The sequence below is a fragment of the Oryx dammah genome, unplaced genomic scaffold, assembly GCF_014754425.2.
Source record: "Oryx dammah isolate SB20612 unplaced genomic scaffold, SCBI_Odam_1.1 HiC_scaffold_27, whole genome shotgun sequence".
NCBI classification, from domain to species: domain Eukaryota; kingdom Metazoa; phylum Chordata; class Mammalia; order Artiodactyla; family Bovidae; genus Oryx; species Oryx dammah.
The window spans coordinates 125,181,381-125,469,738 of record NW_024070211.1 but is presented as its reverse complement, the minus strand read 5'-3'; the positions used below and the strand labels follow the sequence as shown (position 1 = coordinate 125,469,738).

The 288,358-nt window shown below is 36.9% G+C and overlaps 1 protein-coding gene and 1 non-coding gene across 2 annotated transcripts; both read right to left on the bottom strand.

The window, feature by feature from the left end:
* Positions 1–73,459: 73,459 nt before the first annotated feature.
* Positions 73,460–211,719, bottom strand: FSIP2 (fibrous sheath interacting protein 2). Its single transcript, XM_040227942.1, has 24 exons — positions 211,621–211,719; positions 211,146–211,271; positions 204,072–204,233; positions 203,218–203,307; positions 202,110–202,249; positions 197,510–197,651; positions 193,964–194,074; positions 177,666–177,800; positions 172,618–172,690; positions 164,922–165,034; positions 163,946–163,991; positions 162,647–162,753; positions 158,224–158,284; positions 129,784–129,841; positions 124,008–124,044; positions 110,139–119,055; positions 98,580–108,046; positions 95,290–95,790; positions 93,649–93,749; positions 86,464–86,507; positions 84,708–84,764; positions 83,188–83,231; positions 78,150–78,219; positions 73,460–73,599 (listed from the first exon to the last, which is right to left on the bottom strand). The coding sequence occupies exons 1-24, from the start codon at positions 211,717–211,719 to the stop codon at positions 73,460–73,462; spliced, it is 20,841 nt and encodes a 6,946-aa protein (XP_040083876.1).
* A 56,424-nt stretch (positions 211,720–268,143) lies between these two features.
* On the bottom strand, positions 268,144–268,215 carry TRNAS-GGA. Its single transcript has one exon. It is a non-coding gene; the product is annotated as a tRNA-Ser (tRNA).
* Positions 268,216–288,358: the final 20,143 nt, after the last annotated feature.

Genomic DNA, 288,358 nt, shown 5'->3' with positions numbered 1-288,358 from the left:
ATAAATTATGGAAAACTATTTTCTCCAAGTTAGTGTGACTGCTCAGTGTGTGTGTGTCTGTGTGTCTGCATATTGGTATAGTGGATGCCTATTAAGGTTTATAGGAGAGGAAAATATTTGAGAGGTAATCTGCTGTCTACTTAGGGCTGATAAGCCACTTGAGCTTCCCTGGTGGCTCAGTGGTAAAGAAACTGCCTGCCGGTGCAGGAGTCACAGGTTTGGCCTTGGGTTAGAAAGATCCCCTGGAGAAGGAAATAGTAACCCACTCCAGTATTCCTGCCTGGGAAATTTCATGGCCAGATGAGCCTGGTCGGTTACAGTCCCCAGGATCTCAAAAAGTCAGACACGACTCAGCGACTCAACAACAAAAAGCACTTGAAAGCAAGAACAGTATTTTATTCATATGCCATATTTTGTCTTTGGGTTAGAGGGACCAATTATCTTTTTCTGCAGTATTTATGCATGTAAATTTTAGTAAATCAAACCAATAAAATCAAAATATAAAATTATAATATGAGAAAGTGTATAACACTACACAAAGATATATACCTTGTTAGTATTTCCGACTGTATAGAATATGGGTTCTTGGCTCAAGTAGAGATAACTGAGTTTAGGCAGTTTGGATAGGTATCATGGTATGGATGATGTCTGTTCTGGGACATGAAAGACATGTAGACCTTCAATAATTAAAATCATCAAAGGCTGTCATATATATGTAGATGAACAAGAGTGCTAAGGTGGTACCTGGCACATAGTAGGTACTCAATGATTTGAGTAAAATTACAAGTGAGTTATGTGTTGGTAAACATTCCTGGTGGCTCAGACAGTAGAGTGTCTGCCTACCATGCAGGAGACCCGGGTTTGATCCCTGGGTAGGGAAAATCCCCTGGAGAAGGAAATGGCAACCCACTCCAGTACTCTTGACCAGAAAATCCCATGGATGCAGAAGCCTGGTAGGTTATAGTCCACAGGGTCGCAAAGAGTTGGACACACCTAAGCGACTTCACTTTTATGTGTTGGTAAGTAGACACGTGATCTTTAAACACAAATTTCCTGTAAGATATTAATGGGAAATTCTATTGAAAAACTATTTGGGCAAGGTTACAAAAGACATTAAGTAAGATAATGAATGTAGATGTTTTTCTTACAGGCAGTAGAAAATTGATGACTCTTGCACAGAGTAATCATTTGAGGGTGTTTTTTGAAAGAATACAAAAGCCGCACTATGCTGGTACAAGTCAAAGAAGAGAAGCTGATAGTGGTGCAAGTAGTTGGAAAGAATGTCAATCTAAAATGGAGCCAGAGGTATAAAATGGAAAATCTCAGCATGTGCCCTCAGGTTAACAAAACTTAAGGACTGAGAGACTGATTCCCTGTAAATGCTTGATTTACAGATGACTGATAATGGAATTTTCTTAAATAACAGGGAGTGGTTAAGGTTGCCTCATATCAACCTTGGGAAAGTTTCCTTATGGTTTCCAGAGGCATGAACAAGAAATGACCCAGGTCTGGTTGGTCTTGAAAAATAAGCTGAATTTAGATTTGTTGATATGATTGGACTGGACTTGTCTGCTCAGGGAATTTTCAAAGTTGGTCCCATTTGTTTTTTATTTTAACAGACTCCAAATGCACTTTCTCTTTATATTCCCTGCCCATATATACAGCCTACCCCAAACCCTTAGTAGGCTTGCCAGCTTGCCTGTCTGGAATTGTAGTTCCTCTGTTATTCCAGAATAAACTTTTCCTTTTGACAATTTTCACCTGGCTTTGCTTTACCTTAAAAGTTTAGGTTGATGGAAGTTTAATACAATATTCCATAAAGAACTATATGTTACCTTTGTCTTAAGAGGAAGGACAATAAATGGTTGTTTATTGAACATTTAAAATATGTGATTCATTATGTAGCATTTTGGAAAACTGTAGTCACTTAATGCACAGCACTCACCAGCTTATACTTGACTATGACAGAAAAGATGTTACCGGTTAGATCTTGACATCACTTTTTAGTTATTTACAAATAAGCTGAAATGCATATCAAAAACACATAATTTTTCTGGATATAAAATTATAAACCTAATTCTAATGTATTAGCTATTTACTATTCTGTTCTTATAACTAGACATGTGAAGAGGGTAAACATCTTTGACAGGATAAAAGGGGTTATAAAATATTTAATTAAATCCAAGCATTGCTGTTGATAATTTTGTGGCTAACTTGAGATGCAGTGGTTAATGTGATTTAATTTTTTGGCATTAAAGTCCTAATTAAAAAGAGGAGTACAGCCTTTTATCACACATTAAATGAATTTTCCCTGGTGTGGTCCATATGGTATATGACTTAGACAGATATTTTCATAATAAAATCACGGGGGAGAAAAGCCTTTACGTTTATAACAACAGTAATGAAAGCATACAGTCTTTGTTGGCCAACAAGCCATTGTAAACATTTATATATTTCCCTTTCTAGGTTATTTTAAAGTGGAAATGAATAGATATTTTGAAGCAAGTTTGCAAACATATTAGTAAGTTTGACTGGTAGCATCATAAATGAAAACAAAAAAAATATTAAATGTGTCACTTAAATAGGAAGAAGATAACACATAAATTATGCTCTAAAACATTCAGGGTAGAAAAATGGCTAGTAATTTGTGTTGTCTTTAAAAAAAATGCCATCAAATTCTCCTTGAAATTTTGTTATTCATGCACATGTCAACTACTTGGAAAGAGATTTTTGTCTTAATTACTTTCTGTATTCCCAATAGTACTTTTTATATTTTAGCTTATTAATTACTTAACTATTATTGATAAATTTATATTGGATATGGAGATTGTTTAGATTAAAGTTATAGTAGCTAAATTAACAAGCATGTATCATTATATATTATAGTAAAATTTGTTAAAAATTAACTTAGAGTTTGCCTTTTAGGCCCTGTATGAAAAATCCTTCTTTCTCCAGAAATCATCTTAATTTTATCTTCCTGGGCTTTATAATTTTATTTCTCATATCTGGGTATTTAATCTACCTGGAGTTCATTTTCATATATGATACAAGTTAGTGATAACAGCATCTTATCTTTTTCATGAAGTGAAATATATTTCCCCCCAAAATTTATGGAACATTGTATTATTTTCACATTTATTTTTGATGATACATCTACACAAATCATACTGATTCCTGGATTCTATTTGCTCTGTTTGTCTATGTCAGTTCATTACTGTTGTAATTGCAATGGCTTCAGCTAACTTAATAGCATTTAGGGTGCATTTTCCTTGGCTTCTCATATGTGTGTTCCTTTTAACTGATTTTGCTCACTGTGGGCATTTGTTTTCCCATGTAAAGCTTAGGACCCCTTTATATAACTGCATATTTTTTCATTTTTCTTTACACTTATAAATTAAATTTATTATTTAAATATATACTTAAATTATTTTGGAGACATTATCATCTTTTCAGTATTAATATTTTTCATCATTGAGTGAAAATGATATGTCTACATCTATATAGTTATTCATGTCTGTTCTTTAATTGGATTTTTAAAACATGCATAAAGGTATTATTTATTTTTGTTAGATGAATTTATGTATTTATGCATTGTGTTATAATTGATTATTTTTATATTAAAATTCATAAATTCTTCTTGGATCCAACAACCTTTCCTCATTCTGTTTGTAATAATTTGTTTCCATTTGTATAATAGAATTTAAATATTTTGAGACTTCATCCACATGTGGCTTTAAATTATATCAATTTTCATAAATATCACAGTAGTCCTTGAATTTTCATTTACATGGGCCTCAGAATTCTCATTCTTTGTAACTTACACAGAAAGTTTCTTGAAAGCAAAATTCAGTACTGAGTCTGTTGCTATTTTTTTCTATGAAAACCTTGTACTTTTTCCTGTTTTGTTATATACACTGGTTTATTTTATAGATTCTACATATAAATGGTAAAATATAGTATTTGTCTTTGTCTGACTTATTTCACTAAGTGTAATAGTCTCTAAGTCCATCCTTATTGCTGCAAATGACTATATTTAATTCTTTTTTATGGTCGAGTAATATTCCATTACATATGTATACCACTTATTCTTTATCCATTAGTTTGTTAATAGGTTCTTTATTCTTCCTTTACCTGGATATTTGCTTCCTTCTTCTGGCTTGGGGCAGAAACATTGAATTTTTGTTCAGAGTCCTAATTATTGCTATAGTGAACAATGCAGAATTTGGCAAATGTTACAAGCTTCCATATCTTAACATTGAAGTGCAAATATACAATATAATAGCAAGATATCAGAGAATTTTCCTCTTCCCAGTGTGTAGCATCTTTCCTTTCGGGGAATTACTCTCTAGCCTGTTATGTCATTCTGGTAAGGCATTTCCAGGTTTTAGAGGGAATGATAACCAAGATTAGACCAATTATAATTTCTCTTTCTCAGCAGTGTTTGTCAAAGAATTATGCATGTAAAGTAAACAGTGCCAATGAGATATACTCTCAAATATTAATTTTAAGAAACAAAGAAAGAGGATGAAAAAAAAACCTCTAAGCCTGCTAAACTATGAGATGCAGTGTTGAGGCCTGTGATGGCCCTCTCACCTATGTGAATGGTGGGAGCCCATCTGTAGAACTCACAAAAGGAGCCCTACACAGTAGGAAGCAAAGCTAAGTAAGTAGGAAAAGAGAGGCCTGAATTCATTTTCTCTCTTCAGATTCTCAAATTAGTCACTATATTTTCTTTTCTTAGAACTTGTCAGAGAGGTAAGGTATCATTTGCCATGAAAAGTTTCCTAATACTTAATCTGATACTTAGGAATCTGTGAACTAAAATGGACTAGAATGGTGAATTTAACTCAGATGACCATTATATCTACTACTATGGGCAGGAATCCCTCCGAAGAAATGGAGTAGCCATCATGGTCAACAAAAGAGTCAAAAATGCAGTACTTGGATGCAATCTCAAAAACAGAATGATGTCTGTTCGTTTCCAAGGCAAACCATTCAATATCACAGTAATCCAAGTCTATGCCCCAATCAGTGACGCTGAAGAAGCTGAAGTTGAACGGTTCTATGAAGACCTACAAGACCTTTTAGAACTAACACCCAAAAAAGATGTCCTTTTCATTATAGGGGACTGGAATGGAAAAGTAGGAAGTCAGGAAACACCTGGAGTAACAGGCAAATTTGGCCTTGGAATGCAGAATGAAGCAGGGCAATGACTAATAGAGTTTTGCAAAGAAAATGCACTGGTCACAGCAAACACCCTCTTCCAACAACACAAGAGAAGACTCTACACATGGACATCACCAGATGGTCAACACTGAAATCAGACTGATAATATTCTTTGCAGCCAAAGATGGAAAAGCTCTATACAGTCAACAAAAACAAGACCAGGAGCTGACTCAAATTGAAGAAAGTAGGGAAAACCGCTAGACCATTCAGGTATGACCAAAATCAAATCCCTTATGATTATACAGTGGAAGTGAGAAATAGATTTAAGGGCCTAGATCTGATAGATAGAGTGCCTGATGAACTATGGAATGATGTTCATGACATTGTACAGGAGACAGGGATCAAGACCATCCCCATGGAAAAGAAATGCAATAAAGCAAAATGACTGTCTGGGGAGGGCTTACAAATAGCTGTGAAAAGAAGAGAGGTGAAAAGCCAAGGAGAAAAGGAAAGATATACCCATCTGAATTCAGAGTTCCAAAGAATAGCAAAAAGAGATAAGAAAGGCTTCTTCAGTGATCAATGCAAAGAAATAGAGGAAAAGAACAGAATGGGAAAGACTAGAGATCACTTCAAGAAAATTAGAGATACCAAGGGAACATTTCATGCAAAGATGGGCTCAATAAAGGACAGAAATGGTATGGGCCTAACAGAAGCAGAAGATATTAAGAAGAAGTGGCAAGAATACACAGAAGAACTGTACAAAAAAGATCTTCATGACCCAGATATTCATGATGGTGTGATCACTAATCTAGAGCCAGACATCTTGGAATGTGAATTCAAGTGGGCCTTAGAAAGCATCACTACGAACAAAGCTAGTGGAGGTGATGGAATTCCAGTTGAGCTGTTTCAAATCCTGAAAGATGATGCTGCAAAAGTGCTGCACTCAAGATGCCAGCAAATTTGGAAAACTCAGCAGTGGCCACAGGACTGGAAAAGGTCAGTTTTCATTCCAATCCCAAAGAAAGGCAATGCCAAAGAATGCTCAAACTACCACACAATTGCACTCATCTCACATGCTAGTAAAGTAATGCTCAAAATTCTCCAAGCCAGACTTAAGCAATATGTGAACCATGAACTCCCTGATGTTCAAGCTGGTTTTAGAAAAGGCAGAGGAACCAGAGATCAAATTGCCAACATCTGCTGGAGCATGGAAAAGCAAGAGAGTTCCAAAAAAACACCTATTTCTGCTTTAGTGACTATGCCAAAGCCTTTGGCTGTGTGGATCACAATAAACTGTGGAAAATTCTGAGAGAGATGGGAATACCAGACCACCTAACCTGCCTCTTGAGAAATCTCTATGCAGGTCAGGAAGCAACAGTTAGAACTGGACCTAGAACAGACTGGTTCCAAATAAGAAAAGGAGTACGTGAGGTCTGTATATTGTCACCCTGCTTATTTAACTTATATGCAGAGTACATCATAAGAAACGCTGGACTGGAAGAAACACAAGCTGGAATCAAGATTGCAGGGAGAAATATCAATAACCTGAGATATGCAGATGACACCACCCTTATGGCAGAAAGTGAAGAGGAACTAAAAACCCTCTTGATGAAAGTGAAACAGGAGAGTGAAAAAGTTGGCTTAATGCTCAACATTCAGAAAACGAAGATCATGGCGTCTGGTCCCATCACTTCATGGGAAATAGATGGGGAAACAGTGGAAATAGTGTCAGGCTTTATTTGGGGGGCTCCAAAATCACTACAGATGGTGATTGCAGCCATGAAATTAAAAGACGCTTACTCCTTGGAAGAAAAGTTATGACCAACCTAGATAGCATATTCAAAAGCAGAGACATTACTTTGCTGACTAAGGTCTGTCTAGTCAAGGCTATGGTTTTTCCTGTGCTCATGTATGGATATGAGAGTTGGACTGTAAAGAAAGCTGAACGTCAAAGAATTGATGCTTTTGAACTGTGGTGTTGGAGAAGACTCTTGAGAATCCCTTGGACTTCAAGGAGATCCAACCAGTCCATTCTGAAGGAGATCAACCCTGGGATTTCTTTGGAAGGAATGATGCTAAAGCTGAAGCTCCAGTACTTTGGACACCTTATGCAAAGAGTTGACTCATTGGAAAAGACTCTGATGCTGGGAGGGATTGGAGGCAAGAGGAGAAGGGGACGACAGAGGATGAGATGGCTGGATGGCATCACTGACTTGATGGATGTCAGTCTGAGTGAACTCCGGGAGTTGGTGATGGACAGGGAGGCCTGGCGTTCAGTGATTCATGGGGTCGCAAAGAGTCAGACACTACTGAGTGACTGAACTGAACTGAATCTGATACTTTAAGTAAAGTGTTATATCTGACAGGCTCTAAAGTATGAAATTTTTGACGGTGTCAGAATGATGGGAATATTTTAATACCTTTACTAATAAGTGGGGATTTGGCAATTCTTACTTGGTAATAATGTCCCTGGTTATATTATCTGTGTGTGTGTGTGTGTGTGTGTGTGTGTGTGTGTGTGTGTGTGTGTGTGTGTGTGTGCTGGGGGAAAGACATATATCATATGCCTACAGAGATTGGAAGTTTAAAGATCTAAATAGAAAAATGTCAGACTGTAGAATTATGTTCACTCATCTTTGTGACCTTGAATACTGTCTTGAGAGGATTAGGGAGAAAACTTTACTGAGAAGCACAAACCTTGAAGGATCATTCAGACCATTGTTAGAACTTTGACTTTTGCTTTGAGTGAAATGGGGAGCCACTGAATGGCTCTAAAAAATAGAATAAGATGATCTGAATAATGATTCTAAAGGCTCACTCTGGCTTTTGAATAGACAATAGACTTAGAAATAAAAGGAAAGACCAATTAAAAGATCTATAATAATTACCCAGCTGAGAATGATGGTAGTTAGTAGCTTTGGATATAGCAAGAAATGGTCAGAGTTTTACATAACATGTGTCTGTCAAGATATGCTGACTATGAAAGATGATTAGCCAGTGAACAATCACATACTGATTATCCAGAGAAACTGAGTGACAGATAACCTAACATACATATGAATACCAATCCCTTCCAACACCGTGAATTTTCCTGCATGCCCTTTTCAACTCACTAGGTGAGTACAGTACCAGGTTGAGATATATGAGAATCTTTACTCTCTAGAGGGCCAAATACTTAAATAAATTTCTCCAGGTTTCATTCAATATGATTTCCTATTGTCATTCCAGCCAATAAAGGTACAAGTGTTCAGTGATGTTTCTCTATTAAAGCTATATATTATAAATACAGACAAAAAGAGTTGACAGATGTATTGTGACTGTTTATTAATGCATCCATTTAAATCTAAACATTTTGATGTGTTAAATTGGTATTCTGTTGTTTAAACAGAATTTAAATGTTTATATATATGCACTTTTCAGTCTACTACAGAGATAATCTATTAAAAGAAAATTTGTTTTTAGCCATACAGGACTGTATATTTCCCTCTTGAGAATTATATCATCACACTCATTAAGTGGTGTATCTGAGAAGAATAAGAGTGCTAATTATGTTTATAATGAATAATAATAATATATAAATAAAATGGGTTGATGTCACATTAATAAATAATAAGAACATTAAAAAAGGTTTACACTAAGCTTATTATAGCAAGTATTGTTAATTTGCACCACCATTTTAATTTTCACCTGTAATCTAGTGAGAAAGATATCTCAGTGATGTAAAGCTAGATACAGAGAGGGAGTCAGACAATATTATATTTCTTTTATTTAAAAATTATTCTGGATTTATGTATTTTAATGAAGAAAATTACTGATTAAAACCCTGTTGGCCAAGATGTTTTTCCATATTACAATCTTTGCATTTTCCTAGAGTAAGCAGTTTTGAAAGCTAAGCTATTTTATTGTGTATACTACTAATTTTTAGCAAGCAACTTATATAAAACATGGCAAATATTAGATACCATCAAAACCTCACTGTAGTTCTCAGAAACTGATAAACTGATTCTCAAACTGATAAGAAAGTATGAAGAGCTGAGAAAACCCAAAATATTTTAGAAAAAGAAGAGCACATTTGAAGGGTGTAAGCTGCCTGATTTCAAGATTTACCATAAAACTACAGTAATTATGATAGTATATTGCTGCCGCTGCTGCTAAGCCGCTTCAGTCGTGTCCGACTCTGCACGACCCTGTAGATGGCAGCCCACCAGGCTCCCCCGTCCCTGGGATTCTCCAGGCAAGAACACTGGAGTGAGTTGCCATTTCCTTCTCCAACGCACGAAAGTGAAAAGTGAAAGTGAAGTCCCTCAGTCGTGTCCGACTCTTAGCGACCCCATGGACTGCAGCCCACCAGGCTCCTCCACCCATGGGATTTTCCAGGCAAGAGTACTGGAGTGGGGTGCCATTGCCTTCTCCGAAGATAGACAAGTACTATTACTTAAGTATTAGATGTTTATATTGGTGGCATGAAATAGAGAGTTCAGAAATATTCTTGCACATATATGATCACAGTTTTGACAAAGGTACCAGAGAAATTCAGTGGGAGAAATGATAGTCCTAAAAAAAGTGATGACAGGAAAGTTGAATATTCACCTGTGGAGAAAAATTGAACCTAAAAACTCAATTTACACATTTACAACACTTAATTCAGGGCTTTCCAGGTGGTGCAGTGGTAAACAATTTGCCTGCCCGCACAGGAGATGCAGCAGACACGGGGTTGATCCCTGGGTCAGGAAGATCTCCTGGAGTAGAAAGTGACAACCCACTCCAGGATTCTTGCCTGGAAAACTCCATGAACAGAGGTGCCTGGTGGATTACAAGCCCAAGGGGTTGCAAAGAGTCAGACATGACTGAGCACACACAGCATTGATACCAAAATGAGAGTGAATCAGTGACCTAGATGTAAAAAATAAAATTGTAAAGCTTCTAGTAGAGAACAAAGAAAGAAATCTTGTGACCATGGGTTAGGCAAGTACTTCTTAGACTTGACCAAAAAAAAAAAAAATCATGAATTATAAAGTTAAAAAAAAAAATGGGACTTTATCAAAGTCAAAATTATGATGCTTTTCAATTGTCATTGTAAGAAAATAAAAAGGCAAGTCGTAAAATGGAAGGAAATATTTTCAAAACATTTCTGATAAAGGTCTTGTGTACAGATATATAATAAACACTTATAATTCAATAATAAGAACACAATCTAATAGTTAATGATGAAAAGATTATGTTGTTGCTATTATTGTTTTGAAAGTATTTTCTTCCATTCTATGGCTTGCCTTGTGACTTATCTACTGCTGTGCACTGAATTACCCAAGACTTAGCAACCAAAACAAAGAAACATCTGTAAGCCCAGAATCTGAAAGAGTTAGATTTTCCTACCTCAGAATTTCTCATAAGATTGCAGTCAAAGTGGAGATGAAGGCTTAAGCCATTTTCAGACTCAACTGGGAGTGAATTATCTTCCAAATTCATTCTCACAGAGGCTGAAAAACCTCAGATTTACTTGCAACCTCAGTACATGGACCTCTCTCCACAGAGCTACCTCAAAAGAGGGCAGGTGAGTGCCCCAGACAGAAACCTTTTAATAATGTAATCTCAGGGCAATATTCCATGACTTCTGTCTTACTCTATTCATTAGAAGTGAATCAGCGAATTTAGGGCATACGCAAAGTGATGATGTTACATAAGGGTGTGACTACCAAGAGGCAAAGAATGTTTGGGGCTATCATAGAGAAACCAACTGCAGTATACCCCCTGGACCTCTTCCTGCATACAAAATATTCATAATTTTGGTTTTGTTTACTTGTTTTTTGATAGACAGTTTTCTTTTAAATTGAGGTATAATTGACATATAACATTATATTTGTTTCGGGTATACAACAGTATATGTATGTTTTGATTCAGTATTTGTCTATATTGTAAAATGGCCACAAGTTCATTTACCATCCATCACATGTATAGTTAGAAAAATCATTTTTTTGTTGTTGCTGACAACTTTTAAGATATATTCGTTTGCTGCTGCTGCTGCTAAGTCACTTCAGTCGTGTCTGACTCTGTGCAACCCCATAGACGGCAGCCCACCAGGCTTCCCCGTCCCTGGGATTCTCCAGGCAAGAACACTGGAGTGGGTTGCCTTTTCCTTCTCCAATGCATGAAAGTGAAAGGTGAAAGTGAAGTCGCTCAGTCGTGTCCGACTCTGTGCGACTCCATGGACTGCAGCCTATCAGGCTCCTCCGTCCATGGGATTTTCCAGGCAAGAGTACTGGAGTGGGGTGCCATTGCCTTCTCCAATATATTCGCTTAGCAACTTTCAAATATGCAATACAATATTATTAATATCCCCATGACTTATTCATTTTATAACTGAAAGTTTGTACCTTTTGACCTCCTTCACCCATTTCACCCATTCCTTACCCCTGCTAACTCAGGTAACCACCAGTTTCTTCCTTGTATCTATGGGCTTGGCCTTCATTTGTTTACTTGCTTATTTATTTTTTTGATTGTGTCTATTTGTGACCCCGTGACCTGTAGCCCACCAGTCTTCTTGGTCAGATTTTCCAGGTGAGAACACTGCTGTGGGTAGCCATTCCCTTCTCCAGGGGATCTTTCTTATGCAGGGATCAAACTCAGGTCTCCTGCATTGCAAGCAAATTCTTTATGAGCCACTAGGGAAGCCATATTACAATATAAGAAAGATCAAATGTTTTTTTTTCTTTCTCTGTTAGACATTTCACTTTGGATAATGCCTTCAAAAGGGCAAAATTTCATTCTTTTATGATTGAATAATATTTCATTATATATAAATTTGCCACAGCTTCTTTATCCATTATTCTACAGATGTACACTGAGGTTGCTTCCATATCTTGGTTATGGTAAATGTTGCTGCAATGACCATGGGATGCATATGGCTTTTTGAGTCTGTGTTTTTCTATTATTTCAGATAAATATGCAGAAGTAGAATTGCTGGTAAATATGGTAATTCTAGTTTTAATTATTGTGGAATCTCATACCATTTTCCATAATGACTGTACCAATTTGCATTTCTACCAACAAGACACAGGGTACTTTTCTCCACATCCTTGCTTACATTTGTTATTTCTTAACTTTCTGATTACAGTTACTCTAAGAGGTATGAAGTTATAACTCACTGTATTGATTTGCATTAGCTGAACATCTTTTCATGTACCTGTTTGTCATTTGCATGTGTTCTTTAGGTCATCTGTATGTTAGGTCCATGAATCAAGGCAAATTTGAAATGATCAAACAGGAGATGGCAAGAGTGAACATCAACATTTTAGGAATCAGTGAACTAAAATGGATGAATGGGTGAATTTAACTCAGATGATCACTATATCTACTACAGTGGGCAAGATCCCTTAACAGTGATGCAGTAGCCATCATAGTCAATGAGAGTCTGAAATGCAGTTTTGGATGCAATCTCAAAAATGAAAGAATGATCTCAGTTCATTTCCAAGGCAAACCATTCAAGATCATAGTAATCCAAGTCTACGCCCCAACCAGTAATGCAGAAGAAACCGAAGTTGAACAATTTTACAAAGACCTATAAGAACTTCTAGAATTAATACCCAAAAAAGATGTTTGGGTTATAGGGGACTGGAATGCAAAAGTAGGATGTAAAGAGATACCTGGAGTAACAGGCAAATTTGGCCTTGAAGTACTGAATGAAGCAGGGCAAAGGCTAATCGAGTTTTGCCAAGAGAACACACTGGTCATAGCAAACTCCCTCTTCCAACAATACAAGAGAAGATTCTACACATGGACATCATCAGATGGTCAATACCAAAATCAAATTGTTTATATTCTTATCAGCCAAAGATGGAGAAGCTCTATACAGTCAGCAAAAACAACAATGGATGCTGACTGTGGCTCAGATCATGAACTCCTTATTGCAAAATTCAGACTTAAATTGAAGAAAATAGGGAAAACCACTAGACCATTCAGGTATGACCTAAATCAAATCCCTAGTGATTATACAGAGGAAGTGAGAAATAGATTCAAGGGATTAGATCATATAGAGTGCCTGAAGCACTATGGACAGAGGTTTGTGACACTACAGGAGGCAGGGATCAAGACCATTCCCAAGAAAAAGAATTGCAAAAAGCCTATATGATTGTCTGAGGAGGCCTACAAATAACTGAAAAGAAGAGAAACAAAAGGCAAAGGAGAAAAAGAAAGATATACACATTTGAATGCAGAGTTCCAAAGAATAGCAAGGAGAGACAAGAAAGCCTTTCTCAGTGATCAATGCAAAGGAATAGAGGACAAAAATAGAATGGAAAAGACTAGAGATCTCTTCAAGAAAATTAGATAAACCAAAGGAATATGTCATACAAAGATGGGCACAATAAAAGACAGAAATGGTGTGGACCTAACAGAAGCAGAAGATATTAAGAAGAGGTGGCAAGAATACACAGAAGAACTGTACAAAAAAGATCTTCATGACCCAGATAATCACTCACCTAGAGCCAGACATTCTGGAATGCAAAGTCAAGTGGGCTTTAGGAAGCATCACTACAAACAAAGCTAGTGGAGGTGATGGAATTCCAGTTGAGCTATTTCAAATCCTGAAAGATGATGCTCTGATAGTACTGCACTCAATATTTCAGTAAATTTGGAAAACTCGACAGTGGCCACAGGACTGGAAGAGGTCAATTTTCATTCCAGTCCCAAAGAAGAGCAATGCTGAAGAATGCTCACCTACTGCACAATTGCACTCATCTCACATGCTAGTAAAGTAATGCTCAAAATTCTTCAAGTTACACTTCAACTGTACGTGAACCGTGAACTTTCAGTTGTTCAAGCTGGATTTAGAAAAGGCAGAGGAACTAGAGATCAAATTGCCAACATCCACAGGATCATGGAAAAAGCAAGAGAGTTCCAGAAAAACATCTATTTCTGCTTTAGTGACTATGCCAAAGCATTTGACTGTATGGATCACAACAAATTGTGGCAAATTCTGAAAGATGGGAATATCAGACCAACTGACCTGCCTCTTGAGAAACCTGTATGTAGGCCAAGAAGCAACAGTTAGAACTGGACATGGAACAATAGACAGGTTCCAAATTGGGAAAGGAGCACATCAAGGCTGTATATTGCCACCCTGCTTATTTAACTTATACACAGAGTGCATCTCGAGAAACACTGGGCTTGATGAAGAACAGGCTGGAATCAAGATTGCCAGGAGAAAAATCAATACCCTCAGACATGCAGATAACACCACCCTTATGGCAGAAAGTGAAGAAGAACTAAACAGCCTCTTGATGAAAATGAAAGAGGAGAGTGAAAAAGTTGAATTAAAACTCAACATTTGGAAAACAAAGGCGTCTGGTCCCATCGTTTTATGGGAAATAGATGGGGAAACTGTGGCTGACTTTATTTTGGGGGGCTCCAAAATCACTGCAGATGGTGATGCAGCCATGAAATTAAAAGATGCTTGCTTCTCAGAAGAAGAGTTATGACCAACCTAGACAGCATATTAAAAGGAAGAGACATTACTTTACCAACAAAGGTCCATCTAGTCAGAGGTGTTGTTTTTCCAGTAATCATGTATGGATGTGAGAAATGGACTTTAAAGAAAGCTGAGTGCCGAAGAATTAATGCTTTTGAACTGTGGTGTTCGAGAAGACTCCTGAGAGTCCCTTTGATTGCAAGATTATCCAACCAGTCCATCCTAAAGGAAATAAATCCTGAACATTCATTGGAAGGATTGATGCTGAAGCTGAAACTCCAATACTTTGGCCACCTGATGCAAAGAACTGACTTATTTGAAAAGACCCCAATGTTGGGAAAGATTGAAGATGGGAGGAGAAAGGAATGACAGAGGATGAGATGGTTGACAGAGGATGAGATGAGATGAGATCACTGACTCAACGGACATGAGTTTGAGTAAAGTCTGGGAATTGGTGATGGATAGGGAAGCCTGGCATGCTGCAACATGGCATCACAAAGAGTTGGACACGACTCAGCAGATGAACTGATACTCAACTTCTTTGGAAAATATTAAGTTCCTTGGCCCTTTTAAAATTGGATTGTTTTTTCTTTTTCTAATGAGTTGTTCGAGTCTATATATATATTTCAGATACTAACCTCTTATCAGCTATATGAATGCAAGATTTTCTCCCATTCAGTAAGTTGCCTTTTCATTTTGCTGATGATTTCCTTCATTGTGCAGAAGCTTTTTAATTTTATGAAGTCCCACTTGTTTATTTTTGCTTTTTTTGCCTTTGCCTTCGGTATCATATGATGCTTATATGATTTTTATCCTTCATTTTGTTCATATGGTATATTACATTGATTGGTTTGCAAATGTTGAAGCATTGTTGCATCCATGGACTAAATTTCACTTTTTCATTGTCTATGATCCTTTTAATGTATTGATATTTTTGCTAATAATTTGTTGAAAATTTTTGCATTTATCAGGCATAGTGGCTTGACTTTTTTGTTTAAACAAAATGTGTTATGATTGTGCTTTTAAGTTCACTGTACTCTCAATCATAAGCTAGTTTAATGAAACCCTTATAACTCAGTTAAAGAAGTGGTTTGAATAGAATGTTTTAAATCATTCCCTTATTCTTAAAATATATTTGTATTAACACATTATACAAGTATTTGCTTTCAAAGAAAAATGTCTTTTAATTTTGCCAAATGTCTTTCTTTTTTATTTTAAATAAAACACTAGTTTTTCTTTTTTTTTATCATATACTCTGATAACTGCTAAGTAATTCTTCTTTAAAATGACTCAGCATAATCTTTATTTACATTTCCCATTTTCTAATCCAAATCAAATTGCTACATCTAAATTTGAGAAATATGAAACTGATATAATTTTGAGATATGAAATAAAAATACTTTATTTTTAAAATTTTGTAAGAAATTATGTTTAATAATATCAATGAGTATTCATCAGTTTACTATTTGGTTTTCCTGACTTTGAATTAAATATTAACTATTTTTCATTTCAAATGGTTATAAGAGATTTGAATTTTTTCCTCCCTGTACCTTTTAAGAAAATATTGAAGTTTGGATGGTTTTTGAAAACTCTTTTCCATTTCAAAACAATTCTATTTTCTGATATACATCCTATATCTTTTCTAGTGCACTCTTTATCCCATTTTTAAAATCAGTTCAAAGTCCAGAATCTCATCATCTAAATCAGGTCCACACAAGGGTCAGTTAAGTTCAGTCACTCAATCGTATCCAACTCTTTGCAAACCCATGGATTGTAGCACGCCAGGCTTCCCTGTCCATCACCAAATCTGAAGCTTGCTCAAAATCATGTGCATTGAGTCGGTGATGCCATCCAACCATCTCATTCTCTGTCGTCCCCTTCCCCTCCCACCGTCAATCTTTCCCAGTATCAAGGTCTTTTCAAATGAGTCAGTTCTTTGCATCGGGTGGCCAAAATATTGGAGTTTCAGCTTCAGTATCAGTCCTTCCAATGAATATTTAGGACTTATATCCTTTAGGATTGTCAACTTTGATCTCCTTGCAGTCCAAGGGACTCTCAAGAGTCTTCTCCAACACCACAGTTCAAAAGCATCAGTTCTTCGGCACTCAGCTTTTTTATAGTCCAACTCTCACATACATACATGACTACTGGAAAAAACATAGGTTTGACTAGACAGACCATTGTTGGCAAAGTAATTTCTCTGCTTTTTAGTATGCTGTATAGGTTAGTCATTACTTTTCTTCCAAGGAGCAAGTGTCTTTTAATTTCATGGCTTCAGTCATCCTCTGCAGTGATTTTGGAGCACAAGAAAAATAAAGTCAGCCACTGTTTCCAGTGTTTCCCCATCTATTTGCCATGTAGTGATTGGGCCAGATGCCATGATCTTAGTTTTCTGAATGCTGAGTTTTAATTCAACTTTTTCACTCTCCTCTTTCATTTTCATCAAGAAGCTCTTTAGTTCTTTGCTTTCTGTCATAAATGTGGTGTCATCTGCATATCGGAGGTTAAATTGATATTTCTCCTGGCAATCTTGATTCCAACTTGTGCTTCTTCTAGCCCAGCATTTCTCATGATGTACTCTGCATAAACGTTAAATAAGCAGGGTGACAATATACAGCCTTCCTTTCCCAATTTGGAACCAGTCTGTTGTTCCATGTCTAGTTCTAACTGTTGCTTCTTGACATGCATACAGGTTTCTCAGGAGACAGGTCAGTTGGTCTAGTATTCCCATCTCTTTAAGAAATTTCTTTAAGAAAATTCTATAAGAATTTCCCACAGTTTGTTTTGATCTACACAGTCAAATGCTTTGATGTAGTCAATAAAGCAGAAGTAGATGTTTTTCTGGAACTCTCTTGCTTTTCCCATGATCCAGTGGATGTTGGCAATTTGATCTTAGTTCCTCTGCGTTTTATAAATCCAGGTTGAACTTCTGGAAGTTCACAGTTCATGTACTGCTGAAGTCTGGCTTGAAGAATTTTGAGCATTACTTCACAAGCGTGTGAGATGAGTGCAATTGTGTGGTAGTTTGACCATTCTTTGGCATTGCCCTTCTTTGGGACTGGAATGAAAATTGATCTCTTCCAGTCCTGTGGCCACTGCTGAGTTTTCCAAATTTGCTAGCATTTTGGCTACAGCACTTTCACAGCATCATCTTTTATACTTTGAAATCACTCAACTGGAATTCCATCACCTCCACTAGCTTTGTTTGCAGTGATGCTTCCTAAAGCCCACTTGACTTTGCATTCCAGGATGTCTGGCTTTAGGTGAGTATCACACCATCATAATTACCTGGTTCCTGAAGATCTTTTTTGTATAGTTCTTTTGTGTATTCTTGCCACCTCTTCTTAATATCTTCTGCTTCTGTTAGGACCATACCATTTCTGTCCTTTATTGTGCCCGTCTTTGCATGACATTCTATTGATATCGCTAATATTCTTGAAGAGATCCCTGGTCTTTCCGATTCTGTTGTTTTCCTGTTTCTTTGCATTGGTGGAAGGCTTTTTTATCTCTCCTTGCTATTCTTTGGAACTCTGCATTCAAATGGGTATATCTTTCCTTTTCTCCTTTGCCTTTCGCTTCTCTTCTTTACACAGCTATTTGTAAGGCCTTCTCAGACAACCATTTTGCCTTTTTGCAATTTTTTTTCCCTCAGGAATGGTCTTAATCCCTGCCTCCTGTACAATTTCCCAAACCTCTGTCCGTAGTTCTTCAGGCACTCTATCAGATCTAATCCCTTGAACCTGTTTGTCACTTCCACTGTATAATTGTAATGGATTTTATTTAGGTCATACCTGAATAGTCTAGTGTTTTTCCTAGTTTCTTCAATTGAAGTCTGACTTTTGCAATCCGGCATTCATGATCTGAGCCACAGTCAGCTCCCCATCTTGTTTTTGCTGGCTGTATAGAGTTTCTTCATCTTTGGCTGCAAATAATATAATCAGTCTGATTTGAGTATTGTCATCTGCTGATATCCATGTGTAGCATCTTCTCTTGTGTTGTTGGAAGAGGGAGTTGCTCTGACCAATGAGTTCTCTTGGCAAAACTCTATTAGCCTTTGCCCTGCTTCATTTTTTCCTCCAAGGCCAAATTTACCTTTTACTCCATGTATTTCTTGACTTCCTACTTTTGCATTCCAGTTCCCGATAATGAAAATGACATCTTTTTTGGGTGTTATTTCTCGAAGGTTTGTAGTTCTTCATAGAACCATTCAACTTTGGCTTCTTCATCATTACTGGTTGTGGCATAGATTTGGATTACTTTAATATTGAATGGCTTGTCTTGGAAATGAACTGAGGTAATTCTGTCATTTTTGAGCTTGCATGCAAGTACTGCATTTCAGACTCTTGTTGACTATGATGGCTACTCCATTTCTTCTAAGAGATTCTTGCCCACAGTAGTAAATAGAGTGGTCATCTCAGTTAAATTCACCCATTCCAGTCCATTTTGTTCGCTGATTCCTAAAATGTTGATGTTCACTCTTGCCATCTCCTGTTTGACCACTTCCAATTGGCCTTGATTCATGGACCTAACACACCATGTTCCTATGCAATATTGCTCTTTATAGAATCAGACTTTACTTCTATCATCAGTCACATCCACAACTGAGTGTTTCTTAATTACAGTTCCTCAGTTATATTTCTGCATCTGTAGACCCTGGAAATTCAAAGGACATGTTATCTGCACTAAAAATATCTAACATAAATGGTGAATGGTGGGGTAGGTATAGAATAACTGCTATAGACATTCAGTTTAAAAAAGGGATAATTGAGACAAGTAGTCACTTGTTCCTAAGAATTCTAAAACCTATGGAAATGTTTGACACTCCTTGATTATTCCTCAATGCCTGGAAATACTTTTCCTTGGTGCTCATGTCTAATCTCTAAGCTCTTGGTTTCACCCTGTGAGTAATTTTCCTATTACATGAAAGGTAGCACTTTTTTTTTTTTTTTAATTGCTAAACAGCATTGCCTGCTTCCTGCAAGTAGTCTGGACATTCAAAAACCTCATTTCATTTGTTATATTCTTAAGTTTTAGGATCATGTACTTCCTGAAGTGGCTGGAGATTTTTTAAACCTTCAAGTTCTGGTTTGAAGAAAGAAAGAACCTTCTTTCTTTCAATTTACTTATTTCCTCTTACAGTTCACTATTAACATCATGATTCCTAGAAAGTATGCTGTACGTTCAAAACTTTTCATATACATCTCATTTGTTAATATATTTCTTTTCTTAAACATCTCTTTAGGGAGATCACTCATCTCATTAGTCACATGTTCTACTTTCTACACGATCCATTTTAGTGTTGTTAATCTTTCTGTCACAAAGTAACAAGGATTCACCTTATTTCTGTTTCTAGAAATACATTCCTCATTTTCTTATAAATCCTTAGCCACAGTATAAAATCCAAAGTTCCTCAGACAGAATGTTGAAGGCACTTCAAGTTTTTACTAACACTGTCCTCAACGTCCACCACTCTTTTCAAAGCTTTTTCCACAGTTTAGGTTTTTGTAATGGCAGTCCTCACATTCAAACACCAAAGTCTGAATTAGTAATTTTCTTCTGCCTCATACATTACTCCAAACAGAGTGGTTGAAAATAGCAGACATTTATTATTTCATGGTTTCTGTCAATCAGGAATCCAGACACAGATTTGCTGGGTATTTATGCTTCATGGCTTCTCAAGAGTCTGCAATCAGAGTGTGAGCTGGGACTACAGTTGTCTCATAGCTCAACTAGGATAGGATTCACTTCCAGACTTGCTTTCATGATTCTTGATTGGCCTCAGAAGATCTACGTGTCAGCACAGTGATGTGGACCTCTCCACGGGGCTGCCAGCTTGTTTCCCTCTGAGTGGGCAGTCCAGGACAGAGCACAAGAGACTGAATCTCATGTCTGCTGTATCATATTCACTAGAAATGAGCAAATAAGTCCAGCTCATATTCAAGAGTAGAGTATTACAGAAGGGCTTGAATCCCAGCAGGAAGGGGTAGGGGAGGGGTGAGATGGGGAGCATCTCCAATGCTGCATCCTGCAGTAGTTTTTTGTACATATATATGAATGATTGTCCATAGGGTGATTTGGGATTGTCCATAATATTGGGTTAAATATTACTGTCAAGTGAAAGATTTTTTTCAAAAAATACTATATATTTTGTATCTTAGGGAGGAATCCACACATCTTGAATGAATGGAAAGTTTCCTCAATGTATCTTCTAAGTTATAACTTTGCATTGTTTGTTTTAGTCACTCAGTCTTATCCAACTCCATGCACTGTAGCCCTCTAGACTCCTCTGTCCATGGGATTTCCTAGGTAAGAATACTCAAGTGGGTTGCCATTTCCTTCTTCAGGGGATCTTCCTGACCCAAGGATCAAATTCACATCTCATGCACTGCAGGTGGATTTTTTACCAATGAGTCACCAGGGAAGCCCCAAGTTATAATTTAGCAGACTAATTAGATGTTGTTTAAGTTAGGTTTTCTCATACTTCCTAGGTCATGTTTTGTATACATATGTACTGTGAAGAAAAAGATCTCTACTTAAAACTGTGCTTTTCTTAAACATGCATTTTTAAAATTGATTTTCCAGGATAGGAATTTCAATGCTTGGCTTGTAGTCTCATGCTGTCACATCTTTTCATGTCCTGTCTTCACAGTGTTCATGTTTATGTACTATGGTTTATTGATATATAAGAATTTATATTCCACTCCCCTCTAGTTCTGAGAAAACATCCTGTATCAGTCAGGGTCCAGTTTTAATACAGAGATTAAATACAGTCAGCTGTTTTCACAGGTGGAGCTCAACAGAGGATAAAAGGATGCTTAGGGCACACAGAGAATCAAAACTGCATAAAGTCCCTACCATTGTTCGAACAGGGAAACCAGAGGGAAGAAGTACTATCATGAGTCTAGTAAGCCTGAGTAATCCTGACCCTGATGCTCAGACCTGTGATGAAGGGCTGTGACTGATGGTGTTCAGAGAGCAGAAGATAGGTGTATGCAAGCTGGTGCTTCTGAAACTCTGACTCCTCAGTTCATGTTTCTGGCTGCTGTTCATGCTCCAGAGGGAGTGACGCCTGACTGCTGCTGCTGCTGCTGCTAAGTCGCTTCAGTCGTGTCCGGCTCAGAGCGACCCCGTAGACGGCAGCCCACCAGGCTCCCCCGTCCCTGGGATTCTCCAGGCAAGAACACTGGAGTGACTGCTAGGTGTGTCCAAAGATGCTGGATTCTAGATTTACCTCTCCTAACCAGAGAGATGTCAACCAGACTAGTGAGCTCCTCATTCTAGCTTTCTAATTTTTCACCAGTGACTACTAGTAGGAGAGAGTAATTCTAAGCTGGTAAAGGAATTGGCTGAATATAGTTTGCAGATAGAGGGGTAGGCTTGACCAAAGAAACTAAAGGTCAAGCTTCCTAACAGAAAGCGTAGCGTTTTGAGGTTAATAATGACCTGCCCACAGATAAAGTTTTGTGAGCTCTTAAAATGTCATAATGGTTTATTTAGATACTGTTATAACAAAATTGTCCCAGGTTGGGTTTCCTTTAAACAGGTACTGAGAAAGAATTGGTCTGCAAGATATTTATTAGAGATTAATATCTATTTCCCTGGTGGCTCAGACAGTAAAGAATCTGCCCACTGAGAGAGACCTGAGTTTGATCTCTGGGTCAGCAAAATCCCCTGGATCAGGGAATTGTAACCCACTCTAGTATTCTTGCCTGGAGAATTCCACGGATAGAAGAGCCTTATGGGCTACAGTCCATGGTGTTGCAAAGAGCTGGACACAACTGAGCAACTTTCACACACACACAAACACACACACACACACACATACACATACCCAATATCTGTAGTGGGAGGGAAGAGAAAGAATTTAGGAGAGCAAACTTCAGCATCCATCAGAATTACCCAGAAATTGGTATCATCCACTCCTAGAATATCTGATTCAGTGTTTCAGAGATCAGCTGAATATGCATTTTAAAAAGATCCCGGTTACACTGCTGCTGCTGGTCTGTCTTTATGTCAAAAAACTCTCGAACATTTTTGAGTAATGCCAACTCAAAAAAAAGCCTTGGTCAACCTGGAAAGGAGCTCTCAGGAGTGTTGTCCATCAGATGATACCCAGCTGAGCCCAAGGGATTAGGTCCTTGTCTCCTTATTTTCTTCAGTCTGGATTCAGATGCCCTGGGAAGGGGATGAGGGTTGGGTAAATTCAACTCTTTGCAGCTGAGGCAGGCTCTGAGGAATTATGCGCTGGAAGCTGTTTGCAGACCTTCCTCTCTTCTGTTAGGCAGTAAGCCTTCCTGATGGGAGACCTGGTTGTACATCTTTATATCTACCAAAAAGATTGAAATAATGTTTCTTTGTTGCGGACAATTCTAAATGTTTGAAATTTTCAACTAAATTAATGTAGTGTCCAATATTCAAATCAAATACAAATTTTAGAACTGCAGTTCCTCACAGAAGCATTACACAATGGAAAGAAATAATGCTTATAAAATGAACGTGATATCTCTGTGTCCTCATATTGTTCTGAAATAATTGTGCAATAAATCTATAAACAGAGCTATTTTTACAAAAATAATACAGGATGCAATTAAGGATGTTAGAGCTCTTTTGAAGGATATAGATGTAAAGTCCAGGTATAATAGGTAAAATTTATGATTCAATTACACAAAATACTTTGTTGCAAACATAAACTATGTTCAGACCATGGTTGGTCTAATTATGAATTCATACTGAAACCGAAAATAAACTTGTTGATAAACTGTAGCATATTTCAACATTAATATTGAAGTATATTTAAATATACTGTATCTTCAGATTAATTTTGGAATCTACATATATTTTAAAGCATTAAAACTTTCTGTTGTACATATCCAGGACCACAAAAATATCTTTTATTCAGAAGGTAACTACCAGGAGGTTATTATTTTGAGAAATGAATCAATCATTCACTATAGCAAATTTTATGTATAAAATTATCCCTTTTATTTTGAAATCTAATCTTAAGAGAATGAAGTAGATTTTTTATTTTCAGCTCCACTTTGCAAATCCTATTGTTGCTGAGTGTACATCTCAGGTGCTCTTTTGTAATGGCCATTCTCAGCTAGGCACTTCCAACTCTACAACTTACTAACAAGCTTGTTCAAAAGTTGCAGTGAGAACTCATATTCAGATTAAAAGATGCAGCATCGAAAATAATCATACACCTGGCTGAAATTAATGACAAGATCTAAGGAAACTTATTATACAAGAATGTCCCATTTTCCATGGTGTTCACTTTGAAAACTAAAAGTAACTCCTTAGAAATTTGGAGCTAATTATACAAAAATTGATGTTTTCAACAAAAAGGAACAGATAGGCTATATTGTTGACAGTCCTACAAGATTTCTTATGTGAATATTTTATATTGTAATACCAAATGAAGAAATTCAATTGTTGTATTTTTGTATTATTTATTCTAGTGTATATGTACTTAAAGCATTAGAATATATGAATATGGAAAGAATATTTTAGGATTGATGTTATTCTAATAATATTGATAAGTCCATTCCAGTTACATTTAAATATATATATGTAAATATGGGTTTGTGTGTGCTTTTGAATCAATGGGTCTTTATGATCTTGGATATGGGTATGTATGGATAGTTTGAATATTATGTTAGAGCAATAAATGTAGAAATGAGAGAACGTGCAAGGTGTTTATGAATGAATTGGTGTTTACATATTTGAAAAGTTCCAGTTCTTGTCCCTCTCAGTCTTCCTTTTACCTTGATAAAAGGAGACATCTCTAACCTCTCTGTCAGATTTCCCTTCTGACACCTGCTTTTGGGACCCGGCTATTTCAGGGTCTCAGACTACAGACGTGGCTCTAAAATAGTTATGTCCACATCACCTGGGAATCATGGGAGGCCTGTTTTATGTATAAAAAGGCAAGATGGCCTCTGTCTATTGGCTCTATGTTGGTTATTTCTTCATAAAAGGCTGGGGGCCCATTGACTCAAAAGTCCACAGTCAGCAATGTCAGATATTTTAGATTAGGCCATTTAGAGACTGTCTGCTTTGCATACTCTGCAAAACTGCACTCAACACCTGCTAGGCATCCATATTATAAACCTTACTGCTACTGTCCTCAGCACCCCCTGCCCAGAGACTACTGAGCTCTGGGTCAAAGGCTGGGTTCCCTGCTGTGCTGCTGAGCAAAATCACCTGTGCTGACAGAATTCTACTACTTACATTAGAATAAATAATATTCTACTACTTAAAATTTTCTTTTGGAGCCACATTGATGTTTAGTCACAAATCATTTTTTTTCTCTTTTCCTTCAATAATAACAACAATAGGAGGAATATTAAGAATAAGAACTCGTTTATTAAATGTTTGTTATAGGCTTTTCCCTAAGCATTTGTATATATTAACTCAATTCTCACCAAAAAAAGTCAACTTTGTTGTAGGTCTTCGTATTCAGTTCAGTTCAGTCGCTCAGTCGTGTCCGACTCTTTGCGACCCCATGAATCGCAGAACGCCAGGCCTCCCTGTCCATCACCATCTCCCGGAGTTCACTCAGATTCGAGTCCATCAAGTCAGTGATGCCATCCAGCTATCTCATCCTTGGTCGTCCCCTTCTTCTCCTGCCCCCAATCCCTCTCAGCATCAAAGTTTTTTCCAATGAGTTAACTCTTCGCATGAGGTGGCCAAAGTACTGGAGTTTCAGCTTTAGCATCATTCCTTCCAAAGAAATCCCAAGGTTGATTTCCTTCAGAATGGACTGGTTGGATCTCGTTGCAGTCCAAGGTACTCTCAAGAGTCTTCTCCAACACCACAGTTCAAAAGCATCAATTCTTCGGCGCTCAGCCTTCTTCACAGTCCTCTCACATCCATACAGGACACAGGAAAAACCATAGCCTTGACTAGATGGACCTTAGTCGGCAAAGTAATGTCTCTGCTTTTGAATATGCTATCTAGGTTGGTCATAACTTTTCTTGCAAGGAGTAAGCATCTTTTAATTTCATGGCTGCAATCACCATTTGCAGTGATTTTGGAGACCAAGAAAATAAAGTCTGACACTGTTTCCACTGTTTCCCCATCTATTTCCCATGAAGTGATGGGACCGGATGCCATGATCTTCATTTTCTGAATGTTGAGCTTAACTTTTTCACTCTTCTCTTTCACTTTCATCAAGAGGCTTTTTAGTTCCTCTTCACTTTTTGCCATAAGGGTGGTGTCATCTGCATATCTCAGGTTATTGATATTTCTCCCGGCAATCTTGATTCCAGCTTGTGTTTCTTCCAGTCCAGCGTTTCTCATGATGTACTCTGCACAGAAGTTAAATAAGCAGGGTGACAAATAGAGCCTTGACATACTCCTTTTCCTATTTGGAACCAGTCTGTTGTTCCATGTCCAGTTCTAACTGTTGCTTCCTGACCTGCATACAGATTTCTCAAGAAGCAGGTTAGGTGGCCTGGTATTCCCATCTCTTTCAAAATTTCCCACAGTTTATTGTGATCCACACAGTCAAAGGCTTTGGCATAGTCAATAAAGCAGAAATAGATGTTTTTCTGGAACTCTCTTGCTTTTTCCATAATCCTGTGGATGTTGGCAATTTGATCTCTGGTTCCTCTGCCTTTTCTAAAACCAGCTTGAACATCAGGGAGTTCATGGTTCATGTATTGCTGAAGCCTGGCTTGGAGAATTTAGAGCATTACTTTACTAGCATGTGAGATGAGTGTAGTTTGAGCATCCATTGGCATTGCCTTTCTTTGGAATTGGAATGAAAACTGACCTTTTCCAGTCCTGTGGCCACTGCTGAGTTTTCCAAATTTGCTGGCATATTGAGTGCAGCCTTTGACAGCATCATCTTTCAGGATTTGAAATAGCTCTACTGGAATTCCATCACTTCCACTAGCTTTGTTCGTAGTGATGCTTTCTAAGGCCCACTTGACTTCACATTCCAAGATGTCTGGTTCCAGATGAGTGATCACATCATCGTGATTATCCAGGTCATGATAGAAGCAAGGTCCGATGCTGTAAAGAACAATCAATATTGCATAGGAACCTGGAATGTCAGGTCTATGAATCAAGGTCTTCGTATTATTCCAACTTAAAGATGAAGAAATTTAATCACAGAGAGGTTAAGTAATTTGCCCATGGTCACAGAACCAAGATTCAAACTCAAGCATACCTATCTTAGATCCTTACAACCTTGCTTGCATTGAATTTCACTTTACTGGGCTCTCATCTGTTATTAAAATTATAGCAAGACAAACAGAAAACAAAAACCAAAGCAAAATAATACCCTCCATTTACTTTTGTTTTAAGAATTCTCTCCAGAATTGTTCTCATTATAGCACCTTAGATGAACAAGGCAAATATAATAGTTCATCTTCTTTTATAAATGCAACATATGTATATTATATATTATGGATATAACATACTCTACAGAGACAGACAAATAAATAAATGAATGAGATATATAGGGGAAGGGCTTCCCCAGTGTTTCAGCGGTAAAGAATCTGCTGGGAATGCAGGAGATGTGGGTTCAGTTCCTGGGTTGGGAAGATTCCCTGGAGGAGGAGATGGCAACCCGCTCCAGTATTCTTGTTGGGGAAATCTCATGGACAGAGGAGCATAAGGGGCTATAGTCCACAGGATCTCAATGAGTCAGATATGATTGAGGGACTGAGTACAAATACATATATGGGGAGAAGGGAGGGGGAGACATTGATAAAGATAATGATTTTTCTTCTATTTTGCCCTATACTGCTAAGAGCATCCAGTGTAATACTTTGGAAATAAAACCAGGTCATTGCTCTGCTCAAAATATTCCATGGTTTCCATTGTGCCAACATGGCCTTGTTGTTCTGGACACAAACATACAAAAAATGCATTGACATGTGTGGCACTCCACAAAGTTCCTTCTATCAAACACTCCCTTCTACATTTCCCTCTGACTTTTCTCCTCTCTATTTTCAGGTCTATGTTTAAAGGTTACTTAGTTGAAGAAGTTCTTCCTGGACTGCTCTATATATAGAACACTCCTCTCTGCAGTATCACTAATTCTTACTTTACCCTAATTTTTCTTTATAGCATTCATAGGGCTCCAGAATGCAACTATCAAACCAGAGATTGTGTCTGTTTGGTTTATTATTGTATCCCCAGTGTTTAAAATAGTGACGAGACTGTATTCAGCACTCAGTACTTATTCCTTATGTGAAACATATATTTATAGCTAACTTTGATGAGATATTAACCAATGTGTTAGGTTTTATGTTTAAGTGCTTTAAATATATGTTACATAACCATGACAGGAATTCCATGTTATAGAGAGAAAACAACCAGCTTATAAGTGGCAGAGATAGGATTTGACATTAGGCAGATTTTAGAGATTACACTATTAATCAGCATATCAAACTACCAGATATGAGAAATCTCTTTTCGTGTTTCAAATATTCTCTTCTCTGAGGTTTTGGTATCCTTCATTCTTTCAAATAAAGAGAGCAAATTTAATTAACCCTGGTTGAGAGTTTTAAATACTGTTTTTTCTCCAATCATTCATTCTATCAATGCCACGGGATATATGCCTTCTCTAATATGCTATTCCAAGTGGTTAGTGGTTTTTTTTTTTTCCTGGGAAAAAAAGTGGTAAATTAAAAAATATATATACTTTGCCTTTAGGATCTCTAATCTTCTAATCTTGTGTTATGCCTTATTTGTGACTTGCAATTTTTTAAGTTTTTTTTTATTTTATTTTTTGATTTTGTCCATCTAGGCTTTGATATTTTTTTACTCCTCAGTATCTTATTTCACTTAATTTTGTGCTCTGTGTATACTTTTCCTACTTTACAATGTAACTTTAATTCTAACTATATATTTCATGTTAATTTACTTTCAATTCCACATATAAACTCCAGAAAGAAATGCAAAAGAATATATGTTACTTGGGCTTTATTAAGGAATTGACAGTATAATTTGGTCATAAAATTCTGCACTAATGTTTCACTGCTTTCTCACTGAGAGAATGAATATATAAATGGACAGTAACCAAACTGACCTGAGCCTTTAGACTCTTTAATCAAATAGAAATTGATAAAGAGGGCAGACAGGAAACTCAAGCAAGGATTTATTGGGACTGGTGCTGCAGCAAGGGGGAACAAAAGCAAGTAACAGGTGCCCTTGCTTTCTCCCTGAGGGTGGGGCAAGCTGGTTCCTTTAATGGGGTGAGGGTAGGGGCAGATTCGTCGGTCAGCTTGATGGGTGATCTGCCCATCCTCTTGGTGGCTATCTGCAGGGATCATGTGCAGTACCCTGCTTTTGCTCCTGGAACCTCATAAGTGTCAGTTGGTTTTCAGACTTTTTATATATTACTGTTCATTATTTGCCCCAATTGTGCATACTTGCAGTTATTTTTAATGCCTTAGAGTTTCTTTGTATTCTGTTGCTCAAGGAGGAAATGTTTGTCCAGGTGCAAGGACTCTAGTAAAGGGTCCCAGGTCCCAGCCTGTCTCAAAAGCATATATAACAGTAGAATTCTGACCCTCGACCTGCAGCAGCCAATCCAGGAAGCTAAACAACAGCCTCAGTAAACTTTGACCCAAAACAGCCAGGACTTGATGGGTAACTGGGAGCTTCTCTAATTTTTGCCCCTGCTTCTGATTTAGGATCTAACAAATTATAAAGAGTGCCCGCTTCTAGTTTGCTTACAGCTTCTCCATGGCAACAGCCTCCAATCAGAGGATACTTGAAGCCTTCCCTTTTTTGCTGTAAAAAGCTTTCCTATTAATCTGTCTGCCTTTGAGTCTCTGCTGGTCAAAGAGTTGATGGCTGACTTCCTTGCTATCTCAAGCACTGAGGAAATGGCATTTGGATAGTTCAAATGAGAATAGCACATTTTCATTTGGATAGTCTTTGTTATTTCCACAGTCCCTTTATTAGACTCTGACAATTAACTTATTTTAGTTGCTTCTAGTGTATGTGTTCCTAGTATTACATTTAAAATGTAGACTTTCACCTATTTACGGATTTATACATTTTATTCCTGAACACCCATTTTTTGAGACTGTAACTATGGAGAGAGTGTCAGTCAACGACCCAACCCCCCACTGCTGGGCCAGCCTTGATCATATGCTTATCAGCATTCCTAAGGGAGGTGCCTCCATTCAGAGACCAGTATCAGCTGAAACCTTCTTAGCAAGAAATTGTCTCCACTCTGACTCAGCACTTTTTCACTCCTAACACATCTTCCCCAGCTCCTGGCTACCTAAGCCTATAAAAGGCAAGAGAGTTTTTTTGCTTCTTCTTCTTCCTTTTTTTTTTTTTTTCCTTTTTCAGGATCCTCAGCAATGAGGTGGTTTTCCCCACTCTGCTGGGTAATCTAACCGACCCTTTCCTGGTAGCATTCCATGGGGAAACATGGAACACTGGTTAGCTTGTACTGTTTTCTTTGCCTCTTGCCTGCATTGTCACAGTATTATGGGCTCAGTTGTGTCTCTGAACAGTTTGAGCTCCTGAAGAGAATTTTAGGATGAAGACAGAGGGAGGATCATGTGAAGCTGGTTATCTATAAGCTCTGGAGAGAGGATGCAGAAGAAGTAACCCTGCCAACATCTTGATCTCTAGCATCTAGACCTGTAAGTTTAAACAACCCTGTGGTATCCTGGTACCTTGTTATGGTAGCCCTAACAAACAAATACATGCAGTAAGTGAACAAAGTCTTGATTGTTACTTGAGGTATGGTACGTTGTCCTAATCTACCACCTTGACACCCGGCAGCTCAATATTTTTTCTCATCCATGTATCAGTTCAGTTCAGTTCAGTTGCTCAGTCATGTCTGACTCTTTGCGACCCCATGAATTGCAGCACGCCAGGCCTCCCTGTCCATCACCAACTCCTGGAGTTCACTCAAACTCAGGTGCATCGAGTCAGTGATGCCATCCAGCCATCTCATCCTCTGTCATCCCCTTTTCCTCCTGCCCCCAATCCCTTCCAGCATCAGAGTCTTTTCCAATGAGTCAACTCTTCACGTGTATAAATGATGTCTTTTGAAGAACACTTTTTTTTAATGAAGTCTCAGTTTACAATTTTTTCTTTTATGCTCCATTTAGTTTAGTTTATAAATATAAAAAAAATCTTTGTTAGATAACAAATAAACTGTTTTCTTTATGACATTTTATAGTTTTTGGTTAAATGTTTAGCTAGGCTTTTCATTTTGAGTTCATTTTTTATGCATGGTGTGATAAAAGGGAGAATACTCAATCTTTATACATAGAGATTAAATTTAATTGCTTTGGTATCTTTGTCAGAAATAAATTAGGCCTATATATGTGGGCCTGTTTCTGGATGTTCTATTTTGCTACATTGATGTATATATCTATCTTTCACTAATACCAGTTTTTATTTTGTAGCCTTATTCTCAAAATTAGGTGGAATAAGTCTTTAAAATTTTTGTTTTTGTTTAAAATCATTTTTGAATCAGCTTGTCAACTTGTATATTTGGGGTTGTCTTTTATACATAGTTGAAATGGGGTGGGGCTTTACTATTCTAAAAATATTAAATGTTTCAGTCCATGAATAATTCATATTTCTCTATTTAGTAGTCTTCATTTTCTGTCACTAATGATTTGCAATTTACATTGTTGGGAAATAGTGCATCTTGGGTATTTTATTTTGTGTACAGTGAATGAAATTTAAATGTTATAGTTTTTAATTGTTCTCACTGATTAGTAAAAATACAACTGATTTTAGTATTATCTTTTGTCCTTGAACTTTGCCTAATTCATTCATAAATTTTAGTATTTTTGTGTGGATTGCATGGAATTTTCTGTTTGAATAAACATATTCTCTCAGTTCAGTTCAGTCGCTCAGTCTTGTCCAAATCTTTGTGACCCCCATGGACTGCAGCATGCCAGGCTTCCCTGTCCATCATCAACTCCTGGAGCTTACTCAAACTCATGTCCATTGAGTTGGTAATGCCATCAAACCATCTCATCCTCTGTCATCCCCTTCTCTCCAGTAGCATATTAGGCACCTACTGACCTGGGGAGTTCATCTTTCAGTTGAGTCAGTTCTTAGGTAGGTTGATAAAAAGGCTGGGGTCCCCAAGGAGGTCAGAGGGGTCTGGGGCTCTCAAATAGGAGATGGGGTCTGGAATTTTCAAGGAGGAGGAAAGAAAAAATGTCTTTTTTCTTCTATTTTCCTTAGTCTTAGTCACATAAAACAATTTTTTCTTTAAGCCTGGAACTGATGATTACACAACAAAGAACTCAGATTAAACTCTGTACTAAGGATTACATAACAACAATGTATCCTGCTTGAGGATAGTTTCTCCTTCTTGAAAACATTCTGGCTAATAGTGTTATCAATAGAATGTTAATGTTAGATATATAAAGGGAGTGAGTTTGATAAGATCTTTCTACAGTTCATTTCAGTTCAGTCACTCAGTCGTGTCCAACTCTTTGCGACCCCATGAATCACAGAACGCCAGGCCTCCCTGTCCATCACCAACTCCCGGAGTTCACTCAGACTCACGTCCATCGAGTCACTGATGCCATAAAGCCATCTCATCCTCTGTTGTCCCCTTCTCCTCCTGCCCCCAATCCCTCCCAGCATCAGAGTCTTTTCCAATGAATCAACTCTTCGCATGAGGTGGCCAAAGTACTGGAATTTCAGCTTCAGCATCATTCCCTGAAAGGAAATACCAGGGCTGATCTCCTTCAGAATGGACTGGTTGGATCTCCCTGCAGTCCAAGGGACTCTCAAGAGTCTTCTCCAACACCACAGTTCAAAAGCATCAATTCTTCGGCACTCAGCCTTCTTGACAGTCCAACTCTCACATCCATACATGACCACTGGACAAACCATTGCCTTGACTAGACGGACCTTAGTCGGCAAAGTAATGTCTCTGCTTTTGAATATGCTATCTAGGTTGGTCATAACTTTTCTTCCAAGGAGTAAGCATCTTTTAATTTCATGGCTGCAGTCACCATCTGCAGTGATTTTGGAGCCCCCCAAAATGAAGTCTGACACTGTTTCTACTGTTTCCCCATCTATTTCCCATGAAGTGATGGGACCGGATGCCATGATCTTGGTTTTCTGAATGCTGAGCTTTAAGCCAACTTTTTCACTCTCCACTTTCACTTTCATCAAGAGGCTTTTTAGTTCCTCTTCACTTTTTGCCATAAGGGTGGTGTCATCTGCATATCTCAGGTTATTGATGTTTCTCCCGGCAATCTTGAATGCAGCTTATGTTTCTTCCAGTCCAGCTTTTCTCATGATGTACTCTACATATAAGTTAAATAAGCAGGGTGACAATATACAAACTTCACATACTCCTTTTCCTATTTGGAACCAGTCTGTTGTTCCATGTCCAGTTCTAACTGTTGCTTCCTGACCTGCATACAGATTTCTCAAGAGGCAGGTCAGGAGGTCTGGTATTCCCATCTCTTTCAGAATTTTCCACAGTTTATTGTGATCCACACAGTCAAAGGCTTTGGCATAATCAATAAAGCACAAATAGATGTTTTTCTGGAACTCTCCTACTTTTTCCATGATCCAGCAGATGTTGGCCATTTGATCTCTGGTTCCTCTGCCTTTTCTAAAACCAGCTTGAACATCAGGATGTTCATGGTTCACATATTGCTGAAGCCTGGCTTGGAGAATTTTGAGCATTATTTTACTAACGTGTGAGATGAGTGCAATTGTGCGGTAGTTTGAGCATTCTTTGGCATTTCCTTTCTTTGGAATTGGAATGAAAACTGACCTTTTCTAGATCTTTCTACTGTAAATTCTAATCCTGTCATTTTAAAATGTAAATTGTTGGAGTGTGTCTAGTAAGATCTTTGCAAACTTGAGACATTCTTTTGATTTACTGTAATAACCAATTAAAAAATATATAATTCCCTTGCTAAGACTAGTGAGGGGGCCACTCTCCATCCCCCTTCTGATATCTATGTCAGAAGCTTTCTCTGTCACTTTTCTTACTTTAATAAAACTCTGCTACACAAAAGCTCTTGAGTGAGCAAGCCTGGTCCCTGGTCTGGAAACTAAATCTTCTTCAGAGATCAAGAATCTACACCTTCCACTATCAAGTGTTACATCTCTTTGCCTTTTCATACTGTTCATGGGGTTCTCAAGGCAAGAATGCTGAAGTGATTTGCCATTCCCTTTTCCAGTGGACCACATTTTGTCATAACTCTCCATCCTTCTTGGGTGCCCATACATGGCGTGGATCATAGTTTCATTGAGTTAGACAGGGTGTGATCCATGTGATCAGTTTGGTTAGTTTTCTGTGATTGTGGTTTTCATTCTGTCACCCTCTGATGGATAAGGATAAGAGGCTCATGCTCTGCAAAAGGTTTATTTCTTACTTTCCTGACTTTGTCTTTTATTGATGTTTTTGCCTTATTGCAATGGCTAGGACCTTCAGAACAATGTTGATCAGGAGTGTTGAAAGTGTGAATCATTACCCTTTTCCTCACTTCACGAGAAAATATTCAGGTTTCCTTCATTAATGAAGATATAGGCTGCAGATGTTTTTAGATTCATTTTATCAGATTGTAGAAGTTTCCTATAATTGAAATACATGCTGCATATACTTATTTATTATCATTGAAGTATAGTGACTTATGTTGCATGTATTTACTGTGTACAATTTTATGAACTGGTAAAATGAAATCACCTTGAGGGAAACAATAGAATGGGACAGACTAGACTCTATTCAAGAAAATTAGAGATAAAAGGGGAGCATTTCATGCAATGATGGATACAATAAAGGGCAGAAATAGTATGGACCTAACAGAAGCAGAAGATATTAAGAAGAGGTGGCAAGAATACACAGAAGAACTATACAAAACAGATCTTCATGACTGAGATAATCTTGATAGTGTGATCACTCACCTAGAGCCAGACATCCTGGAATATGAACTCAAGTGGGCCTCAGGAAGCATCACTACTAACAAAGCTAGTGGAGGTAGTGGAATTCCAGTTGAGCTATTTCAAATCCTAAAAGATGATGGTGTGAAAGTGCTGCACTCAATATGCCAGCAAATTTGGAAAATTCAGCAGTGGCCACAGGACTGGAAAAGGTCAGTTTTCATTCCAATCCCAAAGAAAGGTAATGCCAAAGAATGCTCAAACTACCACACAATTGTACTCATCTCACTCGCTAGTAAAGTAATGCTCAGAATTCTCCAAGTCAGACTTCAGCAATACATGTACCATAAACTTCCCGATGTTCAAGCTGGTTTTAGGAAAGGCAGAAGAACCAGATATCAAACTGCTAACATCTGCTAGATCATCGAAAAAGCAAGAGAGTTCCAGAAAAACATCTATTTCTGCTTTATTGACTATGCCAAACCCTTTAACTGTGTGGATCACAACAAACTGTGGAAAATTGTGAAAGAGATGGAAATACGAGATCAACTGACCTACTTCCTGAGAAATCTGTATGCAGGTTAGGAAGCAAGAGTTAGAACTGGACATAGAACAACAGACTGGTTCCAAATAGGAAAAGGAGTATGTCAAGGCTGTATACTGTCACCCTACTCATTTAACTTATATGCAGAGTACATCATGAGAAATGCTGGGCTGGAAGAAGCACAAGCTGGAATTGAGATTGCTGGGAGAAATGTCAATAACCTCATATATGCAGATGATACCACCCTTATGGCAGAAAGTGAAGAGGATCTAAAGAGCCTCTTAATGAAAGTGAAAGAGGAGAGTGAAAATATTGGCTTAAAGCTCAAAATTCAGAAAACTAAGATCTTGGCGTCTGGTCCTATCACTTCATGGCAAATAGATGGGGAAATATTGGAAATAGTGGCTGACTTTTTATTTTGGGAGGGGCTCCAAAATCACTGCAGATGTTGACTACAACCATGAAATTAAAAGGTGCTTACTCCTTGGAAGGAAAGTTATGACCAACCTAGACAGCATATTAAAAAGCAGAGACATCACTTTGTCAACAAAGGTCCATCTAGTCAAGGCTATTGTTTTTCCAGTAGTCATGTATGGATGTGAGAGTTGGACTGTGAAGAAAGCTGAGCACTGAAGAATTCATGCTTTTGAACTGTGGTGTTGGAGAAGACTCTTGCGAGTCTCTTGGACTGCAAGGAGATCCAACCAGTCCATCCTAAAGGAAATCAGTTCTGGGTGTTCATTGGAAGGACTGATGTTGAAGCTGAAACTCCAATACTTTGGCCACCTGATGTGAAGATCTGACTTATTTGAAAAGACCCTGATGCTGGGAAAGACTGATGGCAGGAGGTGAAGGGGATGACAGGATTAGATGCTTGGATGGGGTCACTGAATCAATGGACATGAGTTTGGGTAAACTGCAGGAGTTGGTGATGGACAGGGAGGCCTGGTGTGCTACAGTTCATTGGGTCACAAAGAGTTGGACACGACTGAGTGACTGAACTGAACTGAACTAGGAATATATTCTACAATTCTAGAATTTATTCACCCATCATTGAAATTTTAGACCCACTAAATAACAATTCTCCGTTTTCTCTACCCTACCCCAGTTTTTGGCTTCTCTCTATATATACTGTCTATATAAAAACTTTGTGTGTGTATGTGTGTATGTGTGTGTGTGTACACTTATGGTATAAGATCTAAGATCTGTAGTCAGCAAACTCGAGATGCAGGAGAACCAGTGGTGTAAGTTTTAGACTGAGCTTGAGGGCAGAAGACTGATTACTTGAAGACAGTGAAGCAGTGAGAAATAATTTTTCTTATTCAGACTTTTAGTCTGAATGGGTTGGATGAGGCTCCTTCACGAGTCTTCTACAGCACCACAGTTTGAAAGCATCAATTCTTTGGCACTCAGCCTTCTTCATGGTTCAACTCTTACATCTGTATACAACTATTGGAAAGACCATAGCTTTGACTAGATGGACCTTTGTTGGAAAAATGATGTTTCTGGTTTTTAATATGCTGACTAGGTTTGTTTTAGCTCTTCTTCCAAGAAGCATCTTTTAATTTTATGGCTGCAGTCAGGGTCCACAATGATTTTGGAGCCCAAGAAAAAAAAATCTGTCACTGTTTCCACTTTTTCCCCATCTATTTGCCATGAAGTGATGGTACCAGATGCCATGATCTTAGTGTTTAAGTGTTGAGTTTTAAGCCAACTTTTTCCTTCTCTTTTTTCACCTTCATCAAGAGGCTCTTTAGTTCCTCTTTCTGTCATTAGAGTGGTGTCATCTACATATCTGAGGTTGTTGATATTTCTCCTGGCAATCTTTATTCCAGGATGTACTTCACCCAGCCCTGCATTTTGCATGGTATACTCTGCATATAAGTTAAATAAGCAGGGTTGACATATTCCTTTCCCAATTTTGAACCAGTCCATTGTTCCATTTCTGGTTCTATTGCTTCTTCATATGCATGCAGGTTTCTCAGGAGACAGGTAAGGTAGTCTGAATTTCCCATCTCTTTAAGAATTGTCCATAGTTCATTGTGATCCACACAGTCAAAGGCTTTAATATAGTCAATGAAGCAGAAGTAGATAGATGTTTTCTGTCTTGCTTTTTTGTCTTGCTTTTTCTATGATCCAACAGATGCTGGCAATTTGATCTCTAGTTCCTATGCCTTTTCTAAAACCAGCTCGTCCATCTGGAATTTCTCGGTTCACATATTGATGAAGCTTAGCTTGAAGGATTTTCAGCATTACCTTGCTAGCATTTGAAATGAGTGCAGTTGTGCAATAATTTGAACATTCCTTGGCAATGTCTTTATTTGGAATTGGAATGAAAACTGACCTTTTCCAGTCCTGTGGCCACTGCTGAGTTTTCCAAATTTGCTGGCATATTAAGTGCAACACTTTCACAGCATCATCTTTTAAGACTTGAAATAGCTCAGCTGGAATTCCATCACCTCCACTAGCTTTGTTCACAGTAATGCTTCCTAAGGCCCACTTGACTTCACATTCCAGGATGTCTGGCTCTAGGTGAGTTTTCACACCATCATGGTTGTATGGGTCATGAAGATCTGTTTTGTATAGTTCTTCTGTGTATTCTTGCCACCTCTTCTTAATATCTTCTACTTCTGCTAGATCTATACCATTTCTGTCCTTTATTGTGCCCATCTTTGCATAAAATATCCCCTTCCTATCTAATTTTCTTGAAGAGATCTCTAGTCTTTCCCATTCTATTATTTCCTCTATTTCTTAGCATTGTTCACTAAGAAGGCTTTCTTATCTCTCATTGCTGTTCTTTGGAACTCTGCATTCAGATGGGCCTTTCTTTCCCTTTTCCTTGGAGTTTCACTTCTCTTCCTTTCTCAGCTATTTGTAAGGCTTCTTCAGACAGCCATTTTGCTCTTTGTAATTTTTTCCCCCCTTTCGGGATGGTTTTGATCACTGGCTCCTGTGCAATGTTATGAATCTCCGTCCATAGTTCTTCAGGCTATGTCTATCAAATCTAAGCCCTTGAATGTTATTTTTCACTTCCACTGTATTATCATACAGGATTTGATTTAGGTCATACCTGAATGGCTTAGTGGTTTTTGCTACTTTCTTTAATGTGAGTCTTAATTTTGCAATGAGGATTTCATATATATATATATATACACACTTAACAAATCATATACATACTTTTCATACAAGAAACTAGAAATTTTATAATGTCTATGCCTGAAGTATCCATTTTATCTATGTGTTCCAGTTTTATTCACAATTTCTGACACATAAGTTAAATCAATGCTTTCTAAGTGAAAATATAACTTCATATATCTATACTCCAGAAATTGTAAAAGACAGGATTATGGGATTATTCAGGTAATGTAAGATATGCCAATCTACTTCCCATATTATATAATGCTTTCAAATTACCTTAGTTTTAATATTAGCATTTTCATTGCTATAGATTGATTCTAACTCCTGATTATTTTAAATATTTTGCATTATAAGGGAGGAGAATTACATTCATTAAGAAAAAATTTTCTAATGTTCATGTGCTTTTGAGTGGTTCTCAAAATTTGCAGTCAGCAACATTTTAGATCTATTTTTTCTAATGCCAAAGAAGAGAGTGCTATTACTGAAGTCATCTAACATAATCCAATTTGATCGTAGCCAGAATATTTGCATATTTTCTCTATACTTCAAAATAGACTCCAGATACAGGTAAATTTTATAATCATTCATTGATATAATAATAAACTCTCATGACACTGAAAAGTAAATTTCTTTACCTACAGTGATAAACTATCAAATTAAATAACAAATTTGACCCACATTTCACTTACCTATGTTTAATGATAATTTACGAACATTTATAAAATATTCCATGGAAAATATTTATTCTAAAATATTTAAATTTAGAATAAGGTTTTTAAAAATATTTTAAAATTAAACGTCAGATTAGTAGACCAGACAAAAAGAACTCATTAAATTACACGTAGCATAAGCAGAGCTCTCTGCCCATTTGAAAAGATGAATATACTATGGGCCTGGTGTAACACACTCTATAACATATTCTATGGAAGGGGTTCCCAAAACTTGCTCTCAGAAGCTTAAAAAATTCTTAAAATTTGTGGAGAACCTTGTGGGTAAGTTCTATCTATACTTAAGTTAATTTTTACAGGAGTAGAGTGGGTTTACAATGTTGTGTTAGTTTCTACTGTATAGCAAAATGAGTCAGCGATACATATACACATATGCCCTCTCTCTTGAACTTCCTCCCCAGTCAGGTCACCATAGTGCATTAAGTAGAGTTTCTTGTGTTATATTGTATGTTCTCATTAATTATCTATTTTATGCATAGTATCAATAGTGTATGTGTTTCAATAACAATCTCTTAATTCCTCTTCCCCTTACTCACTTTATATGCATATGTGTGTTCTCTATCCATATATTTGTTCTCTATGTTTTTGTATTTCTGCTTTGCAACTAAGATCTGTATCATTTTTCTAGATTTCATGTCTCTACAAATGACCAAATTTCATTCCTTGTTATGGCTGAGTAATATTCCATTATATATATATATATTACATCATCTCTACCCATTCCTCTGTTGATGGACATTTAGGTTACTTCCATGTCCTGGCTATTGTAAATAGTGCTGCTATGAACATTAGGGTACCTGTATCTTTTTGAATTATGGTTTTCTCTGGGTATATGCCCAGGAGTGGGAATGCTTGGTATTTCTAATTTTAGTTTTTTAAGGAACTTCCATAATGTTCTCCATAGTGGCTGTTGTCAATTTATATTCCTACCAACAGTACACAAGTGTTGCCTTTTCTTCACACTCCAGCATTTGTAGATTTTTTTGGTGATGGCCATTCTGACTAGTATGAGGTGATACCTCACTGTAGTTGTAAATTGCATTTCTGTAATTTATTAATTAGTGATATTGAGCATCTTCTCATGTGTTTGTTGGCCATCTGCATGACTTTTTGGAGAAATGTATATTTATTTCTTCTGCCCATTTATTGACTTTTTTTTTTTTTTCTGATGTTGAACTGCTTGAGCTGCTTGTATATTTTGGAGATGAATCCTTTGTCAGTTGCTTTATTTACAAATATTTTCTTCCATTCTGAGGGTTGTATATTTGTCTTACTTATGGTTTCCTTTGGTATACAAAAGCTTTTACATTTAATTAGGTTCCGTTTGTCCATTTTTGTTTTTATTTTCATTACTGTAGGAGATGGGACAAAAAAATCTTGTGATTTATGTCAAAGAGTGTTTTGCCTATGTTTTCCTCTAAGGGGTTAATAGCATATGGCCTTGCATATGGCCTTACACTCAGGTCTTTAATTCCTTTTGAGTTTATTTTTTGTGTATGGTGTTAGAGAGTGTTCTTATTTCATTCTTTTACAGTTAGCTGTTTAGTTTTCCCAGCACCACTAATTGAATAAGCTGCCTTTTTCTCCATTATGTATTCTTGCCTCTTTTGTCATATATTAGGTGACAATAGATGTGTGAATTTATCTCTGTTTCATCCTCTTTCATCTTTCCATCCTGTTTCATAGACCTAGAGTTAGAATTCAGGATGCTTTTATACTAAAAGGGGAGAGGGTATGGCTGATTGTTGCAAACTCTGTACAGGCATCCTTTGTTCTTGTATCTGTTCATGTGGGGCTGTTCACAATGTTCCTGTAAACCTCCAACAAGACAAGTGTTATTCTCTATTCTTCAAGTTTTTATCTCTGTATGAGCGGGAAAATGTTATACTTTTAAAGGTCAGAGGCTTGAGAATGGGTTATCATATATATATTTCAGGCTATAGGCAACATTTTACAAAGATGCGGAGCCAGAATGACTAAGCATGGGCAACAAAGCACATGGGTTAGAGCCAAAGGCATAAATCCAATATGAACAGATTTGTTTTTCTCTGTTATACTTCATTTTTATCTTATACAGTTATTAAATATATACAAAAATATAACATAAACTATAAGGTGATATCTAAATATAAGCTATAAGTATTTCCATAAAATATGAACACAATGCTGGCTCTTAGTTTTTGACATACGCATTAATAAATTCAGGATGCATACTTGAATTCATGAATAGATAATGTCTTGATCTCTATTATCCAAATATTAGTGTGAGAATGTGATTGCAGGTTGATGGTTCAAAAAACTGTTGGACAGTTGCATGGTTTCTCTAGAGAGCAATGATACGTGAAAATACAGTCTAACCATAGATGCTTATAGACTAATAGTTGTTGGAAAATACAAAGTGTTCTAAAGTCAATTGCTTTGTGGTAGCAGCAATGGACTACATTCTGTCACTCAGTTGTTATCAGTGACCTAAGTGAAATAAGATAGTTTCTTGGTAGTGAATTCAAAAGGAAAGGGCTTAAACATTTTCCACAGTAAACTTAGTATGCCCTTGGAGCTTAATATAGCTGATACAGTGGCAACCTAATTTCCCAGTGAGTATTCACTTTATCCATACCAGCTGCTAGGCTCTACCACTTACAACAGCTTTGCTATTAAATAAAGATAGTTATTTTTGTAAAGAAGTAAATTGCTTTATTTATTACTGATGTTCTTGCCTCATATATTGAAACATTTTGTCACAGCTGGAGAATGCAGCTGCTTTTTCCCTTATATTGCAATAAAAAATAAATCATAAGAGAAATACATTAGAGAGTAAAATAGCTTATTCAGTGTTTAAAATAGGCTGTCAGCAAGTTAGAAATATATAATTTTCAGAAAATGAGTAATTTAAAGCAAAACATATTGATAATGATCAATTATCTGATTGTATTATAGTGTTATTTTGTAACTTTTATTTCTTAGTTAAGACAAAGAATACCCATATTTTAGAAATTTTTAAAGAAATTGAAGTTTGTGAATTTTGGAATCTTTTGTGTAATCATCTATAAAACATTATCACATGTAAAATTGTTATAAATATATCAGAGTCTGGCACATATTAGCAATGTGAGTCTTAAACACAGAATATAGTTACTGTGAATAATGTGATGAATCTGTTTAGAATATCAAAATATGATTTAACTAAACTATACTCCTCAAGTCAATAAAAAACTAATTTCATACACTCCTAGTTTTTTTTTCTGAGGTCAGGGATCTTTAGACTTGGTGTTTCAGGCTCAGAGGAAATTGATGTGCTCCACAAGCAATGTGTTCAAAATGCTTTTGATCATGAACTGAACTGACTAAACTCTAGCATATAAAATACTTTAGTTGATTCATGTCAATCTATGCCAAAACCAATACAGAATTGTAAAGTAAAAATTAAAAATAAATTTAAAAAAAAAAGGCAAAAAAAAAAAAAATACTTTAGTTGACTAGAACCTGGTAGAAAGTTTTCAACTAAAATTGCCTAATGGCTTTCTAATAAAATAATTTTAAAATGAGTAAAAATAAAATAATAACTTCCCTTTTCATCTATGACAGAGTAATGGACAGGATTTACCCTCTCTACTTAGGTAAAAACAAAATCTAGAGATAGACAAAAAATATGAAATAATTATTTTCAGACATTGGACAAAATGCAGTGTATGTCTGTGATCCTTTGAGAAAAGTAAAACAAACAACATGAATCCTGTTAATTTTTCTAATTACCTGGAAATAGTTTTTTCACTGCAATGAAAAATGGGCCTCTGAGTATGGACTGCAGGAAGGTGAGATTTTAACTTTTTCTTATGTTTTCTAGAGTATGGAACATCTACGCAAGACTCAATAGTGGAGTGACTATTTCTAGCCTGTGGAGGAACATTAGGGCATTGTTCTAAATTATGGAATTAAGGAAATTTGATCTGAATGAAAATGATCCATGAATTATACAAGTCAATTTAATGAAAAATTGTGATAATGATAAATTGAACTAAAATTCATCAACATACTATGTAGCAAAGTAGCTGTTATTTAGAATAAATAGTTGCAAATCTGGCTTTAAATTTTATAATCTGTGACCTTGGATAAATCTATTAATTTTCTCTATCTCTTGTTTTCTCATCTGTAAAGTGAAATTGCTAAACAAAGTCAGTAGTTGATAATAATCGGAAGTAATAAAAGTTATTGAGCATCATTTACATACCTCAGTAATTTTGACAACATCTCTGTGAAATGGGAATTTTTAGTATCCCATTTATAGTGAGAATAAGTAACCTGTTCAAGGTAGTGGATGACAGAGAGGGAATATGCACCCAGGTATGTTTGTTTCTCAACTTTGTCATTATTCACCACGTTGTAATATTTAAATATTGGATTAACCAAAAACCACTTGTTTGGACATGTACACCATGATAGGAATACAAAATAGTAAGATAATTCATGTAATAACAAAAAGAAAAAATATAGTTATTCCAAATATTTACAAAACCAACTATGAAAAACAAAGATTCACTCTGATCTCTTGGGCCAAAATATTTTGTCAGTCCAATAAACCTGAGCTATGACAATGTTACTTTGCTCATTTAAGAGAAGTTCTGTTTTTAGTGGAGTTAAGCCACTGGATAATAATTTATGTATATATCATATATTGAAAATGAAGCATGTTTTTTTTTTTTGCTAATTAAAATTATAGCATAGTATTCATCCTTGTACAAATATCCTTTTATATATTTTATAAGAGTTTTGAGCTATTTATATAAAATAATTCATTGAAAGTATAAAATTCTATGTGCATGTGTGTTTAGTCATGTCTGCCTATGCAACCCAATGGACTGTAGCCCACCAGGTTCCTCTGTCTGTGGAATTTTCCAGGCAAGAATACTGGAATGGGTTGCCATTTTTTCCTACAGGAAATATTCTCAACCCAAGAATTGAACCCATGTCTCTTGCATTCACAGCTGGATTCTGAAGGTAAATTTCGTATCCATCATGCCAAAAAAGATTTTTTATGCACCTTTTCAGCCTATCCATTCATCTGCCCCTGGATTCATATATCACTAAATGTTCTTTGTCACTATGTATGTTTCCATTTTCTGGAATTTCACTACAAAATGTAGTCAGTTCAGAGCCTCAGTCATGTCTGACTCTTTGGGACCCCATGGACTGCAGCATGCCAGGCCTCCCTGTCCATCACCAACTCCTGGAGCCTGCTCAAACTCATGTCCATTGAATTGGTGATGCCATTCAACCATCTCATCCTCTGTCATTCCCTTCTCCTCCTGCCTTCAATCTTGCCCAGCATCAGGGTCTTTTCCAATGAGTCAGTTCTTCACATCAGGTGGCCACAATATTGGAGTTTCAGCTTCAGCATCAGTCCTTCCAACGAATATTCAGGACTGATTTCCTTTAGGATTGACTGGTTTGATCTCCTTGCAGTTCAAGGGACAAAACATAGTACTTACATTTTTTAATATATTTTTACACAGGAAAGTGATTTTTAGATTTATCCATGTTGTTGCATGCAGCAGTAGCAATTCATTTTACTGATTGTAGAGTAGTGTATCATTGTATAGATAGACCATTGTTTTTAATCAACTTACCTGCTGAGCATCTTATCATGTGCTTATTGGCCATCCATAAATATTCTTTTGTAAAGTGTTTGTTAAAATATTTTACCTACTTCTAAAGAAATTTTTTACTATGCTAGATGGTAAAGAAGTTCCCTAATATTTCTTCTAGAAATTTTATACTTTAAGCTTTTACACTTAGATCTATGATCCATTTAGAGTAAATTTTTGTGTATTATGTGAGGTGGGAGTTGATGTTGATTCTTTTTGTTTCTTTGTCGTATGGATATCCATGCTTGTGTAATCGGTCGTGTATGATTCTCTGCAATCTGTATTATTTGTAGCGCGCCAGGATCCTCTGTCCATGGAATTTTCCAGGCAAAAATACTGGAGTGGGTTGCCATTTCTTCCTCCAGGGGATCTTCCTGACCCGGGGATTGAACCTGCATCTCTTGCATTGATACATTGATAGGCAAATTCTTTACCACTGAGATACCTGGGAAGCCTATGCATATCCATAGGGAATAAATTTAAGTAGAAATTTTGTAATACTAACTCATCTTTTTTTCCTCTATTACCCCAGTGTCTGCTGACTTCATCTAATTTCTTCTAATTATTCTTGAACCATGGTGATGGCAAAAGGTAACTTCAAAAAAAGAAGTTTACAGTTTTTCATGTTCTTTTCTTCCCTGAACCCTTGAGCCTGGTTCAAATCCAAGAAAACATTCTCCCAAACACTTTTGGCTTTGTGTTTGAATCTTTTTTCTTTTCTCTTTGTTCTCTGTGTTTACTGAACTGAGTGGGTAGATGTTAGAAAGTGGTTCTTTCTCATTCAGTTTTTTTTTTTTTTTTTCAATCTTGCATCAAATTAGGTAGTTGATGACATTTTCTAGCACTACTACAAACAACTTAAAATGATCTTTTAGAAATGAGACTTGCTAGTTGACCATTATTTAATTTAATTGGCTTCCACGATGACTCAGCAGGTGAAGAATCTGCCTGCAGTGCAGGAGACAATGGGTTTGTTCCCTAAGTCAGAAAGATTCCCTAGAGGATGAAATGTCAACCCACTCCAGTATTCTGGCCTGGAAAATTCCATGAACAGAGGAGCCTGGAGGGCTACAGTCCAAAGTGTTGCAAAGAGTCAGGCACAAGTGAGAAACTGAACATGCACATGCACATTATTTCTTTGCTTGTATTCATTTAAAGTTGGAGAAGGCAATGGCACCCCACTCCAGTACTCTTGCTTGGAAAATCCCATGGACGGAGGAGCCTGGTAGGCTGCAGTCCATGGGGTCGCTGAGGGTCAGACACGACTGAGTGACTTGACTTTCACTTTTCACTTTCATGCATTGGAGAAGGAAATGGCAACCCACTCCAGTGTTCTTGCCTAGAGAATCCCAGGGACAGAAGAGCCTGGTGGGCTGCTATCTATGGGGTCGCACAGAGTCAGACACGACTGAAGTGACTTAGCAGCAGCAGCATCCATTTAAAGTTATCTCAGGATTTTTGTCAGCATTGTTTAGTTCCAGCATATGTTTAAAGTTTTCGATAAGTAATTTTTTCTTTGGCTATTTTGTCAAGTTTTGGCAAGTAAGCATAGAGGGAAAGTATTTGGTATGTGGTCAGTTGCTGCCATATTTCCTAGTTTTGGAGTATTTGCTCATTAATAAAATTATGCAGAAATAGAGTTTCAAATCTTCCTTTGGAAACATCACTTCTTAGTGTTTAATATTTAATATTTAATGTCATAGAAAGATTTTATAAACATCCTTAATAAAAAGTGCTACTTCACCTATTTTTCTGACATATATATATATATATATTTAATTTTTTTTCTTGTATTTCACTGCCTGTTTTTTTTCCTAGTCACAGCCAAATGATATGAATTAATTTTTTGGCCTGATGAGATCACTTAAAATTTTGCCAGTTCATATGCTAACATTTAGGAAAGAATTTAGAATAGGTATTTAGTAATGTTTTTTAAATGAATTAATTTAGGAAAGTCATCAGATAAACAGTTATTTCAGGGAAGGTCTTATTCTCCAATCATGTAGTGCTTTCCTCAAATAGTATGACAAAATTAAATGAGAGTGTACTGCTTATACGTTGTACATTTGATTAGACTAATGTTAACAGGGTTTTGGGAATGTGTTGCCTTTGCTTATTTATTAGGAATTCATTAGAAATAGATTTTGAAACATCTTTGCCCACACAATGGTTGAAATTGAGGAAAAGTAGACACTGTCCTTTTGTTCCTCTGTACAGATTTCATTTTGTTTAAATATTAATAATCTTAGTGAAATGCAATGAAAATTTAATTCATCTTATGTAAATGACCTAACATATTGATTACTGTGATATACTGAGCATCAGAACAATGCACTTATTACATAAAATGTTTTATTAATAATTAAACATGAACTCCCAGCTTAGTCAAAATGTAACAGAGAAGCATAACATTTGGTAGTTCACAAATATATTTGAAAGGTGAGTATTTAAAAGAAGCACTACTCAATGGATATTTTGAGAGAAGTCATATTTTTGTCTTTTTTTCATGTTTATTTTATTGGAAAAAAATGAGTTGATAAAATTCTGACTATAAATCTGGAAATTTATAAAATTAAAAAACTGATTTTCTTCACATTATGTAATTGTGTAATACGGTGAGGGGTTATGCAACTAGGAACTAAGCACTTCTGTGGAAGATAGAAAATTAAAATTTATGTTCCAAAATTTACCTATCCATATACATATGAGGTAGTGAGAGAAAGGAGACTTATAAGTATGCATTTTTATATAATTATTTTTATAACATTGCTAAACTTACCATTATTTCAAGCATTTTAATGGTTAAATGTTCTTGAAACTCTTTGACATTGAAATACAAAATAAATTATTTTTAATGTTAAAATTTATATTAAAATGATAAATAATGTTTGTACTTTATGAGGCATTTAATTTCACTTATTGATTTTAACCCCAAGAATATTTTATTAAAAGAAAATATTCCTCAGAGCTAACACAACTTTTTCAATTTCCTCTAACACCTTCCAGACTTCTGCTTATATACATGCCTATTTATAAATGTTTCGTTACAGGTTTTTAAATCTAACTTCCAGAGTCTTTTCTACGATGTTGATATAATGTGGTTCTTTATCCCCTGGAGAAAGAAATGGTAACCCACTCCATTATTCTTGCTTGGAGGATCCCATGGACAGAGGAGCCTGGTGGGCTATAGTCAACAGGGCCACAAAGAGTAAGACACAACTAAAGTGAGTTAGCATGCATGCACATACTGCTTATATTACCATCAGTTATATAGTTATTTTTTAAATAAAAGATACATGTGTATTTTCATTTTCTACAAATTTTTACTTATGTCATTTACTATGAACTGAAAGTTCAGTGATTTAAAATTCTGCTATTTGGTACAGTTAGCTATGTTTTTCATCTATCTTTCATGTTTTATTTACACTATCCATTACTACTTATTACACATTATTGTGATTATCAGGTAATATATATTCCCTTTACACTATATTGAGGCAGAGGCTGCAGACTGTTTATTTCTGTATTCCCTAATGTGAGCAATGCTTGAGACGTAGTAGAAGCTTAGTAAATATTTGATGCTCTCCCCCTTCACAATGTATATCTAAAATCCTGTGTGCAATTTAATTTGGATTTTAAGATCATAGGCATAGCACTTGCAGTTTGCACATATTGAGGTGAAAAGTCATACCCACCTCTGATCTCTCTTAGCTCAGATCTTTCTGGGTATGAGTGGCAGTGTTCTCTAAGGAAGCCACTCTGCCCACTAGGAGCAATTTGTGACCAACATCTTTACATGTTTATTGGGGTAAAAAGAGTTATTTAACTCTTAAGAGAACCAAATTTAACTGACACTAGTACGTCCTAAGTATATTGTTTTTCTTTATCTCTAGAACAGTTCAGTTCAGTTCAGTCACTCAGTTATGTCTGACTCTGTGACCCCATGAATCGCAGCATGCCAGCCCTCCCTGTCCATCACCAACTCCCGGAGTTCACCCAAACTCATGTCCATAGAGTTGGTGATGCCATCCAGCCATCTCATCCTCTGTCGTCCCCTTCTTCTCCTGCCCCAATCCCTCCCAGAATCAGGGTCTTTTCCAATGAGTCAACTCTTCGCGTGAGGTGGCCAAAGTTTTGGAGTTTCAGCTTTAGCATCAGTCCTTCCAGTGAACACCCAGGACTGATCTCCTTTAGAATGGACTGGTTGGATCTCCTTGCAGTCCAACGGACTCTCAAGAGTCTTCTCCAACACCATAGTTCAAAAGCATCAATTTTTCGGTGCTCAGCCTTCTTCACAGTCCAACTCTCATATCCATACATGATCACTGGAAAAACCATAACCTTGATTAGACGGACCTTGGTTGGCAAAGTAATGTTAGCATGTCTCTAAATTGAAGATTTTACGTCACATGAAAGTATTATAAGACTTCCCGGCCATAGATCCCACGTGTGTTTTAGTTGTTCAGTCGTGTCTTACCTTTGTGACCCTATGGACTGTAGCCCTCCAGGCTCCTTTGTCCATGGAATTCTCCAGGCAAGAACACTAGAGTGGGTTGCCATTCCCTTCCTCAGGGGATCTTCCTGACCCAGGGATCGAACCTGGATCTCCTGCTTTGCAAGTAGATTCCTTATCTTCTGAGCCACTGTCCCAAGGTCCCCCATTTCAATTGCTTTTGAAAATATTGTATAACCATTAACTCTTCTTTTGGTTCAAAATAAACTAGGTGCCTTTCAATATGATTTCCTGGATTGTTTTAATTTTCTGGAGAAAAAATTAGGAATGAGAAGTTGGTTGGCAATGTATGTTAATTATTTCATTTGGGCACTTTTAAATTTACTTTGTGTCAGGCTGTTCTAAGTACTTTGTTGTTGTTCTTTATTTACTAAGTCATGTCCCATTTTTTTGTGACCCCACGGACTGTAGCTCAGCAGGCTCCTCTCCATGGGATTTCCCAGGGAAGAAAAATGGAGTGTGCTCTCATTTCTTTCTCCAGGGGATCTTCCTGACCCAGTGATTGAACTCATGGTGTCCTGCATTGGCAGGCAGGTTCTGTACTGCTGAGTCACCTGGGAAGCCCTCTAAGTGCTTTACACACTGCAAATCATTTACATCATAACTCTTCTATTTACATCCTATCACCTCTCTGCTACAACTTTCTTGGAATTTCAGTCCATAGGAATTTTTGAAATAAGTTTTTCTTAGAAATTCCAAAGGTGGTGATTTTATTTATGTACTATCATAAAATAATCTTCAGAAAAGTATTTTCAACTGTTGAAAGCTTAAATAGTATTATTAAATTAAATGATATTCTTGTGTTTGTATCAGAAATATTTGAGAACACAAGTTTTCTTTTTGATATTGAAAAATTTACAACTTAGTGTTACTTTTGAAGACATATTTGTGATAACATGATTAATTTGGTACATAGCTATATGTTTACCAGTTTTTCTTTTTTCTTTTTTTTTTTTTTTTTTTTGCCAATAATGGCTCTGTCATTAAAGAGATAACAAATTATCTATGAAGTTTGGGAAGATTAATAGTTTTGGTCTCTAATTTCATTTTTAACTGGTAATTACTTTGGACATCAGTTGTCTAAATTTGCCAATTAAAAGACAGATTGTCATGTGGGTTAAAAAAAGACTCAAGTATAAGTTGTCTACAAGAAACTGAATTGTTTTGAAGACATATATAAAGGTTAATAGGTGAGAAAAATATAACACGGTAATACAAATCAAAAGAAAACAGGAGTAGATATCTTAATTTTAGACAGTAAGGACTTCAAAGGAAGGAAGTCTATCAGAGATAAGGAAGAGTATTATATAATAATAAAAGGATCAATTATTCAACAAGTATAACAGTCCTTAGCATGTATGCACCTAAAAACAGAATGACAAACGACATGAGGCAAAAACTAATAAAGTTGCAAGGAGAAACAGATGATTATTATAACTGGAAACTTCAACATCCCCATATTATAAATAGGCAAATTTAGCAGTCAAGAAATCAATAAGGACAATCAACTGAATATAATTGACATCTTGTATGTGTGTGTGTGTGTGTTTGTGTGTGTGTGTGTGTATATATATATATACATGCACAAATATATTCTGTATACAAATATATATATATATATATATATATATAGTTGAGGCATTTGTCTACTTAATCCAACACTTAGGCCCTCTCATGGTCCTTTATATTTTGCCTGCTTTACTTCCAGAGTAGAGTTTCCTGATTTTTTTTTTTGCACATTTCCTAACTTTAATGAACAAAATTTTGCATTTTAGGTAATATATTGTAGCAAGTATGAATTCTGCTTTATTTTTAAATTTTTTGTAACTTTTCTGGATTCAACTGCCACATGTATCATTTCAAAGAATATGTCTTCCTTTCTGGAAACAAAGTTTCTAATTATGCTCATCAGCCATGCTCTGTAAAAACTGTCCTCCCTGATCAAGATGGGAAGAGAGAAGCAATGGAGCAATTCCACATGGGCAAAGCAGATTCTGTTCTTACTTGAAATTCTGGAAGGTTGTTATGAATAATCTCATTCCAATTTTTTGTTTACCATTGGTCTATTTTCAGATTCCTTATATGGTTTGTTTTGAAAATGTTGTCTTATTTTATAGTTGTTTTTGAGGAGGATGATTCATTAAATTCCTGAGCCATAGCCAAAAGACTCAGACACAACTTTTGCATATTTACTCAGATAATACTTTGGTACTCAGAGAAAAACAGTTTCTTCATCTTTTTCCAGGTGTTCTAATATTTATTCCTTTGGTTTTTGATGGGATCTCACACTGCTAATGAAAAAGTAAACATCTTCTTTTTTTAAATATTTTTTTCAAAATTTTACATTAATTTATTGTAATTGGAGGCTAATTACTTTACAATATTGTATTGGTCTTGCCATACATAAACATGAATCCACCACACATGTTCCCCATCCTGAACCCCCCTCCCACATCTCTCCCCATACCATCCCTCTGGGTCATCCCAGTGCAACAGCCCCAAGCATCCTGTATCCTGCATTGAATCTGGACTGGTGATTCATTTCTTATATGATATTATACATATTTCAATGCCATTCTCCCAAATCATCCCACCATCTCCCTCTCCCACAGAGTCCAAAAGACTGTTCTATACATCTGTGTCTCTTTTGCAGTCTCGCATACAGGGTTATCATTACCATCTTTCTAAATTCCATATATATGCATTATACTGTATTGGTGTTTTTCTTCTGGATTACTTCACTCTGTATAATAGGTTCCATTTTATCCACCTCATTAGAACTGATTCAAATGTATTATTTTTAATGGGTGAGTAATACCCCATTGTGTATGTATACCACAGATTTCTTATCCATTCATCTGCTGATGGACATCTAGGTTGCTTCCATGTCCTGGCTATTATAAACAGTGCTGTGATGAATATTGGGGTACATGTGCCTCTCTCATTTCTGGTTTCCTTGGTGTGTATGCCCAGCAGTGGGATTGCTGGGTCATAAGGCAGTACTATTTCCAGTTTTTTAAGAAATATCCACACTGTTCTCTGTAGTGGCTGTACTAGTTTGCATTCCCACCAACAGTGTAAGAGGGTTCCCTTTTATCCACACCCTCTCCAGCATTTATTGCTTGTAGACTTTTGGATCGCAGACATTCTGACTGGCATGAAATGGTACCTCATTGTGGTTTTGATTTGCATTTCTCTGAGAATGAGTGATGTTGAGTATCTTTTCATGTGTTTGTTAGCCATCTGTATGCCTTCTTTGGAGAAATGTCTATTCAGTTCTTTGGCCAGTTTTTAGATTGGGTCATTTATTTTTCTGGCATTGAGCTGCAGGAGTTGCTTGTATATTTTTGAGATTAGTTGTTTGTCTGTTGCTTCATTTGCTATTATTTTCTCCCATTCTGAAGGCTGTCTTTTCACCTTGCTTATAGTTTCTTTTGTTGTGCAGAAGCTTTTAATTTTAATTAGGTCCCATTTGTTTATTTTTGCTTTTATTTCCAATATTCTGGGAGGTGGGTCATAGAGGATCCTGCTGTGATGTATGTCAGAGAGTGTTTTGCCTATGTTCTCCTCTAAGAGTTTTATAGTTTCTGGTCTTACATTTAGATCTTTAATCCATTTTGAGTTTATTTTTGTGTATGGTGTTAGAAAGTGTTCTAATTTCATTCTTTTACAAGTGGTTGACGAGTTTTCCTAGCACCACTTGTTAAAGAGATTTTTTTCTCCATTGCATATTCTTGCCCCCTTTGTCAAATATAAGGTGTCCAAAGGTTTGTGGCTTTATCTCTGGGCTTTCTATTTTGTTGCAATGATCTATATTTCTGTCTTTGTGCCAGTACCATGCTATCTTGATGACTGTGGCTTTGTAGTATAGCCTGAAGTCAGGCAGGTTGATTCCTCCAGTTCCATTCTTCTTTCTCAAGATTGCTTTGGCTATTCGAGGTTTTTTGTATTTCCTTACAAATTGTGAAATTATTTGTTCTAGCTCTGTGAAAAATACCGTTGGTAGCTTGCTTGATAGGGATTGCATTGAATCTGTAGATTGCTTTGAGTAGTATACTCATTTTCACTATATTGATTCTTCCCATCCATAAACATGGTATATTTCTCCATCTGTTAGTGTCCTCTTTGATTTCTTTCACCAGTGTTCTATAGTTTTCTATATATAGGTCTTTAGTTTCTATAGGTAGATATAGTCCTAAGTATTTTATTCTTTTCATTGCAATGGTGAATGGAATTATTTCCTTAATTTCTCTTTCTATTTTCTCATTATTAAGTGTATAGGAAAGCAAGGGATTTCTGTGTGTTGATTTTATATCCTGCAACTTTGCTATATTCATTGATTAGCTCTTGTAATTTTCTGGTGGAATCTTTAGGGTTTTCTATGTAGAGGATCATGTCATCTGCAAACAGTGAGAGTTTTACTTCTTCTTTTCCATTTGGATTCCTTTTATTTCTTTTTCTGCTCTGATTACTGTGGCCAAAACTTCAAGAACTATGTTGAATAGTAGCAGTGAATGTGGGCACCCTTGTCTTGTTCCTGACTTTAGGGGAAATGCTTTCAATTTTTCACCATTGAGGATAATGTATGCTGTGGGTTTGTCATATATAGCTTTTATTATGTTGAGGTATGTTCCTTCTATTCCTGCTTTCTGGAGAGTTTTTATCATAAATGGATGTTGAATTTTGTCAAAGCTTTCTCTGCATCTATTGAGATACTCATATGGCTTTTATTTTTCAATTTGTTAATGTGGTGTATTACATTGATTGATGTGCAGATATTGAAGAATCCTTGCATCCCTGGGATAAAGCCCACTTGGTCATGGTGTATGATCTTTTTAATGTGTTGTTGGATTCTGATTGCCAGAGTTTTGTTAAGGATTTTTGCATCTATGTTCATCAGTGATATTGGCCTGTAGTTTTCTTTTTTGTGGCATCTTTGTCAGATTTTGGTATTAGGGTGATACTGGCCTCATAGAAAGAGTTTGGAAGTTTCCCTTCCTCTGCAATTTTCTGGAAGAGTTTGAGTAGGATAGGTGTTAGCTCTTCTCTAAATTTTTGGTAGAATTCAGCTGTGAAGCCGTCTGGACCTGGACTTTTGTTTGCTTGAAGATTTCTGATTACAGTTTCAATTTCCGTGCTTGTGATGGGTCTGCTAAGATTTTCTATTTCTTCCTGGTTCAGTTTTGGAAAGTTGTATTTTTCTAAGAATTTGTCCATTTCTTCCACGTTGTCCATTTTATTGGCATATAATTGCTGATAGTAGTCTCTTATGATCCTTTGTATTTCTGTGTTGTCTGTTGTGATCTCTCCATTTTCATTTCTAATTTTATTGATTTGATTTTTCTCCCTTTGTTTCTTGATGAGTCTGGCTAATGGTGTGTCAATTTCATTTATCCTTTCAAAGAACCAACTTTTGGCTTTGTTGATTTTTGCTATGGTCTCTATTGTTTCTTTTGCGTTTATTTCTGCCCTAATTTTTAAGATTTCTTTCCTTCTACTAACCCTGGGGTTCTTCATTTCTTCTTTTTCTAGTTGCTTTAGGTGTAGAGTTAGGTTATTTATTTGACTTTTTTCTTGTTTCTTGAGGTATGCCTGTATTGCTATGACCTTTCCCCTTAGCATTGCTTTTGCAGTGTCCCACAGGTTTTGGGTTGTTGTGTTTTCATTTTCATTCATTTCTATGCACATTTTGATTTCTTTTTTGATTTCTTCTGTGATTTGTTGGTCATTCAGCAGTGTGTTGTTCAGCCTTCATTCCATTCCATGTTGGAATTTTTAATAGTTTTTCTCCTGTAATTGAGATCTAATCTTACTGCATTATGTTCAGAAAAGAATCTTGGAATGATTTCAATTTTTTGGAATGTACCAAGGCTAGATTTATGGCCCAAGATGTGATCTATCCTGGAGAAGGTTCTGTGAGCACTTGAGAAAAAGATGAAATTCATTCTTTTGGGGTGAAATATCCTATCGATACCAATTAGGTCTAACTGGTCTATTGTATCATTTAAAGTTTGTGTTTCCTTGTTAATTTTCTGTTTAGTTAATCTATCCATAGGTGTGAGTGGGGTACTAAAGTCTCCTGCTATTATTATGTTACTGTTAATTTCCCCTTTCATACTTGTTAACAAAAATTTGTCTTACATATTGTGGTGCTCCTATGTTGGTTGCATATATATTTATAATTGTTTTATCTTATTCTTGGATTGATCCTTTGATCATTATGTAGTGTTCTTCTTTGTCTCTTTTCACAGCCTTTGTTTTAAAGTCTATTTTATCCGATATGAGTATTGCTACTCCTGCTTTCTTTTGGTCTCTATTTGCGTGGAATATCTTTTTCTACCCCTTCACTTTCAGTCTGTATGTATCCCCTGTTTTTAGGTGGGTCTCTTGTAGACAACATATATAGGGGTCTTGTTTTTGTATCCATTCAGCCAATCTTTGTCTTTTGGTTGGGGCATTCAACCCACTTATGTTTAAGGTAATTATTGATAAGTATGATCCCATTGCCATTTACTTTATTGTTTTGGGTTTGAGTTTCTACAGCCTTTTCATATTTCCTGTCTAGAGAAGATCCTTTAGCATTTGTTGGAGAGCTGGTTGGTGGTGCTGAATTCTCTCAGCTTTTGCTTGTCTGTAAAACTTTTTATTTTTCCTTCATATTTGAATGAGATCCTTGCTGGATACAGTAATCTGGGCTGTAGGTTATTTTCTTTCATCACTTTAAGTATATCTTGCCATTCCCTCCTGGCCTGAAGAGTTTCTATTGAAAGATCAGCTGTTACCCTTATGGGAATCCCCTTGTGTGTTATTTGTTGTTTTTCTCATTTCTTTTAATATTTGTTCTTTGTGTTTGATCTTTGTTAATTTGATTAATATGTGTCTTGGGGTGTTTCACCTTGGGTTTATCCTGTTTGGGACTCTCTGGGTTTCTTGGACTTGGGTGATTATTTCCTTCCCCATTTTAGGGAAGCTTTCAACTATTATCTCCTCAAGTATTTTCTCATGGTCTTTCTTTTTGTCTTCTTCTTCTGGGACTCCTATGATTCGAATGTTGGGACATTTAATATTGCCCTGGAGGTCTCTGAGATTGTCATTTCTTTTAATTCATTTTTCTTTTTTTCCCTCTGATTTATTTATTTCTACCATTCTATCTTCTACCTCACTAATCCTATCTTCTTTCTCCATTATTCTACTGTTGGTTCCCTCCAGAGTGTTTTTTTTTTTTTTCTCTCTCATTTATTGCATATTGACTCTTTTTTATTTCTTCTAGGTCCTTGTTAAACCTTTCTTGCATCTTCTCAATCCTTGTCTCCTGGCTATTTATCTGTGATTCCATTTTTATTTCAAGATTTTGGATCATTTTCACTATCATCACTTGGAATTCTTTATCAGGTAGATTCCCCATCTCTTCCTCTTTTGTTTGGTTTGGTGGGCATTTCTCCTGTTCCTTTACCTGCTGGTTACTCCTCTGTCTCTTCATCTTGTTTATATTGCTGCGTTTGGGGTGGCCTTTCTGTATTCTGGGAGTTTGTGGAGTTCTCTTTATTGTGGAGTTTCCTCAATGTGGGTGGGGTTGTACAGGTGGCTTGTCAAGGTTTCCTGGTCAGAGTAGCTTGTGTTGGTGTTCTAGTGGGTGGAGCTGGATTTCTTCTCTCTGGAGTGTAATGAAGTGGCCAGTAATGAGTTATGAGATGTAAATGGGTTTGGAGTTACTTTGGGGAGCCTGTATATTGAAGCTCAAGGCTGTGTTCCTGTGTTGCTGGAGAATTTGCATGGTATGTCTTGCTCTGGAACTTGTTGGCCCTTGGGTGGTGCTTGGTTACAGTGTAGGTATGGAGGCATTTGGTGAGCTCCTGTGGATCAATGTTCCCTGGAGTTAGGCATTATGTGGTGTTCTCAGGATTTGGACTTAAGCCTCCTGCTTCTGGTTTTCAGTCTTATTTTTACAGTAGTCTCAAGACTTCTCCATCTGTGCAGCACTGTTGATAAAACATCTAGGTTAAAGATGAAAAGTTTATCCACAGTGAGGGATACCCAGAGAGGTTCACAGAGTTACATGGAGAATGGAAGAGGGAGGAGGGAGTTAGTTAGAGGTGACCCAAATGAGATGAGGTGGAATCAAAAGAGGAGAGAGCAAGCTAGCCAGTAATCACTTCCTTATGTGTGCTCCACAGTCTGGACTGCTCAGAGATGTTCACGGAGTTATATAGGGAAGAGAAGAAGGAGGAGGAAGACAGAGGTGGCCAGGAGGATAAAGGGGGGAATCAAAAGGAGAGAGACAGATCCAGCCAGTAATCAGTTCCCTAAGTGTTCTCCACCGTCTGGAACATACAGATTCACAGAGTTGGGTAGAGAAGAGAAGGGGGAGGGAAGAGATAGAGGCAACCAGGTGAAGAAAAAGGAGAGTCCAAAGCGGGAGAGAGCAGTCAAGCCAGTAGTCTCGCTCCCAAGTAAAAATAGGTACTGAAGCTTGGGTTCTTAAAGGTACAAAATTGATAACAAATACCCAAAAGCAAAGATTAAAAATCTAGAGTAGAGGTTGGATTTTCAAAAATACAATATTAAAAAAAAAGTCACAAAAGTTATAAAAAATATATATATGAAGTTTGCTTTAAAAAATAGGGTCTTTTTTTTTTGAAAAGTAATAGGCAAAAAAAAAAAAAAAAGAAAGAAAGAAAATTAGAAGAGCAATAGAAGACTTAAAAATTGAAAAAAAAAGAATGATAGTAAAAATATATCTAGGACTTTCTCTGGTGTTGTTGTGGGCAGTGTGGGGTCAGTTCATTTTCAGAGTTCCCTGGTCTGGCTTATATTTCTCAAGATCTATAGGCCCCTTTTTATTTAGTCAGTACTAACTACAGGGTTTTAATCTATTGCACCTCTCACTTCCAAGGCAGTTCCCTCTGTCTTAGCTTCTTCGTTTGCTGGTCTCTTCAGTGCCTGACACAAGGGGGGTGGTGGTGGGCACTTTTTTAGGCTCACTTGTTCAGTTGTGCTGTGGGGAGGGAGGGATGCTGTAAGCAAGTAACACTGGTGTGTGCTCACAGTGTCTCAGCCACACTGGGCCTGCCCCCGCTCATGGCCCGTGTACCCTCCCTGCCCACACCGCTCAGGCTCTATGTTGCTCTGCCGGGAACCGTCCAAGGCTGGCCCTGTGCTGCATGCACCTCCCAGGTCTAAGCCGCTCAGGTTCAGGCACTCAGAAAGTCCTCAGAAGCACAGATTCGGTTAGGCCTGCATTTTGTGCCCTTCTCAGGTCCGAGCAGCTCAGGTGATGAGGTGTTTGGCGAACGCGGTCGCTGCGACGTATCACCTCCCCCATTCCTGCCACTCAGTTTTCTGGGTGTACAACCAGCACACCTTCTCAGGCAGATGTTGACTGTCCAGAACACCAAGAAGTCTTAGTTAGCAAAGAAGCCTGCTTGCAGTTTGGTAGATAATGTCTCTCTGGAACTGTGATTGCCCCCTTCTGGCTCTGGCTGCCTGTCACTGGAGGGGGATGGTCTGCAGCCAACTAGCTCTGTACAGTCCTTTGTTCTGTGAGCGGGCCTGGCAGTGTCTTAAGTTAGGGCTTTTCGCATGGTAGCTATCCCACAGTCTGGTTTGTTAGCCCAAGTTAGTTCCCTCAGATTGCCCTCGGGGCATTCAGGCCTGGTCCTTACTCTAAGCAATGCAGCCTGTGCCTCCCTGCCCAGACCCCGCTTGCTAGTGGTGGGTTCAGGTGTCTGCGCTGCTTCTCCACTGGATGAGTTACTGTTGGGCACATAATCTTTGGGTTTTAATTATTTATTTATTTTTCCTCCCTGTTATGTTGCCCTCTGTGGTTCCAAGGCTCACCACAGACTAGGCAGTGAGAGTGTTTCCTGGTGTTTGGAAACCTCTCTTTTTAAGACTCCCTTCCCTGGATGGAGCTCCATCCCTACCTCTTTTGTCTCTTTTTTTGTCTTTTATATTTTTTCCTACCTCCTTTCAAAAACAATGGGCTGCTTTTCTGGGTGCCTGATGTCCTCTGCCAGCATTCAGAAGTTGTTTTGTGGAATTTACTCAGCGTTTAAATGTTCTTTTGATGAATTTATGGGGGAGAAAGTGGTCTCCCCGTCCTATTCCTCCACCATCTTCAAAAGTAAACTTAATGGACAACATCCTAGGTTATTTTTATTTAAATGATTTCTTCTGGTTACTTATCCAGTAAATTTAAGCAATGTATCAGAGGACAACTGGAGAAGGAAATGGCAACCACTCCAGTATTCATGTTGGGGCTAGCCCATGGACAGAGGAGCCTGGTGGGCTACAGTCCATGGGGTTGCAAAGAGTCAAATACGACTTAGTAACTAAACCACCATCACCATCAGGAGGTAAATAGTCTTTTGAGGTTAACTGCTTCAGTTGAGTGGAGAAGGAAATGGCAACCCACTCCAGTACTCTTGCCTGGAAAATCCCATGGACAGAGGAGCCTGGTAGGCTGCAGTCCATAGGGTTGCTGAAAGTTGGACCCAACTGAGTGACTTCACTTTCACTTTTCACTTTCGTGCATTGGAGAGAGAAATGGCAACCCACTCCAGTATTCTTGCCTGGAGAATCCCAGGGACGGGGGAGCCTTGTGGGGTGCCATATATGGGGTCACACAGAGTCAGACACAACTGAAGCAACTTAGTAGCAGCATTAGCTTCAGTTGAGTAAACATTGTCAGTTGGGTTTCCTCTGTGATCATTGCTCTTAGATTGGTCTGGTCCTTAGGGTGCTGTGGTGGTTCTGGTAACCTTCAGTTGTTTCAGGCCCCCTAATCCACCAATTAAATTCCTCACCCCAAATTTCATTTTTGGTCACAAAGTTTAAAGCTGCCTTGTAATTATAATAATGTTTAAATATTTATATGTGTGTGGGTGTACTTGAATGGGTGCATGTTTATAAAAAAATTCATAGCATTGATAATTTATTTGATATATTTAAGAAGTTTGGTGACAAATTTTCTAATCATTATGCTTTTCTTCACACTTTGAAATACTTGAGTGTTTGATTTTTTTAATTTAAAAGTCTGATATATCAATTTAAAAGAATTTTGTAGGTGATAGGAAGTCTATATTGAGATGTAGAGGTTTTGAATGCTTGAGAAAAATAGACTGATATTTGCATGTAGTTTGAAATAACTCACAGAATTTACATAATGAAATTTGTAAACCATGGTAAATATTTAAGGTAATTGTCCACCCTCAAAGTGATAAACTGAGTGTTATTTGAACAAAGAACATAAGTAAAAGTGAGTACCTTTAATAACACAGATTTCTATGTTTACAAGTGATTATTGTGACAGATTGTAAGTTGTGTTACAAGCTGAAGGAGACTTAGATTTATAAATTGAATAACTGAACACTAAAAATAAAAATGCAAGCTATTAATCAGTGAACTTTTGATCCTACAGTACAGACACTGTACTATTGTTAACTCATGCCTGTGTCCTGATTAAATAACACATTCCAAAAATCCGATTCATTGTATCACTGCACAACAAACATAGTCTCAAGAAAAAGAAACAGAAATCAGGGAAACAGGAATAGAAAACCAGATGGAAAAGGGGGAATCTAAGAACTGACTATAGAAGGTGGTCAGGGAAGGGAGGAATGGTCAAGAAGTCAATAAAGATTGAGAGTTGATCACTGTTTTCATCAAAGTTTTATCAAGGGTCCCATCTTGCCATGTGCTTAACTTACATCTGAGATTCATAGTTTTTAGTAGCTTTAATTAAATATAACCAGCAAATGAAATTAGATCCTCTTAGATATGTAAGGGTGAACTCATAATTTTGTGTTAGTTCAGTAATTGGTCTCCTTTGTTATGTAGGAAAAAAGGAAGTCTAGTATTAAAGTAGAATTTGATATAAATTAACAAAAAAATCCATAAAATTTCCTTGGAAATTATATAAGCCAGCAGTCTGACCATGCTGTATTGGGAAATTATACATTGTATTTAGTGATGATATCTGGATAAAACTACTGACCTGGTAAGCTCCTTATTGCAACTGATGCATATAATTAGCAGCACTGAGATAGTAGCTTTTCATACTAAGTTGCTTTAGTTGTGTCTGACTCTTTGCAACCCTATGGATTGTAGCAAGGCTCCTCTGTCCATGGGGTTCTCCAGGCAAGAATACTAGAGTGAGTTGCTATTCCCTTCTCCAGGGGATCTTCCTGACCCAGGGATTGAACCCATGTCTCTTAGGTTCTTGCATTGCAAGTGGGTTCTTTACCACTAGTGCCACCCAGGGAGCCAGGACAAGGTAAAAGAGGGAAGAAGTCAGTTTTATTATGAGGATGTGAAAATATGTGAGCAAAGTTTATATAATGCAAGTACAATAAGAAAAAGTGAGGGAAAACCTAGTATTTGAAGTCTTATTAATATTGTTTAAATAACAGTGTGTTTAAATAACTACTGTGAACTAGATTTAAAACTAGTAGATATAAATTTTCTATTATTCTGTTTACTTGCCCTTTTGCATCCCTATAGTGTCATGATAAAGAATATCCATAATAAAGAATTGCAGAAACTAAAAAATTGCATTTCTTCTGAATTTTCAATGAGGATTACAATTTCAGACTGTCAATTTTACTCTACTTCCATTCCCAGAGTTTAGTTTAAGAGGTTAACAGGACTGTATCTCACTGCCCACTCATTTCTTTTCATCATTGCTTTTTTTCACTTACCTCTAAAAACATTAAATCCAACTGTCTAGGTTTATCTAATGAAATAAATCTTTCTGCTTTCTGCATTAGATGTGCCTAGTAAGTAACACTTTTCACTTATTGATGCTTTTCTCAGTTGAGTTATTCTATGACTGCCGGGGTCCAGCCCCGGTGCATCCAGGGTAATTCGAAGCAGGGACGGAGTCAGCGTCCTAGGAAATAATTGCTTAATTAAAGATATAGAGGGAGATTAGAAAGAAATAGTGTAGTAGGAAAATTAGTGGAGAAAAAGAAGCTGAATAACTTGGTTTACGTGGGATACCAATAAAGCTTCGAGACAAGAAGCTTGCACCACCTACGTAGGCCACCAGCACCCACTTGAATAGTGGAGAGTGCCCCTCCTTGGGCTCCCTCTCACGTGGATCTTAAAAGCCAGGGCAAAATTATCAGGCTTGGCGAGCACCCATGCTCCAGATGGGAATTCAGCCAGAAAAATGGAGAACAAGAAAGAACGACGGGGGAATCAGTCTTTCCAGAAACTGATCCGATTTCTTTATTTTCAGGTTTGCTTATATACCTTTTGTTGCACATAGAGACAAATGGAAATTTTAAAGTCATGCAGGGGTCAGCAGTCCTGACCTTTATCAAAATCAGGTGCTTCATATAAATGTATACAAAAAGGTCTTAGGGGTTTTACATCATCTGGCCAGGGGGCCTACTAACATTTTATGATCCTTTCTTTCTGATAACGGTTATTCAACCAGAAACTTATTTTCCAGGGGTGATTTTTCTTACACCAGGCACCCCCTCCGAAGGTACCAGTAGGGTGAGAGTGTAGTGGGTTACAATTAAGAAAGGAATTTACTTAGCCTAAGGTTAACATGATTAATCTTAAAGGTTAATACTTATTTCTTCTATATGCTAGTTATATTCATTATAATGGCAGGGAATATGGAGACTTAGCAGCAAATATTGGCCAAAAAATGAAAAACCCTTCACCAATATAATTCCTAATCAACCCACTATACTAATAATTTCTAACTTCCTAAAAGAATCTGCCTTTAGTAAGTCTAAAACATCTCATGCCTCTCACGGTTGGGAGGCTGTAAACAATCACATGTGGCCGGACAAACCTGTACAGGCATGCTAGATAACATTCAGAGGAGTTCATTAGTTGAAACATTCTTGTCACGCCCAGGAATTTTTATTAACTGGAGCTATAGGTTAACTCCTTCTCCGAGAGAGGTGATGAGGGAGAGCCCCCCATAAAGTCGGAGGTGTAGGTGAGAGCATAAAACAGTAAAGTAGGCAGACTCTGGTTGTGGGGGTAGATGCTTGGGAACAGGGGATTTCCTGAGGCTCGATCCCACCTTTGCATATGCTGAAGCCTCCTTCCTCATGACCTTTGCCAGGGGCGGAGTTCCTCACACTGGCTCCTGGCATATGACCAGTTCCAGTTCGATATCACATCTTCAGTTGAGGCTTTTAAATTTCTCTTGTGATAGAACATAGAATATTTGACATTTATACATATTTGAAGTGTAAAATTCAATGGCATGACATTCACAGTGTTAAGGAATCATCACTGCTATTTCCAAAAATGCCTCAGTAGTCCAAGTAGAAACTGTCACAGTTAAGCAGTAATTGTAAGCAGTGATCCCCATTCCTATCTCCAACCCCTGTTCCTGGTAATGTTTAATCTACCTTTTGTCTCTATGCGTTTGCAAATTGTATACAATATGTAATTTAAGTAGAATATATTTTTGTCCTGAAACTGGATTATTTCACTTATTTAGAATAACATTTTAGAGGTTCATTTCTGTTGCCACATGTATCAGGGCTTCATTCTTTGATGGCTAAATAATATTCCACTATATGTATATATCACTTTTTTGGGGTACATTCATCTGTTGATAAATAGGTGAGTTGTTTCCACATTTAGCAAATAGTACTGCAATGAGTGTTATTGTATAAGTGTTTGAGTTCCCATTTTCAGTTCTTTTTGACATATATATAGGAGTGGAATTGCTGAGTCACATGGTAATTCTAGGTTTAGCTTTTTGAGGAACCACCATTACCACAGCAGCTGCAATTCCCAACAACAATTTATGAGTATTCTGTTTTCTCTATGTCCTGGCCCACTCAACGTATGTTTTTTTTCCCCTTTAAAAAAAGTCATCTTAGTATGAATGAAAATAAATGATTGTTGTTTTGATTTCAGTTTCCTAATAGTTAATGGAATTACATGTCTACAAAATCTTATGGCCATTTTTATATCTTATGTGGAGAAATGTCTATTCAAGTCAACACCTGTACTTAATTGTTTTTGAGTTGTATTACTTTGTATATTCTAGACATTACACCTTTATTAGATACTTGATTTGAAAATATTTTCATCTATTCTACAGGTTGTCTCTTCACTTTCATGATAATATTCTTTGCAGATAAGTTTTTAATTTTTGAGTCTAGATTTGTTGCTCATGGTTTTGATGTCATATTCAGTAATCCATAGTCAAAAATATAGGATCATGAAGATATTTTCATTTAGTCCTTTTAAAATTTCTTTCTGAAACATTATAAACGTTTTATTATAAGTCTTACACCTCCTTTCTTGACTGATTCTTATTTAGGTGATATTGTGGGAACTGCTCTAAATTTGAGGGGGGTTATTTATTTTAGGTATATAGAAATACAATAGACTTTAAAAATTTATCTTCCATCCTATAATCTTGCTGAATTCACTTATTAGTTCCTGTAGCCTTCTTGTGGATCTTCTTTGGGGATCTCTATTCATATCTGCAAGCAGAGATAGTTTTATTCTTTTCTCTCTCACTTGGATGCTTTTCATAATTTATTGCCTAATTGCTTTGGTAAAAAAAGTTCTACTATGATGTTGAATAGTAGTGAATGAAACAGGGCATTAGAAACCTCCCAACAGAGAAAAATCCAGGACCAGGTGACTTCCCTAGTGAATTATACTGAGCACTTAGATGGGAATTAACACCAGTATTTCTTTTTTTATTTTATTTTATTTTATTTTTTAATTTTTACTTTACAATTCTGTATTGGTTTTGGCATAGATTGACATGAATCCACCACAGGTGTACATGCGTTCCCAAACATGAACCCCCCTCCCACCCCCCTCCCCACAACATCTCTCTGGGTCATCCCCGCGCGTCAGCCCCAAGCGTGTCATATCCTGCATCAGACATAGACTGGCATTTCGATTCTTACATGATATTATACTTGTTTCAATGCCATTCTCCCAAATCATCACACCCTCTCCCTCTCCCTCTGAGTCCAAAAGTCCGCTATACACATCTGTGTCTTTTTTGCTGTCCTGCATACAGGGGTATTTCTTAAACTTGTCCAAAAATAAAAAGGAGGAAGGAACATTTCTTAATCTATACTATGAGGCCAGAATTACCCTGACACAAAGCCATATAAGGACATCACAAGAAAATAATTAAATACCAATATTTTTTATGAGTGGAAGTGAAGTCGCTCAGTCGTGTCCAACTCTTTGTGACCCCATGGACAGTAGCGTGCACCAGGCTCCTCCGTCCATGGGATTTTCTAGGCAAGAGTACTGAAGTGGGTTGCCATTTCCTTCTCCAGGGAATCTTCCTGACCCAGGGATCGAACCCAGGTCTCCCCCATTGTAGACAGATGGTTTAACGTCTGAGCCACCAGAAAAGTCCTTATGAACAAAAATGCAAAAATTTTCAACAAAATACTGGCACACTGATTTAATTTAAAAGGATTAGAAAATGCAAGAAGGTTCAACATGGACAAATTAATCAATGTAATCCACTGTGTTATTGTTTGAATTGTGCTTCCTCCAAATTCATATTGATTTTCTAACCTCTCACCTTTTTTTGAAAATAAGGTCATTGAGAGTGTAATTTTGTGTTAAGATGAAGTTGTAGTGGAGAATGGTGGTATCTTACGTCAATATGATGAGTGTTATTGTAAAAGGAATATCATATAAAAATCCAGGCATACACAAGGAAAATCCATTGTGAAGACTGGAGTTAAACTGCCCAAAGCCAAAGAACTACCAGAAGCTAGAAGACAGGCTTAGAAAATATCTTCTAGTTCCTTCAGAGGGAGCATCATCCTACAAAACACTTTGATCTCAGAATTCAAGCTTCTAGAACTGTGCAGCATTTCTGTTTTTTAAGCCATTCAATTCAACAGTGCCTAAGTAACCAATTGGGACTAATTTAATAGATTGAAGAGGAAAAGCCACATTAACATCTCTATTGACAGAGAAAAAAGGCATTTGACAATAATTACCACTATTTTATGATAAAAATAAAGTTCAGAAAAATAAAAATAGAAAAGAACTTCCACAACATGATAAAGGGGATTTATGAAAAACCCACAACTAATAAAATTATACTCAATGGTAAAAAATGGACCCCACTCCAGTACTCTTGCCTGGAGAAATCCCATGGATGGAGGAGCCTGGTAGGCTGCAGTCCATGGGGTCGCCAAGAGTCGAACACGACTGAGTGACTTCACTTTCACTTTTCACTTTCATGGATTGGAGAAGGAAATGGCAACTCACTCTGGTGTTCTTGCCTGGAGAATCCCAGGGACGGGGGAGCCTGGTGGGCTGCTGTCTATGGGGTCGCACAGAGTCAGACACGACTGAAGTGACTTAGCAGTAGCAGATAAAAGTTTATAAATTTTCATTTTTTTTGAAAAACACAAATATATGATTTCATAGGTTTTATTGTTTCCCTGGTGCATATTTTACTTTTCTTCATTATAATTTTTATTACTTCACTGTGTCTGCTAGCTTTGGGTTTATTTGACTCTTTTTTTCTAGTTTTTCGAGGTATAAAGTTAAGGTTGTTGACATGATCTTTCTCCTTTTTTAATGTAGAAATTCACAGCTATAAATTTTGTTCTGAGCACTGTCTTTGCTACATCCCATAAGTTTTGCTATGTTACATCATTATTTTTTATTTACTAATAAGGATATTCTAATCTCAGATTTCTTCTTTGACCCATTGGTTAAGAGTATGGTGTTTAATTTCCACATATTTGTGAATTTTCCATTTTTTCTTAGTGATATCTATCATTATTCCAGTGTTGTCAGAAAAGATACTTTGATTTAGTCTTTTAGAATTTATTGTTATTTGTTTGGTGGCCTAAAGTATGATTTATTCCAAAGAATATTCTGTGTGCATTTCTTTCCAAAGAAATCCCAGGGCTGATCTCCTTCAGAATGGATTGGTTGGATCTCCTTGCAGTCCAAGAGACTCTCAAGAGTTCAACACCACAGTTCAAAAGCATCAATTCTTCGGTGCTCAGCTTTCTTCACAGTCCAACTCTCACATCCATACATGACTACTGGAAAAACCATAGCCTTGACTAGACAGACCTTAGTTGGCAAAGTAATGTCTCTGCTTTTGAATATGCTATCTAGGTTGATCATAGCTTTCCTTCCAAGGAGTAAGCGTCTTTTAATTTCATGGCTGCAGTCACCATCTGCAGTAATTTTGGAGCCCCAAAACATAAAGTCTGACACTATTTCCACTCTTTTCCCATGGCCTAGATAACATATTTAAAAGCAGAGACATTACTTTGCCAACAAAGATGCGTCAAGTCAAGGCTATGGTTTTTCCAGTGGTTATATATGGATGTGAGTTGGACTGTGAAAAAAGCTGAGCACCAAAGAATTGATGCTTTTGAACTGTGATGCTGGAGAAGACTCTTGAGAGTCGTTTGGACTGCAAGGAGATCCAACCAGTCCATTCTGAAGGAGATCAGCCCTGGGATTTCTTTGGAGGGAAAGATGCTAAAGCTGAAACTCCAGTACTTTGGCCACCTCATGCAAAGAGTTGACTCACTGGAGAAGACTTGATGCTCAGAGGGATTGGAGGCAGGAGAAGAAGGGGATGGCAGAGGATGAGATGGCTGGATGGTATCATCGACTCGATGGATGTGAGTCTGAGTGAACTCTGGGAGTTGGTGATGGACAGGGAGGCCTGGTGTGCTGTGATTCATGGGGTTGCAAAGAGTCAGACACGACTGAACAACTGAACTGAACATTTTTTTTTTTAATATATTTTGGGGCTCTATTTTGTGCAGATATGTTTATAATTGTTTTATTAATGAATAGACCATTTTATCAATATATAATGTCATCTTTTGTCTGTAACAATGCCCTAAAATCCATTTTGTCTGATACTAATGTAGCCATCTCATGCAAAGAGTTGACTCATTGGAAAAGACTCTGATGCTGGGAGGGATTGGGGGCAGGAGGAGAAGGGGACGACAGAGGATGAGATGGCTGGATGGCATCACTGACTGGATGGACGTGAATCTGAGTGAACTCCGGGAGTTGGTGATGGACAGGGAGGCCTGGTGTGCTGTGATTCATGGGGTCACAGAGTCAGACACGACTGAGCGACTGAACTGAACTGAACTGAATATGGCCACCGGGCCTATTTTTGGTGATTATTGGCATGGAGTATCCTTTTCCATCCTCTACATCTATTTGTTTCTTTCGCTCTAAAACAGTCTCCTGAGGCACTATGCTTTTATTTTTTTCCTACTAGACTCTGCCTTTTGATTAGAGAATTTAATTCATTTACATTCAAAGTAATTACAGAGAGGGATTTTTCCATTTAATTATTTATTTTTGCTATGCTTTACAGCTTTTTTGTTCCTTCATTTGCTTCATCACTGCCTTCCTTTGTGTATTGTTACTTTTTTGTCATGATTCCTTTGATTATCTTATTTTTTTATTGTGTACATATTTTTTATATGTTTTATTTGTGGATACTGTGGAGAGAATATATTTACAAGTTTATACCATATAATTTGAACTGGTATCAATATAACATTCAGTTCAGTTCAGTTGCTCAGTGGTGTCTGATTCTTTGTGACCTCTTGAACCACAGCATGTCAGGCCTCCCTGTCTATCACCAACTCTCAGAGTTTACCCAAACTCATGTCCATTGAGGCGGTGATGCCATCCCACCATCTCATCCTCTGTTGTCCCCTTCTCCTGCCCTCAATCTTTCCCAGCATCAGGCTCTTTTCAAATGAGTCAGCTCTTCGCATCAGGTGGCCAAAGTATTGGAGTTTCAGCTTCAGCATCAGTCCTTCCAATGAACACCCAGGACTGATCTCCTTTGGGATGGACTGGTTGGACATCCTTGCTATCCAAGGCACTCTCAGGAGTCTTCTCCAACACCACAGTTCAAAAGCATCAATTCTTCAGTGCTCAGCTTTCTTCACAGTCCAACTCTCATATCCATACATGACCACTGGAAAAACCATAGCCTTGACTAGATGGGCCTTTGTTGGCAAAGTGATGTCTTTGGGTATATACCTAGAAGTGGAATTAATAGAATATATGGCAATTCTATGTTTCACTTCTTCAGAAACTGTCAACGTTTTCCATGGTGGCTGTTGGAATTCCTTTTATAGTTTTTACTTCTTTATTGATACTCGCATTTAGTTCATGCTGTGTTTTCCTGATTTCCCTCAGTCTTTGTCCAGGTTTTCCTTTGGCTTTTTGAGCAGATTTAGTATAATTGTTCCATGATCTTTATATATTACTCCAAAGTTTGGTCTTCTGAGGGAGAGTTTCTTAATGTTTATTTTGTTGTTCTAAGGGATATGTTTTTCTATTTCTTTGTATTCCTTGTGGGATTTTTGGGGGTTGATTTTGTTGTTGTTGAAAAATAGACCTTCATGATTCATAATGTGGTAACCCTGGAAATCAGGTCTCCATCTTTTCCAGGTTTCTTTTTTTTTTTTTGGTTTGTTTGTTTGTTTTTGATTGTTGAAGGCTATAGTAGCCCATTTGTTTAGTGAATTTCTTAAACTATAGTTTCAAAGGATGTATTTCTTGTCTTCTGTGGTCACTGAAGTCTGTTCCTTGTGTTAAGCTAGAGTTTTAACAGAGGTTCCTTCTGGAACAGCAGAAGCTAAAAAGCACACATCCTAGTCTTTGCAGAATCTATGAGGGGAACTACTTTAAATACCTAGCTAGGCTTAGCTAGCCTAAAGATTGGCTTGAAGTGAAAGCTTAAGGTGTTTCATATCTTTCCTGAGCATGAGTTTTGCTGTGGGCATATGCATTGCTTTCTGTATTCCTCTCATAGATGTTTCTGAATGTCTTAATTTCTTAATGAAATGACATTAACTTTTGTTCCTCAGATTTTGGTATCTGTTTTATGTTTCCATCATATTTTACCCCCTAACCATCTGTGAGTTGTTAGCTTGGCTTGCAGTTTTTTTGAGTGATGTCTATTGATTTTCTGCTCTGAGTTCCCAGTTAGGTTGAACTGGGAATAAGGGCTTTGCCACTATTTCATGCTGCTCCCGGATAGTTTGTAACAGACAAACAACAATTTTCCAAGGAAGTCTGCTCTGCTCCTTCCAGAAACAGTGTCTGATCCCTGTCTCCTGTACAATGTCAGGAAGCTCTGTCAATAATTCATCAGGCACTCTGTCTATCAGATCTAGTCCCTTAAATCTATTTTTCACTTCCACTGTATAATCATAAGGAATTTGATTTAGGTCATACTTGAATGGTCTAGTGGTTTTCCCCACTTTCTTCAATTTCAGTCTAAATTTGGCAATAGGGAGTTCATGATCTGAGCCACAGTCAGCTCCTGGTCTTGCTTTTGCTGACTGTATAGAGCTTCTCCATCTTAAGGACACACAAGGAATGCAAGTTTCTTTCTTTTAGGACTGCCCTTGTGCTGGCGAGAGAATGAGCAAGGACAAGTAAAAACATCATACATTTTTGCTACCATTTTCCAGTTACCTTTTTCTTGATTCAGTGTTTGATTAGTTACTGTAAACATTTAACTGTTTCACAAAGTTCTGAAAAGTTGGGTTTGACAGTTTTTGCTTGTCAGTTGTTTCTGTAGGGGGATGGGAACTTTGAGCTGCAATCTAGACTGATGTTGGGAGGTTTTCACAAATGTGACTACCAAGTGTTCTGAAAATATGTCTGGATCCATTTTGACTGGCTATTTATAAGGTAAGAACAAATTTTTACTGAAAATTCAACTTCAAATTAAATCTTGATGTAACTTTCTTTTTCTAATTCAAGGTAGCTTGTAGCAGAATGTACATGTGCCTTTTCAGAAATGTATTCAATAATAAAATTACAAAAAAGATGAATATTTGAGCCTTATGTAGAAATGTTTTGTAATATATTTTGAAACTTCCTTAGTAAAATTTAATTGCTTGTTTGGCCAAACTGCATGACTTGTGGGATTTTCACTCCCCAACCAGGGACTGAACCTGGACCACAGCAATGAAAGTACCAAGTGCTAACCACTGGACTGCCAGGAACTCCCAAAATTCATTGTGTTTAGAACTATTTTTAATATTTTTAATATCAAAGTATCTTTTATTAGCATTAGTATCTTTAATATCAAACTCAGTTAATTTATGGATCCCAAATTTTCATAGTACATGAGTCAGGACACTACTACCATGGGGTCTACCTGGCTTACATCTTGTTCTGTGAAATCTGTGAGCTAAGGACGGTTTTATAATCTGTTTAATCACTGAAAAAATAAAAGATGTTTTGTGATGTAAAAATTTTAAATTTCAAATTTTACTTTTCATAAACTGAATTTCCAGCCATATTCACTTGTTCATACATTAACTATGGTTGCTTCTGTGGTAGAAAGCCATAATGTAATAGTTCTGACAGAGACCATTATACCCTCCAATAGTATGACGTTTACTATCTAGCCCTTTATGGAAAACATTTGCCAACCTCTGTATTAGTACAGCAGAAATGGAATAAAAAACCTGAGAAATTATTCCCATGCTTTATGGATTTAAAAAAAATATTTTTCTGTATCAAAAGTTCATTACTTATAGAAATTTAAGGCTACTACAGATTTCATCAGGTAATATGCATTTCTTTCAACTCAGTCTTTGATACTTTTAGTATCTTTTCTAATAATATCTAAACAGCTACAAAGTTTATTCAACACATGACATGTTATAGAAACTTTTCTGGATTAAGGTTTTTCCTAGAACTTAAATTTATGAATAATTTAAATCACTTTTTCCATAATTTTGACAGCTTCAAGAATTCTGAACTTTATGCTTCTTTTTCTACCTCAGTTGGAGAAAACTGGAAATTTCTTTCATCATTAAAATCCTATGAGAGAGTACATTACTCTTACATGTTAAATCTTTAATTAGAGAAGTATGTGAATCAGAGTGCCTTAGAATCAGATTTGCTAAGGATTTGCTTATTTCCTTATCAAATTTTGAAAATGTGGATGAGAGCTTTGATTAAAAATAATTTACAGTATAACTTTTTTATGTTAAAAGACAACCTGAAAGCATGGGATTTTTAAAGCTGGGGACATTCAGTGATTTGTTTGGATGACATTTATAAGGATACACTCTACTGTCAATTTATGCACACTGGTAGAATTAGTTCTCTTGAAAATAGTTTTGATCTGGACTGGCAATCATTTCTTATCAACTATCATTTTTAAAAGATCTACATCTATAGTGTATATGATTTTATATGATCTTTGAGATCAAATAATTTATAATAAATTATTATAAATAGAATAAATGACTAATTGAATATCTTCATCATCACTGGAATATAAAAATTCTTTATAATTACATTTTTACCTCTGGAACTATCTGTCATAACATCACTAAATTTATTAAAGAAAATCCAATTGTGTAAAACAAAATTTTCTCAGATGTTTCTGCTTTAATACTGGCTCCTGTCAAGAATATTATATAGAGGAAAGAGAAGATATCACATTCTCTGAAAATGTATGAGTCAGCACTGGGATAGATAATGGTGATGACTGACATTCTTTACTGTTTGGTCCATCTTTTGGATCTTTTCAAAAGACTTTTAGAACCCAGGAGCAAACATGCTAAATAAATTTGGATCCATATCACAAAGTAGCAAGTTAACTGATATTAAAAAAATTCCTCTATCACTGTACGAATGATCCATCTTGTTAAGTTTTCCTCAGTACTTTTTATGTTCTTACAAATAGAATCTTGAGATCTATGTTCATATAAGGTGTCTATATAAAGAATTTAATAACTTTACTGACCAACAATTTGTTTATTGATGGTATTTTATACAAAAAGGTACCTTGTCTGAAAAAGGTTTTTAAGGAGAGGGGTCATCTTATGTATATATAATGGCTTATCCACAGTGATTCTTCTTGATGGTTCTTTATCAATAGTTACATATTTTCATTTGGCAGGTGTTTCATAAACTGATGAAATTTTACCTGTAGTTGGTTAGAGATACTTCTTATTTGAACATACAAATACATCTTTTCTAGTGAACCAGTCAGTTTCATATCTGTGTCAGAGAATTCAGCTTGAGTTTTATCTCAGCTTGCTGACTATTTTGGTGAACATACCCTCTGGAAATTTAATAAGAAAAATTCAAGTTCATTTTCTGGTGGGTAATGAGGGCTGACTGATTTACTTGATATACTTTTTGTCTCTTTATCTTCATGGCAGGTATATGATACCAGCACTCAGCATCTCCTTATACCAAAATTCTAATCAGAAGCATTGTCAAAATTTTGTTACTCAGGTCTCTATTTCTCTTGCTCTTAACTTTTTGCTCAGAATTATAGGAATCATCTTATTGGACACTATGTTAATGTTTTAAAAAACATTTTATTTTCTAAGGGAAGTAAGCACAGTAATATCAGGTATAAAAACTTCAATGCTCATTCTGCTGAGGTGGTGAGGAAGATTTGGAAATATTGGTGTTAATATTTCGGGAAAACACCTTTGACAGAGCTGAAGATACCTTTGCCAGCATTTTAGATCCTTGTTTGGGAACATCAGACCTGGAAGTTTCTGTGGACAAAGCAAAGCAGTATCGATATTTATTAGACATTCTCGTTGAGGCAGTAATACCATAGGATTAATGATTTGATATTCAGAAATTGACATTTATAAAATAAATTATGGAATTTAAAAAATATTCTCAAAGATTCTGTTGATTTGATCCTTCTAACACCCCTGTGAAGGAAACAGAGTGATATCCCCATTTTTGGATATGAATCTTGATGAAGTCAGAAACCGTGCCTAAGGTCATGTTAATAGAAAGTCATCCCATTTCCATAGGGTCCAGCTTTCTGCCTCTCATGGCATCATTATACTTGCTCTACTCTGATACTTCTCTAATCAGGTGTTCAAAGAATACCTTTCTTTTTCTAGCAGAAGAACCTCTGAAAAAGTAATGAGTTAAACTCACATAGAGAGTACTGATAACTTTCAATTCTACATAGCAAGACTGTCTATTTCAGAGTGCTCAGTTGAAAACAGAAGTGCATTAAAACTGCTTTTATTTCTCACGACTTTGGGTAAATTTTTAGTTGACTGACTTCAAGTGATTTTTTTTGTCATGTGAAAGAAGACTGTATGGATAATAAGAGTTTCCATTTGGAATTATTGTTCTGTATCACATGGGATTTGGAGAAGGAAATGGCACCCCACTCCAGTACTCTTGCCTGAAAAATCCCATGGACGGAGGAGCCTGGTAGGCTACAGTCCATGGGGTCGCAACGAGTCGGACACGACTGAGCGACTTCACTTTCACTTTTCACTTCTTCAGGGCATGGACTCTTCAGTTCAGTCATTCAGTCGTGTCCGACTCATTGCGACCCCATGAATCACAGCACACCAGGCCTTCCTGTCCATCACCAACTCTCAGAGTTCACCCAAACTCATGTCCATCAAGTCAGTGATGCCATCCAGCCATCTCATCCTCTGTCATCCCCTTCTCCTCCTGCCCCCAATCCCTCCCAGCATCAGAGTCTTTACCAATGAGTCAACTCTTCGCATGAGGTGGCCAAAGTATTGGAGTTTCAGCTTTAGCATCACTCCTTCCAATGCACACCCAGGACCGATCTCTTTTAGAATGGACTGGTTGGATCTCCTTGCAGTCCAAGGGACTCTCAAGACTCTTCTCCAACACCACAGTTCAAAAGCATCAATTCTTCGGTGCTCAGCTTTCTTCACAGTACAACTCTCACAGCCATACATGACCACTGGAAAAAACATAGCCTTGACTAGACGGACGGCAAAGTAATGTCTCTGCTTTTGAATATGCTATCTAGGTTGGTCATAACTTTCCTTCCAAGGAGTAAGCGTCTTTTAATTTCATGGCTGCAGTCACCATCTGCAGTGATTTTGGAGCCTCCAAAAATAAAAGTCTGACACTGTTTCCACTATTTCCCCATCTATTTCCCATGAAGTGATGGGACCAGATGTCATGATCTTAATTTTCTGAATGTTGAGCTTTAAGCCAACTTTTTCACTCTCCTCTTTCACTTTCATCAAGAGGCTTTTTAGCTCCTCTTCACTTTCTGCCATAAGGGTGGTGTCATCTGCATATCTGAGGTTATTGATATTTCTCCCAGCAATCTTGAGTCCAGCTTGCGCTTCTTCCAGCCGTGTTTCTCATGATGTACTCTGCATATAAATTAAATAAGCAAGGTGACAATATACAGCCACGACATACTCCTTTTCCTATTTGGAACCAGTCTGTTGTTCCATGTCCAGTTCTAACTGTTGCTTCCTGACTTGCATACAGATTTCTCAAGAAGCAGGTTAGGGGGTCTGGTATTCCCATCTCTTTCAGAATTTTCCACAGTTTATTGTGATCCACACAGTCAAAGGCTTTGGCCTCGTCAATAAAGCAGAAATAGATGTTTTTCTGGAACTCTCTTGCTTTTTCCATGATCCAGTGGATGTTAGCAATTTTATCTCTGGTTCTTCTGCCTTTTCTAAAACCAACTTGAACATCTGGAAGTTCATGGTTCATGTATTATTGCTGAATCCTGGATTGGAGAATTTTGAGCATTACTTTACTGGGGTGTGAGATGAATGCAACTGTGAGGTAGTTTGAGCATTCTTTGGCATTGCCTTTCTTTGGGATTGAAATGAAAACTGACCTTTTCCAGTCCTGTGGCCACTGCTGAGTTTTCTAAATTTGCTGGCATATTGAGTGCAGCACTTTCAAAGCATCATCTTCCAGGATTTGAAATAGCTCAACTGGAATTCCATCACCTCCACTAGCTTTGTTCATAGATATTCTCTTAAAGAATATCATATTAAAATTTAACAAAATGAGTATGTTATATGTAAAGACAGGTGAATATTTACATACTTTTATGAAAACTTATGATAGGATGTGATAGGACATGAAAGCACACATGATAGTAAAAACCCATCTTTTCTTAATTCCAGTTCATGGCAGAATTCATGACTATACCTCTTATGGTTACTAGATTTGTTTTTCTAACAAGGTGATCTTCTATGGTTAAGCTAATATGTTGTTTAGTCACTAAGTCATGTCTGACTCTTTTGTGACCTCATGGACTGTATCTTGCCAGGCTCCTCTGTCCATGGGATTCTCCAGGCAAAAATACTGGAATGGATTGCCATTTCCTTTTCCAGGGTATCTTTGTGACTCAGGGGTCGAACCCAGGTTTCCTGTGTCTCCTGCACCGGCAGACATTTTCTTTACATTTGACCCATCTTGGAAGCCCCTTAAAAGCTAACACAGCTAACAGCAAATTTAAAGTGAAAAGTGCAAGTGTTAGTTGCTCAGCTGTGTTCAACTCTTTGTGATCCATGGACTGTAGCCTGGCAGGCTCCTCTATTCATGTAATTCTCCAGGCAAAAATACTGGAGTGGGTTGTCATTCCCTTCTCCCAGGGCTCTTCCTGACCCAGGGTTCAAACTTGGGTCTCCTGCATTTCAGGCAGATTCTTTATCATCTGAACCACCTGGGAAGTCCAAGAAAGCCAACAGAATAAAGAAAAGGAAAAAAAAAAAAAAAAAAAAAACTATGTTTAGGTTTTTTGTACATGCCTGGTTGGTCAGTCATGTCTGACTCTTTACAACCCTATAGACTATGGCCCACCAGGCTCTTCTGTCTGTGGGATTTTTGTTCAGGCAAGAATAGTGGACTGTGTTACCATTTCCTTCTCCAGTAGATCTTACCAACCCAGGGATTGAACCTAAGTCTCCTGAGTCTCCTGCATTGGCAGGCAGATTCTTTACCACTGAGCCACCTGGGAAGCCTCTGTTTAGATTTTTACTGTGCTATTGTTTTTTAAATTATCTAAAAATTAAAAAGGAAAAAGCCAAAATCTGTAGCAAAAAGACAGACATATGGATGAAAGAGAAAAATGTACATTCTGAAAAAGAAAGATAAAAATTTTTCTAACATTACTGAGGCATTATGACAAGGCTTCTGAAATTCTCATTGGAGAGGTAAGGGTTAATGTTCTGAAAACTTGATGGTCTTGTTAAAAATGCAGATTTCTGGGCATCATTACTCCAAAATACTAATTTAGCCAGTCTATAGGGGGTCTGGGAATCTTCATGATCAAAAAGGTATTCTGGGTCGTTCCAGTGTTGTAAAGCAGTTTCTAGAAACACACCAAAGACTGCCCAAATTCATATTCACTATTAGAAGACCGGTGGATGGCTGGTGTACTAGGTTAATAGCATCATTCCCAGAGTGAACAGTGAACCCTTGTGTTTATCAATTAATAGTTCTTTTTACAACAAAACTATAAGCTGTCTTTGCTCATTACCCACTAAGGGGATCCACAGTGTAGAGGGAAGAAAGAATGTAGGATGAAAGTAAGAAGATATGTTTTTGAACCCTAAAAGCTCTCCATTTGTTGGCTGTATAACCTCCAATAGTTATTTACCTTCATTTCTCATTTGTAAATTAACGGTTCTAAGACTTGCAGAGGGAATATTATATGGTGTAGGAGATATAAACAAGTTTTGTTTCATTCATCAGGTGTTTTGAAATTACATCATAAAATTTGAAAGTCAGAATTTTTTACACAAAACTGTCTCTACTTTCTTCTGAAAAATGCTAAGACCTGAATTAGAAGGCTTGGCAACAAGCCAGCATGCCAATGACTGGACCTGTGTAACAGCTCCCTTCTTTAGATGTGGTATGCCATGGATCCCTGCTCAAACTACTGTTCTTGTTTGTCACCTACTTAGCTCCTGTGATCATTTGAGTATATCCGCTATGGTCATGCTTAATGAGCTCAGGCTTTGAAGTCTGGCAGATCTGTATTTGAACCCCAGTGCTGTAGCTTACTAGCTTGGGGTGACCTTGAGTAAGTTATTCTCACTTTTTCTTTAATAAAATGAAGATAGCTGATACCTAATCAATGTTAGTTCCATTACCTATTACCTCTTTGGTTTAAGAATTGCATAGTAAACTTCAAGTGGAAATAATCTTAATATTTATATATAATATTTGTATTTTTATGTATAGCTATCTCATATTGATAACATGCATCAAAGCTGCAAAGGAGAAACTACTCAGTCTAGAAGTAATGTTAAAAGCATAACATATTTTGTACCTGAAATGACTTCTTTTGAGGGATTCACACTGTGAAGAATATTCTTGTTTCCTTCAAAAATGGTGATAAACTGCAAGACAAAGCAAAGTACTGATTCAACCCTTTGTTAGATACTACATACTAGAGATATCTAGAAATCTTCAAGAGATGTAGCATAACCATTATAGCATTTTATATGACTTCCGTGTTCAGCAGTTACAATTATTCTCTGAGACTCATACATTTTGCCAATTATATCACTAGGATTGACCCTTATCATAGATATGAACCTTGACTACCAAATAATTGAAGGCTCAGGTATCATAACAGAAAAAAAAAAAATGTCAGCTTTGTCTCTCTCTCTCTCTCTTCTTTGGGATAAATTTCAATAAGTAGTAAGTTATAGATTATTTTCTGATAATAAAGAAAAGAGAAGGAAATAGATATTTACTATATAATTCTTCATGGGAAATAGATGGGGAAACAGTGGAAACAATGTCAGACTTTTTTGGGGGGGGGCTCCAAAATCACTGCAGATGGTAACTGCAGCCATGAAATTAAAAGATGTATACTCCTTAGAAGAAAAGTTATGACCAACCTAGATAACATATTCAAAAGCAGAGACATTACTTTGCCAACTAAGGTCCATCTAGTCAAGGCTATGGTTTTTCCAGTGGTCATGTATGGATGTGAGAGTTGGACTGTGAAGAAGGCTGAGTGCTGAAGAATTGATGCTTTTGAAGTGTGGTGTTGGAGAAGACTCTTGAGAGTCTCTTGGTCTGCAAGGAGATCCAACCAGTCCATTCTGAAGGAGATCAGCCCTGGGATTTCTTTGGAAGGAATGATGCTAAAGCTGAAACTCCAGTACTTTGGCCACCTCATGTGAAGAGTTGACTCACTGGAAAAAACTTTGATGCTGAGAGGGATTGGGGGCAGGAGGAGAAGGGGACGACAGAGGATGAGATGGCTGGATGGCATGACTGACTCGATGGACATGAGTCTGTGTGAACTCCAGCAGTTGGTGATGGACAGGAAGGTCTGGCGTGCTGCGATTCATGGGGTCACAAAGAATCAGACACGACTGAGCAACTGAACTGAACTGAACTGAACTGATATAACTCTTAGCTTCCTTTTATGGAAATCTTTGCTCCTTCTGAAGAGAAGTCAAGTGGCTGTGTGGATCTAGTGCAGGGAACATGGCTCAGATACTAGCTTTATTCCATAGGACTTTATCTTTGAATGCAAAAGAAGCAATTTCCCCAGAAAGGCATGAAGTATCCTGGGATAGGTAGCAAGATTTCATTGTAGCTATTTTAGAATGCTAGTAATTTACAAAGGAAACGGGTCAATGAAGTAAGGCTTAATATATGTAACACATGATGCCTTGTGTATAGATTATGCAAAGACCACCAGATATTAATGAGTTATATCACAGTTCCTCCAAGAGAATTTGAGGCAGAGTTTGAGATATTTTGAACAGGATACTTGAAGAATAAAAGGGAGCAAAGACTGTGTAAAGAACTTATTCTCAGCATTGGCTGCACAGTAGAATTATCTATGAAAAAAAAATTAATATGAATCCCTGGGTCCCATACCACCATGTAATTAAAGTCCCTGAGGGTGGGGCAGATATTGATACTAAAGACATGACTCTAATGTGTGAGAATTAGAGTTGTAATACCTATTCTATAAGAAGGAAGCAGATGCTACCTGTCTCAGATGAATAAATATACTTAAGTTCTGCTAAGAACTTCCAGCATGACATCAGATTCAAGAGTATTTGCTGTTACTTCATGGAACATTGTTAAAATAAACTTTTCAATAAAAATTTATAGGTTTTTTTTTTTTTAAATATTGTAGTTGTTTTACAATGTTGTGTTAGATTTTGCTATGTAGCTAAGAGTATCAGCTGTACCTGAATCTCGACTTCTTTGGATTTTTTTCCCCTTTTAGGTCACCAGAGAACACTGCTATACAGCAGGGGCTCATTAGTTATCTGTTTTGTACATGGCAGTGTATGTACGAAAAGTCCAAATCTCCCAACTCATCTCAACCCTCACTTCCCAGCCACCCTTGGTAATCATAAGTCTGTTCTCTACATCTGTGTCTCTATTTCTGCTCTGCAGATAAGTTCATCTGTACCATTCTTTTAGATTCCACATGTAAGTGACATTATACAATATTTGTTTTTCTCTCAGATTTACTTCACTCTGTAGGACAATCTCTAGGTCTATCCATGTCTCTACAAATTACCCAATTCCATTCCTTTAGATGGCTGAGTAATATTCCATTGTATATATGTTCCACATTGTCTTTATCCACCTCTCTGTTGATGGACATTTAGGTTATTTCCATGTCACATCTATTTTAGACAGTGCTGCAAGGAACACTGGGGTGCATGTGTCTTTTGATCATGGGCATTCTGACTGGTGTGAGGTGATATCTTGTGGATTTGATGTGCATTTCTCTAATAATGAGTGATGTTGAGCATCTTTTCATGTGTTTGTTGGCCATCTGTATGTCTATTTAGGTCTTCTGTCCATTTTTTGGTTGCATTATTTCTTTGATATTGAGCTGCATGAACTGTCTGTATATTTAGGAGGTTAATCCTTTGTCAATTGCTTTGCAAATATTTTCTTCCATTCTAAAGGTTGTTTTTTTTGTCTTACTTATGGTTTCCTTTGCTGTGAAAAAGCTTTTAAATTTAGTTAGATCCTATTGATCTTTTTGGCTCACCTCCTAGAATAATGAGAATGAAAACAAAAATAAACCAATGAACCCTGATTAAATTTAATATCACTTCAAGTTTTTATTTGAAAATTTAAAAATATTGCCTATGTTGGAGTTGGCATCTTTGTCCTTTCCCTTTAAAGTTATAGACACTGTCTTAGTTCTTTGTATGTTGAGTAATATTGTATTGTATCCTGACCTTTTTGAACAATTTACATGATTCTAAGAACTGTTAAAATCCTCTGTAGAGGGTTGGTTATTTTTAAAGTAGTTAGTTAACCCATTAAAGTTCAGAACACACATTCTACCCTGTCTTCTGTGACTGTGGTTCCAGTGTAAATTTAGTTTTCAGAGTCTCGGCAGTATTTTTTAGTGTGTATCTCTATTAAGACTGTAGTTCAATTTCTTTTTTTTTTTAATTTTTATTTTTACTTTATTTTGCTTTACAATACTGTATTGGTTTTGCCATACATTGACATGAATCAGCCACGGGTAGCCTTTTGTCTATAGAACATCAAGTCAGTCCTTTGCATGCATCTCTCAGGAGACACTTTATAAAAACAGATTTGGAGGGGTTCCTTTTTCATGTCCCTCTTCTCTTTGATTTCAGTGTCTCTGATTCTCAACAGTCCCCTATTCTGATTCTGTGTTTAGAATGCTATGGCTCTAGCCTTCCTGTGTGCTGTCTCACACATCCCATGACGGTATCAATGTCCAGGGTAAAGTAACAAAAGAAGGCAGAGAAAAACGTAGCAGTTTTCCCCCTAGTGTTCTTCATGTTACTGGAGACTAATTCCTCTGGTCAGAGAGAAAGATTTTCTCTCGGTCTTAAGTGCCTCACAGCTTTGTTGCCACTGTCGTACAGGTTCATGGCTAAAACTTGCCTTGAGAGAGGGCAGAAGAAGGGGAAATAGTGGTGAAAGTGAGCTTCCCTACTTTCCATTTCATAGGTACTTCTTCCTAATTCTGGTAAGAGAGCCATGGTTTCTCTTGGAGTTTTCTTATTTTATCCATTCCCTCTATGTAATTACAGGATTTGAACTGCCCTGGGTCTATCCTAGATGTGAGAGGAAAAAACATACGAAACTCATAATGGTTTTGGAGTTCTGATTTCCTGCCCCAAGCTACTGAATCAGTTGCCTTTCAGAGCCCTCAGTAGTTGTCTAGAGAGTTTAATCAGTGAGAAACACAACTGGAATGTGCTTTACTTTACCTTTCTCAGAACTGGGCTGAATAAAAACTGTAAGCACAATTTTACCATGGAAAAGCAGTTAAGTGAGGAAAAAGGACAGGAGCCAAAAGGGTGCAGATTAGCCAGCAGTTCAGTTTGGCACAAGGAATGGCCTGTTAGTCAGGTCCTTAGATTACAGATTGTTTCCATTTTAGTGACATTTGATTTTACTTAGAAAACATGGTGTAAGTGAAGCCTGAGGTTGTCAAACCGGTGTTTTAGTTTGAAAATGAAGATTAGGTTGAGTGAGGAACTAACCCAACATCTTTAGAGATGTGGTAAAAGTTATCTTAAGTATGAGTTGTAAGATTTGACTCTGAAAATTACTCTGGTAATAAGAAGTGACTGGATAATTGATGGATTGGGTGTCATGGGGTTGGGGAGATTTGCTTAAAAATAGGATTAAATTGAGCCAAGAAACAACCACAACATAAGAGGATTTGTAGCTTGAGGACTCATTGGAAACTTTCTAAAGAGGATTAGGAAGGAGGACACTTTTGGAGTTTATACTGGAGCATAGCTCCGTCTTCTGGAAAACTGTCTTCAGGCAGTCATTCCTTAGGAATGCAGAGAAATAGATGGAATCAGCATTTATATCTTATAACCTGCTCTCTTCCAGTTTTGAAGCTTCTGTTTCTTCCTTGCTTCCACCAAATCCCTCACTTGGGTCTACTTGCCCTAAGAAGGGCCAAGTGACTCATTCCTTCTCAGATTTCCTCCAGTGACTGCAGTAACAGAGTTAAGGAATGGAATTGTTTTCAGGTGCTAAGGAGGAATAGTGGCTTATCCTGTGCACTTAAGCAAGGAATGATAGCTTAACCCTAAGGTGAGAATTGATGGATTTCTTGGGTACCATGGACAAATCTTGGCCTGGAGAAGAGATTTGAGCATGAAGAAGTTGCAAATAGAGGAAGAGTTCCTGATGCCCCTCAAACAGCACCACATGGTCATTGATTTAACCTTGAAAAATAGAATATACTGGTGGGCTGCCGTCTCTGGGGTCGCACAGAGTTGGACACGACTGAAGCAACTTAGCAGCAGCAGCAGCAGCAAATGGCCTCATATATTCTAATTAGAGGCTATAGAAAAAATACTTACCTTAACACTGTTTGAATTTTCTGGCTTTTGTTCCTGAGAACTTGCTGTGGAGAGGAAGAAAAAAACAGGAAAAAAAAAAATAGTATTCTTTCTGAGGCACAAATAACATTGACACAAATCTGATCTTATTGTTTTTCACTGAAAAGTCATAGAATTAGGCTAATAGAAGCACTTGTTTTAGTGCATAGACAATGTGAATAAAACTGAAATAGGTGAGATCCCTAGATGTATGTGGCATATTTTAGCCCTTCTTTTAGGAATTATGAAAGATGAAGTGTGATGTCATAGGAAAGACAGGTTCTGTAACTTAATAACTACAAATCTATGAACAACCACTCAATCCCTATGTGCCTCTTTATTATTTATTTTGCATGTAAAATAAGAAATTACCCTATACGTGATTCCTAAGGGCCTTTCCAGCTTTAGCACTCTGATTCCACATAGCTAATTAAAAGCAGACAATTGGAACAAAGAGGAAGTCTTTTATAAGAGCTAGTCTTACAAAATATTCTGAGTGAGAATCAGGAGAATTTTGAGACAATACCAAGAGGAAACCTGGTGGAGTTGCTGCACAACTAAAAGTTGCCTAACTTTTAGGGGAAGTCAACACCAGTAAAAAAATTCAACCTAAGGAGGTGGAAATAATACTATGAGATACATTTCACAAAGACCCATCACTAAGAAGGCAGTTCACCTGCTAGGGCATCAGAAAACTTGAGTTTAAGTCTTAGCTTCACTACTTAAGAGCTGTGTGGATACTGGGGAATTTAATCTGACTTCTCTCCCAGTTTCCTCCCCTTTGTAGACTGTGAATGAGACTATTTTCCTGTCTCTGTCTCAAGAAGACTTAATGAGATATCTCATGTATAAAAAACTATGCCTTTTATAGACATGTACTCATCAAGAGTCAACACATGTTTGTTAGGATCAATTTAGGTTCTGGAAACAAAACAAAACAAAACAGTAGCAAGACCTCAGTTAACTCAAGAGAAGAGCTAATTATCTGACTTACCTGACAAGGTTGGCAAAATTTCATTGTTGGTTAATAATATTTCTAAAGTATCTAACTGTATATTGCATAAAATTGAACTGACTTTTAAATTACTGAGGACATTTGGATTTACTACCATGGCTATCATTCCAAACACTAGTTTTTTTTGTTTCTAGGTTAGGTGGCTATCAACTTTCCAGGGTGTACTAGGAATTTGTTTTGATGAAAAGTCACAGAAAAATTCCTGCTAGTTTAGGATCCTAGGATATTCAGATTCAAGCTATTTGAAATTTTCTTCTATATTCTATATAAAACTATAAATTAAAATTAGGAATATTTTATAATATATATAAAACTATAAACTAAATGTTCAACCTTAATCTTGTAATTCAACTCAAGATTTAAATATCCTATGGCTTATGTGACATCTCAACTTAAATATCTAATATCTTAACATATTCAAAACAGAATTCTTGTCCACTCTCTTTAGTGATTCCCATAGTCTCTCTTATTTACTGCTTCCTCCTACTATAAGCTTGTTTTAGACCCTTGGGAATATAGCTGTGATCTTCATGGAGCTTATATTCTAGAAGGAGAAAGTGAGAAAAACAAATATGAAGTCTGTCATACAGTAATAAGAGCTAGGGAGAAAAAAAGCAAAGAAGTGGAATATGCAGTGCCATCTTGACAATGAGGTTACAATTTCAGAGCATGGTCCAAGAAGACTTCACTGAGAAGTCTGAGTTTCTGAAGGTGAAGAATAAGCAATGTAGATACAGGAGGAAGGCTTCCTTGACGTCCTTGGTGGCTCAGACGGTAAAGTGTCTGTCTACAGTGTGGGAAATCTGGGTTTGATCTCTGGGTCGGGAAGATTCTCTGGAGAAGGAAATGGCAACCCACTCCAGTATTCTTGCCTGGAGAATCTACAAGGACGCTACATGAGGATCAGCAAGTGCAGAGATCCTGAATTCCTAGAATGTTTAAGGACTAGCAGAAGGTCAGTGAGGCTAGGACAGGGTGAGCCAGAAAGGGAAACCGAGGAGGTGATAATAGGAGTTTGGGGTGATGTCCAGATGATGTAAGGTTTGCACATCACTGTAATTTCTTTGGTTTTTGTTTCAGATGGGATGGGAAATACTTATACCTGTAATTATCTTTGCTGCTCTGCCTCAAGTTACAGTGTAAATTCTATGATGTTGAGGACTCTATCAGTCTTATTCACATATGGGATTTTAGAACAGAAAGGAAGTGCTCAGTGAATTTCTGAATGAGTGAATTGGACAGCTGCAATATTACTGAAGGATATAAGAATTAAGCTTGATCATTGCAACGAAGCTGGAATAAACAAAACCCTGAATTTAGGGTCAGAAGACGTGGGATCTAGACTAGGCTCTGCCTGTGACTTAAAATAGCCTCGGACAAGTCACTTCCTCATCCTGAGCTTGAATTTCCTCATGTAAACAATGAAGGAAGTTATATTAAGTGATTTTTGTCTGACTCTAAACAGCCTAGGATTCCATAATATGGGAATCATATAGTGATTATTTTGACACCAGGTTATAGTATGTTTATAGAATTCTGGTGTACTTACTGTTATTTTATGAACCATCTTAATAAAAATGATTTCCTCTTTCAAGTTGAGAGAGTGTTTCTTAAGTAACACCTTGAGTGAGCTGTAGTTGTGGTTCAGATTTAAAGGCCACTTTACAGTAGGCACAAACTCAAATTCTTGGACATGCTACCACCGTTTAGAACCATACTAATTATGTGAGGTTTCAACAAATAGAGTGCTAGATAGTCCTCACACAAATGTTCTAAGCACTCAATATAATTATAGGTTAAAAAAAAATTGAGGTCCATACTAGCCACATTTAAATGTAAGCATATGAATTTAGCTCTAAAGACCTTTTTTAGGGGTACATTTTGATTTGGTTAAGCACAAAGAAAGGATAAGTTCTCAAATAAATTGTTAAATCCTAGTATCATAGTTTCTGAGAAACTATGATATACACCCTGATTTTGTGGATATTTCTCACAGGAGCATGGTAAACATAAATTCATTTATCACATCATATTCTTGACCAAAATCATTAATAATAACATAAACTAGTTCACTTATTTTAACACCTGCATGATACAGTACTGGATTCTTTTTAAAAGTAGATAAGCTCATAGGAAAAAGTAGTATCAACTTCAGGCTTGATGACTTAAAAAAACTGATCAGAGCAATAGAGTATCCTTCTGAATAGTTTCTACTTTAAATTAAGAAAAAGAATAAATCCAACCTTCCAAAATTTTAGTTCTCTCTGCAGTATAACCTTCAGTTTCACTAAAACAGAAGAGAAAAAGAACATTTCATTTTTTTGTGTATTTAATGAATCAAGAAATTACTGGTTAAGTAAAATCACAAACTGTCCTCATTCCCCATACAGAGGTAAACTTGGAATAATGTATCACTTAGTTTCCAAATCAAATGCAGATTATTTCTAAATTGACTTTCTTCCCACTTCTAAAATTCTGGTTAAATACACATAAAATTTATCATCTTAACTATTTTTAAGTGTACAGTTTTATACTTGAGTACATTCACATTATTGTGCAACTATCACCACCATCCATCTCTGGAACTTCTTCATTTCCCCCTGAAACTGAAACTTTGTACTCATAAATCCTTATTCCAAAATACTAACACTGTACATCCCTCTCTCTCCATCCCCTGGAACCCATATTTTACCTTATGCCTGTGTGATCTGACTAGTTAGGTATCTCATATAAATGGAACCATAAATTTGCTATTTTGTGACTGACTTATTCATTTAGCATAATGTCTTCAAGGTAACATGTCCTTGTCAGGATGCCCTTCCTTTCTAAAACTGAAAAATTTTCTGTTGAAATTATGTACCATATTTTGCTGATCCATTCATCCATCAGTGGACTCTTATGTTGCTTCCAAGATTTGGTTATTATGTATAATGATGCTATGAATATAAATATAAAAATATTTGTTTGAGTCCATGTTTTGCTGGTTCATATGGTAACTTTGTTTAATTTTTTTTTTCACAAACTCTCATACTGTTTTCTTTTTTCATACTGTTTTCAATAGTGCCTGTACCATTTAAAATTTCCAGTGCATTGTGTGAGGGTTCTGATTTCTTCACATTGTTGCCAACATGTTATTTTATGAAAAAAAATTGTTTTTGATTATAGGTATCCTCATGGGTGTGAAATAGCATCTCATTGTGGTTTTGATTTGCATTTCCCTAATGATCAGTGATGTTGAGGATCTTTTTACAGGCTTCTTGTCCATTTATATATCCTCTTTGAGGAAGTATCTATTCAAGCTGCCCTTTGCCTAATTTTTAAATCAGGTTGTTTTTTGTTTTTGTTGAGTTATAGGAGTTCTTTATATATTCTGGATAGTACTTCCTTATCAGATATATGACTTGTAATTATATTCTCCCATTCTATGTGCTGACTTTTTACTCTCCTTTGAAGCGCAAAAATTTCTAATTTTGATACAGTCAAACTTATCTAATTTTTTTCTTACCACTTGTACTTTTAGTATCATATTCAAGAAATTATTGCTAAATCCAATGTCATGGGCTTTCCCTCTCTGTTTTCTTACAAGAATTTTATAGTTTAGTTAGGTGTCTTTGACCCATTTTGAATTAGTTTTTCTACATAGTATAAGGTAAAGGTCTAAGTTTATTTTTGTGTGTGGTTATCTAGTTTTCCCAACGCCATCTGTTGAAAAGACGTTTTTCTCCATTTAATGGTCTTGGGATGCTTATAAAAAAGTTTTTGATATATTAAAGACCTGTTCTGGGTTATTTATTTTATTCCATTGGTCTACATATCTGTCTTTATGTCAGCACCACATTACTTTGATTACCATGATTCTATAATAAGTTTTGTAATCAGGAGTCCAAGTTTGTTCTTTCTTTTCAGGATTGTTTCGGCTACTGGAAGTTCTTTGAGATACCATATAAATACTCAAATATATTTTTTCTTTTTCCACAAAAAGTCAGAATTTTTATAAGTATTCCATTTAATCTGCACAATCCTTTGAGTAGAATAGAATATTTCCATTAATTTGTGTCTTTTTAAATTTCCTCCAGGTATGTTTTTCAGTTTTCATTGGAGTATAGAAATGTAATGGTTTTCTTCTGGGTTAATTCTATATCTAGCAACTTTGATTAACTCATATATTTCTTTTAAAAGTATTTTTTTTTTGGTATGGCATCATTTGGTTTTATACATATAAGATAATACCATCTATGAGCAGAGCTCATTTTAATTCTCTTTCAATTTAGATACCTTTTATTTCTTGCCTAATTGTTTTGGCTAGAACTTCTGGTAATAAATTGAATAGAAGTGATGAGAGTATCAACTATTGTTGAATAAAACTGGACAGAGTAGACATCCTTGTCTTCTTTCTGATCTTAAAGGAAATGCTTTCAGCTTTTTGTGGTTATATATGTTAGCTGTAGGTTTGTCAGATACTACCTTTATTATGTTGAAGAATGAAATCCCCCATTTGCTCCACTGCTGCCTTCCTTCCTATTAGTTGAGTTTTACAGAGACACATTTTGATTCCCTTTTTGTTTCCTTTCATGTATATTTTATAGTTATTTTCTTAGTTGTTAACATGGAGAGTACATATAATATCTTAAAGTTATGATGATTAAGCTGATATCAATTTAACCTCAGCTGCATACAAAAACTCTACTCCTTGATAGATCAAGTGCCATCCCTTTGTTACTGCTGTCCCAAATTATGGCTTTATATAAATTCCATTTAGTCTTTGGTTTTCCCTGGTGGCTCAGATATAGTAAAGAATCCACCAAAAATAATACTGATTTTTACATTTGTCCATATATTTAACTTTACTACAGAATTTAAAATTTTCATACGGCTTTGAGTTACCATCCAACATCCTTTAGTTTCAATTTGAAGAACTTGTGTTAACATTTCTTGCATTTAATTTTCTATTTTCGAATGTTCTGATTTCTTTTTCATTTTCAAGGGTATTTTTTTTTTTTACTGGTAATAGAGCTGTCACATGGCAGTTTTCTCTTTTAGCCCTTTAAATATATAATCTACTGCCTTCCATCCTGCAAGGTTTCCTCTAAAAGTTTTACTGACAGTGAATAGGGAACAGATTGAGATCTCTGGAGATCTCATGTACAAGCAGTTTCTATGGTGCCACCTGAAGGTTCTCTTTTCTTTGTCTTTTGATGGTTGTGATTATGTTTCTGGTAGTCTCTGTGCACTTATGTTACTTAAAATTCACTGAATTTATTGTTTGTATATTCACGCTTTTTCAAGTTTGAGGAGGTTTTAGCCATATTTCCTAAAATAATCCCCTTTCCCTTTTTCTCTGTTTTCTCTGGAACTCACCATAGTGTGTGTGTGGGTGTGTGTGTATTGGTATGCTTGATGATATCCCTTAAGTTCCACAGAATCTGTTCACTCTTTTTTTGAGCCTCTTCTTTTTACTTGTCAGACTCAATAATTTCAAGTGACTTGTGTTGAAATTCACTGATTATTTCTTCTGCTTGATTGTGACTGCTTTTGAGACCATCTAGTGTATCTTACAATTTAGTTGCTATATTTTTCAGTTACAGAATTTGTTAGTTCTGACCGGTTCCTTTTTCCAGGTTTTAATCTCTTAATTTTTATTTGTATTATTTTTTCCATATACTTTTCCTTTGACTTCCTTTGGTTTTTCATGTTTCAGTTATTTTAAACTCTTTGTCATAAATGTCCATTTGGTGTGCTTCTCCATGGACATTTTATGAGGATTTATTTGGTTTCTTAAAAATGTGCCAAATTTTCTTAATATATACTGTGATCTTATGATGGAATTTGAGCATTTAAAGAAACAGTTATCTCTTCCAGCTTTTGAAGATTGGTGTAGAAACCCTTCACTAACTAACAGAATGGGGAACCTTGGGAACAGACAGAGGTAAAGCCTTCAGGTGTTCATTTTGTTCTGGGCCTATGTCCTTCTGGGACTATGTCCTTCTCGGCCTATGTATGTACTTTTGCTTTTCCTTCTTCACTTTTGACAACCTGCTGTTAAATGTTTTGTTTCCTAAGAGTATAATCATATTTCTTCTCAGTTTAGTTCAGTCACTCAGTCGTGTCTGACTCTTTGCGACCCCATGGACTGCAGCATGCCAGGCCTCTCTGTCCATCACCAACTCCTGGAGCATACTCAAAATCATGTCCATCAACTCGGTGATGCCATCCAACCAGTTCATCCTCTGTTGTCCCCTTCTCCTCCTGCCCTCACTCTTTCCCAGCATCAGGGTCTTTTCCAATGAGTCAGTTCTTTGCTTCAGGTGGCCAAAGTATTGGACTTTTACCTTCAGCATCAGTCCTTACAAAGAATGTTCAGGACTGATTTCTTTATGACTGACTGGCTTGATCTCCTTGCAGTCCAAGGGGCTCTTGAGAGTTGTCTCCAACATGACAGTTCAAAAGCATCAATTCTTCTGTGCTCAGCTTTCTTTATAGTACAACTCTCACATCCATACATGACTATTGGAAAAACCATAGCTTTGACTAGACGGACTTTTGTCGGCAAAGCAATGTCTCTGCTTTTTAATATGCTATCTAGGTTGGTCGTAACTTTCCTTCCAAAGAGCAAGTGTCTTTTAATTTCATGGCTGCAGTCACCATCTGCAGTGATTTTGGAGCCCAAGAAAATAAAGTCTGTCACTGTTTCCATCGTTTCCCCATCTATCTGCCATGAAGTGATGGGAGCAGATGCCATGATCTTAGTTTTCTGAATGTTGAGCTTTAAGCCAGCTTTTTCACTCTCCTCTTTCACTTTCATCAAGAGGCTCTTTAGTGCCTCTTCACTTTCTGCCATAAGGGTGATTGTCTGCATATCCGAGGTTTCTTCTGAGGGCCTTAGCTATTCTGTTGTTTCCTGCATCTGTAATCTCTTGCCTTCAGGTGTCTGTGCATCTGTAGCCCCTTGTGATTTCCATGCACCATGGCATCCATCTACTGACTTCTGTGGCTTCCAGGCTTAGATCCAACCTATGCCATCATTCCCAATCTGTGCTTCTTCAGGTGAGACAAAAATAGTCTCTCAGGTAGTCCACAGATCCGAACATTGCAAATAAGTTCCAATCTGCTCTTTCTACTCCAAGAGAAAAAAAATGAGAATTGGGCCATTTCTTCCCAGCTATGCCACATCATGTTGCAGAAGGGGGTTGGGCAAGGATAAGAAAACTCTGTGGAATTTCCTGCCATTTTGAATGTGGACTTTCTTTGGGCATTTCCTTTGTTGATGCTGTTATTTGATCGGTTTCTAGAGCTTTTGTGGAGTTGTTCTATCAGCCTATAGTTATTTTTGTTTCTACAAGAAAATAAGGGTTTGCATTTTCTTGGCCTGCTACCTTGCTCTAAATTGATTTTTAGTTGGCATTATCTGTGCCCTCTGTCTTCATTGATATAAATAATAGAGGGGTACCTGCATTACTAATTTGTCTGTTAATACAATCAATCATTATTTAGGAACAAGAGGCAATAATTTGGCCAGGAACAAATGTCCCAAAATAGTATGTCAAAAAGAATTGCATCATGCTGTTTGGGGAAAAATTATAACCAGGTAGATTTTTCTATTTATATCTATTGCTTCTCCTACAATAGAAATACTTCCATTTCTAGGTTATGAATACTCTTATAAACTTAAGAATAATTTTAGGCAACTTCTGTTCTAGATATGATTAGATTAGAAATCTAATTAGATTTCAAGTTCGTTGCTGTTGGTCAGTCATCCAGATGTTTCTGATTCTTTGCAACCCAATGGACTGCAGCACATCAGACCTCCCTGTCCCCTACCATCTCCTGGAGTTTGCCCAAGTTCATGTCCATTGCATCAATGATGCCATCCAGCCATCTCATTGTCTGACACTCTCTTCTTCTGCCCTCGGTATTTTCCAGCATCAGGGATTTTTCCAAAGTATTTGCTCTTTACATCAGGTGACTAATATACTGGAGCTTCAGCTTCAGCATCAGTTCTTTCAATTAGTACTCAGGGCTGATTTCCTTTAAGATCAACTAGTTTGATCAACTTGCTATACAAGGGACTCTCAGGAGTCTTCTCCAGCACCACAGTTTGAAGGCATCAATCTTTTGGCACGCTGCCTCCTTTACGGTTCAGTTCTCACAACCTTATTGGACCACTGGGAAGACCATAGCCTTGACGATATAGACCTTTGTTGGCAGAGTAATGTCTCTGCTTTTCAACACACTGTCTATGTTTGTAAAAGCTTTCCTGCTGAGAAGCAATCGTCTTCTGATTTCATGGCTGCAGTAACCATCCACAGTTATTTGAGAGCCCAAGAAGAGTAAATCTGTCACTGCTTCCACCTTTTCCCCTTCTATTTGCCATAAAGTAATGGGGCTTGATGCCATGATCTTAGTTTTTTAATATTTAGTTTTGAGCTGACTCTTTCACTTTCTTCTTCCATCTTCATCAAGAGGTTCTTTAGTTCCTCCTTGCTTTCTGCCATTAGAGTGGAATCATCTGTGTATCTGAGGTTGTTGATGTTTCTCCCACCTATCTTGATTCCAGCGTGTAACTCATCCAGCCTGGCATTTCTCATGATGTGCTCAGCATAAAAAATAAGCAGGGTGACAACAGACAGCCCTGTTGTACTCCTTTCTCAGTCCTGAACCAATCAGTTGTTTCATACAGGGCTCTCACTGTTGCTTCTTGACTCACATATAGGTTTCTCATGAGATAGGTAAAATGGTCTGGTATTCCCATCTCTTTAAGAGTTTTCCACAGTTTGTTATGATCCACACAGTCAAAGGCTTTAGTGTAGTCAAAACAGAGGTAGATGTTTTTCTGGAATTCCCTTGCTTTCTCTATGGTTCAATAAATGTTGGCAATCTGATCTCACAGCTACACAGTTCAGACTGCTCCAATAATCATCCAAACTTGGGTTGCCTTCTCATGTAAATGCTGTCTATCTATACAGACCCACATCAAACTACATTGTTTTCTAGAATTCATCTCTGAATGCTCCAACTTACACTGTTCCCTCTGTTATTTGGATTCATACATACTGGAACATTGAATTACTTAAAGAGAGTTGAGTAGGAACCCTTTGGGCTGAAAGGCGCTGGGTTGCATTCGTATCTGAACTATCTTCCAGATTTAAAAACAAAACAAAACAAAAGTCATAACACATTAGTGAATTCTTAATTCAAGACACTGTTAGACTAGGAAGAATGTAGAGGGCAGGTAACTAGGAATGGGGCATCAGATAGAATGAAAAGGCCTTAGAGAAGCACAGTGAAAGGTAGGGGAGGACAGGATAAGGAGTGAAAGAAGTTATAGGGTTGAATACTTGCCCTATCAAGTTTTACCAGGGACTTCATTCTTCCCAGAAGCATTACCCTCCTCTCAGATTGCTATTTTATATTGCTTTAATTTCATATACCTGGCATATGAAATCAGATCTTCTTGGTTGTATGAAGATAAACTCATAATTCTGTGTATGAAGTAATGTGTTGGCTCAGTAGTAGGAATTTTTTCTTCTTTCTGGAAAAGAGCAAGCTATGTATTACATTTGATAAGCATTTTACCATATACTTGGCATATTCTCCCCTCTTAACATACACTATAATTAGAAAAAGTTTCAGAAATTACTTAAAAATGGATGGAAACTATATTTCTAATTAAAATGTCTTTTTCCAATATAGTTTTTAGGAAATGGCTAGTGAAAGTTCTAGACAATAACATTGAAGTTTGAGTAAATGCTAAAGATAAACATAGCACAAAGTTTGATGTATATGGTTTTCCAGTTCTGTACTTTACAGGTATTTTATGGAAACTTAGTTTAAAAAGAACAGAGATATAACTCTGGTCAGTTCAGAAGCTTGTCAACTCAATCATGTGAACCTGCACTCTGATCTGGTTTGTTGGGAAGTCATGTGTGATTTTAAGTCCATAACTTTTATAAGAATATGTTTAGTGTTGTGTCTGTTATAATTGTGAAAAAATAGACTACTATTACTGGGATTACTGTTTATACAATCTATTTTTACTTTTGTTAATGTTAATTCTTCAGTTATCTATGAAGTCAGTACTTCTGAATATGTGGCTCAAGAAAACTATTCTGCAGACTCCATCTAGTCATGTAATCACATAGATTCCCAGCAAATAGTTCAAAGTATGTGTTAAGATGATTTGCCTGGAAAGCTTTTGAACTGAACAGAGTTGTATCTGTTGTTTCTGGTTCATCTCAGCTTTTGTGTTAACTTGGGAGTCATGTCAAATGGATAATCAATAGGATTATCCCACCAGGAAAGCCTAAATCACATATACTTTTCAAAAACATACTTTGGTATACATTTTTGAACAGGGACCACCCAAAGAGTCACTGAAGTCCAAACCATTATCTTATGTGAGGCACTTGGTACTAGGGATGAAAGTTGTTCTCCATGAATATAGAGGAGTTTATGGGCTGATTGCAAGGGTGATATTTAAAATATTTTTATTAACTTGTTAACTTTGAGCAAGTTGGTTAAGCAACATATTAAAAAAAAAAAATGCTATGTAACTTGCCCAAAAGATGCATAGCTATTAAAGATGGAGTTGGGATTAAAAGCCAGACAATCTGAAGTTGTATTTTTTTTTTTTTTAAATTACCTTCTACCTTGACCCATCTTCTGGTCCTACCCTACTTGTTGAAAATGTATTTACCAGTCAAAATATAAAAGGGATGAAATCTTCTAAAATATGTAAATAATTAACTTTCACTTCTCTTAAGTAGCTTCCTTTTCTGTCATCCTTGGCTTTCTAATTATTCTATGTCTCTTTCCATTATCTTCTTTCCTTCAATTGTGTTCTATGCATGTTGTAAAATTTTAAGAAAAGTTTCTTTCATATTGTAAATTTTTCTTGCATACTGTATGCATTTCTTGCATACTGTAAATGTTGCCAGACTTAGGAAGAGACTATCTGGAACCATTTTAGTATTCTTTTCTACTCAATTAAGCTGCATTCTTGGACAGAATCTCTGAAGACCTCTACTCTTTCCACAAACATCTGGTTATTGAGAGTCATATTTCTCACTCACCTTACTCTGTGACTTTTCCTCCCAAGTAGAATCTGTTTCAGTGAAGGTTCCTGAGCAGGGGGACATGTCAAGTTCAGCAACAGTTCTTTTAATTTGTCCCTTCTTAGCTTCTATTACATGATTTGACATAGTTCCAGTATTTTCAACATTTGCATTGGATGTGGGCTGACAACATTTACTTAGTGAAAAAAACTTTTTCAGACTGCTTGTGCTTTGTGTTGGCTTGGGAGAAACGACTTTGCTTTCTACTGGCTTTGTGGAATCTTTCACTTGATCTTCAATATTTTCTCCTGAGTGTTCTTGTACAATCTCTCTTAAAACAACTTCATCTTCATCAGATGAAGTTAGTTCCTCTTCTATGTTACTTCCTGAGATTTCCTGTTCAATATCATGAGCTACTAACCGGAGGATAAGTTCTTTTTTGTTCTGAACATCTTTTAAAAGCTCCACTTTGGTGATATCAGGCTTTCTTATATTCTGAAATGAATTTCTGCAAACAGCCTAGAATTGAAGGTATAATGAATATCAGAAACAAATGCCTCAATCACTTTCCCTGTGATTCTGTTATAAAAGAGCTATTTCAGTATGATTTCTGGTTTTAGTGTAAAATAATATCTTCAGATGCTATGTTTACATTAGCAATATTTTAAAAAAAGAAACATGAAAATTGTAAGAAATATTTGTTGGTATCATTTCTTTTACATTCAGGGATTGTATGTAATTTATCATACCATTTGATTAATCTACCATAATTTACTCCAGAGTTTAATGAAGGACTAACACAGGTTCTTCTTTTCCTTTTTTTTTTGCTTAAACTTTGTATCTTGTTGCATCATGTATATTTTTTAAAATTCTTTTACTTTGGAAGTTTGTGAGAGAAGTAGACATGATGATATATTTTTCTAAAACTGTAGATAGGTCATCAAAGAGAAACTGAAATGTACATATTTTCAATAGAAAAGCAGTGTATTATCTGCTCTTGATTTTTAAAAATGATGAAGGACCAAGATTGTGAAAGTCTCTGACTCTTTAATCTCTATCATTCCACTCTTGATTCTTTGGATATATTTTCCAAAAGAATCTTCAAAACATAAGTCTTCATTTTTTCCTCACCTCCCTAGGCAAATCTCACCTTTCATTTTCAATGTCTAAAGACAGATCTAAATGTCTAAAGAAAAGACAATTATAATTGAGTAATATAACATCCCCATTTCAGTAGCCTTTGATGATGCCACAGAACCTCCAAATTGTTCCTAATCCTAGACCTCAACATTCCTTTGGAACACTGCAAGCCAATTTTTAAAATATTGGTACCAGAAAAGAATATTTTCTATGGAAACAAAATATACAAACAGCCTCCTTAAGGACTTAAAACACAATCAGTTTTGATTTTCTGTGTTATTGGCAGGGTGTGGGGGGGCAGGGCGTGGGGGGGCAGGGCAGGCAGTGGTTTAGAAAATCCAAAATCATTCTATCTGGCTTTGTTACTATATATAGTTTTAATAGGTACATGCCTAGTGTATTAGGAATTTATGGTATCTCAAAAAGGAAATAAAGCCCTGGGGCACAGCCAACAAATACCTAGATTTTCTGCTCTAATCTACTGTTCTTTAGTCTTTTTGTCCCTGTGCAGGAGATTGATAACATTGATACCCAGACTGGTTCAAATCATGTCTTATCAAAGTTGTCTAGGTCTGCTTCATTTGTGCTTTAACTTTTGGATGAATTTTCTCCCCCTTAAGAGAAAAATAGCCATTATTTTTGTTTAAATATTCTCTTCCTGCTTTCTGTGGTCTATAAATGACTTAATGAAAGAGAATGATAACCAAGAGTGAGATTTGTGACAGACAATTCTACATATAATTAAAAACTACCTTTGAGCAATGTTATTCTATGACTTTTAACACAAAGTTTACTCCTAAGGGGTTACATATATATATGAATGAAGACTACCAAAAATATGCTAATGAAAATGATGAGAATCCATGTAAGGAATAACTTTTAGATCTTGAAAAGACTGTCATCTGGTTCAAAAAAGTTAAAGCAAAGATTAAATTAGTATGTCTTCCCATAATAATTTCAGTACTTGGGTATGAAAACATAAGTGCCAATTAACATATTTAACAGCCCTGATACCTAGTTCAATGGGTTGCAGGACAGTGCTGGAGAAAATTTACTTCAAGTGCCTGCTCCAAGGAGAAAATTTACTTCAAGTGCCTGCTCCAAGAAAACTTGGTTCATTGTCCAAACAGATTATACCCTAAGCACACTCTGTCCTCTTATGAGAGAACACGATCAGTACAAGGGGTTCTGATAAAAATGTGTAGATTAGTGTACTTCCATTGGCCAGACCATCCTTTGTCCTCAGTTGTACAGTTTCCTTGTAACAAGGACATCATTTTTGCATTTTAAAGTTTCCACTAGTTTAATATATTTGGGGCCTAAATATGGAACTGCAGAGCAGAATTAGGGACTAAAACAAGAGGAAACAGATTCATAAATATGGAAACACTAAAGCAGCTAAATCTAGAAGAAGGATAAGAAGAAACTTAACACTTCTTGAGATTATAGAAGAACTTGAGGAAGACTATTAAAGTGAAATAATAAGAAACTAGTATCATCTAAAAGGCTGTATTCTGATGTGTGTTGACAAATGTTGCTAAAAGTAAAAAGAGTAGTATTACTGCTGTAGAGCCTTATATTTGAGAAATCTATTTTAGATAGTTTTATTATTATTTCAGTCAGCACGATTCTGCTGTCAAGTGTGTGTGTGTGTGTGTGTGTGTGTGTGTGTTTATATGAGAGCTGCTCAGTTGTGTCCAACTCTTTGTGACCCCACAGACTATAGCCTGCCAGGCTCCTCTGTTCATAGAATTCTTCAGGCAAGAATATTGGGGTGGGTTGCCATGCCCTTCTCTAGGGGATTTTCCTGACCCAGGGATTGAAACCTGATCTCCTGAATTGCAGGCAGATTCTTTATCCTCTGAGCCACCAGGTAAGGCCAGTTAAGGGTATATCCCTGTATTCTCATTATTATTATTATTATTATTTTAAAGTTTAAATTGATTGTCTTAGGAAAACTAGCCTGAGACTTTTAGAATGAGCCTCAGAGCTGGAATGGCAAGTCCCAGTAAGTCATATAACTATACAGATAAACTTGTGTCACCAATTTTTCTATTGGGTTGGACAATAACAACAACAAAAAACACATTCTCATATAACCATCTGAGGAACAGAACAGAACAACCATTTCTCACTTTTTCTGTGTGTGCTATTCTTCTTATACTTACCTCAAAGGGTTTTATATCTAGTCGTCCTATCTTATTCAATGAGGTCCGTCTTTCTCTCTTCAGCTCTCTTATAGTAAATGTGTTTGAGGGATGACTTCTTCCACTTATTGATGCTCTTCTCAGTTCTGCTATGCTATGTCCAGTATTCTTTAAACATTCTGTCTGAAGTTTCTCAAGGGGTTGAGTTTTTATAGAAATTACTGCTAAGTGTTCTGAGATAATGTTTGGATCTATTTTGAGGGGTTTATTCCCAACATGTGGAATTATTTTAATTGCAAAGTCCTCTGCAATTGAATCTTTAGTTGATTTTTTATCTAAGTCAGGAATCATGTTAACAGCATGCTCTTGTGCCTTTTCAACAATTCTGTTAATGTCTAGATCTCCAAAGAAACAAGCATTTGAATTCTTTGGACTAGCTGAATCTAAGGGAAAATTTGAAACTTCATTAATAATTAAATTAGCCACTTTTTTAGGGAAAACTCTGTTTGTACTTTTTATATCATGATAAAGATCATTTTCGGTTCCAGATTGTTGTAGTACATTACTATAAATAGAATCAATAACCTGAGAAACCATTTCTATACTTTCTGGATTTAGAAAGTATCCTTCAGAATCAGTAGCAACAAGATTAATATTACTCTTTGAAATTTCAGCTGTCACAGATTTTGTCAGTTGAGATGCAATTTTATTTAATTCAGGCTTTGATAAGTTTTTTGCATGTTTGCTTGACTCACTTGGCAACCTTACTATTTTAGCCAAGAACAAGGCCAGTGCTTCCTCTAAAAACATAGCATCTAACATAGAACCTTTCTTGGATGAAGACTTTTTCTGGGACTTAAATTCATCAACCATTTTGACTACTTTTTCCATAATTTTAACAGCTTCCAGAGCTAATTCTGGACCTGATAATTCTTCCTGTACTTGAGGTTGAAATTTAGATTTGGAAATTTCTTTCACCATTAAAAACCCTATTACATCAGAGAGGATATTACTCTTACCCATTAAATCTTTAAATATAGAAGTGAGTGAGCCAGAGTGTTTTAAAATACTGGTATAAACAGAATTAACTACTTTTTCAATAGCTTCATTGTTAGCTAAAGGTGCAGTAGGTATTTCCTTTGCCAGTGATACAACTTTAATCTTATTTTTGGAGATAACTTCTTGTACTGAATTTAATATTTTTGATGTTATTTTTTGCATTTCAGTTTCTAGGGATTTGGGTCTTTCCTTATCGACCTTTGGAAACACAGATAAAAGCTTCGATAAAAATTTTACAGCAATTTCTTCTATTATGTTATAAGGCAGTATACACGCCTGCGATGGATGAGGCTGGGGAATGTCAGCCATTTGGATCACATCTTTAAGAATATTTTCAACAACACTGTCAACTTCTGCACACTGATACGGTGTTAGCTCTCCAGAAAAGTAGTTCTGCAACTGATTGCCAGTCACTTCTCGTCGAATTAAGTCAACTATGGTTTCTGAAAGAATTCTACATCCACTGGCTGCACAATTTTGTATACTCTCTTGTGACCCAAACTGTGACAAGAGATTATCATAGAGTGATTGAACCACTAATTGAATAGTTTCATCATCACTGGGATGTAAGGATTCCACATACTGTATAATCATATCTTCATCTTTGGAGATCTCTGTTGTAACTGTACTTAATAACTTCATTTGAAGGAAATCCAGTTCTGTAAACCAGCTTCCCTCATATGTTTCTGCTTTAGTGTTTGATATGGTTGAGAAAATTTTAGATAAAAGAGTAGAAATCACATTCTCTAAAAATTCATGAGGCAGCATGATGGTATATGGTGATGATGTCTGACATTCTTTGTTGGCTGTTTGAGCCACTTTTTGGACCTTCTTAACAACATCCTTAGTTTCCAGAGGCAAACATGACGAAGCTGGAAACTCATCACACAATATCAAATTAAGCTTATGTTGAAAAATTTCATTTATCATTGCACTAGTTAATCTTCTTGCTAAATGTCCCCCATTACTCTTTATATTCTTACAAATGGAGTCTTGAGATTTATATTCCTTCAAAATATTGCACACAGAGGCATGGACAACTTTGTTGACCAATGTTTTATCAATTGATGACATTTTATCTAAAAAAAGTATCTTATTTGAAGACGGGTTTTCAGTCATCGTATGACTCTTATCCACAGTTATTGTCTTAATGTTGCATGGTGCTTCATCTATATTTGATTCTTTATGCCTGGGATATTCCTTAGGAACTGATGACACTTTATCTGCAGGTGGAAAAAACTGATATTCTTTATCTGGCCTAAATACCTTAATTTGAGCATCAGAAAACTCCTTTAACAGAGAATCAATAAGTCTCATAGCTGTGTCATAGAGTTCAGCTTGATTTGCATCATCACATACATTTTGACATCTATCATATGTTTGTGTTTCTGGTGAGGAAGAAAAGACCAATTTGTTAATCATTTCAGTAATAACATCTTCTAAAAATTTAGCAGGGAAAACTCGAGGTTCACATTTTGGTGGGTACTGAGGACTTTCTGGTTTACTAGGTTCCTTTTTAATATCCTTAACTTTCACGCTGTCATCTTCTCTTTTTCCCCCTCTCTTCTCCCTCTCTTTTTCTATTTTGCTTGCATTCTCTTTTTCTTCTTCCTCTTTGGCAGGGAGATTTTTGTTGGCTGAGAGGGATAAATCCTTTGTTAAAACAGACTGTGCAAAATCCTGGCCAATCTCTTGAGTTACAGGCAATGCTTGAGTTATAAGACTTTGTTGTTTTAAATAATCCGCTGATTCTTGAGAATGGTACATTCCGAAGATATTGTCATAAATATTTTCAGTGACATTTTGGACTAATTCATAATCTGAGTACTGTCCTTCCTTTATGTTTATTTGAGCTGAAGAGTCTTTCCTCTCCTCATCGTTTGGCTTCTGAGTAACTGCTTCTGAAGGTTTCTCGATTGTGTTCTCTGTATTTCTCACTTTGGCTATCAAAGAAGATAACTGAAGGGGGTTCTCTCCTGTTTTTAATGAACTTTCTCTTGTTTCGTCAACCTTCTTCTCAGTGTCTATTTTAAAATCTAGTTGAAAGATTTCCCTTTCATCATCAGTAGCTACTAGAAATTGTGTGTGTACCTCCTTACCTTGCCCCTCCTTATCTGAAGCTGATATTCTTTTCTTGTCAGTTTCATTATTTTTGAGTGTTCCCTTCAAATATGGCTCCTGTTTATCTTTAGTTTTCACACTAGTAGTTGGACAAGTAACATTTGATACATTGTATTTTTGAACTGGAATTCCCATTTTGTTTTTATTCTCTTTATTTGCCACACCTGCAGCTGGTCCTGATAACAGGTTAACTACATTGCTTTTCATAATACTAGTTACAGAGGTAACCACTGGGTCTTGGATATCACCTATTTTGATTGATGTCTCCTTAGTTTCCAAACTTTTCTTTTTGCTCATTGCACCTCTATCTACTTCCAAAGTATCCAACACATTTTTCTGGTCTGAAGTTAGAGACGTGTGTTTATATGACTGTTCTGGTAAAGTAAGTTGATTCTCTTTTAAGCATCTGTTTATCTGTGTAGATGTTTGCTGTGGAAGGTGTTTAACCCTTTGAGTGATGTTATCTGGATTTAGAAATGAAAAGAAAGTAGAAGACCAGTCTCCTGAAAAAAGTGGTTGGATCTTGAAAGCAGAGATTGCCTTCTGGGTTAAAGTAACAATCATTTCTATAACAATGTTATTTTTACCATTCTTCTGAATATCATTAGATTCATACGTTCCTATGAACTGATCATACACAAAATCAGATATCTTATCAACTGTCTCTTTATCAATTGGGGGAAAAGAAAACATTTCTTCAGCATTTGGTAGAACTTTAATTTTACTTTTCCTAAATTCTCCTATCAGAGAGTTTGCAAATTTTATAGCTAAGCTCACAACATCTGGCTCTGGTTTTTCTTTTTTCTTAATTTCTTCAGTAATACTTGGAAGAGAACAAAATTTGCGAACAAGGTCAACAATTACATCTTCCAAAAATGTAGCTGAATATAGAGAAGGCTGTGTCTTTTTTTTACCAGGTATAGTATTAACAGAGACATGGTCATAATTAGATAAGCTATTGGAGGATGATTCTTCACCATGTAAAAATGGCTGCAGATGATGATCCATGATTTCCTTCATAATGAAACCAGCTATTTTACTGAGGAATGAGCCTCCATTTTTATTTGCATCTTTCTGGACTTCAGCTTGAAATTCAGATCTTTTCAAAATATTATTACATATAGAATTAATCAAATCTTCAATCACTTCTAATTGCACACTTTCTGCATTCTCCTCTGCTGTAGCAAGACAAATCTCATGTTCAGAAATTTCTTTGATGATTTCATCAGTTAGTTTTGATGCTGCATCCATGAAATCATAATCTGAAACCTCTTCCTCTTTTAGTTCACTTTCAGTGTCAGTTGAAGGGAAGATATGCACTAGAAGCTTGTAAATCATATCTTCTAAAAGAGAATGTGGCAACACAGTAATACATGGTGGCAAGGCATGGCTATCTCTCATGATGACATTGAGTACATTTCTGATGATTTTATCAGCTTGAGGGGAAGAATAGGAAGAAGATATTAATTCTCCTGAAACTAACGACTTTACCTGGTAGTCATAAATTTCTTCCAAAAGGAAATTATATATTTTTCTTCCAAAACAAGCAGTGTCACTTTGCATAGCCCTATATATTTGAATTAGAGATTTATATTCATCTAATATTTTTTTATAAGTAAGGTTGACTGTTCTTTGAACCATTTCTTTATATCCTTCTGAAAAACACATATCAGCATCAAAGCTATCTGCAAGAAAAATCTCTGATGTGGTGAACTCCAGAACAATTGATTTTACTAATGTTGTAACAATGCCAGTAACTTTGGCTTTTACTATATCTGGGTTTTCAGCAGCCAAAACATTGTGTGAGAATGCATAAAGGAGTTTACATAAAAGTTCAGAAATTACTTCTTCCAAAAAGACAGCTGAATTCATGATGAAGGACAACTCTTTTTCTTTAGGATCTAATACTTTCTGTTTATAAGTTTGATCAACTGCAGCTGAAAGGATAGTTTTATCTCCAGATAAAAATGACTGAAGATGATGGTTAAAGATTTCTTTTATTATAAAACTTGCTATTTTTGTAACAGGTATATTACTTATATCTTTTTTATCTTTTGTAAGAGATTGGAATATACTTGAATAGGAAAGAGCAGCATAAATGGAATCAACCATGGATTGGATATCTTTTTCTGAAATAATACTATGTTTTTCATTCCCATGTTTAATAATACATACTGCATGTTTTGAAATTATTGACATGATTTCATTTATCAGTTTTATGACTGTATTACTTAAGTCTGATTGAGAAGTATCTTGGTGTTCTGTACTGGAGGCCAATGGACTCATCTGAGATATAAGCTGAGACACAATTTTTTCCAAATGAGTATGTGATAACATAGTAGTATATATTGTCGAAGCCTGTCTTTGGGATCTTGATTTAGTAATGTCACGGTGAACTTTCTTTACCAAAATATCACTACTAAGTTTGGATTGTGACCCAAATGGAAGCTTTTCTGTAAGATTCGGATGAATTTGGAAATCAGAGGTTTCAGCCAGGATGATTTCAGTTATCTTTGCAGCCAGTGCCTTTGTGTCATGTAGAAAATTTTTATCAGGCATTATTTCCATTTCATATTCTTGCACAACTTTGCTATACACCATGTCAATAATGTTTTTGACTACATCTCTCTTTACTGGAGGCAAATATAAATTTTTCTCTGCATTCTCTAAAATGCTAACTTTAGCTCTTGAGAATTCCTCTGTTATGAAATGTATGAGTTTTTCAGCTTTATCAAATAGTTCATCTTCTGAATCTCTTACTGATTTTGTTTGTACAATGCCTAAACCCCTGTGGAATATTTTGCTTAAAACCCCAGAAATCACATCCTCCAAAAAATCTGAAGAATAAACACTGGCATAAAACCACTGCCTTCTCTCATCACCCAAATACGTGTATGATGAAGAAGGTAATAACTTTCCATCCACAAATGGCTGAAGATGTTGTTGACAGACATGTTTAATGATAAAACCTGCTATCCTGTCAATAAGAACATCACTACTACTTGTGATACTTGGCTCAACTAATTCTTGAGACTCAGAGTTTAAAATATTTTTGAATACTGAGTCCACGAGATGGTGGATATCATCTTCTGAATAAAGAAATTTGGTTCCTTCTTCATCTTTTGAGAATCGAATTTCATGTTGGGAAATTTTCCTTCTAATATCACTGATTATATCTGAAGCAATTTCATTGAAATTAGTTTTTGATCTATCTTTTGGAATTTCTCTGTTTGCAACAATGCTATGTGCAGAGGGAAAAATTCTAGATAATAGTACTCTGATCATGTCTTCCAAAAATGTGTATGACAGGAAGGTGTTATATGGAGATAAACTCTGACTTGGTATGGTAGATGCACTGATGTTACTAAGAATGTCTTGAACAATATTGTCAGTTGTTGAAAGAGAATATGAAGATGACAAATTTCCAGAAAACAGTGGATGAAGAAGGTAATCTGAAATAGCTGCTACAACTAAGTTGGTAATTTTTTCCACAAATATACTGCTGTCTTCAGACTCTTTATAAAACTCAGGATCTAATCCATACTGTTTTAAAGCATTTCTATAAACTGAGGTGACCAGTTCATCCACAATATCTGTATCCACAGAGGGGTAAGACTGTTCTTTGTCATTATATAGAAGGTGAACTTTAGCTTTGTCAAAATGGTTATTTACTGAGTTTACAATTTTTTGGGTCATGTTTTCCAGCTCAGTTTCAGTGTTATGCTTTGGACTGAAAATTTTTGATAAAAGTCTGGCAACAATTTCCCTTACAAATGTCTCAGAGTAAATACCTGGGGCTGATGGTGTCTGGGGTCTGTGTGACTCTATGACTTCATTGAGAACTTGTTTAACCATATTCGATATTGCATCTGAAGGAGTCTTTGGACGAGGTAAACCTTCTCCACACAAAAATGGCTGAAGGTGATATTCAATAATCTCTTGGATAATAAAACTGGCTATTTGGTCAACCAAAATTGGGTTTCGGCTGAGTATACTTTTCTGTATTGAAATAAGAGAGTCATAGATTTGCATCATATTTCTGTAAACAGAATCCACCATCTTCTGGAGGCTTTTTCCTGTACACAGATATTGATTATCATATATAGTGAACCAAATTTTGTGTTTTGAAATGGCTGATATAACCTTATTTATTATACAGGTAGACATTTCATTAAAATCTGAACTCACGAAATATTTGTTTTCCAAAGAGGAAGCTTTACTGGGTGGAGGAATGAGTTGAGATAAAAGTCTTCTGATGATATCTTCTAAAAATGATTGTGATAACATGGTGCTATAGTCTGTTAAAGACCTAGGTTTGGAATTAAATTCCCTCAGGTTATTTTGAAGTTTCTGTAATATAATTTCAGCATTGAGAGGGTAATATGAATTGTGTAAGAGCTTTTCCCTGAAGCAAGATGGGAGTTGGTAGTCCAAAATCTCTAACAATACGCGATTAGTTATTTGTTCTGCTATTGAAGTACTGTCACATGCCAGATTACCATCACAGGTCACTTTTGATTTATATTGCTGTAAAACACCATAATAAACTGAGTCAACAATCCTACTAACAGTTTCTTTATGGATTGGTGGAAAACACAGCCTTTCTTCAGAATTCCGTAAAACAGTGACCCTTGCCTTATTAAACTCATTCACTACACTGTTGACAAATAATGTATTCATTTCATTGAGCTGGGTACCCATGATGTTTTCATTTTTGCCCAACAGTGAAGTAGAGAGATTAAAAAACAGTTCTGAAATTATGTCCTCTAAAAATGTGGCTGAATAAACACCTGTATTCATATCTCCTAGAAACAGCTTATTATGGATGGCTATTGTATTCATATCCTTTGTTCCCTGTCTTTTAAGAGGTGGCACATTAGCAAAATTTACTGAATATTTCTTGCCAAACGGCGCTTGTATTTTGGAGCTAACTACACTGGGATTATTCAGGGGCCCTGTCAAATCATGGCCATAATAACTCATGCGTCCTAAAGCGCCTCTACCTTGTTCCAATTCTGTTAATTCTGGCCTTTTTGCTTTTATAAAACTAGACTGTATTTCTCTTGTTCCATATTTCAAATACTTGTTTGCAAAAGGTGGACTTTGGGGAAATTGTATACTGTGATGTAGTTTATCCATCAATGATTTAACCAAGCTGTGGGAAATAACAGTAAGCATAGAGTCTGATGACAATAAATCCGGATCCATTTCTGCTAGATTTTCCAAAATGTCTGATGTATAATCCCCTTGAAATTGTTCAAAGTCCATTGCTCCATTACAGGAGTCAAATTCTTCATCTACACTTTGAAGTACTTTTAAAAGTTGACATTCTTCTGCTGATACCTCTTCAGAAAGAGGGCAATTATCAAAAAAGACAGACCTTGTGCATTTTTCTAAAAGTGTTCTGATTAGTTTCTCACATACAACATTGAGAAGGAAAACTGATTTAGGGGAGAGCCCTAAGTTATTTCCAAGTATGTTATTACATTGCTCTTCATATGATGATGAGAAAAATGTTCTTGCTTTTATTTCAGAATCCATAGCCTCATCTGGCTGTTCATCTGGTAAAAATAAATCTAAAACAATACTGAAAACTCTGTTGACTATTTCTTTGGATTCATGAGTTTTTAGGCTACCAGCCAGACTATCTAACTTGTGTGCTAAATAATTTAATTTATTTTTTTGAATGATATGTTCAATTTGGTGAGTAGCTAATCCCCAGTCTCTGGAAACTTTCTGTCTTTGCATGCTATTTCTTCTGTTGCAAATGGGCACACTATTACTTCTGAGCATGGGGAATGATCTGTTTCTTCCACTGTTTTCAAGGTGATGATTTAACCCTATTTCTTTGGACAGTACCTGAATCACACCTATTAAGAGGTCCTGAAAGAGATCATCAAAGTCAGCAGCACCTACTCCTGGGCAGTAAGTGTACTTTCTTGTTAATGAAAACATTTGCTGTGCAATGTCGGTCTCTATGATGTTACTATTTAAAAGGATTTCAGTGACGATTTCAGAGATACTTAGAGCAAGTTCTCCAACAGAAATTGACCTACTCTCAAACACTTGAGAATTAATTGAAATAATAGTGTTAAATGCAGCATTTTGTCTTTCCGATGTTTTCTCTTTTTCTCTAATATCTGTGGTGCTACCAGAAATGCTTGACATTAAATGGCAAATGACAGACTCAGTGAGATGTTCACAAAGTTGATGAAGTGAAGAATCACTATATATGCTTCTTAGAGGTGATTTTGATTCATATTTTTTCCTTGACAGTGTGGAAACAATAGACACCTTCTCACTGGAAACTTAAAAAAGAAAACATTACCATTTTAGTAGGCATTAAGGGACATATGGAAAATTCAGTATTTTGATAATTATTTATGTATGAATTTCATCTGTGGAACACCTCACTAAAAAAAAAAAAAAAAATCTAGTCAAGAAAAATACTGGGTTTTCTTCAGATACTTATTTCCCACCTGTGGCATCTTAATTTTAGCCATAAAGTTGAGAAAATAACCCTGAAGAATTCAAATATCTTAAGTCTATTGCTGGTATCTGTTTTGCTTAGATGACTGCTGCTGCTGCTGTGTCACTTCAGTCGTGTCTGACTCTGTGTGATCCAATAGACAGCAGCGCACCAGGCTCCCCATCCCTGGGATTCTCCAGGCAAGAACACTGGAGTGGTTGCCATTTCCTTCTCCAATGCATGAAAGCGAAGTCGCTCAGTCGTGTCTGACTCTTAGCGACCCTATGGACTGCAGCCAAGGTGCTCTAAAGAGCTGGAATTCCTGGAGCAGAGAACTGATTTCCAAGTGTAGTGTAGTGTTATATCTTAACATGAGCACAGTGATATCTGTGGAATCAGGCAAGACCAGTAGAGAGTGGGGGCTTTAAGCTGAACTTTGACAATTAGATGGGTTTAGATATCTTGAGATGAAAGAAGTAAGGAAAGGGAGCTCCACATGGAAGGAGCATGAGTGACATCACTGAAAAACCCTGGACATGTCTGGGAATAGAGAAGAGACGTGATAGAAAGAAGGGGCTAGTGGTAAAGAATCTGATCTGCCAAGACAATGGACACAGGTTTGATCCCTGGGTCAGGAAGATCCCCTGGAGAAGGAAATGGCAACCCACTCCAGTATTCTTACCTGGAAAATTCCATGTACAGAGGAGCTACAGTCCATGGGGTCACAAAAGAGTCAGAGACCTAAACAACCACCACAGAGTCAAATACCAATGGGATGGGATTACAAATCTTATCTTCTCCAGTTTTCTGTGTTTTTCTTTATTCTCTAAGTTCAGTCAGGCTGTGCTTGAAGAAATTATACTTATAAGCTTGGAACTGCAGACACACCCAACTGTCCACCTTGAAATAATACCAGTTTTAATTATAGGAAATGGCCTCATGGTACAAGTAGTTAGGACTGATAATATGTGTTCTCCTATTTCAGTGATGGTTAAGTGATGTATCTAGACTGGTAAAGTAGCAATGAATGACTGGCAACTGGAATTAATGATCCAGCTCAAGGCTATAATAGTATTAGATGGAATTTTATGAAACTGCCAATAATTATCAGGTTTGACATAAAGTGGCTATCATATACTTCAACCAAACATACAGATGTATGCATGCTCTGTTGCTAAGTTGTGTCTGACTCTTTTGCAACCCTGTGAACTGCAGCCTGCCAGGCTCCTCTGTCCATGGAATTTTTCTAGGCAAGAATACAAGAGAGAAATACCATTTCCTCCTCTGGGAGACCTTCCTGACCCAGGGATCGAACCCATGTATCCTATGTCTGCTGCATTGGCAGGCAGATTCTTTACCACTGAGCCATCTGAGAAGCTAAATATATATATAGATAAATATATCTTCACCCTCTTTTAAAAAAATGCTTTCAAGGATATGTTTAAATTATTATACCTAAAAGGAATATAATAATAGTGGAATACAAACAAAACAAGATGTTTAATACCACTGATTTTATAAACTGACTAATCATAGCAATGACTTCAACTGTCTACCTTAATGTTGAAACACAACTTTCAATCAGTTACCTGTACATTTGGTATAATTATAAAGAAGTCATGCATGACAGCTTTAAAAATGTTTAGAACTCAGACCTCATGTTCAAACCAAAATCTCCTGCTTTTCAATAGTCACATTTTCTCTCATCTGCAGATATGGAAAAGTGAGCAATACACCTTTTCAGATTCAAACCATATGAATGTTTAACTTTTTTTTTTTTTTTTTTTTAGTATCCTGTTCTATTAAGAAGTGATTAAACACCCTCCCTCTAAGGTTGTTTTCAGGAAAACAGTAAATGAAGCTTCTTGAACTGGAGCTCTTTTACATATATCTGATTATTTTCTTTCTAAATTAAGCCCACTCTTACTTACCTCTGGTTTCAAAGTTCTTGAAATATGTGACCACAGATGTGGTGACATGCCTGGATACCAGATGAATTTCATTTGGACCTAGTTCATGGTCAGCAAAAGCAATGACTTCAACTTCCTTCAGAGTCTTATTTTCCCATTTTTGCAATAAAGAAAAATCTTCCCTTCTGACCTCAGCTTTGTTTTCTTCTTCAAGTATATAGCTGATTCTTTTATCCCACATTCTAAGCAGACTTTTCTCCTCATTCTTTTGTCCTCCAGATGTTTTAGACAAAGGGTCTTGCTTTGATATGAAAAATGGTTTCATTGTTTCCATGCCTTCATTAACGTGTGGTTGATTTGGAAACCCATAGCTTGACAGCACAGTATTGACAATATTTTCTGCGGCTAAACAAATTTTGAGTGGAGAAACACTTGTCTGAATTTGGTTAGGCTCAACAACTGGTTTGGAGATCTCGTAATGAAACACTCTTGGATTTTCACCTTTTCTCATTTCTATAAATGACATTACTTGCTTTAATGCTGTTTCTGTGGATTCATTTGCTTTCTTTAACAGTTTTTGTAAGACATTCCCTTCAGGGAGGGAGCTATTTCCTTTCATAGCTTGATCAAAATAGCCCAAGTCAGATTCCTTTGGGACAGTGTCTTGCACTTTGTTTCTAGAAGATGAAGGTCTATTTTCTGAATCAGGCCTTTTCATTGGCTCTGAGTTTCTAACTGTGTCTTCTACAGAGGCTCTGGAATATGAAGGTAAATTTGATGAAGACTTATACATTTTTTTCATATTTTCCTCTGAATAAAAACCCAAACCTGGAACACTGCTTTGTGGAAGATTATCCCCAAAACTTACTTCCTTTAACTTTAACATGGGCATTTTCATATTTGTTGCTAATTCAACCTGGTTAACAATGTAAGTATTTTCTACTCCTTGGAAGAAATTTTCCTTGGGAAGGTTTTTGATTAGAGACTCACTGAAATGAGCACACTGGTACATCAGTGTACCAATGATCTCACTTGCTGCAGTGTTCTCTTTCAATATGCTGACAGAAGATGGTTCCACTTGGCTTATTTCTTTGTCTAGCTTGTTCTTAATTACACCAAGCATCTTGTGGACAATATTAACAGCATATGTAAGTAATTCTGAATGGAATGAATGAATCTGTAGAAGGGTATTCTGTACATTTTCCTTGGAAACAATAGTACTTGACTTGGATTCATCAGAAAATTTTTTCAGTGGTTGTAACTTTGGCAATATCTTTTTGCTTAATAGTCTTTGTTGGACAGGAAAAAGATTTTCTACAGGCATTTTCACTATTTCAGAAAACTCATATTTAGAAATATGTTTAAACTGTAAGTCCACAAATGACTCTAACATGTTTAAAACACGTTCTACAATTTCTCGAACAATTTGGTTGCTAGAGCCCAAAGTGCTTTGGTGTTTGGTTTTAGTGTTATATACTGGTACATTGCTGAGGATGTCCTTGGTTAGAAAACCATATTTACTTTTAGTAGTAATGTGTTCTTTCCTATTTGCTGGAGTTTCTTTACCATATGGGGTGGTCATCTGGGACAAAAAGCACAGCTGTAATTTTTCAAACAGCATTTCAACAATTTCCCTTCCAAACATATTAATTTGTGCTTTGGTGTCTTCAGCTCTAGTAGAAGCTCCCTTAAAACAACTATGAAACCGGTTTTCACAGTCCTCAAGATGTGGCAGATTTAAAAGTGAAAGAGGATATTCTAATTCTTTTGCTTTTATTGAAATTTCAGTCAAATCATTTTCAGCTATCATTAAGAGCTTACATTTTTCATTTTCCATGTCATTTGGTTCTGCTTGCCATTTGTCAAACATTTTTTTAAATATACCTTCTTTAGGAAAAATCTGTTCTAACTGTGAAGAAACATTTTCCAAGTAAAAACAGGCTTGTGGTTTGGCGAGAGACTCTGCACCTATATTTCCCTGTGAAAGTTTGGGATCATCCAGATGTGAGAATTTGATAGGATTAGCTGAACTGTGGTTATTGATTGCATATAATCCTTGCAAAACTGTATTAACTATTTGATTTGCTGCCATGATTTGATCAGATAGTAAAGCTCTATTGCTTACCATTGCCCTAGCTCGTGTCTCCTTTTCCAATTCTTTAACAGTTGTTTTCAGGATATTACTTATTATATCCTTGGCATACATTTTTAGTTCCGAAGTAGGCAGTTTCATTTCCAGTAAGTTTTTGGCATCTCCTGTTGATAGGATGTGTGGCAGCCCAATATCAGTCTTGGACCAGACGTCTTTCAGGGTCTTCTCTCCAGGACCTAATTTGGTCCTGCTCTTGGCCTTAGCACGACTAGGTCCTATGTGTGGTTTTGTTCTAAATTTAGGCAAATGAGTAACTTTTGATTTTGCTTTTAAACTTGTTTTAACACTTGGCTTAGGGCTCACTTTAGAACTGTGTGGTCTTAAAGGTTGCAACTCATCAGAACAACTTTCATGGGACACAGTTTCTTCAAGATAAAATGAGGCAAAATTTGTGATCTTATTGAGAACCATGTGGATTAAATCTTTCCCCACTTGTGATGGTGAATATCGTAAAAAACTGTTTTCCAATAGAGAGATATTTCGACTGTCTGCATAAGGATAAACCTGTGGTGGCACAAATCTAGTGACACTACTTCCTACTCCTGCTTTAGTTTCTCTGACGCATGGTGATTTCTTTGGTAAAATATTTTTGTCAGCTGGTTCTCCTTCGTTATTTTCATATAATGATGTCACGATTACAGAGTACACTTTCCCCAAAACATTTTCAATTATGTCACTTGCCACACTGTTGATATGTGATTGACAGAAGTTTTTTTGTTTTATGTCTGGTGTTTTAGATTGGGGTTTTTCATTAAAGGAAGGCAAATGGCCTATAATTTCTATTATTTTTTGATACACTTTACTTAAAACTTCTTCCACTGCACTGAATAATGCAGTTCTTTCTTTCTGTTTTGATTTTTCACTTCTCATAAATATTTCTTCTAAAACAATTCTTTGGCTTTCCCTTTCCAATGCCATTTGGTTTTGTTCTAATGGATACTTTGGAAACAGAGACAGTTCGGTGTTTTTTTCCTGAGCTCTTTGTCCCAGTGATATTTCATTTGATATGGTTAATTGTGAAAATAAATTAGGATTGTCTTTTGAGGAAAAACTGATTTCCTTTGCAGATCTTTTATTATGTAAACTCTTTAAGATACCATTGACAATTTCACTTACAATGGTAATTTCTTGGAATGAAACATTGTTTGGATATGGATGCATCTTTTGGATTTCAAGGTCTAAGTCATTTTTAATAAAATTCAAAATGGCACTGGCAATGATGTCAGAATATTCCTTAAGACTAGCTTGTGATAGAGGAATTGTAGATCCAAGTTTTCCTCTGTAACTGGCAAAAGTGGAATCTGTGAGCTTTTGGCTGAGAATAGTTTCATTTGATATTTTCAGAATATTCACATTTGATTCCACCTGGCTTGGTTCATGAAAGATGATGCCATCTTGCTTACAGTTTTCCAGTTTTGGTCTCACAAATGACTTTTCTTTAGGCTGGAAAGCAAGCATAATAAACGAATCTATTCTTTCTGTGGCAAATGATTCTAACCAATTAAAAATACTTTGAGTAATGAAGTTAGCACTTTCCTCACATGGGTCAGGAACAGATTTCTTGGGGTCTTCTTTCTCTACTATAGTTATCTGCCTATCATTAGCATAAGCTGGTTTAAGAATTTTTGAAGATGGAAAATGCTCTGTTTCTCTTTCACTTTCTGACTCCATAAGAAGAGACTGTTGACACTGTGCTTTTGGAAACATATCACAAAAGGTCAGAGGCAATCTAGTAGAAGTAGGATCCTTTGCATTTATGCTAAGCATGACAACAGAACTGAGATTATGAAGTACAACATCTACTATATCATTGGATATCAAAATAACATCTGATTTAGGAACTGAAAACTTTGGAAGAATTTTATTTACACCTTCAGTGTCAGAATTTGCTCGGGAATGTTTGTCAGCTATGCTACGTTTCAAAGTGGGTGCAGCAAATGAGAGATCATTCTGGTTGAGTGTTTTTTCATAAATATCACATAAGACACTTTCAACGGTGTCTTGTATTTGAAACTGAAGTACTTTTCGATACTCAATCTTCTTAAACAGCTTTTCAATAATACCTTCTTGCTGATCTGAACTGATCTCTTTGTCAGAACTGTTCTTGTCACATTTTCCTTTGGATGACACAATATCGAACACTGTGTTAACAATTTGACTTGTAATACACTCAGAAACCACAATGTTATTAGTTAAGAAATGAGTTTCCTTCTCTTTATCCAATTCATTTTTTATTCCTTTTAAAATTTTTCTGGCCACTTCTGTTGCATATATATTTAATTTGTTCAAAGAGACCTGACAAAATGAGTTGGTGTTCTGTGACATAACATTATCCACTGAGCAAGAGGAAAACTGACCCTCAGAATACAAATCTTTGGCTGACAAAGCTTTGCTTAATGTACTCTTACCTTGTTGAACAGGTGAAGCCATTGGAACTGTGAAGTTGATTTGGGGACAAAAAAGAGACTGTACTTTGGAAGTTACAAAAGTTTCTAAACTTGTTAATATTGCCTGCACAATATCTTCAACTATATTTCCTTTAGCCTGTCTGTCAATATTGAATCTGGACTGAAGAGTATATGGATTCTTGTTCAGTGCAGTGATGGAAGGTTTTCCTCTTCCACAGGTGTGTTCATGGAAAGAAACATTTGCTGAGAAGGTGATGGTTTTATAGCTAGTTTCACTTGCAATTGTCTCTGTCTTAGCAGCTGTATAAAGTTTATCAAATACAGTTGTAACAACATCATCTGCCACTATGGTTACATCTGCTTCAGACACGATCATTTTATCTATAAATGGAACAGATGTTTGAGCAATTGGCTCGTCAACATTGGGAGGGATGTCACTCAAAAGGGAGTGGGAGAGAAAAAGCATATTTAATTGACTGACCAAAGCATTTTGAAAGATCTCATTCAAAATATTTCTTATAATGGGAAAAATTGGTGATTTCTGTGGTTCTTTGAGCTTTACTTCAAGTTTGTTTAAGGTTCTTTCTAGAACCCATTGTTGAAGAGAATCTGATTGAGTTTCTTCTCTTAGTGGTATTCTCTCACCAATGAATTCTTTCTCTGTGTTTGTAGCATCTTCTAGAAATGAATCTGATTCAGCTCCACCAGGAAGAAAATTTCCATAGATTGGCCTGTATCCATAAGTTTCACTGTCTCTCTCTTCAGGTTCAGTTTCATTAAGCTTATCTGAGGATACTGCATCTAAGATTAAACTGACTATATTCTCTAGCATTTTTTTCTCAGGTGGTGGTGTTTTCACACTTGTCCTCAAATCTAATGAGTTCATATTTAATTCTGTTTGAATAGCTTTCAAAATAGCACTTGATACTTTCTTTGCTTTTGTGTATAAAGCTGACTGCAATAGTTCTTCATGTGTGTCTGTGAAAACACTGAAGCTTTCACATTCCATGTTCATCTTACTGCTTTTTTTATTTTCATCATTAGTAGAATCCAGAGTTTCTAAGTTTCCATTGGCAAACCCTTCCAGTTTAGCAAAAACCATATTAAGAATATCTGAAGCTACCGCTTTTAGCTTATTTGAATGCATTTCTTTTGCGCTCCCTGTTTTGGAAGACTTGGGAGCAAGAGGTTTTTCCATGCTTTTAGTCATCTCTTTATCACCCTCTTCAACCATCCTGGAAACTATGCTGGAGATTATGTCAGTGCATTTGGCCATTTCCTCAATAATTGAAGTAAATGATAGGTTGTCAATATTGAGAGACTCTGAGATAGCTTTACATCCAGAACTTCCTGAACTAGTATCTGTGTTGACACTACACAATTTTGCAATGATATATTCCAAAATTGTTGTGGAAATGAGCTGAATATTAGACTGCAATTCAGTGGCTCTTTGCTGATTCTTGTTTGTTTTCTCTCTGCTTAGCTTAGAACACGATGGTTGACAGTGAGGGTGGGCCCCTATGAGCTTGCATAACATTTCATAGAGTGTTTCCCCAATATTATCTAACACTTGTAATCTGGAATTCTCTTTGAGATCTTTTCCATTAATGACACTATGGAGAGCACATGGAGTAGCTAAAATTTTGTAAAAAGATGCTTTATCCTGTCTGCTTGGCAAAATGTTCCCTTTATCAACATTATCAGATCCATGTGAAGTTGTTGGCTTTGAGTTACCTGAAGAGAGTGAAATATTGCTTTGATCTGCATGTCCACCTGATAACATTTCACAAATACAAGTTAACAATGGTGATTCCATGATGTCATCATTGAGATCTGAGACAAGAGATTCTAATTTCTTAGTGTCAGTAAAACATCCTTTACCTGTGAGGGATTTGGTATAATTTTTTCCCCTAAGATTTAGATTTTTCTCACTGAGTTCTAGTTCATTCTGGATAGCAAGCAAAACGATATTTACCACTTTAGCTGTGTAAGTACTAAGTTGAGATTGTAATGAAGATTTCTCTGCAAGTGAAGGCTTGAAGCCCATTTGCAATTTTGGACAAATAAATAACTTCAGCTTTTTAAAAACTGCATTAATGATCTTATCAGTAATTTCATCTGCAGGTTTTGGTTCACTCTCTTCAGATTTTAACAGGGAAGGTTTTGCCAGATCTCCATCGAGTGAAGATAAATATTTCATTTTCTTTTCACTGTCGAACCATATTTTTAATGGCTTTTTATTTGGTGCTGCTTTGACCATGTGGAGAGTGTCAGGACTCTCTTGAGAAGTTGGATGAACTGATGATGAAATGGAACTTTTGGTGGTACTGGGAATGCAGCTTGCCTTTTGAAGTATGTTTAGTATAGTGTCTGTTATTTCCTGAGCTACTGTACTAATTTCTGACACAGAAAACAGCTGGTCCATCCATTCTTGATGTGATGGTTCTTGAGGTTTTTCTGAAACAAGAACTGAAGCTTTGTCAGTTCTACTTGCTAAGTGACCAGGAGGAACAGAAGATATGTCCTTGAGCATTTCGGTTAAAATACTTTTAACTGTGTTTTCCGAAACCTTCTGTATTTGATGCTTTTGATCTTGGCTGAAAAATAAAATGTCTTTATGCAAACAGGGTTTTTCCTTCAAAATTTTTCTATCCTTAAAAAATGGTAGCTCAGTCCTTAACCTGCGACTATGAAATGTAGCTTTGCTTCTTGGAGAAGCAGGCTTTGTAGGTAGTTTGCTATTTCTTTGGTATTCTAGACAAGCGTTTCCTTTTGTAAACCAATGCTCAGGAATTTGTTCTTGTGATTTTGCTTTTTCATCTTTGACAGATGAATCAAGCACATTTTCCACAATTCTGTCTACTTCTTCATTATCATCTTCAGAATAAAGAACCATGCCAGGAACATTAATAGGTGGAAATGGTCTTCCAGACCTAGGGCCATTAGATAATCTAGTGCCAGTGAGTCTGTACTTTACTTCAGTGTCAGAAGGACTTATCAGTCTAGAATGTCTACATTTTTGATTACCTGCTTTTACTGGTTCCTGATGTAGCTGAGTAAAGATATCATCAAGCAACTTAAGGAGTACTATTGTTTCTTCAGATGCAATAAGTCTCTCGTTATTAAGTTCAGTTTGTATATATCCTAGTATAGTGCTGATTGCTTCCTCTATATAGCCAACCAAAGAGGACTGGGAAAGAATATTTGACATTAAATTTTGTATCTTTTCTTTAACAATTAAATTAGCTGCATCAAGTTCAGGATTACATTTCTTTTTGTTGGCATTTATATGGCGCATATATGTTGGGTCTGTCATATGTTGCTGATAGGAAAGTTTAGTTGCCTCTTCAAGATGAGGAAGTTCACTTTGCTTACGAGCTGTAAGAGTCATCAGCTTTTCTAAAATGGCATGCACCATATCCTCTGCAACATCACACATGGATTCTGCAGTAGAAGGCACTGAAGCTATTAAAGGTTTTCTGTATGATAGAGTGAGAGATTCTCCACTGGGTGTTAGGCTTGGTTGAATTTTGACTGATAAATCTTCTTGTGAATATATCTGGACATATTTTTTCTCAACTGCAGACTGTAGCTTCTCAAGCATATTTTCCACAATTTCTGAAGCTACTGAGCAGATATCAGCATTGGAAACCAAGTCTCCTCTTACAGGCTCACTTTCGTCAACAAAAACTTCAGCAGTAACAGAAGAAATAGAGGGAATGGCATGTGTTAAATCAGACATTATTTCTTGAAAAATGCTTTCCAAAATCAATTCAGTTTCTCCTTTTAAGTGACACTTAAAGTTAACAAAAACATTCTTTAAACTCTTCATTTCATTCATGGCTTTTGCTTTTTGATCAGAAAACGATGGATTCTCTAAACCATCTGTTTCAGTGGTAGCATCCTTTGATTTTTTTGTGTCTGTTTTAAGTGATGCTAGAAGATGACTATCAGATTTACAACTTCTGAGGTCAGGGTATGTATATGCCATGCTTGTTTCATTATGTTTTAGTTCATTTGTTACAGATTGTCCTGTAATGTGACATGTTTTTCCCACAACTGCTTTTTCCACACGGGCAGATGGCTTTAATGGTGTAGTTGGTCTCCTTACTGATATGTCAACTGCAAATGCACAGGGCTCTCTCTTAAAGGATTTAGTTGTTGCAGAAGAGTAGCTTCTATAAGTAAACTCTTCACTGCATGTGCTACAAAAACTTGAACTATCTGAGGAGAGGACAGAGTCATCAGACACTGGATATGTATTATTTTTCAACCTTTCTTCATACTTTGTGATGGCTGGGTATAATATACTGGTAACTGTAGCCACAACCCAGGTCATTATATTCTGAATTATGCTATTCAGTTCTTCAGAAGTTACCTGGTTTGAGGCAAGCAGGAATAAAAAGAAAATCATGTAACTATCTACTGTATGATGCAACAGAGGGTAACATTTGATATTTTATATCAAACAATGCATAGCTTGATACCATCATGGTTATAAAGAGAATATGGTAAATATATATATTTAGAATTTCAAATTAATTTTAAGTTGGTTTATTCTATACTAAAGTAAAAAAAAATAAGTTTCCATTTGGCTCTCATTCCCTCAGAACATTTTTATTTATTTATTTTTTCCTAACATTTATGGGTGGGATAAAAGAATTTTTGGTTAAAAAGAAAGAAAATGAAAAATCACCAAATTGCAGTCTAGACACATTATATTACATGCATATATTTTTTCAAGAAGAAACGTAGTGTCTACAACCTAGCAAAATTATTTTAAAATGAACCAGGTTATTTCTAACAAATTATTTCTCAAACAGATATGGCCAAAACATTTGGGTGCCTTCAGAGGCATTCATCTAGCTAAAAGTAAGGATGCAAAAGAAACCAGTTCTCCTCTCATTCCCTGATGCAGAGGTGAGCCTGTGTTTTGTTTATAGGGAAAGGACTACAGTTAATTGTTAAGAATCTAATCAGTTCAGTTCAGTCACTCAGTTGTGTCCAACTCTTTGTGACCCAATGAGTTGCAGCATGCCAGGCCTCCCTGTCCATCACCAACTCCTGGAGTTCAACCAAACTCATGTCCATCGAGTCGGTGATGCCATCCAGCCATCTCATCTTCTGCCGTCCCCTTCTCCTCCTGCCCCCAATCCCTCCTAGCATCAGAGTCTTTTCCAATGAGTCAACTCTTCGCATGAGGTGGCCAAAGTACTGGAGTTTCAGCTTCAGCATCAGTCCTTCCAAAGAACACCCAGGACTGATGTCCTTTAGAATGGACTGGTTGGATCTCCTTGCAGTCCAAGGAACTCTCAAGAGTCTTCTCCAACACCACAGTTCAAAATCATCAATTCTTCGGCGCTCAGCTTTCTTCACAGTCCAATTCTCACATCCATACATGACCACTGGAAAAACCATAGCTTTGACTAGATGGACCTGTGTTGGCAAAGTAATGTCTCTGCTTTTGAATATGCTATCTAGGTTGGTCATAACTTTCTTTCCAAGAATCTAATAAGTAAAAATAAAAAAGTTCATGCTTTATGGAGATTGAATGGGTTTGCATCTAACAAGATAGTATCAATGGAAACTGTCATAGAAGGCAGAGAAAAGGTGATACAGTGAAGGAACAAACACGTTTAGATAGAAAATAAGGGCAGGCCAGAACTGCGTCTCAAAGAGTCAAGAGGGCTGAGCAAGGATAGGTTTAGAGAATTCCTCCTTTTGAGCTTGATATAAAACCTCAGGGACTAGATTTGAATGACCATTTCCTTAATGGTCAATGGTGCTATCCTATGTTTAAGTTTGGGCTTTCCAGATAGCTCAGTAGGTACAGAATCCACCTGCAATGCAGGTGACCAAGGTTTGATTCCTGGGTTGGGAAGATCCCCTGTAGAAGGGAAAAGCTACCCACTCCAGTATTCTGGCCTGGAGAATTCAATGGACTGTCTAGTCAATGGGGTCGCAAAGAGTTGGACATGACTGAGCGACTTTCATTTACTTACTTAAAGTCGGACTAAGAGCCTCAGTTACAGAATCCATCTGTTTCTATATACTTCTGCTTATGTACTGAAAACATACTTTGGATTTGTATTAATAAAAATCCTCTTTTGGATCGTAGCCATTCTGACTGGGATGAAATGGTACCTCATTGTGGTTTTGATTTGCATTTCTCTGATAATGAGTGACATTGAGCATCTTTTCATGTGTTTGTTAGCCATTTGTATATCTTCTTTGGAGAAATGTCTATTTAGTCCTTTGGCCCATTTTTTGATTGGGTCACTTATTTTTCTGGAATTGAGCTGGAGGAGTTGCTTGTATATTTTTGAGATTAGTTGTTTGTCAGTTGCTTCATTTGCTATTATTTTCTCCCATTCTGAAGGCTGTCTTTTCACCTTGCTTATAGTTTCCTTTGTTGTGCAGAAGCTTTTAAGTTTAATTAGGTCCCATTTGTTTATTTGTGCTTTTATTTTAAATATTCTGGGAGGTGGGTCATAGAGGATCCTGCTGTGATTTATGTTGGATCAGAATGGCTATGATCCAAAAGTGTACAAGCAATAAATGCTGGAGACGGTGTGGAGAAAAGGGAACCCTCTTACAGTGTTGGTGGGAATGCAAACTAGTACAGCCACTATGGAGAACAGTGTGGAGATTCCTTAAAAAACTGGAAATAGAACTGCCGTCAGTTCAGTTCAGTTCAGTTCAGTTCAGTTTAGTTGCTCAGTCGTGTCCGACTCTGTGACCCCATGAATCACAGCACACCAGGCTTCCCTGTCCATCACCAATTCCCGGAGTTCACTCAGACTTGCGTCCATCACATCAGTGATGCCATCCAGCCATCTCATCCTCGGTTGTCCCCTTCTCCTCCTGCCCCCAATCCCTCCTAGCATCAAAGTATTTTCCAATGAATCAACTCTTCGCATGAGGTGGCCAAAGTACTGGAGTTTCAGCTTTAGTATCATTCCTTCCAAAGAAATCCCAGGGCTGATCTCCTTCAGAATGGACTGGTTGGATCTCCTTGCAGTCCAACGGACTCTCAAGAGTCTTCTCCAACACCACAGTTCACAAGCATCAATTCTTCGGCACTCAGCCTTCTTCACAGTCCAACTCTCACATCCATACATGACCACTGGAAAAGCCATAGCCTTGACTAGATGGACGGCAAAGTAATGTCTCTGCTTTTGAATATGCTATCTAGGTTGGTCATAACTTTTCTTCCAATCCCACTGCTGGGCATACACACCAAGGAAACCAGAATTGAGAGAGACACATGTAACCCAATGTTCATCGCAGCACTGTTTATAATAGCCAGGACATGGAAGCAACCTAGATGTCCATCAGCAGATGAATGGATAAGAAAGCTGTGGTACATATACACAATGGAGTATTAGTCAGCCATTAAAAATAATACATTTGAATCAGTTCTAATGAGGTGGACAAAACTGGAGCCTATTATACAGAGTGAAGTTAGCCAGAAAGGAAAACACCAATACAGTATACTAACGCATATATATGGAATTTAGAAAGATGGTAACAATAACCCTGTATGCGAGACAGAAAAGAGACAACACAGATGTATAGAACAGTCTTTTGGATTTTGTGGGAGAGGGAGAGGGAGAGGGAGAGGGTGGGATGATTTGGGAGAATGGCATTGAAACATGTATAATATCATATATGAAACAAATCGCCAGTCCAGGTTGGATGCATGATACTGGATGCTTGGGGCTGGTGCACTGAGATGACCCAGAGGGATGGTACAGGGAGGGAGGAGGGAGAGGGGTTCAGGATGGGGAACATGTGTATACCTGTGGTGGATTCATGTTGATGTATGGCAAAACCAATACAATATTGTAAAGTAATTAACCTCCAATTATAATAAATAAATTTATATTGAAATAAAAAAAAATCCTCTTGCCTATAATAAACTAATAGTCTGTTCAAAATTGTTATGACTCTTAAAACAAAAACTAGTAAACATAAGAAACTGGGAGCAAGGCCTAGAAAGCTGTCATGTGGGCAGGAGAAAAAAAAAAAATAGGGTTTCTGTAATGGGGCTGTTCACACCCAAAATACTGCGTTAAGTTAGCACAGAAAGCAGAGACATCACTTTGCTGACAAAGGTCAGTACAGACAAAGCTATGGTTTTTCCAGTAGTCATGTATGGATGTGAGAATTGGACCATAAAAAAGGCTGGGTGCTGAAGAACTGATGCTTTCAAATTGTGGTGCTGGAGAGTCTCTTGGACAGCAAGGAGATCAGACCAGTCAATCCTGAAGGAAGTCATTCCTGAATATTCATTATAAAGACCAATGATGAAGCTCCAATACTTTGGCCAACCTGATGTGAAGAGCTAACTCCTTGAAAAGACCCTGACACTGGGAAAGATTGAGGCAGGAAGAGAAGGGGGCGACAAAGGATGAGATGGTTGGGTGGCATCACTAACTCAATGGATGGGAGTTTGAGCAATCTCTGGGAGAGAATGAAGGACAGGGAAATCTGGCATGCTGCAGTCCATGGGGTCACAGAGTCGGACACAACTTAGCGACTGAACAAGCACAGTTATAACCATATTAGGCCAACAATCAAAGATAAGTTAACACCTATGCAACATACTCTCTTTTGACACATTAAAGAATATTTGGGGGTACCCCAGGGAAAGCCATTTTATTCTGCTCTAATCCTTGAATCTTCTCATACGTTTTGCATTTATTATACAACATCCAAAACATTACATAACATCCAAAATCAAATGTTTTGAATAAAAATAAATAATTTATTCTAATCTACTATGACATATAAACTGAGACATTCAATATATATATATTGCTTTTTGCTTTTCTTACTACCAGAGATCATAAAGGATAGAACTACATTATTAGTCTTAGGCTAAGTATGACATATGAAAGAAAGCTATTCCTAATATGTTTTGTTTTTAGGTGACTAGGTCCTTTCCCACAAAACTAACTCATGACAAATCCAGCCATCCCAACTCATGAGCCAAATCTGAAAAGTGATGTGTAGTGGCTTCCCATGACAGAACAGGTTTATGGTTATTTGACACTATTCTTATAAGGGCTAGGTCTCTTAATGCTCCTCCCCTGACTTCCTGCCCATTTCCATGAGACCTCTTCCTGAATGGGCAAAATTATCTTTTGATGATAACTTTAGACTACTGCAAAATCTAAGAATTAACTGAAAGTGAACTTTAAAGAAGAAAAAATGGGCAAAGAGGAACATTAATATCAGTAAATGATTGCATAGTTTTTTTCTACTATGAAACATTTAATATTATCATTAAAATGCTGCTTTACCAATGAGTTTTATGATACATACTTTTGCTTGCAAGCAGTTTTGTAGGATATGCTGTTGTCTGTAAAGTCAAGAAAGGTTGATAATTTTGTTATTATTTAGGGTCAAGAATTTATGTAGTTTTTTCCAAAACTTATAATCACTGAATCAGTATTTTTTTTCTCTTTATATCTGAAAGATTTTTCTTTTAAACAGAAATTCAAAAGAATAAACTTTATTTCCATCCCCCACCACCTACTTCTCTTCCTTTTTTGTTACTGGCCCATATGCCTTAATACTCAGAAGTAGAATTATAACTGTTGCATAAAAATGTCTATTTGAAAATTCTACTTCTGACCCTCCTTAGACATTCCTGCTGTGTGGTCCTCTGGGAAAGGACACAGACTTGGAGGGAGAAGGTGAGCTAGTCTTTCATGTTTGGTAAAAGGCAGCATGAAGTGACAAGACATCTGACCAGAGCTTCCGGATAATCCTTTACTTATCCTTTCAAATCCCATGGTTTTATCCAAGGTTTCATCAAACAGCAAGGAATTATGTGATAACTATTCAATAACTGTGGCTTAAAATAATACATTTCTAGCCCTCTTAAATACAAATTTAGACATAGCCCTTTTCTATGTATGACAATATTCTATCATATATTCTAGTCATATTTTTATCATGATAATGGAATCAACAATGCAGTTTTCTCACTGGTAATAAGAACTCAATGAAAATTATAGAACTGTTAATGAAACAAAATCTAAGACTTTAGTTCTTATTTATTTTTGTATATTTCAGGTATTTATTTTCATGTATTTCAATAAAGGCCCTTTGCTTATCTTTTTCCTAATTACTTAAAATAAAATTGATATACCTTTTATATTTTTTCTAGGCCTGTACTTTACATTATAAAATCAGACATTGAGTTTGTTTTGAGTGATGAGACATGGGCTCCTGCTCCAACAGCAATGAGCATTGCTGACCTATGAGGAAGACCACATGCAAAGGAAACAGATTTGGAATGAAATCAGTGTTCACTTGCTCATAAACTGTATTCTCCCAAGATCTCTGGAGAATATGTATACAGTTAAATAGATGCTTTCGGAAGGGTGATGAGATGGCAGAGTAGAAGGACTTGAGCTAATCTTCTCTCACAAAAACACCAAAGAGGCAACTAACTGCTGAACAATCATCCACAGAAAAGATTAGATCCTATGAAAAAAAGGTATTCTACATCTAAAGACATAGAAGAAGCCACAACGAGAGAGTAAGTGTGCTTTTGTGATACAATCAAATCCCATATCCACTGGGTTGGTGACCCACAGACTTGAAACATATTGCAGAGTTTCTCCTAGAGGTCTGAGAATTCTGAGCACCACATCAGGCTTCCCTGCCTAGGGGTCTGGCATCACAAGTAGGAGCCCCCCCATAATTTGGTTTAAAGATCAGCAGGGCTTGACTGTAGAAGCTCCTAGGACTAGGGGAAACAGAGACTCCACTCTTGGAGGGTGGATGCAATGTTTCACATGCACTAGGACCCAGAACAAGGCAGTATCTCCATAGGAACCTGGGCCAAACCTACCTGTGGGTCTTGAAATGTCTCCTTGGAGTTGGCAGAAGTCCCAGAGAAGTCCTCAGTGTGAGCTCTCCAGGAGGTCACCATTTTGGCACTGAGAGTCGGCCCTATCCAACAGCCTGAAGGCTTCAGCGCTGGGATACTCAGAGCAAACAACCAACAAGATGGGAACACAGCCCCACTCATCAACAGAGGTTGGCTAAAGTTGTCCTGAGGCCCCTGGCACAGCCCTGTCCACCACAGGCATAAAATCCAGCACCACCCACCAGTGAGCAGGTACCAGTCCCTCCCAACAGGAAGCCTGCAGAAGCCCCTAGACTAACCTCATCCAACAGGGACAGACAACAGAAGCAAGAAGTATGATCCTACAGCCTGTGGAACATAAATCATTAACACAGAAAGTGAAACAAAATGAGCCATCAGAGAAATATGTTCTAGATGAAGAAACAAGATGAAACCCCAGAAGAACAAGTAAGTGATGTAGAGATAGGTAATCTACCTGAAAGAAAATTCAGAATAATGTTAACAAAGATGATTCAAGAGCTTGGAAAAAGAATGAGGGTATAGACTGAGAAGATATAAGAAATGTTTAGAAAGTGCCAGAAGATTTAAAGAACAGAGATAAAATAACCAAATTAAAAAATACACTAGAAGGAACCAATAGCAGAATAAATGAGGCAAAAGGATGAATAAGTAAATTGGAAGACAGACTGGTAGAAATCACTGCTGCAGAAAAAATAAGGAAAAAAGAATGAAATGACAGCCTAAGTGATTTCTGGGACATTAAACACACCAACATTCCAATTATAGGGGTCCCAGGAAGAGGAGAAAGGGTCTGGGAAGGTATCTGAGGAGATGATAGCTGGAAAAATCCCTAACATGGGAAAGGAAACACTCAAGTCCAGGAAGTGCAGAGTCCCATATAGAATAAACCCAAGGAGGAATGCACAGAGACACATACCAAACTGATGAAACTTTAAGACCGAGAAAATAATTAAAGCAGCAAGGGAAAAGCAACAAATAGCATACAAGGGAATCTGCATAGGGTTATCAGCTGATTTATCAGAAGAAACTCTGCAGTCAGAAGGGAGTGGCATGATATATTTAAAGAGACAAATGGGAAAAACCTACAAGCAAGAATACTCTACCCAACAAGGCCCTTGTTCAGATTTGAAGAAGTCAAGAGCTTTACAGACAAGCAAAAGCTAACAGAATTCAGTACCACCTAACCAGCTTTACAACAATGCTAGAGGAACTTCTCTAGGTGGAGAGGATAAGGCCACAATGGAAAACCTCACCAGCAAAGGCAAACCTAAAGATAGGAAATCATTTGCAAACAAATATGATATCAAAATCAGCAATTGTGAAGGGAATAATGATCAAAACTATGATTTAAGAACTTCCAACAGACAAACATCCAGGATCAAATGGCTTCACTGGCGAATTCTAAAAAATATTTAGAGAAGAGTTAATATCTGTCCTTCTGAAACTATTCCAAAAAACTGCCACAACAACGTATTTTTAAAAAAGAACACCTCACAATCACTTAGGCATGGTTTTCTTCCTTGTCATATCTACCTAACATCTAGCATTACGCTTCAAATATAAATTCCTATTTAAAATCTTTCGGATATGGGCCTACTCTCTGTAATTCAAAATGAAGCCTTTGTGCAGGCCAGTAATGGACTTCTAACACTGGTTTCTACTTTCTTTCCATAAATTATTCATATATATTTCTGTTAGGTATTCATCATGTATTCCAATTTGATCATGCCATTATCCCTCCTAAACAGTGTTGCCCAGTAGATAAACTATAAATTTCTGATAGTATGCAAAGTAGCAAGCACTCTTACTGTCTTCTTTACTATTACTCCTTACAATTTCCATCCCAATAATATAAACGTACTCATTATCTAAGTGTAATGCTTAATTATTGAAACTTAATTATAAAAATCATTGAAGTTTATCCACAATGCTATCATATTTACTTTGTCTTCATTCTCTTGGTTTTGAACTTCCAAGTCTATTTTATAAGTCTTGCTGTTTTTAGTATTAACGCTAGAGAAAATAGAACAAATCGATAGAGGAAAGGGAGGGAGGGAGAAGGTGGATGGTAGAATACATGTAATCATTCATTTCATACATGTAAAGTCTTATGAAATCTGGAGAGAAATCAGAATAAGAAGAATGTGAATATGTATGATTGGTAGAGTCAGACGAGAAAACATTGTTAGCTGTGTTTTGTTGGTATTCTTATGGAATGTTGGGCTGGTTGGGAGCAGCTAAAAGTTATTTTTCCCTGCCAATCTGGAGAGGAGTGGTGAAAAAGCTCCAAATAATGCACAGAGTTACTCACCTTACTGAGCAATACGTGAAGCAGGAACTTTCAGATGTTCAAGCTGGTTTTAGAAAAGGCAGAGGAACCAGAGATTAAATTGCCAACATCCTCTGGATCATCAAAGAGCAGGAGAGTTCCAGAAAAACTATTTCTGCTTTATTGACTATGCCAAAGTCTTTGACTGTGTGGATCACAATAAACTGTGGAAAATTCTGAAAGAGATGGGAATACCAGGCCACCTGACCTGCCTCTTGAGAAACCTGTATGCAGATCAGGAAGCAACAGTTAGAACTGGACGTGGAACAACAGACTGGCTCCAAATAGGAAAAGGAGTACATCAAGGATGTATATTGTCACCCTGCTTATTTACCTTATATGCAGAGTACATCATGAGAAATACTGGGCTGGAAGAAGCACAAGCTGGAATCAAGATTGCTGGGAGAAATATCAATAACCTCAGATATGCAGATGACACCATCCTTATGGCAGAAAGTGAAGAAGAACTAAAGAGCCTCTTGAGGAAAGTGAAAAAGGAGAGTGAAAATATTGGCTTAAAGCTGAACATTCAGAAAACTAAGATCATGGCATCCAGTCCCATCATTTCATGACAGATAGATGGAGAAATAGTGGAAACAGTGGCTGACTTTTACTTTTTTGGGCTCTGAAATCACTGCAGATGGTGATTGCAGCCATAAAATTACAGACACTTACTCCTTGGAAGGAAAGTTATGATCAACCTAGATAGCATATTAAAAAGCAGAGACATTACTTTGCCAACACAGGTCCATCTAGTCAAAGCTATGGTTTTTCCAGTGGTCATGTATGGATGTGAGAGTTGGACTGTGAAGAAAGCTGAGCACCGAAGAACTAATGCTTTTGAATTGTAGTGTTGGAGAAGATACTTGAGAGTCCCTTGGACTGCAAAGAGATCCAACCAGTCCATCCTAAAGGAGATCAGTTCTGGGTGACTGATGTTGAAGCTGAAACTCCAATACTTTGGCCCCCTGATGTGAAGAGCTGACTCATTGGAAAAGACTGTGATGCTGGGAAAGATTAAGGGCCGGAGGAGTAGGCAAGGACAGAGGATGAGATGGTTGGATGGCATCACCAACTCAAGGGACATGGCTTTGGGTGAGCTCCGGGAGTTGGTGATGGACAGGGAGGACTGGCATGCTGCAGTTCATGGGGTCGCAAAGAGTCAGACATGACTTGAGTGACTGAATTGAACTGAAGCTGGATCTTATTTTGGTAATTGATTTTTTTGTTTTATTTAAGATAACAGTGTTGGGTTTAAAATTATAGTCTCTCAGCTCTAACACTGAGAAAGCCATTCTAGACACCAACAGAAACAGATCATCACCAGTTTAAGGAATAGAATTCCCTGAAGTACCCCAAATCTCTTTTCCAAAGACTGGCAAATTCCATCATTAGTGGTTATTATTTTGGATTATATGGCAAACACATGTTAGGATAACAATGACTAATTAAAAATTTTAAAAATTAAAACTGATCTACCATCCTTAGGAAGCCAGTAATCTCTAAAGTTTCAAGGAATGGTAAATATTTAAAAGGGGATAAAGGCAAAGAGGTAAGTCTAGATTCTGGAAAGCTACCTGAAGAGGAGAGGTCATATTTGAATGTGGCATGAAGACTCTAAATACAGGGTGAGTGTAGAACCACAGTGGTGTAAGGAAATAAATAGAGAAGGAAAAGGAACAATAGTCACTTTGTCTACTTTACAGTTTAACCTTAGTGATAAGAATTTGCAAAAGACAACAGTTCACTAAATCTAAGTCGAACTACAAGAATGGAGGATCCCATGCAATTATTTGCTTTTTAACATCACCCATGTACTTCTTAGAATAATATTTTATAAATATATATGAATTTTCTTAGATACTTACGTATTTGAGAAAACACAAGAAGGGAAAATACCCTGGGTTGTGGCAGGAGCCTGAAGTTCTATTTAGCAGAAAAAGAAAACAATTAGTTTGCATCCTTCCCTAACAAATTATAAAATGGCAATTAATGTCCTTTAATGGTCTTTTTTCTGTTATCAGTCTTGTTTAAAAGCCTCCAGAGACTCTCCACAATGAAATCTAAATTCCTTAGCAAGGCATAAGATATACCATACAATCTGATGTTCTTTCTTAGCTCTCTAGTGTCTTCACTGGCTAGTCTTTCATATATATTCTATGAATCAGAGGCACAAAATAACTTACTTCCTAAATGTATCATATTTTCCATGCCTCTGAGCCCTGTTTTGCCATTTTCTCTGTCTGGAGCACCCTATGCCCTCTTTTAACTTATCTTTTTGGTCTCATTCAGCTTATGATAACTCTTCTAGAAAGACTTCTTTGAAACTAAGTAACTGAATATTGGGACTTCCTTCATAGCTCAGTTGTTAAGAAGTCTGCCTGCAATGCAGGAGAAGAAGTCTGCCTGCAATGCAGGAGATCCGGGTTCGATTCCTGGGTTGGCAAGATCCCCTGGAGAAGGAAATGGCAACCCACTCCAGTACTCTTGCCTGGCGAATATCATGGACAGAGGAGCCTGGCAGGCTACAGTCTATGGGGTCTCAAGAGTCAGACATGACTGAGCGACTAAGCACACACAGTGCAAATAAATATTCTTCTCTAGTGATCCTAAAGTATTCTACTAATTTGTATTATAAAACTTATTATGCTATATTGAAATTAGAGGTTTGCTCTTCTGTCTTCCTGATTATGATATAAATCTACAATTATATTCCCAACATTAATTTTTTTGAGAATACTATTTAATTAATGTTTCCTCAAAATTTATTCATTGATTTGTTGGCCACTAATCTTCTCTCACTTGAATATCATCTAATTTGCCTTGTATGTAATCCAGTAAGTTTCCATTACTGGGTTTTATTAAGTTGGTGCAAAAGTAATTGAGGTTTAACATTGAACTTTACAGTTTGATCCTGGAATACATTCTTAAATAAATGTGGTTACAACTGATATACATCATTTTAATGCACGTTTCTCACTTTATTATTTTTTTTTTTTGCTAATTATTTGTTACTTGCTTCTTATTTTAGACTATAAAAATGATGTTAGACAAAAAGCAAATTTGAGCAGTTTTCTTATTTGAGTTCAAAATGGGTCATAAAGCAGGGGAGACAATTCACAACAGCAACATACATTTGGCTCAGGAACTGCTAATGAATGTACACTGCGGTAGTAGTGGTTCAAGAAGTTTTGCAAAGGAGATAAGAGCTTTGAAGATGAGGAGCATAGTGGCTGGCCATTGGAAGCTGACAACCACCAATACAGAGCCATCATCGAAGCTGACCCTCTTACAACTACATGAGAAATTGCCAAAGAACTACATTCCACAGTCATTTGGCATTTGAAGCAAATTGCAAAGGTGAAAAACATTGAAAAGTGAGTGCCTCATGAACTGACCACAAATCAAAAGATCATCATTTTGAAGTGACATCTTCTCTTATTCTGCACAAAACAATGAACCATTTCTCTATGAGACTGTGACATGTGAATAAAAGTGGATGTCATACAACTGTCAATGACTTGCTCAATGGCTGGATGAAGAAGAAGCTCTAAACCACTTCCCAAAGTCAAACTTGCACCAAAAATAAAAAAAGTGATGGTCATTGTTTCATGGTCTGACAACCTTCTGACCCACTGTAGCTTTCTGAATCCCAGCAAAACCATTAAATCTGAGAAGTATGCTTAGGAAATCGATGCTGCAGCTGCTAAGTCACTTCAATTGTGTCCGACTCTGTGTGACCCCATAGATGACAGCCCACCAGGCTCCCCCGTCCCTGGGATTCTCCAGGCAAGAACACTGGAGTGGGTAGCCGTTTCCTTCTCCAATGCGTGAAAGTGAAAAGTGAAAGTGAAGTCACTCAGTCATGTCCGACTCTTTGCAACCCTATGGACTGCAGCCTACCAGGCTCCTCCATCCATGAGATCTTCCAAGCAAGAGTACTGAAGTGGGGTGCCATTGCCTTCTCCACAGGAAATCGATGAGATGCACCAAAAACTGCAACACCTGCAACTGGTATTGGTGAACAGAATAGGCCCAATTCTTATTCACAACACCCAACTGCAATTATTCTCCACAACAATGCCGTACAGCACAACACACAACCAATTCTTCAAAAGTTGAATGAATTAGGCTATGAAGTTTTGCCTCATCTGCCATATTTACCTGACCTCCTGCCAACTGACTACCACTTCAAGCATCTCAACAACTTTTTGCAGGGAAAATGCTTCCGTAACCAGCAGGAGACAGAAAATGCTTTCCAAGAGTTCACTGAATCCTGGAGCATGGATTTTTGCACTACAAAAATAAACCAACTTATTTCTTATTGGCAAAAATATGTTGATTATAATCGCTCCTATTTTGATTAATAAAGATATTCAGTTCAGTTCAGTTGCTCAGTCGTGTCCGACTCTTTGTGACCCTATGAATTGCAGCACGCCAGGCCTCCCTGTCCATCACCACCTCCCAGAGTTAACCCAAACTCATGTCCATCAAGTCGGTGATGCTATCCAGCCGTCTCATCCTCTGTCGTCCCCTTCTCCTCTTGCCCCCATTCCCTCCCAGCATCAGAGTCTTTTTCAATGAGTCAACTCTTCGCATGAGGTGGCCAAAGTACTGTGCTTGAGCCTAATTATAATGATTTAAATTTCATGGTCTGAAACCGCAATTGCTTTTGTACCACATCATGCGAAGTGTTGACTCATTGAAAAGACCCTGATGCTGGGAGGGATTGGGGGCAAGAGGAGAAGGGGACGACAGAGGATGAGATGGCCGGATGTCATCACCGACTCGATGGACCTGAGTCTGGGTAAACTCCAGGAGTTGGTGATGGACAGGGAGGCCTGGCATGTTGCAGTTCATGGGGTTGCAAAGAGTGGGACATGACTGAGCGACTGAACTGAACTGAACTGAATAGTAAAGATTCTGGACACAGGTGATAGGAAGTTTTTACATAGATCTCTTGCCTGGCAAATCTCATGGACGTAGGAGCCTGGTAGGCTGCAGTCCATTGGATGGCTAGGAGTCAGACATGACTGAGTGATTACACTTTCACTTTTCACTTTCATGTATTGGAGAAGGAAATGGCAACCCACTCCAGTATTCTTGTTTGGAGAATCCCAGGGATGGGGGAGCCTAGTGGGCTGCCATCTATGAGGTTGCACAGAGTCGGACATGACTGAAGTGACTCAGCAGCAGCAGCAGCTACAGGCACAGTGGATTTAGTGTTTGTTAATTATACAAATGTAGAAATGAATAAAAATTTTAGACAGAAAGTGATGGATATAGAAAAGTATTAGAAATTAGAGCCTGTGCAAAGTCAAGTTTAAGAGGTAATTCTTGTTTCTTCCAATGAATGAGTAACAAATAGGTAACAATGATGTATATAAAAAGTGTTACTTAAATCCTATGGACCTTTTTGAGTTTGTGTAGATATATTTGTTGTGTGTGTTCATATTTTGAGAAGTAGTACTTCAATTTAAGATTTCAAAGAACTGAGAAATTAAGTGTGAGGGTAATACAATTTTAAAAGCAAAATAAAAAACTCTTCTATGGTTTTCATTAATAAGCTAGAGTAAATAGAAATATTTTTGTAGAGTGCTGTATAAAACATTATAGCTATCTTCTTTAAAAAGCTAAGGTTTCAAGGAGGAAAGAGAAGTCTTTTAGAGTAAAAAACTGGGGGAACGTAAATATAGAACTATAAGGAAATGTTGAAGCTGATGCCTACTCTCTACCCATCGGTCATAACTGCAAACTTAATGGAGAGCCAGGGAATTAAAATATATCATGCTCAAATCATATGGGAAATTGAAACTTAGAGCTTGTAAAAACATATTGGATCCCACAGAGCTACAGTATTGGTGAAAGAGTTGTTTAAAAAAAAAAATTCATGGCACAGAGATGCACATGATACCAAGGCACAAACACATTATGCCTTGGTATCAGTGTGGAAGAGGGAGAAAAGGAGAAAATAAAAATATATCTTAATAATTCACAACCATAGATTATCTCTTATGTGATTTTCAGGTGCAAATTCACTGTATGGGCCATAAAACTTCAAATGAGAAATTAATTTAAAATGAACTTCTAGTTATAGCCCTTCCAGATGCCTAGCAGAAGCATATTAAAAAATTAACAACTTCTAGTACTGTACATATTTAATGTGTTCAGTTTGAGTTTCCACATAGTAATACATCATATCAAAGTACAGAATTCTGTCATAAATGAACTAACACATAAAATACATCCCTGTAATACACATAGACAAATATAAAAAAAATTAATGTGCCTGTTATCAGGAAAAAGAAATAATAAAATTAGACCTCAAAAATTTCATATATCTGAATTATCAGATATATAAAATATATGCATTTCATGTTTAAATACACAAAGAAGTAATTGGAAACCATAGAACTTATTAAAAAATCCAGTCAAATCTGGAAAATGAGAAATTTTAAAATGTATAAAATATATTTTACATATTAATAAATATATATTAAATAAATATAAAATACATATTTATAATATATACAATGTATATGTTTATTCTAATAAAATAAAAGTGCATTGAATTAATACAATAGTAAAATAGATATAACTGAAGAAAGAATGGTTGAAATGGAAGAAAAACTAAGAAATTAACCAGAATGCTATAGAAAAATGAAAAATATAGTGGTTTTTAGAGGACATATAAGTAGAAAGGTAAATACACACACACAGACACATGCATACACATACGTATATATTGGGAATTTTAGAGAAAAAAATAAAATGAGAAGAGGCAATATAGGAGAGAAATATAGCTGATACATATCTGAAACTGCTCATCATAGTGATACTAAAATGAAACAAGATCTTAAAAGCAGCCTGTGGGGTGTGTGTGTGTGTGTGTGTGTGTGTGTGTGTGTGGCAGGGGGTGGGAAGGTCAGGGAGATGGATGATCACTTACATGAAATTAAGTAGAATGGAATGTAGATAATTTAAGTAGAACAATCTTTTTAAAGTGCTAAAAAAAATAATAATAACTGAGAACTGGTATACCCAGCCATAATTAATTAATCCTATAACAAGTAAAATATAGTTCTATCAAATAAAATCAGAGTTTACTAGCAAAATATATTCATTAATGACATTTCTAAAGAATTGATATACTTTAGGAAGAATGAAGGTGATTCCATAAAGTATGAAATGCAAAAAGGAATGATGAACAACAACAAAATAATAAATATCTGAGTAAATATAAATAAAACTTGACTGTATGAAAAAGAGGAGAGTAGTTTAATTTTGAATGTTTTACCAGATAAACTATTAGATAAATATGGGATTGTGATTAGAAGTAAAATATATCCACTTTGAAATATTCTAACTTTAAGTATGTATGTTAAAATTTAAGGATAATTGTCAAAAGAAATATAGTATATAATTTCTAAAACAGTATAGGGAAAACTGTATTTAAAATACATTTAATATTCTAAATGAAAGGAAGAAATAAGGAACTTTTAAAAATATATAATATGCTTAATTTAAACATATATATTACCTATATATTAAAAAAGAGAATTGACTTCAAGCAAAGGAAGGAAAAATCTCCCAAAGATCTATAATTAACATAAATATAACTAGTTTACTTCAGTTAAAAATCAGAAATGCTAATACTTAATAACATGAAGGAAAACCCAGAAATATTTTTAAGAGCTACATATAAACACTAAAGATTGAAAGTGTATACAACTATATTAACATTAGACCAAGTGAATTTAAAACAGAAAATATGACTCATGATAAAGGTCACTACATAATATAAGAGACTCAGTTTACCAATATAAACCTGGATCTGGCCCAGATGTTTAAGCTGGGTTTAGAAAGGGCAGAGGAACCAGAGATCAAATTGCCAACATTCACTGGATCATTGAAAAAGCAAGAGAGTTCCAGAAAAACATCTACTTCTGTTTAATTGACTCGGCCAAAGCATTTGACTGTGTGGGTCACAACAAACTGGAAAATTCTTATAGAGTTGGGAATACCAGACCACATTCCCTGCCTCCTGAGAAATCTGTATGCAGGTAAAGAAGCAACTACAATTAGACAACTAGCCAATCTGATCACATGGACCATAGCCTAACTCAATGAACCTAAGCCATGCTGTGTGGAGCCACTCAAGACAGACGGGTCATGGTGGAGAGGTCTGAAAGAGTGTGGTCCACTGGAGAAGGGAATGGTAAACCACTTCACTTGCCTTGAGAACCCCATGAACAGTATGAAAGGGCAAAAAGATAGGACACTGAAAGATGAACTCCCCACGTCGGTAGGTGCCCAATATGCTACTGGAGATCAGTGGAGAAATAACTCCAGAAAGAATGAAGGGATGTGGCCAAAGCAAAAACAACACCCAGTTGTGAATGTGACTGGTGATAGAAGCAAGGTCCAATGTTGTAAAGAGCAATATTGCATAGGAACCTGGAATGTTAGGTCCATGAATCAAGGCAGATTGGAAGTGATCAAACAGGAGATAAAAGAGTGAACGTTGACTTGGACATCACCAGAAGGTCAACCAAAATCAGATTGATTATATTCTTTGCAGCCAAAGATGGAGAAGCTCTATACAGTCAGCAAAAACAAGACCAGGAGCTGACTGCAGCTCAGATCATGAACTCCTTCCTGCCAAATTCAGAATTAAATTGAAGACAGTGGGGGTAAACCACTAGACCATTCAGGTATGACCTAAATCAAATCTCTTATGATTATACAGTGAGAGTGAGAAATATATAAGGGACTAGATCTGATAGACAGAGTACCTGATGAACTGTAGACAGAGGTTCATGACATTGTACAGGAGAAGGGATCAAGACCATCCCCAAGAAACAGAAGTGCAAAAAACCAAAATGGCTGTCTGAGGAGGCCTTATAAATAACTATGAAAAGAAGAGAAATGAAAAGCAAAGGAGAAAAGGAAAGATATAAGCATCTGAATGCAGAGTTCCAAGGAATAGCAAGGAGAGATAAGAAAGCCTTAGTCAGCGATCAATGCAAAGAAATAGAAGAAAACAATAGAATGGAAAAGACTAGAGATCTTTTCAAGAAAATTAGAGATACCAAGGGAATATTTCATGCAAAGATGGGCTCCATAACAGACAGAAATGGTATGGACCTAACAGAAGCAGAAGATATTAAGAAGAGGTGGCAAGAATACACAGAAGAACTGTGTAAAAAAGATCTTCACGACCCAGATAATTACGATGGTGTGATCACTTACCTAGAGCCAGACATCCTGGACTGTAAGTGAAGTGGGCCTTAGAAAACATCACTACAGGGGGGTTCATGTTTTGGGAACACATGTACACCCGTGGTGGATTCATGTCAATGTATGGCAAAATCAATACAGAATTGTAAAGTAAAATAAAAAATAAATTAAAAAAAAGAAAAAACAAAAAAGAAAACATCACTACAAACAAAGCTAGTGGAGGTGATGGAATTCCAGTTGAGCTATTTCAAATCCTGAAAGATGATGCTCTGAAAGTGCTGTACTCAATATGCCAGCAAATTTGGAAAACTCAGCAGTGGCCACAAGACTGAAAAGGTCAGTTTTCATTCCAATCCCAAAGAAAGGCAATGTCAAAGAATGCTCAAACTACCACACAATTGGACTCATCTCAAACGCTAATAAAGTAATGCTCAAAATTCTCCAAGTCAAGATTCAGCAATACATGAACCGTGAACTTCCAGATGTTCAAGCTGGTTTAGAAAAGGCAGAGGAACCAGAGTTCAAATTGCCAACATTTGCTGGATCATCGGAAAAGCAAGAGAGTTCCAGAAAAACATCTATTTCTGCTTTATTTACTATGCCAAAGCCTTTGACTGTGTGGATCACAATAAACTGTGGAAAATTCTGAAAGAGGTGGGAATATCAGACCACCTGACCTGCCTCTTGAGAAGCCTGTATGCAGGTCAGGAAGCAACAGTTAGAACTGGACATGGAACAACAGACTGGTTCCAAATAGGAAAAAGAGTACGTCAAGGCTGTATACTGTCACCCCGCTAATTTTCCTTATATGCAGAGTACATCATGAGAAACGCTGGGCTGGATGAAGCACAAGCTGGAATCAAGATTGCTGGGAGAAATATCAATAACCTCAGATATGCAGATGACACCACCCTTTTATGGCAGAAATTGAAGAAGAACTAAAGAGCCTCTTGAGGAAACTGAAAGAGGAGAGTGAAAAAGTTGGTTTAAAGCTCAACATTCAGAAAACTAAGATCATGGCACACAGCCCCATCACTTCATGGCAGATAGATGGGGAAACAGTGGAAACAGTGGCTGACTTCATTTTTTTGATTGCAGCCATAAAATTAAAAGATGCTTACTCCTTGGAAGGAAAGTTATGACCAACCTCGACAGCATATTAAAAAGCAGAGACATCCTTTGTCAACAAAGGTCCATCTAGTCAAGGCCATGGTTTTTTCCAGTAGTTATGTATGGTGTGAGAATTGGACTATAAAGAAAGCTGAGCACACACACACAAAAAAAATGATGCTTTTGAACTGTGGTGTTGGAGAAGACTCTTGAGAGTCCCTTGGCTTGCAAGGAGATCCAACCAGTCCATCCTAAAGGAGATCAGTCCTGAATATTCATTGTAAGGACTGATATTGAAGCTGAAACTCCAATACTTTGGCCACCTGATGCTAAGAGCTTACTCATTGGGAAAGACTCTCATTCTGAAAAAATAGAAGGTGGAAGGAGAAGAGGATGACAGAGATGAGATGGTTGGCATCACTGACTCAATGGGGATGAGTTTGCGTAAGCTCCGGGAGTTGGTGATGGAAACAGAAGTGTGGCCTGTTGCCGTCCATGGGGTTGCAAAGAGTCAGACACGACTGAGAGACTGCAGTGAACTGAAATTAATCACTGTTCTAAACCACACTAACAAATGGGATAAAATCCATGTGAAGATCTAAATAGATGAAGAAAAAGCTTCTGACAAAATTCAACATGCATTTATGATAAAAACTTTCCATAAAGTGGGCATGGAAGGAATCTACCTCAAAAAATAAAGGACATATAAGACAAATTCATAGCAAACCTCATTCTCAGTGGTGAAAAATTGAAAGTATTTCCTCTGAGATCAAGAACAAGACAAGGATGTACACTCTTTTCACTTTTATTCACAGAGATATGGAAGACCTAGCCACAGCAATTAGAAGAGAAAAATAAAAGGATTCCAAATTGGAAAATAAGTCAAACTATCATGGTTTGCAGATGACATGATGCTATATACAGAAAATCCTATTTGCTACCAGAAAACTAGTAGTTGATCCCTAGTAGGGCTCAATGAATTTGGAAAAGTTGCAAGATGCAAAACTAATGCACAGAAATATCTTGCATTCCTATACAGTAGCAACAACAGATCAAAAAGAGAAATTAATGAAACAATCCCAAGTACCATCACATCAAAAAGAGTAAAATACCTAATAATAAAGGTACCTAAGGAGGCAAAGGCTTCCGTGGTGGCTCAGACAGTAAAGAATCTTCCCGCAATGTGGGAGACCCAGGTTCAATCCCTGGGTCAGGAATATCCCTTGGAGAAGGGATTGGCAACCCATTCTAGTATCCTTGCCTGGAGAATTCCATGGAAGAGGAGCTTGGCAGGCTACAGTCTGTGCTGTTGCAAAGAGTCAGACATGACTGAGCAAATTTTTGTTGGTCTGTCTAAGGAGGCAAAAGACCTGATGCAGAAAACTAAAACACTGATGAAAAAAACCAAAGATGACACGAGGAGAGATGCCATGTTCTTTGGTTGGAAGAATCAGTACAGTCAAAATGACTATATCACCTAAAGTTAACTACATGAAAGTGAAGTTGCTCAGTCGTGTCCAACTCTTTGCGACCCCATGGACTGTAGCCGACCAGGCTCCTCTGTCCATGGGATTTTCCAGGCAATAGTACTGGAGTGGATTGCCATTTCCTTCTCCAAGGAATCTTCCCAACCCAGGGATCAAACCCGAGTCTCCTACATCGTAGACAGACGCTTTACCGTCTGCAATCTCAGCCAAAGGCCGAGAAGCAATTAGTTAACTACAGATTCAATGAAATCCGTGTCAAATTGCCAATGACATTTTTCATAGAATTAAAACAAACTTTTACAATTTGTATAGAAATACAAAGACCCTGAGTAGCCAAAGCAATACTGAAAAACAAGAGCTTGAGGAATCAGGTGGCCTTGTTTCAGACTATGCTACAAAGCAACTGTCAACAAAACAGTATGGTATGGTACTGGCACAAAAATAGATCAATGGAACAGATAGCTCAGATATAAACCCACACACTCATGGCCACCTAATCTATGACAAAGGAGGTAAGAATATACAATGGTAGAAAAGACAGTCTCTATAATAAGTGATACTGGAAAAATTGGACACATATATGTAGAAGATTGAAATTAGAACACTCCCTAACACCAAACAAGGAAATAAACTCAAAGTCAGTTAAAGACATATAAATAAAGCAGGATACTATAAAAACTCTTAGAGGAAACATTGGCAGACATTCACTGACATAAATCACAGAAAAATCTTTGTTGATCTACCTCTTACAGTAATGGAAAGAAAAACAAATGAACAACAACAAAATAAATGGGACCTGATTTGACTTAAAAGATTTTAAGCTTTTAAACTTAAAATATTTTTCATTAACAAAACAAAAAGACAGCTGTCAGAGTGGGATAAAATACCTTCAAATAAAGCAAGCAACAGGGATTAATCTTACACACACACACACACACACACACACACACACACCCGTCAAGGAGCTCATTAAAAGAAAAAATAGAAAAATGGTTGTAATGGTCATCATTAAAAAGTGTACAATAATAAACGGTGAGGATGATGTGGGAAAAAATGAGCCCTACTACATTGTACTCCCTCTGAGTGCAAAGAGATCAAGCCAGTCAATCCTAAAGGAAATCAATCCTGAATATTCACTGGAAATTCTGAGCAAACTCTGGGGATAGCAGAGGACAGAAGATCCTGGTATGTTATAGTCCATGAGGTTGCAGAGTCAGACATGACTTAGTGGCTAAACAACAATACTTTTTGTGGGGACTGGCACAGTCACTAGGGAAGAACAGTATCGAGGTTTCTTAAAAAATTAAAATAGATTTACTATTTGATCAAGCAACCCCTCTCCTGAGCAGATATCCAGAGAAAGCCATTATTCAAAAAGATACATTCACCCCAGTGTTCACTGCAGTTCTACTTACAATAGCCAGGAAATGGAAGCAACCCAAATATTCATCAAATGATCAATGGATAAAGAAGATGTAGTATATATATATATATATATACACAATTGAATATTACTCAGTGATAAAAAGAAATAAAATAATTCCATTTGCAGCAACATGGATGGACCTAGAGATTGTCATACTAAGTAAAGTCAAACCTAGAGAGACAAATTTCATACGATATTGCTTATATATTGAATCTAAAAAAAAAAAATTGTACAAATGAACATTGTAAAAAAAAACAAATAGAGTCACAAATTTAGAAAACACATGGTTACCAGTGGTAAAAGGTAGGAAAGGGATAACTTGGGAGACTTAACATATACACAGTATTGTATTCAAAACAGATAACTAAAAAGGACCTACTGTATAGCACAAAGAACTCAGTACTCTGTGATGTGCAAAGGCCTATATGGGAAAAGAATCCAAATAAGAGCAGATATATATATATATATTTGTATAACTGATTCACTTTGCTGTATACTAGAAAGTAATAAATAGTAAATCAACTATATTCAATAAAAATTTAAAAAACAATAGTTCTCAAGCAAACTGTTGTTCATGTTGAGGAGAAAGGAAGCAGGGACTATAATATAGTTTTACACTGAGAGGACTGAAAGGAACACTACTGGTACTGGGTTGCTCTAGGTTCTGAAAGTAAAAGAGAGCTACAAATTATACTTGAAGTGAGGTATGGGAGTAGAGAGACCTTTTCTTACCAGAAGGCTGTTTGTGATCCTATTCATCCTATCCCCTTTATGCAGAAATAATTGTGGTTTCCTTTACTTGCTTCCTGCTAATATATAGGCCTAACTATATTTGCCACTTCATGGAAAATATATGGGGAAAATGTGGAAATAGTGTCAGATTTCATTTTCTTGGTCTCCAAAATCAATGCAGACAGTGACTGCAGCCATGAAATTAAAGACACTTGCTCGTTGGAAGAATAGCTATGGCAAACATAGACAGTGTATTAAAAAGCAGGGACATCACTTGGCCGACAAAAGTCCATATAGTCAAAGTTACAGTTTTTCTGATAGTCATGTATGGATGTAAGAGTTGGACCATAAAGAAGGCTGAGTGCTGAAAAATTTATGCTTTTGAACTGTGGTGCTGGAGAAGACTCTTGAAAGTCCCTTGGACAGCAAGGAGATTAAATCAGTCAATCCTAAGGAGATCAACCCTGAATATTCACTGGAAGGACTGATGCTGAAGCTGAAGACCCAATACTTTGGCCACCTGATGTGAAGAGATGATACATTGGAAAAGACCCTGATGCTGGGAAAGATTGAGGGCAAGAGGAGAAAGCGGCTACAGAGGATGTGATGGTTGGATGGCATCACCGACTCAAACTCAGGGAGATAGTGAAGGACAGGGAAGCCTGGCATGCTGCAGTTCATGGGTTGGAGCAGAGTTGGACATGACTTAGAGACTGAACAACAACAACTGAGAACATAAAGTTTGAAGCAGAAGAGAAAAATTTTAAAACTCACTTAATAAGAACTCAGCAATAATTGGGCTGAGAACTACATATGACACTCTCAAAAGCAAAACTGATGAAAGACTCAAGTTATGTCTATTCACTCATATTGCCTATGGCTGATTTCCAGCCTAACTGGCAGAGTTAAATAGTTCCAAGAAAGACTTTATGACTGCCAACACATGAATTAAAACATTACATCTCTCACAGAATGTTTTTTGATATATCTGTGAAACGTTTGAAAACAATGCTGTGGGCTTCCCTGGTGGCCCAGTGGTAAAGAATACACCCATCAATGCAGGAGACATGGGTTTGATCCCTGGTCAGATTCCACATGTCATGGAGCAACTAAGCCCATGTGCCATGACTATTAAGCATGTGCTCTAGAGCCCAGGAACTACTGAGTCCATATACAGGAGCTACCAAAGCCTGTGTACCCTAGAGCCCAAGCTCTGCAACAAGAGAAGCCACTGCAATGAGAAGCTTGTGCATTGAGACCAGAGAGTACTACCTCATTGCACAACTAGAGAAAAGCCCATGCAGCAATGAAGAGCCAGCACAGCCAAAAATGAATAAATAAATAAAATTATTACAAAAAAATACATGGATGCATATTTGGCCATGAAGAAAACTGAACTTCAATGAAGAGAGATTCAAGGGCTCTATTTTTCTGATATTAATTTAAAGAAAATAAAAATAATAAACACCCAAATTATTTACTAGAAATTTAAAAATATACACACATATAGATGCTTTATTGAAAAATAATGTGAGGGAAAGTAAAAAATATATATATAAACCAATAAAAAGCAGAACACTTTACAGCACAAGATATATTATTGAGCTATATGAAAAGAAAATGTCTATCATAGAGGCTATTATTATAATGGAATTACAAAACAAAATCCTGCAATCTTGTAAGACAGAGTTAAAAACTTGGTTAAGAATGTTCTGTCTGTATCTTTGTGGAAAAATTAATGTCTGACTTCTTTAGCCTATTAAACTTAAATTTCCTTATTTCTTTTTATTGAAGTATAATTGATTTATAATATTTCATTAGTTTCAGGTATACAGTAAAGTAATCCAGCTATATATATTTCTTCAGATTATATTCCACTCTATATTACAAAACAGTGAATAAAATTTCCTGTGCTATACAGGAAATCCTTGTTGCTTATTTTATGTATAATGGTTTGTATCTATTAATCTCATACTTTAAATTTGTCCCTCCTCCCTCCCTCTCCCCATTGAAAACCATAAATATATTTTCTACATTTGTGAGACTGTTGCTGTTTTGTACATAGAACTGCTTTTGCTGGATCCCATAGATTTTGTATGGTTTTGATTTCATTTTTGTCTCAAAGTATTTTCTGATTTCTTCTTTGATTTCATCATTGATCCACTGGTTTTTTAGTATGATGCTGTTTAGTTTCCATTAGTTGTCATTCTTTTCCCATTTTTCTTTCTGTGGTTGAGGTCTGGCTTCATGTCATTGTGGTCAGAAAATATGCTTGAAATAATATCTATTCTCTCAAATTTGTTGAATATTGTTTGGTTACCTTAGTGTGTAGTCTATCCTAGGGAGTGTTCCATACATGATTGGAAAGAATGTCTATTCACTTTTTTTTTTTTTTGAACGTTGTAACCTGTAGATGTCAATTAAGTCAAACCTATCTATTGTATCATGTCTGTTGCCTTATTTGATATTCTGAGAAGAAAAAAAATATGTGAATTAAATAATCTAGTTTTAATATGTCAAGGAACAAATTAAAGAAGAACAACCTAAGCACAACAGGTGAAAAGACAAATATCAGTGTGGAAACAGAGCCTCAAAAGAAAATAGGAAAGATTAGTAAATACTCTGTCTTAAAAAGGGAGGTGGGAAGGGGTTTCAGGATGGGAAACACGTGTACACCCATGGCAGATTCATGTTGATATATGGCAAAACCAATACAATATTGTAAAGTAATTAGCTTCCAATTAAATAAATTTAAATTTAAAAAATTAACAAAATAGACAAACATTTAGCTAGACTTAACAGAAAAAAGGAGAAAAGACTCAAAATCAGAAATGAAAAAGGAAATATTAAAATTAATACCACATAAAGTCAAAGGATAATAAACTATCATGAATAATTATATCCCAACAAATTAGATAACCTAGGGGGAAAAAAAGGATAAATTCTTACAAACATCCAACCTGCCAAGGTGGAATTATTTAAAAAAAAAGAAAGAAACAGAAAATCTGAGATATTACTAGCAAGGAGATTGAATATGCAATTAAAAAACATTCCAGCAAAGAAAAGTCCAGGACCAGATAGTTTCACTGGTGAATTGACCAAACATCTAAAGACAAATTAATAATTGTTGTTTAGTCGCCATGACTGACTGTTGTAGTCAATGGAATGCACCACATCAGGTTTCCTTGTCCTTGACCATCTCCCAGAGCTTGTTCAAACTCATGTTTATTGAGTTGGTGATGCCATCCAACCATCCCATTCTCTGTCGCCCCCTTTTCCTCCTGCCTTCAATCTTTATGAGCATCAAGGTCTTTTCTAATGAGTCAGCTCTTTGCATCAGGTGGTCCAGAGCTTCACCTTCAGCATCAGTCCTTCCAATGATCTCTGGATGCATGAAAAGCATGGTTGATTTCCTTTAGGATTGACTGGTTTGATCTCTTTGCAGCCCAAAGGACTCTCAAGAGTCTTCTCCAACACCACAGTTCAAAAGCATCAATTCTTCTGCACTCAGACTTCTTTATTGTCCAACTCTCACATCCATACGTGACTACTGGAAAAACCATAGCTTTGACTATAAGAATTAATACTAATCCTTATCAAACTCTTTGGGAAAAAAAACCAGAAGCTCAAGAATCACTTATAAATTCATTATAAAAGGCCAGCATTACTGAGATATGAATGGCAGACAAGGATACACAAGAAAAAAAGAACTGTAGGCAAATATCCTGATGAAAGTGAAAGTCACTCAGTCATGTTCGACTCTTTTTATGGCCCATGGACTGTAGCCTGCCAAGCTCCTCTGTCCAGGGAATTCTCCAGGCAAGAATACAGGAGTGGGTAGCCATTCCCTTCTCCAGGGGATCTTCCTGATCCAGGGATTGAACCAAACTTGGGTCTCCTGAATTTCAGGCAGATTCTTTACCATCTGAGTTACAGAGAAGCCCATCTCTGATGAACATGGATGGAAGAATTCAAAACAAAGCATTAGCCACTGATTCAAAAAAAGGAACATACACCAGGATCAAGTGTGATTTGTCCCTGTGATGCAAGAATGGTTCAACATATGCAAGTGGTTACCTGTGATACACCATATTAATTACCTGAAAATTAAAAAGTATATGATCTCTGGATGCATGAAAAGCATTTGATAGAAATTCACACCATTTCATGATAGAAATTCTCAACAGACTGAGCACAGAAGGAATGTTCCTCAACATAATAAAAATAGCATATGACAAGTCCACAGCTAACATATTCAATAGTGAAAATCTGAAAGCTTTCTCTCTACATTAGGCACAAAACAAGGGTGTGCAAACTGAGCACTTTTATTCACATAGTACTGGAAGTCCTAGCCATTAGTAAAGAAAAAGAAAATATGGCTAAAACAGAAAGAAAGAAATAAATAATATAATCTCTATTTTCAGATGACATAATATTATATAGATAATATCCAAAAGAATGGACCAAAAAACTTGGAGATAATCAAATTTAGTAAAGATATAGCATACAAAATCAGTATATAAAAATAAGTTATGTGTCTGTATACTAATAAATATCAGAAAAAAAGCCCAGGGAAATAAAATCTATCTTCCCATTGTTCCCCCATCTATTTGCCATGAAATGATGGGACCGGATGCCATGATCTTCATTTTGTGAATGTTGAGTGTTAAGCCAGGTTTTCCATTCTCCTCTTTCACTTTTAGCAAGAGGCTCTTTTGTTCCTCTTCACTTTCTGCCATAAGGGTGGTTGTCATCTGCATATCTGAGGTTATTGATAGCTCTCTTAGCAATCTTCATTCCAGCTTGTGCTTGATCCAGCCTGGCATTTCACAGGATGTATTCTGCATATAAGCTAAATAAGAAAGGTGACAATATACATTCCTGATGTACTCCTTTCCCAATTTGGAACCAGTCTGTATTCCATGTCCAGTTCTAACTGTTGCTTCTTGACAGGCATACAACTTTCTCAGAGGCAGGTAAGGTGATCTGGTATTCTCATCTCTTTAAGATTTTTCTACAGTTTACTGTGATCCACACAGTCATAGGCTTTAGCATAGTCGATGAAGAAGAAATAGATGTTTTTCTGGAACTCTCTTGCTTTTCTATGATCCATCGGATGTTGGTAATTTGATCTTTGGTTCCTCTGCCTTTTCTAAATCCAGCTTTATCATCTGGAAGTTCTTGGTTCACATACATTTGAAGCCTAGCTTTGAGAATTTTGAGCATTAATTTGCTAGCGTATGAGATGAGGGCAATTGTGAGGTAGTTTGAACACTTTTTGGCACTGCTTTTCTTTGGGATTGAAATGAAAACTGACCTTTTCAAGTCCTGTGGTCACTGCTGAGTTTTCCAAATTTGCTAGCATATTGAATATAGCACTTTCACAGAATCATCTTTTAGGACTTGAAAGAGCTCAGCTGGAATTTCATCACTTCCACTAGCTTTGTTCATAGTGATGCTTCCTAAGGCCCACTTGACTTTGCATTCCAGGATATCTGGCTCTAGGTGAGTGATCACACCTTCGTGGTTATCTAGGTCATGAAGATTCTATTGGTATAGTTCTTCTATGTATTCTTGCCACCTTTTCTTAATATCTTCTCCTTTTATTAGGTCCATAGAGTTTCTGACCTTTATTGTGCCCATCTTTGCATGAAGTGTTCCGTTGGTATCTCTAATTTTCTTGAAGAGATCTCTAGTCTTTTCCATTCTATTGTTTTCTTCTATTTCTTTGCACTGATCACTGAGGAAGGCTTTCTTAGCTATCCTTGCTATTCTTCAAAACTCTGCATTCAGATGGATATATCTTTTCTTTTCTCCTTTGCCTTTCACTTCTCTTTTCTCAGCTACCTCTAAGGCCTCCTCAGACAACCATTTTCCCTTTCCTTTTTTGGGGGGGATAGTTTTGATCACTGCCTCCTATACAATGTCATGAACCACCATCCATATTTCTTCAGGCACTCTGTCTATCAGATCTAATCCCTTGAATCTATTTGTTACTTCCACTGTATAGTCATAAGGGATTTGATTTAGGTCATACCTGAATGGTCTAGTGGTTTTTCCTACTTCCTTCAATTTAAGTCTGAATTTGGTGATAAGGAGTTCATGATCTGAGCCACAGTCAGCTCCCCATCTTGTTTTTTGCTGACTGTATAGATCTTTTCCATCTTTGGCTGCAAAGAATATAATCAATCTGATTTCAGTGTTGGCCATCTGGTGATGTCCATGTGTAGAGTACTTTCTTGTGTTGTTGGAAGAGGGTGTTTGCTATGACCACTGTATTCTCTTGGCAAAACTCTATTAGCCTTTGCCCTGCTTCATTCTGTACTCCAAGGCCAAATGTGCCTGTTACTCCAGATGTTTCTTGACTTCCTACTTTTGCATTCCAGTCCCTTATAATGAAAAGGACATCATTTGGGGGTGTTAGTTCTAGGCTCAGCTGGTAAAGAATCTGCCTGCAATGCGGGAGACCTGAGTTTGATCCCTGGGTTGGGAAGATCCTCTGGAGGATAGTCTACAGTATTCTGGCCTGGAGAATTCCATGGACTATATGGTCCATGGGGTCACACAGAGTTGGACACGACTGAGGGAGTTTCACTTTCTAGAAGGTCTTGTAGATCTTCATAGAAACATTCAACTTTAGCTTCTTCAGAATTACTGGTCTTGGCATAGATTTGGATTACTGTGATATTGAATCATTGGCCTTGGCAGTGAACAGAGATCATTCTGTCATTTTTGAGATTGCATCCAAGTACTGCCTTTCAGACTCTCCTGTTGACTGTGATGGCTATTCCATTTCTTCTAAAAAGTTCCTGCCCACAGTTGTAGATATAATGGTCATCTGAGTTAAATTCACCCATTCCAGTCCATTCTAGTTAGCTGATTCCTAAAATGTCAACATTCACTCTTGCCATCTCCTGTTTGACCACTTCTAATTTGCCTTGATTCTTGGATCTAACATTCCAGGTTCCTATGCAATATTGCTCTTTACAGCATTGGACCTTGCTTCTATCATAAGTTAAATCCACAGCTTGGTGTTGTTTTTCCTTTGGCTCCATCTCTTCATTCTTTCTGGAGTTGTTTCATTACTGATCTCCAGTAACATATTGGGCACCTACCAATCTGGGGAGTTCATCTTTCAGTGTCCTATCTTTTTGCCTTTTCATACTGTTCATGGGGTTCTCAAGGCAAGAATACTGAAGTGGTTTACCAATCTCTTCTCCAGTAGACCATGTTTTGTCAGAACTCTCCACCATGATCTGTCTATCTTGAGTGGCCCTACAAGGTATGGCTCATAGTTTCACTGAGTTAGACAAAGCTGTGGTCCATGTGATTAGATTGGTTAGTTTTTTGTGATTGTGGTTTACAGAGTGTCTGCCCTCTGATGGAGAAGTATAAGATGCTTATGGAAGCTCCTGATGGGATAGACTGACTGAGGGGGAAATTGGGTCTTCCTCTGAAGGGCAGGGCCATGCTCAATAAAACTTTAATCCAACTTTCTATTGATGGGTGGAGCTGTGTTCCCTGCCTGCTATTTACCTGGGGCCAAGCTATGGTGGAGGTAATGAAGATAATGGTGACCTCTCTCAAAAGATCTCATGCATGTACTGCTACACTCAGTGCCCCCCAACCCTGCAGCAGGCCACCACCGACCCATGCCGACACTGGACACTCCTGGAAAGTCTGTGACAGTCTCCTGTGGGGTCACTGCTCCTTTCTACTGGGTCCTAGTGTACAAGGTTCTGTTGTGCCCTCCAAGAGTCTATTTCCCAGTCTGGTGTAAGTTCTGGTAGCTCTATGGTGGGGATTATGGCGACCTCCTCCAAGAGGGCTTATGCCATACCCAAGTCTGTGGCACCCAGGGCCCCTATCCCTGCAGTAGACTGTGTGTGTGTGTGTGTGTGTATAAATGATACACTACAGGAGACAGGGATCAAGACCATCCCCATGGAAAAGAAATGCAAAAAAGCAAAATGGCTGTCTGGGGAAGCCTTACAAATAGCTGTGAAAAGAAGAGAGGTGAAAAACAAAGGAGAAAGGGAAAGATATAAGTATCTGAGTGCAAAGTTCCACAGAATAGCAAGAAGAGATAAGAAAGCCTTCTTCAGCGATCAATGCAAAGAAATAGAGGGAAAGAACAGAACGGGAAAGACTAGTGATCTCTTCAAGAAAATTAGAGATACCAAGGGAATATTTCATGCAAAGATGGGCTCGATAAAGGACAGAAATGGTATGGACCTAACAGAAGCAGAAGACATTAAGAAGAGGTGGCAAGAATACACAGAAGAACTGTACAAAAAAGATCTTCACGACCCGAATAATCAAGATGGTGTGATCACTCATCTAGAGCCAGACATCCTGGAATGTGAAGTCAAGTGGGCCTTAGAAAGCATCACTACGAAAAAAGCTAGTGGAGGTGATGGAATTCCAGTTGAGCTATTTCAAATCCTGAAAGATGATGCTGTGAAAGTGCTGCACTCAATATGCCAGTAAATTTGGAAGACTCACCAGTGGCCACAAGACTGAAAAGGTCACTTTTCATTCCAATCCCAAAGAAAGGTAATGCCAAAGAATACTCAAACTACCACACAATTACATTCATCTCACATGCTAGTAAAGTCATGCTCAAAATTCTCCAAGCCAGGCTTCAGCAATATGTGAACCGTGAACTTCCTGATGTTCAAGCTGGTTTTAGAAAAGGCAGAGGAACCAGAAATCAAATTGTCAACATCCGCTGGATCATGGAAAAAGCAACAGAGTTCCAGAAAAACATATACTTCTGCTTTATTGACTATGCCAAAGCTTTTGACTGTGTGGATCACAATAAACTGTGGAAAATTCTGAGAGAGATGGGAATACCAGACCACCTGACCTGCCTCTTGAGAAATCTGTATGCAAGTCAGGAAGCAACAGTTAGAACTGGACATGGAATAACAGACTGGTTCCAAATAGGAAAAGGAGTACGTCAAGGCTGTCAGCCTGCTTATTTAAATTATATGCAGAGTACATCTTGAGAAACGCTGGACTGGAAGAAGCACAAGCTGGAATCAAGACTGCCGGGAGAAATATCAATAACCTCAGATATGCAGATGACACCACCCTCATGGCAGAAAGTGAAGAGGAGCTAAAAAGCCTCTTGATGAAAGTGCAAGAGGAGAGTGAAAAAGTTGGCTTAACACTTAACATTCAGAAAAAGAAGATCATGGCATCTGGTCCTATCACTTCATGGGAAATAGATGGGGAAACAGTGTCAGATTTTATTTTTTTGGTCTCCAAAATCACTGCAGATGGTGACTGCAGCCATGAAATTAAAAGACGCTTACTCCTTGGAAGAAAAGTTATGACCAACATAGATAGCATATTCAAAAGCAGAGACATTACTTTGCTGACTAAGGTCCGTCTACCCAAGGCTATAGTTTTTCCTGTGGTCATGTATGGATGTGAGAGTTAGACTGTGAAGAAGGCTGATTGCTGAAGAATTGATGCTTTTGAACTGTGGTGCTGGAGAAGATTCTTGAGGGTCCCTTGGACTGCAAGGAGATCCAACCAGTCCATTCTGAAGGAGATCAGCCCTGGTTGTTCTTTGGAAGGAATGATGCTAAAGCTTAAACTCTAGTACTTTGGCCACCTCATGCAAAGAGTTGACTCATTCGAAAAGACTCTGATGCTGGGAGGGATTGGGGACAGGGGGAGAAGGGGACGACAGCAGATGAGATGGCTGGATGGCATCCCTGACTCGATGGATGTGAGTCTGAGTGAACTCTGGGAATTGATGATGCACAGGGAGGCCTGGCGTGCTGCAATTCATGGGGTTGCAGAGTCGGACACAACTGAGCAACTGAACTGTACTGAAATAATGGATAATTTTATGCTAATACATTTGGAAACTTAAGGAATTTTATCAATTTCAAGAAAAAGATAACTTACCATCAAGACAAACAGCTAATTGATCCTATATTTAAAATTTTTAAATTGTAGAACTAGCTATTGAGCAACCATTGACAGGAAGACGCTTCTACTGCTGCTGCTAAGTCGGTTCAGTAATGTCCGACTCTGTGCGAACCCACAGAGGGCAGCCTACCAGGCTCTGCCATTCCTGGGACTCTCCAGGCAAGAGCGCTGGAGTGGGTTGCCATTGCCTTCTCCAATGCATGAAAGTGAAAACAGAAAGTGAAGTCGCTCAGTAGTGTCCGACTCTTAGCGACCCCATGGACCACAGCCTACCAGGCTCCTCCATCCATGGGATTTTCCAGACAAGAGTACTGGAGTGGGTTGCCATTGCCTTCTCCAGGAAGATGCTGGAACCTACCAAAAAATGATACTCAACATCCAAAGACAAAGAAGAGACGTCAGTGAGACAGCATGAGGGGCACAATCATGATAAAATCAAATCCACACCCACCAGGTGGGTGACCCACAAATTGGAAACAATAATGCCAAAGAAGTTCTCCCACTTTGTAAAGGTTCTGAACCCCAAATCAGGCATCCAAGCCTGGTGATCCCACAATGACTGGGACTCCCCAGGGAACCTGACCTTGAAAACCAGAGGGATTTGATTATAAGACTTTCACAGGACTGGAGGAAACAGACTCCAGTCTTGAAAAGCACAAACAAAACCCTGTGATACCAAGACTCAGAAGAAAGGAGCAGTGACCCCACAGGAGACTGAAGCAAAACTACCTGCTAGTGTTGGACAGTCTCCTGTGGAGGTTCAGCAGGAGCTCACCACAGGAACGGGGTCACCAGTCTCCCATGGTGTAAACCTTCTTGGAGGTCTCTATTGAAAAGAAAGTGAAGTCGCTCAGTCATGTCGGACTCTTTGAGACCCCATGGACTGTAGCCTACCTGGCTTCTCCATCCCATGTGATTTTCCAGGCAAGAATACCAGAGTGGGTTGCCATTTCATTCTCTAGGGGATCTTCCTGACCCAGGGATCGAACCCAGGTCTCCTGAATTTCAGCCTCTGAGCCACCAGGGAAGCTTACAATACAGTAATCTGCTCAGTTGTGCCCGACTCTTTGTGACCCCATGGACTGCAGTCCACCAGGCTCCTCTGTCCATGAGATTTTCCAGGCAAGGATACTGGAGTGTGTTGCCATTTCCTTCTCCAGGGGATAAGCATAAAGCCTTGGGTTGTCTCCAGCCAAAAAACCTAGGAGGGAGCACAACCCCACCCATCAGCAGATAATTGGATTAAAGTTTTACTGAGCAAGGCCCTGCCCACCAGAGCAAGACCCAATTTTTCCCACCACCAGTCTCTCCCATCAGGAAGCTTACATAAACCTCTTAACCTCCTCTATCAGAGGGCAGACAGAAGAAGAACCACATCCCCATAGTGACTAAAGCAAAAAGCAAATTACAGAAAGTTAATCAGTGTGAAAAAGCAGAAAGTTAGGTCCCAGGTAAAGGGACAATAAAAAATCCCAGAAAAACAACTAAATGAAATGGATATAGGCAATCTTCCAGAAAAACAATTCAGAATAATGATTATGAAGATGATTTAGAATCTCAGAAACAGAATGGAGGCAATTATTGAGAAGATGCAAGAAATGTTTATCAAAGACCTAGAAGAACTAAAGAACAAATAGATGAATAATACACTAGAAGGAATTAGTAGCAGAACAGCAACTGAGGCAGAACAACAGAATGGCTGAAATCAGTGCCACAGAACAGAATATAGAAAAAAAAGAATGAAAAGAAATGAAAACAGCCGAAGAGACCTCTGGGACATTAAATGCACCAACATTTGCATTATAGGGGTCCCTGAAGGAGAAGAGAAAGAGAAAGGACCCGAGAAAATACTTGAAAAGGTAACAGCTGAAAACTTCCCTAACATGGGGAAGGAAATAGTCAACCAAGTCCAGGAAGCACAGAGTGCCAGGCAGGATAAATAAAAGGAGGAACACACTGAGAAACACAGTATTCAAACTAACAAGAATTAAAGACAAAGATAAAATATTAAAAACAAGGGGAAAATGACAAATAACATACAAGGGAACTCACATCAGGCTATCAGCTGATTTCTCAACAGAAACTCTACAAGCCAGAATGGAATGGCATGATATATTTAAAGTGATGAAAGGGAAGAACCTACAACCAAAAATATTCTACTGAGCAAGACTCTTTCAGATCTGATGGAGGAATCAAAAGCTTTCCAGACAAGCAAATGTGAAGATAATTCAGCACCACCAAACCAGCATTACAATAAATGTTAAAGGAATTTCTCTAGGCAGGAAACAAGGAAAAGACTTATCTATAGAAAATTAACCTAAAACAATTAAGGAACCGAGCTGGGATCTCCTGCAATGCACGCAGATTCTTTACCAGCTGAGCTACCAGGGAAGCCCATATATATCCAAATGTAAATGGATTAAGTACACCAATCAAAAGACATAGATTGGCTAAGGAGATGAAAACATGTGCATGTATTCACTTCCACTTACCACATCACTCTGCTTGATCCCCCCAAATTGTATGTAATTATTTTATATTGTTAGGTTAATGATGTTCCCATTATGTCTTGTGATTGTACTTATCTTTATTTTTTGGCTGGCTATTGATTGTGAAAACTGATCAACATCTTTCACTACAGCAATTATGTAACTATTACTCAATACCACTGTATCATGACTGGTTAACAGAAAAATAACAGAATTCTGTATCACCAAAACTACCACTTAATAGAAAAACCTGTAATAACTTTTTAAAATCCAGATGCTAATCAGAAGTATCTTGGAATTTTTTGAAAAATACAAATGCCCAGGTATGGCTTTTCCTTTTGCCAGGGCTCCAGATATGTTTCTAATGAGCAGTCATGTTTAAAAACAACTGGACTATATGAAGCCATTTTACTTTTGTCTAGTTTGTTTCACTTTTTAATTTCAGTGCCCCCATTTCATTTGGTTTATGATTTCCAATTTTTCCATCTCTGTTTTTTATGTTCTTTCTCAAGCCTTTATCATGTGTAGTAGAAAACCTCTTGTATACATATATATAAATAATATGTATAATATATATTTTAGAAAACATGAATTTCTGCCTAACTAAAATATTTATGACATTTTGATTCTACTTGTTTGGTTTACTGTAAATAGGATACTAGATTTCTAATTTAAAAAATAGATATGCAACAAGCAACAAAGGCTTATTGTATAGCACAGGGAACTATAGTTAATATCTTGTAATACCTTATAATGGAAAATAATTTTAAAATATTATATGTATATATTATAACTGAATCACACACAAAAAAGAATTCTACTTTTTTAAATTTAGTAATGTTTATCTTTTTGCCAATTGTCCTAAATATCCTATGGACTTCTAATAACAATATATGAAACACAGAATTTAAACATATTTGTGTAGGATATTTATTAATGACATCATTCAAGATGCTACTATTCTTATTCTTTTCTGAACTAGATAAAATATTCTCAGAGAAATGTTAATATGTCTCACCATGATTATATACTTTTTTCATTTCCCTTTTATTTTTTCTGATTTTTGCTTTATGTATCTTTGTTGTTAGGTGTCTAATGGTTTATGATATCTATCTTCTTTGTGAATTGTATCTTTTACCATTAAAAATATTCATTTTCATCAAAAATAAATAAAAAAAAAACAAATTCAACAGACTTTAAAATTGAAAAAATAATGTTTAAATTGTAATTAAGAACTACCTAACAAAGTAACTCCTAGCCCAGATAGCTTCACAAATAAATTCTATACAATGTGTAAGGGGAAAAAAAAATCATCCCAATACTCTACCTAGCTGTTCCAGAAGAAAATAAAGGATGAAACACTAATGAGAACAACCATAGCACAACCATGTCAAAAAGGTATGAGAAGTGAAAATTATAAGCTAATCACTGTCATCACTATAGAAGCAAGAAATTAAAAACAAAACTTAAGTAGACTGAATCCAGGTGCAGAGAAAAATAATACATAATGATCATATGATTATTACTTGAAGTAAGAAAAGATTGGGTTTCCCTGGTAGCTCAGATGGTAGAGAATCTGCTTGCAATGCAGGAGACCTGGATTCAATCCATAGATTGGGAAGATTCCCTGGAAAAGAGAATGGCAACCCACTCTACTTTGGTATTCTTGCTTGGAGAATTACATGGATTTGGGAGCCTGGCAAGCTACAATCCATGGGGTCACCAAGAGACAGACTCAACTGAGTGACTAACACTTGCACTTTCTTTCAAGAAAAGATTGGAGCAACATTTTGAAAAATCAACATAATTCATTAACTAGATAAAGGAAAAAAATCATATAACCATCTCAATAGATGTAAAACAAAAGCAAAACCCAGGTGGAAAAAACTCAACATCCATTCGTAATGAAAGATTTTACTTAGCAGCTTAAGGCTTTAAGACAACATCCTTAATACGCTAAGATCCAAAAATAAAAAGAAAAAAATAAGTAGACATTTTTGTTAAGTTTTCACTCTCAGATTGGGAATAAAAAACTGCCTTGTTCAACACATCCTAATGCTACTAGACAGTTAAAAAAAAAAAAAAAATATATATATATATATATATAAATAGATAAAGGGTTGAAGAGGAAGAAATACTGACACTTGTAAGAAGCAATAATATATGTAGAAAGTCTAAAATAATCTGCAAATGAATTATTAGGAATAATAATTGGGGTTACCCAGGTTTCTGACTAATATAGAAAACAATTTTATTTCATTAGACTATTGATAAATATAAAAATACAAATTAAAAGATACTCTTTAAAATATTAAAAAATTAGCTCCCAGGAATAAATCCAATGGAGATATATTTAAGACACAAAAGCATAAATATTATTGAGAGAAATTAAAGGAAACTTAAATATATTCTTGTAAAATTTATATGGAAAGGCAAAGGGCCAAATACTCTACTTGCTTTACTGGATATCAAGATATGTTAAAAGGCTTTTGGAATTAGGACAGTGGAGTATTGGTTTGATAAGAAGATGGTAGGGAACTGCACTAACATATACAAATATATATATATAAACATATATATATATATATATAAACTATATCAGAAATCAAGATAATTACAGTATTTTGTGAGAAGAGAGAATATTGATTGGGAGTGTGTATAACTAGGTTTTCCTTCTACTAGATTTGCAACGTTCTATTTCTCCTATACTGTGGTTTCATGGGTGTTTTCCTTTGTTAATTCATTAAGCTGTATATTGCTTTGTAATCTTTTCTGATTATGTTTTACTTCAATTTAAAGAATATACAAAAGTAAAACATGAGTGAAATTTATTTCTGAAATAGGAAAATAGTATATGATAGAATCTATCATATCAATATGATCCTTATAAATCAAAGGAGAAAGTATCACATGATTATATCAATAGGTTCTAGAAAAGATTTTTAAAACGACTTTATTTCATAAAATAAATTCATAATTTCATCTTCAGCTGTAACATTCCTAATAAGATAGAAAAACATTATTTAAAGATAATAAAGGTATATTTACCAAAAGCAATGGCAAATATCCTAAATGGTGAAACATCAAAACTATTTCAGGTAAAACCACAAATTTAACAGGCATATTGTTAACTACCATGCCACTTATATTGGAAGTTCCAGTAATTGTTTTTAGAAAGGATATTAAGATGAGTACAAACACTTGGGAATTTTTAAGAATTTTCTCACATAATCATTTATTAAGAAAAAATATATGAAAAAATGTTAAAAATTAACAAGAGATTTTCATAAGGTAATTCAATAAAAAATGAAAAACTTTACTGTGTTTCTCTAGCATTAGGAACCTATTTAGACATGAATATAGAAAAATATTTATAAAAATGATAAAATTACTTAGGAATAAACTCATGTACATTACCAATCTATATCATGTTTCACATATTTATGTGTCATATATGTATATAATAAAACAATATTCAAGGCAACTTCTCCATAGAAAGGCACTCAATATTTAAAGAATAATTAATATTAAAAGTATCAATTTTCTCAAAATTAAAGTAGAAAATTCCTTCTCCTCCTTCATGTCTTAATTATGCCTATTCTGTAAAGGCTTCTCTGAGGACCCTAGGTAGACCTAGGCACTGTCTTCTTTATATTTCCTCTGATATGTATGCACACCTACTTTCTTTATTGTACTTACCTTATTGGGTTGTGATTATTGGCATGTCTATCTCCTTACTACAATACAACTAAACTATGGATTTTCTTTTTTCACTCTTTAGCATGATACTTGGCATGAATCAGGTGCTCAATAAATGTTAGTTGAAAAAATGAATTAACAGACTGCGTGATTTACTCAATAGCCGTTGATATTTACCTGGTTTGCAAAACAGGCTTGGTCTCTTTGATCTTCCATTCCAGTCAACATTTATCTCCTTCTACATAATACAAATAATAAAACAAATATTTTCAAATAATTATTTCCAGGATCTGATCATCTATTATTTATATATTTAAAACACAAATATTTATGATTTTTGAGAACTTCTCTTAAATGTAATTTTTTAAAATGCACACATTTTGATAGTTATATTACATCTATTATTTACAGAATTAAGCACGTTTACAGCTATATTATAGGAGGGCCACAAGGCTGTGCACATGTGGTAATTTGCAAAGACTCAGAGGACTCAGAATATAGTTGTATTCACATCTAATATTTATTATATTAATAGTAAAAGGATACACTATAGACTAAGTAAGGGGGAAAGACAGCAGGAGTCTGGGAAAATAAAAGCACAGTTGCTTTCTCCTGCCTGTGAAAGGACACATATGAACATGCTCTTTTCTCCAGCAATAAAAGTACATGTATGTAATGTTTTGGCCTCAGAAATCCATTAGAAACTCAGCACTTAAGGTTTTTATTGAAGGTTCATCATGAAGACATCCTCTGCCTAATGCATATCTGAAATTCTAGCCTCCCAGAAGGAAATCAGATGTTCAACAAAAATCATATTTTCTGCAGAGTCTAGGTCCATGTATGTACCTGTTCAGTTAGGGAATTTTCATATCAGTTAGAGAATGTTAGAAAAGCGAAGTTCCCAAACACTAGCCACGGGCCAGTCTTGCAAGCAAGCCACTACAAAGTCAGCAGTCTCAAGCCTGTTCTTTTCTGCACAATATCATTTACTGTTAAATTAACTATCTTTGGAGTGCACTGATTAGTAAGGAAGCTAACTCAATGGAATAAATGAACAGGTACTTTTTTTTTTTTTTTTAACACCAAAAGAATAAACATTTAAGTAGAGCTGGAAGGCAGAGTGCAGATTCTCTGAATATATGAGAGATTGAGAGCAGTGAATCAGGTGCAACAGACTTTTTCTTTTTGAGGGGCTACACTGTGTAGCTTGCAGGATCATAAGTTCCAGACCAGGTATGAAACCCAGACCTCCAACAGTGAAATGCCAAGTCCTAACCACTGGAATGCCAGGAAATTTCACAATAGGCTTTAAAAATAAAATTTTTTAAACTGAAGGATAATTGCTTTACAGAATTTTGTGGTTTTCTGTCATATATCAACAAGAATCAGCCATAGGTACACTCATGTCTCCTCCCTCCCATCCCACCTTTCAGCCTGTCACAGAGCCCCTGTTTGAGTTGCCTGAGTCATACATCAAATTCCCATTGGCTATCTCTTTTACATATGGGATTATAAATTTCTATGTTACTCTCTGCATATCTCCCCTTCTCCCTCCTCTTATCCCACCATGTCCATAGGTCTGTTCTCTATGTCTGTTTCTCTACTGCAGCTCTGAAAATAAATTCATCAGTGCCATCTCTTCAGATTACATATATATGTGTCAGTATAATATATTTGGACTTCCCTGATGGTTCAGACGGTAAAGCGTCTGTCTACATTGTGGGAGACCTGGGTTCGATCCTTGGGTTGGGAAGATATCCTGGAGAAGGAAATGGCAATCCACTCCAGTACTACTGCCTGGAAAATCCCATGGACAGAGGAGCCTCGTAGGCTACAGTCCATGCGGTCACAAGAAGTCGGAAACGACTGAGTGACTTCACTTTCACTTTTTATACTATATTTATATTTCTTTTTCTGACTTACTTCACTTTGTATAATAGGTTCCAGTTTCGTCCACCTCATTAAATAGATTCAGATGTGTTCCTTTTTATGGCTGAGTAGTATTCCGTTGTATATATGTACCATAGCTTCTTTATCCATTCATCTGTCAATGGACATCTAGGTTGCTTCCATGTTCTAGATATTGTATAAAGTGCAGCAATAAACACTGGGAGGACATGTGTCTTTTTCAATTTTGATTTCCTCAGGGTATATGTCTAGGAGTAGTATTGCTGGGTCATATGGTGGTTTTATTCCTAGCTTTTTAAGGAGTCTCCATACTGTCTTCCTTAGTGGCTATATCAGTTCACATTCCCACCAGCAATGCGAGAGCATTCCCTTTTCTCCACACCCTCTCCGGCATTTATTGTTTGTAGACTTTTCAATGATGGGCATTCTGACTGGTGTGAGGTGGTATCTCATTTTAGTTTTGACTTGCATTTATTTAGTAATGAGTGATGTTAAGCATCTTTTCATGTGCTTGCTAGCCATCTGTATGTCTTCTTTGGAGAAATGTTTCTTCAGGTTCCTTTCCCACTTTTTGACTGGGTTGTTTGCTTTCCTGGTATTGAGTTGTATGAGCTGCTTGTACATTTTGAAATTAATTCTTTATCATTGTTCCCTTTGCTATCATTTTCTTCCATTCCAAGTGCTGTCTTTTCACCTTGTTTGTAGTTTCCTTTGCTGTGCAAAAGCTTTTAAGTTTTATTAGGTCCAATTTGTTTATTTTTGTTTTTATTTCCATTACTCTAGGATGTGGGTCACAGAAGATCTTGCTTTGATTTATGTCATTGAGTGTTCTGCCTATAAGAGTTTAATAGTTTCTGATCTTACATTTAGGCTTTTAATCCATTTTGAGTAATCCATATCTTTGTGTATGGCATTAGGAAGTATTCTAATTTCATTTTTTGCATGTAGCTGACCAGTTTTCCCAGCACCACTTATTGAAGAGGCTGGTTTGCCCCATTGTATATTTTTGCCTCCTTTGTCAAAAATAAGGTACCTATAGGTATGTAGGTTTATCTCTGGGTTCTCTATCTTATTCCAATGGTCAATATTTCTGTTTTTGTGCCAGTACCATACTGTCTTGATAACTGTAGCATTTAAGTATAGTCTGAAGTTAGGAAGGTTGATTCTTCCAGTTCCATCCTTCTTTCTCAACACTGCTCTGGCTATTCCATATGAATCATGAAATTTTTTGTTCTAGTTCTGTGAAAAATGTCATTGGTAATTTGATAGGGATCACACTGAATCTGTAGATTGCATTTGGTAGTATAGTCATTTTCAAAATATTGATTCATCCTACCCAGGAACATGGAATATCTCTCCATCTCTTTATGTCATCTTTGACTTCTTTCATCAGTGTCATGGTTTTCTGTATACAGGTCTTTTGTCTCCTTAGGTAGGTTTATTCCTAGATATTTTATTCTTTTTGTTGCAATGGTGAATGGTATTGACTCCTTAATTCTTTTCTGATTTTTCAATGCTAGTATATAGGAGTGCTAATGATTTCTGTGTGTTGACCTTGTATCCTGCAACTTTGTTGAATTTGTTGATTACTAGAGCTAATCAGTGAATTCACAATAGACATTTTAAATTCCCAGATCCAAGAGTTGAACACAGGCCATCAGACATACATTTTCTGACAGTGGTAAGCTTTGTACAACATGTTGGAAACAGGATGTAATACTTTTCATAATAAAATTCTAATGGTATTTCTCATAATAAACTAGATATTTGTGGATGTTTAATATTCATTTTCAAGAAATATGGTTGGCCAATTTAAGAATACACACATTACTCAAAAAAGGTCAATAATAAAATGTATTTTAAAAAGTTTCTCATTTTTTTGTGGTTGTTTTGGTTTTTAGTAAATGACATAGTCTTTAATATTTGTTGGGCAATATAAGGACTTTAGATGTTAAGAGTTAGTAAAAAAAAATTCTTTTTCATGCTTAATGTGGTTATTAACACAGCAGAACATTGAAACATAAACTGCTTGTTCATAATAAAACTGTGCTACAGAAAAGCATATTATATTAATCACACATTTATGAATTTATATAATGGACTCTTTGAAAATTATGCATTAGAGGACATGGAAGATGATGCTACTTTCTACTGTAATCAAATAGAATTCATTTAGAAAAATTTTAATAAATTTCCAGTATACTGAAATCTCTTTCAAATCATGTTAACTTTTTAAGAGTTCAACCAGTTAACACTGCGCTGCTAACATAATGGAAGATGTGGTTTTTGACTCCTGTGATAGCAAGTTGGCAACCCCTAGAGAAAGGTATCTGTGTATCTATGTTATACCCAGATGTCACACCCTTAACTTTTGCTGGTAACTTTTCAAAAGCAATTAACTGATCATTAGTCAAAAGGCAATGGGAAGAGATGGTCTGTCTCAGAACAATCTATCAGCACTATCCAAAGCCCAATCAAATAATCCTAATTTGATACTTTCTCTCAAGGTTGCAGGTATGTACCATGAACTATATGGTGCAGCCTATTCTGGGGAATTTTATGATGTAATTAATTTCAGTGAGTAAAGTTGTTCTATATAGTTGCTTCATGAATGAATGTTTTTAACCAATGATGATCATAAAACAGTACTTCATTTATTATTTGCATTTGGAGCAAAGGAAATATTATATACCTCAACTTTTGAATGATTCAAATACATCAGTGAAGATCTGGGAAAATTTCTTGTAGCTGAATTCTGAGGTGAAATCATTGAATCTTGAGTTGAGACAAAAGGCTCCCCTGGACAAAGAAGAGAAACAAATTACATACAAAATTGCTGGATTAAGGATGAATGTTCATGAAAAGAACTGATTCAATGTTCTCCCTGCTGACTGAGCTCAATCACTGGGTTACATCAATCAGGGATTCACCTGAGTTAAGGAAGTATCACCAAGAATAACATGTGCTTTGCTGATGGTCAGTGCCTACAAATTTCCAATGGCTCACCACTGCCCTCAAAACCAAGTCTGAGATCCTCAACCTCTGATCCTAATTCATATACTACTATGCCAATTTAATTCCTATAATCATAAACCACTGGCAGATTTAACTGGATATTTGCATTTCATTCAGTCTGCAATGGAAAATCATTTACAACTTGAATAGGGGAATAACCAAAACTGTGTTTTAAGAAAATTGCTTTTATACCAAAACATATAGTAGATTAAAAAGAAGAGGAAGAGGATGGGGAAAGATTACTGAAATATTCAAGGATGAACAAAACACAGTCAGCAGTTGTGGGAATGGAAAAGAGGAGAGGGGAAAAGGAATTAAGGAGGTAGGTTAGACAGAGACTGGTAATATTGGGATACAAAATTTAAGAAAGAGGAAGAGTCAAAGATTAGTCAAGTTTTGTGCCTGGGTAAAAACAGGAGGATGAAGAATTTGATTTTTGTATTGAATCTGAGGTGGTCATTGGGTACTACATGGAGGGTTCTAGCATTTTCTATGTGTGTATACTGTAGGATATGCATGGAAGTGCTTTGAGTGACTTCCAGAAATCTAACAACATGCAGAAAAACTTAGCTTTCGTATATTCCACTCAAGAGGAGATACAAATTAGGATATACTGTCTATGAGGAATATATGGCAGTGGAACACGAGGGCCCTCCTGGGAAGTGCTCTGTATTGTAACCTACTGAACCATAGTATGTCAGTACCTTACTCTATTTATCACTGGAACAGTTACAGCAGGTATTCTAACTTGCCCACACCTCAAAATTTTCAAAAATCATCCTCATCAAGCAATCATTCAAATATATAGGCTAATTAAAAAATCAAAATTCATAGATAGTTTCATATCATGCTTTATTTTCCCAAAAAACATGATTTTTATAATCAAATAAAACAACTTGAGAAACTATATGGTGAAACCATAATTAGGTACTTAACAAATCACAGAACAATTATGAAATGTTTTTTATTTTCTTACCTCTATCATCAAAAACACTTGGTTTTTCACTTGTCTCTCCATCTTTCTAAATGGCAAAACATTAACGATAAGAACACTCATTAATAACTTTACTTCTTAAAGAGATTTGCCTTCCATCAATCAACCAAATTAATACAGATTTTCTTGTCTTTAATCTTCTAACTTTCTCATGAAAACTTAATACCAGCCTCCTAGGGTATCTTCTACAGGTAGGTACTAGTTCTATAGGTATTTCACTAGTTCAAAATTGAGTTTAGTATGTGGCCAGTGGGGAAGATCCCCTGGAGAAGGAAATGGCAACCCACTCCAGTACTCTTGCCTGGAAAATTCCATGGACAGAGGAGCCTTGTAGGCTATAGTCCATGGGGTCGCAAAGAGTCGGACACGACTGAGTGACTTCACTTCTTCTTCCGTTATTCCATACTTTGTTTAAATTCATGGTAATCTATTTAATGGCTGATTCTAAAAACTTTAGTCATTTGCTTTGTTTCAGGGAAATACAATCCAAACTATTCTAATCCAATTAATGCTTTAAAAACACATTGCTTAGAATCAAAATAAAATGTATCATTCCATATTCTTTACTTACTGTAAAACATTTTGTGTGTGTGTCTGTCTGCTTTCCTAAACAATCAGTCCACAAGAGGAAAGATTATGTATCCTATGACCGGTTTATTCATTTTCCCTTCCTTCTGGAAAAAGCCACAGGGCTTTGGCCAACAGATGCTCAATAGATATTAGATATTATCATTGCAGTTGCTAAATGATTGTTTGGATTAATTTCTGCAAATTACATAGTGAGTTTAGCACAAAGGTAAATCAACACATATAGGGGAAAGGATCAGTTCTCAGAAATAGACCCTAATATACCTAACAGATAAGTTAACATGCTAGAGAAGGAGGTGGTTCATAGAAGTAACAGTTAACTAGATAAATTAATAATCAGCATATAAAAGTTTGAGACATAATTTTATACCTTTTGTTCAGCATCATCTTGTGCATCTGGATGACAAACAACAGCAGGTACAGATTTTTTGGCAACATTCTTTGAACTACTTAGAGATCGCTGAAGAGTGTTTGTGCAGGGTCCTAAAAGTAAATGGAAGAGAAACAGCATATTTTTAAAAATAACTCACTGAAGTATAATTGAAGTAACATAAACTGTACTTATTTTAACTGTATGGCTTCCTGAATTTAAAAATATGCTCATAACTGTGAAGCCATCACTACAACCAAAATAAAACTTATAACACCCTCTGAAAGTTCTCATTCATTTTTGTAATCCATCTATCTCTTTCTTCGCATTCTCTGACAACACTGCTCTGTACTTCTAACACAAGATTTATTTGCATTTTCTAGAATTTTGATAGGAATGTTATCATATAGTATGTATTCTTTTTATGCCTAGCTTCTTTCACTCAACATAATATTGTATGTTTTAAAAATTCATTCCTTTTATTTATAAAAATTATTCCATTGCAGTGGATGTGTCACAATTATTTTTATCTACTCCCCTGTTGTTTGGGATTTACAGTTTTGGCAACTTACAAATATTTATGAATTTACCTGTGCAAGTTTTTGTGAGTATATGTTTTCATTTTTATTGAGTAAATACATAGTAGTAGATGGCTAGGTCATATGGTAGGTATATGTCTAATTTTTAAGAAATGTCAAAGTGTTTTCCAAAGTGGTTGTACCATACCATACTATTCAGCAGTGTATCAAAGTTTTAATTCTTCCACAACCTTGTCACACTTAATAGGCAGAAGAAAAGAAATAAGATCCAAGTGAAAAGGAAATAGAAAAACAAGAGAAAATAAACAGTTTAAATAAAACTGGTAAGTCAGACCGATCAGGAAAAAAAAAACACAGAGATAATGGCATAACAGAGTCTACAGATAATGCTAAAAATAATGAATTATGAAAAGGTATAGCAATAAGTTATAAAATGAGATATATTTTCCCTCAAAAACAAAAAATGACCAAACTGCATTCATTAACAAATAGAAAATATGAAGAACATCATATCTATTTAATAAATGGAATGTGTACTTTAAAATATTTCCACAAAGAAAACTCTAGGCTCAAATTACTTTCCTTCTGAATTATACAACATACTAAAGGAAGAATTTACACTGATTCTACACAAATTCATCCAGAAAAATGAAGAGGAGTGAACTCATCTCCTAACTCATACTTTGAGACTAGAATCACTCACATATAAAAATCATATAAAAATTACAAGACATTACAAGAAAAACTCAGTTAATATCCTCCCATGCCGAAAGATGTAAAACTTATAAATAAACTGAATCTAACAATATATATATATTAGAAAATAATACATAATGAATAAGTGATGCTTATCCCAAGAATGTATGGTGGTTTATTATTCAAAAATATGTCAAAGTAACTTACCACAGTAGGAGCAAAAAGAAAGGAAATTTAGATGATTATCTCCAAGATGCAAGGAAAAACATGGGAAAACTCAACACCCATTCATGATGAAACTTCTTAGTGAATGGGAGTATGAGAAGATATGTCTTTCCTTTGATAAAAGTTATCTTCAAATCTCTAGAGCTAATATTTTAGTTTATATGATCACTTAGCCTTAAATTTTAGAACAAGATCAGGATGTACACAATCACCTTTTTGTTCAATATTGTTCTGGAAGTCCTGGCCAGCAAGAAAAAGAAATGAAAGGTGAACCCACAAAAATTCCAAATGACAGTTGTAGAAATTGGAGAGCTGAAAAGATACATGCATGCCAATGTTCACAGCACTGCTATTTACAATAGTCAAATTATGGAAATAATTCAAGTGTCCATCAACAAATGACTGGCTTAAGATACACATACACACAAAATGGAATATTAATATTATGTGGCCATAAAAAGAATGAGATATTGCCATTTGCAGTAACATGGATGGACCTAGAGAGAATATTATGCTTAGTGAAGTAAGTCATATGAAAGTGAAAGCGAAGTCGTTCAGTTGTGTCCGACTCTCTGTGACCCTGTGGACTGTAGCCTACCAGGCTTCTCCATCATGGGATTCTCCAGGCAAGAATACTGGAGTGTGTTACCATTTCCTTTTCCAGGGGATCTTCCCGACTCAGGGATCAAACCTGGGTCTCCCACAATGGAGGCAGACACTTTAACCTCTGAGCCACTAAGGAAGACTATAGGGAGAGACAAATACTTCATGATATCACTTATATGTGGAATCTAAAAGGTAATACAAGTGAATCTCTACAAAACGGAACCAGACTTACAGACTTAGAAAACAAACATGGTTACCGTAGGGGAGACGGAGTAAGGGAAAGATAAATTAGTATAGGATTAATGGATACAAACTATATTCATAAAATAGATAAAACAACAAGGATTTGCTGTATAGCACAAGGAATTATATTCAACAGCGTGTAATAACCTATAATGGAATCTAATTTATAAAAAAACCCTGAATCATTTTTACACCTGAAACTAACATAATATTATAAATAAACTATACTTCAATCAAAAATTAAAATTTCTATGGAAACGCAATGGCCCTAGACCAACCAAGTTAACCTAGAAAAACAATTAATATTGGAGAACTCAAACTACCAAATTTCAAAACTCATTATAAGGCTACAGTAATTAATAGAATACTGTTTTCACATAAGGGCAAACAGACCAATGGAACAAAACAGCATGTGTAGAAATAGGTCCAACTATATATATCACTTCATCTTTTCAAAGATGCCAACAAAATTCATTGGTTGAAAACAACTGAATGTGTACAGGATAAGCTTCTCAGTTAACAAGAAAGCTAACAAAAATCAATAGGGTTGTGTCAAAAATGATTCAAGAGTTATCTTGAAGGGGCTCTCACCTGCTAGAGCTGCATAAACAAGCACAAACAACCACAGTATATAATTACTGTGCTTGTTTATTTCAGCATCAACAAGCACAGTAATAGCATTATGGACAGTTTCCCTGTTGGGTCAGTGGGTAAAGAATCCACTTGTAATGCAGGAAACTGTCAGTAATGCAAGTAGTCAGGTTTGATCTCTGGGTCGGCAAGATCCCCTGGAGGAGGGCATAGCAACACAATCCAGTATTGCCTGGACAACCCCTTGGCCAGAGGATCCTGGGGGCTACAGTCCATGGCGTTACAGAGAGTTGGACAAGACTGAAGCGACATAGCACACGTGCATGGAAGATGCTACTGAAATAATTCATTATTTTGAAAACTAATAAATGATGTTAAAATATTAAGCATCAGTCTGCTTTTCTTAAATACCTGTATCACAATGTAACCAATCAGAAGTTGAGGGTAAATTTCTTTTTATTAGGCCATTCTAATTTTTTAAAAATATAAATTTATTTAAATTGGAGGCTAATTACTTTACAATATTGTATTGGTTTTGCCATACAGCAACATGAATCCACCACAGGTATACACGTGTTCCCCAACCTGAACCCCTCATGATACTGGATGCTTGGGGCTAGACCATTCTAATTTATAAAGGAGAGATGATGGAATTAAAATAACCCAATTTTGAAACTTATAATTAATTCATGGATCAGGCCTTGAGCACAAATGGCTGTTAATAACACAAAGAGTAAAACAGTGCAATATTATGGTGCTTCCTAATAGCAAGATACACTACTATCTATGAGTCAACCTTGCTAAAGAACCTGAACCTGGAAGTAAATAAACTAATCCTTTACTAGAAATACAGAAGAAATAACATACACCATATAGATGCAATCAGCAAAAGTTCAGTCACTGAAGAGCTCAACAAGGTAAGCAATTCGATTTCTGAAAAAAATAAACTGTAGCTTGAAAAAAGAGGAGGAAGGGAAGGAGGGAAGAAGAGGGATGTATGGAAGGAGAATCCATAGATTAAAAGAGACTCAGAAGATATACAAACAACTGCAATATTTGTCAATATAGATTCAAAGTAACTTCCAAATATTTTTGTGATATTTATGAGATTACTGGAAGGCTGAATAGTGATTTAATGTCTGATTACATTAAGGACTTCCCTTAAGGGCTTCCCTGGTGGCTCAGATGGTAAAGTGTTTGCCTGTGATGCAGGAGACCTGGGTTGGATCCATTCCCTGGGGAAGGAAATGGCAAGCGACTCCAGTACTCTTGCCTGGAAAATCCCATGGACGGAGGAGCCTGGTAGGCTACCATCCATGGGGTCGCAAAGAATCAGACACGACTGAGCACACTTTCTTTCTTTCAAAATCCACTAGTAAGAAAACTGTCCAAACAAAAATGAGGAAAAGCTACTTCACCAGCTACTTCACCAGGCAGGATTTACAAAAGGCAAAAAGCATATGAAAAAATACTCATCATCATCAGACATCAGAGAAATACAAATGAAAGCCACAATGATATACCATTACATCTATATAAATAGCTAAAATAAAAATTACTGATAACATCAACGGTTGCAAGGCTGCATAGCAAATAGATCTCTCATGCATTACTAATGGGGGATACAGAATGTTATAGCTGCTCTGAGAAATAGGCAATTCTTTATAAACTTCAACATACACAATAATAATCCCTTGTTCACACAAAAAGCTTAATTTATACTTAGTGTATACTTCTGATCTTTCTATTCATAATCATCCAAATCTGGAAACAACCAAATTTTCTTCAACTAATATATGCAGAAGAAAATCCATTGCATACACACAAGGGAAATAAAAAGGATTAAACTACTGACAAATGAAATAATTTGAATGAATTTCAAAGGCACTATATTGAATGAAAGGAACAATTATCAAAATGTCCGTTTATAAGACATTTTCTAAAGGAAAAAGAACTGTAGTGATGGACAACATATCAGTGGTTGCCTGGGCTTATCAGTTGGAGGAAGGAATGCATGACTGCCAAAGAACTTTTTTGGAATGCTGGAAATGTTACGATTTTGATAGAAGTCACACAATTTCATATGTGTTAAAACTCATGCAATTACATAAAACCATTCCATTTTGCTTTAAAGTAATTTAAAAACCAAAATAAATTACCTCCAGATATTTTTTTGAGAATGTAAAAATATAGAGACAAAAAGCAGGAACTGTAAAGAATTCTGACCTCTGAACTCTGCTTGGATTGTTGCCAATTACAAAATGTTGAGAAAACTGCCCATAATAGTGGAAAGGCTATTACACCATATGGAGTTCATACTCAGTGCAATGGTGAGAGGCAAAGTAAGGAAGTTTGATTATGGTGAATGAGAGAGAGGAACACTTTAATATATAATTGTGATATCACTACTGTACATTTCTAAAGTTCATAAAAAAAGAATGATTTATGTGCCAATCTCTAGGAGTGGAGAGTAGAAATAATACCTCCCCATCACCCCCAGATAAAGCATTAATACAGTTTGAGAATTCATCTTGTCTTTCAGTTATACTTAAATAAATTTATAGTTTTGATACCTGGAATTTTTGTCTTTCAGTTATACTTAAATAAATTTATAGTTTTGATACCTGGAGAACTGTCACAGACTGGTACCCTGGTGAGGCTTAAAATAGTACTTTGCATTTACCATTCTTTCCTCCAATATCACTGAGATATTCTGATATCAGTTCAGTTCAGTTCAGTCCCTCAGTCGTGTCCAGCTCTTTGCGACCCCATGAATCGCAGCATACCAGGCCTCCCTGTCCATCAGCAACTCCCGGAGTTCACTCAAACTCATGTCCATTGAGTCAGTGATGCCATCCAGCCATCTCATCCTCTGTCGTCCCCTTCTCCTCCTGCCCCCAATCTCTCCCAGCATCAGAGTCTTTTCCAATGAGTCAACTCTTCGCATGGGGTAGCCAAAGTACCAGAGTTTCAGCTTTAGCATCATTCCTTCCAAAGAACACCCAGGACTGATCTGCTTCAGAATGGACTGGTTGGATCTCCTTGCAGTCCAAGGAACTCTCAAGAGTCTTCTCCAACACCACAGTTCAAAAGCCTCTATTATTCAGTGCTCAGCTGTCTTCACAGTCCAACTCTCACATCCATACATGACCACAGGAAAAGCCATAGCCTTGACTAGATGGACCTCTGTTGGCAAAGTAATGTCTCTGCTTTTGAATATGCTATCTAGGTTTGTCATAACTTTCCTTCCAAGGAGTAAGCGTCTTTTAATTTCATGGCTGCAGTCACCATCTGCAGTGATTTTGGAGCCCCTCAAAATAAAGTCTGACACTGTTTCTACTGTTTCCCTATCTATTTCCCATGAAGTGATGGGACCGGATGCCATGATCTTCATTTTCTGAATGTTGAGCTTTAAGCCAACTTTTTCACTCTCCTTTTTCACTTTCATCAAGAGGCTTTTTAGTTCCTCTTCACTTTCTGCCATAATGGTGGAACTTTCTGCATATCTGAGGTTATTGATATTTCTCCTGGCAATCTTGATTCCAGCTTGTGCTTCTTCCAGCCCAGTGTTTCTCATGATGTACTCTGCATAGAAGTTAAATAAGCAGGGTGACAGTATACAGCCTTGACATACTCCTTTTCCTATTTGGAACCAGTCTGTTGTTCCATGTCCAGTTCTAACTGTTGCTTCCTGACCTGAATATAGGTTTCTCAAGAAGCACTGATTTTGACATCAGTGAGAAGTAAATAGCAACCCACTCCAGTATTCTTGCCTGGATAACTCCATGAACAGAGGAGCCTGGTGGGCTACAGTCCATTGGGTCACAGAGAGTCAGACATGACTAAATGACTAACTTTCTTTTCTAAGATGATTCTGACCTGCATTAAACTTTAGAGTTTTAGAAAACCATTCTGCATAGGATAGCTACTTCAGAAACTGAGAATTTAGTTTTATTGTCTCTATTTAGTGGATATGTGGCTTGTGTTGTCATAATTGTATATGTTGTAAGTAATTCCTTGGTGTTTTATTAAAAAAAAAAAAAAGAACTTTGGATTTTAAAAATGGGACCCACAAAGTTTATAGCTGAATTAATAGTTCTGAGTGGAAAACAGCCTTAGCTCAATCCTGTTTCATCCTAGAGACTTTATGAGAGTAATCAAATTACACCCTTGGGTAAGAAAGATTTTAAACTTTTTATTTAGAATTTAACTGATAAATACAAATGGATTTAATTTTTATACTTAATTTCTCCTTGGAAATTTAATATGGGAGAAGAATTCATATTTCTCAATTTAAAACAGTCTTATACTTTTGATAGTGTATTATTTGGAGGATATTTATGCAGTTATTTGGGTTCCTGGTCTAATTCTAACAGACAACATGAAGTAACACAGAATGATAGAAATAATAAAGTGATATTTCATTGGAGTCCATGTTGGACTGAATTAATGTACTTAATTTCTGATCCACTTCAGAATTTTAAAAAATCATTTTGAGCAATATAAAAATTATCTTGCAAGTTTTTGTTTCACATACTGTTCATTCAGCAGCAATAGACCATTTAATTTCTCTAAAATGATGATATAAGGCCAGAATACTAAATTAGTAATTAGAGATAAAATTCTGGAAGCAATAGAGTTGTATCATTGTTTGTAAGCATCATCCAAATTTTGTCATTTGACAAAAAGGAATAGAGGAATTATCTGCGTTTAAGCCAAGAAAAGGAAAAAAGTCATCCAAATTTAGTCTTCCCTAAAAATACTATTTAATATTTCTTATTATAATATTAAATTACCGTATGCTCCTCTGTTTGGTTTCTGGTCAGCAGCAGCATAAACTACCTTTATGTCATCATTCTTCTTCTTTTTCTTCTTTGGAGAAAAAGCTTTAAAATGCAACAAAACATTCATTTTTAATAATGGTGATGACAGAATTACACAAGATAGAGTCTCTTATCATACCATAATAGGAAATGAGCCTACATGCTAATTATATTCAGCATTTTGGGAAGGTAGCAGAGAACAAGAAGAAATGTGAAATGGGATTACTCTTCAAATATTATCCCTTTAGGTTAAAAGATATACTTGAAGGGACAGAATTTTCCTCTGACAGAAAAGCTATACCTGGGTTATTAATATAACTATTAATTATATTACTATTATATTATAGTATATTATATATTACTATTTCCTTTTTATAGAGATGGGATACCAATAGAACTACTGGCTGGAGAACCACTAGCCCACGGTGACAACTGCAACTCTTGAATGTGCCTCACAAATTAGCATAAGTGACCATATACATATTCCTTCTCTGTAAAAAAAGGAAATTATAACTTCTGCTTCTAACCAATTAAGAGGACAAAGGAACTTCATAGCATGTGTGCTCAATGATTTTTCAGTAAAATTGTCACATATGACAGTGATCCTTCCTCTAACTACATCAGGTTCACCCTATATTCCTTTCCTTTCTTATTCTCTCTGTCCCTCTGGAAGCTATCTGGAAGATGACAACATCACTATAGAGCTATAACTCAATTTGTCACCTAGATAAAATAATTTATATAACACGTCCTCAAAAGAGGAGATTTGAGGTAACAATTTGTTTAAAATGTCTTCTTGACCACATTCACAGACACACACACACAGACACACACGCACACACACAGTACTTAGTACTCTGTGAAACACAAAGGTGGGAGTTACAATGTTAGGGGTAATTAAGATAGTGGGAAATACGGAATACATGGATTAAAAATAGCACAAAGTATTAGAGAGTTCAAAGGAGAGGTATCTTCTAATTACAGACATCAAGAAAGATTTTTTTATTGTGTCATTTACTGTGAAGATTTAAAGAACTGTAGGATTTGATTACATGAACAGTAAACATGGAATTCCAGGCTAGAAACTTGGATAAAGAGAAGCACAGAAGTATAAATGGTATCTTGTGTTTCAGGAAAGGTCATTAGTCTCATTTGATTAGACAATTAACTGAATGCTTGCTAAGGGCTTGAACTTTTGGCCTCTTTATGGGATTTAGAAGTATTATCTTCTCAGATGATCAAACTGATTCAAAGATGTTAAATAATTTGTATAACCTATTTACAAGGCTAGAAAATGATAAAGCAGGACTTGAACTTCAGCAGTTTGGCTCCAGTTTGGGTGCATATTACCTCCTAGATCATATCCAAATTCTTCAAGGAGGTAATGTGAAGTAAAGTTAGGTTTAAGTTTGACCCTCAATGGTGATGAATGGTTGCTTAAGAAGGCTGAGCTTCATTTAAGAGTTAATGGAAATCTTTACATTTGAGGGCCAGGAGAAGAAACTATCAGAGCAGACCTTTACATATAATTATGTAATAGCATAAAAAATGGATTTGAGGCAGGTAAAAATAAGAGCCAATGGAGACTAGTTAGTAATCTACTGGAGTGACAAAGGGAGACTCTCACCATGAAACAGCATGGATGGGACAGAGACAGGATTGATGGGATGCTGTGGTAACTTATGGAAGATTATTATGTTTTTCCCTGATATATATACTCACAGATAATTTTTAAAAAAACTATATAATTTTTATTCTGGCCAAAAAAAATTTAATATCATTAATTTAACAAACACTACTATAGTCTTATAATGTTAAAAATAAGAGGAAGCTGGTAGATATTGGGCATAACAAAGTAATGACCTAAAGTCCTTCCTTTAAATTTTCTTTGTTTCTTCCTTTTTTCCTTTTTCTCCCTTTCCCTTTTTTTTCTACTTCCTCCTTTCTTTCCTCCTTTGTTTTTTTTTTTTTTTTTTTCTGGTACTGTCTATTCTTTATGGCTGACAAAATAGTAGAACATCATGTTGGTATGCAATAGCAATTATTTACAAATTTTTAGTTTCAGTAGCACAAAATATTACAGGTTCCTATGCAATATTGCTCTTTACAGCATCAGACTTTACTTCCATCACCAGTCATATCCACAAGTGGTTGCTGTTTTTGCTTTGGCTCCATCTCTTCATTCTTTCTGAGTTATTTCTTCACCAATCTCTAGTAGCATATTGGGCACCTACCAACCTGGGGAGTTCATCATTAGTGTTCTATGTTTTTGCCTTTTTACACAATCCATGGGATTCTCAAGGCAAGAATACTGAAGTAGTTTGTCATTCCCTTCTCCAGTGGACTACTTTTTGTGAGAACTCTCCAAAATGACCCATATGTCCTAAGTGGCCCTACACAGCATACTGATAATTTCATTGAGTCAGACAAGGCTGTGATCCATGTGATCAGTTTGGTTTGTTTCCTGTGATTGTGGTTTTCATTTTGTCTGACCTCTGTTGGATAACAGGCTTATGGAAGCTTCCTGATGGGAGAGACTGACTGAGGAGAAAACTAGGTCTTGTTCTAATGGGTGGGGCCCATCAGATTGATTATATTCTTTACAGGCAAAGATGAAGAAACTCTATACAGTCAGCAAAAACAAGACTGGGAGCTGGTTCAGATCACAAATTCCTTACTGCCAAATTCAGATGTAAATTGAAGACAGTAGGGGAAAATACCAGACCATTCAGGTATGACCGAAATCAAACCCCTTATGATTATACAGTGGAAGTGACAAAGATTCAAGGGATTAGATCTGAAAGAGTGCTTGAAGAACTATGGATGAGGTTCATAACATTGTAAAGGAGGCAGTGATCAAGACCATCCCAAAGAAAAAGAAATGCAAACAGGGAAAATGGTTGTCTGAGGAGGCCTTACAAACAGCTGAGAAAAAAAGAGAAGTGAGAGGTAAAGGAGAAAAGGAAAGATATACCCATTTGAATGCAGAGTTCCAAAGAATAGCAAAGAGATAAGAAAGCCTTCCTCAGCAATCAATGCAAAGAAATAGAGGAAAACAATAGAATGGGAAAGACTAGAAATCTCTACAAGAAAATTATAGATACTAAAGGAACATTTCATGCAAAGATGGGCACAATAAAGGACAGAAATGTTATGTACCTAACAGAAGCATAAGATATTAAGAAGAATTTGCAACAATACACAGAAGAGCTATACAAAAAGGATCTTCATGACCCAGATAACCACCATGGTGTGATCAGTCACCTAGAGCCAGACATCCTGGAATGGAAGTCAAGTGGGCCTTGGGAAACATTAGTATGAACAAAACTAGTGGAGGTGATGGAATTCCAGTTGAGTTATTTCAAATCCTGAAAGATGATGATGTGAAAGTGCTACACTCAGTATGTCAGAAAATTTGGAAAACTCAGCAGTGGCCACAGGACTGGAAAAGGTCTGTTTTCATTCCAATCCCAAAGAAAGGCAATGCCAAAGAATGCTCAAACTACCACACAATTGCACTCATCTCACATGCTAGTAAAGTAATGTTCAAAATTCTCCAAGCCAGGCTTCAACAATACGTGAACTGTGAACTTCCAGATGTTCAAGCTGGATTTAGAAAAGGCAGAGGAAACAGAGACTAAATGCCTATATCCACTGGATCCTCGAAAAAGAGAGTTCCAGAAAAACATCTACTTCTGCTTTATTGATTATGCCAAAGCCTTTGACTGTGTGGATCACAACAAATGGTGGAAAATTCTTAATGAAACGAAAATAACAGACCACCTGACCTGCCTTCTAATAAATCTGTATGCCTGTCAAGAACAACAGTTAAAACTGGACATGGAAAAAAAAGATTGGTTCCAAATCTGTTAAGGAGTATGTCAAGGCTACATATTGGCACTCTGCTTATTTAACTTATATGCAGAATACATCATGCAAAAAGCCAGGCTGGATAAAGCACAAGCTAGAATCAAGATTTCTGGGAGGAATATCAATAACCTCAGATATGCAGATAACACCACCTTTATGGCAGAAAGTGAAGAAAAACTAAAGAGCCTCTTGATGAAAGTGAAAGAGAAGAGTGAAAAAGTTGGCTTAAAACTCAACATTCTGAAAACTAAGATCATGGCATCACTTCATGGCAAATAGATGGGGAAACAATGGAAACAGTGAGAGACTATTTTTGGGGGGCTCCAAAACCACTGCAGATAGTGACTGCAGCCACGAAGTTAAAAGATGCTTGCTCCTTGGAAGGAACCTAGACAGCATATTAAAAAGCAGAGACATTACTTTAAAGTTCCATCTAGTCAAAGCCATAATTTTTCCAGTAGTCATGTATGGATGTGAGAGTTGGACTATAAAGAAAGCTGAGCATTGAAAAATTAATGCTTTTGAACTTTGGTGTTGGAGTAGACTTGTGAGAGTCCCTTTAACTGCAAGGAAATCCAACCAGTGTATTCTAAAGGAAGTCAGTCCTGAATATTCATTGGAAGGATGGATGCTGAAGCTAAAAACTCCAATACTTTGGCGACCTGATGCAAACAACTAACTCCTTGGAAAAGACCCTGATCCTGGTAAAGATTGAAGGTGGGAGGAGAAGGGGATGACAGAGGATGAGATGTTTGAATGGCATCACTGACTCAGGGGACATTAGTTTGAGTAAGCTCTGGGAGTTGGTGATAGACAGGGAAGCCTGGCATGCTGCAGTCCATGCGGTCGCAAAGAATTGGACATGGCTGAGTTACTAAACTGAACTGAGCACAAAATATTTTTTAAGTATAAGGAAGTTGGCTAGAACTGCAGTATAGGCATGACTCTCAGCTGAATCACTTGATAAGCTATTTTAGTTTGTTTAATTTTTATATATATGTTCACATTTCAACTTGAACTGTGATAGGGAAATTCCTAGAATCCTGCCCTGGTACAAAGCAGATAGCAAGCATGAGCAATTGTTTTGCAAAAGAATTTTTTACATAAATATATAGTCAAGCACTTTCTACATAGCTACATTAAATATTAACATTCTCACATTCATAATGTAGTCCATCTTGTTCTCCATAATCATTTGTATTTTTCCTCATATCTTCTTTTTTATTGCCACTTTCTTGCATTTTTTGTAAATGATAAGCCATTTTTTTCTCTAGAAGAGCTTGTTTCTAAAATATCAAACAAGTATATTGGTTAACATCAACTTGCTGTTTAAATATACAAATAAATATTTAAAATGTGACAGTATGTTGGAAATGAGCAGTCATTCCTGTCCTGTGACTTGTAAGGTTATTCTGAACATAAATTTGGGAGGGTGGTAATGGGTAAATTTCCATATGTTGTCAAACAGGAAGAATATATTTAACACTTAGATGCAGTTTTTCTCATTGCACACCTTCAGGGTATCAAGTTTCAGATCAGACATCATCTCAATGTATTGCTCTCCTGTGATTTTAGGCAATTTCTAAATAATCTTCAGTTGGAGAATTCCTTTACCAAATATCACTCAGGTCAAACACATATAAACAGAATATCATATATGAAATCTGGCTTCTTTTTGTATATCTCTGGACTAATATTGACACTGGATATACCAGAAAAGAGACAGCTGCACAGAGAAAGAGCCCCAGTAATCCTCAGAGAATCCCCTAGAGGAGTAGTCAGCAAGAGAATGGATTAATACTTATATGACTTTTATGTGAGACAGTATCCAAGACCAAAGACAGGCCCATCCCAAAGGAATCAAGAAAAAATATTTGACACCAATCTATGATGCTTATTCTCATGAGGCTACCCAGAAAAAAAATCATTAAGTCATAGGGCATTGAGTAGAGTACTAAAATGGGCCTTGCCTCTCCAGTGATGGATAACTCATCCCAGATTCAATATGGTTCTGTTCCCATCTAACAAATATTAAATAGCAAGACTTATTTCCAAATAACCTATATACATCCAAGAAAAAAGAGCTAAGGAGTATTATACAAAGATGAAAATACTCAGCACACACAATAAAAAATTCACAATATTTGGCATCCAATCAAGGAATACCAAGCATATAAAGAAGCACAGAAATATGACCCATAAAGAGAGTAATCAATCAAAAGTAACTCAGAAATGATACAGATGTTAGATTTAATGATAACATTAAAATAAATAAGCTGAAAATAGAGTTACCATATGATCCTGTGATCCTATTCTTGGGCATATATAGAGAGAAAACTAATTTACAAAGATACACTCACTTCAACATTCACTGCAGCACTATTTACAATAGCCAAGACAAGGAAGTAATGTAAATGTCCATTGACAGGTGAATGGATAAAGAAGATAAAATATATGTATATACACACACAATGGAATACTACTCAGTCATAAAAAGAATGGCAATGCCACTTGCAGCAACATGGATGGACCTAGAGATTATCATACTAAGTAAAATAAGTCAGAGACAAATATATATCAGTTATATGTGAGATCTAAAAAAATAATGCAGATGAACTTATTTACAAAGCAGAAATAGACTCACAGGCAGAGAAAAAAAAAATTGAAGACTGCCAAAGGGGTAGCAGGCAATGGGTAGAGAGACAAATTAAGAGTTTGATATTAACATATACACACTACTATATATATATATAATAAGTAAACAAGGACCTACTGCATAGCACAGGGAACTATAGTCAGTATTTTCTTATTATCTATAGTGGAAAAGAATTTGAAAAAGACTTTATATATACACATGAATATATATATATATATATATATAAAAAACTGAATCATTTAGAACTAATACACCATTATAAATGAACTACACTTGAATTAAAAATATAGAATAACTGAATTCCAAATATTTATAAGATAAACAAGAGACACAGAAGATACAAAAAGTGCCCAATAAATTTTAAATGCGTGAGATAAGCAATGCATTTGGTGCATTAATGGTAGAGTTCACATTGAAGGGGAAGAGATTAATATATATTCAGAAAAAGAAACCATCCAAAGAGAAACACTGAGAGAAAAAAAGAAAAAAAGAAAAATTAGGGAATGTGGATAAGATGGTAGAGAAGGGAGACCCCAGGCTTCCTTCCTTGATCATGGACATACCAAAATTAAAACTATTTTCAAGGTAACTAAGAGAATGACAGGAAGACTAGCAGAAAACACTTTCCATAACCAAGGACAGAAAGAAGTAGCCACAATGAGATGGCTAGGAGACAAAGAGATGTAATATAGTCTAGAGCCTCACCTTGGGGTCAGTGGCTCATAAACAACAGGATAATCACATCTGCAAAGGTTCTTTCCAAGGAGAAAAAGATCCAAGTTCAACATTAGGCTTCCCAGCCAGAAAGGTCCTGCACCAAGAAGACAAACCTCAAATATTCCAAAATATCTGGCTTTGGAAGTTAGCAGGGCTTGCATATGGAAGAACCAGAGGGTGGTAGGAAATAATGTCTTTGGTCTAAAAAGGCACATGCAAATATGTGTTCTGAGGCACCGCACAGAGGCAGTAAGATGAAAGAAGCATGGATCAGACCAGCTTGTTCATCTTGGAGAGATTCTTGGAAAGACAGGAGGCAACTGGCTTTCCCTTTGGGGATGGGGATGAGGGTGGCAGCCACTTTTGGAGGCCTGTTTTACTACAAGGATACCAATGCTGGCAAGTACCATTTTGGAGTCCTCCTTTTAGGTTGTTAACACTGAGGGATTACCTGCTCACAAGGGAGCTGGCAACAGTCCTGGGACCCATCTGGGCTATACACTCAGCCTCATTGAGACCCATCGTCTCCCAACAAGGGCCTGGTACCTGCTTCATTCACCAGAGGTCCCACAGCCAGTCTTACTAGACATGCATTTTCTACCAGTCAGCTGGCTGAGGCACGGGACGCTTGGACCTTTCAACCAGCTGCACCAGGACACAGCTCTGTCCACCAGTGGGCAGGCAGCCATCACATGAGGCAGTGCTTGGCAGTCAACCAGGCCATGTAGATCTGATATGGAACACCTTTCGAGCACATAGTTCTCATGACCTGAGGAGAGTGTACTGCTAGGCCTCAAAGGATATAATCCACATAAGTACACATCTTCAGGATTTGGAAATGTAACCAATGTATCTAATACATAGAAATAAATAAAAAGAATTAGGCAAAATGAGAGAAATATGTTTCAAACATAAACAAAACTTCAGAAAATAACTAAATAAGGGGAGACAAGCAATCTACCTGATAAGAGAGTTCAGGATTATGGGCATAAGATGCTCAAGGAACACAGAAGAAGATGGATGAACCAGTGAGAAGTTTAACAAGCATTAGAACACATAGAGAGGAATCAAACGGAACTAATAAAATAGATAAACAAAACAAAACAAACAAACAAAACACTAGAAGGAGTCAACAGATCAGCTGATACAGAGGAAGGGATCAGTGAACTGGAAGACACAGTAGTCGGAATCACCCAAGCCGAACTGAAAAAAGAAAAAAGAGTTAAACAAAATGAGAGTTTAATACAATTCTAGACATCTATCATACCATAATTTGCATTACAATGGTCACAGAAGGAGGAGAAGAGAGAAGGAAAGTGGCTGAGGACTTAGATGAAGAAAAAATAGATGAAAACTTGTCTAAAGTGGGAAAGAAAACAGCCATCCATGTCCAGGAAGCACAAAGAATCCCAATCAAGATCAACCAAAGAGGTTCACACCAATTTTTGGAAAAATTAAAAAAAAAAAAGAAGAAGGAATCTTGAAAGCAGCAGGAGAAAAGCAAACAGTTATGTATCCATAAGACTCTGAGCTAACTTTTCAGCAGAAATTTTGCACTCCAGAAAAAATTGGTACAATATTTCAAAGTGATAAAAGGAAAAGTTATAACTAAGAATATTTGGCAAGGCTATCATTCAAATTTGAAGGTCAGCCCATGAATTTTATAGGTAGGTGCCCAATATGCTACTGGAGATCAGTGGAGAAGTCACTCCAGAAAGAATGAAGGGATGTAGTTAAAGCAAAAACACATACAGTTGTGGATGTGACTGGTGATAGAAGTATGGTCCGATGCTGTAAAGAGCAATATTGCATAGGAACCTGGAATGTCAGGTCCATGAATCAAGGCAAATTGGAATCAGTCAAACAGGAGATGGCAAGAGCTAACATCGACATTCTAGGAATCAGTGAACTAAGATGGACTGAAATGGGTGAATTTAACTCAGATGACCATTATATCTACTACTGTGGCCAGAATCCCTTAGAAGAAATGGAGTAGCCATCATGGTCAACAAAAGAGTCTGAAATGCAGTACTTGGATGCAATCTCAAAAATGACAGAATGATCTCTGTTCATTTCCAAGGCAAACTGTTCAATATCATGGTAACCCAAGTCTATGCCCCGGCCAGGAATGCTGAAGAAGCTGAAGTTGAATGGTTCTATGAAGACCTACAAGACCTTTTAGAACTAACACTCAAAAAAAAAAAAAAAAAGTCCTTTTCATTATAGGGGACTGGAAATCAGTCCTGGGTGTTCACTGGAAAAACTGATGTTGAAGCTGAAACTCCAATATTTTGGCCACTTGATCCGAAGAGCTGACTCATTTGAAAAGACCCTGATGTTGGGAAAGATTGAAGGCAGGAGGAGAAGGGAACAACAGAGGATGAGATGGTTAGATGGGATCACTGACTCAATGGATATGAGTTTGGGTAAACTCTGGGAGCTGGTGATGGACAGGGAGGCCTGGCATGCTACAGTTTATGGGTTCACAAACAGTCGGACATGACTAAATGACTGAACAGAACTGAACTGAAAAGACCACTAAAAAGTTTTATAAGAAACCTGAAAAGGACTGCTCTAAGCAGAAAAGAGCACAACTAAAATATGGAAAACAGAAAAGGAAAAATCTCATTGGTAAAGGCACACACACAGTAAAAGCAGTGGACCAAGCGCTTATAAAACTAGTAGGAAAGTTAAAAGACAAAAGTAGTAAAATCATATCCACAGTAAGTAGCTAAGTCAAAATGAAAACTGGTTGCATGGTCGTGTCCAATTCTGTCATCCCACGGACTGTAGCCCATCAGACTCCTCTGTCCATGGAGTTCTCCAGGCGCAAGTACTAGAGTGGGTTGCCATTTCCTTCTTCAGGGGATCTTCCCAACCCAGGGCTTGAACCTGGCTCTCCTGCATTGCAGGTAGATTCTTTACCAGCTGAGCTACTAGGAAAGCCCGACCTGGGGGTGCAACAAAGGGACTCAGAACCCCTAGGGAATTTGACTTTGGAAGCCAGTGGGATTTGATTACAGAACTTCCACAGGACTGGGGAAACAGACTCTTGAATGACACAAACAAAACCTTGTGTGCACCAGGAGCCAGGAGAAAGGAGCAGTGTCCCGATAAGATACTGAGTCACACTTGACAGTGAGTGTAGTTAAGTAGTTAAGGGTTGCACAAAAGGTAGTTAAGGGATGCCCCCAAATATATAAAATATAATATGTAAAAACATTAAAAATGGAGGGGAGAATAAAAGTGTAGGGTTGTTAGAAAGTATCTGAATCAAAGAGACAATCAACTAAAGCAATAATATGTAATTATATATATATGTATATGTATATATGATTTTAAACACACACACACACGTTTTATGCTTCCCAGGTTGCTCAGTGGTAAAGAATCTGCCTGCCAATGCAGAGGACCCAGGAGATGCAGCTTTGACCCCTGAGTTGGGAAGAGCCCCTGGAATAGGAAATAGCAATCCACTCCAGTACTGTTGCCTGGAGAATTCTATGGACAGAGGAGACTGACGGGCTGCAGTCCTTGTGGTCATAAAGACAAAACTGAGCTACTGAGCATGCACATACATTTTTACAGTAACCACAAACCAAAAACGTATAATACAACACAAAAGAAGAGAAAAAAACTCAAGAATAATATTAAAGATACTCATAAAATCAAAATGGAAGAGAGCAAAAGATTAAATGAATGAAAAAGAACCTATAGAACAACAAGAAATCAATGAACAAAATGGAAATAAGTACATACATATCAGTAATTATCAATACTTTATATCTAAATGGATTAAATGTTTCAATCAAATGACAAAATGGCTGAATGAATGTAAAAAATAACCCATACATATGCTGCCTGCAGTTTGATCTAAAGACACACAAACTGAAAGTAAGAGGATGGAGAAAGTATTCCATACAAAATCAGTGGTAGCAATACTTTTATCAGACTAAATAGACTTTCAAACATAGACTATAACAAAAAAACCAAGAGGCATATTACATAATGAAGAAAGGATTGATCTAGGAAGATATAACAATTGGAAATACCTATGTACCCAACATAGGAGCACCTAAATACACAAAGCAAATACTAACAAAGATAAAGGGAGAAATTGACAGTAACACAATAACAGTAGGGAACAGTAACAACTTCACTTTCATTAACTGATAGATCATCTAGACAGAAGATCAATACAGAAACACTAGCCTTAAACAACAAATTAAATGGTGGATATCCCATCAAAAAGCAACAGAATACACATTCCAGTACACATGTGACATTGTCCAGGACAGATCAATCATATCTTAGGCCAGAAAACAACTCTAGGTAAATTTAAGATGACTGAAATCATATCAAGCATTTCTTCCTATCACAATAACATCACTACAAGGAAAGAAAATTGTAAAAAGACAAAAATATGTGAATGTGGAGGCTAGACAATATGTAACTAAACAACCAATGGGTCACTGAAGAAATCAAACTAAAAATATCTGGAGACAAAGGAAAATGGAAACACAATGATCCAAAATATATGAGAAGCAACTTTTCTAAGAGGGAACTTAAAAGAAGTTCTAAGAGGGAAGTTTACAGCAATAGAAGCTTACATCAGGGAACAAAATTCTCAAATAAACCACCTAATCTATACCCAAATGAACTAGAAAAAGAACAAACAAACTCAGAATTAGTAGAAGGAAAGAAGTCATACAGATCAGAGCAGAATAAATGGAACAAAGACTAAAAAAAAAGTTGGAAAATATCAATGAAAATAAGATCTGATTCTTTGAAAAGATAAACAAAATTGAAAAATCTTTAGCCAGGCTCATCAAGAAAGAGAGGGCCCAAATAAAATCAGAAGTGAAAAAGAAGTTATAATCAACACCATAAAAATACAAAAGATCATAAAAGATTATGATGAACAATTATATCCCAATAAAATATACAAGCTAGAAGAAACATACATTCCTAGAAATGTATAATCTCCCAAGACTGAATTGAGAAGAAGATAAAAGGTGAAAAAAGAAATTGCCAAAGTAATGAAATTTAATCAACAGGACCAGAAGTCTTTACTGATGAATACTACCAATATTTAAAGAAGACTTACTACCTATCCCTCTCAAACAATTCAAAAATATCAAAGAGGAAGGAAGGGTCTCCCAAACTCATTCTAGGAGACCAGCATCACCCTGAAACAAGACAAAAACACCACTCACAAAAGGAAATTACAGGTCATTATCAATGGCGGACACAGATGTAAATATCCTCAAAATATTAGAAGTCAGAATTTGACGATACTTTATAAGGATCACACACCATGATCAAGTGGGATTTGTCTGAGAAGTGTTTCAGTACCTGCAAAGAAATCAATATGATACATATTAACAGTGTGAAAAATAGAAATCATACAATTATCTCAATCAATGTAGAAAAAGGTGTTGACAAAGTTCAATATCTATTTATGATAAACACCCTCCTATGGCTTACTCATATTGATGTTTGACAGAAATCAACACAATTCTGTAAAGCATTCATCCCTTAATAAAAAAATAAATTAAAAAGGGAAAAAAAAATCTCTCCACAAAGTAGGTGACAGGGGAAGCATACCCCAACATAATAAAGGTCATATGTGATAAACCTACAGGCAACAACATAGTTAATGGTGAAAAGCTGAAAGCATTTCCTCTAAGATAAGGAATAAGACAAGGATGCCCCATCCCACTACTTCTATTGAATACAGTATTGGAAGTCGTTTTGAAGAGGCAGAGAAGCCAGAGATAAAAGTGCCAACATTTGTTGGATCACGGAGAAAGCAAGGGAATTTAAAAAAAAAAAATCTATTTCTGCTTCGTTTACTACACTAAAACCTTTGACTATCTGGATCACAACAAACTGGAAAATTCTTATAGATATGAGAGTACCAGACCACCTTACCTGTCTCCTGAGAAAGTTAAATGCAGGTCAAGAAGCACCAGTTAGAATGGACATGGAAGAATTGACTGGTTCCAAATTGGGAAAGGAGTTTGACAAGACTGTATACTGTCACCTTGCTTATTTAACTTAAATGCAGAGTACATCACACAAAACACTAGACTGGATGAATCACAAGCTAGAATCAAGACTGCTGGAAGAAATATCAACAACCTCAGATATGAAGATGATACCATTTTAATGGCAGAAAGTGAAGATGAACTAAAGAGCCTCTTAATAAAGGTGAAAGAGGTGAGTGAGCTGGCTTGAAACTCAGCATTCAAAAAACAAAGAACATGGCATCTGGTCCCATCACTTCATGGCAAATAGAAGGGGAAAAAGTGGAAGCAGTGACAGATTTTCTTTTCTTGGGCTCTAAAATTATTGAAGATGGTGAATGCAATCATGAGATTAAGACGTACGCTCCTTGGAAGAAAGGCTATGGCAAATCTAGACAAGTATTCAAAAGGCAGAGGTATCACTTGCTGACAAAAGTCCATATAGTCAAAGCTATGGCTTTTCCAGTAGTTATGTACAGACATGAGAGTTGTACCATAAAGAAGGCTGAGTACAATTTAATGCTTTTAAACTGTGATGATGTTCACAGAAGACTCTTGAGAGTCCCTTGGACAGCATGGAGATCAAAACAATCAATCCTAAAGGAAATCAACCCTGAATATTCATTGGAAGGACTGATGCTGAAGTTTCAATACTTTGGCCACTTGATGAAAAGAACTTACTCACTGGAAAAGACCCTGAGGCTGTATAGACAGAAAGCAAATGGAGAAGGGGGCAACAGAGGATGATAGCATCACTGACTCAAGGGACATGAATTAGAGCAAACTCCAGGAGATAGTGGAGGACAGAGGAGCCTGGTGAGCTACAGTTCAGGAGAGAGCAAAGAGTCAGACATAACTTAGTAACTGAACACTGGAGTTCCTAGCCATAACAGTCAGACAAGTAAAGAAATAAACTGTATCCAACTTGGAAAAGAAGATGTAAAACTGTTTGCAGATGACATGATATTATATAGAGAAAACCCTAAAGATGCCCCCACATTTATTAGAACTAATAAGTGAATTCAGTAAGATTTCAGGATACAAAATTAATAATCACAAGTCATGTTTCTAAAAACCAACAATGAACTAACAGAAAGAGAAATTAAGGGTCAATCTCATTTACAATTGCATCGAAAAGAATGCATTACCTAGGAATAACTCTAACAAATGAGATAAAAGACTTAAAATCACAAACTGTAAGACATTAATGAAATAAATTTAAAACAACACAAAAAATTGGAAAGATAGACCATGCTCACAAATTGGAAGAATTAATACTGTTAAAATGACCATATTTCCCAAGGCAATGTACAGATTCAATGTAAACCCTATTAAAATACCAATGGCATTTACAGAACTAGAACAAATAATTCTAAAATTGGTATGAAATATAGAAGTTTTTTTTTGTTTGTTTGTTTCTTAACATTTTATTGAATTTTAAGGTATATGCAGAAATATCTGCAATATATTAACACATACAACTCAGTGAATTATCACAAAGTGGGCACAGATGTAATGGTATTCAGGAAAGACTATTCCCAGCACTCAGAAATCCTCCGATGCCCTCTCTAAATCACTACTCCCTCCCTCCTCTTCAAAAGTAATTACTATGCTCATTTTTAACATCCACGTCTATTGTCCCCCTTCTCCAACTTTACAGAAATCAAATCATTGTGTATGAATCTTAAATCTGACTTATTTCTCTCCATACTTTGAGAAATTTATCCATGTTGTTGACTATAGCTGTAGTTTATTCACAGTTATTGCTTTATTTATTTACTGCTCAGCAGTATGAACTGACCACCCTTTGTTGTTTCTAGAGTTTTATTTCTTCAAATCATGATGCTCTGGATGTTCTTGTTCATTGAATCTGAAAGTCTTCAACTTTTCAGAGGGGAACTGAAAACATTTATATTTACTGTCCTGATACTTGGCCTTATTTCTTATTTTCAAAAACATTGTTACATTGTGTTTCTCTATTGAAGTGAAGTCCCAAACAGTACTTTTAAATTTCTCCTGTAATCTTGGAACATTCTTTGAACTGGAACATAGTAAAGACTCAATAAATAATTGTTGATTAAGTGATATGAACAGATGACTGGCTGGCTAGAATGGAATGATATGAAACATAAAAGTTTTTGAGATCGATGATAGTCTTTTCTCAAAATAATCTTGAGAAAGATGTTTAAAATCATAATCCCTGATTTCAAACTATACGACAAAGCTACAGTAATCAAAACAGTATGGAGGTGCACAAAAGCAGACACATATATCACTACAATAGAAGAGAGAGCCCAGAAATAAACCTGCACTTATATGGTCAATTAATATACAACAAAGGATGCATAAATATACAATAGGAAAAAGATAGCTTCTTCAATAAATGGTGTTGGGAAAACTGGACAGCTAAAGGGAAAAGAAAAAAACTGATTTGCTTTCTCATACCATATACAAAAACAAATTCAAAATGGATTAAGAATTTAAATATTTAAGATTCCAAACCAAAAAATTCCTAGAGAAAACAGGTATTATGATCTTTGACATAAATTTTAGCATATTATTACTAGTCTGATCTGGCTGTTTAGGCAAAAATAAATAAATAAATAAACAAATGAGAGTGCAAGAAACTAAAACTTTTTTGGACATGTAGATTCTTGGCAAAACAAAAAGGCAGTTTACTGAATGGGAGAAGATATTTGTAAATGATATACCCAATAAAAGTTTGTATCCAAAATACAAAATGGAATCATATAACTTATCAAAAACAAACAAACAAACAAACAACCCAACCAAAAATGGGCAGATGACTTGAATGGACATTTTTCTAAAAAACATACTGATGGCCAAAAAATACATGAAAAGATGCTCAACATCTCGAATTTTCAGGAAAATGCAAATCAAAACCACAATCAGTACCACCACACCTCTGCCAGAATGGCTATCATTAAAAACACAACTAATAACGAATGGTAAAGATGTGGACAGTGAAAAACTTGGCTTAAAACTCAACATTCATAAAACCAAGATCATGGCATCCAGTTCCATCACTTCATGGCAAACAGATGGGGAAACAGTGGAAACAGTGTATGACTTTATTTTTCTGAGCTCCAAAATCACTGCAGATGGTGATTGCAGCCAGGAAATTAAAAGACACTTACTCCTTGGAAGAAAAGCAATGACCAACCTAGACAGCATATTAAAAGCAGAGACATTACTTGGTCAACAAAGGTTCATCTGGTCAAGGCTATGGTTTTTCCAGTAGTCATGTATGGATATGAGAGTTGGATTATAAAAAAAGCTGTGTGCCAAAGAATTGATGCTTTTGAACTGTGGTGTTGGAGAAGACTCTTGAGAGTCCCTTGGACTGGAAGGAGATCTAACTAGTCCATCCTAAAGGAGATCAGTCCTAAGTATTCATTGGAAGGACTGATGTTGAAGCTGGAATTCCAATATTTTGGCCACCTGATGCGAAGAGCTGACTCATTGGAAAAGACCCTGATGCTGGGAAAGATTGAAGGGAGGAGGAGAAGGGGACGACAGAGGATAACATGGTTGGATGGCATCACCAACTCAATGGACATGAGTTTGGGTAGACTTCCAGAGTTGGTGATGGACAGGGAGGCCTGGCATGCTGCATTCCATGGGGTTGCACAGAGTCAGACATGACTGAGCGAGTGAACTGAACTAAACTGAAGGATGAGGAGGAAAGGGAACCCTCAAGGCACTGTTGTCTGGATTATAAATTATAAGCTGGTAGAAGCCACTACAGAAAACAGTATGTAAAATCCTTAAAAAATTAAAAATGACCCAGCAATTTCACTTCTGGATATTCAATCAAAGGAAATACAGACATTAATACAAAAGATGCAGGCACTCAAGTGTTCACTGCAGTAGTATTAACAGTAATCAAGAAAAGGAAGCAACCTAAGTGTTCATCCATAGTCAAATGGATAACTAAAATGTGGTCACACACAATGGAATATTATTTAGCCATTAAAAATATTCAACCTTACCATTTGTGACAACATGGACAATCTAAAATATTCTGCTAAATGAAATTATTCACAGCAAGACAAAGGCGACATAATAGCAAATGTAGAACCTAAAAAATAAAACTAACAAATTCAGATAAAGACAAGAAACAGGTGGTTTCCAGAAAGGAATTTGGTGGGAAGCAGATGTAGGGTATTAAGAGGTACAAATTTCAAGTTATCTAATGAATTAAAGGGATAAAATATACAGCATCTGGAATACAGTCAATAATATAAATCAGCTTGTATAACAAAGTTTACTAGACTTATTGTGGTGATCATTTTATAATGTATGGATGTGTAAAATCATTATATAATATACCTGAAGCTAACATTGTACAGTGTAATACTGTACACTGACTATATTTCAATTAAAATACAAGATGAAAAACATCATTAAGGTCTGGTGCAATGTCAAGCAGTCTAATAGCTCTGTAGAGAGGCAAGACAGGACAAAATAAATATTTGACAATAATGTTCATTATAATCACATATATTAAACATTATACTGGAGGTTCTAGCCAATGCAATCAGGCAAGAAAAGGAACTAAAAAATCATCCATGTTTAATGAGCACCAAGATCATTTGTAGCACCATGATCATTTATGTAGAACATCAGTTGGCACCTACAATAAAACCACCAGAGCTAGTAAGTGTTTTTATCCATATAAGATATAAGATGAATATTAAAAATTGATTTCCTATATCCCAACATAAAATAATTGGAATTTAAAATACAAACTACAGTACATTAAATTATGAAATATATAGGAATAAATCTAGCAAAAGATGTGTAAAAGCTTCAAATTATATAAGTATATGATAAGAAAAATTAAGAAGACATAACAAATAGAGGTATTTGGTCCATGAGTTGGAAGATCCAGTATAATCAAGAGATGAATTCTGCCTAAAATGACCTATACAGTCAATACAATTCCCATCAAAATCTCAGCAAAATTTCCTGGCAAACATTGACAACATGGTTTTAAAATATATATAGAAACATAAATGTAAATATAGATTAACCAAAACAACTCTGAAACAGAAAAACAAACTTGGAAAAATAAAATTACTGATTTAAAGAATTATTAAATGTATAATCAAGATAAGACAAACAGGTCAAAAAACAGAAAAAAGGAGTAAAGTTAGACTAATGAAACTCATTTTTGACAAAGAAGCTAAGATAAATCTCTTATCTTAAAAGTTTTTGAGAACTCTGCAACAAATAATTTGAGTAAAAATGCAGGTAATGTCAAATCTAAAAGAAAAGAATATAGATTATACTAAGAAACACATTAAAATGAATTGAAAAGCTTTTATATTAAAACATAATTCAAAAAGACAATTTGAAATAGTGGCACTGGAATTCAAAAAGCCAATTTAGAATAGCTGCACTGGAAATACCAACAATTTAAACTGCTCTTCCATTAAGATGCTTCAAGCAGCCTGTGGTATTACCATGCCTACCATCAGTGGTCATGTTTAATGGGCATGCCCAGTGTCAGAATTTGATTGAGACTAAAGTTAATGGAGACACAGTAAATGTCATCAGGTGAAAATTTAGAAGAAACCTGGCACATTCTGTTGCTACACCCAAAAGAAAGAATATTCACTAATACCATACACAAAAATAAACTCAAAATGGATCAAAGGCCTAAATGTAAGGCCAGATGTTATAAGACCTTAAGAGGAAAATATAGCCAGAACACTCTTTGACATAAATCACAACTATATCTTTTTTTTGATCTACCTCCTAGAGTAATGAAAAGAAAAAGGAAAAAAGAAAAAGGACCTAATTAAACTTAAAAGCTTCTGCACAGCAAAAGAAACCATAAACAAAAAGGGGGAATATATTTGCAAATGAGAGACAAAAGGAATTAGTCTCCAAAATTTACAAACAATCCCTTCAGCTCAGTCATAAAAACACACAGTCCCATCAAAAATAAGCAGAAGATCTAAACAGACATGTCTCCAAAGGCATACAGATGGCCAAAAAGCATATGAAAAGATAGTAGTTCTATTTTTAGTTTTTTAAGGAATCTCCATACTATTCTCCATAGCGGTTGTACCATTACATTGCCATAACAGTGTAGAAGGGTTCCCTTTTTTTCTCCACACCTTCTCCAGCATTGTTTGTTTGTAGACTTTTTGATTTTGACCATTTTGACCAGTATGAGGTGATACCACATTGTGGTTTTGATTTGCATTTCTCTGATCATTAGTGCAGAATAATATGGAGATTCCTTAAAAAACTAAAGATAGAACTACTATATATGACCTAATAACCCCCCTCCTGGCCATGTATCCAGAGAAAACTATAATCCAAAAGGATACACACACTCCAGTGTTCACTGCAGCATTATCCACAATAGCCAAAACATGGAAGCAATTTAAATGTCCACTGATAGATGAATGGATAAAGAAGATGTGGTACATATATACAACAGAAAAATACTCAGCCATGAAAAATGAAATAATGTCATTTGTAGCAACATAGATCACCTGGATAGAGATTATCATACTAAGCCAGATAGAAAAGACAAATATTATATGATATCACTCATATATAGAATACAATAAAAAAAATGAACTTATTCACAAAACAGAAACAGACTTACAGATATGGAAAGCAAACTTATGATTACAAAAGAGGAAATGTGAGGGGGTAGAGGAATAAATCAGAAGCTTGTGATAACACACAGAAAACACTACTATATATATGATAGATAACCAACAAGGACCTACTATATAGTACAGTAAACTCTACTCAGTATTCTGTTATAACCTACATGAGAAAAGAATCTAAAATTGAATGAATACATCTATAACTGAATCACTTTTCTGTACACCTGAACCTAAATCAACTATGTGCTAGGCTTACTCGTTCAGTCATGCCTGACTCTGTGACCTCATGGACTGTAGCCCTCCAGGCTGTTCTGTCCATGGAGATTCTCCAGGCAAGAATACTGGAGTGAACTGCCACACTCTCCTCCAGGGGATTTTCCCAACCTAGGGATCAAACTCAGGTCTCCTGCACTGCATTCCAATAAAAAAGGTATGAAAAATTAAATATTAGACAATAATAATTATAGTAAATTCAAGTAAGCTGAGATTGCCATATGAACAACAAGTCACTAACAATACAAAAATGTACATGTAATAAGTCTAGAGGGCTTCCCTAGGGGTCGCGAAAGAGTCAGACATGACTTAGCAACTAAACAGCAACAACACAATGATAAACTAAAAGATTAATATATTTCAATTTCAATATTTAAAAAATTTTATAGCAGTATATACCAGTATAACCAAACTATGTAGATCTTACACTTACATACGTTTGTCAACAAGAAATTACCTACAATAATAATTTAGATTATTTTAGATAACATTTATTGACATAGAGTTGTCAATGTTGTTTTGTTATTAAAAAAGCAATCTACAAAATAATCTGTAAGGAATAATAACATGAGTATATGTATTCATTCAAATATATAAACATTCATAGAAGTATTATACAATGTGTAAGAATACAGTTGTGTGAGGATGCATACCAATAAATAAATATGGTGGTGATGGAATTACAAATGAATTTTATTTCTCTTTATATTGATTTAGACTGTAAATCATAAAACATTACATATTATTTAAAGTTCAAAACAAGTATTCTGAGAAGATTAACTGGAGGGGAAAAACTGAGAACTTGCTTCAAAATTCTAATTCTAATAAAGACAATCAGTTATATATATTTTTTCTATAGGAATTACAAGTGTAGTTTATGGTGTGAGATAAAGTCAAAAGTAGTTTTATCAAATAATAGAGAAGTACTTTTTATATTACAGCCACAATATAATACAACCAAAATACAATAAAAATTTTATAACTTTCACTTTGTATAATACAAATCATTTGGGGTAACTGTTCTATTGCCATCTCACAAAGTGAACTACATTCAAAAATGAAAACTATCAAAAGCACATCCTCAATCAGCCCCAAGCAGAGGTTAAATCTCACCCTACCTTCTTGTCAGTCTCTTCTCTGTGTTTACGCCGTTGTTCCTCTATCCTAGCTTCTCTTTTAACATCTTCTCCAATCCTTGTCAGAAGTAACATCTCTTTTGTCTTCCATTCCTAAAGAGTACCATGTTACCATATTCAGTATGTGTACACAATTAACCTCTGTATTTTGTTCACTACCAAAAAGCAAGTTATTTAGAACAAGTCAAGAGCCTAACAGAAATCAGACCAAGCATAAGTATTAGTTTGGTGAAAAAGTAATTGTAGTTCTGTGAATTTTAAACCATTAAAAATAGGCTTAACCACATCTTTATTAATCAAAATAGGTACTGTTATAATCAACACATTTTGCCACTGAGAAATAAGTTTGATTACTCCTGTAGCATAAAAATCTGTGCTTCATGCTTTGAGATTCACTGAACTCTTGGAAAGCATTTTCTGCTTCCTGATGGTTGTGGAAGTGCTTTCCAAACAAAAAGTTGTCATGATGCCTGAAGAACTGGTAGACAGTTGGTGAGAGGTCAGTTGAATATGGCAGATGAGGCAAAGCTTCAAAGCCCAATTCATTCAACTTTTGAAGTACTAGTTGTATGATGTGTGGTTGGGCATTGTCAAGAAGTGGATACATTTTCATGACCAGTGCCAGCTGCAGGCATTGCAGCTTTCCATGCATCTCACTGATCTGCTGAGCATACTTCTCAGATATAATGGTTTTGATGGGGATTCAGAAAGCTATAGTGGGTTAAGCTGATAGCAGATGACCAAATAGTGACCATGACATTTTATTGGTGCAAGTTTGCTTTAGGAAGTATTTTGGAGCTTTTTCTTGGTCTGACAACTGAGCTGGTCATCTCATTGCCAGTTGTCACATAAAATCGACTTTTCACCACACATCACAATTTGATTAAGAAATGGTTCATTGTTGGGTAGAATAAGATGACACTTCAACGATTTTTTAATTTGCAGTCAGCACACTAGGTATCCACTTAACAAGCTTTTTCACCTTTCCAATTTGCTTCAAAAGCTGAATGACCATAGAATAGACAAAGTTCAGTTCTTTGGCAACTTCTCAGGTAGTTCTTCCAAGATCAGCTTCGATGGAAGATCAGCTTCAATGATCTCAATTGGTTGGTGTCAGCTTTCGAAGGCCGGCCTCTCATTTCCTTTGCAAAACTGGAACAGCCACTGCACTACAGGTTCATTAGCAGCTCCTCGGCCAAATGCATCGTTGATGTTGTGAGTTGTCTCCACTGCTTTACGACCCGTTTTGAAGTTGAATAAGAAAAGTGTTCAAATTTGCTTTTTGTCTAACATCATTTCTGTTTGCTGTTTTTGTTCAGTAGCCAAGTCATGTCTGACTCTTCACGATCCCATAGACTGCAGCATGTTAGGCTTCCCTGTCCTTCACCATCTCCCAGAGCTTGCCCATGATCATGTATTGTATTGGTGATTCCATAAACCATCTCATCCCCTGTCACCTTCTTCTTTTGCCAACAATATTTCTCAGCATCAGAGTGTTTTCCAATGAGTCAGCTGTTCAAATTAGGTGGCCAAGGTATTGGAGCTTCAGCATCAATCATTCTAATGAATATTTAGGGTTGATTTCCTTTAAAATTGATTGGTTTATTTCCTTCCTGTCCAAGGGACTCTCAAGAGTCACCTCTAGCACCAGAGTTTGAAAGCATTAATTCCTCAGCATTCTCCCTTCTTTATTGTCCAGCTCTCACAACTGTACCTGACCACTGGAAAGGCCATAGCCTTAACTATATGGACCTTTGTTAGCAAAGGGATGTTTTTGCTTTTTAACACACTGTCTAGGTTTGTCACAGCTTTCCTGCCAAGAAGCAGTTCAGTCAGTTTAGTCGCTCAGTTGAGTCCAACTTTTGTGACCAAATGGACTGCAGCATGACAGGCTTCCCTGTCCATCACCAACTCCTGAAACTTGCTCAAACTCATGTCTATTGAGTTGATGATGTCTTATCGTCTGTTGTACCCTTCTTGTCCAGCATCAAGGTCTCTTTCAATGAATCAGTTCTTTGCATCAGGTGGCCAAAGTATTGGGGTTTCAGCTTCAGCATCCACCCTTCCAATGAATATTAAGCTGCCTATCATGCTTTCCTTTAGGATTGACTGATTTCCTTTAGGTTTGATTGGTTTGAACTCCCTGCAGTCCAAGGGACTCTCAAGAGTCTTCTCCAACACCACAGTTCAAAAGCATCAATTCTTTGGCACTCAGCTTTCTTTATAGTCCAACTCTCACATCCATACATGACTACTGGAAAACCATAGCTTTGACTAAATGGACCTTTGTTGGCAAAGTAGTGTCCCTGCTTTTTAATATGCTGTCTAGGTTGGTCCTAGCTTTTCTTCCAAGGAGCAAGCATCTTTTAATTTCATGGCTGCAGTCACTATCTGCAGTGATTTTGGAGCCCCCTCCCCCCAAAAAAGGTCTGTCACTGTTTTCACTGTTTCCCCATCTATTTTGCCATGAGTGCTGGGACCAGATGCCATGATCTTAGGTTTTTTGAATGTTGAGTTTTAAGCCAACTTTTTCACTCTCTTCTTTCACTTTCATCAAGAGGCTCTTCAGTTCTTTGATTTCTGCCATAAGGGTGATGTCATCTGCATATCTGAGGTTACTGATATTTCTCCTGGCAATCTTGATTTCAACTTGTGTTTCATCCAGCCCAGCATTTTTCATGATGTACTCTGCATATAAGTTAAATAAGCAGGGTGACAATATACACCCTTGACATTCTCCTTTCCTTATTTGGAACCAGCAAATTATGATCCAGCAAATGTTGACATTTAGATCTTTAGTCCTTTGCCTTTTCTAAACCCAGTTTGAACATCTGGAAGTTCTCGGTTCACGTAATACTGAAGCCTAGCATGCAGGAATTTGAGCAGAGCCCTACTAGCATGAGTGCAACAGTCTGGTGATTTGGACATTCTTTAGTACTGCCGTTCTTGGGAATTGGGATTAGGATTAACCTCTTTCAATCATTTCCCTAGTCTAAAATAAATAAAATAAACAGCAAGTATTAAGTCATTAGCAAAAAAAAAAAAATAAATAAAAGGAAGAAATTTACATTTAAATGATATATAACATAACCAGATTTACTTAAGAATGCATTCCAATATCAAATAGCAACATTCAGCAATGCAAAATTGCAATTACTTTTGCACTAACCTAATAAAATCATTCATTGGCTCTAGAATGGGCTTTCTTTACTGCACTCCTATTAGGAATGTACTAAATCTAAATTTAAAATGTTTTCCTCTCCACACTGGGGGCTATAACGGAGTAAAACAGTATCTAGTAACTTTCCCAGTCATCACTTTAAGAGCAGATACTGGCTCATACACACAGTGTGTGGTGTCATCTTTATTTTAAGTAACAACTTATGATTACAGCTGTGGAGAGACATCAATGTGGGGTAAAATGTTTAGACCTGATATTACCTGAAGAAGCATGATGGACAGCTCAACTTATTTACAAATGAATAACTGTACATAGTTTTTCTCTATTATAAATTTGCTGTCTCTCACCTCTTCAATTTTTCTACGAAGACTAAGTTTTCTTCTTGCGTGTTCTCGCTGTCGTCTTTCTTCTCTATCCATTCGGAGCAGGCGTTGCTCTTCAGCTGTGTGCTCAAGATGTTCTAACTCCTTCCTTATCATGTCCAGATATCTAAGTAAAAGCAAGTGTAAGCCATGGTGAACTAAGAGTTTTGCTTACAATGACATCATCTACTTTGATATTCCAAAACTACCTCCTTACTTGCTTTATTTCTTGAGCTTTTATATATATATATATATATATATAAGTATCTGTTATTGTAGCCAAGAAAAGGATAAATGTGGGGCATTTTATTAAAAACATTTTGCAGAGTACATGTTCACAATAGGTTTAAGAATATGTGTTTGTAAAGAAGGTTGAAATAACTGAAACAGTGACTTCAAATTTGGAAAAATGATTTAGATTTTCTAAGAAAAGATGTATGTTGATTCCCTTGTAATTTAAAAGGCCTTGAACGCATCTTCCATGTATAGTCTGGGTCTCTGGAATGTCTCTGTATTACAGAATTACTATGGAACATAGCAGTTAGGAAATGCAGCTTAATTCCACAGCTTAATGAAGGAGGAGGGAAAAAAATAAAATATATTTTCACTTCTTAAGTGATGGTCTTGACCATGGAAAGGTAATAATTGAACATGAGCAGATGGCATCTAAAGAGCTTGCGCCTTCATGGATCACTGCCTTGTCATGATGGAGGGGCTTGCATAACTCAGTGAAGCTATGAGCCATGCCATGTAGGGCCACCTAAAATGGACAGATCATAGTGGAGAGTTCTGACAAAATGTGATCTACTGGAGGAGGCAATGGCAAACCACTTCAGTATACTAGCCATGAGAAGTCCAAGAACTGTACAAAATGGCCAAAAAATATGACACCAAAAGATGAGCTCCCCATGTTGGAAGGTGACCAATATGCTACTGGGGAAGAAAGGAGGGCAACTACTAATAGCTCCAGAAAGAATGAAGCAGCTAGGCCAAAGCAAAGCTCGGCTGTGGATGTGTCTGGTGATGAAAGTAAACTCCAATGTTGTAAAGAAAAGTATTGCATAGGAACCTGGAATGTTAGGTCCATGAATCAAGGTAAATTGGATATGGTCAAGCAGGAGATGGCAAAAGTGAACAGACATCTTAGGAATCAGTGAACTGAAATGGAAAGGAATGGGTGAATTTAATTCAGATGACCATTATTTCTATTACTGAGGGAAAGAATACCATAGAAAAAATGGAGTAGCCCTCATAATCAACAAAAGAGTATGATACGCAATACTTGGATGCAGGCTTAAAAACGACAGAATGATCTTGGTTTGTTTTCAAGGCAAACCATTCAACATCACAGTAATCCAAATCTATTCCCCAACCACTGATGCCAAATAAACTGAAGTTCACCAGTTCTATGAAGACCTAGAAGACCGCCTAGAATTAACACCCCTCCTCCAAAAGATATTATGTTCATTATAGGGGATTGGAATGCAAAAGTAGGAAGACATAGATTCCTGGAATAATGGGCAAGTTTGGCCTTAGAATACAAAATGAAGCAGAGCAAAGGCAAACAGAATTCTGTCAAGAGAACACACTGGTCATAACAACCACCCTTTTTTAACAACACAAGAGATGACCTTACACATGGACATTACCAATGGTCAATACTGAAATCAGATTGATTACATTCTTTGGAGCCGATAATGAAAAAGCTGTATTCAATCAGCAAAAACAAGAACTAAAGCTGACTGTGGCTCAGATCATCAGTTCCGATTAAAGAATGTAGGGGAAACAACTAGGCCAGTCAAGAACAACTTAAATTGCATCCGCTATGAATATACAGTGGAGGTAATGAATAGATTCAAGGGATTAGATCTAGCAACCAGAGTTCCTGAAGAACTAGGGACAGAGATCTGTAATACAGTACAGAAGGCAGAGAACAAAACCATGCCAAGGAAAAGAAATGCAAGAAGGCAAAGTGGTTATCTGAGAAGGCTTTACACAAAGCTGAGGAAAGAAGAGAAGCAAAAAGCAAGGGAGAAATGACAAAGGTATACCCAACTAAATGCAGAGTACCAGAGAATAGCAAGGAAAGACAAGAAGGCATTCGTCAATGAGCAATGCAAAGAAATAGAGGAAAACAATAGAAAGAGTTTAAGACTAGAAGAGCTCTTCAAGAAAACTGGAAATTATCAAAGGGACATTTCATCTAAAGATGGGCACAAAAAAGGACAGAAACAGCAAAGACATAAGAGAAGCAGAAGAGATCAAGAAGAGATGGAAAGAATACACAGAAGAGCTGTACAAAAAAGATCTTCATGACCCAGATAACCACAATGGTGCAGTCTCTCACTCAGAGCCAGACAGTCTGGAGTATGAAGTCAAGTCAGCCTTAGAAAGCACTGCTGCCAATAAAGCTAGTGAAGGTGATGGAATTCCAGCAGAGCTTTTTAAAATCCTGAAAGATGATGCTATTAAAGTGCTGCACCTTTTAGGGCAACAAATTTGGAAAACCCAGCAGTGGCCCCAGGACTAGGAAGGGTCAATCCTCCTCCCAATTCCCAAGAAATGAGGTACTAAAGAATGTTCAAACCACCAGACAATTGCACACATCTCCCATGCCACTAAGTTTATGTTCAAAATTCTCCAAGGTAAGCTTCAACATTACATGAACCAAGGAACTTCCAGATGTTCAAACTTGGTTTAGAAAAGGCAAGAGGAACCAGAGATCAAATTGCCAACATTTGCTGAACCATAGAGAAAGCAAGGGAATTCCAGGAAAAAAAAAAAAAATCTACCTCTGTTTCATTGACTAGGCTAAAGCCTTTAACTGTGTGGATCATAACAAAACTGCTGAAAACCCTTAAAGAGATGGGAATACCAAGACCATTTTACTCTGTCTCCTGAGGAACCTGTATGTAGGTCAAGAAGCAAAGAATCGAATTGCCAGTCTATGTCCGATGCAGGATATGGCACGCTTGGGGCTGGTACGTGGGGATGACCCAGAGAGATGTTGTGGGGAGGGGGGTGGGAGGGGGGGTTCAGGTTTGGGAACGCATGTACACCCGTGGTGGATTCATGTCAATGTATGGCAAAACCAATACAGAATTGTAAAGTAAAATAAAAAATAAATAAATTTTAGAAAAAATTAAAAAAAAAAATAAAGAAGAAGAAGAAGCAAAGGTTAGAACCCTGTATGGCACAGCTGACTGGTTCATGATTGAGAAAGGAGTATGATTTCTCCTTTAGGTTGTTTATTGTCACCCTGTTTATTTAACTTATATGCAGAGCATATCATGAGAAACGCCAGGCTGGATGAGTTACAAGCTGCAATCAAGATTTCTGGGAGAAATATCAACCTCTGATATACAGATAATACCACTCTGATGGCAGAAAGCAAAGAGGAACTAAAAAGCCTCTTGATGAGGGTGAAGGAGATGAGCGAACACACCAACTTAAAACTCAATATTAATAAAACTAAGATTCTGGCATCCGGTCCCATTACTTCATGGCAAATAGAAGATGAAAAGGTGGAACAGTGACAGGTTTCCTTCTCATGGGCTCTAAAACCACTGCTGATGGTAACTGAAACCATGAAATTAGAGGATGAGTACTTCTTGGCAAGAAAGCTATGAAAAACCTAGATAGTATGTTAAAAAGCAAAAACATCCCTTTGCCAACAAAGGCCCATATAGTCAAAGCTATGGTCTTTCCAGTAGTCATGTACAGATGGTAGAACTGGACAATATAGAAGGCAGAGTGCTGAGGAACTGAATCTTTCAAACTGTGATGCTGGAAAGACTCTTGAGAGTCTCTTGGAAAGCAAGGAGATCAAACCAGTCATTCTTAAAGGAAGCAAGCTCTGAACATTCATTAGAAATGAGTGATGCTGAAGCTCGACTATATTGGCCACCTGATTCAAACAGCTGACTCATTGGAAAAGACCCTGATGCTGGGAAAGACTGTTGGCTGAAGGAGAAGGTGACAGAGGATGAGACTGTTGGATGGCATCACCAATGCAATGGACATGAACTTGGGCAAACTCTAGGAGATGGTGAAGGACAGGGAAGCCTAATATGCTGCAGTCCATGGGGTCGTGAAGAGTCGGACACGACTTGGCAACTGAACAGCCACAACAACAAAGAGCTTGCAGGTTTTTTAAGCAATCACACATGTTTTATCAGTATTAAAGCTATATCTACCCTCCTTTTTTGAATTTGCATTAATTTCCTCAAACAATGCTGCCAGCTCTTAAAGATGACCAATAAAAAATTATTATTAAAATCATGTGCTAAAGATACGTTCCCTCCATTTCCAACTATAGGATGGATTTTGTATTTGATTATTTATTCAGTTAGCAGCTTGGATTACCTCCTGGACTCCCAGAAACTGTATCTTCTCTAGCAGAAATTCATGTTTATAGCCTTGGCACCAGAATTCCCAATTCCTGGACCTTTTGCCATACTGAAATAGTGAAGTTAAATAGCATCCCGTACTTTAAAAAAACTCTTAGCTTCAATTATTTCTAGCATTTTGTAACTTATTTGGATCCACAATATATACATAAAATATGCATTAACTTCAATCTCACCTGTGCCTTATTAATCGTTCTTGGTCCTTAATAGATGGGGTGCCTTCCTGTAACAACCAATTTTGGAACTGTGTAACATCAGAATGTCCAGGTATTTGATTGTCTTCCTGTAGTTTATTTACTTGTTTTGCAAGGATTTTCTATTAAAAAAAAGTGTGTGTATGTAACATATATATATATATGTATATATGGACGTGTATATATATGTATATACAATTTTTTAACATTTCCCAGAAATAAAAACGTCTTTTCATCTGCTTTTTTTATATTTAATGTTTAGTGAAATTCCCATACTTTGTAAATAACTAATTTCTTTTAACTGCATTTAAATCTATTTTGAATCCACTGTAGATATGGACAACTGAATCAAAATAAAGATTTGTTTCCAAAAATAAAAAATATTTCAGCTTATTTTTCTATCCATTCTAAAGAAATTAATTTTTTTTAAAAATGGAAGAAGTGGAGGAGAAACTCCCAGCACAAAGGAGTAAATGAGGGGAAATAGAGAACACTTAAAAGTATAGGGGAATCATCTTCATTTCTATACAACGCTTGACCTTGGAACATAAATCTGTAAAACTCACATATGTGCAGCTTTTTCATGTTTATCCAGCTCATGAGTCTAAAGTTTGAATTCACTTACACACACATGGGCAGAGGCTCACATATTTTAGTGGATGAACACAGCCACACATATGTACAAACATACAGTGTACATGTTCTTTGCATTTTTAGGATGTTATAACTATTCACATGGTTCCTCTCCTGTTACTTAAGTTGTTCTGGACTCCAGCCTAAGAATCTTGCTGCCACAACAGACTCTTCTAATTGGTCCCAAATCAGGTAGATGGGGCATATCCTAGTAACAATTTAATTATTAAATTTTGCCAGCTACCACTGGCATATTAATAGATAACCTGGTCCCTTTCCCTTTCTTGGCCCAAAATAGCAACCTCAAAATATTTTCTTCAGCTCTAAATTTTTACTTGGAGAAATTATTTAGGTTGCCACAATTAAAGGTAGAATATTATAAGAAAATACTCTGCCCACAAGCAAACTTTCGTTCCAAACCACATGTACAGAAACCAAATTTAAATATTTAACTTACTTGTTCTCTTATATAGTTTCTTTCAAAGTCTAATTTCAAACTGGTAAGATATTGTCTGTACTTATTCAATTCCCTCAAGGTACATACAACCTAAAAAAAAAAAACACAAAATAATAAGAAAACTATATAAATAAAAATATCTAAAAATCAAAGCAATTACTTTATAGAAGTAAAATAATACTCTGTTACCGAGTAAAAAACTGCTAACAATTTTGTAAGTAATATCTCTCTAGAATTTTTAATCAATAGGAAATTGCTATTCAAATAGCATTACTTTATTTATATGACTTATGCCATGGTAAGGAATTGAGTACATAAAGTTATTAAAATAAAATACCAATGTAATAATAATGTTCAACCTCAATAAGAACAGAGTGTATTAGGACTGTATCAAGCTGATTTTTCTAGGTTCTTATTTTCTCTTAATTTTTAAAAAAGTACATGGGACATAATCCTTGACAAACATACAGTGCCATTAGAGACAAAGAAAACTATGATAGAGTTGGGAAAATTCTTTTTATATCTTCAAATTATTTATAAATAAGATATTTATAAATATCTTTTGATATTTCAAGGAAAAGAAGTTAAAGGAAGAAGTAGTTTCACTTGGAAAACAACTACTGTCTGATTTTCTTTGACTCAAATACTGATTGATTTAATGGAATTTTCCATTAAGTATCTCTTCTGACCAAATTAAAGGTGATCCAGGTCCCCCAGTGAGGAACAGCAGCAAGCTTTTATCAAATCTTAGAGGTTTACAATGATTGATGTTGCAGAACCAATACAGTATTGTAAAGTAATTAGCCTCCAATTAAAATAAATAAATTTAAATTAAAAAGTTATCTTCAACTCACTTTATTATTGCTGGTGATGTAACCACCTTTCTTTAATCTTCTCAAGATGTCTTTACGCTTATGGTAGGCTCTTAAATGTGGATCATGGAGACTTTTATATTGGTTTTCCAAAAGTCGACAGTAAGGATCAGTCAGGTTAAAACCATAAGAAGGTCGAAAAAGCTGCAAACAAGAAATTTAAGCATATTATAAATATAGAATTAATCAGTTTCTCTTTTAAATATCAATCTATTAAAATAACCAGACTATTCATAGAAAATAAAGCATGTAAGAATGTGAAGTGGGAGAAAATCAGAAAAAGAATTTGGAATGGGCAGTGTTAATTGCATATCCCTACCTTTTTTCTTCACTAACCTGAATTATCCTAAAACCCCACCCTCACTCAATTAATTCTCCATCTTTATCAGTCCCTAGCCCAAAGCTAGAAAAGGAAGGAGGAAATGAAAAGAAAGTGGAAAGTATAAACTTTGTTTTAATGTATAAAGCCCAAACTAAGACTCTCTCTTTTCCTCTTCCCTCCTCCAGATCCAGAAACTGCATTCAAAGGATAAAGGGATAATATCAATATCATTCAGTTCAGTTCAGTTGCTCAGTCGTGCCCAACTCTTTTCGACCCCATGAATTGCAGCATGCCAGGCCTCCCTGTCCATCACCAACTCCCGGAGTTCACTCAAATTCACGTCCATCAAGTAGGTGATGCTATCCAGCCATCTCATCCTCTGTATTTCATATTCTAACAGTAAAGAAAAACAGAAAATCTTCCACAAAGATTCACTGAAATAACTTTGAAAAAAAAAAAAAAGAAGTAAAACTCAGATGTTAAAGATGATGAATTAAAGAGTTATTGCATTTTGAATTCTTATCAAAGAAACACAATGATTTCTGAGTGCTACAGTCAGGGAAAAGTTACTACTCTATATTATAAAGTTCAATATATTGAAGAATCAATTATAAAGAATAATGCTAGGGATTGAGATTTCTCCATGCCAAATACAACCTTATGAAATAGCTATTACTGTATCAAAGAAGGAAAATAACTAATAGTCATGTTAGTTTATCTGTTACTTTAGATGAAACATGAATAATTTACTCTCATCTGTAAGTTAAAACATTACCAAGGCGAGGCAATCTTTAAAATCTGCCAGGGGGGATGTCAGTACTTAGTTCATTTTTCAAAAAATTTTCAGTAGCAGGATAGTGATAATAGGGAATGGGAGAACCTCTGAAAGGGGAAAAGGAGAGGCTAGAAGTAGGTGCAGAAGTCATCCAAATGTTGTCTTTGTATCCTATATTTATACTATCCTTTAGATTGTCTTGGCCAGACAACAGAAATTTTTAGTCTAAAGTTAAAGTAGGAACTGTCTCAAGTGAAAGGCAACTGGAATGTGTGGGAGATGTGGCAAACCTGAGAGCACACCATGCCCTGTGCAGGCATGCTATTCAAATTCTGTGATCTGACACACTATGCATCTTTGTACACTGGTATCTGTCTGCAGGTACCAATTCATGTTCAGTCTGTGTTCTGTCTGGCAGTAGCCTCCTAAGTCAGATTCTGAACACTAAAGAGCCTGGCTTGGGTGGGACCCTAAAAAGAACTCCCTCAAGTTAAGTTGAGGTTGCTTATGTGAAAAAAGAGGGAGACTGGGGAGCTGACAGGATGCTAGGATGCCTTATCCATTTAAAAGTTTCCTTGATAAATTTCTGACAATTTGCTTAATACTAGACTTTACTCTCTTCCAAGGCATCTAAGTTATAAAGCAGAATTCCCTAATTACAAAAGATTCTCTAAGAAAGGGGAGGGGTGGAACAAATTCCATAGGGCAATGTCATAAATTCAGTGAGACCAGAAGTGAAATCCGAATCTTTCTCTAAGGAAAACAATCAACAATCGTGAGTCATGAGTCATGAGTCAGGATGTGGATTGTTTCTTTTAGAGGTTGATATTTAGCTGTCAACTTCTTTTAGATATTCAGTTTAGTTCAGTTGCTCAGTCATGTCCGACTCTTTGAGACCCCGGGAACTGCAGAATGCCAGGCTTCTCTGTCCATCACCAACTACCGGAGCTTGCTCAAACTCATGTGCATTGAGCTGATGATGCCATCCACCCATCTTATCCTCTGTCGTCCCCTTCTCCTCTTCCCTTCAATCTTTCCAGTATCAGGGTCTTTTCCAAGGAGTCAATTCTTTGCATCAGGTGGCTAAAGTATTGGAGTTTCAGCTATAGCATAAGACCTTCCAGTGAATATTCAGGACTCATTTCCTTTAGGATGGACTGGTTGGATCTCCTTGCAGTGCAAGGGACTCTCAAGAGTCTTCTGCAACACCACAGTTCAAAAGCATCACTTTATCAGTGCTCAATTTTCTTTATAGTCCAACTGTCACATCTATACATAACTCCTGGAAAAATCACAGCTTTGACTAGACTGGCCGTTGTCAGCAAAGTAATGTCTCTGCTTTTTAATAGGCTCTCTAGGATGGTCATAGATTTTTTCCAAGGAGCAAGTGTTTTTTTAATTCATGGCTATCACTATCCACAGTGATTTTTGAGCCCTCCCCCCCGAAATAAAGTCCCTCATTGTTTCCATTGTTTCCCCATCTATTTGCCATGAAGTGATAGGACTGGATGCCATGATCTTCGTTTTTTGAATGCTGAATTTTACACTACCTTTTTCACTCTCCTCTTTCACTTTCTTCAAGAGGCTCTTTAGTTCCTTTTCAATTTCTTCCATAGCGTGGTGTCTGGAGAAGGCAATGGCAACTCACTCCAGTACTCTTGCCTGGAAAATCCCATGTATGGAGGAGCCTGGTGGGCTGCAGTCCATGGGGTCGCTAAGAGTAGGACACGACTGAGCAATCTCACTTTCGCTTTTCCTCCCATGCATTGGAGAAGGAAATGGCAAACCACTCAAGTGTTCTTGCCTGGAGAAGCCCAGGGACAGCGGAGCCTGGTGGGCAGCCATCTATGGGGTCGCACAGAGTTGGACACGACTGAAGCAACTTAGTAGTAGTAGTAGTAGCAGGGTGGTGTCATCTGTGTATCTGAGGTTATAGATATTTCTCCCAGTAGTCTTGATTCCAGCTTGGGCTTCATTCAGCCCAGCATTTCGCATAATGTACTCTGCATAGAAATTAAATTACCAGGGTGCCAATATACAGCCCTGATGTATTCCTTTCCCTATTAAGAACAAGTCTGTTGTTCCATGTCCAATTCTAACCGTTGCTTCTTGACCTGCATAAGATTTCTCAGGAGGCAGGTAAGGTTGTCAGGTATTCCCGTCTCTTTAAGAATTTTGCACAGTTTGTTGTCATCTACACAGTCAGAAGCTTTGTTGTAATCAATAAAGCAGAAGTAGATGTTTTTCTGATATTTTCTTTCCCCTTCTATATCCAGTGGATGTTGGCAATTTGATCTCTGGTTCCTCTGCCTTTTCTAGACCCAGCTTTAACATCTGGAAGATCATGGTTCACATACTGTTGGAGCCTGACTTCAAGAATTTTGAGCATTACTTTGCTAGCATGTGAGATTAATGCAATTGTGCAGTGGATTGAACATTCTTTGGCACTGACTTTCTTTGGGACTAGAATAAAAACTGACCTTTTTCAGTCCTGTGGCCACTGCAGGGTTTTCCAAATTTGCTAGCATGTTGAGTGCAGCACTTTCACAGCATCATCTTTTAGGACTTGAAATAGCTCAGCTGGAATTCCATCACTTCCACTAGCTTTGTTTGTAGTGATGCTTCCTAAGGCCCACTTGACTTCACATTCCAGAATGTCTTGCTCTAGGTGAGTGATCACAGCATCATGGTTATCTGGGTGATGAAGATCTTTTTTGTACAGTTCTTCTGTATATTCTTGGCACCTCTTCTTAATATCTTCTGCTTCTGTTAGGTCCATACCGTTTCTGACCTTTATTGTGCCCATCTTTGCATGAAATGTTCCCTTGGTATCTCTTAATTTTCTTGAAGAGATCACTAGTCTTTCCCATTGTATTGTTTCCCTCTATTTCTTTGCATTGATCACTGAGGAAGGCTTTCTTATCTCTCCTTGCTATTCTGTGGAACTCTGAATTCAGATGGGTATATCTTTCCTTTTCTCCTTGGCCTTTAGCTTTTTTCCTCAGGTATTTGCAAGGCCTCCACAGACAACCATTTTGCCTTTTCTTTTCCTTGGGGATGCTCTTCATCACTATCTCCTGTACAATGTCATGAACCTCCATCCATAGTTCTTCCGGCACACTACCAGATCTAATCCCTTGAATCTATTTGTCACTTCCACTGTATTTTAGATATTGAATTTTAGCTTCAATGGTCTCAGCTCAGTTCAGTCGCTCAGTCATTTCTGACCCTTTGCGACTCCATGGACTTCAGCATGACAGGCTTCCCTGTCCATCACCAACTCCTGGAGCTTACTTAAACTCATGTCCATCGAGTCCATGATGCCATCCAACCATATCATCCTGTCTTCCCCTTCTCCTCCCACCTTCAATCTTTCCCAGCATCAGGGTCTTTTTCAATGAGTCAGTTCTTTGCATCAGATGGCCGAAGTAATGGAGATTCAGTTTCAACTTAGTCCTTCCAATGAATATTCAGGACTGATTTCCTTTGGATCAGTTCGATCTCCTTGCAAACCAAGGGACTCTCAAGAGTCTTCTCCAACACCAGAGTTCAAGGCATCAATTCTTCAGCACTCAGCTTTCTTTATAGTCCAAATCTCACATTCATACATGACTATTTGAAAAACGATAGCTTTGACAAGACAAACCTTTGTTGGCAAAGTAATGTCTCTGCTTTTTAATATGCTGTCTAGGTTGGTCCTAGCTTTTCTTCCTAGGAGCAAGCATCTTTTAATTTCATGGCTGCAGTCACCATCTTCAGGGATTTTTGAGCCCAAGAAAATAAAATCTTTCCCTGTTTTTATTGGTTCCCCATTAATTTGCCATGAAGTGATGGGATCGGATGCCATGATCTTTATTTTAGGGATGTTGAGTTTCAAGCCACCTTTTTCACTCTCCTCTTTCACTTTCACCAAGAGCCTCTTTAGTTCTTTGCTTTCTGCCATAAGGGTGGTGTCATCTACATATCTGCGATTATTGATTTTTTTTCCTCCCAGTAATCTTGATTCCAGCTTGTGCTTCATGCAGCCCAGCATTTCTCATGATGTAATCTGCATATAAGTTAAATAAGCAGGGTGACAATATACAGCCTTGATGTACTTCTTTCCCAATTTGGAACCGTCTGTTGTTCCATGTCTGGTTCTAACTGTTGCTTCTTGATCTATATACAGATTTCTCAGGAGGCAGGTTAGGTGCTCTGGTAGTCCTATCTGTTTAAGAATTTTCCATAGTTTGTTGTGATCCACACAGGCAAAGGCTTTGGCATAGTCAATAAAGTAGTAGATATTTTCCTGGAACTCTCTTGCTTTTTCTATGATTCAGTGGATGTTGGCAATTTGATCTCTGGTTCCTCTGATGGTCTGTGTTTCTCAAAATCAACCCTGGGCTACTGATCTCTAAACAAAGAACATCTTTTATACAAACCCATTCCTTAGTGTCAGATAATCCTTCTTCTGTCAATTAAAACAACTGTGTGAAAAAAAAAAAAAGTGTAAATATAAGGCAGTATTTCATTGAGGAGATTTTACTGAAAGAAAAAGAAGGCTATCACAAAGTCAGTCTTCAGGGAAATTTTGCCTAATTATGGTTAAATGAAGAATTTGAGGGAAATGAATATAATAAAGAATAGAAAATGTCTTTTTAAAAACTACTGGACAACTGAATTAATATTGGACAGAGAAAATGGTATAATATATTTGAGGAAGCATTTGGAAGACAGGGCTAAGTTTATATAATAAGAGGAGTGATATAGGTTTAGCATTCTTTCATAAACCTGGTTTGTGTGGCTATGATGCAGTCAAACTGTGTGTGGTATCATGTTTTCAGGTAATTTGCTCTATTCTAGTAGATTTATTTTAAAAAAAGAGAAGTTATACATTTTCCAAAAGCAAAGTTTTACTTTTAAGAAATTATGTTTATTAGGCAAGGATCAAATATGGAGGGCCCTACTCATTTCTGATGACATCACAGATACTATGTTGGGCTTCCCAGGTGGCATTAGTGGTAAAGAACCTGTCTGCCAATGCAGGAAACATAACACAGGTGGGTTCGATAGCTGGGTCAGGAAAATCGGCTAGAGGAGGGTGTGGCAATCCATTCCAGTATTCTTGCCTGCAGAATCCCACGGCCAGAGGAACCTGGTGGGCTACAGTCCATGTAGTCACAAAGAGTCGGACATTATTGAAACAACTTAGAATACACGCATGGCAGTTAAATGAAAATTCTTCCCAGTAGAATTTTTTGCCATATTGATCAAAGCAACCGGTTAAAAAGAATGCATTGCACTTCCTGCCCTGTTAATTACTGAATTAAGAAGTGGGGAGGTTTCAGGGAGGGTATTACACTGAGGACTAAAAACATGGAAGGGTTTGAGGGACATACATGGCAACCCACTCCAGTACTCTTGCCTGGAGAATCCCATGGAGGGAGGAGCCTGGTAGGCTACAGTCCATGGGATCACAAAGAGTTGGACATTACTGAGCGACTTCACTTTCACTTTCACATTACATTGAGGACTAAAAATATGGAAGGGTTTGAAGGGCATACACACTATAACCTAGTAAAACTTAAGTTATAAAATTACAGTATTGGGTAGACTTATACAAACCAAGGAAAATGCAAATTCTAAGGAAATAAAGGCTGTAACAGTTGAAAAGAAATCTTGAAAGATGGTCCAAGTTCATAGCTGGGGAGAAGAGCAAAGGATAGGATTGAACCTGGGTCTCCTGAATTGCAGGTGGATTCCATCAGAGCTACTTGAGGGTTATACCTCTGTGTAGGGAAGACCTGTTGGAGAAGAAAATGGCAACCCACTCCACTATTCTTTTCTGTAGAATTCCATGGACAAAGGAGCCTGATAGGCTACAGTCCATGGGGTCGCAAAGAGTCAGACGCAACTGAGCAGCTAACACAATTTTCAGAAAAGAATGAAGTCAATGTAAGAAAATTAAACATCACCTTACCTTCTCATTTAATTTCGTGGTATAGTATAAACTATTGCTTCCCGGGATCACAGGCAGCTTGACCCCAAGAGGCAGATCCAGTAGCTGAGCTGCTCCGACCCCCGAAAATTGATTTTTGTGTTCACCCTATCGGATACAATTGGATTTTGTCGTTCCTTAAGTTATGTTAGTTTAGGCCAACTTAACTGCTACTCCAATCCTGAGGAAGGAAGGAACGGAAAGGTCCCGCCCTGCCAGGCAGCCTGGAAGACCTTGGCTTCCAGTCACCAGCTCCCTCGACAGCGCCACAGGCGGTTGCCAGCGCCCGCCCAGCCCCGCCTCCTGCGGCGTTGCTGCTTGAGGGCCTTGGAAGCCGGACTGACAGTTACGGGCCTCACCGCGGGCACGTGACTATTCGCCACCCTCCCCGCCCGTTCCTCCCAGGCTGGAGGCCCAGCAGAGGAGGACAGAGCTGACCAGCCTGGGGGCCACTCACGTCTCCGCACTGATGGCTTTCCGTGGTCAGGCCGCTGGTGGCCGTCTTGGTGGCTGCGACATCGGCAGCCTTGGAGCAGGCGCTGAGGTACAGCTCCATAGCCGGCCTGGGCCCCTCTGTGCCCCCACTGTCCTCCCCTCTCACCTCCCCTCACACCCCGTCCCTGTCGTCGTCCCTCCGTCCCCACCGAACTGAATGACCAGTATCCTGCGTCCCAGAGGCCCACTCTCGCAGCGTTCCAGGTTCCGAACGTGCGGGTGCTCGACTATGAAGAGCAGAGCGCCCTCCTGAGGGCAAGCCCCTCGCGCGCTGGCTTGGGAGCCTCAAGAGCCGGGAAATTAGGACGCAGGGCCTGGTGCCTGCGTGCCGAGGGAGACATATTTCTCTACGAACCCTACAGCCCTCAGCCACACCAAACCAAAATCAATACTTACAGAACTTCGCTGGCGCATTAACTGGCTAATTTCTCCTCTTCTCCAAGAAGGTTTGGTTCTATGCAGAAAACAAACAAGTGTGATTGTGCAGCCCATTCTAGAGCCAGTTCAGTTCAGTTGCTCAGTCATGTCCGACTCTTTCTGATCCCATGAACCACAGCACGCCAGGCCTCCCTGTCCATCACCAACTCCCGGAGTCCACCCAAACCCATGCCCACTGAGTCAGTGATGCCATCCAACCATCTCATCCTCTGTCTGTCCCCTTCTCCTCCTGCCCTCAATCTTTCCCAGCATCAGGGTCTTTTCCAATGAGTCAGCTCTTTGCATCAGGTGGACACAGTACTGGAGTTTCAGCTTCAACATCAGTCCTTCCAATGAACACCCAGGACTGATCTCCTTTAGGATGTACTGGTTGGATCTCCTTCCAGTCCAAGGGACTCTCAAGAGTCTTCTCCAACACCACAGTTCAAAAGCATCAGTTCTTCTGCACTCAGCTAGGACTGACAAATACACATGGCTCCCTTGTAAACTGTGATCATACCCCATCCCCAGGTGTCCATAACCTCTTCCCAATCAACTCCAGGTTCCACATAACTTATTATCCTCCCTCCTCTTCGAGTCTCCCTCTTTCATTTCTAGCTCTCTTTCTTTTTTCTTTCTTCCTGTCCCTATTGTCTGCCTCTCTTGTGTTTTCCTGTGGGCCTCTTTTTCATCCTGTCAATCTTCCAGCGAAAATTTATCAAGTGCCTGGCTCCTTTGGGCCAGTCATCTGAGCTGGGAACTTAAGGATACAATGATGAGAAAAAATATGGTCCTTCCTTCAGGGAGCTAACTAGGATGTGAGAACTTTGAAAGCAGAGACTGTATGTGATGTTAGGAATTTGGACTTAGCCGCTTAGATTCCTTGATCTATTCTTATCCTTTTATTTTTGGGGCCATTTAATAATAATACCTACTCTTTATTGAGAATCTGCTAACTCTAGGTACTGTGCTAAACACTTTGTGCATTAATGTTTTTAACAGCCTCGTCAATTATCCCATTTTTTTTCAAAGATTAAAGAAGGTCATATTAAATAGTGGCCCAAGAGACAGTTTCTTAATCATTACACTTCTTTTACATATGCTTTATTTGTCTTAATGTCACCCATATGCTTAGGACTTCGAAATTTGAAATCTAAACTTTGGTTATAATCCACAAGGATTTCTCACAATCAACTCAGATTCAATATATTCAAATCTCAACCCACACTTTTCACCACAGGACAAAACAAGAGCCCCATTCTTCCTGCATTTCCCATCTCAATGACAGTACCAGTGTCTACCCAAACCATAAGATGAGACATCCTCCTAGACCTACTTCCCCTTCTAAGCCCCCTGACTCAAAACTCTCTGTATTACTGTGCTGTTTCCTCTTCCTAACAGCCCTTCCCACTTTCTTGCTTGGATAATTTCAGTCAACCTTTAAGACTGCTTAAGTATTCTCACCTCTAGGAAGCCTTTCTGACAGTTTAAGCTTTTGTTAAATTATCTTCCTCTGTTGTAGTTGTTCAATCACTGAACTACATTCAGCTCTTTGCCACTGTATAGACTGCAGCACACCTTCTGTCCTTCACCTTCTCCTAGTTTGCTCAAATTCATGTCCATTGAGTTGGTGATGCTATTCAACCATCTCACCCTCTGCTTCCACCTTCTCTTTTTGCCTTAAATATTTCCCATTTTCAGAGTCTTTTCCAGTGAGTTGACTCTTTGCATCAGGTGACCAAATATTGGAGCTTCAGCTTCAGCAGGATTTGTTCCAGGAAATATTTAGGGTTGATTTCCTTTAGGAATGACTGGTTTGATATTTTTGCAGGCCGAGGGACTCTCAAGTCTCTGGCACCATGATTCAAAAGCAACAATTCTTCACTTCCTCTGTGCTTCTCTCCATTTTAGCTAGTTGTGTCCAACTCTGTGACCCCCATGGACTGCAGGATGCCAGACTTCCCTGTCCATTATCAACTCCTGAAGCTTGCTCAAACCCATGTCCATTGAGTTGGTGATGCCACTCAATCATCGCATCCTCTGTTGTCCTGTTCTCCTCCTGCCTTCAATCTTTCCCATCATCAGAATCTTTTCAAATGAGTCAGCTCTTCCCATCAGGTGGCCAAAGTATTAGAGCTTCAACTTCAGCATCCATCCTTCCCAGTGAATATTTAGGACTGATTTCCTTAAGGATTGACTGGTTTGATCTCTTTGCAGACCAAGAGATTCTCAAGAGTCTTCTCTAACACCCCTATTCAAAAGCATCAGTTTTTCTGCTCTCAGCTTTCTTTAATGGTCTAACTCTCACATCCATACCTGACTACTGGAAAAACAATAACTTTGACTAGATGGACCTTTGTGAGTAAAACAATGACTCTGCTTTTTAATATGCTCTCTAGGTTTGTCATAGCTTTTCTTTCAAGGAGCAAGCATCTTTTAATTTCATGGCTGCAATCACCATCTGCAGTGATTTTGGAGCCCAAGAAAATAATGTCTATCACTGTTTCCAAAGAATGGTAAGAAGAGATAAGAAAGCCTTCTTCAGCGATCAATGCAAAGAAATAGAGGAAAACAACAGAATGGGAAAGACTAGAGATCTTTCCAAGAAAATTGGAGATACCAAGGGAACATTTCATTCACAGATGGGCTCCATAAAGGACAGAAATGGTCTGGACCTAACAGAAGCAGAAGATATTAAGAAGAGGTGGCAAGAATACACAGAAGAACTGTACAAAAAAGATCTTCACGACCCAGATAATCATGATGATGTGATCACTAATCTAGAGCCAGATATCCTGGAATGTGAAGTCAAGTGGGCCTTAGAAAGCATCACTACGAACAAAACTAGTGGAGGTGATGGAATTCCAGTTGAGCTGTTTCAAATCCTGAAAGGTGATGCTGTCAAAGTGGTGCACTCAATATGCCAGCACATTTGGAAAACTCAGCAGTGGCCACAGGACTGGAAAAGGTCAGTTTTCATTCCAATTCCAAAGAAAGGCAATGCAAAGAATGCTCAAACTACCACACAATTGCACTCATCTCACATGCTAGTAAAGTAATGCTCAAAATTCTCCAAGCCAGGCTTCAGCAATACGTGAACCGTGAACTCCCTGACATTCAAGCTGGTTTTAGAAAAGGCAGAGGAACCAGAGGTCAATTGCCAACATCCACTGGATCATGGAAAAAGCAAGAGAGTTCCAGAAAAACATCTATTTCTGCTTTATTGACTATGCCAAAGCCTTTGACTGTGTGGATCACAATAAACTGTGGAAATTTCTGAAAGAGATGGGAATACCAGACCACCTAACCTGCCTCTTGAGAAGCCTGTATGCAGGTCAGGAAGCAACAGTTAGAACTGGACATGGAACAACAGAATGGTTCCAAATAGGAAAAGGAGTACGTCAAGGCTGTATATTGTCACCCTGCTTATTTAACTTCTATGCAGAGTACATAATGAGAAACGCTGGGCTGGGAGAAACACAAGCTGGAATCAAGATTGCAGGGAGAAATATCAATAAGCTCAGATATGCAGATGACACCACCCTTATGGCAGAAAGTGAAGAGGAGCTAAAATGCCTCTTGATGAAAGTGAAAGAGGAGAGTTAAAAAGTTGGCTTAAAGCTCAACATTCAGAAAACAAAGATCATGACATCAGGTCCCATCACTTCATGGGAAATAGATGGGGAAATAGTAGAAACAGTGTCAGACTTTATTTTTGGGGGCTCCAAAATCACTGCAGATGGTGACTGCACCCATGAAATTAAAAGACGCTTACTCCTTGGAAGAAAAGTTATGACCAACCTAGATAGTATATTCAAAAGCAGAGACATTACTTTGCCGAGTAAGGTTCATCTAGTCAAGGCTACGGTTTTTCCTGTGGTCATGTATGGATGTGAGAGTTGGACTGTGAAGAAGGCTGAGCACCGAAGAATTGATGTGTTTGAACTGTGGTGTTGGAGAAGACTCTTGAGAGTCCCTTGGACTGCAAGGAGATCCAACCAGTCCATTCTGAAGGAGATCAACCCTGGGATTTCTTTGGAAGGACTGATGCTAAAGCTGAAGCTCCAGTACTTTGGCCACCTCATGTGAGGAGTTGACTCACTGGAAAAGACTCTGATGCTGGGAGGGATTGGGGGCAGGAGGAGAAGGGGACGACCCAGGATGAGATGGCTGGATGCAATCACGGACTCGATGGACGTGAGTCTGAGTGAACTCCGGGAGATGGTGATGGACAGGGAGGCCTAGCGTGCTGCGATTCATGGGGTCGCAAAGAGTCGGACACGACTGAGCGACTGAACTGAACTGAACTGAACTGATCACTGTTTTCATTGTTTCCCCATCTATTGCCATGAAGTGCTGGGACCGGATGCCATGATCTTAGTTTTTTGAACATTCAGTTTAAACCAGCTTTTTTCACTCTCCTCTTTCACTTTCATCAAGAGCCTCTTTAGTTCCTCTTTGCTTTGTGGCATAAGGGTTGTGTCATCTGGATATCTGAGGTTATTGATATCTCTCCCTGCAATCTTGATTGGGGGAGAATGGATACATACATGTTTATGGTTGAGTCCCTTTGTTGTTCATATGAAACTATCATAACACTGCTAGTGGCCTATACCCAAGTACAAAATAAAAAGTTTAAAAAAGAATATCTCTTTACCTGTCATTCCCCTTTAATGAAATAGAAAGTTCTTGAAAGCAGGTATTTCCTTATTCAACTTTATATGCACAGTACCAAGTATAGTGCCTGAAAGTGAAATTTGCTCAGTCGTGTCTGACTCTTTGTGAACCCATGGACTTATACAGTCTATGAAATTCTCTAGGCCAGAATACTGAAGTGGGTAGCCTTTCCCTTCTTCAGGGGATCTTCCCAACCCAGGGATTGAACCCAGGTTTCCCACATTACAGATGGATTCTTTACCAGCTGAGCCATGATGGAAGCCCAGTATAGTGCCTAGCTAGCATTTAGCAACAATCTTCCTAAATTGTCTAGAATTGCTCATGGTAAATAAACTGGAATATAGAGATTTTTGGGTAATGATTGGTTGGAAAAGTTATGTAATCTGTGTAATCCTCTCAGTGTAAAACATATCTCTTAATTTAACTGGCTCCTTCTATGAAAGTAAAGCACTTCTCACAAAAAAAACTTGTCTGTTACCTTGAGCCAGAGAGCACCTGATGTATAATAGGACTTGGGGAACTGCACTAGAGGTCTTAGACCTTTGTTTTTTTACCTGTGTATTATGATTACATATATCCCTGAAATTATTAGTGAAAGTTGATACTGGGTAAGATCTGAGTCCTTTGAATCTCAATTATCAATCTAACCCTTTGATGCTGCTGCTGCTGCTAAATCGCTTCAGTTGTGTCTGACTCTGTGTGACCCCATAGATGGTAGCCTACCAGGCTCCCCCATCTCTGGGATTCTCCAGGCAAGAACACTGGAGTGGGTTGCCATTTCCTTCTCCAATGCATGAAAGTGAAAAGTGAAAGTCAAGTTGCTCAGTTGTGTCCAATTGTTTGCAACCCCATGGACTGCAGGCTACCAGGCTCCTCTGCCCATGGGATTTTCCAGGTAAGAGTACTGGAGTGGGGGTGCCATTGCCTTCTCCTCTAACCCTTTATATTATCTTAAATTCCAAGATGTATTGATTTCTATGACAGCCCTTCTCAAAGTTCATCCTATTAATTGATTTAATCATTTAATGTCCCTAAGAAGACATAAGCAGCAGAATTTTCTCTTGGTAGAGTCTTAACATATGTGGGTAAAAATCTGAACACTCAAAAGTAAAGTAATTCATCCTTTTCTCAGATCCCAAGACTCTCAACCCAGAAGGAAACAACTATATTCTGTGTACAATTATGTACATACAGACATATCTTAATGAAGCATTTAGTGTTCATTTTCACTGAGAAATATGTCTTGAAATTATTTCATATGAGCTCATTGTAATTTAATTTAGTTTTTAACTACACATGTATAGTGTGCAATACTATAATTACCATAATTTTTTCAATCCGTCTTACATTTATGAATTTTTAGATTTGTTAGAAAAATTCTATAATAAGCATCTATTTAAATAGATTCCTAAATTAAAGAGTTGCTGACTTCATTTTTCAACTTATAGATATCATCATGTTTCCCTGAAAACAGTCACACAAGTTTATCCTCCCACAAATGGAGATTTGGTAAGTTATGTGCCTGATGTTATCATCCTTTTTCTGTCCTGAATAGATATTTCTCATGGGCTGTAGTTTCAAGTAACAGTTAAAACTAGTTTTATTTTCTTTTTTTTTTTTTTGGCTTAAGAGATAATATAGATTTTTTCCCCTCAATTTTCTTGCTAATTTTTTTTTTTTCATTTTGTATTTTGAAACTTTTACTTTGTTAAATTTAAGCAAAATCACTGGATAACTTTCTGTTGCATGTATTTATTATATAAGCTTAGGGAAAGAGTAAAAGGAAAGCAGGGGCCAAAGTGATTATGGACTAACCAGCAAAATATTTTTTTGTCTCCTTTAAAAATAAAAGTTATATTTAATAACAATAAGAAACATGCTATATGTAGTATGAAATATATCACAAATTAAAAATAATCTTGAACTTGTCAGTCTGTATACAAAAGGGTTAATACCCTTGATCTGAGCCTGCTATCTTCTTAGAGAAGCCTGCTTACAAGATTCTCTTGTGACTGGAATCTAGGTACTTGGCAGCTGAGCCATTCACAAACTGATTACGTGGGTTCACTGTGCCTAGATTATTTGTAAAAACAATGGTTATTCTGGATACATGGTTTTTATCTGGGTGTCTGGGATTTTGATATGTGCTAGTGAGCAGGTGCTATCTGATTAACTACCATAAATTGTGTTCCCCTAAAATTCTTATGTCAAAATCCTAACCCTCAGTTTCTCAAAATGCCACCATATTTGGAGAAAGGGTGATTAAGTTAAAATGAGGTAACTAAAACAGACTCTAATTTAATATGACTGGTATCCTTATGAGAAGAGATATAGACAGTCACAGAGGACAGATATTATGAAGACAAAGGTCTCAGTTCAGTTCAGTCATGTCTGACTCTTTGTCACCTCATGGACTGCAGCACGACAGGCTTCCCGGTCCATCACCAACTCCCAGAGTTTGCTCAAAATCATGTCCATTGAGTCGGTGATGCCATGCAACCATCTCATCATTTGTTGTCCTCTTCTCTTGCCTTCAATCTTTCCCAGCATCAGGGTCTTTTCAAATGAGTCAGTTCTTCACACCAGGTGGTCAAAGTATTGGGGTTTCAGCTTCAGCATCAATGCTTCCAATGAATATTCAGGACTGATTTCCTTTAGGATGGACTGATTGGATCTTCTTGCAGTCCAAGGGATTCTCAAGAGTCTTCTCCAACACCACAGTTCAAAAGCATCAATTCTTCTGTGCTCAGCTTTCTTTATGGTCCAACTGTCACATCAGTACATGACTATTGGAAAAACCATAGCTTTGACTAGACAGACCTTTGTTGACAATGTAATGTCTCTGCTTTTTAATAAGCTGTCTGGGTTAGTCATAACTTTTCTTCTAAGGAGCAAGTGTCTTTTAATTTCATGGGTGCAATCACCACCTCAGTGATTTTGGAGCCCAAGAAAATAAAGTCTGTCATTGTTTCCACTGTTTCTCCATCTATTTGCCATGAAGTGATGGGATTGGATGCCAAGATCTTAGTTTTCTGAATGTTGAGTTTTAAGCCAACTTCTTCACTCTCCTCTTTCATTTCCATCAAGAGTCTCTTTAGTTCTTTGCTTTCTGCCAAAAGGGTGGTATCATCTGCATATCTAAAGTTACTGATATTTCTCCCAGTAATCTTAATTCCAGTTTGTGCTTCATCCAGTCCAGCATTTCTCATGATGTACTCTGCATATAAGTTAAATAAGGAGGGTGACAAGATACAGCCTTCACATACTCCTTTCCTGATTTGGAACCAGTCTTTTGTTCCATGTCCCTTAACTATATATCCTTTTAAATCTTTTTTTAAATATATATATATAAAATAATGATATGAAAAACATTAAATGTAAGGAGAGTAAACTATAGGGTGGTTATAATATGTTTGAATTTAGAGAGAATCAAATTTAATCATATATATTTAGGAAGTTATGCATGAATCTCGTGACCACAAATCAAAAGAGAAATGGATCCAAGTACTAAACATAGTTGAATTATATTAAATTATAAGAGAAGAGAGTAAAATGAAAAATGATCTACAAAACAACTGGAAAGCAATGAACAATATGGCAGTATTTACATAACAATCAATGCTGTTTGTGCTAAGTTACTTCAGTCATGTCCAACTCTTTTGACCCCATGTACTGGAGCTCACCAGACTCCTCTTTCCATGGAATTCTCCAGGCAAGAATACTGGAGTGGGTTGCTTCTCCAGGGGATCTTCCCTACCCGGGGACTGAACCTGCATCTCTTGAGTCACCTGTATTGGCCAGCAAGTTCCTCCCCACTAATGCCACCCAAGAAGCTGGCTTGTCAATAATTACTTTTAATGTAAATAGAGCAAATACTTCAATCAGAAGCACAGAGTGCCTAAATTGATGAAAAAGCAAGATTATATATATGTCAGTCTAGAGACTTACTTCAGATTTAAATACACCCACAAAGTTGGCAGATAGAAAAGATATTTCAAGAAAAATGGAAAGAAAGTGGATTAACTATCAGAAAAAATAGACTTTAATAAAGCAACAATGGTACATGAGACAAATAAGTACATACTATAAAGGGATCAATCTAACAAAGAAATAATAATTATAAATATACATGCATCCAGTATAGGAGAACCTATGTTGTACAGGAGGTAGGGAACAAAACCATCACAAAGAAAAATGAAAGCAAGAAGACAAAGTGGTTGTCTGAGGAGGCTTTATGAATAGCTGAAGAAAGAAGAGAAGCAAAAAGGAAGGGAGAAAGGAAAAATCAATGCAGAGTTCCAGAGAATAGCAAGGAGAGACAAGAAGGCCTTCTTCAATGAACAATGCAATGGAATAGAAGAAAGCAACATAAAGGAAAAGACTAGAGATATCTTCAACAAAGTTGGAAATATCAAAGGAACATTTCATCCAAAGATGGGCACAATAAAGGACAGAAATGGTAATGACATAACAGAAGCAGAAGAGATCAAGAAAAGATGGAAAGAATACACAGAAGAACTGTAAAAAAAAAGATCTTAATGACTTGGATAACCACGATGGTTTGGTCATTCACCCAGAGCCAGACATTCTGGAGTGTGGAGTCAAGCGGGTGTTAGGAAGCACTGTTGTCAATAAAGCTAGTGGAGGTGATGGAAGTCCAGCAGGGCTTTTTAAAATCCTAAAAGATGATGCCATCAAAATGTTGGACTCAATATGTCAGCAAATTTGGAAAATCCAGCAATTGAAAGCCGATGTTAAAAATAGGAGATATTGACAGTCAGTCAGTCAGTTCAGTCGCTCAGTCATGTCTGACTCTTTGCAACCCCATGAACTGCAGCACACCAGGCCTCCCTGTCTATCACTAACTCCCAGAGTTTACCCAAACTCATGTCCATTGACTCGGTGATGCCATCTAACTTTCTCATCCTCAGGCATCCCCTTCTCTTCCTACCTTCAATCTTTCCCAACATCAGGGTCTTTTCCAATGAGTCAGCTCTTCACATGAGGTGGCCAAAATATTGGAGTTTCAGCTTCAACATCAGTCCTTCCAGGGAACACCCAGGACTGATTTTCTTTAGGATGGACTGATTGGATCTGCTTGTAGTCCAAGGGACTCTCAAGAGTCTTCTCCAACACCATGCTTCAAAAGTATAAATTCTTTGGTGCTCAGCTTTCTTTATAGTCCAACTCTCACATCCATACATGACCACTGGAAAAACCATAGCCTTGACTAGATGGACATTTGTTAACAAAATAATGTCTCTGCTTTTGAATGTGCTGTCTAGGTTGGTCATAACTTTCCTTCCAAGGAGTAAGTGTCTTTTAATTTCATGGCTTCAATCACCATCTGCAGTGATTATGGAGCCTAAAAAAATAAAGTCAGCCACTGTTTCCCATCTATTTGCCATGAAGTGATGAGACCAGATGCCATGATCTTCATTTTCTAAATGTTGAGCTTTAAGCCAACTTTTTAACTCTCCTCTTTCACTTTCATCAAGAGGCTCTTTAGTTCTTTTTTCACTTTCTGCCATAAGGGTGGTATCATCTGCATATCTGAGGTTATTGATATTTCTCGCGGCAATCTTGATTCCAGCTTGTGCTTCATCCAGCCCAGCGTTTCTCATGATGTACTCTGCATATAAATTAAATAAGCAAGGTGACAATATACAGCCATGATGTACTCTTTTTTTTTATTTGGAACCAGTCTGTTGTTCCATGTCCAGTTCTAACTGTTGCTTCCTGACATGCATACAAGTTTCTCAAGAGGCAGGTTAGGTGGTCTGGCATTCCCATCTCTTTCAGAATTTTCCACAGTTTATTGTGATCACACAGTCAAAGGCTTTGGCATAGTCAATAAAGCAGAAATAGATGTTTTTCTGGAACTCTCTTGCTTTTCCATGATCCAGTGGATGTTAGCAATTTGATCTCTGGTTCCTCTGCCTTTTCTAAAACCAGCTTGGACATCTGGAAGTTAACAGTTTACATGTTGCTGAAGCCTGGCTTGGAGAATTTTGAGCATTACTTTACTAGGGTGTGAGATGAATGCAATTGTACGGTAGTTTGAGCATTCGTTAGCATTGCCTTTCTCTGGGATTGGAATGAAAACTGACCTTTCCTACTCCTGTGGCCACTGTTGTTGACTTTTCCTAATTTTCTGGCATATTGTGTGCAGCAATTTCACAGCCTCATCTTTTAGGATTTGAAATAGCTCAACTGGATTTCCATCACCTCCAGTTCATAGTGATGCTTTCTAAAGCCCACTTGACTTCACATTCCCGGATGTGTGGATCTAGGTGAGTGATCACACCATTGTGATTATCTGTGTCATGAAGATCTTTTTTGTACAGTTCTTCTGTGTATTCTTGCCACCTCTTCTTAATATCTTCTACTTCTGTTAGGTCTATATGATTTCTGTCCTTTATTGAGCCTGTCTTTGCCTGAAATGTTCCCTTGGTATCTCTAATTTTCTTGAAGAGATCTCTAGTCATTCCTATTCTATTGTTTTCCTCTATTTCTTTGCATTGACAGTCATATGACAATAATCAGGTATTTTAATACCCTATTATATCAATGGATAGCTCATCCAGAGAGAAAGTATATTAGGAAATCCTGGCCTTAAACAACACATGAGATCATATTGATTTAATATATTTATAGAGCAATGCACATTCTTTTCAAGTGTAGTTGAAGCATTCTTCAGGATAGATCATGTGGTAGGCCCCAGATTTAAGACTGCAGTCATCTGATGCATCTTGAGACACTGTGAAACAAAAAATCAACTACAATAAACACAATCATATGGAGGCTAAATCACATGCTATCAAATAATGGATCAGTGAAGAAATCAAAAGGAAATTTAAAAGATACCTAGAGACAAATGACAGTGAAAACACAATGATTCAAAATATATGGGTCACAGGATAAACTGTGTAGGAGAGAAATTTATAGCAAGCCTACCTCAGGAGACAAGTAAAGTGTCAAATAAAAAACCTAACATTACACATAAAGGATCTAGAAAAATAATAAAGCCTAATGTTAGTAGAGGAAAAAATGTTAAAGGCCAAAGCAGAAATAAATGAAATAGAGACTTAACAAAACATCAATGAAACTAAAGTTGGTTCTTAGAAAAAATGAATAAAATTGATTAATCTTTAGCCAGATTCATAAAGAAAATAAATAAATCAAAGGTGAAAAAAGAGAAATTATAATGTGTACTGGAGAAATACAAAGGATCATAAAAATTGTTATAAACAAATTAATCAATTTATACACCAATAAAATGGACAACATGTTGAATAGTAGTGGTGAAAGTGGGCACCCTTGTCTTGTTCCTGACTTTAGGGGAAATGCTTTCAATTTTTCACCATTGAGGATAATGTTTGCTGTGGGTTTGTCATAGATAGCTTTTATTATGTTGAGGTATGTTCCTTCTATTCCTGCTTTCTGGAGAGTTTTTATCATAAATGGATGTTGAATTTTGTCAAAGGCCTTCTCTGCATCTATTGAGATAATCATATGGCTTTTATTTTTAAATTTGTTAATGTGGTGAATTACATTGATTGATTTGTGGATATTGAAGAATCCTTGCATCCCTGGGATAAAGCCCACTTGGTCATGGTGTATGATATTTTTAATGTGTTGTTGGATTCTGATTGCTAGAATTTTGTTGAGGATTTTTGCATCTATGTTCATCAGTGATATTGGCCTGTAGTATTCTTTTTTGTAGTATCTTTGTCAGGTTTTGGTATTAGGGTGATGGTGGCCTCATAGAATGAGTTTGGAAGTTTACCTTCCTCTGCAATTTTCTGGAAGAGTTTGAGTAGGATAGGTGTTAACTCTTCTCGAAATTTTTGGTAGAATTCAGGGTGAAGCCGTCTGGACCTGGGCTTTTTTTTTTGCTGGAAGATTTCTGATTACAGTTTCAATTTCCGTGGTTGTGATGGGTCTGTTAAGATTATCTATTTCTTCCTGGTTCAGTTTTGGAAAATTGTACTTTTCTAAGAATTTGTCCATTTCTTCCAGGTTGTCCATTTTATTGTTATATAATTGCTGATAGTAGTCTCTTATGATCCTTTGTATTTCTGTGTTGTCTGTTGTGATCTCTCCATTTTCATTTCTAATTTTATTGATTTGATTTTTCTCTCTTTGCTTCTTGATGAGTCTGGCTAATGGTCTGTCAATTTTATTTATACTTTCAAAGATCCAGCTTTTGGCTTTGTTGATTTTTGCTATGGTCTCTTTTGTTTCTTTTGCATTTATTTCTGCCCTAATTTTTAAGATTTCTTTCCTTCTGCTAACTCTGGGGTTCTCCAATTCTTCCTTTTCTAGTTGCTTTAGGTGTAGAGTTAGGTTATTTATTTGACTTTTTTCTTGTTTCTTGAGGTATGCCTGTATTGCTATGAACTTTCCTCTTAGCACTGCTTTTATAGTGTCCCACAGGTTTTGCGTTGTTGTGTTTTCATTTTCATTAGTTTCTATGCATATTTTGATTTCTTTTTTTTTTATATCTTCTGTGATTTGTTGGTTATTCAGAAGCGTGTTGTTCAGCCTCCATATGTTTGAATTTTTAATAGCTTTTCTCCCATAATTGAGATCTAATCTTAATGCATTATGGTCAGAAAAGATGCTTGGAATGATTTCGATTTTTTAGAATTTATCAAGGTTATATTTATGGCCCAGGATGTGATCTATCCAGGAGAAGGTTCCATGAGCACTTGAGAAAAAGGTGAAATTCATTGTTTTGGGGTGAAATGTTCTGGAAGTTTTAGCCACAGCAATCAGAGCAGAAAAAGAAATAAAAGGAATCCAAATTGGAAAAGAAGAAGTAAAACTCTCACTGTTTGCAGATGACATGATCCTCTACATAGAAAACCCTAAAGACTCTACCAGAAAGTTACGAGAGCTAATTAATGAATACAGTAAAGTTGCAGGATATAAAATCAACACACAGAAATCCCTTGCATTCCTATACACTAATAATGAGAAAGTAGAAAAAGAAATTAAGGAAACAATTCCCTTCACCATTGCAACAAAAAGAATAAAATTCTTAGGAATATATCTACCTAAAGAAACTAAAGACCTATATATAGAAGACTATAAAGCACTGATGAAAGAAATCAAACAGGACACTAATAGATGGAGAAATATACCATGTTCATGGATCAGAAGAATCAATATAGTGAAAATGAATATACTACCCAAAGAAATTTACAAATTCAATGCAATCCCTATCAAGCTACCAGTGATATTTTTCACAGAACTAGAACAAATAATTTCAAGATTTGTATGGAGATACAAAAAAACCTCGAATAGCCAAAGCAATCTTGAGAAAGAAGAATGGAACTGGAGGAATCAACCTGCCTGACTTCAGGGTCTACTACAAAGCCACAGTCATCAAGACAGTATGGTATTGGCACAAAGACAGAAATATAGATCAATGGAACAAAATAGAAAGCCCAGAGATAAATCCACACACATATGGACACCTTATCTTTGACAAAGGAGGCAAGAATATACAATGGAGTAAAGACAATCTCTTTAACAAGTGGTGCTGGGAAAACTGGTCAACCACTTGTAAAAGATTGAAACTAGATCACTTTCTAACACCGCACACAAAGATAAACTCAAAATGGATTAAAGATCTAAATGTAAGACCAGAAACTATAAAACTCCTAGAGGAGAACATAGGCAAAACACTCTCCGACATAAACCACAGCAGGATCCTCTATGATCCACCTCCCAGAATTCTGGAAATAAAAGCAAAAATAAACAAATGGGATCTAATTAAAATTAAAAGCTTCTGCACAACAAAGGAAAATATAAGCAAAGTGAAAAGACAGCCTTCCGAATGGGAGAAAATAATAGCAAATGAAGCAACCTGACAAACAACTAATCTCAAAAATATACAAGCAACTCCTGCAGCTCAATTTCAGAAAAATAAACGACCCAATCAAAAAATGGGCCAAGAACTAAATGACATTTCTCCAAAGAAGACATACAGATGGCTAACAAACACATGAAAAGATGCTCAACATCACTCATTATTAGAGAAATGCAAATCAAAGCCACAATGAGGTACCACTTCACACCAGTCAGAATGTCTGCGATCCAAAAATCTGTAAGCAATAAATGCTGGAAAGGGTGTGGAGAAAAGGGAACCCTCCTACACTGTTGGTGGGAATACAAACTAGTACAGCCACTATGGAGAACAGTGTGGAGATTCCTTAAAAAATTGCAAATAGAACTGCCTTATGACCCAGCAATCCCACTGCTGGGCATACACACCGAGGAAACCAGAATTGAAAGAGACACATGTACCCCAATGTTCATCGCAGCACTGTTTATAATAGCCAGGACATGGAAACAACCTAGATGTCCATCAGCAGATGAATGGATAAGAAAGCAGTGGTACATATACACAATGGAGTATTACTCAGCCATTAAAAAGAATACATTTGAATCAGTTCTGATGAGATGGATGAAACTGGAGCCAATTATACAAAGTGAAGTAAGCCAGAAAGAAAAACACCAATACAGTATACTAACACATATATGGAATTTAGAAAGATGGCAATGATGACCCTGTATGCAGGACAGCAAAAAAGACACAGATGTGTATAGCGGACTTTTGGACTCAGAGAGAGAGGGAGAGGGTGAGATGATTTGGGAGAATGGCATTGAAACATGTATAATATCATGTAAGAATCGAATTGCCAGTCTATGTCTGATGCAGGATACGGCATGCTTGGGGCTGGTACACGGGGATGACCCAGAGAGATGTTGTGGGGAGGGGGGTGGGAGGGGGGTTCATGTTTGGGAACTCATGTACACCCGTGGTGGATTCCTGTCAATGTATGGCAAAACCAATACAGAATTGTAAAGTAAAATAAAAAATAATTAATTAAAAAAAGTTTAGAAATTTATTCTGTTTAATCCACAAGCTTTATATAGCTTTAGTTTAAAAAAAAATGGACAACATATAATGGACAAATTACTAGAAATATACAATTTCCCAAGACAGATTCAGAAAAAAATAGAAAATATGAACAGACCAATTCCTAGTAATTAAATTGAACCAATAATCCATACACTCTAACTGGATGAAAGCCCAAGACAAGAAAGCTTAACAGGTGAACTCTATCAAAATTTAAAAAGATTTAACAAAAGATTTTCTTTCTCAAACTATTCCAAAACTTGGAAGAAGAAAGAATGCTTCTGAACTTATCCTGCAAGGTTGTGCATGCATGCTGAGTCATGTCCAACTCTTTGTGGCCATGGACTGTAGCCTGCCAGGCTCCTCTGTCCATGTGTTTTTTCTAACAAAAATACTGTAAAGTGAAATTGTTAGTCGGTCAGTTGTGTCTGACTCTTGCCACCCCATGGACCATAACCTGCCAGGTTCCTCTGTCTATGGGATTTTCTAGGCAGAAATACTGGAGTGTTTGGCATTCCCTTCTCCAGGGAATCTTCTCGACCCAGGGATTGAACCCATGTCTCCTGCTTTGCAGGAAGATTTTTTACCATTTGAGCCACAAGGAAAACCCCAGAATACTGGATGGGGATGCCATGTCTTCCTCAAGGGATCTTCCTGACTTAGGAGTTGAACCCATGTCTCCTGCCTTGGCAGGTGGATTCTTTACTTCTGAGCCACCTGTGAGTCCCTTCCACAACATTAGCATCACTCTGATACCAAAACCAGAAAAGACTTTGCAAGGAAAATTACAGACCTATAATCACTGTTACCCAGGTGATACAGTGGTTAAGAATCTGCCTGCCAATGCAGGAGATGTGGGTTCCATCCCTAGGTCAGGAAGATCCCCTGGAGTAGGAAATGGCAACCCATTCCAGAATTCTTATGTGGAAAATCCCATGAAAAGAGGCACCTGGCAGGCTGCAGTCCATGGGGTCGCAAAGAATTGGACACAACTGAACACACATGCACACAATTATTGATGAAAAGGCTGCATAAATTCAAGATACCAGGAAACCTAATTCAACAATATATTAAAAGAACTGTAAAACATAATAAAGTGGAGTTTATCTCAGGGTTGCAAGGATGGTTCAATATCCAAAACTCCATGTGATAAAACACATTAACAAATTGATGAAAAATCATTTGATCATTCTAATAGATGCAGACAAACCTTTTGACAATATTTAATATCCATTGATAAAAACGCAACAATACAGGTACAGTGGGAACATATCTCAACATAATAAGGGCCATATATGACAAGCCAACAGCTAACATCGTACCGGATGAAAAGCTTAAAAAATTTCCTCTTCGATCAAGAACAAGACAAAGGTACCTACTCTCATCCTAGCACATCAATAAGAAAAACAAAAGGAATCCAAATTGTAAAGAAAGAAGTAAAATTGCAACTGTTTTGCAGATGACAATATATTGAAATTCCAAATATGCCTCCCCCCAAACTAGTAGAGCTAGTAGATGCATTCAGTAAATTTATAGGATACAAAATAAATGTAAGTCTGGCACATTTCTATACTCTAGAGAAGGCAATGGTGCTCCACTCCAGTACCCTTGCCTGTAAAATCCCATGGGCGAAGAAGCCTGGTGGGCTGCAGTCCATGGGGTCGCTAAGAGTCGGATACGACTGAACGACGTCACTTTCACTTTTCACTTTCATGCATTGGAGAAGGAAATGGAAATCTACTCCAGTGTTCTTGCCTGGAGAATCCTAGGGACAGGGGAGCCTGGTGGGCTGCCGTCTCTGGGGTCGCACTGAGTCGGACATGACTGAAGCAACTTAGCAGCAGCAGCAGCAGAAGCAGCAACAGCATTATATCAAAAAGAAAAATTCAAAAGCAATTGAATTAGTGTTATCAAATACTTAGGAATAAAACCATCCAAAGTTGTAAAAGGTATTCAAAAAACTATGACATTCATGAAATAAAGGCAACAAAAACATGTGAAGATGTACCATGTTCAATTAGAAGAATATTGTTAAAAATGACCAAGTTACCTAAGGCAATCTACAGATTCAGTACCCTCTCGCTCAAAATACCAGGGGTATTTTTTTACAGAACTAGAGCAAGTAATTCTAAAATTTTTATGGAAATGCAAAAAAAAAAAAACAAACTCAAAACAGCAAAAATATTCTTGAGAAAGAACAAGTCTGGAAGTATCACACTTTATTTACTGAATGGGAGGGAATATTTTCAAATGATATATCTGCTGCTGCTAAGTCACTTCAGTCATGTCTGACTCTGCATGACCCCATAGACAGCAGCCCACCAGGTTCCCCCGTCCCTGGGATCCTCCAGGCAAGAACACTGGAGTGTGTTGCCATTTCCTTCTCCAACGCAGGAAAGTGAAAAGTGAAAGTAAAGTCGCTCAGTCGTGTCTGACTCTTAGCGACCCCATGGACTGCAGCCCACCAGGCTCCTCCTTCCATTGGATTTTCCAGACAAGAGTACTGAAGTGGGGTGCCATTTCCTTCTCTGAATGATATATCTGATAAGAAGTTAAATAAAAAATATACAAAAATCACACAACACAGCATTAAAAAAAAAAAAGAGAGAGAGAGAGAGAGAGAGAGAAACTCCTGACTAAAAAATGGGCAGAGGACCTGAATAAACATTTTTCCAAAGAAGAGATTTAGCTGGCCAAGAGATACATTAAAAGATGCTCAAGTTCACTGATTATCAGGGAAATGCAAATCAAAGCCACAATAAAATATCACATCTCTCAGAACGGGTATTATAGAAAAGATAACAAATATAAGTGTTGGTATGGATGTGGAGAAAAGCGAATCCTTTTGCACTGTTTGCAGAAACATAAATTGGTGCAGCCACTGTGGAAAACAACAGAGAAGTTCCTTACAAACCTTAAAATACAAGACCATATGATCCAGGAATTCCACTTTTGGGTATTTTCCTGAAGATATAAAAATCACTAATTTGAGAAGATAAATGCACCTCAGTGTTCATTGCACTATTATTTACAATAGTCAAAATATGGATGCTATATTTGACAGCTAAATAGATAAGGAAGATGTGGAATACATATACAGTTAGCCATAAAAAGTGAAATCTTGCCTTTTGCAGCAGTATGGATAGATGGAGAGGGCATAATGCTAAGTGAATGAGAAAGAACACATATTGTATAAAATCACTTATGTGTGAAATCTTAAAAAAAAAAGAACCAACATAATAAAACACAAACAGTCATAGATACTGAGAACAAAGGAGGTTGACAGAGGAGAGGAGGATGGCTTGAACTATTTGAGAAAAATTAAGAGGTACAATGAGTTTCAGCAAACCCCGGTAGATAGCGAAGGGCAGGTAGCCTAGCATGCTGCAGCCCATAGGATTGCAAAGAGTCAGACATGACTGAGCAACTGAATGACAACAATAAAGAGGTACAAACTTCCAGTTACAAAATAAGTGAGTCACAGGGATGAAATATATGGCTAAGAAATAGTCAATAACAATCTTTTTGTATGGTGACAGGAAACATCATGGTGATCATATTGTAATGTATAGATATATCAAATCACTATGTTGTTGACCTGGAATTAACAATTCCATATAGGTCAATTATACTAAATAAATACCAATGGATTAAGCTTGTTATGTACAGGATGCTCTCTTTCGATTTACATAAAATCAACTGACTAGGGACTTTAATATCTATAAAATCCCTTTACAAAAGTAGAACATAGAAAAATGTTTGACTGAATAATCAAGAGAAGATGAGTGTATGGTAAAAGATGACTATAATCACCTTTCTTTTAACTGTCTCAAGAAAATATTCCCTGAAGCCTACTCTAACTGGAAATACACTAGGAAGATAATTTTGAAGAATATTGTTCAGCCAAGTTGATACATCAAGAAGCCATCACACAGTGACCCAAAGCATCTTAAAACAGGGGACACATTTCACTGAAACATTTTATTTTCCATTACTCACCTCAAAGTTTGTATGAATGATAGTCCAGCTGTCATCTTGACATTCTGGAATCTGCCTTTTTCCTCATATGAATTTAGACCTAGTATCTTTGTGACATTCTTACCTGGACCCAAATCTGTGTGAATTCTCAGTGATATAATGAAGAGATGGTCATAACTGGTACAAAAAAATCAAGTGATACAATGCTTATTTTATATAATATGGGGTACTGAATAAAAATTACAACATAGGAATATTGAAGAATGAATTTTTATAATATGCTGCCAGCATACATATGACTTAAGTCTCACCCAAAGTTTGAACAACCTGTCAAAGACTTTCCCTTTGCCTTTCTTATGAAATTTATATAATTCTTGGTTTACTGTCCTGCCTGACAGTATGTTTCAGATACTTTAGAAATGTGACTAGGTTTTACCTATTATTGCTTTATTAAAATTAACTTATTTTAATTGGAGGATAATGTCTTTACAATATTATGGTGGTTTTTGCTCTACATCAACATGAATCACCCAGGGGTGCACATGTCTCCCCATCATGAACCCCTTCCCACCTGCCTTCCCATCCCATTCCTCTGGGTTGTGCCAGAGCACTGACTTTGAGTGCCCTGCTTCATGCATCAAACTTGTACTAGTCATCTATTTTACATATGGTAACATACCTCTCTCAATGCTATTCTCTTAAAAGATCCCACCCTCACCATCTCCCACAGAGTTAAAGAACTGTCCTTTACATCTGTGTCTCTTTTGCTGTCTTGCATATAGGATCGTCATTACTGTCTTTCTAAATTACATATATATTCGTTAATATACTGTATTGATGTTTCTCTCTCTGACTTACTTCACCGTGTATAATAGGCTCCAGTTTCATCCACCTCATTAGAACAAATTCAAATGTGTTCTCTTTTATAGCTGAGAAATATTCCATTGTGTATATGTACCACAACTTCCTTATCCATTCATCTGCCAATGGACATCTAGTTTGCTTCCATGTCTTAGTTATTGTAAACAGTGCTGCCATGAACATTGGGGTACATGTGTCTCTTTAAATTCTGGTTCCTCGGTGTGTATGCCCAGCAGTGGGATTGCTGGTACATATGGCATTTGCATTTCCAGTTTTTTAAGGAATCTCTACACTGTTCTTTATAGTGACTGTAACAATTTGCATTCCCACCAACAGTGTCAGAGGGTTCCCTTTTCTCCACATACTCTCCTGCATTTATTGTTTGTACTTTTTGATCACGGCCATTCTGACAGGTATGAGATGACATGTTATTGTGATTTTGATTAGCATTTCATTAATAATGAGTGTTGTTGAGCATCTTTTCATGTGTTTATTGGCCATCCATATGTTCCAGAAAAACATCTATTTCTGCTTTATTGATTATGCCAAAGCCTTTGTGTGGATCACAATAAGCTGTGGAAAATTCGTAAACAGATGGGAATACCAGACGACCTGACCTGTCTCTTGACAAACATGTATGCAGGCCAGGAAGCAACAGTTAGAACTGGACATGGAACAACAGACTTGTTCCAAATAGAGAAAAGGAGTACGTCAAGGCTGTATTTTGTCACCCTGCTTATTTAACTTGTATGCAGAGTACATCATGAGAAACGCTGGACTCAAAGAAACACAAGCTGGAATCAAGATTTCCAGGAGAAATATCAATAACCTCAGATATGCAGATGACACCACCCTTATGGCAGAAAGTGAAGAGGAACTAAAAAGCCTCTAGATAAAAGTGAAGGAGGAGAGTGAAAAAGTTGGCTTAAAGCTCAACATTCAGAAAATGAAGATCACGGTATCTGGTCCATCACTTCATGGGAAATAGATGGGGAAAGAGTGGAAAAAGTGTCAGACTTTATTTTTGGGGGGCTCCCAAATCACTGCAGATGGTGATTGCAGCCATGAAATTAAAAGACACTTATTCCTTGGAAGAAAAGTTATGACCAACCTAGACAGCATATTAAAAAGCAGAGACATTACTTTGCCAACAAAGGTCCATCTAGTCAAGGCTATGGTTTTTCCAGTAGTCATATATGGATGTGTGAGTTGGAAGGTGAAGAAAGCTGAGCGCCGAAGAATTGATGCTTCTGAAGTGTGGTGTTGGAGAAGACTTTTGAGAGTCCCTTGGATTGCAAGAAGATCCGACCAATCCATCCTAAAGGAGATTAGTCCTGGGTGTTCATTGGAAGGACTGATGTTGAAGATGAAACTCCAATACTTTGGCCACCTCATATGAAGAATTGACTCATTGGAAAAGACCCTGATGCTGGGAAGTATTGAGGGCAGGGGGAGAAGGGGATGACAGAGGATGAGATGTCTGGATGGCATCACCGACTCGATGGACATGAGTCTGAGTGAACTCTGGGAGTTGGTGATGGACAGGGAGGCCTGGTATGCTGTGGTTCATGGGATTGCAAAGAGTTGGACATGACTGAGTGACTAAACTGAACTGATGTCTTCTTTGGAGAAATGTCTGTTTAGTTCTTTGGCCCATTTTTTGATTGGGTTGCTTGTTTTTCTTGTATTGAGCTGCATGAGACATTTGTATATTTTTGAGATTCTGTGTCAGTTGCTTCATTTGCTATTATTTTCTCCCATTCTGAAGGCTACCTTTTCACCTTGCTTATAGTTTCCTTCATTGTGCAAAGCTTTTAAGTTAAATAAGGTCCCATTTGTTTATTTGTATTTCCATTACTCTGGGAGGTGGGTCATAGAGGATCTTGCTGTGATTTATGTCAGTCAGTGTTCTGCCTATGTTTTCCTCTAAGAATTTTATTGTTTCTGGTCTTACATATAGATCTTTAATCTGTTTTGAGTTTATTTTTGTGTATGGTGTTATAAAGTGTTCTAGTTTAGTTCTTTTACACATGGCTGACCAGTTTCCCAGCACCACTTGTTAAAGAGGTTGTCTTTTCTCCATTGTATATTTTTGCCTCCTTTCTCAAAGATAAGGTGTCACTAGGTTCCTGGATTTATTTCTGGGCTTTCTATTTTGTTCCATTGATCTATATTTCCATCTTTGTGCCAGTGGCATACTGTCTTAATGTCTGTAGCTTCATAGTATAGTCTGAAGCCAGGCAGATTGAATCTTTCATTTCCATTCTTCTTTCTCAAGATTGCTTTGGCTATTCAAGGCTTTTTGTGTTTCCATACAAATTATGAAATTATTTGTTCTAGTTCTGTGAAAAAAAAAATACTGTTTGTAGCTTAATAGGTATTGCATTGAATCTATATATTGCTTTGGGTAGTATATTAATTTTCACTCTATTGTGTCTTCCAATCCATGAACATGGTATATTTCTCTATTTGTATCACTTTGATTTTTTCATCAGTGTGTTATAGTTTTCTATATATAGGTCTGTTTTCTTTAGGTAAATTTATTCCTATGTATTTTATTCTTTTCATTGCAAGGGTGAGTGGAATTGGTCCCTTAATTTCTTTTTTTTTTTTTTTTCATTGTTAATGTATAGGAATGCAAGGGATATGTGTGTACTAATTTTATATCCTGAAACTTTACTATATTCATTGTTTAGCTCTGATAATTTTCTGGTGGTATCTTTAGGGTTTTCTATGTAGAGGATCATGTCATTTGCAAACAGGAAGAGTTTTACTTCTTTTCCACTCTAAATTCCTAATATTTCTTTTTCTTCTCTGATTGCTGTGGCTAGGACTTCCAATACTATGTTGAATAGTAGTGGTGAGAGAGGTATCTTTGTCTTGTTCCTGATTTTACAGAAAAAAAATGCTTTCAATTTGTTCATCATTGAGAATAATGTTTGCTGTGGGTTTGCTGCATTTGGCTTTTACTATATTGAGTCATATTCCTTCTATGCCTGCTTTCTGGAGAGTTTTGATTATAAATGGGTGTTGAATTTTGTCACAGGCTTTCTCTACACCTATTGAGATAATCATATGGTTTTTATCTTTCAGTTTGTTAATATGGTGAATCACATTAATTGATTTGCAAATATTGAATCATTTTATATTCATTTATACCAATTTATAGTCACTTATACTCATTTATACCAAATGAGTAAAACTCATTTATACCAAATGAATAAAACTCATTTGGTCATGATATATGATTTTCTTAATATGTTGTTGGATTCTGTTTGATAGAATTTTGTTGAGGATTTTTGCATCTATGTTCATCAGTGATATTGGCCTGTAGTTTTCTCTTTATGTGTCATTTTTTGTCTAGTTTTGGTATTAGGATAATGGTGGCCTCATAGAATGAATTTGGGAGTTAACTTTCCTCTGCATTTTTCTAGAAGAGTTTGAGTAGGATAGGTGTTAGCTCTTCTCTAAATTTTTGGTAGAATTCACCTGAGAAGCCATCTGGTCCTGAGCTTTTGTTTGTTGGGAGTTTTTTTTATTACAGTTTTGATATCCATCCTTATGATGGGTCTGTTAAGATTTGTTCCATATGCTTTTGTTGAACTTTATTTTTAATATTGTATGTGAGATTCAAAAGTTTGACATAAAATTTGGAAAATTAAGTTTAGCATATATTATAATACCCAGATGATCAGGACCTTGTTCAGTTATTCTTTATTGAGATTCTACTGTCCCCATACTTCTACTAAACAGTTTACACATAATGAATACTAATGTACACTGTCTATTTTCAAGAAACTTATTTTCAAAGGATGAGGCATTTTAGTCAGATACTTAGAATATAGTATGATGAGTGCTTTTCATGAATACTATGGTAGGACATATGAGTCTTGACAAAGCATTGGGAGAAAGTGATCTAAGTCAGAGGAGGCATCTAAATGTTTAAATAGACAAGTATTGAGAAGAATAGCTATGTCAAACCTAGACAGTTTTAAAAAGCAGGGACATCACTTTACCAACAAAGGTCCATATAGTCAAAACTATGGTTTTTCCAGTAGTCATTATGGATGTGAGAGTAGGACCATAAAGAAGGCTGAGTGTCAAAGAATTGATGCTTTCAAACTGTGGTGCTGGAGCAGATTCTTGAAAGTTCCTTGGACTGCAAAGAGTTCAAACCAGTAAATTCTAAAGGAAATCAACTCTGAATATTCATTGGAAGCACTGATGCTGAAGCTGAATCTCCAATACTTTCTACCTGATGTGAAGAACTGACTCATTGGAAAAGGAGACCCTGATGCTAAGGAAAAAATGAAGGAAAGAGGAGAAGGGGGTGACAGGTAATGAGATGGTTGTATGGCATCACTCACTGAATGGAGATGAGTTTGAGCAAACTCATGGAGATAGTGATGGACAGAGAAGCCTGGCATGCTGCAGTCCATGGGGTCACAGAGAGTCAGAACTTAGCAACTGAAAAACAGCAACAAGGATTAAGAAGTAGCAAAGTAATGGAGAAGTAAATAATTTAAAATAATTGGATTTTGTAGAAATAGATAAGCTCACTGAAGAATTTTAAGGAAGATAGTAATATGATTAACTGAGTTTAGCAAGGTTAGCCATACACACACGCACACTGATCCCAGAGTATATATTAAATACTAGATAAATGAATGAGTAAATGAATGCAATACAGGGAATGAATTAATTTGCAAAAGCAAGTCAGTCAGTTCAGTTGCTCAGTCATGTCCTACTCTTTGTGACCCCACGGACTGTAGCACACAAGACTTCCCTGTCCATCACCAACTTCCGAAATTTGCTTGAACTCATGTCCATCGAATTGGTGATGCCATCCAACATCTCATCCTCTGTCATCCCCTTCTCCTCCTGCCTTCAGTCTTTCCCAGCATCAGGGTCTTTTCAAATGAGTCAGTTCTCCACATCAGGTGGCCAAAGTATTGGAGTTTCAGCTTCAGCATCAGTCCTTCCAATGAATATTCAGGACTGATTTCCTTTAGGATGTACTGATTGGATCTCCTTGCTGTCCAACGGACTCTCAAAAGACAGGTAGTCCAGATCATAGGCTGTTGAAGTAAACTAAGCTAGAGCACATGGGCTTAGCTAAAATTGGCTTGATGGAGAACAGGTATAGCTTCTAGAAATATAAAGAAAGTAGAGCAAGGAATACTTCATGATTTAGTTGTTTAGTATAAAGGTGGATAAAGAAAAGGGAATGAATTGAAAATTTGTGGCTTAAATTACTGAGAATTGAAATATAGGAAGAGAGAAGATATGAGTATCAGTGAAGAATAATTCCAGTAATATTTTTATTACTGGTGTCTAGAGAGGTTGAAGAAATCAGAAGATGTTGCTAAAGGATATATAGTTGCATTTGAAAGTGAATAAGTTGTAGAGATCTAATGCATAGCATAATAATTATAGTCAATAATACTGCATTATATTCTTACTTCAAAGATGCTAAGAGACTAAATCTCATCCCCTCCCCCCAAAGAAGTTATACTTATGTAATATGGTAGAGGTGTTAATGCTTTGATGATAATCATAATACATAAATTTATTAAATCAATACATATGTCTTAAACTTACACAATATTGTATGTATATAGATCTGTACATATGATGGTGGGTGGATTGGAGGATCAGTGGTTTCCACAACTTCAGCAGTTCTAGGAACAGCAGTTATACCCTGACCCTGGTGCCCTTGGGAGCAGCGGTAACACCTGCATCCCTAGCTTCCCCACCTGTGGTTGTGGTGTTTACAGCACAGGGCACCTTGGTTATCCCAGCAATGATAGTGGTGCCTATGACTTGACAATCCTGAAAGCAGCAGCAGAACTGGTGACCTTTATGGTACAAGAAAGTACAACGGCACCTGCAACTGCTCTGGCAGAAGGAAGGGCATGGAAGTGTGCACTCCCAAATATAGCTGCAGGCAACTCATAAAAACAAAAGAAAACGTGTGCCACCTGCTAGGAAACAAAAGAAAGGCCTCTAATTCCCGAGGTAAATAAAGCTTTACTTAAATAAGAAAGGTGTCCCTAGTTCAAATGTGCTGGTAGAGGCATATCTCATCAAATACCATGAAAGAAAAATCACAGTGGTATGGTTTCACAAAAAAGAGAATGGCAATTTTCCAACAGCCAAACTCAAAGTCTGGAAGATTGGTATCTAACTAATAGAGGATTCAAAATAGCTGTTGTGAATTCAGTGAGCTACAAGAAAACTCAGAAAGGTAATCCAGTGAACTCAGGAATAAAATTAGTAAAGAGATGTAAATTGCCAAAAAAATACTGAAATTATAAAGAACAGAAAAAATTCAGAAGCTGAAGAACTCAATGTATGAGATGAAGAATGCATTAGAACACATGGAAACAGATCCAGTGGAAGAGAGAATAAGCAGTCTGGAAGACAGGCATCTAGAAAGGATTCAGTTGGAATATGAGAAAGAACTAAGATTTTAAAACAGTAAAGAAACTTTATGAGAACCATCAGACTCCATTAGGAAACTAACAGAAGAATAATAGTTGTTCCAGAAGAAGAGAAAGAGAAGGGGGCAAGGAGGATATTCCAGGAAATAATAGCTAAGAACTTTCTAAACCAAGGGAAACATGCAGACATATGATCCATGAAGATAATTGATCATCTTACTATCTCAATGCAAAAAGACCCCTTCCAAGATACATTACAATGAATCCACCAGTCTCAATAATGAAAGACTATTAAAGGCAGACAGGGAAACCTACAGATGAACCTCCATTAGACTATAAGCAGATTTCTCAGCAGAAATTCTACAGAGAACGGAATGACATATTAAAAATATTGAAAGATAAAAACTTCCAGACAAGATACTTTAGTCAAGTTGCCCTTCATGTTTGAAGAGGAAATAAAATGCTTTCTCAGATTTAAAAAAAAAAAAAAAAGTCAAGGGAGTTCACCACTAACTACTAGATCTGCCTTAAATGAAATGTTGAAAGGAACTTTTCTACTTAAAACAATAAGACAGAAATACACAATAGTTTAAGTAAGCTGATAAAGACAGAATCAGAAAATTGTAACCCAATTATAGAATAGGATTCTAAACAATTATAGCATTGAGGTTTAAAGGAAAAAAAGCATTAAAAATAATTATAGCTACTACTGTTTAGTGACAAACTCACAGCATAAAAAGGGATCATTTGTGACAGCAAAAATATAAAAGGGGGTGGGAAAAATGATGGAACCTCTAAAAACAAATGAAGATAAGTTGCTATCAGCAGAAAAAAATGACTATTTTATCTATGAGAGTTTATTCAAACCTCATGGTAACCACAAAATAAATGTCTAGAGAAAAAGCTCAAAAAAAGGAAACTGAAGAAATCATTTTAGAAAACTACCAACCCTAAAAGGTAAACAGAAATATAAAATAAAAAACAAACAATAGAGATACAAAACAATCACTGGAGGCTCAGTGGTGAAAGACTTACTTGCAAATGCAGCAGACGTGGTTTCAATCCCTGGGTCGGGAAAATCCCCTGGAGAAGGAAATGGCAACACACTCCAGTATTCTTGCCTGGAAAATCCCATGGACAGAGGAGCCTGTCAGGCTACAGTCCATGGGACTGCAAAAGTGTTGGACATGACTTAGCAACTAAACAACAAGTCCTTATATATCAGAAATCACCCTAAGTGTAAATGAGTTGAACTCAGCAGTCGAGTGAGTTCAACTTATAACTGCCTTAAGAGACTCAACTCCATAGACAGACAAATTTAAAATGAAAGAGTAGAAGATGATACTCCAAGTAAATGTTATCAAAAGAAAGCAGGTATAGACATACTGGTATAGTACAAGCTAGAATCAAGATTTCCAGGAGAAATACCAATAATCTCACATATGCAGACAACACAACCCTTATATCAGAAAGTGAAGAAGAACTAAAGAGCCTCTGCATGAAAGTGAAAGAGAGTGAAAAGATGGCTTAAAACTCAACATTCAAAAAACGAAAATCATGGCATCTGATCTTATCACTTCAGGGCAAATAGATGGGGAAACAATGGAAACAGTGACAGACTTTAATTTTTTGGCTCCAAAATCACTGCAGATGTTGACTGCAGCCATGAAATTAAGACACTTGCTCCTTGGAAGGAAAGTTATGACCAACCTAGACAGCATATTAAAGAGCAGAGACATTACTTTGTCAACAAAGCTCTAGTCAAAGCTATGGTTTTTACAGTAGTCATGTATGGATGTGAGAGTTGGACTATAAGGAAAGCTGAATGCCAAAGAATTGATGCTTTTGAAGTGTGGTGTTGGAGAAGACTCTTGAGAGTCCCTTGGACTACAAGGAGATCCAACCAGTCCATCCTAAAAGAAATCAGTACTGAATGTTCATTGGCAGGACTGATGCTGAGGCTGAAACTTAAATACATTGGCTACCTGATGCGAAGAACTGACTCCTTGCAAAAGACCCTGATGCTGGGAAAGATTGAAGGCGGGAGAAGGGGATGCCAGAGGATAAGATGGTTGCATGGCATCACTGACTCAATGGACATGAGTTTTAGCAAGCTTCAGAAGTTGGTGAAAGACAGGGAAGCCTAGCGTGCTGAAGTCCTTGGGGTCTCAAGGATTCAGACATGACTGAGTTTCTGAACTTAATATCTAAATGAAGTTGACAGCTAAATATCAACATCTAAAAAAAAAAAGAAAGTAACTCAAAAGAATTGCATTTTAAAATTTAATCTATCATGAAATATATAACAAAAAGTGATATACCTAGAAAACAATCACAGGGAACCTATGATTCATTAAATAGAAATAATACATAGTATTTATAAAATCTAGAGTAGATAGGTCATTATTAATTCATTAGGTATAATGAAATTGATATGAAAATAAAAAGAAAAAAATTGACTCTTGAAGCTGTTTAATCAGCAAGTTAGACAAAGTTTCATAAAATATTAACCTGGTCAAAATTTAAGACATATTTATTCTTGATGAAATTATGTACAAATGAAGGAAATTATTATCTAAATATTTCATTTGCATATGACATTTTACATATTGTACTTATTTTATGCACTTATTAATCTCCCATTGTCTCCAGAATTATATCTTGAACTTCCAACTTACTTTGATTAAAAAGTAGTAATTTACTATGAAAACTTTAAAATTTGACAATTATGTAGTAACTGGATTTCAGGTTTTACTGGTTAAATTATATTTGAGCCTTAAACTCTGAGGCGTTTGCTATCAGAGACATATGAAGAAATTCAGTAGCTGAATTAAGCTTAAGTAGGACTAGATATGTAGGATCACTTCTCTAGAAAAATATTTACTACATAATAGATACACAATATTCATTTTACAGTTTCTCTACCTACATATTTCCTCTATTAAAATGTCTTACATGTCTAAACATTTTTAAGAATTGTAGAAATGAAAAGGACTACTGAAATAGTTGTACTAATAGAATGGTTGTCTATAGAAGATGCACAAATAGCCTGAATTCATGTGGCATTGGTTCAGTAACATAGTTCAGATGAAAGATAAAAGGTCCAAAAAATTCCTTTTAGGAAGGTTAGCCCCTTTAGTAACTAGCTGATATTTGAGACACTTTAAATGACAAGAGTTTTAGTCAGACACAGCAAAGTCTATACATAATGGCTGTTAGAATTGTTGTCAGCCACAGAGAAATAAGCATTTAACACATTGGTCCTCCCACAAATTAGTTATTAATAATCTGCAGGGAAAATACAATGGAACACTTACTGGGGGCCGTGTGTCAACATGGAGTGATTCTCACAATAGTTGCAAAAGTGACAGCCCTGAGTTCCAAAAGCCTAATAGAAAAATGTGAAATCTTTGAAGCTAGGGGAACCTAGAGAAGTAGGGCCAGGAAACCACAGCTGCTGGAGAGTGAAGAAGGGATCTCCAGTAAGGGGAAAGTCAGGAGAAACCCAATTCCTTCATTAAATAAGTTCATGTCACTGAATGGTCCCTGAACAAGACACATGAAGGTCACAATGAAAGTAGCTTACAACCAAAGATTAAGAAATTGAGTGGATATCTAAACTGATATTCAATGCATGCATGAGTCAGCAATTTAAGTTTAATAAACTAAAACAAAACATTGTATTCTTGGAGAAATATAGTAGAATCTAGAATGTACCAAACATGCTATTCACAATGTTCAGGACAAAATCCAATTATTCAACAGTCAGGGAGATGTGATCTAGCATTAAAACAAAAAAAAAGCCATCAACAAATGGTGATTGCTAATTAACTCAGATGCTGCAATTTTCAGACCAATACTTCAAAACAATTTTCTCAGCTGTTTTCACTGAAGTAAAGGAAAATATGCTTATAATGTGTGAAAATATAGGAAATGTCAGTAGAGGAAGAATAATCAACCAATATACAATTGGTTGAATGTAAAATGGCAAAACAACTGTGAAAAACATTCTAGAAGCTTTTTTACCCTTCTTTTTAAGTAAAAATGAACTACCAGGAGTTTCCTGCTGGGTATTTATTAAAAATAAATAAAACTTATTTTCACAAAAATAAGTGTAGATGAATGTGAATAGCAGTTTTATTTCATAATAGCCAAAAACATGTAAATATCCCAAGTGTCTTTCAACAGGAGAATTGCTAAACAAATGTTGTACATGCATAGGATGGAATACTACTCAGAAATAGAAAGGAACAAATTAATATTTCACAAGGTTCCAGTAGCTAAATATTTCCGTAAATTCTAAATTCTAAAATGGTTTACCAGCACTTTGCAAAACTGTGTCAGCATGACTAACTAGACTTTTCTCATTTTAGTTTAGCTTTTTCCCATAGAAAAGAAGATACAATATGAATATTATGAACCAAAGGGAAAAACAAACAAACAAAATGTCTTCTTACCTTCCCTATCTCTTAAGGTCCTAAGGAAAGAGCAAAAAGAAGACATAAAAGGGGGCAAAAAAAAAAAAAAATAACAAGGTTGGAAAACATGAAATGGAAAAACTACAGTCCAAGATGCTGAAAAGCAGGCTGATGGAAGAAATAAAAACCAGGGAAACACAGCCAAGAGAGCAGAGGAAAGCATACTGCTGCTGCTGCTGCTAAGTCTATTCAGTGGGTCCAACTCTGTGCGACCCCATAGACGAGAGCCCACCAGGCTCCACCATCCCTGGGATTCTCCAGGCAAGAACACTGGAGTGGGTTGCCATTTCCTTCTCCAATGCATGAAAGTGAAAAGTGAAAGTCAAGTCACTCAGTCATGTCTGACTCTTAGTGACCCCATGGACTGCAGCCTACCAGGCTCCTCCATCCATGGGATTTTCCAGGCAAGAGTACTGGAGTGGGGTGCCATTGTCTTCTCCAGAGGAAAGCATAGTTCCTCGCAAAAGAGCTCGGAACAAACTGCAGCAGAGAAACAATCAATATAAGGAGCAGGTGTGGACCTCAGGCCCACGAGGAGGTTAACTATTAACAACTTTTATTTGTAACCGCTGGCTCCATGAGTGCTCCTTGTTCACACTCCTTAGGCACAGGAACAGGTTAACTACTAACATTTACTCTTGAAAGCTGGCCACATGGACATTGCCTCTCTTCATTCCCAGGTTCTATGATGAAAAGCTATAACTTCATAAATAAAATTTGAAAACTACTCTCAAAAGTAATTTGTGTGTGTAGCAAAACAGTGTGGGTTGTCAAAGTGAAGTCACTCAGTCCTATCTGACTCCTTGTGACCCCATGGACTATAGCCTACCAGGCTTCTCAGTCCATGGAATTTTCCAGGCAAGAGTACTGGAGTGGGTTGCTATTGCCTTCTCCAGGGGATCTTCACAACCATGGTAAAAGAGCAAAGCTTGAAGAAATACTGGTCTTGATTTCAGATGCTGAAAAAGAAATACATGTGTAACAAGTGTTGAAGCAGCTTTACCCAGGAATATATGCCAAGTGTTCTCTCTGGAGAAGAGCCTTTATTTTGGCAGCTGTGGGGATCCACAGCCTGGTTCCGTCTGTGTTCCACCCACAGCCAGGCACACTTCCAAAAAGCACTCTATGGTCCATCAATTAAAAGAAATGGATATTAGGAAAGCAAATCTACAGTAGCAAAGGAAAACCAACAATACAGCTATATTCATCAATCAAATTCTTTGTGGTAAGTTGTAAGAGGTGATCACTGAGTTTTTGAGGAAAATTAATAGAATGTGTTAAAAATAAGATAACAGACCCAAAATGGAGACACACGCTAAGTTACATGCGGCCAACCAAGACAATTATAGCTTCAGCTGTCTAGGAAACAGAATCTTAAACCTGTCCATCAGGAATCACCTGATCAGCACTAGTTAGATAAACTGCCCGAGATACTCCTGCCATCCCCTAAAGGAAAGTTAACTTTATAATAACTAACCTACATTTCTTTTATTTTCTTTTTTGCATAGTATAACTTCCTTTTTCCACACCCCTCTGCCTGTAAAGCTTGCATTTCATATGGCTCTTCTGAGCTGCTTTCTACCTCCTATGTTAGATGCTGCCTGACTCTATTGGATTTTTGCTCAAATAAATCACTTAAAGTAAATGACTAAATAAAGCTAATCAGAAATAAAAGGAAAAAATTAGTGGTATATGCCACAGCATGGATACATTGTAAAAATACTTTGTTGAGTGAAATATACTTTCTCTAAAGAATATATGTTGAATGATTCAATTTATATGGATCTGTAGAATATGGAAAATTAATGCTTAAGGGGGATGTTATACAATGATTATATTTGGAGTGTAGGTAACAACTAAATGTAAAGGGAAAGAAAGGATGTTTTAGAGATGATGATAACAGTCTTTATCCTGATGAGGATTTTGCCTACATAGAACTGTTCATTCAAAACTCTGTCAATGTACACTTAAGATTTGTGCATTTTATTGTACTTGAATATTACATAAAAACATAAACAAATTGGAGAACAGAAGTTAAGACAATTTTCAATCTCCAAATTAAACAAGGGGAAAAAATAGAGGAACTCAGTGCAGTATACTGTTTAAGATTGTTTTTTAATATGGATCATTTTTTTAAGTCTTTTTTTAGTTTGTTATAATATTGCTTCTGTTTGGGTTTTTTTTTTTGCCCTGAGGCATATGGGATTTTGGTTACCTGATCAAGGAATGAACCCACATGTCCTGCATTGGAAGGTGAAGTCTTAACCACTGGACCACCAGGAAAGTCCAAGTGCCACTTAGTTTTTAGATAAATATGAAATATGCCAAATCCAAAGCAGCATCCATATGATTACAGTGAGTTGGAGAGTCTGAAGCATTTCCCTAATAATATAATTTAAATGGAAGGCTTTTTCTACTTAGAACCTGCCCATTTTTTCAGACCTTATGTTTACTCTTTGCATGTTGTTTGCAACCTCCTACCCATTCAAAAGAACAAAATACCAATACCAATACTAAGCAACATTATTTCTTTATTCATACATATGAAATACTAATCAAGGATTAAAGCCAGGAGTAGAAAGAAAAAGATCAGGCTATAAAAACTGAACTACAGATTCCAAAACTTATTGAGATAATGTAAAGAATGAAAGAGTCATTTTTAAAAATATAATTAATATTCCTTAAAAGGATTAAGAGTACACTATATTCAGTTTTTTAAATAACTAAAAAAAAACCCTAAAAACAAAATGATTAAATAATAGTAATATTGTCACAGGAAAAATTATTATAATTTGTTCAATAAAATGAGAAGTTTAATAAAAGTTGAAAATGTTTTTATATATTATGAAATCACCAAGTGTAACTTGAATTTGTTAGACAGTAATATTTGAGAAAATACTCAAATAGCATGTTGAACAGCAATGTAGTGTGAGTGATATTGGTGATCTAGAGAGCATGTTATGATGATGGGAAATAGGCAGTGTGCCTCAGTGGATTAAACTAGGTATTATGAGGCTCAAGTTGTAATTTCAGCCCTGCCAATTATGGTATGAATTGGCAAATAATTTTCCCTCATAGGTGATAGTTTTTTCTCATCTACAAATTTAGTTTCAATCATATTTGAATTTATATATTATTATCATACAATTCATAAAAATATTTGCATAATTACTTATAGTGTTTTTAAATACATGAACTTTAGATCTCCAAGAGAGTGAGTTTTAGTTTTTACCTTCAATGAATATTTCATGCCTTTTACATTTTGTTTTGCTTTTTTCATGTCTGTGTATTGTTCTTCTACTTCAGGATCTGTAATTTACATTTTTGTAGTTCATGATTCTTTCTAGCTCCTGTGCCATATTTACCTTGGTGCAGCATCCAGCTTTTCTGCATCTGCAGCTCTCACAGGGCTGGTGAGCTGGAAAGGATGGATGAAGTGCCTGATTGCAGCCATGGCTGGCATACTCAGACAAGCAAGATTCTCCTATTCTTTTGTTTGCTTAACAAATCATGTAGGACAAATTAAAGCAGCAGGCCAAACATGCCTCAGCTCTACCTTCAGGGTGCTGTCCCCCATGTGTCTACTATATGATAAGTATTGTACAGAATATAAAAAGAAATCATCAGTATCTAAATGTAATATTTGAATTAGCTAATAGTCCTATTCAATATTTGAAATTACTTGATCTCTCTTGAGTTGATCTCTCTTTATTTTTTCCTTATTAATATATTTTTCAAAAAAGTGGTGAAACATTTATAAAATATAATTTTATGTATGTATACTTTCTTACTAGAAAGGATTGCAGAAATTTAATGTTTACCAATCATGATATCTAGTAAATATGAGTATATATTCTCAAATATATGTTAATTGTTCAAATTATCTCAGAGGAAAACTAGGTATTGCCTTACAAGAAATCAGCAATTATTGCATTTCTTTGTCAGATTTAAGAACTATCCGAGCTCTTAAATGATTTCCTATATTTGTAGAATAAAATTTTTCTGTATTTTAGTTGGTCTAAACTTTGCTTTTGACTAAATAAAATATATTAGAAATAAAAATTGATGTGGAAAATTAATAGAAATATGAAGAATTTTCATGCTAGCATTAATACATAATTGCTTGCTAATTATCAACCTGGAGTAATAGAAAAGGGTGATTCTGATTTCCTTGACATTATATTTTGGGACAATTCAAAGTTATTCCAAATGTATATTCAGATGTTTGGGTATTTAAATATCTGCTTCATGATGTGACTATGTTTATAAAATAGTTTTTAATTAAAACTACAAAAATTGTTTGTATTTTATTTACAAAAACTAGTTTGCTTCTGTTCAATCTATTAAAGTAGCTACCAAGCAAAGTATATTATTCAACATAATTTCAGACAATTCATAAAATGACCTAATGAGGAGCATAAGGAATGAGAAACACATAGGATGTATTTTTCTTTTTTCAGAAGTGGGCCATCATCATTCTTTGAACAGGACGTTTGTTTGCACAGCTCTAAATTAGCCATGTTGTGTTAATTTAATATTCATTGAATAAATGGATGATGTAAATGAGCATAGAAAGGGGATGCTTATTTCTCAGGTATCACTATATATTGATTTGAAAAAATGTAGTCTTTGAAATGATGCCGAGTATATTGGATTACTAAAGATAATGCTGTAGAATGTAAAACTTTTAGATTCTGAGTTCACACTGTACTTTTTTTCTAATATTCCCACAAGATTTCTTTAATAGTTTTTATAACTTATTCCTAAAATATTTTGTTAAATTAATAAAATTCACAAATTTGGTTAAATTAACAAAATGCAATTTGAAATGAATCAAATTGAATAGTTGTACAAGATACAACTGTTTGTAAAACATACAAATGCTAGCATTTACTTTCCTTTGTTAAAAATTGTGTACTATTCCATGCGATTATATCTTTTCAATAGCATAAAGCCATAGTGATACAAGGAGTCTCATGCTTTATATTGCGTTAGATGTTATGAGGTGCAATGCATGCTTGTGTCTGGCAATACTTTTAAACAATAAATTAGATCCTGTAAGATGGGGAGAAAGAGTAGATGTAAGAGCAATATTTCTTTATGGCCATCTGCTAAACATATGGTAATGTCATGTACAATGAAGGGTCTAAAGTTTTACCCTACTGATAAGTTAACAACTTAGCAATGTAGCTTGAGACTCCTTTGTCAGAGATGAAGGATTTATTACTCATAGCACAGAACGCAATAGGAATTTTATGTTTGTATTGGTTTACTTTGGCCCCAGTCTCCCAGAAAAAGTGGAAGAGGTAAGAAGTGGATGCTAAATACACAGTGGGTTTATGTTATAGCTGAGTAACCCTGAGTTTAGGAAATCCAAGTTCATTATCAGATTCTCCAAGCAAGCCTACCCAAGCTTTGCCCTGGAGAAAGACACTATCTTTATTATACTGAAGAGGAAATAAGTCTGTTCTTTATTTCAACAGGAGATATTATCTCCATCTCCCAAAACTGTTTGCTATACGAACATCCTCAAAAGGATGCTTTGAAGTTGTCAGTGTCTCTGCAGAAATGCAAGAGGCCCCTGGAGAAGTTTCTATCAGCAATATCAACCTCTCATTTCTACACTGTCTGAACCTCTAGTTAGTCTTTCATGTATATGTCAATTACTCTGATTAATCTGATTGACAAGGATTGGGACCAAATTTGTTGAATTTGTTTTAGGCAGTGCATAATTAAGACCACTATCAAGACTAGAATCAGCAAGATGAGTCAACAGCAATATTGACTTCAACCTTGCACTGCAGAGTCCTAGAATCAATTTACTGAACAAATACTATACACTATCAGGTGATTATCTTTTAGTTTCTGTATCAGCCTTTCCATTTAACCAAAGGCATTAATCTAGATAGAACAGAATGTATTAATCATTGTACAGAGTTTAACTTGGGCCATGAAAAGGACATCTGAGCAACACTTATCTCTAGCTACATTGTCTAAGCAATCATAACTGACCTGAATAACTTCCATGGCCAATATTGTGTCATTGAGTGCTTCAGCTAAAATGATGGATAAATTTTGTGTTCACTTTCTTAATTGAACAACTCCTATTGCAGGGAAACTGCCTGCAGCATGCACATAAGTAAGGAGAGCCTCATTTTGGAGAAATTTCCTCAGTCACCTGAGAGCTATATATAATCTGCTTGTAAGTTGCTTATGAGCATCCCTGAAGTAAAAGTCACTGTGTTTCAGATGACAGGACAGTGTATCCCTGGCTTCCACATAAGATGTACAATTTTGGGAGCACATATGTACTGCCAGAAAGAAAGTGGTGCTTACAATTACTGGGCCTCTCCCCAGTGGGGCCTATGTCAGACAGGGGGCACGGTTGGAAAGTGTCTCTAATGTGGCCTTGCAGCAGGCTGGTAGTTCTTAGGGTCCCCCAATTCAGTTTAAATAATTGAATCTAACTATTGTTTTTGTTTGTTGCCTGAAAACAGTTAATCTAATGTGTCCTATTTGTCCAGGCTGCCAGCTAAGTGGCCTTCTTTCCATATCTGTGGAATAATGGGGAGTGAAGTTGTGGAAGATCTGGAAGTGTTTTGCCAGAGTTCCAGAAGCTGGAGCTATTTCCTGATTCTTTTGATAACCCTTCCAGTAAGGTGAAAGGGAATGGCAAGCATGTCATGGCAAGAGTTATCTGGAGACCAAGCAGACCAAGCAGTTGATTAAATGTATGGTGCTTGCAGGTTTGAGCACACAGTTTGGAAGAGCCTACCAGAGTATTTTCCTTCATGAGAAAGGACAGAGGGGCAGTGTTAAAGGATCTTCAGTGACAGTAGTTCATTAATGCTTCCTCTCCCTCATCCCTCTCAGGGTCTAAGGTGTTCTCTCCCCAGTGGAAATGTGCTCTCCCTGTTCATGGTACAGAACCTGTATGCACCATTAGAGTAATTATAAATTTACCTTTGTCCACTTACTTCCTACTGAGATGACTGACCTTTCATTCAGAAGAATCAGATGCAGGAGACAGTGGCATTTGTATAGAAACTAACCAAGTATTCTTGGATATAGAAATCTATAAAAAAATCCCTTCACCTTCGATAATGTAGAATGGGGCAGCCATTCAGATGAACAATCTGGCATGTCTCAGTCTGATTAATTATACTGATACCCTGTATCCTAGCAATTGTGATCCTAGCTGTATGTTCCACTCCTCATTCTGGTCTATCACAAACTTCTCATATAGTTCAATAATGGAATATGCATTGCAATGTTTATTAAAATGCTACCTGTGCTGTTAGCAAGATGGACAAAATGTCAATGTCAATTACTGAGTTAGTGTAACACAAAGAACTGGAATGGGCATCCAATGTGTTCTGGGACATATACTGCTGTGGTAACAGAAAACTGATCACAATTCTGAGCAGTTTCAGTATTCATCCTCCACCTTGCTTTGGGAGAAAGCAAGCATGTGCACACTCTTCATGAGTGGAATATACATTTCTTACAGTCCTACCATTAGTCACACTGATTTTCAAATCACGTAAAGGGTCTTGTTTATCCAGTGTTAGACTCCAAGGCTGAGTTGCCCAATATGTGGCTTGAATGGCTCACTTCTGAGTGAGGATCTCTTGACTCTTCTGTGCTCCCTCCAACATAATTGCTTCTCTTCCCTTCCCACCTGACTCTGTGGATATTCCTTAAAAATTGGGTTGTATAAGTGTCTTTCTGCCAGTCTCCAGTTGTTTTCAGTGAGAATTTCTCCAGTGTAGACGTATATTTGATGTATTCATGGGGGAGGTGAGTGCCATCTCCCACTCTGCAATCTTGTTCTCCTCCCAGTGGCAGGTTTAGTAAGCAAGGAAACTTACCAGGTTTATATTGGATGGCCACAAGACATTGATTTTTACCCTTGCTTGCCAAATATTAAAAGTTTATATAGAGAACAACTGAGTTCAGTCAGTTATACAGTCAGCGTGGTCTAGACACCACATTACCCTCTCAAGGCTGTGTCCTTTGGCAGCTTCTAGCTCAAGAAAAGCAAGTGGAACACACATTCCAAGGACAGGAGTGGGGATAAGGAGCTACTGATTGCCCAGGACCAAGTCACAGGTCAAATGGACAGTCACATCTTATTAGTAACCACCTCCAACAGTTTTATGTCCACTTAAGGTATTAAACATAATTTTTAAACCTCACCTACATAGTAACTGAAACCTGTCAATTGCTTGAATTGTTTGAATTTACTCCTTGTTAAATTTTTTAAATATTTTATTTAAAATGAAACGCCAAGGTTATCATTTGAGACACCAAGGGAAATTGAACCACTTAAGGTAATCTTAGACTATCGCAAAGAGATTTTAAGCAGATAAAAAAAAAAAAAAAGGAAAAGAAAACAGAGAGAGAATTCATCTGCATTAAGGAAAAAACAAACAAACAAAAAAACCCCTCCAATCAGCCAAACCCTCCAACTCTAGAAGGAAGGCTTGGTAATTAGAATCTGAAGCAGCCAAGAGTTCATTAGGGGTTTCAGTTTTGAATGAGGAAATAGACTGCTTAAATTAAGCTATGAAATTAAATATGAGACTTTCAGTTTCTGATAAGATGACACACTTAGCAAGGTGTTGTTGCCCTCCCTTTCTCCCACAGAGTCCAGAAGTCTGTTCTTTATATCTGTGTCTCTTTTGCTGTCTCACATATAGGGTCATTGTTATCATCTTTCTAAATTCCATATATATACGTTAATATACTGTATTGGTGTTTTTCTTTCTGACTGACTTCACTCTAAAATAGGCTCCAGTTTCATCCACCTCATTAAAACTGACTCAAATACCTTTTATTCATTAGCTGATATTCCATTGTGTATATCTACCACAACTTTTTTATCCATTTGACTTCCAATGGACATCTAAGTTACTTTCATGTACTAGCTGTTGTAAACAGTGCTGCAATGAACATTGGGATACATGTGTCTCTTTCAATTCTGGTTTCCTCAGTGTGTATGCCCAGCAGTGCAATTGCTGGTACATATGGCATTTGTATTTCCAGTTTCTTAAAGAATCTCCACACTATTCTCCATAGTGGCTGTACTAGTTTGCGTTCCCACCAACAGTGTAAGACGGTTCCCTTTTCTCCACACCCTCTCCAGCATTTATTGTTTGTAGACTTTTTGATAGCAGTTATTCTGACTGGCATGAGATGATACCTCATTGTGGTTTTGATTTGTATTTCTCTGATAATGAGTGATATTTAGCATCTTTTCATGTGTTTATTGGCCATCTGTATGTCCTCTTTGGAGAAATGTCTGTTTAGTTCTTTGGCCCATTTTTTGATTGGGTTGCCCGTTTTTCTTGTATTGAGCTTCATGAGCTTCTTGTATATTTTTGAGATTAATTCTTTGTCAGTTGCTTCATTTGCTATTATTTTCTCCCATTCTGAAGGCTGCCTTTTCATGTTGCTTATAGTTTCCTTTTTTGTGCAGAAGCTTTTAAGTTTAATTAGGTCCCATTTGTTTATTTTTGCTTTTATTTCCATTTACTTTGCGAGGCTGGCCATAGTGGATCTTTCTGTGGTTTATGTCAGAGAGTTTTCTCCCTGTTTTCCTCTAGGAGTCTTATAAGTTCTGGCCTTACATTTATATCTTTAATTCATTTTGAGTTTATTTTTGTGTATGGTGTTAGAAAGGGTTCTAGTTTCATTCTTTTACAGGTGGTCTACGAGTTTTTAACCACTTGTTAAAGAGATTGTCTTTTCTTCATTGTATATTTTTGCTTCCTTTGTCAAAGATAAGGTGTCCATACATGCATGGACTTATCTCTGGGCTTTCTATTTTGTTCCATTGATGTATATTTCTGTATTTGTGTCAGTACCATACTGTCTGATGAGTGTAACTTTGTAGTATATTCTGAAGGTTGATTCAAGTTCCTTTCTTCTTTCTCAAGACTGCTTTGGCTATTCCATACTGTAGGCAACAGAAAGAATAGAAGAAAACAGGCCCTGTCTAGGTCCATGAAGGAATTTATAATTATTGATAAACTGGATGCTTTAAGGCATGAGACTCTTGGAACAAGTCCAGGGGGAATAGTTCATAATCTTGAAAACAAGATGTGATCCTGGGGTTGGAAAGCCGACCTCAGACTGTTTTCCATCTGGCATCTCAGAGTCACATGTTTTACATATCTGGAGGAAAATCTATAGATAAGAATATTGGTCTTAGTTACTGGTTTGTTATTGATTACTGTTTCTTGTTTACTCAGTGGTTAATGATCACTTTGTTCTTTGGCTCTGAAGGCCACATGAGTTATAGCTTAACTCCCCTCACACACATTTCTTTCTTCACAGCTGAGCGTATAATAAAGCAGGCATGGATTCAGTTTCGGCACCTTCACCTTGGAGCAGTGTTGGTCCCCTGATTCTTGCTTTTCACTGAACTCTTGTGTCTCCTTTCTCATTTTCTCGCCACATCACACTTTCAGAAACCCTGCTTGTTGAGCTGGACTCGATATCATACAAATTATGAAATTATTTGTTCTAGTTTTGTGAAAAATACCATTGGTAGCTTGCTTGATAGGGATTGCATTGAATCTGTAGATTGCTTTGGGTAGTATACTCATTTTCACTATATTGATTCTTCTGACCCATGAACATGGTATATTTCTCCATCTCTTTGTATCATTTTTGATTTCTTTCAGCAGTATTTTATAGTTTTCTATTTTTATTTAGGTAAATTTACTCATAAGCATTTCATTCTTTTCATTGCAATGGTGAATGAAATTGTTTCCTTAATTTCTCTTTCTTTTTCTCATTGTTAGTATATAGGAATGCAAGCGATTTCTGTGTATTAATTTTATATCCTGAAACTTTACTATATTCATTGATTAGCTATAGTAATTTACTAGTGGTATCTTTATGGTTTTTTCTGTGAAGGATCATGTCATCTGCAAACAGTAAGAGTTTTATATTTTTTTTCCAACCTAAATTCCTTTTATTTGTTTTTCTTCTCTGATTGCTATGGCTAGAGCTTCCCAAACTTTGTTGAATAGTAGTGGTGAGAGTGGGCACCCTTGTCTTGTTCCTGAGTTCAGGGAAAATACTTTCAATTTTTCACCATTGAGGATAATGTTTGCTGTCAGTTTATCACATATGGCTTTTATTATGCTGAGGTATGTTCTTCTATGCCTGCTTTCTGGAGAGTTTTGATCATAAATGAGAGTTGAATTTCATCAAAGGATTTCTCTGCATCTATTGAGATAATCATATGGTTTTTATCTCTCAATATGTTAATGTGGTGTATCACATTGATTGATTTGCAAATATTGAAGAATCCTTGCATCCCTGGGATAAAGCCCACTTTGTCATGATGTATGATCTTTTTAATATGTTGTTGGATTCTGTTGGTTAGAATTTTGTTGAGGATTTTTGAATCTATGTTCATCAGTGATATTGAGCTATATTTTTTGTGGCATCTTTGTCTGGTTTGGGTTTTAGGGTGATGGCGGCCACATAGAATGAGTTTGGAAGTTTACCTTCCTCTGCAGTTTTCTGGAAGAGTTTGAGTAGGATAGGTGTTAGCTCTTGGAAGTAACCTGTGAAGCCATCTGGTCCTGGGCTTTTGTTTGTTGGAAGATTTTTGATTACAGTTTTGATTTCTGTGCTTGTGATGGGTCTGTTAAGATTTTCTATTTCTTCTTCATTCAGTTTTGGAAAGTTCTACTTTTTTAAGGATTCGTCCATTTCTTCCAACTTGTCCATTTTTATTGTCATATAGTTGCTGATAGTAGTCTCTTATGATCCTTGTATTTCTGTGTTGTCTGTTGTGATTTCTTCATTTTAATTTCCAATATTGTTGATTTGATAATTCTCCCTTTTTTTCCTTGATGAGTCTAGCTAATGGCTTGCCTATTTTATTTATCTTTTCAGAGAACCAGTTTTAGTTTTGTTGATTTTTGCTATAGTCTCCTTTGTTTCTTTTTCATTCATTTCTGCTCTGATTTTTATGATATCTTTCCTTCTACTAACTTTGGGGTTGTTCATTTCTTCTTTTTCTAGTTAGGTTATTTATTAGATTTTTCTGTAAAGTTAGGTTATTTATTTCCCTTGTTTCTTGAGGTATACTTGTATTGCTATGAACCTTCTTCTTAGCACTGCTTTTATTGAATCCCATAGGTTTTTGGTTGTTGTGTTTTCATTTTCATTTGTTTCTATGTATATTTTTATTTCTTTTTTTTTTTTAATTTCTTCTGTGATTGTTGGTTATTCAGAAGTGTGTTGTTTAGCCTCCATATGTTTGTATTTTTAATACTCTTTTTGCTGTAGTTGACATCTAATCTTACCTCATTGTGATCAGAAAAGATGCTTGAAATGATTTCAACGTTTTTGAATTTACCAAGGCTAGATTTGTGGCCCAGGATATGATCTATCCTGGAGAATGTTCCATGTACACTTGAGAAAAATGTGAAATTTGTTGTTTTGGGGTGAAATGTCCTATAGATATCAATTAGGTCTAACTGGTCCATCCAGAAGCTATCCAGTACAGGAGTGGAGAGTTGTGGTTTTTCCAGCAGTCGTGTATGAATTTGAGAGTTGGACTATAAAGAAAGCTGAGCAACAGAGGGTTAATGCTTTTGAACTGTGGTGTTGGAGAAGACTCTTGAGAGTCCCTTGGAATGCAAGGAGATCCAACCAGTCCATCCTAAAGGAGATCAGTCCTGGGTGTTCATTGGAAGGACTGATGATGAAGCTCAAACTCCAATGCTTTGGCCACCTGGTGCAAAAACTGACTCATTTGAAATGACGCTGATGATGGGAAAGATTGAAAGCTTGAGGAGAAGGGGATGACAGAGGATAAGATGGTTGTGTGGCATCACCGACTCAATGGACATGAGTTTGCATAGGCTCCAGGTGTTGGTGATGGACAGGGAGGCCTGGCGTGCTGCAGTTCATAGGGTCACAAAGAGTTGGACACGACTGAGCAGCTGAACTGAACTGAACTAAACTGGTCCATTGTATCATTTAAAGGTTGTGTTTCCTTGCTAATTTTCTGTTTAGTTGATCTGTCCATAGGTGTGAGTGGGGTATTAAAGTCTCCCATTATTATTGTGCTACTGTTAATTTCCCCTTTCACACTTGTTAGCATTTGCCTTATGTATTGAGATGCTCCTAATTTGGGTGTATATATATTTATAATTGTTATATCTTTTTCTTGGATTGCTCCTTTGATCATTATATAGTGTCCTTCTTTGTTTTTTTTTCAAGGTCTTTATTTCAAAGTCTATTTTATCTGTAATGAGGTATTGTTACTCCTGCTTTTCTGGGGACTCCATTTGCATGAAATATCTTTTTACAGCCATTCACTTTCAATCTATATGTGTCCCTTGTTTTGAGGTGGGTCTCTTGTAGATAGCATATATACGGGTCTTGTTTTGTATCCATTCAGCCAGTCTTTGTCTTTTGGTTGGGACATTCAACCCATTTACATTTAAGGTAATTATTGATAAGTGTGATTCCATTGCCAGTTTTTGGTTGTTTTCTGTTTGGTTTTATAAAACTTTTCTGTGTTTCCCATCTAGGAAAGATCCTTTAGCTTTTTTTTTTTTTTTTTTTTTTGAAGAGCTGATTTGGTGGTGCTGAATTCTCTCAGCTCTTCCTTGTCTGTAAAGCTTTTGATTTCTCCTTCATTATCTGGATGAGATCCTTGCTGGGTATAGTAATCTGGGTTGTAGGTTTTTCTCTTTCATCACTTTAAATATGTCTTGCCATTCCCTTCTGGTCTGAAGAGTTTCTATTGAAAGATCAGCTGTTATCCTTATGGAGATCCCCTTGTGATTTTTGTTTTGTTTTGCTTTTTGTTGTTGTTGTTGCTTTTCTCTTGATGCTTTTAATATTTGCTCTTTGTGTTTGATCTTTGTTAGTTTGAATAATATGTGTCTTGCCTTAGGTTTCGCCTGTTTGGGAATCTCTGGATTTCTTGGACTTGGGTGGTTATTTCCTTCCCCATTTTAGGGAAGTTTTCAACTGTTATCTCCCCAAGTATTTTCTCATGCCCTTTCTTTTTGTCTTCTTCTGGGACACTTATGATTTGAATGTTGTGATGTTTAACATTGTCCCAGAGGTCTCTGATTTCCTAATTTCTTTTAATTCTTTATTACTTTCTTTCCTCTTTGCTTCATGTATTTCCACCATCCCATCTTCCACATCACATACTCTCTCTTCTGCCTCAGTTATTCTACTGTTGGTTCCCCCCCCCAGACTGCTTTTGATCTCAGTTATTGCATTATTCATTATTGATTGATTCTTCTTTATTTCTTCTATGTCCTTGTTAAACATTTCTTGCATTCTCAATCCTTGTCTCTAGTCTATTTATCTATAACTCCATTTTGTTTTCAAGATTTTGGATCATCTTTACTATCATTATTCTGAATTCTTTTTCATGTAGATTCCCTGTCTTCTCCTCTTTTGTTTGGTTTGGTGGGTATTTACCATGTTCCTTTACCTGCTGAGTATTTCTCTGCCTTTTCATTTTGTTTAGATTGCTGTGTTTGGGGTGCCCTTTCTGTAGGCTGGAAGTTCATGGTTCCTCTTTATTGTTGAGCCTGCTCCCTGTGGGTGCAGTTGGACTAGTGGCTTGCCAAGGTTTCCTGGTAAGGGGAGCTTGCATCTGTGTTCTGATGGGTGAAGCTAGATCTCTTCTTTTTAAAGTGCAATGAAGTGTCCAATAGTGAGTTTTGGGGTGTCTATGGGTTTTGCATGGCTTTGGGAAGCCTGTATTTTAATGCTCAGGGTTGTGCCCCTGCTTTGCTGGAGAATTAACGTGGTATGTCTTGCACTGAGACCTGTTGGCCCTTGGGTGGAGCTTGGTTTCAGTATAGATATGGAGACTTTTGGGTAAGTTCTTATCTATTAATGTTCCCTGGAATCAGGAGTTTTCTGATGTTCTCATGTTTTGGAGTTAAGCCTCCTGCCTCTGGCTTTCAGTCTCTCTCTTACAGTAGCCTCAAGGCTTTTCCATCCATACAGGACAGATGATAAAACAACTACATTAATGGTGAAACAATTCTGCACAGTGAGGGATACCCAGAAAGGTTCACAGACTTACATAGAGAAGAAAAGAGGGAGGAGGGAGGTAGAAGTGACCAGGAGAGAAGAGGGGGAGTCAAAAGGGGAGAGAGCAATCTAGCCAGTAATCAGTTCGCTAAGTGCTCTCCATAGTCTGGAACACCAAGAGAGATTCACAGAGTTATATAGAGAAGAAAAGAAGGAGGAGGGAGATAGAAGTGGCCAGGAGGAGAAGAGTGGGTGTCAAAAGGGGAGAGAGCAATCAAGGCAGTAATCACATCCCTAAGTGAAAATGGTTACTGAAGATTAGATTCTTAAAGGTACAAAATTGATAATGAATATCAAAAAGCAAATATAAAAAATCTAGAATAGAGGTTAGACTCTCAAAAATGCAGTATAAAAAATACAAAACAAAATCAATCACAAAATTTATATATATATATATATATATATATATATATATATGGAATTTGCTTTAAAAATAGGATCTTTTTTGGCAAGGTAATAGTAGGTTCTAAACATGAAAATTAAAGGAGCAATAAAGAATTTAAACAAATTAAAACGTGATAATAGTAAAAATATATCTTGGGATTTCTCTGGAGCTGTTGTGGGCAATGTGGGGCAAGTTCAGTTTAAGATAGTTCCTTGTTCCAGCTTGTAGTTTTTCTCAGGGTCTATAGCCCCCCTCCAATGCTTAGTAGTAACTATAGGGTTTTAATCTGTTGTACCTGTCACTTCCAGAGAGGTTTCCTCTTTGTTTATTTTGCCTCCCTCTGCAAGCTTCTTCAATGTCTAACTGCTACCTTGACACAAGAGAGGGGATGAAGGTGGTCACTTATTTAGGCTAACTTGTTCAGTTGTGTTGTGGGGAGGAAGGGACACTGCAAACAAATATTGTATGTGTGGGGAGTGCTCACAGTGCTCACAGTGTATGGACCACACTGGGTCTGCCTCAGCTCAAGCTGGTTTGTGCTTCCTGGGTCTACACTGCTGAGGCTCCAGGGTGCTCTGCAAGGGCACTGTCCAAATTGGGCCCTGTATTTCCTGGTCTAAGCCGCTCAGATTTCCTGTACTTCCCAGGTCTAAGCTGCTCAGGTTCTCCGGTCCTCTGCAAGGGCACAGATTTGGTTGGGTGTGCATTGTACCCTTTCTTGGTCCAAGCAGCTCAGGCAACCATGTGCTTGGTGAGCATACTGTCCCAGGTGGACTGTGTGCCCTAATCACCTCCCTGGTCCCTGGTGCTCGGTTTCCTGGGTGAGCTGTGAGAACACTGCCTCAGGTGTCCTGTGTGTATCCTCTAGGGAGCTGATCTCAGGGTGTGACCCTCCTGGCTGGCAGATATCAACCATCCAGGATCCCAGGAACTCGTGGTTAGCAACTGGGAGCCTGCTTACTGTTTGATGGAGGATGTCATCTCTGGGGCCGAGATTGCAGGAGCCCCTTCCCTTCTGGCTCTGGCTGTCCCATGCCTGCCTCTCTGCCTCCAGTGGGGAGGGGCCTGTACACAGCCTGCTAGCTTTCCTTTGATATTCACGAAATCCTTTGTTTTGTGAGCAGGCCAGCCTGTGCATTAGAGCCTTTCACAGGAAAGTTCTCTCTCTCTCTCTTTTTTTTTTTCTCTCTAGCTATCCCACAGTTTGAGTTGTTATCTCAGGTTAGCTCCCTCAGATTGTCCTCAGGGCATTCAGGCCCGGTCCTTACCCTAAGCACTGATTATGCAGCCCATGCCTCCCTATCCTGCCCCTGCTCCCTGATGGTGGACATGAGCCTCTGGGCTATTTCTCTGCTGGCAGTTGTGGTTAGGCACATCCCGGTTATGTTGCCCTCTGAGATTCCAAGACTCCCCACAGAACCGCCTGTTAGAGGGTTTCCTACTGTGTGGAAACTTCTCCGTCTTCACGACTCCCTCTCCAGGATGGGTCTTATCCCAAACTCTTTTGTCTCTCTTTTTGTGTTTTGTATTTTGTCCTACCTCCTTTCAAAGAGAATGGGCTGCCTTTCTGGGTGCCTGGTGTCCTCCACCGGCGTTCAGAAGTTGTTTTGTGGAAGTTTCTCAGCATTCAGATGATCTTTTGATGAATTTGTGGTGGGGAAAGTGGTCTCCCCATCCTATTCCTCAGCCATCTTGACCACCCTCCCTGAAAGTATTCTGGTTAAAGAAGAAACAAATCGTAGAGAACAGGAATTATGAATTATGGGAAGGATAAATGAATGACTCTAAACAACTTAGGCCCAATAGCAGTGATAAGCAGTGACAGTAAGAAAGAAAATATATGCACATCCCTAGGTAAAAGCTTGAAGTAAAATAATGTTAGAGAATGAGCAGAGAAAAGTGATAGGAGATATATCTATAGGTTTTGGATGAAATATAACATTGCTAAATTTAAGAAATGAGTAAGTAAAAATAACTTAATGGATTATATTAGGAATAATCAGATTGAAAAAATAAAAAAGGAATTTTTCATGCTAGTAAAATTTTATGTATTTGGTATATATAATTGAAAACCAAAAGAAAAATGTGATTTTGGTTAGATGTTAAGAAAGCATTTTTCTAGTCTTCATAAGAATTTAACTCGACTTTCTCACTTTTCCCCCTATAAACCTGCTGAAATTGGAGTGTTAGCTAAGCAGCATTACTTATGATAAAAATAACTTCTGATTAGTAAATTGAAACTGAGCTTGGGAAAACTATAAATATCAAAAGGTAGCCTGAACTTTGTGTTTTCCTGATGTTGGCCCTCATGCCTTCTTAACAGGTATTCTTCTGGACTTGTTACAAGAGATAACAGCTCTTGCGTGGCTTGAGATTTCCAAACTAAATGAATTCATAACCAGAGGTATGATCCTGGTCTCCTTACACCTGAAGAGGCTTGAGGGCTCAGAATATCTCCTGGATAGCTATATAAACGATGCAAAGATCATTCCTAATGTTGTGGAAAATCTTTTACTTTTTGATGGCAAGCTGTTTTCTCTTACCTTATATACATTAAAGTAACTCTGATGTTTAATGTGACCTTTTTAGTCTCATGAATTTGACTGTTTGGTTAATACTGAAAAGACTCCCTAGTGAGCACTGTAACGGTAAAGAAAAAATAGATAATAAAATTAAAACTTAATATAATGTTAATTAGAACATGCTTTTAAATGTTACATTATTGATCAAATTCAAATTATCTGATATGATGTAAAAATTAATAACATATATTATATGGCAGATATATAGAAAATGAAAAGACATGATGATTTAGAAAATTTCAAGGATTGGAAATAAATACCATAAAAATTGGGTCAGAACTTCCCAGGCAGTTCAGTGGTTCCAAGGAAAGGGGTACAGTTTTGATCCCTGGTGGGGGAACTAAGATCCTGTATCCCACAAATTCCCCTAAATTCTACTGCTATAAGTTTGAGTTAGAGCCAAAGAAACTACATTGTAAACAAGCATTTAAGGTGATATTGTTGTTGTTAGTCTACCGAAACCAGTTTTGAACCTCAACTATGAAAAGTTATGTGAAATACTCCTTGAAAAAAAAAAAATTGTGTAGTAATTGTTACCCACACTAGATTATGTGATCATTTTTCTTGTCTGATAATTTTTGTTAATATTATTGAACTATAGACTAGTCTCGGAGAAGGCAGTAGCACCCCACTCCAGTATTCTTGCCTGGAAAATCCCATAGATGGAGGAGTCTGGTAGGCTGCAGTCCATGGGGTCGCTAGGAGTCGGACATGACTGAGCGACTTCACTTTTACTTTTCACTTTCATGCATTGGAGAAGGAAATGGCAACCCACTCCAGTGTTCTTGCCTGGAGAATCCCAAGGACAGGGGAGCCTGGTGGGCTGCCTTCTCTGGGGTCACACAGAGTCGGACACAACTGAGGCGACTTAGCAGCAGCAGCAGCATAGACTTAGTCTATTAGTGAATAGTATAATATATTCATTATATAACAGCTGCTTATTCACTATCTTAGGTTTTATAGTACATAGATCCATGCAGATATTATACTGAGTTTATCCTTGCTGTCTAAATGTATATTGTTATCATTATAACCAATACATTTCTAAACTTTGAAAACAAATATTTATTGAGTACATACTAAGTTCCAGATAATCTTTTAGTCATTTGGAACTTAACAGTAGCCAACTCAACAAAATTTTGCCTTTCTCAAGTTCAATGATAAGAGATAGATAGCTTGTAATAAAGACAATAAATAATCTAATGTGTTATAAGGTGATAAGTGTTGTGGAAGAAACTAAACAACAGTACAGGAAGAAGGCTGACAAGCTTATAAAGTGAGATATTGCAGAATACAGTATTAAATATAGTGGTAAGAACAGAACTTTTTGAGAAATTCCTTGAAAAAAGTAAGGGATTTCTATGGAAATATCTGCAGAGAATGCCTGGAGCTTTGCAGACAGAGGACAGAGCTAAAGAAAAGCTGCAAATGTAGCCCTGTAGTTGGTATACCCAGAGGCAATGTGGAAGGAATAGAGAACATGAAGAAGTGATATATCCTGGAACTGAGGAGAGGATGTTATAAAATGACATCACAAATATTTTGGGTTTTATTTAAATGAAATGGTGACCGAAGTGGCATATTTTAAAATGATTTCCTGTTAAAAGCATACTGGGGTAGGGGAGGGTGTCACACCAGGAAGAATTTTAAGAAGCTATTTTCATTTTTCAAGTGAGAAGTTGTAGTAGCTGAGCTAGATTACAGTTGTGAAGTTGGAAAGAAGGGGAGAAGTCTGGATATATGTTCAAGGAAAGTCAGTGGATGTCCTGATTATTTAATATAAAGTGTAAGAGAGAAATAAAAGAGTTAAGGAAACATTATGATTTCTGGCCAAAGCTATTGGAAAGAATAGAATTGCCATTAACTTTAATGTAAACACTCAAAGGCAGTCTCTGTGGGGGTCTCTGGATCCCAGTGCACACAAGGTTTTGTTTGAGCCCTGTGAGTGCCTCTGGTGTGTATAGGGTTTGATTCTAAATGCAATTTCAGCCCTCCTACCATTTTGCCGGGGGTTCTCCTTTACTCTTGGATGCAGGGTATCTTTTTTTGGATGTGATCCAACATTCTTCTGTCCATGATTGTTCAGCCGCAAGTTGCAATTTTGGAGTTCTTGCAGGAGAAGATGAACGCACATCCTTCTACTCTGCCATCTTGCTCAACCTTTTCATGTTTGACAACACTGATTTTGAGCGTTTGAGTGTCTCCTGCAGAGGCACAAGCCAGCAGTGGTCTGCTGCAGGGGCAGGGGCTCAGGGTGCAGTAGAGCTGGGTCACACAGTGTGTGGCATAAGCCCTCTTGGAGAAGGTCACTATTAACCTAACCGTAGAGCCATCAAGCAGATGACCCACAAACCACAGAACAATTATACCAAATAATTTCTTGCACTGTTAAGAAAGCTCGAAGACACAAACATAATTCCCAACCTGGGGGTCTGGCAAAGAAACTGAGAACCCCATGGAATTTGACTTTGGAGGCCAGTAGGATTTGATTACAGAACTTACACCAGACTGGGTAAACATTCTCTTGGAGAGCACAAACAAAACTTTGTGCCCACCAGGACCCAAGAGAAAGGAGCAGTGACCTCACAAGAGACTGACCCAGACTTGCCTGTGAGTGTACAGGAATCTCCAGTGGAGGCATGGGATGACAGTGGCCTGCTGCAGGGTCAGGGGCACTGAATACAACAGTGCCTGCACAAGTCCTTTTGAAGGAGTCAACATTATCTTCACTACCCCTACCATAGTTTGGCCTTAGGTCAAACAACAGGGAGGGAACACAGCATAAAATTGTATTAAACAGAAAGAGAAAATTGTATTAAATATTTACTGAACATGGCCCCACCCCTCAAAACAAGACCCAGTTTCCCTCACTGTCAGTCTCTCCCTTCAGGAAGCTTCCATAAAGCTCTTACCCTTATCCACCAGACGGCAGACAAAATGAAAACCTCAATCACAGAAACTAATCAAACAATCACGTGGGCCAGAGTCTTGTCTAACTCAATGAAGCTATGAGCCATACCATGTAGGGCCACCCAAGATGGACAGATCATAGTGGAGAGTTTGAACAAAATGTGGTCCACTGGTGAAGGGAATGGCAAACCACTTTAGTATCCTTGCCTTGAGAACCTCATGAATAGCATGAAAAGGCAAAAAGATATGACACTGAAAGATGAGCTCCTCAGGTAGGTAGTATTCCAATAAGCTACTGGAGCAGAGTGGAGAAATAATTCCAGAAAGAATGAAAAGATGAGGCTCAAAGCAAAAACAATGCCCAATTGTGGATTGACTGGTGATGGAAGTAAAGTCTGGTGCTGTAAAGAACAATATTGCATAGGAAACTGGAATGTTAGGTCTATGAATCAAGGTATATTGGAAGTGGTCAAACAGGGGAAGGCAAGACTGAACACTGACATTTTAGGAATCGGTGAACTAAAATGGACCAGAATGGGCAAATTTAATTCAGATGACCATCATATCTGCAATTGTGGGCAAGAATCCCTTAGAAAAAATGGAGTAGTGCTCATAATCAACAAAAGAGTCCAAAATGCAGTACTTGGGTGCAATCTCAAAAATGACAGAATGATCTCTGTTTGTTTCCAAGGCAAACCATTCACTATCACTGTAATCCAAGTCTATGCCCCAACCAGTAACACTGAAGAAGCTGAAGTTGAAGGGTTTATATGAAGACTTACAAGACCTTCTAGAAATAACACCAAAAAAAAAAAAAAATTATGTGCTTTTCATCATAGGGCACTGGAATGCAAAAGTAGGAAGTCAAGAGATACCTGGAGTAACAGTCACATTTGCCCTTTAGTACAAAATGAAGTAGGGCAAAGGCTAACTGAGTTTGGCCAAGAGACTGCGCTGGTCATAGCAAACGCCCTTCTCCAGCAACACAAGAGATGACTCTACACATGGACATCACCGGATGGTCAATACTGAAATCAGATTGATTATATTATTTGCATTTGAAGACGGAGAAACTTTATACAGTCAGCAAAAACAAGACTGCGATCTGACTGTGGCTCAGGTCATGAACTGCTTAATGCCAAATTCAGACTTACATTGAAGAAAGTAGGGAAAACCACTAGACCATTCAGGTATGACCAAAATTAAATCCCTTATGAATATACAGTGGAAGTGACAAATAGATTTAAGAGGTTATATCTGATAGACACAGTGCCTGAACTATGAATGGAGATTCATGACATTGTACAGGTAGCAGTGATCAAGACCATCCCCATGAAAAAGAAATGCAAAAAGGCAAAATGGTTGTCTAAGGAGGCCTTAGAATAGGTAAGAAAAGAAGAGAAGTAAAAGGCAAAGGAGAAAAGGAAATACATACCCATCTGAATTCAGAGTTCCATAGAATAGCAAGGAGAAATAAGAAAGCCGTCCTAAGTGATCAATGCAAAGAAATAGAGGAAGACAATAGAACTGCAAAGTCTAGAGATCTCTTGGTGAAGGCAATGGCACCCCACTCCAGTCCTTTTGCCTGGAAAATCCCATGGACGGCCTGGTAGGCTGCAGTCCATGGGGTCTCGAACAGTCGGACACGACTGAGCGACTTCACTTTCACTTTTCACTTTCATGATTGGAGAAGGAAATGGCAACCCACTCCAGTGTTCTTGCCTGGAGAATCCCTGGGATGGGGGAGCCTGGTGGGCTGCCGTCTATGGGGTCACACAGAGTGGGACACGACTGAAGTGACTTCGCAGCGGAGATCTCTTCAAGAAAATTAGAGATATCAAGGGAACATTTCATGCAAAGATGGGCACAATAAAGGACCAAAATGGTGAATCTAAAAAAGATGGCAAGAATACACAAAGGAACTATACCGAAAAGATCTTAATGACACAGGTAACCACAATGGTGTGATCTCTCACCTTAAGCCAGACATCCTAGAATGCGAAGTCAAGTGGACTTTAGGAAGTATCACTATGAACAAAGCTAGTGGAGGTGATAGAATTCCAGTTGAGCTATTTCAAATCCTAAAAGATGATGCTGATAAAGTGCTGCCCTTAATATGTCAGCAAATTTGGAAAACTCAGCAGTGGCAACAGGACTGGAAAAGGTCAGTTTTCATTCCAATCCCAAAGAAAGGCGATGCCAAAGAATACTCAAACTATCACACAATCGCACTCATCTCACACGCTAGCAAAGTAATGCTCAAAATTCTCCAAGCCAGGCTTTAACTGTATGTGAACAGAGAGCTTCCAGATGTACAAGCTGGATTTAGAAAAGGCAGAGGAACCAGAGATCAAATTGATGACATCATTGGATCACAGAAAAAGCAAGTGAGTGCCGGGGGTGGGGGGGGTGGGGGGAAATCTACTTCTGCTTTACTGACATGTCAAATCCTTTAACTGTGTGGATCGCAAAAAACTGTGAAAAATTCTTAAAGTGATGGGAACCAGACCCCCGTACTTGCCTCCTGAGAAATCTGCATGCATGTCAAGAAGCGACAGTTAGAACTGGGAATGGAACAAATTGGGAAAGGTGTCCGTCAAGTCTGTATATTGTCACCCTGCTTATTTAACTTATATGCAGAGTACATCTTGTGAAATCCTGGGCTGTATGACGTACATGCTGGATACAAGTTTTCTGGGAGAAATATCAATAACCTCAGATATGCAGATGACACACCCTTATGGCAGAAAGCAAAGAAGAACTATAGAACCTTTTGATGAAATTGAAAGAAGACAGTGGAAAAGTTGGATTAAAACTCAACATTCAAAAAACGAAGATTGTGGCATCCAGGCCATCACTTCATGGCAAATAGGTGGAGAAGCAACTGAAACAGTAAGAGAGTTTATTTTCTTGGGCTCCTAAGTCACCACAGATGGTGACTGCAGCCATGAAATTAAAAGACCCTTGCTCCTTGGAAGAAAAGCTATGACCAACCTCAGTGCAGTTCAGTCGCTCAGTCGTGTCCGATGCTTTGCAACCCCATGAATCGCAGCAAGCCAGGCCTCCCTGTCCATCACCAATTCCCGGAGTTCACTCAGACTCATGTCCATCGAGTCGGTGATGCCATCCAGCCATCTTATCCTCTGTCGTCCCCTTCTCCTCCTGCCCCCAATCCCTCCCAGCATCAGAGTCTTTTCCAATGAGTCAACTCTTGCCTGAGGTGGCCAATGTATTGGAGTTTCAGCTTTAACATCATTCCTTCCAGTGAACACAACAGGACTGATTTCCTTTAGAATGGACTGGTTGGATCGCCTTGCAGTCCAAGGAACTCTCAAGAGTCTTCTCCAAAACCACAGTTCAAAAGCATCAGTTCTTCAGTGCTCAGCTTTCTTCATAGTCCATCTCTCACATCCATACATGACCACTGGAAAAACCATAGCCTTGACTAGATGGACCTTTGTTGGCAAAGTAATGCCTCTGCTTTTTAATATGCTGTCTAGGTTGGTCATAACTTTCCTTCCAAAGAATAAGAGCCTTTACATTTCATGGCTGCAATCACCATCTGCAGTGCTTTTGAGTGAGCGAGTGAGTGAAGTCGCTCAGTTATGTCTGACTCTTTGCGACCCCATGGACTGTAGCCTACCTACCAGGCTCCTCCCTCCATGGGATTCTCCAGGCAAGAGTACTGGAGTGGATTGCCATTTCCTCTCCAGAGAATCTTCCCTACCCAGGGATCGAACCCGGGTCTCCCGCATTCCAGGCAGGTGCTTTAACCTTTGAGCCACCAGGGAAGCCCACAGTGATTTTGGAGCCCCCCAAAATAAAGTCTGACACTGTTCCCACTGTTTTCCCATCTATTTCCCATGAAGTGATGGGACCAGATGCCATGATCTTCGTTTTCTGAAAGTTGAGCCTTAAGCCAACTTTTTCACTCTCCTCTTTCACTTTCATTAAGAGGCTTTTTAGTTCTTCTTCACTTTCTGCCATAAGGGTGGTGTCATCTGCATATCTGAGGTTATTGATATTTCTCCTGGCAACCTTGATTCCAACTTGTGCTTCTTCCAGCCCAGCGTTTCTCATGATGTACTCTGCGTATAAGTTAAATAAGCAGGGTTACCATATACATCCTTGAAGTACTCCTTTTCCTATTTGGAACCAGTCTGTTGTTCCATGTCCAGTTCTAACTGTTGCTTCCTGACCTGCATATAGGTTTCTCAAGAGGTAGGTCAGGTGGTCTGATATTTTCATCTGTTTAAGAATTTTCCACAGTTCATTGTGATCCACACTGTCAAAGGCTTTGGCATAGTCAATAAAGCAGAAATAGATGTTTTTCTGGAACTCTCTTGCTTTTTTAATGATCCAGCAGATGTTGGCAATTTGATCTCTGGTTCCTCTGACTTTTCTAAAACCAGCTTTAACATCTGGAATTTCACATTTCACGTATTGCTGAATCCTAGCTTAGAGAATTTTGAGCATTACTTTACTAGCGTGTGAGATGAGTGCAACTGTGCAGTAGTTTGGGCATCTTTGGCATTGCCTTTCTTTGGAATTGGAATGAAAACTGACCTTTTCCAGTCCTGTGGCCACTGCTGAATTTTCCAAATTTGTGGGCATATTGAGTGCAGCACTTTCACAGCATCATCTTTCAGGATTTGAAAGAGCTCAACTGGAATTCCATCACCTCCACTAGCTTTGTTCATAGTGATGCTTTCTAAGGCCCACTTGACTTCACATTCCAAGATGTCTGGCTCTAGGTGAGTGATCACACCATCGTGATTATCTTGATCATGAAGACCTTTTTTGTACTGTTCTTCTGTGTATTCTTGCCACCTCTTCTTAATATCTTCTGCTTCTGTTAGGTCCATACCATTTCTGTCCCTTATTGAGCACATCTGTGCATGAAATGTTCCCTTGGTATCTCTTAATTTTCTTGAAGAGATCTCTAGTCTTTCCCATTCTGTTGGTTTCCTCTATTTCTTTGCATTGATCACTGAGGAAGGCTTTCTTATGTCTTCTAGCTATTCTTTGGAACTCTGCATTCAGATGCCTATATCTTTCCTTTTCTCCTTTGCTTTTTGCCTCTCTTCTTTTCACACAAGAGAATGACCAATCTAGACAGTATATTAAAAAGCAGCAATCTTACTTTGCTATCAAAGTTCCATTAGTCACAGGTATGTTTTTTCCAATAGTCATGTATGGATGTGAGAGTTGGACTATTAAGAAAACTGAGTGCGGAAGTATTGATGCTTTTGAAATGTGTTGGAGAAGACTCTTGAGAGTTCCTTGGACTGTAAAGAGGTCCAACCATTCTATCCTAAAGGAAATGAGTCCTGAGTATTCATTGGAAGGACTGATGCTGAAGTCGAAACTCCAATACTTTGGCAGCCTGATGTGAACAACTGACTCCTGGAAAAGACTCTGATGCCTGGAAAGACTGAAAGTGGGAGGAGAAGGGGATAACAGAGGATGAGATGGTTGGATGGCATTACTGACTCAATGGACATGAGTTTGAGCAAACATTGGGAGTTGGTGATATACAGGAAAGCCTGGCATGCTGTAGTCCCTGGGGTCATGAAAAGTCAAACACGACTGAGCAGCTGAACTGAACTGTGCTTAATGGCAAACATGAGGAAAGATTTATGTTTTGAAATACTGTGTTTGGTTTGTCTAGTAAACATGCACATGCAAATACAGAGTAGTCAATATGCAATATAAATCAGAATTAGTAATATCGTTGTTATTGGTGGTTTAGTCCCTATGTTGTGTCCAACTTTTTCAACCCCATGGACTCTAGTCTGCCAGATTCCTCTGTCCATGGGCCTCTCAACTTTTGCAACCCCATGGACTCTAGTCTGCCAGATTCCTCTGTCCATGGGCCTCTCAAGCACACATACTGGAGTGTTTGCCATTTCCTTCTCCAGGGGATCTTCCTGACCCAAGAATTAAACCCAAGTCTCCAGCATTTCAGGTAGATTCTGTCCCAACTGAGCTACAATGGAATCCCAAGTTTTAGTTGCTCAGTCGTGTCCAACTCTGAGACCCCATTGACTGTAGCCTGCCAGGCTCTTCTGTCCATGGGATTTCCCAGGCAAAAATACTGGAATGCTTTGCCGTTGGGGCCAATTAATAATGTTGCAGAAAATATCTGACTTCCATAGCTTTTAAATACCATGCCCCAATTACAGTTTCAGGAACATTGTAGCAAGATTACATTTTTACCTTGTGCCTTTTGATTTTGAATATTCAGTCTTTTGATTTATGCATTTCAGATAGCTGGTAATAAGTTATTACTTTTGTTCTAGTTCCTTCTGCTTCCTAACTCTAAGTTCCCATTATATTTCCATTTTTACATCTAATTTATTAATTTTTAAAACATCCTACCAGAGAAAAGTTTAGAAACACATGCCAGGTTCAGAGTAAATTTTAATGGTCTAGATGGAAAACAGAGTTACATAAATATTCCAGTTGCAAAGCTGAGTTTTATATCAGAAAATGAAACACAAATATGTAAATCATACCCTTGTGATTTTAAAAGGAAATAAACCAAAGTAAAAAAGAAGGAAAGCACATTTTAACTTTCTATCATTTTGAGTTATTAGAATGCAATAAATTAAATATTGTTTCTGCAAAACTGTTTTCCTTAATCAGATAATTTAAAAATGCATTTAAATATAAACTAATGTTAAGAAGTTGTAATAAAATATGTCCTACCTGTCTACATTAGAAAACATAAGTCATGCAGGCAGAGCTGAAAATTTCTATTAAGGAATAGGGAATATTTGAGTAGAGATCAAATGTTATTAAAAGAAGAATATATTTGTTTTTCTATCTTTGGGGGAAGGAGAGATGGATATAAGTTAAATACTAATAAAATTTGGCCCTATTATAACTTTATTAGCATTCATATTTCTAGTTTATTTAATAAACTGTATATGTAGAATACATATGTATATACATTTATGTATATATGTAAATATAGATATAAAACCATCACTTAATACTTTAATTTACAATTTTGTGTTTGTTAGTTTCAGGTGTACAGCAAAGTTATATATGCATCTTCTTTTTCAGATTCTTTCCCATTATAGGTTAGTATAGGATATTGTATATAATTCCCTGTGCTATAGAGTAGATCTTTGTTGTTTATTTTATATATAGTAGTGTGTATCTTGGAGAAGGGAATGGCAACCTACTCTAGTGTTCTTGCCTGCAGAATACCAGGGATGGCAGAGCCTGGTGGGCTGCCATTTAAGGGGTCACACAGAGTCGGACACAGCTGATGCAACTTAGCAGCAGCAGCAGCAGTGTATCTATTAATCCATAACTCCTAATTTATTCTGTCAGGTACTTTTCATTATAGAATTTGAAGAATAACTAACCTACATTACATATATATTGAATCATTTTTGCAGTTTTTTTTTTTTTTTTAGTTTAAACCACTTTCTGTGCCATCTGTCTTACTTGTGGCTGCAATATTGATGTGATATCATCTGAACAGTTTCTTACACACACACAGAGAAAAAAACTCAACAGTAATAGAGGCAGTGGAATCAAAATCAGGTGTTTTTGAGATTTGTCTTAGGATGTGAAAGTTGGACCTTAAAGAAGGCTGAGCCCCAAAGAACTGATGCTTTCAAACTGGGGTGCTGGAGAATACTCTTGAGAGTCTCTTGGACAGCAAGGAGATCAATCCAGGCAATACTAAAGGAAATCAACCCTGAATATTCATCAGAAGAACTGATGCTGGAGCTGAAGCTCCAGTACATTGGCCACCCAATGCAAAGAACTGACTCACTGAAAAAGTCCCTGATGCTGGGAAAGATTGAGGGCAGGAGGAGAAGAGGGCAACAGAGGATGAGATGCTTGGATGGCATCACCAACTCAGTGGACATGAGTTTGAGCAAACTCTGGGAGACAGTGAAGGACAGGGAAGTCTGGCATGCTGCAGTCCGTGGGATAGCAAAGAGTAGGACACAACTGAGAGGCTTAACAACAAATTTCCTTAAGGGCATAAAACAGCTGGGAATCCTTGTTTTCAGAGGTGACTGGAGTACTTACAACCATGCTGATAATTTTTAGTTGTTGAATAGGCTGTCTCAATAATTCTCAACATTTCTGTTACTTTATTAGAGGCATTCGTGATGAAAAAGATAAAAAATACACAGTAAACCAAATGTAACATGGGAATAAGGTTAAGATATCAGAAAAATGTGAGAGTCAAATGGATGCCCCTTCTGGATTTGCACCAAATCATGAAAGACTTTTGATTAACAACCATACAATGAATTATTCATATTGCATTCAATAAGTTCATATTGATTCATAAATAAAAGTTCATGTTGGTTGATAGTTTATTCTAAAATGTAATTGTATGTGTATCCATTTTACTGTTTTATTTTGCTGGTTAAGAAACTCAATCAAGCCAGCAGGGAGTAAAGTGGGCTTTGAAAAGATATTTAGAAATATATGTTTATGTAGATATTTGCAGTAAATATATGTTCATTCTCTAATATCTGCTCTATGTGCATTTCAAGTATTGTGACAGATGAAATTATAATGAAAATATCAAAAGACTAATTTAGAATTTTCTTTTGTTTCTATGACATCCACCATAATCAAAATGAAATCAGACTTCAGTTTTGCTGTCTCTATTGTTAAAAATATATAATTTTATACATCTTAATACAGCAGTTAAGAATCCCTGTGGGAATTTAATTTTGATCCTTTATGGAAGCAGTAAAATCAATGTATTCTGAAAATGTTAAAATTATCTATGATTGATCAAACACACTAAATTCATACCAAGTGTCTTCCCCCCAGGAGTCCAAGGCTTTTTACAAAAACCCTTGCTTTTTCTCAAATAAGGAAAATTGTAGTGAAAGTTGCTGATACAATGTAATGGGCACAGAAAGAGGGAAAAAATTTATCAATAACACAGGGAGTCAAAAAGCAAGGACATGTAAAAGGTCAGAAAAAGTCTGAAATTAAAGAAAGATTTCAATAGGAAGCTCACTTCATGTACACACTGCTATATTTAAAATGAATAACCAATAGGGACTTACTGTATGGCACATGGAGTTCTGCTCAATGTTATGTGGCAGCCTGCTTGGGAGGGGAATTTGGGGGAGAAGGAACACATTCATATATATGGCTGAGTCCCTTCCTTTGTTCTGAAGCTATTGAAACATTGTTAATCTGCTATGAAACTGAAAGTGTTAGTTACTAAATCATGTCTGAAGCTTTGCAATCACATGGACTGTAGCCCACCAGGCTTCTCTGTCTATGGGATTCTCCAGGCAAAAATACTGGAGTGGGTGGCCATTTCCTTCTCCAGGAGATCTGCTCAACACATTGAACCCGGGTCTCCTGCATTGCAGGCAGAGTTTTTACTATCTGACGCAAAGTGCTTTGAACAGTTATACCCCAATATAAAATAAAAAGTTTAAATTGAGAGAGAGATGCCACCCAATATCTCTTTCAGAGGGTTTAACTTGGTCTGCATACCCAGTTAATCTGGTTTAGAGGAAGTGAGGATGTAGTTGGGAGATGTAGATGGGTGGCAAGGTGGAAAGAGGGGAAAAGACCTGGAGTTAGTGCATATTTGGGTGCTTATGTGTTTTATGATGATCCACTGTTCCATATTTTACGTTACCTCCAAAAAAGAAAAAATCAAGAACATTGTTCTAAAGATGTTTATATATGAAGATATATTTATATATATTTTCAGAAACTACAAGCAAATATTCCCAGATCTACAATGTATTGCTTGCATCATAAAAGCATTTTATATATTTAATATTAAAATAAAATTCAGAAACGTGGAAATTTAGGTCTATTTCAAAATGATTATTTTTGAGAAGAGCAGTTTTCAATGAACTTTTGTTTTTAAATTTATTTAAATTTTAAAATTTATTTTTTCATATTAATAATGTATTCTTCCTAATTATATGCCATCATAGCTTCACAAATGCTATATTTTATCACACCATTTTATATTTTAGAGATTACTCATCTTCTTTTAATTCTGAGATTATTAATTAAAGGTAATTAAATTTTTCTTGGATTTTGTTTATTTATATGTTGAAATTTGGTATAGTTGTCTTTTTGTCCATATGCCAACATCAAGTTATTTTTTCACCTCTTCCACATAATTATTCCACTTGTTAAACACCTATAATCTGAAATATATTTATTAGTCATACAGTCATAAACAATATTCACTAGTGTAGAAAAGGACACATTTCTTGGATTTTATGCTTAAGCCTTTTTCACCTGACTTTTATTCTCTTCCTTTTTTCCCCAAGCATTTTTGCTTGGTTTTCAGTTTATTTTATTTTATTTTTTTCAAGTTGAAGGCCTTGTTGAAATGTCTGGTCCATGACTATCCATTTAAATTTTACAATGAGGGACAAAAGCGTATGGGAAGGCCTTTTGAATTGTGGTGTTGTAGAAGACTCTTGAGAGTCTCTTGGACTGCAAGGAGATCCAACCAGTCCATTCAAAGGAGATCAGCCCTGGGTGTTCCTTGGAAGGAATGATGCTGTGTTGAAACTCCAGTACTTTGGCTGCCTCATGCGAACAGTTGACTCATTGGCAAAGACTCTGATGCTGGGAGGGATTGGGGGCAGGAGGAGAAAGGGACGACTGAGGATGAGATGGCTGGATGGCATCACGGACTCGATGGACTTGAGTTTGAGTGAACTCCGGAAGATGGTGATGGACAGGGAGGCCTGGTGTGCTGCGATTCACGGGGTCGCAAAGAGTTGGACACGACTGAGTGACTGACTGAACTGAACTGAATCAACTAATGACTTTCACCGGAGAGGGATCAAGTAGGGGATTAAAGGCATTTTGACGGAGAATCCTATTGTCAATAAGTATAGATCTTTTCTCTTAGGCCAGTCAGTTTCTGCAGAGAGAAATCCTTCACACTTCTAGTGGGAGTACATAGTTTAGCTTTCCTTTTTGGATTAAGATAGAAAAGGGAGATTATGGGCAAGGACGATGGGGTTTTTATCTTATAGGCACCTTTTTTTTCAATTCAGCACCCTGACCACTATTGTAGTCAAAGTTTTTAAGTCCAGAATATGTTTGATTTAGAGACTTCCATGGTGGCTCAGACGGTAAAATGTCTGCCTACAATGCGGGAGACCTGGGTTCAATCCCTGGGTTGGGAAGATCCCCTGGAGAAGGAAATGGCAACCCACTCCAGTACTCTTGCCTGGAGAATCCCATGGATGGAGGAGCCTGGGGGGCTACAGTCCACGGGGTCACAAAGAGTCAGACATGACTGAGCAACTTCACTCACTCACTCACTCAGAAGCTCTGGAAAAAAAAAAATCAACTCACGACAGAGTTAGAAAATAGTAATATTTGTCTGCCAGGATTTGAGAAAATGCATCCAGGGATATAACTGTTCTCTATATAGACCTTAAACTCACATAGAACTCTTTTTCTTCATAGTTCAGTTCTTATTACCATCTCAGAATTACTGCAATATGTTAAACATCATCATGACATTTCAGGTATAGTGGTAAACTTCCATGTTCCATATCAGACACACTTAATGAGCAGCAAATACTTAGAAAATGGGCTGTTTTTCCTATTTAAGATGCCATGTAAACATCCACAGGAAAAAAGCCTACATTAAACTCAGATTAGTCTATATCAAACCTTGGAGGCTTTGACTTATTTGATTTTTTGTTAGAGAGTATTTAGCCTATTCTTCTTCAAAGAATTAATGGGGAAAACCATTCATAAATTGCAGTGATTGTACCAGATAGCACTGCACTTTTAGAAATCTCAGTCTATCCCTCATTAGTTATAATCCCCATTGTATAAGTCTACAAGTATACAAACTGCAAGCTTGGAAAGCTTACCAGTGGCCTTCTTTCTTGGTGGATCCTAAACTACAGTCTTTCTCCTCAGTATCATGAGAGTGTCAAAAACTGTTCTGCTATTCAGTGTATTTTTCTCAACTTGTTAACCTCTTGCTCTGCTTAATAAGAAGTCATCAAAAGCCTCAAGGGAAAAACTGCTATGTGCCATGATTACTTCTATTCACCTCCATTTTCTCAGAGATCAGACCTCTTTCCTTTTCAAGTTCTTGATCTCTTATGTCCTGGTTCCTTAACATTGACAATCACCTGGCATATTTATTCTCTTACCATTTTAGTGAAGTCTGCTGCCAGAAATCCCTAAAGAGAAAAGTTGGACACAGAAAATTAGGTTTGCCCAGAAAAAAAGACCTCTTCTTCTCAAGATCTTGACCCTTCAAGCCCTGATGCATTTGTAGTTCTCTGATTCTTTTAAACTAAACATTTTAGGTAATAAATATTAAAAAATATATAATTGCTGTTTTTGATCTGAGCATTGTCCTGCTTACATGATATTCCATCATATATTGAAATTAGGGTGAATGGTTGGCTGAAGAAAAAATGTTTCTGAACAAAGAGAGTTTTGAAGAGTGCAGGGTCTGAGTGGAATGCTCTCAAGCAGAGGGGGAAGAAAGTATGACATGGGTGAAAAGAAAATAAATTCATGTCAGAGTCATCACAACTAGGTGTTCCTTGAACTATGCTGCTCATACATCTCATGTGCTACAGAGAAATTTTGGGAAGACTAAAGTTAGGAGCTGAAGGACTATCTACCCCTTGTTTTCTCACCTATAGAGAAGTAAAGTGGGTTGGGTTATGGATGCATTACAGGACATTTGCCACTTGAAGTAGCATACAAACACTTATGCACAGGTCTCTTGATTTATTACAATTGATATCTCCTCAGAATTTTTTGGCTTACATGATTATATCAAGTGCTTTTTGCTTAGCTTTTCTGTTGTTTCCCAATGTTTCCATGTGCTGTACTTAGTCATCAGTCATGTCCGACTCTGTAACCATTTGGACTGTACCTTACAAGGCTTCTCTGTCTATGGGGTTTTTCAGGCAAGTATACTGGAGTGGGTTGCCATTTTCTTCTCCAGGGGATCTTCCTGACTCTGCTATTGAACCCGTGTCTCCTATATCTGCTGCATTGCAAACAAAAATTTATCTGGAACAAGAATAAAAATTATTGTTATTGCTTCCATATCTCTTCCAGGACCAGAACTCTCCCGACATGCTGGGGTTGCTATGGTTCTAAAATTTAACTGAGACTTATTACTTTCCATGGGCTTGTGTATTAAAAATAGCTCGAATATTTTGTATGGTTTGAGAAATGTGTTACAAGTAGTTTGACTCAGTTGGGGCAAATATCAAGTATGATTGTTATAGCCTCCTTGTTTTAAAAAAATATGCCTTCATTGAAGATACTTCATGCTTCTAGTTTGAAATTTCTTATCCAATCAGTTTAAGAGAAAGAAATCTTGGAAGTGTTTCTGGTTCAGGCTGGTATTCTCGCCTTGTGTTTGTACTTCATCAAGCATAACATCTCTATATTGGTAAAAACATTACAGGCTAAACTGCTATACCAAAACTTTATAAATATCTATCAAGCTAGTACAAAGCTTGATTAATTCTTGCTTTTCAGCTGAGGAATATTGAGGATCTGAATGCAGACATACTTATAGGCTGTTCTGTTCTCATGGTCACCTAAATACCCAGGTTACTTCAACTTTCTTATTCTGCCATCTGCTAGGTTATGTATCTGCTCTGTCATCTGTATAGTCAGTGAGAATTAGAATCTGTTTCACTAGCAGTCTTATATTGCAGCTTTGTGAAATTATAAATGAAAAATAAATACTAAAGAGAGTACTCATCTAATCATTTTACAGGCAAATTTTTTTGTGTTCCTGTTTCATTGGTAAAAACTTAGTTACATAACCAAATGAATCTGTGAGGTGAGCTGGGAAATATAATCTCTAGGTGGATGGCATGCGCTTGGTGAAAGCTTAGGGAATTCTATTTCTAAAGAATAGAAAGAAGGACTTTCTACTGGAAGATAATTTGCCATCTTTGACCCCACGTTCATCAGGAATTCTTAATTTTCTTATGTTATTTAAATGCTATAAAGATTGTAAAGGACTACTAGATTTTTTCTTAATTTTTGCAACCAAGAATCTATTATACTCTCACTATTTTAAAGGGTTTGGAATTTTAATTATTTTCAGTAACTCTGACTCTTACATGGTGACAATAGTACTGGCTGATAATTTTGGTTTTGTGGTAAAATTATAACATTTCTCTCTAATATGGGTCTAAGGCAAATCTGACCAAGAACTGGATGGGATTCTGGGTCATAATCCTGGGTAACAAAAAAAAAACAGGAAAACTGAGGAAGGTTAAGCTATACGAATTATTGAAAGAATGTCATGGGAATTTAGGTCTCATCAAATCCAAGGTTCAAATGTACACTCAGATTTGGTCAGCTATGCTATGAGTACTGGGTAGTGGATAAGATGATTAAGACACACATTGTGTGCTTATTGTGGATTTAGTGGAAGAGTCAGATATTAATTAGATTATTGTTAAATGGATATATTATTGGAAAGGAGCACACTGAAAGAAAATAAGAGTTTATATGAAGACATAATAAAGGAAGTTGACTTGTACTAGAAGATCTGGGAAGAAATTTTTCTGTAAAATTCACTTCATGGTAACAAAGCTGGCCCAGGCAGCTTGTTGTATGATGTGTATGGAAGAAAATAGTACCTGTCTATCAGAAATGTATTTCCTTTTCTTCGTGGAAACCATGCCAGACTGTATCCTCTGTTTGCCTTGCAGTTAGGCATGCTAGTGTGACTCATTCCAGCCAATCAAATGTGAGCAGAAAACCTGTGTGCAGTTTTGGCTGATATTGTTCAGAGATGATGTGCTACTTCTTTATTAACTCTTATCTTTTTATTGGCTAAATATAGTGGAAATGAGGCTATAAGAGATAATTGGGCAATACAATAAAAGGAATGCATGTTCTTATTTTCATATAAATAACAATAATCTTCTACTGTGTTTTACACTTTACAAAGCTTCTACAGCTAGCTTTACTATAAGCAATACACTATATGGCCATACTCTTTCTAAGTTATAACTCATATTGGTACAAGCACTAGATTTGATGCACAAGTAGTTCATCCATTAACTGGACAAAAGCTGTGATTTGGTTGGGGAAAAAAAAGAACTTGAGTAATTTAGTTTTATTTCTGGGTAGGGCCAGTTTCATAAGTATGTGACCCTTATAGTCCTCACTTAGAAGTACTCTTTCCCTGGTTCAATATTCTGCCTTTTGAAATTCTTTTTTTTTTAAGTTTTCCAAACTACTTTATTTTTTTTTAATTTTTTTTCCTTTTATTTATTTATTTATTTTTATTTTACTTTACAATTCTGTATTGGTTTTGCCATACATTGACATGAAATTCTTAATAATTTTTGAAGATGGGGCCCCTTGCTTTCACTTTTCACTGAGTCTTTCAAATTATATAGCTGGCCATGCTACTGAAACTGAGTAAGTGAGAACTTCCTGCTATGTCAGAGGAATTTAAGACATAGAGAAACAGGGAATCTTGAGAAAACATTCGAGAAATGACCCAGAGAGATGTTATGGGGAGGGAGGTAGGAGGGGGGTTCATATTTGGGAATGCATGTACACCCGTGGTGGATTCATGTCAATGTATGGCAAAACAAATACAGTATTATAAAATATAGTAAAAATAAAAATTAAAAAAAAAAAACAAAAACAAAAAAAAGAAAAAGGGAAGCTAACTCAAAAGTCAGTTAGGTGAGGTGGGAAACAGAATAATGTAAAAGTGAAGGGCCATGAAAGGGAAAAAGTTAAGAAGTGGCCATCATCTTGAATAAATTTAGTTTCTGCTCTCCCTGTGTCTTGGATTCTCAGCTACTTGTTTTCAGTAACTGCTTTATTTCCTCGGAAAATTGGACTAATTTTTATAATCAGAAGAGCTTGATAATACATATATCAGGCTGTCTTATATATTAATTTTCCACCCTGCTAAATCATACTTGATGCTAGGAAATGTCATGACTGGAAATTTGGAAGACCTCAGTTTTATATCCATAGCCTCAAAGTGAATATCATCATATTTTGGCTACCAGTGTAACTGTGCATTTTTAGACCTACAACCAGATCTAGGAATTTAATGGCTTAAGGTAGAGTGATAAAGATAATCCTGGTTGAACTTGTATAGCTTTTGAATAAAACAGATTTTAGTTCATATTTGAAGTTCAGGTAATTCATTACATAAAAGAGTGACACATTTTAGTATGTGAAATTACACTAATTACTTATTACTTTAGCTCACTATTTTTAAATTTTCACTGGTCATTATAACTTATTCATGATATTTTTGTATTTATAGTGTCTTTCCTAGTAGTTACTGTGAGAATTCACTGACCCACCTCCTGATGTCTTGCCCCCTGCATTGAAATTATCAGCAGCTTAAATTGCATCTGCCATAAGAAAATTGCCAGCAGAAAAATGTTCCTAGAAATGTCATTTATATGCCAAGATATGACTTTCTATATTTTTCTAGGTTATATCAAAATCATGTTTTATAACTTTAAATATAGAAAAATAAAGGTTTAAACAAGAATAAAATATTTGGATATATATTTAGGGTCAGCTGTGTATACTCATTAGTGTTGTGATTTTAAGAGTGGAGATACTCTGACTCAGTTCTGTTTTGTGAAATATCTTCATTAATCTTTTCTTGCTAATACTTGTTTAGAATCAGGCTTCGCTGCCTCAATTTTTGCCTTTTTTGTTTGTTTCTTTACTGGTAAGAAGATTTTGATGGCAACACTTTCAAATATTTATTTTGTACTTTTGTTGAAGGTAGCCTGCTTTTTGTATTTGTAGTTATATATTTTACATATTCAGACCTTTGAAATACCAAACAAAGCTAAGGCAAAATCCATGCCTAATTAATATCATGGAACATCCTTGATTTTAGATTTATGCATAGGAACCCTCTGACTTATTTTTAGGAATCTCATGAACTTTCTGACACCTGTTCATTTTCTTCTTGATCATATTCTTAATATCAGTATAATTCAAAACAAAAGTTCTGACCCAGGCTGCTTTATCAACTTCAGGCTCTTTATTCTTTCCATTGCTCAATTTTCCAACATTTACCAAGCTGGCTTATTGTTCATTGATTAGTGCAGGAATATTTCCACCTCAGAAATCTCACACTCTTCTGTTCTGTCTGTCTGGGATACTTGTCTTCCATTGCGTTCCCTCCAGACCCGTGTGCAAATGTCTTAGTTCTGATGCTTTCCCTACCTTCCCTACTTAAAATATTTTCTACCCCTCACCACTATCCAAACTCTCTGTGTCCACTTCCTGCTTATTTTTCAGCATAGTATTTATTATGACCTAATAGTACACTGGGGGTTTCCCAGATGGCTTAGTGATGAAGAATCCACCTGCAGTGCAGGAGAGGCAAGATACGTGAATTCGATACCTGAATTGGGAATATCTCCTGGAGGAGGAAATGGCAACCCACTCCAGTATTCTTGCCTGAGAAATCCCATGGACAGAAGAGACTGGTGGGCTACAGTCCGTGGGGTCGCAAAAAGTTTGACATGACTGAATGGTTAAGCATGCGATAGTACATTGAATGTTTGTTTATGAATATCTTGTGTTTCCTGTCAATATACTGTAAGTTTCAAGAGAATGGACACTGTGGGCACTGTCTTTCTCGCCCGATAACATTGAATCTAATAAGTAGAATTGTTTATTTTATACAGTAGATACTTAAGAAATATTTCTTCAATGAAGGAGTGAATGGGTGGCCAAGGAGTTGGAAGGATACTTTTCTAACAATACTTTGAGAAAGCACTAGGGTTGATATAGAATAAAAAAGACATGATTAAGACTCAGTGAAGTGGTAAATAAGTAGAAATATAGTAAGAGTTGGGTTTTCTTCAAAGAAGTATAATTTCTAAGAGTGAATAGTTATTCTACTTAAAGATAACAGATAATTTATTGCAACGTGCAGGAAGTATTTGAACCTTGATACTTGGAACATTCCAAGTTGTGTTTCCTTCATATAAGTCATACATCATGAGTAAAGCAAGTTCTAAATAGAATGTACCTGACAGAAAGGAAGGAAGAAATGAAAAGAAAGGATGTTTAACACTGTCCTGGAGGTCTCTGAGATTGTCCTCATTTCTTTTACTTCATTTTTCTTTTTTCCTCTCTGATTCATTTATTTCTACCATTCTATCTTCTGCTTCACTAATCCTTCTTCTGCCTCTGTTATTCTATTTGTTGCCTCCAGAGTGCTTTTGATCTCATTTATTGCATTATTCATTATATATTGACTCTTTTTATTTCTTCTAGGTCTTTGTTAAACCTTTCTTGCATCTTCTCAATACTTGTCTCCAGGCTATTTATCTGTGATTACATTTTGATTTCAAGATTTTGGATCATTTTCACTATCATTATTCAAAATTCTTTATCAGGTAGATTCCCTATCTCTTCCTCTTTTGTTTGTTTTGGTGGGCATTTATCCTGTTCCTTTACCTGCTGGGTATTCCTCTGTCTCTTCATCTTGTTTATATTACTGAGTTTGGGGTGGCCTTTCTGTATTCTGGCAGTTTGTGGAGTTCTCTTTATTGTGGAGTTTCCTCTCTTTGGGTGGGGTTGTACAAGGTTTCTTGGTTAGGGAAGCTTGTATCGGTGTTCTGGTGGGTGGAGCTGGATTTCTTCTCTCTGGAGTGCAATGAAGTGTCCAATAATGAGTTATGAGATGTCAATGGTTTTGGAGTAACTTTGGGAAGACTGTATATTGGAGGTCAGGGCTGTGTTCCTGTGTTGCTGGAGAATTTGCATGGTATGTCTTGCTCTGGAACTTGTTGGCCCTTGGGTGGTGCTTGGTTTCAGTGCAGGTATGGAGGTGTTTGATGAGTTCCTGTCAATTAATGTTCCCTGGAGTCAGGAGTTCTCTGATGTTCTCAGGATTTGGACTTAAGCCTCCTGCTTCTGGTTTTCAGTCTTATTTTTACAGTAGTCTCAAGACTTCTCCTTCTATACAGCACCACTGATAAAACACTAGGCTAAAGATGAAAAGTTTCTCCACAGTGAGGGACACCCAGAGAGATTAACAGAGTTACATGGAGAAGAGAAGATGGAAGAGGGAGTTAGAGGTGACCCAAACGAGATGAGGTGGAATCAATAGAGGAGAGAGCAAGCTAGCCAGTAATCACTTCCTATGTGCACTCCACCACTGGGCCGCTCAGAGATGTTCATGGAGTTATACACAGAAGAGAAGAAGGAGGAAGGAGACAGAGGTGGCCAGAAGGATAAAAGGGGGGAATCAAAAGGAGAGAGACAGATCAGCCAGTAATTAGTTCCCTAAGTGTTCTCCACCGTCTGGAACACAGAGAGATTGACAGAGTTGGGTAGAAAAGAGAGGAGGTAGGGAGGAGAAAGAGGCAACCTGGTGGGGAAAAAGGAGGCCTAATCAAAAAATGAGCCAAAGGATTAAATAGACATTTCTCTAAAGAAGACATACAGATGGCTAACAAACACATGAAAAGATGCTCAACATCATTCATTATCAGAGAAATGCAAATCCAAACCACAATGAGGTACCATTTCACGCCAGGCAGAATGGCTGCAGTCCAAAAGTCTACAAGCAATAAATGCTGGAGACGGTGTGGAGAAAAGAGAACCCTCTTACTCTGTTGGTGGGGATGCAAACTAGTACAACCACTATGGAGAGCAATGTGGAGATTCCTTAAAAAAGGGAAATAGCAATCCCACTGTTGGGCATACACATTGAGGAAACCAGAATTGAAAGGGACACATGTACCCCAATGTTCATATCAGCACTGTTTATAATAGCCAGGACATGGAAGCAACCTAGATGTCCATCAGCAGATGAATGGATAAGAAAGCTGTGGTACATATAAACAATGGAATATTACTCAGCCATTAAAAATAATACATTTGAATCAATTCTAACGAAGTGGATGAAACTGGAGCCTATTATACAGAGTGAAGTAAGCCAGAAAGAAAAACACCAATACAGTATACTAATGCATATATATGGAATTTAGAAAGGTGGTAACTATAACCCTGTATGTGAGACAGCAAAAGAGACACAGATGTATAGAACAGTCTTTTGGACTGTGGGAGAGGGAGAGGGTGGGATGATTTGGGAGAATGGCATTAAAACATATATAATATCATATGTGAAATGAATCGCCAGTCCAGGTTCGATGCAGGATACAGGATGCTTGGGGCTGGTGCACTGGGATGACCCAGACGGATGGTATGGGGAGGGAGGATGGATGGGGTTTCAGGATGGGGAACATATGTATACCTGTGGCAGATTCATGTTGATGTATGGCAAAACCAATACAATATTATAAAGTAATTAACCTCCAATTAAAATAAATAAATTTATATTTAAAAAAAAGAAGAAAGGAGGAAAGGAAGGGTGATTATATAAATCAGAATTTACCACAATTCAATCTTTGTAGGTAGAACCTTCTTTTTTAATTGGACATGCAGAAACACCAGATTCAGAGTTCAAGATCTGTGTTTTAATAGACTTATTAGTATCCATCCTACACAGACTGGAGATATTGTCTTAATCGGATATACCATCCATGACCTTGAAATGTAAGAAAGCTTATTTAGAGTCTTGTCACAAGAAATGTCTCTTCATTTCCTGGACCCAAACATTACTCCTTTTATCAAGTATAGAAAATAATTTTAAGAATATCAGGAGACAATAATACAAAAAAAAAAAAAAAAAAACACTTCTTCAGTCCTTTCTTTCTATCCCAAATAATTTTGAATAATAATAAAATATAATCTTCACTGGTTTTCAAATCATTTTGAACTATTTCATATACTTTTTCAAATAGTGGCAGTATATAAAGCTCAATTCCTCACAAATGAGAAAGAATAGTTACATGGCAAACATCCAAAATATGCTATACTCTTAAATTAAAAAAAAAAAATGAAATCAGTTCAAGCATCTTTTTCTGATCACAGTGCAGTATAAGATTAGATGTCAACTACAGTAAAGAAAAATATTAAAAATACAAACATGGAGATTAAACATGCTTCTGAATAACCAACAAATCACAGAAGACATAAAAAAGAAATCAAAATATGCATAGAAACAAATGAAAATGAAAACATAACAATGTAAAACTTATGAGATTCAGTAAAAGCAGTGCTAAGGGGATGGTTCATAGCAATACAAGTTTACTTCAAGAAACAAGAGAAAAATCAAATAAATAACCTAACTTTACACCTAAAGCAACTAGAAAAAGAAGAAATGAAGAACCCCAGGGTTAGTAGAAGGAAAGAAATCATAAAAATTAGAGCAGAAATGAATGAAAAAGAAACAAAAGAGACTACAGCAAAAATCAAAAAAACTAAAAGCTGGTTTTTTGAGAAGATAAATAACATAAACAAACTATTAGCCAGACTCATCAAGAAAAGAAGGGGGAAAAATCAAATCAACAAAATTAGAAATACAAATGGAGAAATCACAACAGACAACACAGAAATACAAAGGATCATAAGACTACTATCAGCAACTATATGACAATAAATGGACAACTTGGAAGAAATAGATGAATTCTTAGCAAAGTAGAACTTTCCAAAACTGAACCAAGGAGAAATAGAAAATCTTAACAGACCCATCACAAGCATGGAAATAGAAACTGTAATAAAAAATCTTCCGACAAACAAAAGCCCAGGACCAGATGGCTTCACGGGTGAATTCTACTAAAAATCTACAGAAGAGCTCGCACATATCCTACTCAAACTCTTGCAGAAAATTTCAGAAGAAGGTAAACTTCCAAACTCATTCTATGAGGTCACCATCACCCTAACACCAAAACCAGACAAAGATGCCATAATAAAAGAAAATTACAACCCAATATCACTGATGAACATAGATGCAAATATCCTCAACAAAATTCTGGCCAACAGAAACCAACAACATATTACAAAGATCATACATATGATGAAATAGGCTTTATCCCAAGGATGAAATGATTCTTCAGTATTTGCAAATCAATCAATGTGATACACCACATTGACAAATTAAAAGGTAAAAATCATGATTATCTCAATAGATGAAAAGAAAACCTTGACATAATTCAACATCCATTTGTGATAAAACCCTCCAGAGAGCAGGAATAGAAGGACCATACATCAACATAATAAAAGCCATATGTGATAAGCCCACAGAAAACATCCTCAATTGTGAAATATTTAAAGCATTTCCCCTAAAGTCAGGAACAGGACAAGGGTGCTCACTCTCACCACTACTATTCAAAATAATTTTGGAATTTTAGCTACAGGCATCAGAGAAGAAAAACAAATAAAAAGAATCCAGATTGGAAAAGAAGCAGTAAAACTCTCACTGTTTGCAGATGACATGATCCTCTGCATCAGTTCAGTTCAATTCAGTTCAGTCACTCAGTCATGTCCAACTCCTTGCGACGCCATGGATTGCAGCACACCAGGCCTCCCTGTCCCTCACCAACTCTTGGAGTTTACTCAGACTCATGTCCATCGAGTCAGTGATGCCATCCAGCCATCTCATCCTCTGTCGTCGCCTTCTCCTGCCCCCAATCCCTCCCAGCATCAGAGTCTTCTCCAGTGAGTAAACACTTCACATGAGATGGTCAAAGTACTGGAGCTTCAGCTTTAGCATCATTCCTTCCAAAGAAATCCCAGGGCTGATCTCCTTCAGAATGGATTGGTCGGATCTCCTTGCAGTCCAACAGACTCTCAAGAGTCTTCTTCAACACCACAGTTCAAAAGCATCAATTCTTTGGCACTCAGCCTTCTTCACAGTCCAACTCTCACATCCATACATGACCACTGGAAAAACCATAGCCTTGACTAGACGGACCTTAGTTGGCAAAGTAATGTCTCTGCTTTTGAATATGCTATCTAGGTTGATCATAACTTTTGTTCCAAGAAGTAAGCATCTTTTAAAAGACTCCACCAGAAAATTGCTAGAGCTAATCAATGAATAAATCTATTTCTCACTTCCACTGTATAATCATAAGGGAGTTGATTTAGGTCATACCTGAATGGTCGAGTGGTTTTCCCTACTTTCTAAAATTTAAGTCTGAATTTGGCAATAAGGAGATCATGATCTGATTCACAGTCAGCTCCTAGTCTTGTTTTTGTTGACTGTATAGAGCATCTCCATCTTTGGCTGCAAAGAATAGAATCAATCTGATTTTGGTGTTGACCATCTGGTGATGTCCATGTGTAGAGTCTTCTCTTGTGTTATGGGAAGAGGATGTTTGCTATGACCAGTGCATTTTCTTGGCAAAACTCTATTAGTCTTTGCCCTGCTTCATTCCATATTCTAAGGCAAAATTTACCTGTTATTCCAGGTGTTTCTTGGCTTCCTACTTTTGTATTCCAGTCCCCTATAATGAGAAGGATATCTTTATTGGGTGTTAGTTCTAAAAGGTCTTGTAGATCTTCATAGAACCATTCAACTTCAGCTTCTTCAGCATTACTGGTTGGGGCATAGACTTGGATCACTGTGATATTGATGGTTTGTCTTGGAAATGAACAGAGATCATTCTATTATTTGTGAGATTGCATCCAAGTACTGCATTTCGGACTCTTTTGTTGACCATGATGGCTACTCCATTTCTTCTGAGGGATTCCTGCCCACAGTAGTAGATATAATTGTCATCTGAGTTAAATTCACCCATTCCAGTCCATTTTAGTTCGCTGATTCCTAGAATAGTGATGTTCACTCTTGCCATCTCTTGTTTGACTACTTCCAATTTGCCTTGATTCATGGACCTGACATTCCAGGTTCCTATGCAAATAGGAAAAGGAGTACGTCAAGGCTGTATATTGTCACCCTGCTTATTTATCTTATATGCAGAGTACATCATGAGAAATGCTGGGCTGGAAGAAGCACAAGCTGGAATCAGGATTGCAGCGAGAAACATCAATAACCTCAGATATGCA

Excerpts from the sequence above, each read along its gene's own strand:
- FSIP2 (XM_040227942.1), bottom strand. The coding sequence starts at position 211,719 with ATGGAGCTGTACCTCAGCGCCTGCTCCAAGGCTGCCGATGTCGCAGCC. Across the intron at positions 163,992-164,921 it reads AAGATGATGCTGAACAAAAG|AAAGATGGAGAGACAAGTGA; the intron begins GTATAAAATTAT and ends TTTGCCATTTAG. Across the intron at positions 73,600-78,149 it reads CTCAAAAGAAGTCATTTCAG|AAACTTCCAGGTCTGATGTT; the intron begins GTACAAAATATG and ends CTTTGTCCACAG.